Source organism: Coffea arabica, chromosome 2e (genome assembly GCF_036785885.1).
Source record: "Coffea arabica cultivar ET-39 chromosome 2e, Coffea Arabica ET-39 HiFi, whole genome shotgun sequence".
NCBI classification, from domain to species: Eukaryota; Viridiplantae; Streptophyta; class Magnoliopsida; order Gentianales; family Rubiaceae; genus Coffea; species Coffea arabica.
This window is the reverse complement of record NC_092313.1, coordinates 91900-360030: the sequence shown is the minus strand read 5'-3', so window position 1 is coordinate 360030 and position 268131 is coordinate 91900. Positions and strand designations below refer to the sequence as shown.

The window sequence follows — 268131 nt, the reverse complement described above, 5'->3', positions numbered from 1 at the left end:
TAGTGAGAACTAAAGGGGGACTTTTTATAATTAACTCTAAGAACTTGCACAATACACATTAGTACATATAGCTAGTACAAAACCAAAAACTTCAAATACATAATCCCCAAAAATACCTAATAAACTTTGGTTAAATTTGAAGCCATTATTGTTTTTTGTTTATCTGCGACAAAATTTAAATTTTTATATGGATTAAAACATTATTGAGTTACATTGACAATTTACATTATGATTTCCATGCATTCATACATAATTATTATTCTTGTTTATTGGTTTATTGTCCCATACAAAAAAAAAAGAATTAAATTTACTATTAAGATAATATAATAATTGAAAATTATTGCAAAGTTAACCATATTGATTAGTTTGTTCACGCTTGTGTAGAGTTCCTATTTTCACGCTTATTTTCTAATTTTGAAAGAAGAAAATGTGTGTAATATCAAATATTACCAAATATATGATGCATTCTAAACTTTAGACTTTGAAGCTCCTATTTTCACATTTATCTTCTACTTTGAAAGAAGAAAAATGTGTATAATACCAAATATTACCAAATTCACGATGCACTCAAAGCTTTAGGTTCTATTTAGACGTCCTATTTTTTTTTATAAAAAAAAAACTGTTTTTATTTGTAAAATCTATAGTAATAAATTCCAACAACAATTCCAAAACAAGTAAAAAAGCATACAATTTCAAATACATTTAAAAAAATAAATTAAACTCTAAGTTTCGTCCTTTTTCTACACACTATTGGTAGCCACTATCCACTGCTGCCGTTCTATCATTTCTTTCTCTCTATCCTCCTTCTCCCACTCAAGTGCGACCACATTTCGAGGAGAAGGAGGATGAAAGAGACGAGAAGAGAAGAGAAGAATGAGAAGATAGGGAGAGAAGAGGACCAAAAAAAAAAAAAAGAGAGAGGAGAAAGTGGTGGTGGCCAGTGGTGAGTGGCGGTGGGTGATAGAAAAATTTTAACAAATTTATAAAAAAATAGCTAAATACAACTTAAAAAACAGAGAATCCAAACGAATTATATAAAATAAAAAATTTTCACATATACTGCTAAAGTAAAGTTTTTTAAAAGCACTCGGTTTGGATTCCATTATTTTTAAAATACTTGTTTTTGTATTTAGAGCCTACAGGTTCTCCAAAAAATAACTTAAAAAAAACACATTTAAATACACTAAGATAAAAAAAAAATAAAATAAATTCTCACTCTTTTTTTTTCATACACCACCACCAACCATCAACTAGCATTGGCCACCACAAAGAGGAGGAAGCCAGCAGTGGAGGTGGAGGAAGGGAGGGGCGGTGGTGGTAGGTGGTGGTGGTGATTTTTTTTTTAAATATTAGAAAAGCATCATTAAAACTTTAAATATGAAAAATATCCCAAAATACATCACTCAAAAACACTTAATTATCTACGACAAGAGTTTTCCGTATACATTACTACATTAAATGTTTTGAAAAACACCCAAAAAATAACAATTCCAAATGGGCATGCCTCTAGACAATTTGGTAACTTCACTATTTCATACTCCATCTATTTCATTTTGATAATTTTGATTTTTTTTTGACACAGTTTAAGAAAAATTAGTTAATTTTGTTAAAAACAAGTAATTCTAACCTAATATTTTTCTAAAAAGGTTTGTTTAATGGATGTCTAATAATTACTCATTAGGATATATTTTAACAAGTAATATTAATTACATAAAGTAAATAAATACAAGAGAAGATAGGTAAGATTGAATAGAAAAAGTATATAAATGCAAGAGAGAGTAATAGTTATTAGTGTATGTACATAGTACATGGTAGGTTACGTAAATTTTAGATATATTAATGAGTCTCGAATCAGTACCCATTTAAAAAACCTTTTTCTAAATTATCTTCATATTAATATTATTAGAAGCATCTCTAATTGTTATACCTTTACACTTTCTAAATTATCTTCATATTAATATTAAAAGTATCACTAATCAATCTACCTTTACACTAATTACAACAACAATAACGATAATAATGATGGGCCAAATGACTGAGGAGCACACTGAGGTGGAATGTATGGACATAAGTGAGGGGCCAAGTCAAAGTATAATGACGAAGCTCAAGGATAGTTTAACTCAAACCCAGTTAATGCAGGAAGGACCAAAAGCTAACCTCCAGGTACATCCAGGGACTTCCCCTACTGGCCCTAAGAAAATCAAAACCAGAACAGAAATCAAATGCACCAGAAGAGGGAGCAAAAACCTGCAAAACAGAACCCCCCCTAAGATGGTTAACAATGAAACATCAGGGGAAACAAGCAAGAGGAAATTTGCTCTCAGAGATGAGGATGGAGATTATAGTTTGGAGGATGAGCAACTTGGGAAAAAGTGCAGAACATCAGAAGACACCCCAGAGAACCAAGACTCGAAGGTGGAGGAGGCCAACCTCAAATGGTCTCCAAGTACCATATGAGAGTATTGGCGTGGAATTGCCAAGGTGCAGGGAGCCCCTTGGTTATTCCCTATCTGAAGGAGGTAATTGGCCTTCACTCCCCTGATTTAGTTTATCTTTGTGAAACTAAGAATAAAAACAGTTTTATGGAAAAATTCAAAAAAAAACTTAGATATGACAAGTTGTTTTTTGTGAACCCGAATGGAAGAGCAGGAGGGCTAGCTATTATGTGGAAAAATGAATTGAAGATAGAAAAAATTTTGTTCACTCATATCACCATTGAATTTAAGATACCTACTAGTAATGAGTATGATGCATGGTGGTGTGTATGTTTGTATGCAAGCACAGATGACCAGGTAAGGAGAGCGCAGTGGGAATTTTTGAATCATAGAAGGCAGATATGGGGAAAGAATGTAGTCATTATTGGTGACTTCAATGATATCGTTTCTAACGATGAAAAGTGGGGAGGTAGGATTAGGAGCAGTTGGTCCTTTAAGGACTTTTGGGGGTTTATCAACACCAATGAGTATGTTGATCTGGGATATGAAGGTCTTCCTTGGACATGGAGTAATTCATGGGACAATGCAAGATTAGTCAAGGAAAGACTGGATAGAGCGTTGGGAAGTGTTGCATGGGTCACTACATTTCCGTCAGCTAAGGTAATGCATTTAGAGAACCAAGCTTCTGATCATAGTATGGTGCTCTTAGACTCAAATCCTGAACCCAAAAAGGCAAGAAGGAGGTTTCATTTTGATGCTAGATGGCTCCAGTATTTTGAGGTGGAAGGAATAGTGAGAAATGCTTGGAATAAGCAGATAGAGGGTTCCAGAGGCTTTAAGGTAGCTAAGAAGGTGAAAGAATGTAGAACTGCTCTCACCAGATGGAACAGGGGGATTAATAGCAATAGTAAAAAAGAGATCAAGAAATTGAAGGAAGAGTTGGAAGAGTTAGAGAAAGCCCAATTAGCCAATGGAGGCAATAAGTCAACTATGGCTAATGAACTAAAGAAGCTGCTTATTGATGCCTATAAAAAAGAGGAACAATTCTGGCACCAAAAATCAAGAATCAAGTGGCTGAAGGAAGGGGATCAGAATTCAGCTTATTTTCATGCTTGTGTGGCCACCAGGAGAAAAAAGAATAGAATATCTAAAATTCAAAAAGCTCAAGGTGGATGGTGTGAAAATGATGCAGAAATTGGGGAGGAAGTGGCTGCGTACTACCGCAAGCTGTTCACATGCTCACAGCCTAATGACTTTGAGGAAATTCTGAAGGGCATCCCCAGGACAATTACAACTGCGATGAACTTGCAGCTTACCAAACCTGTCACAGAAAAGGAAGTCAAAGCAGCACTTTTTTCCATGCATCCTAACAAGGCACCAGGACCCGATGGTATGTCCCCCATCTTTTTTCAAATATTTTGGTCTATTATTCGTATTGATTTAGTGGAGGCAATTCAACACTTTTTCAGTACTGGCCACATGTTGAAAGCCTTTAATGAGACCTTAATCACCCTCATCCCCAAAATTGATACTCCTGTCAATCTTTCCCACTACAGGTCCATTAGCCTTTGTAATGTTGTCTACAAAATCATTGCTAAAATTCTGGCTAATAGACTTAAGCCCTTGTTAGGTGGTTGTATTAGTCATTCTCAGGCTGCCTTTGTCCCAGGCAGACAAATTATAGACAATATCATTATTGCACATGAGTACATTCACTGGCTCAACAATAAGAGGGGAGGTAAGGATGCGTATATGGCTCTTAAGATTGACATGTCCAAAGCGTACGATAGGGTTGAGTGGAAGTTTTTGTTTGCTGTCATGGGTAAAATGGGCTTCTGCCCAAGGTGGATTAAATGGATTCACGGTTGCTTGTCATCCATGTCTTTCAGTTTTAACATTAATGGGGAAAAACAAGGCTATGTATGTCCCACTAGGGGAATTAGACAGGGAGATCCTCTGTCTCCCTATCTTTTCCTTTTTTGTGCTGAAGCCCTTTCTCGTCTTCTTAAGCAAGCCACTGAGGATAAAAGAATTTCTGGGATCAAAATCTCCAGACAAGGTCCTACAATTTCTCATCTTTTTTTTGCTGACGACTCTCTTATGTTTTGCAAAGCTAACAATGGCGAAGCTACAGAGATCATGCGAATTCTCAAGCGCTATGAATGGGCCTCGGGACAACAAATAAATATTGAGAAATCATCAGTGTTCCTTAGCAAAAATATTTCACAAGCAGGAACAGAAGCTGCCTTGAGACCACTTGGCAACATCCAACTTGTCAATCAAAGCAAATACCTGGGCTTGCCCATGGTGATTGGTAGATCAAAGAATAGTGTCTTCAGGTTCATTAAAGACAGGATGTGCAAAAAGCTGCAAAGTTGGAAAGGCAACATGCTGAGTTCTGCGGGCAAAGAGGTATTACTCAAATCTGTGGCTCTTGCTCTCCCTTCATATGCAATGTCAGTTTTCAAACTATCCGCTGGACTGTGTAAAGAGCTATGCGGGATGATGGCTAAATTCTGGTGGGGAAGTGATTCTACAGAAAAGAAAATGCATTGGAAGAAATGGGCTGATATTTCTGATGTCAAAGGGAAAGGAGGACTTGGGTTCCGGGACATTCAATGCTTCAACACCGCCTTACTAGCCAAACAAGTTTGGAGAATGCTTACCAATCCAAACTTGTTGGTTAGTAAAGTGGTAAAAGGAAGGTATTTTCCCAATTCATCTATTCTTGATGCACACGCAAAAAATGGAGCTTCGTGGATCTGGCAAAGTCTGCATAGTTCAATTGGGATGCTGGAAAGTGGATTAAGGAAGCAGGTTGGAGATGGCAACACTATTGCAATTTGGAAGGACAGATGGCTCAAAAACAGCTCAGGTAAAGTCTCCACACCTAAGCCACATAATTGTCCAAATGACAAAGTCTCAGAGTTGATTCATGACCACAAGTGGAATTTTGACATTATAAACTCCCTGTTCTCTGCTGAAGAGACCAAACTAATCACAGCAATCCCAATTAGCTTATTTGGCGGGAAGGACAGATACACTTGGTGCAGCAGTGCAAATGGTGAATACACTACCAAAACTGGTTATGTCAAAGCCAAGGAAAGAATGGAAAGAAACAACAAAAGACTGCTGCAACAGGAAAGCACTAGTAAGAATAAGCAGAATTCCAGAATTTGGCATCAGGTTTGGGACCTCAATATTAAGCACAAGGTTAAACACTTCCTGTGGAAATGTCTACATGACATCCTTCCCACCCACGACAATATTTTCAAAAGAACAGGAAAAGGAGAACCTTGGTGCAGGAGATGTGGGGAAAGTGCAGAAACATTAGAACACCTCCTCTTCTTTTGCAGGACAAGTGAGCAGATTTGGAAGACCTTCCCTATCCAATGGGATGGTCTGGAACATTTGAAAGGAAGCTTTTGGTCATGGTGGGAGAGCTTACAACAGGCTAGAGAAAGGGCAGATGGCAAAGCTCACATTGAAATGACAACCAACCTACTCTGGCATATCTGGAAGGCAAGAAATAATTGGAACTTTAACTTGATCAACCAGGAAGGTTACCGGATCTCCCAATATGCCATGGCGGATTGGTTTGAGTTTAAAGAGGCAAACCTCCTAAACACTTGTGACAAACCAGAAAACACTTCTGTGTTGAATAGTCATGATAAGACTGCGGAACTCCAACAGCAGCACTCGACTATCATTTACACAGATGCAGCAGTGGACCAACGAAGAGACAAGTTTGGTATTGGCATAGCAGCTAGAGACAATAAGGGCAATCTAATCTCTACATGGTCAATCCCAACCTCTTTAAAAGGAGAGGCTGCAACCTTGGAAGCTCATGCTATCAGAACTGCCTTGCTCAAAGCATTGAAGGAAAATTGGACGTCCATCTTGCTACTTTCTGACTGCAAAGTTCTGGTTGACAAATTAAACCACTGGAGTGAAGACCTATCTGACATCAACATTATCCTGAGAGATATCAGGACATTAAGTAGCTCCTTTTGGCGTTGTACTTTCTCCTTTGTTAAGCGAGAAATCAACACATGTAGTCATGGTTTGGTGAAATTCGCCACTAACCTTATCAACGAAACTAGGTGGAAGAATAGCTTCCCTGTGTGGACCTCTACGGCTGCACAAACTGATTATCTGGCAGTTGCCAGCTAGTATGTACATGTCTTTGTATGTATCAAAGATTTTGATGATATAAATGAATGACTTTTGACAAAAAAAAAAAAAAAAAATAACGATAATAATGATGATATATTACACCATTCATTCAAGACATATATCAAATTAATTACCGTTGGAAACGATGACTTTACTATTCTTCTTTAATTAATTATTAGAAGGTGGAAAATAACTTGGACAGATGAAAAAGGAAACGAGGCTGACTATCAAAGTCGGATGAGAGAGTATTTGCTTCTTATATTTGGTAGAAAGAGAAGGAAGGTCACTCCATTCGAAAGCGTGTAGAACATCCCAATTGCAGGGAGGGATAACACTCACTAAAATTAATTAGTCAAAAGTGGTGGGGGTGGGTGGGGAGGACTCTTCTCCGTCGCCACTATCTGATCCCCCTCCCTCCTCGCTTACTTTGCTTTCTCAGGTGATACTACTATCTCAATCGTGATACTTTTTTTAATGTTTGTGAATGCTAATTACATAATTTCATTTAATGTCAGCAATGTCCTCTACCTTTTTTTTTTTGTTTTAAATAGTGCCATCGGCGGGTTGGTACTTGGTAGAATTTCATACTTGGTCATCTTCTTGGAAGCCCCCAGATCCACAATGGCGGAGGCAACAGCAGAAGCAAGTGAAACTTCCCAGAATTCAAATCTTGCAGTAGACCAGAACCACGACACTTCCGTTTCTCATCTCCCAAATCACGGGTATAAATCATGTTTCTTGCTATTGCAAATTTTATTGCTGGATTCCATAAGTTATGCTTTGTATCTATTGGAATTTGGAGACTGAAGATACCAATAGGGGCCACCTTCTGGGGCCGCTTTGAGGTATTCAGTCTGAAACAATCTGTGGAAAAACATGCTTCGTTCACGGTGGCAGGGAAGCCTACTTTTTTTTTTTTTTTCATTTTCTTTTCTGCTGTAATCGATCACGCTTGTGAGCGTCATCTTCATAGCAAGGGCTTCCAGTTCCTTGTTTCTTAATATTTAATAATGTTACAAAAGTCCAACTGAAATTTCTGATCTTCCCTATACTTTTTTTTTGTATTTCCCCATTTTCATGTGAGCATTCTCCTCTTTTGTTGATCTAATAGCATCAAGCCCCAGCACGAGTTTTCAGAAGAACAAGTAAGACACATTCTCGAAGTAATTGCCGCCACTGGGAAGTTTTGGTATGGACTTTTCTTGTCCCATTTTGTGGTTGTACTCGATGATCTTAAAGAGTTCTTCTTAATGCTTAGCTGTTTTGCCTTTTAAGATTAGTAATTTTGTGGCTTGAGAGGAGTCAATATATTCATTAAGCTTGCCATTCCTTGTGATGGAACACTGATTTGTCTTTTCTTTATTTCTTGTTATGTATGGATGACTTTATGCAAACTATTAGGGCTGCTCACAGTTGTTTGTGTTATTATTAAAAAAAAAAAAAGGAGGTGGACTAACCTCTTGGTCTGTGAACATCTGAGCTCCAATGAAGGCATAGGAAAACTGAACATTAGGCTAAACAGTATGCTTAGTTAGTCTGTTTTGTGCTTATTGATTCTGTTCCATTTGTATATCCTCAGACCAATTGAATACCATTTCTTTGATTGTATTACTCTGCCGAATGCATAACTCAATTTTGTTGATCTAGTCTATCTCATGATGTCTGCTCTTGGAAATATATACTAATTATGATCACATGATTATAGAAAATCATCTTATTATGCATAAACATCACTAGCAAGAGCTTTGACCTTTTCCAAGTGTTATGCTGTTCTTGTATTACGGAAACAGTACCGTGTTCCAGTCTGATCTAGTCTGATTTTTTGTGGAAGATGCAGTATAAGACCATGTCACTCTCGATGTACAATTCTATTAACACCGATGCTGCAAGATTACCATTTGCCAGAAACTGTGTTTGGGCTATGATTGGCCACATTCTTTCACTGTTTCAGCATCTGTTGTTCTAGCCAAACTTTTTATATCTTATGCCAAGTGCCTTATATCTTAGCCAAACTTTTTATACTACTAACAAATCTAAGCCATTGCCTTTGGAAAGATGGAGCTAACTACTAGGATCATATTATGTCTAAAATAACCGTAGAATCAGCAAGCCACCAACACATTTGGGGCAATTGCTACTAGAATGCCTCTACTTAAGTGCCAATATTGGCTGTCATTTTAGCTACTAGCTTTGGATTCTAATGAATCCAAAACTTTTTTCTTGGTTTTTGCAAGTTAATTCATATAATGGTGTATTGACTATTTCAATTTGTTCCAAGGGAACTGAGCTGCTGCATCTCATCTGGACATATTTCTATTGCAGGCATGAATGGGACAAATTGAAGGGTATGCTGTCCTTCTATCTCAAGCAGGTATGGGCACGTAAGCCTGGCTGTTAAGGTGTGGAAGTTGCTAGAAATGATTTGCTATTAGGTTTTATTCTTGCTTTTCTCATCCTTTCCACTCCAGAGAATATTTGTGATAAGTTTTTTGCATTTGTTGTGAAGGTCCTATCTCAATACCCAGAGGCAAAATTAAGTAGTGAGCAACAAATTTCTTCAATGGGAGAGACCTTCCTTGAGTTGGTGAAAAGGTTGGATGATGGTATTTCCACAGTCATATGCCTTTTTTCTTTTTGCTTCTTTCTTGCTTAGGTTCTTGCCAGTTCTAACTTTTATAAAATACCCAACATAAGCACATATTCTTCATAACATAAGTAACTCTTGTGGGGCAAAAAACACTTACTTTTTTGTGAACTTGTATTGTTGAAAGTATATAGGATATTTGATTCGTTGCACTCCTCTAGGATCTGATTTCTCTAGTTCTTGATTTTTCTTGTGGGTAGAGAATGGAGACTTTTAAATGGTAAACTTGAGCTTAAGCGGATGGCATAAATCATGTTGGAGTGATGCTTTCCGTTTGAAGCATGTATTCATGTCATGATAATATACTGTTTTGCAGCTCTTCAGAGCTTTGTTGAGGGCCCTCCATTTACACTACAGAGGGTTTGCGAGGTAATAGTTTTTGCTTCATATCAAAATTATGTCTTCTTATACATCTTCTGCCACCCTTTTATCTGTTGTTGTTCTTACATTTCTCTGTTGGTGAGATTTCTACCGTGTTGCTATCAAAGTTGGCCATGCTTTGCTATGTTTTTTGTGCTTCTTCTTCCTGAAATTTTTTTGTGGAAGTTCTGAAAGTACTATTTTGTCTGTACTCTAGCAAAATACAGTGCTTATATGTGGATGTCATCGACTGTTGAGACAGCAGGATTATAAGTGCTAATCAATCAGTCCTCTCTCCATGTTGTGAATATTACTTGATAATTTGAAATAAGGAGAAGTTTTATATTGGTTTCAAAGCAATTGGAGACACTTTCTTCCTAGCCGATATAGTGTAACTAGAAGGCCCTCAGCAAGCAACATTCTTTTTGGTACAGGCAATAATATAACTGTTGATGGTAGGTTGCTGTTGTTCAGCCTAATAAAAGATTTTCTCAGTCAATTTTTATAATTATTGTACAAGTAGGTTGGCAAGTTTTGTGTTTGACCTGAACTTTTCACTTTGAATATCAGCTTTCACTATAGCTGCTAAGTTATCTGAGGTCCTATGTTAATTTCTGAATCCTAATCTGATTCCACTGTAAAAGTTGATTATTATTCTAAACTGCCTTCTAAAGATCTGATTCTTAGCAGATTTTGTTGGCAGCAAGAACCATTTATCCCAATCTTTCAAAGCTTGCCTTGGCCCTGGAAAAGGTAGGAATCCATATTTTTCCTAATATTTTTTCTGGCTACTGATTTCTTGTTGGGGGTTCTCCTCAGGTTTTTGAACATCATTGAATTCCATATAGCTAGTCACTACCCTAATGTGCATGTACTTTTGAAAGTTGAGGTCCAGTGTCAGTGAAATCGTACTCTTGTTAGTTGGGATGCGTTTGACCTGGATACGCTGCAATGTGTGGAGGACAACCTTTTATAAATGGGTTGTTTACTAAACTTTTATGTGCGGGATGGGAGATTTTAATTTTTGGAGCCTCAAACGGCTTACTGTTCTAACTTTTGTTGCCAAGATTAGCTGTTTATAGCCTAAATGGATGCAGGTGACTTTTCACAGCATAAATTGAAAATTTAATTTAAGTGTGGTCATTCTAGTCATAAGCTTAAGATGTTGATGTAACTCATCTTTCCCGATGCATCATTCTAGTCATAAGCTTAATATGTTGATGTAGCTCATCTTTCCCAATGCAATCTTATTGGATTAGACATTCAGTTTGTCTGTACCTGTTCAATCTGTTTAAATAACTAATTTTCTGGATTGATGCAGAATTTGTTGGTGACATCTGTGTTGACCATCTCTACAGATCTCTGTCCTGGAACATCTGACCCGAGATTGACTACAGGGGGAAGAGAAAATGAGGAGCCCAATGCTAAATTGGAATCCACGCAAAATGGTGTCCAACCTTTGGGAGGCGACAAGGATGAAATAATGACAGAAGTTCAGGCTTCTGAGGCTGACGAGGATATGACAATTGACATGGAAACCTTCGAAGAAATAGTTAGATCATCAGAGACAAATTCTACACCTACTTGTGATTCAGAATCTACCAGTATCTGACATCCACCACAAGTCCAGTTCCGGAAACCCCAATTTGGGGTTTTTTTTTTTTTTGGGGTGGGGAGGTGGGGTGGGTGGTTTTAGCTTTGTGGTGGCTAGTGCATTAGGTTGGCCTTTCTGAAGGAGCCATGACTGCGCACATAATGACTTGGTAAACTTGTAAGGTCCGGAACTTTTTTTTTTTTTGGTAAAATTGGGATGAAGAGAGCACGTTGATTAATCTCTCAACCTGTACAATTTTTATGTTTAGTTGGCGATGTCAAATTTGTAGTTGTCTAGTTGGCCCTTCTGAAGTAATGGAAATCTTTGGTTTAGCGAAGCATTTCTCGAATTGCTGATTGTGTGAAACCTTTGGAATTATTTTGACCCATATGATGCAGGAGAGAAAAATGAAGAGAAAGTTACCAGCGTTCTTTTTTCTTTTTTCCATTTTTTTTTGGGGTCGTTAAGCCCAGGCCATGTGGATTCTTGATGTAATGCTGAGCATGTCTTTTTTGGTCGAGCGGTTCGGGAGTCCAACGTAGCTTTAGTTAGAAACTGTTGCAGGCCTTTTGACTTCTGAGCATTGGGATGAGGCTGATGGTTGCGCAGTCAAATCCTAATCGGCTACGTAGTGCGAAATTGCATGCGTCTCAAATATTAGCCTTTGGCTAAACCTAGTCATCTCCATGGGTGAGAAGGCTGTATAATGGTTAGAGCTGTTAAACGAACCGAGCTGTTCGGTAGCTCGGTTCGTTTCGGCTCGTTCGTGTTCGTGAAAGGCTCGTTCGAAATTTTAAACGAACCGAGTTCGAACGAATTTTTTTGTTCGATTAATAATCGATCGAACACGAGCATGTTCGCGAGTTTTAACGAACATTCGCGAACATGCTAAACGAACGTTCGCGAACACGAACATGTTCGCGAGTTTTAACGAACGTTCGCGAACATACACATAATTATCATTTAACAAATTTTAGGGTTAATTTTATGGCTGGACTTTTATATTTAGAGGGCAAATTTCTTTGTTTTATTTGTTGTTTTTATGTTAATGTTAGTTATATAGTTAATGAATAATAGAATTTAGTCACTTAGTGCTTTAATTATTTTTTAGAATGATTAATAATTTGCATGGCATATTTAAGGCATAAAATAATTTGGATTCGAGCATTTCGAACATGTTCGCGAACGGCTCGTTTATGTTAAACGAGCCGAACTCGAACTCGAACTCGAACACGAATTTTACTTAACGAACCGAACACGAACACAGATTTGGAGTTCGAAAATTAACGAACGAACACGAACGTTGTTCGAACTGCTTAACGAACAGAGCTCAAACATGAGATACTCGGTTCGATTCGGTTCGTTTACAGCTCTAATAATGGTATATGCATCGCGGACCACGTGTAGAGTATATAGACGGCTAGCTTCCCTACAAAGAGAACCAGTCAGTGTGGACGCCAGGGGATTTGATTATGTGCGATTGCCATTGGTTTCCGTCAAATTGAGAGTGCATTAAAACAAAGAAAGCTGCTTATTCTATGAGATTTCAGTGTAGATTCATTACAAATATTTACATTGATTGCACTGGTATCCTCCTCCTTCAACTAACTGGAGAGATCAGCCCTTGCAGCTGAATTGCTAACTCGAAACTTCTGCAACCTGGCTGATAATGACAGAAGCATATTTGGAGATTGTTGATTCTGGTGATTGCCGCAGCCGCTTGATCGCAGGAAATAGCTCAGATGAGCAAAGAAATTGTCTGCACGGAGGATGCGCGCACATCTTGGCCAATGAGAAGAGGGCTATCTTTAAAGGCGACTCTGTTATAGCATCTCTCCTGCTGGGGTTGAGAGCCACCGTGGCACAGTCAGCAACCAGCTTCAGTAATGCCTGAAACAACAAAAGCCAAACTTCCTTCAGAACACAAATAATGTGTTTGTAGATGGGTGGTATTCACCAAATTTGGTTTCACCATTTGAGGCCTTTCACTAAACTTTTCTGCAGACAAAACAGAAACAAAGCTAGTTCCATTACAAACTCTAGTATGACTGGCATCAGGGTTATGTGAGGGATAATCCTCAAGTACCCTGGGGGTAGTTATCCCGTACCATAATTTTGTTAAGCTGTCTTCATATGGGCATCGTCCTTCAGAATAAAATTGAGAAAGCAAATGAAGATCATGTAAATATTGGAAAGACAAGTCACAGATCAGAAACAAAAGTTATCCAATTGATACTTCTGATGCCAGTCAAACTCTAGTATTGTCTGGCATCAGAAGTTATCCAATTGTCACATACCAAAAGTACATGTCCACATTATAAGAATCAATACTCCATTAAGACTTGCCTCAGAAGGCCACGAAAAGAAAGTAAGAAACCTTAATGAAATTTGAGGACAAAGGTTTAGATTTCCCTCCAAAAAGACAATAAATGGTTTTTCAAACAAAGTCCAGAGAAAAACCTGCATTGCTCCTTTGGAAACTATATCTTCACAAAGCTTGTCAGAATTACGCACAAGATTGCTCAATGCACCAGCAGCATTTGCCTTCGTTTTATCTTCCTCAGATGAAAGCAACAGATTTGAAAGCTGTGGAATGGACTTCCTCAACTCTTCATACAGCAAGTCATTGTGATAGGCTGCATTCCCAATCTGGAGTTGGGTTTCATATTCATAAGGTAGCGTACCAGCATATACTTAGTTGCTCAAGCAACAAAGTGGCAAATTAAAAGATATAGATAGTACAGCAACTAGAAAATGTAAGGTAAAAATATCTTACAGCAAAGCATGCAAATTTTCGTGTTCTCCTATCAGAATCAGCACATCGATCAATTAAAAGATTAATAATATGATATTTTGCCTGCAAGACACAACCAAATACATTCATAAGTCAATAATATAATAACTCAACATAAACAAATTGAAAAAGCAGTTCTCTTACGATGGTAGGTACAAAATATAGAAATAAAAGTGACACGTGCTATTACCAGTAAACTGTAGAAGTAAGAGCTATGGCGACACATATTTCCTATAGCACTACATGTCTTTGAACGCACATTAGGATCTTCATGTGTAAGACAGTCCTTCAAGAACTCCAAAATGTCAGCCCCATCAATATGCTGATAGAAAGCCTGTATACAAAGAGGAGTGTAATTGACAATTTGTTTGTTTTCATATAACATCCATTATGTTTGTACTCCTACAACATAACTAACTTATCAGTACCACAAGCACAGGTTTTCTTATGATCGAATTGCTATGAATTTCAAATATAGCAGTTTTACTCTATTTAGGAGAAGATCCATATGGATGCAAATGAGCATAACCTTATCCATCCGAGCTAGATCTGATATAATCATGAGAACATCCAAAGTAACTTCTCGGGGACACAAACTACCAAGCAACCTTCTCATTCTACTTGGATCCAGCAATCCCGAATCAAGAAGTTGGACTGCAAGAGGTCGATGGCTTATCATTTTAGCAAGAAATGCAACAGGCCTTGCCACATCTTTCAATTCAATATGCTCCAAACACCGTAATATAGTTCCTGGAATTGCTATCTGTCATCAATGTAGCAAACCTGTTAAGAAAAACTCAACATAGACCACTACATTGGCAATGTCAATCAGAGTGCAACAGTAAAGAGCATCATTTGTCAGATGTTGATAACAAATATTTCAATGAAATGGTTTAACAACTTCTACATTTTTCACACAGATGACAATTACCATATTCATAATTTCACAGACCACTATCATATAATACAGAATAAGACAATTTTTTGGAAAGAGATTTTGAGAGAAAGATATAAGCTTGACCTCAAGGAGGAGTTGAATATACTTTCCCATATTTGCCTCTATTGCTTTCGCCATATCCTTGTCTTCTGCACATACTCTTCCGCCAGGGGAACCAACATTAAGAAGGAATCCACTGTTAACTGAAGCAGTAGCAGCTGGACCAGGAGCACTCTGTATAGCGACAAGAGGAAAAGCCAAGAGATCAACTACTGCATTTATCAGATCTCTCACCCCATCCTTCCTGCCACCAGGCCCATTCCAACACCTGACAAGCTTGAGATGTGCATCAGATATTAAATCGGAGGTCAACTTGATGTGTTCTTTCCTTAGCAAAATCTGGCGAAAAATTGATACTCCACCAGAAAGGCATTGACATACTAAGGAAAGTGTCCAGACAACTCCGACAGGTGAAAGACCAATATGATCTTCTGTACAGCTTGATATTTGAGAAGAACTATGTGCAAAATTGTTTGACAACACATCCATTAGAAGCTGGGGAATACCACAAGCACACAGTTGTTGAACAGCTAATGGTCCTCCCCATTTCAATCTGGACTCTAATAGACCAACACATCCATCCCTGAGGCCATGCCAATAGGAGAGCATGCCACTAACTACGTTGTATCTTACTGCACTATCTTCACATGGCAAAACCTTGAGATAATCACATAGTGTAGCAGTCCGTGGGACTAAAGGCACAGCTATCTCAGCAACAGTGGATTCAACAGAAACTCCATTTTCGAGACTTAGAATTGAAGCAAATGCTAGCATTGCGGAAGAACGAGAAGGTGGAAATGTTGACTGCATCCTTTCGTCGGAAGAAAAATGTTGTGCAAGGAGAGAGAGCCGAGAAAACTGCTTTTTTGAAGAGGATGTAAGCATTAAGAGCGCACAATTTCGTCCAGATAACTTCAAGATTTGTGCAACTGTACTAATGACAAGGCAGCAATGCTGAACCAGGTTGTATGGATCAGTTGCTTTTGATTTCAATTCAACTGCTTCTCCTCCATGTGTTTCTTTGGTTGAGGAAGAACAAAAAGATAGTATGGAGAAGATTTGTGAAACAATAGTACCATCTCCTCCCCCATTTACAACTGTGGTAACAGGAAGAGAAGTAGGCAGGCCACAGAGAATACTGGCAACAGTACCACTAGTCAAGCAAAACCTCAGGATGAGCTGACGTCAAAAGTACACATTGCACATGATAAGAATGAGATCAAAGATATACAAGTACAGGACAAAAATTTACTTAAGTAGACTGATACTTTAAGGACCAGAAGGCAGCAACTCCACGATTTAATGGTTAACTGATTGACAAAATTGTATATATAAATTTGTTTCCATTAAATTGAATGGAATCACATAGACGTTGATTTTAAAAGAAAATGTTGCTTCCTCTGGCTTAAGTTACATGCCCTTCATCAATGTAGTCCAATTACATTGTGTACATTAACCATAAAAACCACAAAGAATGACAACCTTTAAACTGTACTAGCAATAAGGCTACGCATTCTCTGCCAAGCTTGTGTCATATAGTTGGAAATAAGACTGAGTCAAAGACAACAACTCCAAACCAAAATGGCACATGAATGCTCTTGGATGATAAATTTTTACCAGAAGAAAATGAGAGTAGAGTTTGTTAAGTGCTTTGCCACAATAAACTATACTCCAACATAGAATGTCAAAAACACTTATATCTGATGCTAATGAATATATCCAAAACGTGAAAGTTGTCAAAAGAGTTAAAAGGACCCCTGAGAAAAATGCATCTAGACATGGGAAAATGTCAAAAATCTCTACATGCAAAAAAGTATGAGAAATGTAATCTCAAGACTCAGCAAGATAAGCACCTGAACAGCAGCACTCAAAGTAGGCTCAACACGTTGATGAAGACAATAGTACATAGCAATCTGTATTGCTTTGGATCTTATAAATGCTTTTGTCACTCCATCAACAATTGCTGCTAAATCAGTTTCTGACAAAGAACCTTGGCCACAGCCCAAAATGTCAAGTTGAAATAGAGAATGGCTTCGCAATGAGTATAGAGGAAATGGGCGAGCATTATCTTTGCAGGAAAGAAATTCAAATGCATTTACTAGTAACCAAATAGCCCTACAAGCTTCACAACCAGCTCGCAACAAATTTGAGGAACCTGACATGAGACTTGAGCCTGATTTTGCCAAGCACAGGCATAAAATTTCTGCCAGACCCGATGTTTTGGCATGCTCCAGAACTTGATCAAGCCTTTCATCTACCACGGTGGAGGCAGATATCTCCCTAGGAGCTGAAGTTGCTGCAAATGTTTTGAGAGCCTGTGCTGCTATTGACAGTATGACAGTAATGCAAGCTGTTGACTCATACAGAGCTCTTCCGGACACCCCATCAAAACAACTAACAACCTACATCTTGCTAATGTAAGAGAAGAAAGAAATTGACAATAAACTGCAGCTACAGGTCAATGCTGTTCTCTGTTTGACAAAATTACCTGTGAATATAGTTCAAGTAGTGTCTTCCAGTGCTTGAAATATGAACCTCCATTACAGCTTTCAGAGGAATCTAACAATTTTTTAACGATTGAGAAGCTCTGCATAAGAATTTAAGTGTTGAACCAATTATGAATTTCCAACATAAGACAGCCAGCACAAAGGTGTCACCGACAGCAATACAATAAAACTTCATTTGTACAAGTTTCCATATTTTAGGAATTTCAGTTAAAAATTTCCTCTTAGACATTATCTAAACTTGAGCTCCATCTTTTTCTGCAAATGTAGGTGTAACTGAGAGTAAAAGAAAGATAAGCCTACAAGGAAAAGTTCTTCAAGAAAAGCGCACTAATTACCTTGGCCATTAAGTCATTACCATCATTTGGTTTTAGCTTAAGTATATCAGAATTGAATCCAAGAAGCTGAACAATTACTTCATCAACAATGCCACTCAAAGTAAATGCACCAGCCGCTGCTATATTTGAGAGAATTCTGAGTGACTGATTCAATGTAACATCTTGAACCCTGGGCAGAAGATCAGGAAAACTAAATTCAACTAATAATGGGTCAAATTTCCATAATCTATAAAGGAATGTGTCACATGTCTGGCAATATATGCCTCACTTTCATGAGTAAATGAAACTAATTTTGTAATCCTGACAAACTGGTTGGAAGATACATCAAAAGCTACAAGAATATCAATTGTCACATCTTGGGCATAACTTCTTATATGCTAGACTTTCATGCAGAAATATTAACGAACTGGAAGGTACATATGTCAAAAGCTACAATACCAACAATTTCACTTGTACACATTTCAAATACCTTAACCTTTAATAAATGCCAAATTGAAAAGGCAATGTTTATTACACTCTAAGTGTGTGATTCTGTAGGACCGGGGACTGACACTTAAGATAGATGAAGTAATGTAACTAGGGGGGGCTGACAAATCCAAAATTTTTATCACAGAAATAATTATGTGAAGACTATACAAAAATTTTACATATTGCATGAAAGGCAGATTTAAAGTCAACACAGCATCCGATCTAAAAAATTAAAAAATGACTGCTTAATTGCTAGTACCTAAAATGGAACTGAGATACTATCACATCAACTGGATAAAGGACAGATCTAACTGAATAAATTTAATTTTATACACATTACAATACTAACTTTTACCCAAATAAGTACCCTTCATTCCATGATCGGGGAAACAAAACTTACAGGATGATTAAAAACATTCATTATGCTCGTTTAACTACCTGGAGGAATTCTGGGATCCACTGCACCAATTATTCAGTGGTACCAAGATCACCGATAATGCTTCACGGTCTTGACCAATTTTTTGGGCACCCTTAACTGTACGAGAGTGGTTCTCAAGTCGGTCCAACACCTCACAACCTGAACAAAGAATAAACTTACAGTTGTCTACATTATTTGCTGATGAGAAATAATGCGGCAATTATAGAATGTCAACCACTATAACATATAGACAAAGAATCTGAATTTGAGAAGATCTAAATGAGATTTAGGAGAGAGAGAGAGAGAAGCACAAAACCATTCAATTACCAAGAAGATTAGTATCAGCATGCACAAATCAAGCTCATACAGAGACTATTAATGATTAAATTATCACAAGGGGGAAAAGGAGAGAAAGAAGAAGAAAGGCATGTTTGAATACTCCACCGTATAAAGAATACAAATCTGGCAATCCCTGGTATTCTTAATTTTCCTAATTCTGTTAGTTTGGGTTGTTTCAAACCAAAGAAACTGAATCGAAATGTACGAGTAACAAAGAGGCAATATTAACATAAAATCCCAGTCTACGGTATAAATCAATCTCAGTACTCTAGTCAAAGGCATCATGCAGAATAATTCAGTAAAAAGAAATCAACTAAATATTTACAAGGAAAAACTTTCTAAACTTTAGAGGGGAAAAAAAAAAGAAAAAGAAAGGGACTGGGCATGTACTATCATAGAGAACTTTGTATACCTGACTGTACAACATCAACAGAACCTGGGAAACCTGGGAACTCCTCTTTTATCAAATCACCACCGGCTGAGGTGTGGTTTTTTGAAAAAGCATCAGGATGTGGGTCAAGGTCATCGCCTTCTCCATTGACCACAGAATGAGATTTGCCTATAACCAGATCTCTTAAAATAAATTCAAGGAAATGAATAATTCAAGATGTAGATGAAAGTCTTACTCTCGGGACTTGCAACAGTTGACACTTTGGTCTTTGGAGCTACATTATGTCCCCTTGCTGGACTACTCAGATCATGAATCTGCTGTTTGTTATCGAGAGTTAGATGCAAACAACTGGAACAAGAAATACAACCAAGATTATATGCGCAGAAAAAGGAAGCACCTTTTCATCCACATCCATAGTACTTTCTTTGACAAATGGATGTTCAAGAAGAGCAGGCCACGTCAATCTACTCTGCGGGACCTGTTCCGTGATTTCAGTTACCATATGTAAAAGTAAGAATACATGAAAATGGGAAAGCAATTATATGTTGGAGGCACAGTCAGTTTTGGCAGAATACAACCTTATTGAGCAACCCCTTCAAGAAGCTTTTAAAATTTGAGCTCATGTTGTCTGGATATTTGACTGGATCCTGGGAAAGACAATTTGTAGAATTTATAGTTCAGTGGACTTCACTTGCAAATAAACCATGGATGCAGCAATCAGCTAATTCACCTTAATAATGTGACGGATGAGAGCATAAACTGAGTTGGTATAAAATGGAGGCTGTCCTACAAACAATTCATACCTGAATAAGTTGCAAGAGAATTAGTTAAAATCAAGAATGGATTCATCCAGGCGAAAAACCTACACAGGTACACAGGAAACAGAGCCTAACTGTTGCCCAAATTGCAATGTCGCGTAAATTTTATTAACAACATTGAAACATTTATCAGGTCAAACATTTAGAACATTTCCATTTGAGTTCTTCTAAAGACAATTCTGGTTACCTGTTTGTGTAAAAGAAAAGAATCACATGCAGATGATTTAAATTGGCTATCTAAGGAGAATAAAGTCCCCTGAAAAATCATTAGTTCAAACCACTGGGCCGAAGACCTTCACTAACTAAAATAAACCACCGGGCTGAGGACCATCACTAACTAAAATAGACTGATAGGTGTTACATACAAAATCACTCCAAGAGACCACAAATCAGCAGTGTGGTTGTAGGGCTGTTCACGCACCAACTCTGGAGCCATGTAGAGTGGAGTACCTGATGTAAATTTGGAAAAGCAAAATAAAAAATAAGAGCATAAATACCTCAGGAGATCAGCTTGTGAAACCAGTTGTTAACTACAGGAGAATAGAATCTAACAGCAGTGCTTCATTGATGAAACCAGACTCACCTTTTATTGAACGCAGCACAACTGTGTTGGTGGACATTGCACGTGCAAAACCAAAGTCGCAAAGCTTTTGAAAGGGGAAAAAATGATGGGAATTGGTTAGGAACAGTTCACTACAACCGAAAACAATGTCAATCTCACACAAAAATAAGAAATGGAACCCCGCAACGATGAATACATATGAAAATCAGAAAGCACGATTAGATTTGGCATCAAGACGGTCGTTAAATGGGAAAATGTCAATTCCATGGCTCATAGTAGCATGCAGTACTTCAAATCAAAGGTTCGTATCAGACCAACCTTGACAATAGATCCAGCACCAATGAGGATATTTTGCGGCTTCATATCACGATGGATGATACGATTTGAATGTAAATAATGCAATGCTCTCACCTGGAAAATTTTTAGCAGCAATTAATAGAGGAGCATGATTGGACAGGAGAACGAGAAGAGGTACCAGGTTGTCTTGCAGATGTCATAAGAGAAACTGGAAAGTGAAAAATGAAAGGAAGTGAGCTCACCAACTGTTTTGCAATGGCTTGGACTTGTTCTTCGGGAAGACACTTGTCATCTTCAAGAATTTCAAACAGTTCACCCTGTAATCAGGAAATGCAATTTTTCGACCACGGAGACAGAGGAGGTGGACATAAAGAAAGAATTATGAAGATAAAAGAGGACTTGAACATGCCTGAGCAAATTCGGTGACAACACAAAACTCTTGCGGGCTCTCAAAAGAATCTAACATTTCAATGATATTCTCGTGCTTCAACTTTCTCAGTATCTACAACGTAGTATATACTGGGAATGATTAGATATCTTTAGCTCCAAATAAACCGTTATATGAAGTTGATCTTAGCGCCATAATAATTTCATAAGCAATTAGAAAGAAAAAAAAAAAAAAAAAAAGGAAACGCGACTGTTAAAAATTGCGGACAGAGGGACAAAGAGGTTACCTCGATCTCTTGTCTCAAATTGTGGATGTCCTTGTCACTTTTACCGTGCTTGGGTATAAATTTCATTGCAACAGTCTGGGATAGTATTCAACAAAGTAGCAGAATGAGATTAGAAGCTTTTGATGAGGGAAAATAAAAATTTGAAATTAGGAGGAAAGAGAGAGAGGTAAACCTGGCCAGTAAATTTGCGCCTCCCCTTGTAAACCTTCCCAAAGGAGCCTTCGCCCACGAGCTCTATCACATGATAATTTTCGATGGACATGTTCTGAACTTAAAACTTTGTGGGGGAGGCGACCGAATTCTACTGCAAAACAAATTACTAGTAGCAAATGAACCACGGAAAGGTAACTGGTGCAGGAATTATGATCTCGTGGACTCAAATGAATCTTAATACTAGTATGATATTTAGTTTTTTTTTTTAAAAAAAGTGCATTGGGCGAGATGCTACCAATCTCAATCATCAACCATGCCATCATAGTTTAGCATTCTTTCATCCAGACATTTCAATCGCTTTAAATAAAAAAAAAAGTTACTGAAAAAACTCCATAGGAGCAAATCTCTATCCAGACAAATAGACAGTAGCGAAGCAACCCAAAAAAAAAAAAAGAAAAAAAGTGGATAAATTCTTACATCGATACTGAGTGGGTAACTAGAGACGGAGTTAGCTTGGCATGTAGAAGATTAAAGAGCAGCAGCAGCAGTAGTATTCTCCAAATCGTGGTCGGTACGAAGCAGATGAATCAGTAAATGAACTACGTTTGATTTTTGCAGAGCTTTGTGTGTGTGTGTGTGTGTGTGAGAGAGAGAGAGAGGGAGAGCAATTAAACCAAAAAAAAAATAAAATTAGAAAACAAGTGCGTTTGTTTGAGGTAATTTTGAGGCCGACCCCGAGTACTTCTTGTGTTTTTGAAATGTTTGGGGGCTGCAACTTTTCCCGCTCGTGGCTGCTGCTCCGCTGGGTAGTGGGGCCCCTTTGTTCCTATTAAAACATTTCTATACTTCTCTTTTTGGGACCCAATTTCCGTCCCGACACCTCCCCCTACTACATTTATTAGGGAAATTTTGAAATTACAAAAAAAAGAAATTTAGGAAAAGTGAAAAAATCTTTTAGAAATTTGTAAATGGGATACATGAGTTAATGTTTATAAACCATAAAAATATCTATATTGCAATTAGAATTATGAATTTATCCTTATGTGCACGTATGATATATGTGCATATGTATCAATTTAAATCTTCAAATTTAGATATACACCTACATTTATTAAAGTACACATCTTTATTCGTTATGATGCATTTTTTCTTTTCAAAAGTTGACTTATTACCAAATCTAAAATGCTAAATACCTACCCAAATAAAATATATTAAATATAATAATTACGGAGATTAAAGGAAAAAGATAGGTGAAAAAAAGAATGGGAATGATTCTGAAATCTGAATACTGAAACAATTAATTTGCTGAATTTTAAACACTGAAAAGAAATATATGAATGTCTGAATTTTAATGCTAAACCTATTTATGCTGTTTGATAAATATTTATAACTGAATGCTTAATAAGTTTAATTTAACAATTTTGCCCTTATATATTTTCATTCAAAAATAAAAATAGAACCTACAATTTAATGTTAGCTATGAATAATATTTATTTTTAAATTAAATTAATATAAAAGATGAAATATATTATATAATGAGTATGGAGAAGAAGTGAAAGTCACTAAAAAGGGAGAAAAGAGAAACAAAAAACCGTAAAATAGAAAATGTTAGATTGGTTAATTAGATAAGAATTTTGAATATAATTAACAAACAATTGTAGATTTGGTAAATAAGATAAGATAGTTGAAATAATTCTATTGATGAATTTTCATTTATCAAACACTCAAAACATCTGAATGTCTAAAAAGGTTCAGTTTCAGCATTTTTTTTTATATTATCAAACAGACCCTAAAAAGATAACACTCAAATCTATTACCAAAATAAAAACACTCAAAAGGATGATCAAATTAAATAGTAAACACAAGTAGTACGGAAATTAAGGAAAAAAGAGGATGGAAAACTACAGGATTGATTCTTGACTTAAAAAGTCAAATTATTATCAAAACTAAAACACTTAAAAGGCTATCCAAATTAAATATTAAAAACGATAGACATGGAAATTGAGGAAAAAATGGGCAGAAAAAAATGAGTTTTTTTTAAACAAAAATATAACACTAAAAAGCTAACAATTCGAAAACTAAGGATAAAAATGATAAATATAAAAATTAAGGGAAAAAACTGGATAGAGAAAGGATGGGTTAACAAAGAAAAAAACACTCAAAAGCTAACAATACCGAAATTAAAGGAAAACATGGGTGATTGATTCTTATTAACAAAAATAGAACACTCAAAAACTAACCAAAATAAATTATAAAATATATATACATGGCAAAGAGTTAGGACATCCATTTAGCATTACATAAGAGTCAAGAGTATCCAATTCAGCAAGTTACTATACCTAACTGAACATCATTTCATTGTATATACATATACATGATATATATATATATACACATATATATGATATATATATATTATCTTCCCTTTTAATGGGCCCAATACAAAATTTGAACTTGATCGAGTTAAGAATATCAGGTGAACTTTAAAAAAAGAACTTTATAATTGGTTGTATTCTTTTAGTCTGGATCCTGTGACTGGATCACACACATGAGCGGATTGAAGATTTTAGGATGTTAAAAAAGTGTCACAACTTGAAGTTCAGGTGCAAAATGAGCATTTGCATCAAGTTAAAGGGTTCAAAGTGTAGTTTACTCCAAAATTTAAGCTGGGAAATGAGCCAATAACAACAACATATTACAAGAAGAAATGCTAACTTACTACTAACCCCTTGTATGGAGTAACAAATGTACAGATACTGTACAACAAATGAACAATAAAAGCCCAAATTATGAACAGGGAAGCCAGTTCCTTCTGCTAACCTCTTGTAAACAGCCTCCTACAACAGAAGAATGGGGCTACCGAGATTCGTATGTCGTATCCAAAGACTGCCTGCTTTATTCCCTTCCCCCACACACACAAAACCAACACCCCCCCCCCCCCAAAAAAAAGAACACTTGTTAAGCTGACTTAATCCCTAATCGACTACAGTACTATTTACATTCTGACCTCAACTACATCACCGTCCTTTAGCTCTGTACTGGGAACGACAAGCTGACCATTTACTGAGACCAGCTTTCCCTCAAGTCCAACTCTTCTAGCTGCGTCAGCAGCCGTGCTACCACTGCTCAACCTCATTATCTCACCATGAGGCCAACAGATAATCACTACCTCAGCAAAAGGAGCAGAGTCGGTATGTCCAGACGATCTTGAATCACGGTCTATTTTTTGAAGGCCTGCTTCACATCGCAACTGCTCCTCCCACTGAAGCATTGTCCTCAGTAAAAGCACCTGTCAAGTTAAAATGACAATTAAGTGAACTACACAACCAACAAAACTGCAGTAACTAATTCAAATAAGCGCCAATAAGAGCACTAAGTCTGTCTTTCCAATGATTTAATTCTATCTTTCAACTTGCAAAAGCATAGAGAAGGTAGTGAAGAGATTAGAAAAAGGGCACTGCTGATGCTGGAAAGGAGATGCAGACAAACTCCAATTCGTACGAGCATAAATCGAGTGTCACGCATCCATAGCAAGGGTTATTATCTTCTGAGACAAATTTTTTTCTCATCTCTCACTGTTGTTTTCCGTGGTTCACCGGGAACAGACAATTTTTGTTGTCCAAAGAACTAATTTTTTTCTGAACCTGAAAACGGCAGTTTACTGACTAACTTGATAAAATACAGTTTTGAGTTCATAAATGAACTTTTAGTCCTAAACATAGCAACAGTAAAGAGCAACTAGCGTCTAGAAGCAGATGCTATAACCCAATTCATTTCTCTCCTTCTCTCGTTTACCAGAGATTGGGCTTGGGAGGCTAATCACAATGGAAATTTCATAAAGTCGATAGGCCAACAAATGTACATCACCATTGGCTATATCATGCAGGTACATGCAGAATAGAATCATAAACATTCACGGGGCCTGTTATTTAAGCTAAGTCACTTGGAAGCCAACAAAGAGTCAACTGCAGACATGAGTACAGAAAATGCTCCACATAGAACGACAATAGTTTGCTACAATACCAAATGAAAAAATGAAGCAAATAAGCAGCAAGATGAACATTGGCAATAGCTCACCTTGTTGTTGATTCCAGTATCCATCAGCGATGAATTCACAGAATTAAACCCCCGTCTATCTGGGCTGCTTGAATGAGGCACAATAGACGTAATAGATTTGCCCTCAAAAACAGCAGATACAACAGCCCAGTATTCACTTTCCTCTTGTTCTGTCAACTCAATTATTTGGATGAAGGTCGGCAACAGGCGATGAAACTGGTCTTGCTGCATAGCAGTGAGAAACACCTAATTAAAACAAGTTAACCAATAGTTGTATCCGTGAGTAAACAAGGAAACCAAGGCCATGCTCACGCAATTATCATACTAATGAAATTTGCCAGTCAGGACTGCTGAGGAAAGTAGGAAGCAAACACTGAGCTAACAACTGAATCATTTTCTTCTATGCTCAAATGATATGCATATGATCTGCTAGGCATCCGGTCAAAACTCAATAACCTGTACCACTCCAAGCAGATCACTGATGCATAGATTTGACATCAAGATCTTTTCTCTCATTCAGATAGCCTAAAGGTTTTAGTCTCCTGAGGAGAAACTACATTCCGGAAGTTTTTCTGAACAAAATCAAAGGTTAGAATAGAAACATTTTTCATATTGCTAGAAATTTTCGGGATAGAACTACTGTAGAACAGTATTCATCCTTCTACATCCTGACACTTGAACAAGGAAACAAGAGGAAGAACACAGATATGGTTTCTTGAATGTCTAACCACTTGGATTGGTTTTTGAATATCTCAGACTTTAAACCACAGAAGCTCCATCATTGGCAAGATGGCAGATCTATAAACATTTACAGTCAATTTCTCAAGGCATTATGGAAATACATACCCGATAATGGTTTCCTATGTGGAAAGAAAACCACCTTTGCACTGGAAAAGATAAAGCTAGTTTTCATACCTTATGGTACATACCATCTCGACAAAGAGTGTACTTTTCGAGACAAGTGCACCAATCCCCATGTCCTGGTTCACACCACCACTCATCAGACACCTGAAAATCAGTTTAGCAGTCAATATTCATCAAGGATATAAAGGCATTCATCACCAAAATAAAACCAACAAAATTACACACTTTGTAGTTCATAGAACCATTAACGCTGCAGCATCTTTCCAGTAATGGATTCAAGGAATAGCAATTCAACAACAAAGTGAAGAAACCTGGTTGTTCGTCATTTTTAAGCAAGGATCTGCCTTAGAAAGGGATTCATCCACAGGTAAAGCGAAGTAAATGTTTACTTTAGCAGCACTTTTGTTGAATTGAAGTTCGTTAACAGGACAGTTAATATGACTCATAAATTGGACAGAACATCTATTCCAACTCAAACGAAAGGAGGGTCAAAATTTCAAAGGGACTGAATAAAAATGGACAAACCACACACTCTTCAGTCAAATAAACATTTTTCTTTTAACTGCATAAGCTTTTAAGACCAAAATTGACATGCCTCCAAACCATTCTCCAATGTAAGACACCAGCTGGGCCTTGATAGTTCAGAAGTGAATGAAAAATAAAATTCACTTGCCAAACTGAAGAAAGCAACTATATTTAGTAGGCTTTAAGAAAATTGCGTGGTATGTTATTCCCAGACTTTTTCTGGGAAGGTATAATTCAACTCACATTCAAAGGTTAGATTCACTTTTTCTGGGAAGGTATAATTCCCAGACTTTTTCTGGGAAGGTATAATACCACTATGATAGGAATCTGAACTCAAGGTTGCACTGTTGCAGCTGAGATCAGAGATACAATATTCTTGGTAGCAATGGTCAACCAAACAGTACCAATTAGGAGAATCAATTTAAAAGCCTGGGGAGTGATATAAGATAAAACCATAGGGCATCTGCTTAAACCAATCAACAAGGTTGATGATTATCTGATGGATCAGAAAATTTAAGATTGACCAAGGCATTGGGAAGTAAATTTAACGCACTCATTTTTAGTAGCTTGACTTTCATGTTACCAATATTTACATTTCATACCTAATGACTTAAAATCAATTGCTAGAAATTGACAACTTGTCCAACCAGGATCTCACGTTGGGGTTCAGTCCGGGATTATAAAAACTAACTCATTCTGACATCAACTGTCTGAAATACTAGAAAATGAGAAAGAAGTGAAAGAGGTGACATGAGCACAATGAAAAGAGAGGGGGCAGAAGTTAAAGCAAGGATAGTGCAGAGAAGGAATGCGGAGTTTAAATTGTCTTCATCATGTAAAAGGATAGGTATCAGCACATTGTTAAGTCAGACTTCTAGACATGATGTCTAAAAGAAACTGAAGTTGCTGCACAGCATATGATTGATTTTAATGTATTAATTCTATACCGAATCTAAAGTGAACTCCTATGCACTTTTGAAAGCTCTAACCTTTTTGTATAATCTTGCATAAGCCTCCCACCGTTTTATTTGGTAAGAAGATCTTCGGGCAGCTACTGCTTCAGAAGCTGCTAGGCCAAAGCTCACAGCAACAAGCAATTCTTTTCCATCTTCGTCTACTCTGGAATGCAAATTTTATGCACTGCTAGAAATGTTAAAAATTCAAAGCAGAAATACAATTAAAGGGATGTACTACCTGACAATAACTGCAGCTAGTAAGTGACCTGCTTCCACTCTTAGAACTGGGTGTCCAGCTTTTAGAATACTGTACTTCCTGAATACATCATAGTCAACAGAACTTTGATCTTCCATTTCTTTAGAGCAGTATGGGGATTCTGTTATTTCAGGATCATGTATAATGCTCTCAGAAGGCAACTTAGTTTCAGTTTCTTTGTAAAGCCAATGCGCAGCAAGTCCATGCTCAGCATACTCATGCATGCTCTAAATTAAAGATGAATGTCATATTTAGCGAACCAAAACCCTGGGGTGATAATTACAAAAAAGCATTTGAGGCAGTAGCTTCTTTTTCACCAAGAACCAGATGAGAACCATACTTGTGTTCTAATTTGAACTTCCAGAGGTGAATTGTCCGGACCCTGAACTGCAGTGTGCAGAGACTGAAATGAGGAGATAAATTTGGATTAGGACCGGTCAGGAAAAGGACAGCGATAGTGCATTTAATCATGTAACAATTGCCGCATGATGATATAAAATACTCAAAAGGTGGTAAACCTGGTAGCCACTTGGTTTTGGATTCACAATGTAGTCATCAAACTCACCATCAATGGGGGTCCAAAGTCTGCATATAGAAAAAAGTTCAGATTTAGCCTCCAGACATAGCAAGCAAGGTAGAACAAGAACACTGATTTGAGGAAAATTATGATATAGTCTTTAGCAACCACTAATACTTCCTCTCTCTCTCTCTCCCCCCCCGATCATAAACCTACCTATCGCATGCAAGGCATGTGTAACAATATCAAAGTGTACGACATTCATTCACCTGTGCACAATGTTGAGAAGATTGTAACAACACTGAACTGCCTGCCCATGCAAAGTCCCATTCTTATCTCCAATAATTACTCTGAGTGCACGAGCATCATACACTTCACTTATACCTACATCTTTTCTTTTCATCTGTCCAAGAAAAGAAAAAAATGAGAGTTTTTAAAAAAAAGTACTAAATGTTGTTTCACAACATGTTTACAAAAGAGAAATCATCACCTAAAAGCACTAATACACAATGCTGCACAGAGCAAAAGGTCAGAAGCTTCATCATATAGTAAATCCTTGACATGTGAGGATGTTAATAACAAACCAGTGACATCTTTGCCCAGGCAGTATGAATATTACATGCTCAGATATTTGAACAAGTCCTTGGATTTTCTTTTAAACATTCATTGTTTCACATCTTAGTCAACCCAAGAAGTACATATATACCTTGCTATAAATGCTATACAGGCTCTTTAGGCGACTAGACAAAGTTACTTCCATTCCAGGAACATAACTGCAAGAAACAGAGTAAATAAAGTCACAGCATCAATCATAACATACTTCTTGAAAAAGTATCATGATATTTCCAGATAAAATTAAACCAAATGAAAACTCCTTTAATTTAATCAATTGATGAGAACAACGTACGAGGTTGATATAAATAATTCCCGCTCAAGCGCTTCCTCACACACAACCAGAGATGCTAAAGCAATTCCCGCATCCCTGATAACCTTTGGATTAATTTGTGACTCTGATGGTTTTGCAAGATTTTCAATAAAGTCAATACGCTTTTTTCGGTCCAGTAAAAGGTCAAATGGAAGCACTGCCTGCAGAAGAACCTGCATAATCAATGTTGCACAAATTAAGTAATCCATGAAATGACCATAGCAACTTCAAAGTTGAATAATGGGATTGCCAGGAATGTGAGCGCTGGGTTTTAAATTGGGCCGGAGGAGGGGAAGAAAGAAGACAAAATCAGGAAGGGTGGTAGCCTGTAGACTAAGGAAAGTTGCCATTCAAGTTCTGACAAATGGCAGCCTAAAATTGATAACTCTGTTTCAAATTAAGTATGAAAAAACTTCAGTTACTAGCTTGCAGTTTAAACATTACAAGTTTGAAACTATGAAACCTTGAACTTTAAACAGTACAAGTTTAAGGAATGACAATAATTTCATAGGGTAACAATTCAGGATAAAATGAGAAACTAGCTACGAATAGCTTACGATGTCTTCCAAAGTAATCTGAGTAAAACTTTATGTACAAAGAAATATAGTTACCTTCATGTTTACTTCATCCTGATCAATTTCTGTAGATTGTTCATATTCAGAAATCGAGTTCTTCCCAAATTGTTTTCCAAAAGAGCTGGATTTTGTAGATAGTCTTCTCAGATTCCTCTTACCGGGGCTCCACATGGAGGCAAGGTCAGCTCGCATTCGACGGAATATATGAGGCTGAAAAGGGGAAGCGATTGGTAGCAACTTCTTATTAGTAACTGTATCAATTGTATGCTCTTCTGCACCAAGAATTAAACTGGCTCAAAAAGGGGTGAAAAATTATGAACTAACCTGAAGGACAGCAAAGCACAGATCTTCAAGCTCAGCTTTCGGTGCCCAGAGTCCTAGACGTGAAGCAAGTGAGCACCAAATTGCTAATGTTTCCTGGGCAACAGCTTGTGCTTTGGCGGAAGGAAGAGCATATCTGCATTCATTTCCCATTCACTAATATTTTGAGCCGTAGGGGAATATAGAACATCAGTGGTTGTTTTGTCAAATTTGCAACACCACAAACTGTTGTTAACTACTGAGAACTACAAAGAATGAAAAAATGGTAATAGTTTTGCAATCTAAAAAGAAAAAAAGAAATTAAGTAAAAAGAAGTTATTGAAGTTCACAAATTTGTGGAAAAAAAGATAGTATGCGTATGTCATATTAGTTTTAAACAAGAAAATATGAATAAATGTACATAGCATACATGGTTCTCATGTTATGAAGGCGATCAGCAAGCTTTATAAGCACCACGCGTGGATCATTGACCATACCCAGCAGCATCACTCGTATGTTATTTGCCTAAAACAAAGAACAAGAATGAAACACATACATAAATGGCATTGACATAGGTGCAGTCACTCAGAATATCTTCAGAGCTACTGAAGCTTCTGGCACTACGTCTACATTTTAAGGAACATCATTAAATACTTGATCTGTTCCTTCAAAAATTAATTGTCAAGAGCTAATCAAGTCAAAATATCACAAAGAGTTGGCCGAATATGAAAAATGACAATTAGAAATAGATAATGATAAGTAAAGATTATAGATTCCGAACGATATCCAAGAGAAATCATTATATTTAGTCCATAATTGGTTGTATTTAGCCCATATATAGGTCATATGAAATTATGCTTCAACAGTTGTTCATTCTCTTCAATAGCCACTCATATCTTTTGATACCACATATTGCAAGTTTTTGGACAAGGGAAGTAACTTAGTGGCTACGAGCATCCTACAGCTCTAACAATGCTCATATTATAGAATACTAGTCATGCCATCATATTACAACATTACAAGCAGCAACTAAGTTTATGATCATCTAATTTCTTTAAACCATCTCGATTGCTTCAATAGATTAGGAGAAACATGAACTTGAATACTGCATCGGATTTCTACCCCCAGGAATATGAAGTGCTAACTTTTAACTTGATGTCGAATAGCACATACCTCATTGTGGCTTAGAGTAGGCTGATTTAAATTTAGCCTTCGATGCCTCCGCAACAGCTGCAGAAAATATGCACCTTTAAGCCTTTGCAATAGCAGGTGTATGCAAAAATCCATGAAAACTGAAAAGCTATAAATGGTGCATGCGTTTTAGTACAAAAAAGATGCTAAAACGTCCAAACTTTTGTCTTATTATGAATAAGCATCATAAGAGACAACACTGATGTGAGATCACTATAAAGCCAAATTGTTCCTAGACCTCTAGTGTTTACTAGTATTATTTTGCTACTCAACCAGTTGAGTTCAGTTTTTGAGTTTGTTACTCCTGAACGTGTCAGTGATCGGAATCGCTATTACTCTCACATATAAGTAGTACCTGATTTATGTAACTTAGTCTGGATACTCCAGCTACCAATCTTACTACGTCGGCATCAAACTCTTTCTCTATGCTTTCCAAAGTCTCACCAGTATCGTCAACGACATCATGAAGGATGCCTGCAACAACTGTATCAACAGCCTGCCAAACAAAGAAGAAGAAGGGAAAAAAATAAGGCATGGTTGTTAGACAATGACTAACATAGAGTAGAAAGATACATCAAGAAATAAATGAATAAGCTAAATTTCACACACATAGATGCTATATAAACGGAAGGCCAAATTCCATTCCGGAATAAAAGGAAAAACAGGGATGAATATGTGGCCATGAATGGGATTTTATGTTTTCTAGAGAATTAAGAGTGTGTCACAGTAGCAAAGTGACAAGGTTGTGCAAGATGCCAGAATAGTGAACAAGAAGAGGAGAGAGGAGTACCCTCTTTCCAGCTGATGGAATCAAGGCAGCCAAAATTTTTCCAGTGTGAATACAATGCGTGAGGTAAGGCTCTCCAGTCTTTCGTAGCTGGCCATGGTGTGATTTCCTTGCAAATGCAATTGCCTTTTGCACCTGCCTTCACACGTTTAAAATCTTAGTGGCATTGTCAAAGAAGATTACAACCACATTTACAGGTGCAGGCTGAGATGGTAAACCTTTGCGTCAGTGAATATGGGATACCCAGTGACATCTACACCATCCAGTATGAGAGATCCTGCAGCATCAAGGTGTAAGTGGCAGCATATACCAAGTTGATCGTTGGGGTGTGTAGTAAAGTTACTAGATTTTGCAGCTACACCAGGTTAAGAAGAGTTCGAGTCAAGCAATCTTTTGTTTGTGAGGATGAGTACGTTAATAATCAATTGAAAACCACCGAGAGTCAAAGCTAAAGTCTAAGAGTCTTCTTTTGCACCTGCCTTTTCACACGTTTAAAAGCTAAAGTCTATATACATTTTTATCTCTCATACATCACATCATAAAAACTACTACAATAATTATTTCAAATAATACTCTGTCCAAACAAATCGTAAGATTTATTTGGATTGAAAATTATTTGCCAAAATTTATTTACTTACATCATCATTACAATTTCCAACGTACATTTTTATCTTTTCAATTACCTTTTTATCTTTTCAATTACCTTTTTATCTCACATGCATCACATCACAAAAAATGACACAATAAAAATATCTCAAATAATATACGATCCAAACAGAGCCTAGTTTGAAGACAGTCTGGTGTGCGAAGGGTGTGTAGAGTCAATTTCGCTGTGGTTCCAGGTGAAATGCCTTTGGCAAAAAAAAAAAAAATACTACAAGGTTTTGGCATTGAGGCACACAATATCACAACGAAGCGAAAAAATTATGAGTGTTTTTTGGGATCAGCAGCCCTGGTTGCTCACTTTAACTATTTAAGTTGCATAGGGAACGCAGTGTGACGACGAAGACGTTGCAAAATGAAAACCGTAAAGTTTTCAGAGAGGTTGTGCTTTGCATAATAACCGTTACTACTAATAAAGTAGAATCCCCGGTTCAAAGTTGATTTGACAGACAAGAAAGCATGATAAGAAGTTAGGTAGCATATGGATGGGGAGTGACCTGTGACAGAGTGAGTAACAGTAAGAAAAATGGCAAAAGAGTATGGTTAGAAGAAGAAGAAGAAGAAGACGGGAGAAGAAGAAGGAAGAGAGGGGAAAGGGTGACGGACCGGGGTGGTCATCGAGTTTGGGCCACAAAAAATCGACCTTGGTGGAGAGACAAGCGCCGGAAGCAATGGCAAGGGCGGTGACGGCGACGTGAGTGATGGCGGAGGAGACAGCGGCATGAGCAGAGGAAGATCCAGCAGCAGCGGCGGCGACAATGGCGTTGGCGGAGGTGAGGACAGAGGCGAGGGGAAAATTGGGAAGAAGGTGATGAAAAAGACAGGTGAATTTGGGAAGACGGCGGAGCTTTGTGGGGGTGGTGGAACAGAAGAGAAGAGAGGTTGGATTTTTGGGGACAAGGAAGGTGGTTTTGTGGAGGAACATGGTGGCGGTGGATGTTGTTGTTCGGCAAGAAGAAGAAGAAGAAGAAGGAAGCATAAAAATCATCCTTCTCTCTCTCTCTCTCTCTCCTGCCCTGCGAGCCAATCTAGTGCCGGATTCCACTAAACTAAACGAACGGACGAACGACCATTTGATGGCCGAAAAAAAAAAAAAAAAAGAGAGATTGTTATTGTTGGCGGGGGAGGGAAATAAATGAAGAAATAATGATGATGATATTTTGATGATTCCAGCATAGCACAGCATAGCATGCACGTAGTACCGGGTACAAAAGAAATGTGTGGTTGGAACGAACTTGCAAGTTGGAAGCGGAAGGAGAGAGAGAGAGAATCGATTCCTTTGCGCGTTCTTTTGAGCTTTTACTGCTGCTGGTTGAGCAAAAACCATCATAAAAAGTGTACTGCTTACTTAATTGAATCCATCACCGACATTTCAATTCATTCGTTTAGAAACAAAAAACAAAAAAAAAAAAAAAAAACAGAGGTCGTATGGATGTTTGATTTGGAAAGAAAGAGCAAAATCCATGGAAACGTCACCGCAGTCGCTCCCTCGGTTCATTCATCTTCTATTCTATGTCATGTCAATCACAACAGAAAGAAGCAAGCAGCAAGGCAAAGGAGTTTCCCTTATTCTTCTATGAAAAGAAACGTTGCAATCTACTCTCATAAAACAAACTTGGTACACCTGTGTCCGTTGGAGATCAGATCAGATAATGCGATCCAGATACATTTACCACCAGAGTGCGCCGTAGCAGATCAATAATAAAGCAAAAACCCCCCTCATCAGATCATCCTCGTACCACCACGGACACCAACACAACTAGCTTCTACTCACACACACACTTTCCCCCCAAACTAACCACAATTACTTGTAATAATACTACTACTTTTACTTATGCATCCAAACCCACCCCCCACCTCTCTCTCTCTCTCTCTCCCACCCTTTCTCTCTTCCCAACCCAAAAAAAAAAAGAGCATTTTTTTATAGTATAGGGGACATCTGCAACATTTATTTCCCCCGAAGTGAGTGCACTCTACCAATCGCGTTCCAACCAATCAGCTTCAGAATCACAACTCAGACAAAAATAAGAACATAATAGTTGCCTTCGCTAGTATAGACACCATCATCCCTTCAGCTTTATCCATCAATAATCTTCTCTGTTTGTCAAAAAACAGCACGACAATATTATAATATCAGAACAAACTGGAAAATGAGCTGATTTCGTGACAAAACCAAGGCTCTAAGGTGATGATTTTGGACCTGAAGAATCAGAAGGATGATGTGCCAACTGAAGAAAATCCAGCAGCTTTATGTTCCTTCAGGGTGCTTGCTAACCAATCCAACCCCTCATACAGCCCATCCCCTCTAAGAGCACAAGTCCCCTGTATATGCCACTTTCTGTTCTCAAGATCATACAGCCCCAGCCCTTCACAAACCTCCATCGGCGACATTGCTCCTTTCTGGTTAAAGTAACAAACCACAAGAATTCCAACAAAAAATCATTACCATTGTTGTTTATCCAATGAATTTACAGTCTCCAACAACTTTCGTAACTCCTAGCTTGTTGGTTTCTCCTAATAGGGATTAGAGGCATTAACGAGTAGGCTAGCCACGCAGGGGAACAATACATTGAGAAACAAGAAAATGCTCCTGGTAATAACCTCCAAATGAAATGGTGCATCACATAACTAAAAAGCTCCAAGTCCAATTATTAAGCCTTCTTTTTTTTTTTGGCCGCCCATGTAGGATAAAAGAATTTGTATGCATAGTGTGTACTAAATTTAACAATCTCTTATCTAAACAGTGCATTGGACAGATAAGAACTTAGACTTCTTTATCATATTAATATTTCCCCGGGGGGGGGGGGGGGGGGGGGGGGTTGATAACCAATTAAATGCGGCTATTGCCACACCATACCATGTCCTGCTTGTTGGCAAAGACCAAGATGACAGCATTAAGCATAAATGGATCCCTAATAATGGCCTGAAAAATGAAGAGCTTAATCAGAAAATATTCCCCAGAAGCCTCCGCAAAATGAAGACATAAATTATCCAGAAATATAACCTGAAATTCTGCCTTTGCCTTTCCAATCCTCTCTCTATCCAAAGAGTCAACGACGTAGATCTACATAAAGAAATAGCTTAATCAAGATACCTGGATACATTTAAAAAGGAAACTCAAAACAGGAAAGGAGATAAGCAGCATGTAACATTAGCACTGGCTCTCTCTAGCTAAGACAACTGTCAGAGTTATCAAAGGCTCCACAGGTAATGCAGGGTAATGGTAATAAAGAGGGATAGAATGTTGGGACAAAGGAAATCGTTACCAGTCCATCCGTATTATTGAAATAATGCCTCCACAGTGGCCTTAATTTTTCTTGTCCACCTACATCCCACACCGTGAAAATTACATTCTTATACTGAACCTTTTCCACATTAAAACCTGCATCACATAAGAAATTCTCATGTTTTAGTTCCATTTTTATCTACAAATAGTGCTATAGAGACATGGACATAGCTGGGATCATTCTAAAGTGCCCAAACAGTGAATGCCATGTTTAATATCTACATATTTAGCTGTCAAATCTGACAAATCAAGAAAACAACCAACTGCTTTTGGAACACAGAAATGAAACACAGGACTCATGAACTCAAATTATAAGAATCCCCCCCCCCCTCTCTCTTTAAGGAAAGTCATAGTATATAAGAGAAAAACAACAAAGATACACAAAAGAAGAACAGGGAGATAATGTGAAAGAACCCGTAAGGTGAGTACAAGAAAAATTACCAGCTCAATGAATTCACACGAGAAAACAAATTTTATTGCCCATGAACCCTTCAAAATTCACCTCTAGAAAGTGACAAACAAGAAAGCAATTTAGAATTTTATTACTTGTAAGATGCATTGCTGATAGTTCCATTTGTTGACTGACAAAGCTCAGAGTACTGCAGATGAGACAATCCAATTACATGCAGAGTACTACAGATGGCTTGCAAGTGTTTAAAATCAAGTAAAAACAAAATCCACTTTTTTAAAAAGACGATGTGCAGCAGTAAAACCATTAGTTAACATAAAAGCTTGCTCACCCTTTTGGGATCAATAATGTGGGCCCCGTGTAACAGCCCATATTCACTGGTAAGTAACCCCAAAAAAAAAAAAATCTTTCCAGACTTTAAGACTATGTTCAAACTTAACAAATTAAGAACCAAGAAAACACACATTCACAGAACAGTAACAGCATGTAGGGACACCTAATGTGAGACAGCCCAATCCATCAGATGCTACCATTAATTAATTCTGGTTTACTCTAAACTTCACCACGCCTCCAATATAAATTGCGGATGACCCAATAAAATCTAGGGTGCTTTAAGAAAAATAACATAACCTACCGATAGTAGGAACTGTAGACAAAACTTCTCCTATATGAAGTTTGTAGAGTATAGTTGTTTTGCCAGCTGCATCCAGCCCAAGCATCACAACCTGTGGCACATGAAATACAAATAAGAAGCATGAAGGAATAACAATAAAAAGTATCAAGGCATAAAGGCAGAACCATCTGAAATATCCAGAAGAAAGGGCAGCAAAGCAAGGGATACTAATAAGTAAAGAAGATCCACTACAAGAAGACAAAGAAGGTGCATTTCATATACATATACATACACATATCCCGCCACCATGGTAATAGGTACATGAGAAAGTATGATGTCCAAAGGGACATCAAGCAGCACTGAGAAGCACATAGATGGGTCAAACCAGAGAAGAAACTTTCAAGAGATATTAGTCTAACCTAGATGAAAAGGTCAACCACTTCCCTATAAACACAGGATATTTGATTTAATAAGTGTTAACAAATGACGCCCAAAGATTATGGGTAATTCTAAGATGCTTTGCCCAGATCCCATCTATGGACATGCTTTAACATTTTAGAAAGTAGTAGCAGCATAGATAATTAGTTTCAATTGAAAGAATAAAGGCCTGATTCTGTGCTGCCCACGTTCCTTTTTTTTTTTTTTTGGTGTGTAAGCCTATTTCACCTTTTTACCTGTGATGAGTTAGTTAGAAAGCAAATGTTCCTTGTCAGGGTTAGTGGACATGAATCTAACAGCAACTGCAGATGGTGAGGACAGCCTCTACCCCAGGAACCAGCGGGTACATGAAGCAGAGACACACACACACACACACACGTGAATCAAGCCTGCACTATTCTCAAGCAGTCAAACTCATGTAGGGGGACAAAATTATGATTAATTTATTTGCATGGTCTAAATTATGCTATGGCAGTTGAAAAGCATTTATGTATAACCCAACAATAACCTATTCCGCTAGACAGGACTGAGCAATGAGAAAATTCACCCTCCCCACCTTTACACAGTTCTGAACAAAAATTACACGAAGCAAAAAGAAAAAAAATATGAGGAAGAGGAGGATAACTTTTTATCATAAGGGACGGCACATGCAATCCGGAATAAGCGTACTGTTCTGATACTTACAAGGGACCGAGTTATGTTGTTGACGACGATACGTGGTGATCAGAAGAAGACATTATCAGGTAAGTTTAACTTATGACTTGAACTGCTAAGACATAAGTAGTAAACTGGAAACCTACATTCTACAACAGCATCAGCACATAGACTTGGGATGTACAGTTGAAGCCGTATAAAGAAGAAAAAAGAAATGCCACAATTTGGGACGAATTCAACACGTAAGGTCGAAGCTAATGTCTCAGATTCGCCTTCGTTTTTTTTGTTGGGGGCCAGGGGCAGGGAGGGGCGTTCGTGTCAAGTCAATTGGGTGGGACGTAAAATAACAACAAAAAGAGAAAAGAAAATGGAAAACAACACGTTGAGCTACAGTATTTCTTGAAGCAATGGAAAACCCCTAAAAAAAAATGAGTTAGGGAGGAGGAGAGGAGGAAGAAGACAGTAAGAAAAAGAAAATAAATAAAAACCCAAAAAGAAGAAATTACTGAAGCTACTGCAACTCAGCAACAAGCATCATTAAAATAGAAGAGGTTACACATGAAATTAGCACGAAAATATGCACAGAGAGGGAGAGGGAGAGAGCTTTTTTTTTTTTTTCTTTGTTTTGGTGGTGGTGGTGGTGGAGGGGGAAGAAGAAGAGAGAGAGAGTGGGAGGGGAGGGGTGCTGGGGACTGGGGAAGGGGGTGGTGGTGTGGTTGGGTCTAGGTCTTACCCTCATCTCAGAGTTGCCGAAGAAGGCATCGAAGAGCTTCCTGAAAGCTTGTCCCATTACTATTTCAGCTGCCGCTGCTTCCGCCTCCACCAGCCGCCGGTCCTCTCTTTCTGTTTTTGTTTTTGTTTTTTCGAAAAAAAATCTTGAATTGAAGTAGAGACCAAAATTGATACAGTAGTGGTTATTCTAAGAAATCAGCTGATCACTATCTGAAGGAAGAAAAAAAAAGGATGAATCATTATTAGAAAAGAAAAACCGGAAAGGAGGATCCAACCCCCCAAACTCAATCACCACCAGAATTAGAATTAGAAAGAATACCCTGTCGGTCTGTGATCGGGGAATTAACGCTTACTTTGAAGGAGTATAATAATAATAATAATAATAATACGCTCAATTACTTGTAGTGGTCCGATCAGAGAGAGAGAGAGAGAGAGAGAGAGAGATTTCTTGACGAAAAGGTAGCGTTGGCTCTCACAAGACGAGTTTCTGATGAATCTGCTTCTTCACTAACAACTCTTCTTTTACTTTTTCTTTTTCTATTAATCTTCCTCTTTTAATTTTCCTTTTCCCGTGTCTCCTTGCTCCTGATTCAAATTCAAGACGACTCCTTTTAGTTTCTACCCAAAAAAGAATTAAAAAATTTGCTTTTTAGCTTATAGTAATTATCTTTGCCCCATGATTCTATTTTCCACTAGAAGCTTTTTTCTTTTACCATATCGGGTTAAAATTTTTAGCAACATCAATCCCATAATTCCAAATATAGAAACTCAGGACTTTTGTATGATAGAAATTTAAACTTAGATGATTTTAATTGTCAAGACTTTTCAACCGCATCCTTTAATCCAAAGCAAAACGCAATCTCAATTACGTATTTAACAATGACAATTGTCAGTTCCTAATCTCTTTTTTTTTTTTTTTAACAAAGAAAATAAAAGAGAAATAATTCTTAAATTATACGTTTAGTGAAGTTCCCACTTTACAACGCTTCAAAGTCGCTTTGAGCCACTGGCATTTATAATAAATTAGAATTTTTTCCCTATTTATTTTGAAATTTAGTAGATTCTCAGTACGATAATTTACTGTATTAGTAGCATCGAAACTGAAGCAAAAAAAAACAGTTAACTGCTTTGCTCATAAAGCAAGAAAAATTTTTTTTGTACAATATAACTTTTTTAATTAATCTTTTCTCCACTGACATTATATAATGAATGACCACTACATAAAATTTAAATTTAAAATTCAACTTTTACACACGTCATAAATCCAACGACGATAATTTATACACTGTACATATAAAATTTAACTTTTTTCATTGATTAAAAAACAAGATTAAGGAAGGATCATTATAACAAGACCCAAATATATATATATATATATATTGCATTTTATATTGTACCTAAATAGAAAAAAAAAATTTTGAAAAAAACTTACAGCTCAAATTCCATGTAGGAACACCCATAAATAGAACATAGGAACCAAAAAAAAAAAAAATAAGATACAAAAGAAAAATAAAAAAGAAAAAGAAACTCTGTCCAGAACAGCAGCACCGCCGGTATCTAAACCACCATAAGCGAACCAAAAAGGGATTTCTGCACAACTAGTCAGTCAAAGTGTTTTATACATTACACCTAACTGTAAATTGCCAATGACTAAAACGGCCTTATAATCAGCTATCAGTTCAAGCCCCCGTTCCTTCCCTCAATTACAATGCCTGGAGGAATTCAGAATCGTACAATGACATGCTCTAATCTAAATTAGAATCTAAATTACTCTACACTCGGCCAATGAAATCTTCAGCAGAAGCCTTTGTACTACCTGGAGAGGCTTGACAAACAAGGGAAAAAAATTTTCGCAACATGGTCACAAAATGGAGAAATACGGATCACTCAGCCTTTGATAAAAATGATTGTACGAAATGGCTCCAGGTGCCCAGACCCATGCAAAGCCTATATAAACCCACAAAGATTAACTTCCAAATCCGTCCGTGGTCAACTATGAGTCCACCATCTCATCTTGGATCTCATTTGGGGCAATCAGCCCAGGAATGGAAAGCATCCTTTGTCTCTCTCTCTCTCTCTGTAGAGCAGCTTCCTCAGCATAAAGATCCTTGTTATCCTGCAAAGAGATTACGCATTGGAAAATCAACTCTATCCACAACACCAAAAAACTTTCTAAAAATAAGTCAGTTTTATGAGGTATAAGATCCTTCCCCCTCTTTGCAATCAGATTCTCCCCCTACAACCAAATTATTTTTACCTCCTATTCTTCTTTTGTTCTGTTCTACCTAGTAGCCATCTTGAGTACATCAAAAAACAAATTAACGATAGAAATTATTGAGAACGACCATTATTTGCAACGTTTTCTTAACAGCACCACCAAACTCTTTCCCTTTAACAATCAAGCTATCACCACATGAATTAAATCTTTCCCATTCTGGTTTTCTCCCAGGCCAGAACAGTTGCAGAAGGGTGGAGAAATAAAGTGCCAATGGATAAAAACAAAAACAGAAGCCAAAGCAGGCAACAACCATAACCAATCTGTGATACCTGAGCTGAAAATTCTTTTGATTGCGCAAGAAAGTCTCTTATGTGGTTTTTGAATGTGGGAAGGTCAGTCCTCGATTCAAAAAGCCCATTCACAAATTGAGCAACCTAAAACACACACACACACACGTCAAAACAGAAATAAGAAATGTACATTACACAGTGTTGAACAAATAACATTTTCATACCTCTGTCGCTGTCATGTTGGGAAACGATGTACTTAAGAGTTTAATTGTATACTCACGAACAAAGACTGCATTATTTGGATATGCATATGCAACTGAGGATGCATCCCACAGGGGTTCGGTCAATCCACTACTCTCTACCTGAAAATGTAACTAAAATCAGATAAGACATGCTCAGTTGTGAAGCTGGCGAGATTTGTAAAATGAGAAATTACCAGACAGAACAAATGCTGCAGTACTAGAACATGCAATTTGAATCCAGGTTTATGAAATGTGTCTGTCAGAACAGCAAAAATCTCTTGCTCAATCATCAAAAAGTAGGTCCGGAAGAACTGATTACAGAACTCAGAAGCCTGCCAAGAAACAGACCAAAACCATGAGTACCACCATGGAACCAGCCATGGAAGATCAGATAGGTGAAAATTGCAGACCTGGAAGTTCTTGAGCATCTCTAACAAGAGATTTAATCCTGTTTCAGCGATGTTTCTTTCAGTATGCCGGAAAGCCCAAATGATGGAATCCATAACAAGTTTAAGTTGCTGCAGGAAATCATAGAAAATGCATTTAACACGAATCTATCGGTAAGGAATATAAATTACAAAACAAGGACTTGTTACTTCAAATGTCATTTGTAAGGATCGCCTATCAGGATAAATGCACAAACCTCGCTTGACAACCGAATCAAAGCAGGGAAGCAGTGCGTAGCAATGGCACGAAGCAACGAAAAAAATTTTAGGCGATGTTCAGGATAATCTTCAAAATTCTTTGTGATCATCTGCAGTAAAACCACAAATTAAATAAACACAGAAAGAAGCAAATGGCTATCATAGATCTCGATAAGCACATGTTAACCACCATCAAGTGCTTGACATTAAAAATCAAATTCAACTACAGATACACCAAATACATACTAGAATTCCAAACATTAAACAGTCCATAATTATAAACTAAAACAAAAAGGTTCTGAAATCCTTCGTAATACTTTAACTAATACATAGTGAAATAGCAATTTTTAGTACATACACAATGTTGTCGTTTTGGACCTACTTTCTCGCTACATCAACACAATAAGAGGTCAATAGATGATCAATAGATAACCCAGCTGTACATAAGAAGCTGATAGGCAAAACTAACATTAATCACATACGAATGAAGTCTGTTAAGACCACATTTGCTTTGTAACATGCAAGGGACTACAAAATATGGCATGCATATCCTCATTTCCATTGTAGATATAACTTGATTATTTGGTTGCTACCATATGAATAAGCCCTAAATATATCATAGGTCAGCAAGGATTTAATAGTTTAACAAGGGTTAGCTTACTAACCTCCAACGTACACTGAAAAACAGCTTCAAATATTCGAGGAACATCTTCTATCATCGCACCCTTGTACCTAAACATCAGAAGATGCCAGTGCACATAAATATATAGAAAAACTTTTATTATAACATCTAAGACGAAGATCAATGACAGGAAGGGAAACACTAGTTGTATTTCACAGATTAACTGACTTTTGGGGGGGGGGGGGGGGGGGGGACACAAAACACATGCAAGGGGATTGTGTAGACTAATATGGGCCACTAGACTGGTATGGGCCAACTAAAAGCTATTTGTGTAGAGAGCAAGATGACCCTAAACAAACACAGCACGTTAAACAATAACTAAAGATCCCACAACCAACAACAGACAATACACTACTACTTGCAATATAAAATCAAGTACCATAGAACAAACCAACAAAGTCAGTATATGCCATCACATCATAGTACTCAGAATCAAAGAAAAAACAACTTAAATGAAGAGAGGAATAAAATATAAAGTTCAACTATCTGCAAAGAACAAGATCTGTGAAACATACTAGTTTATTATAGTAGCAAAACGAGAGAGAAATTCTGATTCTCTAGCATCAAGAAATTTAAAATTCAACTACCTGCAAAGAACAAGATCTAGGAAACATACTTGTTTATTATAGTGGCAAAAAGAGAGAGAACTTCTGATTCTCTAGCATCAGGCAAATTCCGGGCATAATCACCAAGAATTGGGTCCATCATCGGGGGCACAAATTGTTTTCCTATCTGTGGTTGATCTTCGGACTTATCTAAGAATGTCTCTATGAGTTTAAGCGTTTCCCGCTTTACCGAGCTGCACAGCAGGCCAAACAAAAATAAGAAAATAAAATGGAGTAGGAATATTAAATGAAAAGGCCAAAAAAAAAACTTACCGCAAGAGTTTCACTATGGATGTTCTATAAGCATATGGTCCTCCTTGCGCAAGGCTTGTGGATATAAGCTCACTATACATTCTGTTGTAAACACAAGTATCAACACAAACATCTCATAGCTTATTGAGCCATTAAGTAAAATTCAACGACAGAATGGTATGCAGGTAAGAATTGTACTATTACGATACCTGTACACATTAAGCATGTCCAGAAAGATAAGAGAAATCTGCGACAAGAAGTAGGTTCCAAGGGAACTGGCAACACTAGTATTTGTCTGCAAGTAACAAAAATTTCCACTAAAATAACAAATGTTTTTTCATCCAGACAAAGTGCAGTTCCCATCCACTGGTCCACATGACCCTACTATAAAAGCATGAGATACAATGAATATCAAAATATAGGGCTTCGGTGACAGTAAGGTAGAATTCAATGGTGATGGCACAGTGAAGGCTCATATCTGCTCAAATTTTGAAAAGACCAACTTCTCACAAGCAGATTCATCATCAGAAAACTAAACCACACTTGTATGTTTAACTTTTAAGTTGACAGCTATGAAATTGTTATACTGATGATGAGGTCCCTTCAGCACACTTTATAGGCGTCTATCACTCATATTCTAGCAGCCTTACTTTGGGGTCAAATGGAAGGCCTTTAAATATACACGTCATTTTTCAGAACTTTCCATAGCAAATCTCTTCTACTGCATCAAGAGGAAAACCTGATCTAATTTGCATAGCGCTAGAGATTCAAATAAGGAAGACCACTCACATAGAAACCACATATATATGTTAAAATCCGTAGAGTCAACCGCTTGGTAATCCATTTCCTAAAGAACTAATGCTTTATAAATAACAACAAAAACAGCATATTCGAGCTTCACAAAGTCTACTGCACAACACCTGCAATATGTTGAGAACTGCCTTTATAATATCTTGATCTTTCAAGTAGTCCACACTTTGACGAGCTTGTCCAATAATTTCATTCCATCTCTGCATAAAACAACAGGGTCAAAAGCTTGAAACCCTTGGTACCGAGCATTCGCCATCAGTAAAACCCATTCCCATTCTAGAAACCAATAATATGGATCTTGCCTGATTAGGAAGCTCCATCAGCCGCTGCAAGTATTCATCCCTCTTCTGAGGGTCAGGTTCAGCTTGAATCATATGACCAACCTAAAGCAGTAACAAGGCAGCAAGTAATCAAATCTTTAACAAAACTAAAACTTCAAACAAATTGAAGTAGGATAACGCACTCTAAATGGACTTACAGATTCATAAAAGGTGTGAATCTGATGGGGCTGAAGATCAGCAATTGTTGTTGGAAGAGTAGTCAAAAGTTCAGAGACAAATGGTTCACTTTCTCCAAGCTAAAAATAAAGGAAAACCAAGAAGTATCAATTGTCATGGAACGAGGAAAAGAAGGGGAAGAAGAGAAGAGAGGGAGGGGGGGGAGAGTACCAAAACCAGTCTTACCTGGAGGATAACAAATTTCCGCTTGCATTTCTGAACAATTTTAAGGAACGTGTCACAGGCCATGTCCTGTCAAAAGCCAGATAACTCCATTCAACAATAGTTACCAATGCACAGTATTACCATTGGAAAGCAACATTAAAAAAAATTTTCAGGTTGAATCCAGACAACAAAAATTTCAAAAATGGAGCATGGTAACAGCTGCCTTCACACGAAGATAAGAATGTGTATGTAAGTAGAAACAAGCCAGCCTTTAAGACGCAGAATATAAGAAAGTCAGAACATTGCTGTCAAATTATCCCCAGCCTTCGAAGTTATCCAATAAATTGAATTTTCTCTTGAGATTATTTGGAGTAACCTTCAACACATTTCAAAATACGTACCCATGTGGTTCAAAAACAAAAGTTTAGGAACCAAAAACAAAGAAAGAGAACTAATCTCTCTTCAAACTAGGCAAGAAAGCACTTGTTCAAGTCCTAACTAAGGGCTTCTTGTCCATAGTTTAAGATCAGCTGACTTGAGCTTTATTTCAAGCTAAATGCTGGTTTTCTAAACTTCTTCTGTCTTCAACTTTTAGCTTATTTTAAGCCAAAGAAAAATTAAAACGAAATAATTTCTTCTGAACTGCTTTTCAGCTTTTACTTTCCAAAACAAATAAAACAAAAAAAAGGGTTTAAACATTTTCAACAGATATTTAATAGTTAACTTTTGTACAATCAGGTTGAACAAAGCAGCTGTAGAACACACGCCTGAGATTCCCCCACCAACTAAAGGCGCATGTAAAAGAATCTCACAGTACAATATCTAGATTGTTTAGCTAACAGCAATACCAACCACATCTGAAATACACAGATCATGCAAACAAACCTGAACTCCAGGATGTGTCTCGTGCATGAACTCAAACAACTTATTCACAACAGTTTTCAGAAACTTCCAATGAGCCCTCAGAAATCTTGGATACTGACCAACCACATACCTGGAATCAACAGGAATAACGATGAGGAAATTTATTAGGCTGACAACAGAAACATGACATTGAATGCACACAAGGAACATGTCAACGACACATACATAAAATGTAAAATGAAGAAGCGAGGCAAGAATTTACTCATCCAAGACAAGTAAAGGAGCCTAGTTCTAAAGTCAGAACAAAGGCAACTAACAAACTGCCATAGCATGCTAGGTAATGTTCACAAGAACCAAAATAAAAAAAAAATAAAAAGAAAATGCAGTTTAACATCTCACATTATATTACTTGCAATAACTGCTTTGTTGTCTTTGCCTTTTGTAATCTCACAAAGGTTTAACAAATCACGTATCACCATCACAAGAAATCTGTTTTCCTGTCACAGTTGATGCAAAAAAAAAAAGGTAAGAAAATGGTGAAAAAGAAAAAGAACTACAAAACTGAAAGTAATCCAAACACAAGGTCACATTCCGAATAGAAAGAAGCCAGAAAAAAGTCACTCAGCGCAGAAAGACTAACAAACAGGAAAAAAATATATAGCATAAAGCAATACACCTGTTCCTCCATCATTGATCCTGATATAGATCCTATTGCCCAGCACAAGGTATTTAGGTTGTTCCACGTCCAATCCTCACCATTCAGCTGTTTATTTAACTTCCTCAGCATCTGTTAACAAGATTCATCATACATGTCAACACCCCTTTTTTTAAAATTTTACATGTCAACTCCTTAAACAAATATAGAAGAAAATCATAATAACTATAACAGTTTCGACAAGGAAAGATTTGAGCACCATCATTCATTTATAACCCAGGCCAACAAAATTGATGAGAACCATAGGCGGCCACCACAAATTGCAAAGAATGTTACACATAATGGATACGAGCTAACAGAATGCCATTTAGGAGCATAATTGGCAGCCAATTGTACCAGATTCAAAGTAATAAAACAACTTAGAAGCGCTGTCGCATATGCAGAACGCTAATACCCATCATGTCCGTTAATTTCAAGTCCCAATCAATCCTCTAAAGAGTCGAAGCACACAACTTATACTTTCATGCAAACTATCTTTTCCATGCATAGGGTGGTCACTATGAGGATTTGCTATAGATATAACATAAGAATCTCTACGTTGCCATAGACCTAACCACTTAACAACAATACAAGAAGAGTAAAACCAAACTATCTTAATAACAACACAAGAAGAGTAAAACCAAACTATCTTAACAATCGAGGCATGGAAATTAAGATGCCAGAAGACTGCATGCAATGAATACCTGCTTTTCAGTGTCTTCATGATCCAGATGCGATAAGTATATCAAGGTTTCTCGCATGATCTGCAATATCAAACTTCATCAAATATTGCAGCATCGACATCGCAAGGGAACTTATAGACATCCAAAAAGCAAGGCAGGGGAACTTAGTGATCAAATATTGCAGCATCGACGTCGTAAGGGAACTTATAGACATCAACAAAGCAAGGCAGGGGAACTTAGCGCTTAGTGTAAATTTCCAGTTTCAACAAGTTAGTTGTTAGGCAAGAGCAAGCGAAAGCAACAAAATCATTTTCTTACTTATTCTATGAATAGAATGCTGAGAAAACACAGCATATAATGAGTTCAACTCCAAAGCCTGCAATTCAAAACTATTTTCTCCCATGGAAACACACAGGCACATCATATTCTGGTAAGATAAACAAGTAGAAGAATGCACATGCGCTTCAACATAAACTTGCAGGTCAATAATCAATACCAAACAAGGACATCGAATTCACCACTTGCTTAAGAACAAAGACACCCCAGATAACCATTAGCAGCAATATCTGGATACTCTCTGAGTTATATTATTGTTGATTCCATCATTTCTTTCACCTTTTGTGCAAATAAGAGCATTTAAGTCAATTAACTAGTAGTTGGTCTTCTACCTTCACATAGAAAGATTACCATACGACTAAGCATATTGAGCCAGCAAAAAAAAGAGCGGAAGGATAAAAAGGAAAGGACTCCTAAACAAGAACAAGACCTTATATTGAACAAGGACATCATTATCCTTCATAGTTTCACGAACAATGTTCCCATTTTCATCTTCAACAATCAGAACTTCTTCAGGCTTAGCCATCCGTGAGATCATGAGCAATCTCAACTTTGACATCGGCTCAGCATAAAGCTGCCGTCTCTGCAGAAGCTGCGAGCCAAGGCCATCAACAAGACCCATTGGCATGTGCTAATGTGACCAAAAAAAAGGTCCATTGTCAGGAAAATATCAATCAAGAGTATGTAAAGATCATTCAAGGTTTTCACCAATGTGTTAGTAGAAACAGCCAACAGGCAATGATGACTAAGAATCAAGGGTCCATTTTGATGGAATCTTTTGGTGTTGTTATTAGAAAAAAATTTAATATAGCTACTTTATTGAAAAAAGTGTGTGAGATCAAAAGGTGGTCCCAGAACTTGTTATTATAAAATAGACTTTTGAGAAACAATCCAAAAAAATGGAGTCAATAGTGGAAAGAAATAATCTATAAAACCTGCAGGCCAATCATTGCTGTGGCTGCAGCATTCTCCGAATTATGGTGTGCCTCAAACAGCTCCAAGACCAAGGAGTTCCAATAGTCGAGACAAACCTGTGTAGTCATGCCAAAACAATGATATACAATCAGAAATGACAGTGCTGAATGCTTACTAAAATTGTAACACAGCTATACACATACCTTAAAAACCTCAGTGTCATCAACATATGAGATGTTAATGAGATACTCTAGTCCCATCAACAGGGTATTAACATTCTCTGGGGCAGATTCCAGCACCCGTATGTGAGACTGCCAAAAATTAATCCCATTAGCACAGCTGCCAAACAAAACTTTGCCACAACACGTCTCCATCAGTCCCGTGACCAACATATATTTGTTACACAAAATGGTATTAATAGGATTCTATCAGAGTATGTAGTATGCATTCCTGAAGATCAATTTCTTAAAGTTACTATTGTACTCTCACTCTAATGTAGAACCAATTTATCCATGACAGCTTTTTTCTACCAGACTCAGAAAAGAATTTACATGTATATATGGATGTACATATGGGAAGCACGAAATAGACAGCTTTTAGCTATGGACACCCCAAAGCTGCTTGATGCTGGCAATTTGTTCACCAAAAGGGAGGAGAAAGTAAAGTCACTCCATATCTAAATAAACAAACTTGCTGATAACCTATCAAACTGCTATATCAAAAGTCAAAAGAAGTAATCAGTATCATGTAATCCACAGATGCAGCTTAACCACAAATGTAAAGTTGATCAAATCAATACTGCTTCAGCTGCAAAAGGTAAATCTAAAGGTTTATACTCCTAATTAATCCCAGAAAAATTGTTAATTCCTAATTCTTTGATTTTGCAAAGCTTTAATTTCAATCCATTAAACAGTTCTTTCACCTCAGATAATTAAAGCAACTTCCTGGCCGCGTAGCACATACAATCAGACATATCACCAGCATACAAGTGGCTTGACCACAAAGAAAAGAAACTTGCCTTGAAAAAAGATGTGAAAAACAACGCTAAATTCTGGATAAATGCCTGAAGAGGAAAAGAAGAGAGTCAGCTTGATAGATGTTGAACAAGTTTTAAGACAAAGATAGACAAAGAAGATAAATCCACCTGCTCCTCACTGCTACCATTGGCATAAGCTTCAGGTATATTTGTGGTGAGTGGGAGTATGGCCTGAATACAACAAAGATATTTGGAATCAGCATATAAATAGAAGAACACATGTTCATGCCCAAGCTCTACTACAATTGAGGACAAAATTATGCAGAACAAGCACAAATTGAATATGACATCCCACCAAAGTTGCTCCAATAACCTCAAATTCAACTTAAGCACTAGACCTGCAATTGCATGATGAATACGTTGTACATCTTAACATATTGAACGTTGTAGAAATCCCCAAAATTTAGAGCGGCAACCTGCAAAACATCAAAATTGCATCAAGCATCGACTCATTCAGGATGCTATCAGGAATTCCTACCATGGAGACCTGAAAAAGATTACCTCAGTCAAACATTGGAGGGTGAGATTACGGTACGCGGGAACAGGAAAAAATTTAAGAAGTGTTTCGAGCTGCAAGTTAAAAAATACAAGGAACTTCAGAGCCATCCAACTATAATGGAGTAAATGACAGCCAAGTTTCTACAGAAAGGAACTAGCACGGTAAATGACAGCCAACTTTCTATGGAAAGGAACTAGCATGGTAAATGACAGACAAGTTTCTACGGAAAGGAATAAGCAAGAAGGACATCCATGCTGAAATCAATATCATGCTGCAAACATCCAATAGTCCCTCCACTGACAACTCCAGGAAAGCAATGTACAAACCAGTGGAGATTCAAAAATGTAGCCCAGAGGAATCCATGAAAGGAAAGCATGCAGTGTGGCCAGTGTAGCCCTGATGAGCTCAGTTCTCTGAGATGCTGATAGTACATATAAGCATAACTCATGAATGAGTTGAAACTCGCTGAAACAAACGCAGAAAACATGTTATAAATGTTAATCATCAAGATACAATACATTCCAATCCATGTACGGAGTACATCAAAATACAATATATTCAAATCCATTAATGAAGTACAACAAGATAAGAGGAACACGACAATAAATCAAGATATAAGTCATGTATAATTAAGGATGATTTCGGCAATAATCATCAGATGCAGCCCAAATAAGAAAGATAAAACTACTAAAGGAAAAGCAAATTATGAATAATCCAAGAAAAATGCCCCAGTTTTAAGGATGATACTTGTGAATTTTTTTCCTAATACAAAATTCTTTTTCTTTATTAATTCGAGATGTGAACCATACTCATCCATGCATCTCAAATCAAATTATTAAAAAGATATATCTAGAAAGCAATACCAGGGAGATCATTCAAATGTTTTAAGGGATGCTCTCAATACATGAACTGGGATCTTACCCATAGCATCATCACAAAATTAGCTACATAACATAACCAATCAACAGAGATGAATGCCTAAAGCAATGGATCTACAAGATCAAAGAAAAAAATTGCCATTGCACGTTATAAGACCCAAAACGTAACCTAATCCAACATAAAATACCTGTTTAACGATTGTTTGAGCTCTTTAATCTTGAGTTGAGTCATTTCACCCCTTGAGAAATCAAACACCTCTTCACTTAAAAGCTGAAAATAAACCCCACATTAACCAAGTGAGCCTACTACCATATTTCAAGAAGAAATAGGGATTATGTGACTAACTTTCAATATAGCCATGCAATTTTCACAAATAGTTTCACTTGTTTTCGCTGCAGCCACTAAATCAGGAATGAAACTTCGCCACCTAGCTGGCCATTCATGCTTTAAAATCTGTCAATTCAGATGAAGCATGCTATCAAGATTACATAGTAAAAAATAATCTGAGGCTACAGATCGAAGGAGGAACAACTATTCAGCCTACAAATGATTGGAGGAAGCAAAGCAAAGTTACCTGAACCAATATAATGTTTAATTTGTTGACGTAAAGTCTTTCACGACGAAAAGAAGCTTCATCACTTGACAGCTGGCAAAAAATGCAAGCAGAATAAGTAATATATTAAGAGTAAGTGCATGGGAAACAGAAAAGACAACTGAAGTATCACCTTTACAATAACTTCAGAGATATAGTTTTTCATCCCATCTCGTTGTTCAACAGGCAATGCATTCCATCTATATTTGATGACACCTTCTAGAACCTGCACATGGAAACACCATAAATGCTCCTCCACATACAGTGCACATGGGAAAGATAGAGTCAAAGCACAACTACTTCATACAAAACAACATTCCAACATAAATACACGATAACAGATTAATTATCAACAGAGGATGAACAATTGTAGAAAAGAAGATTGCTAGAGAAGAATCCTACTGTGCTCTTCACTGTCAGCACCAGCTGTCACAAATCCAGTGCAACATCGAAGCAAGAAACACGAGACCAATGTTAAAAAAGGAAGAGTGTCCTTATTGCCATTAGAACTAGAGAAAGAAAGAGGGAGAACCATCCTTGGGATGCTTTCAATGCCTAACCACCATTCATAATAAGCTCATTTCAGACACGAACCAACAAATGTTCCCAAGCAAAAGCACACAACTATCAGTTGCAGTTTAAAGATAAATTTTCCTCATAAGTACCAATTTAGTAGCAAAAATATCTCTAGCTCCTAATAGCTAAGTTTAATAACCAAGTTCAAAATAAAAAAAGTTGACAGAAGCACCGAAAAAATCAAGCTTTTTTAATTAATGCAACATTTCAAATGCCGAGAATAAGCCATTGACAGGAGACTCTAAACAAGAACCTCCATACACTTTAAAACAGTATGCAACTGACCTGTAAAGCAAAAAATTTGGTATTCAAGTTCTGGGTATTTGATAGAATGTGAACCACTTGAAGCCACATATCTGGATTATTTTGCAAGTCCCGCAAAATATGATCCGCAGCAGTTCTCTGCAGCACACAATTGAAAAAGATACATCGATAAACTAAGTGTAAATCCACTGTGGTTGTTAATGAAACACCCAATATTCAGAAAGTATATACCGAAATAAAATAAATTTGCAGCCCATCTATATTGCTGGAATATAAAACAAAATAAATAAAAAAAATCATTAGAGGGCAAGTACAGAAAAGCTGAAAATATAGATGAGCTATTTTCAAGTGCAAAGTTCAGCTCCAAAGTCAAGTGCAAAGCCTCTTTCAAGTCTGAAAAGCAGGCAAACTCTTTCCATCGTAGTCAAGAACAGCAGAAATTGTACTTCACGAACTCACTCTCCCATGGCAAGATATTGAACCTTAATGGCATCAAAGGAATGAGTTGTTCTCAAACCTAACAAGTCAATATTCCACCAAAAGGAATGACCCTGCATCTAGGAACCTATATCCTCCACCAATCTCTTGTTACCTTCAATTTCTTTATCCTCTTCATACTGCCAGTTTGTTCTTACCTTTGCGTCACCATATTTTCCTTCAGTTTCCATTGGTTAGGTTACTCCCACCACACTCAGTTTACATTTGACCCAGCTTCATACTCAGTTTACATTTGACCCAGCTTCTTTTCAAACCAGTCACTAATCTGTGCACGTTTTTCAACAGAATGACATGTCTATGACAACCATGAGCCTTTTTAACCTCATCCACACAGAATCATCAGGAATGGCTAACAATAGGTGCAAGATATGGTGCAACATAGAAATGATGTCCAATATGTGTGCATAAATTGACCATTTTACATAAATTCTACAAATATGATGAAGATTCCATCATTTTCAGCAATGCAAAAGTGCTAAGGTAAATTAAATCCTATAGTTGCTGAACAAACTTAATTCCCCCCCCCCCCTCTTAAAGTTTCTATTGTGGAAAGAAAAAGGGGTGCCATGTGTGTAGGGAGGGCAACTGTAACTCTGGATAACAGAGCCTCCTGGAGACCCAAAACTTCTAGAGCAAGGTTACAAGAGAGAAAAAAAATCCCTTTGAGGCATCCTGTTGGGCATCTTTTGTTTAAACTCTAAAGGGCACCCTCCTGTAACCTCAGCTAAGTGCCTTGCTCACAAGAGGTCAAACTAAACTCAGGCACTATACATATTATTACAAGAATTATCTGCATGGATAAATTTCACCACACTTAGTTGCAAATATCCTGCAAAGTTTACTTCTTTTAGGAAAATGCGCCACAAACCTGTTAGGTGTAAGTCAGATTCACATATCAAAAAGCAAATAAACAATTAAGAAAGTGGTACAAGTGAAACCCTGCTTTAAGCTTCCTCTGGTACTCAGAAACTCATCAAACCTAAAGCAGCATTTTCACACCTAAGGATACATGGTCAGTCAAGATGATTCAAAGTTCATTAGAAACTTTGCATTTTCAATACTTAGGACGAGAACAAACAGAATTGAAGATTAAAAGTGTGGGAAAAAAGGGAATTTTCAAAAGTCCAAGGTCGACTTGACAAGATTTAAAACAAAATGATATCCCAAACTCCGAACTAGAGCGCACTTTCATGTGAATTTGTGGAGAACGTTAACTTAAATGGGAAGGGCGTGCATGCACGAAGACATTTAATGGATCCACCAAATATCCCGTGCAACGCCCAGGGGGAAAAAATGGAAGATGAGAGAAAAGTGAAGCTTTGGATTGTAGAAATTGAAATTATGAGCAGACCAGTTCCCCCGGTCTTAATCTTTCAGGAAACAGAAACCAGAGAAAGAGGTGCAGTAAAGGAGAGCAGGAGGAGGTTAGTCCTATCTTCCGAGAAATTTACAATTGAGGTCATGACTTTGCTTGCATTGGTAGCAAGTGGACATGCTTTAACCATAGCAATAAGAAACAGGCAAGTAGAGAATCGCAGGAAAAGACAAGAAAAAGCAGGGAACAGGAGAGTGTGATGAACATGAACATGAACATGAACATGAATATGAATATAATGGGATGCATACTAATACAAGAGTAGTAGACAAGTGTATAGGAAGGAGGAGAGAAAATAGAACTGGGAAAAGAGGAAAAAGAAAAAAGGCCAGACCTCTTCTTTAGATCCGGTGCCATAGAAGGCGGCAACAGTGGCGTCGAGTAAGGAAACATCAATCGGCTGAGACAAATCCCTAAGCTTGTCGGCGGCGGCCATTGAGCGGAGATCAGAAGGGGGTGATAAACCCTAGAAATTAGAAATTAGAATAGGCGGGGGAATAGTAGGCAGCAAAACCCTAGGGTGGAGAGTGTGGAGGTGGAGCAAAACCCTAGTTTAAGAATCGAGAGGGGGGCGCCTGTGAAAAAGAAAGGAAGAGAAAGATAAACAGAGACACGAAATAGGTACAGGACGGCGACGGTTCTAGAAAAAACACACACACACACACACACACACTGGCACTTAAAAAGACAGCTTCAAATTGAAGCAGACACAAATAGAGAGAGAAACTTTGAAATTTGTTTAGGCCCTTCCCTCCTCTTTCTCTTTACGGCTTGTTTTTTTATTATTCACATAATAATATAAATGTATACATGTATGTACGCTTTATCGTCAAAGGGCCGGTACCACTTCAACTAATCCATACCCAGTCACTCACTGGTATCGTCCATTTCATTTCATTTTATGTACTTTATTTTATTTTAAATTTTTTTGTGCATTTATGTATTCATTTATTTTACCTCCTTTTTTTGGGTCAGGAAAAAAGAGATTTTATTTTACTTTTTTGGAGCATTTGTATTAATATTTTTCTTTTCTTTTTAAATTAATTACTTATTAATCCGTTTTACTTGAGTAGCCTTCCTCTGGGTAGGAGTAAATATTATTATTATTTTTTCCCCCCGCCAGCAGTTACTTGTAAAATATAGTAAACGTTAAAAAAAAAAAAAAAAAAAAAAGAAGTTTGGGCGGAGAGTTGTGCTGGTTGCTCTTCTTGCCAGTGGTGGCGGTTGGGTTGTAAAATTGTAATGCGGTGGTTTGGCAGAGAAAAGAAAATGGTACGAGTCTCCTCCTCCTTTGGTGGTTGACCGGTCGTTCCTTTTTTTCCCCTTTTGTCAAGTCGAGACCATGATGGTCTTTATCTCCCACCAAAGATTTGAAAATTAATAAGTGCAAAAAGTATTATGTTGTTTAATTAGTTAAGAGTTATATCTGTTTAATAACTAATTCAATTATAGTATTGGTTTGAAATATCATGTATCTTTAAAAATGCCTTTATTTGTGTATTTAGAGAGAAAAAAGTGCATATGTGTGTATTTGAGAGAGACAGAAAATAATGAACCAATTTAGAAAGGGATAATTTCGCAAACCACCCCTATGATTTTTAATAATTGCAGAGAGCTCTCTTCAAGTTTTAAAAATTATATATATCTCCCCTATTTTACTATTTATATGACAATTTTGGTCCAACAAACTGGTAGATTTTCTCTCAAATATCCTAAATTGCCCTTTTCTACAAAAGTAAGAGAGAAACTTTTTGTGATTTATTTTCTACAAAAGAGTTCATTTGGATGATTTATTTGAGATAATTACTGTAGTATTTTTTGTGATATGATGTATGTGAGATAAAAAGGTTAATGGGATTTGTGAGGCAAATTATTTTTTTTCAAATTATCTCTATCCAAACACGCTCAAATTTTTCAATCAATTTTTTCTACATTTTGTACAAATTGACAAACATAATCCCTAATAACCATCCAACCATAAGCTCTAAATCTAAGTAGCTGTCCAAAAAATTTCAAATTGCATCTACAACATCGATGGTTGCCATGCAATAAATAAATAAATATACAAAAAATACACACACACACACACCATTGATAACTAATTTTATACCCTAAAATTAAATCTTAATACTCAAATACCTTTTCAATACAAGTTCATTTAGTCTAAATGCACTATTACAACTCTCTTATGACCTTAAAAATATTAATACCTCAAAAGTAGAGAATAAATTTTATCTCCACAATAAAATCATAACAAAAAATTTCTCATCCAATGAAAAAGAATCCTCGTGCAATTATTGGCATTTTACAAAAAAAAATTCTTGACAACAAGCAAAATATGTCTAATTCCACATCTTTGGTTATTCTTCCTATTTCAATAATCAATTTCATTATTTATTTTTCTATTGATACGAATCTCTTCATTTCTTTCCAGTTTGGTACATAATCTACTCTCTCTGTCAATTTCACAATCTCAATTTGCTAATATCCATAAAATAGAAGATAATAAAAAAGGGTATAGTATTAACTAGAAAATAAATGAGCAAAAATAGACAATAGATAGAAAAATATAAATTTTTCTTTAGGTTTTGTAAATCTATTGCTTTAAATTGAGAATTGTCTACCAAGTGAAGGGTATTTTAGGCACTTTATTATATCAGGGGAGGTAAATGTAATTTCTTAAACGTAAGGGGAGCCGAGTGAAGTTGTTTGAAACCTCAATGGAGGTTTTTGAAATTATCCCATTTAGAAATGGTGTTTAAATGCGCATATTTGCACGAGAATGTGTATAGTTGCATGCATATGTGTGAACAAAAAGAGATTTATTTTATTTTATTTTTTATGTAAGTAGGTGTTCTCGAATTTAGGATCTCTTATCTACATTCCCTCCTCCCATACCATTCAACCTATCTCTTTCCCCAAAAAAGTGTGTATTTTGTGGAGAAAATGTATGCGAATATAACATACTCTTATAGTTATACTCTTATACACTATTTTCTCCCATACTATCAAATCCATCACTCTTCCAAATAATGTGTATTTTGTACGATAACATGTATGAGAGTTATGATATGTGTAGTAAATTCATAAGCTTTAATGAAAATTTCTCACTTAAAAGTCTGTACACAAGTTAAGCAATGCTCAATACATTAAGTGGTAAAACATTTATACTATCAAACATACTAAATTCATATAGTTCTGAATTAATTAATTTAGTTATGAAACAAGCCCAACAAAACTGCGATCCCTTTAAAATTTGACTCTTAGGTTGCATTTGATAAAATATAAATCTGATATCTAAATTTATTATGTTATTGAATTATAAGTATCAAAATTATAATATATGCACTATATTCTACATTAAGTGATAATGTAAATAACTCACCACTTATATTTTATGATAAGTTTTGCCTACACAATTTAAACTCAATTAACTAATTAAGATATTCTATTTTTTATTATCAAGCACGTATAAACATGTTAAAAGTTGGATCCATTAAATTTAAACGCTAAAATAGGTTATCAAATAGGGCCTTACTCTATACTCATCTACCCCATATTTTCGTCGTTTTTTGAGATTCTAACATTTTAGGAATGATTGATTAATTATGATCTTAGTGCATTTACTTCTAAATTTGCCTTCGAAAATTTAAACTTCAAATTTGAATATAATACAACACACAACTAAAGACAGGTACAATATTGAAAAAGTGATAAGAAAAAAATAAGTTTAGTCTTAGTAAGGCTCTGTTTGATAATCCGATTTAACACTTAAATTTAATGTATTCAAATCTTAAATTGTTCAAACACGTTTAATAATAAAAAATAAAATATCTGAATTATTCAAGTAACACTGAATTTTCCAAACAAAATTTGTTGAAAAAAATAACTGATAAGCTATTCACTTATTACCTAATATGATATACACTTAAATGTATTAGATTTATCATTTAACAATTTAATAATTTAACGAATTCAGACTTCCAATTTCAAATTTTAAATTTCAATTTTCAGACTTCAATTTTATCAAATATTCTCTAAGATGATAAACATTTTGGGACATCCCAACACAAAATTTATTTATGATACCTTCAATGGGATAAAATGAACACTTGATGTCTGGTACCTACCAACCAAAAAACCATACATTATATGACATCTATTGACAATTGCCATGGTACCAAAGGTACGGTAAGTAGTAATCAATATTTAGGTTGCATTTGATAGAACTTAAATATGAATTCATTAAATTATTGAATTATCTAATATTAAAATATTAATATTAAAACATATTTTTTCATTAAGTGATAAATGAATGGGTTATCACTTTATTTTTTGGAATAAGTTTTGCTTAGAAAATAAAGTACCACTTAATTACTTAACAAGTTAAGATATTATATTTCTATTGACAAGGTCTTGAATCTTGTTCTTTAAATTACACTTGAACATTGCTCAACATTATAAAAAATCAACCTAAAAAATAATAAACAAACCCAAAAGCAATAGACTACTTCAAAACTAAAAATCAAATGCACTTCTCAAGGACTGCTAAACAATTATTCATCGTTATTAGAATTTTCATCTATTTCCTCTATTAAGTGAATTCAAGAGGCATAGTAAAGAAAGTCACTAATAAATATATAGTAAAGGCACTTGTCTTTTAAAATATTTTGTAAGTTTTTATGTCATTTCATTAAACAAACAAATTAAAAATAATAGTCTCTGATATTTTGTTGAGTGCTAATAATCACTTGCCTTGTTTCTAAAACATGAATAACCGAGGTTCAGTTGGCCATCGGAAGAGGGACTAAAACCCTCCCCGAGTGCAGGTCAAGGAGTCGAACTTCCCTGATCGCGTAAGATCTATCTATTTTTGAATAGAGTATTATTTGAAATAATTATTGGAGCATTTTTTTTTATAATAATGCAGATGATTAAAAAAATAATTGGTAATATAAAAAATGAATTGAAATATATATTTATAATATAAGAGAAATATATTATTTTAAAAAAATTGCTATCCAAACGCTCTCACGGGACCAATTGTACTGAAAAAAATGAATGACATAATACACGGCGGTGTGTGCACACTTGAATGTTAAACGCGCCAGAATTTTAGAACGTTCTCACAGGGACTACAACCATATAAATGTATTACTAACATTTAACGCCCAACGTCGTACTGGAAATGCTACCAAGCCTGGCCCATGCCTCGTTCCCTTCAGCTTTCACTCAGAACGTAAAAAGGGGCCTCGACTCTCACAGAAATATGAAAAAGGTGACGACTCAGGCGGACTCCCCACTCACGAGCTTGAACGTCTGCCCGAGGCGCTTTCGGCACGCAACCACTATCAACAGCAAAATTTCGGATCAACATCTGGACTTGATAAATATTTGACGGCCCAGCGTCATCTACGTACCTATGAAATAGTTATCGAATTTGAACAGCTACAATAACTGACAAACAAATACTACTACTACTACTACAACAACAATTTCAGGACAAGGAACACACACATCTCACTCAGCCCAAGTCAACATACGGAATTTTGCTGATACCAACTGAGTACTATCCTTGTATTACAAGATGAGTTTCAAGAGAAATAAAGACAGAAAATTATTCATCTCATGGTGATAATGCAAAATAAATCCCATTTATTTATCCCAGCTGATGTAACGGCAGACTGTACCTACTATTCCATAGCCACACGCACATCGACAAACTAGAAAGCCAAAATTAAAAAAGCAGCTGGTCAGCACAGAATGTTCTATATTCAGCATGTGTTCGGAATGCATTCCTCATATTCAAATGGCAATTTCTGGCGCATCAAATTCCAGATATACTTAGTTCTTTCCAGAGAAGTGACCATCTGAAATCCCCTTGAGAGAAGGGGTTTAAAAGGGGGAAAAAAAACTATATGAATTTGCAGCTCTCTAACGCAAGTTCCCCACAATCTCTGTCTCAACTTGCTTGACCCTACACATATGCCTGACCATACACCTATGCCTGTGTGAAGGCAAGACTATGAATCTGAATCTTCAGTCTTCACATGCTGATTGCAATCTGAAGAAGAGGAAGACAATGACGATACGGTCTTTCCCTTGCTGGCACAAGTTGCTTCTGTAGCATTGGTTTTCTCAGCATATAGCTTCTGTATAAGCTGGAGCTGGGCTTGCAAAACCTGTTAATGGAAAAGTGAGCCAAAGCAACACAAAAACTTTTTACCGAAGAAGCGATGTGGAAGAAAACCGGGAAAAAAATGATACTCCCATACCTCAATCTGGTGCTCCAGAAATTTCTTTTGAGCATCAATTTGAGACTCTGATACACTTAAGTTGCTGTGAATTCTCTCTCCATTCAAACTTGTTGCAGCAAACGTAAATGGTGGGAGTTGGGCAAAGGGAAAGTTATTGAAGTGGCGCAGTTGTGATTGTTCAGTGACATCTACTTCACCGCCTGAATCAGCAGGAATGGAGCCCATGGACCTGTATATTTGAGACCTGCAATTATAGATGCAATTATTCCCTGTAGCTTGTAGCTTTGGATTTGAACCAAATCAAAGAAAGTGGACATTTAGTAATAATCAAAGAGGAATCTCAATAGAAGCACTCAAGAATCTTTCTGTTTCATTATGGAGTGAGGTGTATCCAGCTATACTTAGCATCACTGCACTGAACTACTTAATATTCTAAAATTACACTAAGGTTTCCAAACTAGTTACACTCTGGCATTTGTCTGAATCATCTATTTTAGCTTCCCAAAATGAGAAGAAACACCAAAGTAAGTAATGATTTTATAATATTATTTCCCTCACACATGCTTAAAAAATTACAGCACATTCCTCATGATTGGGAAAGTATCTACTTTACTGAATATATAAATCTAGCCTTAAATTGCATTAGCAAAATGCACAGTTCCATAAGTTGAATGTGATCAGTATGATTTACTGGTAGAGAGGAATAGCTTTGATCGGTTCTCATACTCCCTCCATCACAAGTGGATGTACTACACTACATACACACACTCCTATTACAGGACTACAGTGGCCCAGAGTTGCATTTGTATGACATATCAGTATAGACCTCTGTCCACTTCCCTTTCTTTTCTCTTCTTTGAGGACAGGAAGGGAAGGAAGTAGCAGACTAAACCAACAGGAAGAATGAGTACCACATTGGTGTGCTTGCAGAAGGGTAAACAAAAGATTTTCCATATATTGAGGCAGCAGCTGCTGCAGCTTGGAGTCTAGCCTGGTGTTGGTTGATATTACCATTTGCCATGTCATTACTAGCAGATGTGTGAGAAGATGTACCAGCCATGCTTGTTCCTGTTTCAATCTGGAAATTAGCAAATTCCTTTGCAAGATATCAAAATCAAACAAACTTAGGCAGCATAACCATCCAAGAAATGAAACTATCAACTTCCCAACAATATATTAGCATTTGAGAAGTCTTAATTAACTTAAAGCATGTAAAAACTTTATCTTTTAAGTGGAAAGAAATAAAGGCATAATTGTATGAACACCCTGATATCCTCTCCAAACTCGAGCTTATCATCTTCACTATGTTTATGTGAATAACAAACCATCATCAGAGCTGAATAAATTCTCATGCTGAAGGACAAAGTAGTCCTTATTCAGCATAAGCGAAGGCAAGGGAATATCCTTCCCACTAGCTGGATTAGGGTTAAGTAAAGCTAGAACCAAAATATCCTCCTTTCACTACATTAAACCATTGCACAATTATGCAACAAAAAGCAGATACATGATTTTGAAAAAATGAACAAAAGTTTCAGGCAGGATATCTCCTTATTATCCAAATTGCAAATATGTATGTAACACGTTGGATAGCCATACGTACTCCAAATATAGAAGCATTACCCTGTTGATGACTATCAGGCCGTGATCCAGCTGTAATTGTCCCATTTTCAGGTGGTACAACAAGTGCTCTGCAAGTAGGACATGTGTGCTGCCTTTCCAACCATGAACGAAGACAATGCACATGGAAAAGATGCCCGCAAAGGAGTTTCTTTGCTGTAGTCATCTCCTCACGGCAAATAATGCAGGTTGCATCACTTCTACATGTATAAAGACAACTATGCATAGTACCTAGACATTACTGAAGAAGGAAATTTTACAAAAGAATTATAAAAGAAGCAGCTTACGCATTAAGCTCTTCCGGTGTTGCGTCTGGAAAACGATCGTTCATATTTGAAGTGATCTTCCGATACCGAATATAATCGGCAACTCGAACTCTGAAGTTGCGAAAGGTCTCATAAAGCTCCCGAATCAAGTGTAGAGGAACACCATAGTTCCTAAGGTATCAAAGAAAATTTAAAATCAGTGTTATGGAACATATCACAAGCACAGCAGAGGAATGCTTAGACTGAAAAGCAAAAGAAAATACATAGTGCCACTAAATAGACCCAACATGAGTTAGTCAAAAAGGGGAAAGAGAGAGCATATTTTTCTTATGCAGCAAAAATTAGTAAGGAATATCCACGAAAAGGAGTGAGAAGCATAATAGACAACTGAAAGCACTTTGAAGACCCCTCAAAGTATATATGTGCTTTCTTTGACACGAAGCTCTTAGAGACTTGTAACATGACAAGGAAAGGAGAAGTATCATACTTGACAAAGATAAGATGGCAAGAAAGATAACAGCTTGGCAGAGCCATGAAAGAAGTAATAAATAGAACCCGAAGTTAATAGCATGATGACCATAAAAACTAAAACAGGAGGAATATATGCAATCTTGCCACGTGGTAGAAAAGAAATCAAGCGCTATAAGCTAGAAGTGCAAAAAAATTGCTTACATCAAGGGGCAGAAACTCATGTATTTCGCATGTATTTTGCGTAGGCATGAATGCCATTCACAACTTACCTATACGCTTAAGACAAAGAACCGAGGGAAAAGCTACTTACACGAAGATTACAAGAAAAAAGCACAGGTACATAGACAAGTGTAGCAGATCTCGGATGAGCTCCAAATAGAAGGTGTAGACAGCCTTGCCTTCCCATTGTCCTTCCATAAGCATGTCGCTGACATAAAATACATATTTGATAAAAGTTGAGACGGTGGTTGTAGCTAGTATCATGTACCTGAGACACAACACCAGAGGAACAATTATGGTTAAACAAATAAAAGATGAAGAAAAAAAAATTGATCACGTGACTTGAGCAAATAAATGACTCCTGAATTTCTGCTTTCACAAGCAGATATGGTAAAACCAAATGATGAGACTGATACTGCTTTAGAAACACGGTAGGGAAAAAAGAAGAAAAAGTACATTCCATACGTACTCGAAAGAAAAGAAGAGAGAAACTGAAGCCTGTCTTGTCAGTATCAAATACTTTACAGAGTTGTACAAGAAGAGGGTGTCGACAAGGAGTAGGAATGCCATAAAGGAGACGATGCGGAGATGGGACCAGGCAGGGACAGTTGGAGTGGTCTCAATGTACTCAACCCTTTTCTGAGCCAACCAATGCAAAGCCTTGATCAAGAGAAGTGTAGTAACCATGACAAGAAAACTGACGGAAAAGTCCTGGCGGAAAATAGTGATGGCAAAGAGTATTTCCATGACTTCACGCCAGGACTGCTCATTCAACCTCTCAACCTCAGCTTCGCGGAGGGAACCAAGAAAGATTTTCTTGGTCAACTGCCAGAGAATGCACATAATGACGAGGCCCATGTTGAGGAGAAGTACCAAGCTGATCTTGGAGGTGGATAAATGAACCATGGCTGGATAGAATTGACCTCTACTGCTAAAGGCATGATAAATTACAGCAAGGGTTGCAATTATACTGAGCCCAGCGTAAGTCTGCAGCCTCAGCATTTCGTTATTGTCTCTTTGTCTGTGCCTGTCACACAGTCATCATCACCAAGGAGTAAGTTTTAACTCCGGCGCTCCTTTTTTATTGTTTTTTTTTGGGGGGGGGGGGGGGGGGGTGGTGGTGGTGTGTGTTAAGTCTCGGGCGGAATCTATATTACTGGTAACTAGCACAAAACAGGTAGCCAGACATGCAAAAATGAAATCTTTCTCCTTTTCTTTCTTCTTTTAGGGATTTTTTTTTGGGGGGAGGGGGGATGATTTGGCTGCGGGTTGTATGATGCTGAATTTGATTTTTTTTTCAGCATAGCCTAATAAATCCACCTCGGATATGATATTACTAGTATCAATGGCGGCATGAAGAAACAGAAGACAGAAGACAGAAATCAATTAGATAATCAAAATTTCAACGTTGAAAGTAATCATCATAGCCTAAAAGTATCGAAAATCAATGAGCGGAACCTAATCATCATAACCTAAAAGAGTGTGTGTGTGTGTGTGTGGGTGAGAGAGAGAGAGAGGGACAGAGTTTACCTGGGGTTTCTTCGAGTTCTGAATCGCAGCGACTAACAGAAGATTGATTATGGTATGGCCGTATCCTCCAATTCGGATATCTATACTGCGGTTTCTTTCTAATTAGTGTATTTAATCGGAGTAGATCGTTTTCGCAAACAGCAAAGTAAACAAACAAAACATGATATAGATTTTTCGAAATCAGTGGATTAAATATACACCAACCGGAAAGTCCCTCTCCTCTCCTCTCAGCGTCCAGCGACGTCCAGATTAGGAGGGCAGCCAGCGGCGGCCACGCTGTAGTATTGAGTTGCACCCAATTACACCACTCCACGTAGACTTTTCATCTTTTCCCCCCTTTTTTTTCTTTTTTTCTTTTTCTTTTTTGACAAGGTAGACCCTCCTGTTGTTTCAAGACATATTTTCTTTTCTAGTTTGGGTCTTAAATAATAATAAATAAATTTGTAAAAATCAACTCCCTCTTATGTTTTGCCATAAATTACATGAACAACTCTAACTATTAATATAAAATTATTTTATAAAAAATATTTAAAAAATTAAAATTTACTTTAGAACTAAAAATTTTATTTAAAATATATGATCATAAATATTTTGCAATTTTTTTGACTGTATATACATTTGGGTGCATTCTCATTTATAGTGCGAACTCCACAAAAACCAATAGAATTAATTAAACCCCCAATACTGACGTTCGTACTCAAAGTTGATTGGTGTGAAGAATGTTCACACATTCGTAGAAGATTATCAAATCAAAGGCAAAATGTCTGTAAGTATTTCATTCACTTATCAAATTAAATATTCAATTATATTTAATTGGACCCTTATGTCGCTCAATTTATGATATATATTTTTATTTTTTTCAGGATCCAACCTTCATCAAAGTGATCGTTTATAAATAATGGAGATGTTTTTATCAATATTGAACTATTGTTATAAAGTTTCATTTTTTTAAATATACTTTCATGTGCCCATGATTATAATATTTTACTATTTTTAAATTCTTTCATAGATGGTAATTTTTTTTAATAATGTAAGCACCGTGCGTAGCACGAATATTCACATTAGTTACTATAAAGTGTGGCATGTAATAATTAATTACAGCATGAGTGCTAACGCCCACGACTGTTAAAAGTTAGGAGATGGGCCCCAACTTATAAGTTCAAGCGTCCGCCCGAGCTCTGATTACCAGCCAGCCAGGTAGAGAGAGAGAGGAGACGAGAGTCGGAGATGGGTTCGGTAGTGAGGAGTGCGGTGAAGGCGATCAAGGAAAAGGGTTTTGGAAACTTCCTGAGAGAGCTCAGGGATGAAGGATATTTGTAAGTTTTACCTTTTTGTTTTTCGATAATTTTAACACGATAATGCCATCTCAGATACTAGTCCTAGGGAACCTCATTTTCTATTTCTGTATTTAGGTTTATGAATGAATTTCAGGAGAAAAAGATAATTTTTTTTGCACTTGGTTTTTATAAATAGTTTTTAGTGGGCAGCAATTTTTTCATCCATCAGAGCGAATTAATTTGTAATTTTCCCGGAGAATTTCCCTCCGCCCCGCCCCCCTACTCTATTAGAGGAGTGCTTGCCAGGTAGGGTTCAACAATTTAAAAAGAAAAGCAGAAGAATAGGTGCTTTCTTGGTGGGCTTCACGGATCAATGCTAAAGCATACTTATTTTCATGTATTTGTTTCTTAAATGGTCAATTGGTAGGGGGGGAAAAAGAAAGAAAATGTCATTGCTCATGTTTCTGCGGTATGCCCATTTATCATTGTATCTATTCCGGTCGAAGATAAGATTGCTTGCTAATCAGGATTGTACTTCGCGTTCAGCATGCCTGTTCTTGACTATTAATGGGTGATTGTATCGCATTGCTGGAGATTTGAGATTCACCGCTGCTTGTATTGTCCAAGTGGCCCATCATACTGATACTGCGCTTTAGGCATTCGAGGTTTTTGGACTCTGCAACAAAAAGTTTATGCTATATCTTACAAAGAGAATGTCTCAACATAAATGCTGACTTTGATTTGATAAAACTGCACCCTAACCCTTCAAAGAAAAAAAGAAGAACAGGGATTGCTAGCTAAACCTCCATCTTAAGCTCCTTATTATCTCAATTCCTGAATAATGGATAAAATTGGAGTCTAGCACCAATTGTTAATCGGGTTTGCTCAGTCATTCTCATCTCCTGTAATACTTTCTTGACACTGTATTCTTATTATCTTATTGCTGATTGCATATGGTTCTTTTCATGCTTTACAGGACAGCACTCTTGGATGGGAATCTTATGTAAGTTAAACCTTTAAATTATGAAATGATTTCCTTACACTTCGTTCGTGAATGATGCAGGAAACATGCATGAAAACGCATGTACATTTTTGTCTGCATTTGTATATTCATGCTTTTAGGTGACTTTCAGTCTTTCATAGCCTTCTTAAACGTGAGATCTTCGTAACTGAATTCTGCAGCTCCAAAGCTTGAGAGAGCAACTGTTTTCTGTATGACAAGGCAAGCTTAGGCTACCTAGTTCCTCATAATTCTTGGAGCAAAAATTCTAGTTGAAAAAAGTTGGAACCTAGAAGACACCACCTTGTGTTGAATGGGAAGAGGAGATTTAGAGTTCACCACATACAAGCTTATAAGATAAAATTTCTATTGCTCGAGCAAGATATAAACATGAGGTGGAGCTGCATATTGCTTTCCTATGATAAGCCGAATAAATACTGTTATAGTTCACTTGAGGAAAAGCTATGGGCTGCATCTGGATTCTTGCTTTCAACTACCATACAGAGGAAATTTGTTCCTGCTGTCAAAAGCAAGGGTTAGATTAGTTTTGCTGTTGGTGGTGTTTGCCTTTGTACTCTACTTTAAAGTTATTTTCACAGATTCCACTTATGGGCCTTACATAGGGCTTGTTCGCAACTGATTTTTAACACCTGATTTTAGATTCTAATCTTGAAAAAATCTATTGTGTTGTGTTCTCAATTGCTTTTCATTATCTGATTTTGAATTTTTTGAGCCTAAAAAAAGGCTGAAAATCAGAAGCATCTATTTTTGTGCTTTTTGTTTCTCTGATTTTCTAAAATCAACTTTTACACAATCATAAGCAGTTGAGAAGAAGGCCAGAGATTTGTAAGACTATCTTCCTCTTCCTGTATGTTTCTCACCCCTTAGCTTTGAGTAAGAGAATCTTATAAAGCCAATCCGATTCAGGTGTTAGGAATGTATTACTTTTCTTGGCTCCTTCTCTTAGATGAATCGCACATTCATGGAATTCCTATTGGAATGACTTTTTGCCTTTCGAGACATCCTTGCCGATTTTAATGTCACTACAGCAACTATTTTGTTGCATCAGCTGCGATCTGACTGCCGGTTGTTTTGTCTGTTTACCAATGCAGGCAAACCAAGATTCACAATATAGGTGCAACACTTGTTGGTGTGGATAAATTTGGCAACAAATATTATGAAAAATTAGGAGACACTCAATACGGTGTGTACATACTTTCAGATGTGTTATACTACTACACCTTTGATTTGAACTCATTTTTCTTATAATTTGTTGTTTAAACTTCTGATTTTAATAAATTTGTGAGGGATAGACATGAAGAGCAAAATGCTTCAAGTTCCTTGTAGCTTAGTTGAGATGTTGTGTAGATCTTAGGGATACTCTGGACGACTATTCTTGGAGATGCTAATATTAGTCGAAAAAAAAAAATCCTTTTCTTTCTGTAAATTAAGTTGTGAGTTCATCAGGTAGACTAGATGCACATTTCCAACTTTACATCATGCGTTTCCTTTGTGTCAAATCTTATACTTTTGCTAAGCATGCCTGAGAATAAATTTTTTGTATCCACTTTCTAGTGCCCCTTTCTTTTCTCTTTGTCTAGTGCAGTTATTTTAAGGAAATTATAAGAATTTTGTTTCAGATATAGTTTATAAACCATGTTGTTAATTAAATGTCTCCTAAATATAAATCTTGTCATGTTGCTAAAGTTGCATCAGCTTTTATGGTGCACATTGTTAAATCTGAGCATATGTGCTTATCCATAAATCTAATTCTTCTTCCATAATAAGAATCAAACACCCAGTTGCAGAAAGCTCACCTTTCTTTGTGTTGCACTTTGCTTTCTTTCAATCACCATATATTCCAGTTTATATTATGAAACGGGATGAATTGTTTAAATCTCAAGAACTACTCCTGAATTTGACCAAATGATTTGCACTGCACCACACAAAGTTGATCTTAATGAAAGTTATGGAATCGTCCTTCCATCAATAGTATTTATAAGGTCGAAACACTGTGGTCCAGTGGTTGGATGTTTTTTGTGCTGTTTATATGCTAGACTTTTGTATCATATGTTTTGGTGAAATACATAATTCTTCGACTGGTTTATAGATGCTTGTAATAACAGCGGCTTTTTTTGCTAAATAAACCTTTAACTTCTTGGTGGTTGGTTTATTTCTGTGATCATATGCTGATATCAGTGTGTGCAGTTTAATGACCCTCTGGATAAACAATCAAGTAAAAGCTTTACCAACTTGCTGCTTTGTCATAAAAATTAATATATTATCCGCATCGGTCTTTCTGAATTTTGAGCTCTTGAATCCCCCAAACAACAACCAATCAACCTGCTCTGGAATGAGTTGTTGCACGTGTTTGTATAGGTAGACACCGTTGGGTCGAATATGCAGCAAAGGACCGCTATAATGCTTCTCAGGTCCCTCCAGAATGGCATGGTTGGCTGCATTTCATAACTGATCATACAGGAGATGAGGTGCGTCGCTAGTTTGTTGAGTTAGTTGGCGTGGCGTGCTTAGTGAGGCTACTGATTTGCTAATGCATATGTGCAGCTTCTGTTACTGAAACCAACGAGATACGGGCTTGAGCACAAAGAGAACTTGTCCGGGGAAGGTGATCAGTACATCTATCACTCCAAGGGGCACTCCCTCAACCCTGGGCAGAGGGACTGGACCAGGTATCAACCTTGGCAACCGACCAAGGCCTAAGTTTCCTTCTCGTAGATTTGAAATGAAATTCTAGAGAAGACGGAGAGTAGATGGATGTATAAGCTCCTGGCTCTGCAGACTCTGAATTGTGTGATGGCCATGGGGGGTTGTCAATTTACTTTCTTGTTCTGTTATTGACTTGATTTTGGTTTAGTTCCTCAACTGTCACCTTGAATTGAGTGGATTCTGGCTGAATGTCATGCTGTACTTGTTGAGTCAAGACCAATATGGCAATGATTGGATGTTGAAGCAAATAAATGGACTTTTACCTGTAGTTGTTGCAGAATTTGCTATCAGCCTATTTGTTTTACAATACTATAATTGTGAGTTCAACAAATTTTTTTTTTCTTGATAGACATGAAAATGGTTGGATGACTAAGCAAATAAATGCAAGTTATTGGTAGGGATGGCAATGCGGCCACCCGCCCCGCGGGGGGCTAATGGGGAGGGGGCTGGGGCGGGGGCGGGGGGAATTTTTTTTCCCCCGCTTAGAAACGGGGCGGGGGGCGGGGGAGTGTACCTCCGCCCCATCCCCCGCCCCGTCACTCACTTTAAAAAAATAAATATATAAAATATATATGTATATAATTATATATATAATATATAATTTAATTAGTTACAAACTTATGATAATGATATTATTAGTTATATGTATTATATAATGTCTATTAGTATATATAATATAATTGATATTATTAATTATACTAATAATTATATATGTGTACTAATACAAATTATTAATTGGTTATTCTAAATTTATTAATACATTTATACTAAATCCCTAATTACACTTAATACAATAACATTTTTTTCTTAAAAAAAGCACAAGCACAATAATGAATTAGTGATTGTATTTGTGCCAAAAGTGAAAACTTGACTACTTTAGTTATATTTATTTCATCATGTTGGATTGTATTCAAATAATTTTTGTTTGATTGTTTTTTATAAGATTCAATTGTAAAATTACAATGAATAATAATTTGATGATGTGTTGATATTTTAATACTTGATTATTTGCTAAAATTTAACCATAATAAAATTATATAACAAATTTTTATTAGCCCCGTGGAGGCATCAGCGGGGGAAACGGGGCGGGACGAGGGGAGCGGGGGACGAGGGATGGGGCGGGGGGAGTTTGTAGGCAGCGGGGCGAGGGATGGTCCTAACCTCGCCCCGTTGCCATCCCTAGTTATTGGTGATTGTCGAGACTGAATTATACATACTCTAACCGGAGAAGGTGAGATTTCTCGTCTCCTCTGCATGTTGAATTGGCGTGCTTGATGCTGTAATTGTGGTGGTGGGATTTGTTGACGGAAAGATTTTGACATTTTCAATACTGCAGCGACTTAATGAAAGGAGCACCTCTTGTAGTCTTAGAGTGCGTTTGATAAAACTAAAGTCTGAAATCTAAATCCATTAAGTTATTGAATTGTTAAGTATTAAATCTAGTACATTTGAATGTATATTATATTTAGTGATAAGTGAATAGTTTAGCACTTAATTTAGGAAGCAAATTTTACTTAGGAAATTTAGTATTACTTAATTAATTCAGATGTTCAATTTTTGGTTATTGAATGGTTTGAATTCATTAAATTTAAGTGTTGAATTAGATTATCAAACATGACCTTACTAAGAAAATTCCATCGCGATGCAAGATGTTTATTGGGAGACATTGACATGGTGATGTTTTCATGGAAGCAAAAGCGGGAGGTATTGCTATGTGAGAAAAGGGCAAAAAAAAAAAAAAAAAAGGAATAATAAAGATCTGTACCAAATGAAACGCTGGTGCCTTGGCCGCTTACGGTGAAATGGCAAATGGATGGATGAGGGAGGGTTGAGTGAGTGAGTTGGAGTGGAAGATAGGGCAGGATGCAATGCATTGGCGGAGGATTTGATTGACGTGTATGTTTCAACACAACCAATTAGGGTTTCAAGGAGTTTGGTGTTCAAACTTGATTCGAATTTGGTCAATAATGAGTTTGAATTGATCAAATCGAACTCAAGTTCAAATACATTCAATTCGTTAGTTAATCATTGAGTTGAGTCGATTATATTATAATATAATATATATATATATTTTTTAATATTAAAATTATATATGTATTTAATATTTTATTATTTGCTAAGTAAAATTATTAATTAATTATTTTTTTTAAAGCTCGATTTCATTCCTCCTGCGAGTGGTTGAAAGTCACGTTTGCTTGTTCAGTAGTAGCAGCGAATAATAAAATACGAAATGCAGTAGGAAGTATTCCAGCAGTGCAAAATACCGGAGCTACTAGTCCAGTCCAGTGGCAGTAACAAAATAAAAAGTGCAAGAATTGTAGAATATGAGCAGCAGTAGTGAGGCAACGTAGCCGGGATGGAGACCGCTACCCACCAACCAACCAGCCAGCCTAGCATTAAGTACCCACCACAAGAAGCAGCAGCGACTCCGACTCAAATTAATCAGGTGACGTGAAAAAAGAGTCCAAAGCAACGGGAGAGAGAAGGTCGTCTCCTCTATAATCCCTCCGTCTTCTCCAAAACCCCACATTTTTACTTTAATCTGCTTTGTAAAAGTCAGTCAGTCAATCAATCGAGAGTCCATGGCTCCTTATGATCATCCACACCAACCTCCTACTACTGCCTCCCTCTTCACAAAGGTCCATCATCATCCTCCTCCTCCTCTTTCATATTTGCTCCATTCTTCTTCTTCTTCTTCTTCTTTTCACTTTCTTTTTTCCCCCGCCTTAGAAAGAATAATTTAAAAATTAAAGAATACTGACCAAAAAGATGTGAATGATGTAAGGGCGGTGGTGGCGAGATTGACGACGGTGCACCAGAAGAAGAGCATCTTCTGCTGCATCAGAATGGGGAACAACAGCAACAACGCCTCCAATGCGACAATTATTCCGTACTTGCTGCAATCCTTCCGTCAGTACCACTACCTTACCTACTTCTTCTAGCGTTTATGTTACTATATATTAATGACTTCTTAAAGATTTTCCTACCTGCAACTGTATTACTTAGAATTTCTGAGTTAAAAGAAAGCCTTTGATAGTTTTAAGAAAGTCCGTCTCTACAAACCCACTTCTCTTCCTCTCCCCTTTTCTCAATGTACAATTTTGTCAACTCCTTATTGTACTTGAATCACCTCCACGTTCTAAGGTTTTGCCTCCTAGTTGATTCTCCATCTCCATGGTTATGGACTCTTGTTCTTTTTCCTTTACAACTCATGCTCAAACACACCTCATCATTTCAGGTTTCTGTTCCCAGCTTTTGGAGGATTGCTATATGGCTATGATATTGGTGCCACATCATCTGCTACAATATCTATACAGGTTATTCTTCCTTTTCCTTCTCTTTCTCAGATACACCATGCTCCAGATTACAATGGATTTCAATGTGCCCATGTCACGATTCCTTTTTTTTTTTGTTTTTTTTGGGGGGTGGGGGTGTGCTGTTGCCCTGTTGCATTATCCACTAGTGCTTCTTCTTTTATGAGATTGAGATGTTCCTTGTTTTATGGCTCCCACATCGCTTCTGATACTGAAAGCTGGACTGAGTTTCCAAATGATTTTATCTTGCTCCAACAAATCTAGCTGAACTTTTAATCGGCCAATTCCTTCCTCTTGTGCAGTCGCCCTCTTTAAGCGGAATTTCATGGTATGATTTGTCTTCTGTGGAAGTTGGCCTCATAGTAAGCTCACTTCTCTTCTTGTCACCATCGTGTCTTTTGTGCTTTATAGCTAATTTCCTCAGGATTTTCTGCCTACGAAGACATGACATCTTATCATTTAATGCTCTGAGCTGCCTGCTGTCTGTTTTAGACTAGTGGCTCCCTGTATGGTGCATTGGCTGGCTCTGTTTTGGCTTTTAATGTTGCTGACTTCCTAGGTCAGTTCTCTCTGTCCGTGTGTAGGATGAAATGTTTATTTGCTCATTCAATTTCTCTCTTTATTAACTCACTAGTCATTTTTTCCATCTTAGGAAGAAGAAGGGAGTTGATATTTTCTTCATTATTGTATCTTTTGGGAGCTTTAGTCACAGCATTGGCACCCAACTTTGTTGTCTTGGTCATTGGAAGGCTCGTGTATGGCATTGGAATCGGTTTGGTAAGATGCGTCCTTTCCTCATTCATAAGAGTTGCTTCCGAGTTGTACTTTCATTGATATTGCAATTGGATATCCCTACATTGTACTTGTAGTAAGAAAGCATTACTTACGAGCAAACAACACCAGACATGTCGTCTACAGTAAATTCTCAGGGAGTCAGGGTAGTTAATTTTTATGTTGTTGTATATGTCATTCAGAGCATTTCCTGCAATCCGCAGAATTTTTATTATTGGTCTACTGGATGACAAACAATCTTCAAAATTCAGCTCACTTTTGGATTCTTGTTTTCTTCCCTATCTTTTGGTAGGCCATGCATGCTGCCCCAATGTACATTGCTGAAACAGCTCCAAGCCAGATACGGGGACGACTCATTTCTCTGAAAGAGTTCTTCATAGTCATGGGAATGCTGGTAAGTATTGAACATCGCTGAGCAAGGCTTATTAGAAGCTATAGGTTATGCTCCATGTGCTTGTGATGTAATATAAGGTTTAGTTATATTCTTTCTCATATCAGTGGTACATTCCATGATGCTTTGGGATTTCTAATGCTGATTGATGCAATATGTTTCAGTTTGGTTATGTTGTTGGTAGCCTCTTGGTTGAAGCAATTTCTGGATGGCGTTACATGTATGGGGTTAGTATCCCTTTGGCTCTTATAATGGCTATTGGAATGTGGTGGTTGCCTGCATCACCAAGATGGATTCTGCTAAGAGCCATACAGGGCAAGGGGAAATTGCATGATTTAAGAGAAATTGCTATAAGTAGCTTGTGCTGGCTTAGAGGAAGGGCTATTGGGGATTCGGCTTCTCAGCAAGTGGATGAAATTCTGTCTGAGCTTTCTCAACTTAGTGAAGAGAAAGAAGCTACAATAGCGGAGATGTTCCAGGGGAAATGCTTGAAAGCTCTTTCAATCGGTGCTGGATTAGTCTTGTTCCAACAGGTATTCTTCTTAGTAATGGTTCTCTCTTACTTTACCGGAGCTTTTATTCTGGAATTATTCCTAATATCTTAACTCTTTTAATGGCAGATTACGGGACAACCTAGTGTTCTGTACTATGCTGCCACTATTTTTGAGGTACAACAATTGAATTCAATAAGACTAGCACATAATATGTGCCCGTTCTCTTTGACATGATATTAATGCTTAATTTCATGTATATGCGCGCACACACACACACGCACATATTTATTTATTTATGAATTTATTTCTAATGTCAATTTGCTTCTTCCCCACTGTGCTTACCTGGTATGGTTTGAAAGACTGCAGGGTTTTCTGCTGCATCTGATGCTACGACGGCCTCAATATATCTGGCATTGTTGAAGGTGGACTCTCTTGGCATGCATGTTCCTTCCCCTTTATGATTTATGCATGATTGCTACGTGTTCCCTCCTTTCAATGGTTGTATACTTGTTTTTAATGTTTGCATCTGTCCTATTGTTAAATTTCCTTTTAAACTGAGCAACTTCCATTGTGATTTCATTTTCCACATTTACAACCAGATGCCGCCTTGTTGAAAACAAGCTGCTTTAGTTTTTCAATGTTGAGTGCAAGAGTCAAGGTTTTCGCATTAAGCTTGTCAGTCAATGAGAACCTGGTGTCAGTTTTGTCTCTTTCTGGGTCAAACTAATGTGCTCATACTATCTGCAGCTAATTATGACTGCAGTAGCTGTACTGGTGATTGATAGAGTTGGTAGAAGACCTCTGCTACTTGGTGGTGTCTCTGGAATGGTAACAGTCTTTTCTACTTGAGGTGTCTTTCATATGATCTCTCGGTTCTGAGCATGGTTGCTTGTTTGATATAACTGTTAATGCAGTTTTCTGTTGGTTTTATAACATGTACTTCCTATCACCATTTACATTCCTTGAAGCTCCAAAAAAATATTTATGATCCATACTGTATGATAGGTAATATCCCTCTTTCTTTTGGGATCATATTACACATTCTTGGATGATGTACCTGCCGTGGCTGTTGTTGGGCTGCTGTTGTATGTCGGATGCTATCAGGTATATAAAAAAGCTGTTGACTGGCAAATCATTGGTATTCAGATTGTAATTAACATTTTGAAAATTTATTTCTTCTGAGGATGTGGACTGAGCTAAGCCTTGAGGCTCAACTTGGAATTCCCTATAATTTCACTGCAAATCGAATGAACATTATAGGATGAGCTTGCATCCCGCTTCTCTTTCGGTCCAGATAAACGGAGAATTGTGAAGTTAGATGTGAAAAGTTGGTGCAGCTATTTGATTTAGTTTTAGCATCACTTACTTCATGGAATAATTTTGTTACTTTCTTACATGTAGTCAATATCAATGGGTGTCACATTTTTCCTTTAATGGCTTTAACTTTTATTGTATCAGTGGTGACCACAATGTTTATTGTAGTTCTACCATGTAGTCTCTGCTTGGCAAATGTGTATTGATTTATATCCTCATTTTGCAGTTATCATTTGGTCCAATAGGTTGGTTAATGATTTCAGAGATTTTCCCTTTACGCTCAAGAGGGCGAGGATTGAGTATAGCAGTTCTGGTGAATTTCGGCGCAAATGCACTGGTGACATTTGCATTTTCTCCTCTCGAGGTGCAAAACGTTTTACCTTGTGTTGGACTGTAGATATTGAAAATTACTAGCTTTTGTTTCTGGCTTCTCTTATGATCATGTCATTACGGATTGTTTTGATACATGTCATGAACCTGCAATATGGTGTTCATAAGTTCCTTTCGGATGCTGCTGATGCTGGGTGAAACTGAAAAGTTCTCAAAACAAACCATTTTTCTGCAGAATTCACTTCTAATACAAATTCGTATATGTTTGTTCTTACGTTTTTCCACAAAAAATGCATGTCAATGATTGTGCAGCACTTTTTTTTTTGGTGGTGCGGGGGGGGGGGGGGGGGTGGTGGGGTGGGGTGCTTGTGTGTGCGGGAGGGGGTCAATATCTTTAACAGATCAAACTTTCCAGGTAAGGTTTGCAAATTGTTCATTCTATTGCCTAATTTTGTAGTGAACCTATCCATGTAGAAGATCAAGATAAGATGGTAGTGTTACAGATATTACCCTACCTTTTTGCCTTTTGATACATAATATCATGAAATTTGGACCATATACGTGTGCAGTGTTGCATGTACTAGTCGTTGGCTAGATGCTTCCAGAAAATTTTTTTTTTTTTTTTCCTGCTTTGTTGCTGGGGAAATGACTGGTGAATTCTCAAAATTGCTATTATCTTGAGGATTAATTTACTAAAATTCTTGTGAATCTAGTGAAAACTATAGAAATGTGGAACTAAAGAAACTTTAATCGTGAAACGAAAACGAGGAGCTTGAGATGGAATTTGTGTTTCAATCTCTGCTAAGGCTATTTCTCCTTGAAGCTTGTATTCTTCAGCAAGAAGTTGCGTAGACAACCTTTATATGGGAAGGAGAGTTTGCAATGACATTTTCATCTTATCTTAATGTGTAATGCCATTGCAGGATTTGGTAGGAGCTGGCGTTGTGTTTTTCATATTTGGAGGCATTGCTGTTTTATCGGTCATATTCATCTTCTTTGTGGTACCGGAGACAAAAGGACTCACTCTGGAGGAAATTGAGGCCAAACTCTTATAGGAGGGATTCATTCTGCAGCCTAACCTGAGGCTCGGTTGCTTGACAAAGCAGTGATGTGATACATAATATAATAGCTTCGTGCCTGTGTCTGTATCTGTGTACACGCGTGGTGGTGACGTATATATATTTATCTTTAACTCTCAGTAGAAGTAGGATTCAGATAAGTGATGCCAAAGATGGAAGAAGCAGCTGCTGCTATGCTATGTGTGGGTGTATTTGAATGAATGAGAGTTGAGCTAGGTACTTGGATGTATTACATGTTACGCGTAAGATATTGAAATTATTATTATTTTTACCGACAAAAAAAAAAATGGATGTACTATCAATTATTGGCTTGATGTGGTACTTACATTGTCCCAATCCTAAGATCACTCCACTCTGAAATTTTGAATCCATGCAACCTTTCCTCCATACTGCTAAGGTATGGAGATCGGTGGCACTATATAGCATGTCTTCAAACCGTATAAAAGCAAGCCTGAGATATTGGAATTTCACGTGGTCGGATCCATAAAATCCAGACCACCACAACCCAGAAAAAGGGAGAAGCGAAGAAGCGTTTGTCAAAAATGGAAGCGTCGAGTGCAGTAAATCAAGTGATTGATTCCAGGTGAGGCTCCGAAAACAACCCAGTCCCTCTTGCGGTAAAAACGCTTGAGCAATATACTGTACATACCATTGAGCCTAATGTTATTCCTAACAAGAGTGCTTAATGTGCAATCTAAGTAGTAGTGGCGCGCCACCTGAGTGTTTTGCTCTTCCCCAACCCCAAAAAAACAAAAAGAAAGAGGAAAAATTGTTGGGGTAAGACAGAAGAAATGAAATCCTAGTATGGTATGGGACTTGGAAGTGTCATGTAGGAGGTGTATTAAAACTTGTTAGGCGTTGCATCACTAGGAGGAGGAGGAGGAGTAGTAATAGGAACTAGGAAATGGAAAGGAGGGAATATTGGTGGCGATGGCATTGAGAATATCGGAAGCTGAAGGCCTAAGGGCGGGAGAATCGCAAAGGCACATTGCTGAAATGGAAGCCATGACCTTGACTTGTTCCAACAATTCAGGATCGTCGCCTCGGAGAAGACGTGGATCCAGCAACTGGGGTAGCTTCGATGGATCCCTCAACGCGGGTGCAGCGATGGAAGTCAACTTGTGGCCGGTGCGGGAGCAGAGGGCCTCCCTCCCCGTTATGAGTTGCAGAAGGATAACTCCGAAGCTATACACGTCGTTCTTTTTGGAGGCGATCCCTGTCCTGAGGTAGTGAGGATCGGCGTAACCGGGAGACCCAAGCATCATTCTGCTGCTGCTGCTGCTGCTCATTGCAGAAGAAGATGAAGAAAAGGGCGGGAGCACCGAGGAAGCGAATCCCATCTTGGCGGATCCGAAATCGCAGAGTTTACAGTTGAGGTGGCGGTCTAAGAGAATGTTAGAAGCTTTGATGTCCCCATGAACTATCTGTAAGGGACACTTGTGGTGGAGATATTCCAAGGCCTGGGCAAGTTGAAATGCTATTTTGATGCGGCTGTTCCACGAAAGCCCACTCTCCTCCTCCTCCTCCTCATCTCCATCTGCTCCTGCTCCTGTTTTTCCTCCTCTTCTTGTTTTAGCTGTATGGAGTTTGTCTTGCAAATTCCCGTTGGGAACATACTCAAACACCAAAATGCTTTCTTCTGCGCCAAAAAAAAAAAAAAAAACCTTGATATTTCTGCACAAGTAATAATGGTAAGTCCGTCGAAACATATTCTTTTGAATTAATATTTTCTACAATGACGCTGCTATCAGCATTAGTATCTGGAGGAGAGGGGGAGGTTTACGACGTACCTGGATGATCAGAGTAGCCAAGAAGCTTGACGATGTTATCGTGTCGGAGGCGGAGGAGAATGTCCAGCTCCTGCTTAAAAACCCGATGAAGACGCTGGCTGCTGGTGGCGCCGTGGATCATCTTAATTGCCCCAAGGCTTGAATCCGGGAATTGGGAGAGATAAACGGTGCTGAAGCCTCCGGATCCAACCACCCGCGAGAAATTGGAGCTGAACCTTTCCAATTCATCCCAACTGAATTGACGAGGATGATTTTGATGAAGACCTTGCTTTCGTTGTGCCTCTTCTCCTTGGGAACGGGAAGCAGTAATGCTGGTAGCACTAGTACTGGTGACATCAGCTACTCTTTCTAAGCAGCGTTTGCGCCTGAGTTTGATGAATCGGAAACAACAAGCGAAGCAGGAAGAAGAAGAGGAGGAGGAGGAGGCGGCGGCCATAATGACAGAGGAGGAGGAGGAGGAGGCTTCCATGGCAAGTTTGAGGGGATTGGCTTCTTAATAGAGCTGCTTTCACTAATAATAATAATAATTAATACTAAGTCTCTATTTTGTTTTGTGATGAATAAGACTAGTAAGAAATGAAAGTGGGGACGGACGGACGAAGAGGGTAAAGGAAGCATCCATCAACTGACCAAGCAAGCAAGCAAGCAAAGGGACTGTCTCTCTGTATTGGCCCCTCCCCTCTCCACCCGTGCGGGTTTGACTTGATAATAAAACAGAACTGTGTGTCTCTAGAGAATCTTCGTCCGTCCTTCCTTGGAAGATGGAATTGAAAGAAGGGGCTGTCAGCTGTCAGCTGTCGGCTGTCGGTGGTATGGTAGCGGGGAGACTGGGTGCCGCCGGACGACGGCCGTCATGCTCATGCCGCCTGCAGGTCTGATAATTAGGAAGGATATTAATTTCTGGTGCCTGCCGGGTGGTGAGTCGGAGTCCTCCTCCTATTCTTGTCGGTTCCTCCGCTGGAGCAGTTGGAGTACTTGAAAACCTTTTTTTTTTTTTTTCTTTCAACCATCCAACAAAATTTAAATTAAACTATGTGACTTGTGTCTGTTCAATGAATATGAGATTCCAATTCAATTTAAGAAGCAAACTGGAATTGAATTTTTTTTTTAAAAAAAAAAAAAAACCCATGACTTGCCGAAGCAGTCAGACTTCAGAGATCGTTGCATCCTAACACTCATCAATTATTTGTTGTTGCGACGTTCTTGACCCCACGTACTATGCCCTTAATGTGGCCGTCGAGTCGAATTTTCCATTGATTGTAGGGCTGGCTGAATGCCTGAATCTGATCATTCCCACTTCTGAATTCATAAATGGGTTATTATCACTTTACCTTGAAACTATATCACTGCTATCATCAATTTACAGCCTAACGTTATCTTTTAGTCACTTTGCCCTCATAAGTAATTCAACTCAATATGTTAAAAAATTTTGGACAAAAATACCCTTTATTTTATAGCATTACTACATTATTATTATCACTTTATTCATTTAGATTATAGTGATACAATCAGTTTAGTTTCTAATATTATTTTTTAGGCATTTTACCTCATCGTTAATCTAACTAGTATGTTCAAAAAATTTTAAATATATTTACCTTTTTTTATATATAATTTAAAATAAAAATTTTGGAATGATTATTCTTTTTTTTTTTACTTTAATAGATCGAAAAACATAAAAATAAAGGGTTTTCTCAAATTTCTTTTTTTTTTTTTTACATTTATTATACTAGGAAAAGAAAAAGAGATAGGAAAGAAGGAGACAAAAAGTTAGATTTTGCAGAAAAAAAAATAAAGAAAAGTCTAACATTATCGTATTACTTTAAGGTTATCAAGATTAAAATTGGAATTTGGTGGTAAATAAAAAAGTGAAATAATTTTAAAAAATAAAAGTATTTAATTCTTTTTTATTTGTAATTTTTTAAAAAAGAATTGAACTCTCCCTCTTCCTCTCCCCCTCTCCATCTTTCTATATTTTTTTCAATATTAATAAAATTGCCAAGAAGAAATAAATTAATACTTTAACTTTTTTTTTTCTTAAAACTAAAAAGGAGAAGAGTCACTCTAAATTTTTTTATTATTTTTATTATGCAAAGAGGAGGGTATTTTCTTCTAAAGTTTTTTAACTTATTAAATTGGTTTAATGGTAGGATAAATTGTCTAAAAAATAACTTTGGGGGGTAAACTGATAATGAGACTATATTTTATTGGGGGTAAAGCGATAATAATTTTAAGGGTTAAACATGTCTTTTCACTTTAATTAACAAATTCCGTTATGTTTGACCGTTAGTTTTAGGGATAAAGTGATTAAAATATAACGTTAAGGGGGAAATTGATAGTAGTACCAAATATTAAGGGGGTAAAGTGATAATAACCCTTCATAAATGTACATCTCACTACTTCTTTTCCCCATTCAAACGGAAAAAAAAAAAAATCTGTTGTTGGGGGATTAATCAAAAATTTGTATTTTATAAGGAAGAAGGAAACGATTTTTTAAAATTTTTTTATTGGGAAACAACAAAAAAGTTAACAACGTATCTTTTTAAAAAGATTGAGATCTTAAATCTCATCCGTTCTTTGCTATTAAAAAAAAAATCCAAAGCAACGCTTATATAAAAAAAAAATGAAAGAGTTAAAGCAAACAATCAAAATGCTTTACAAATTAGTATAGTAAAACATTTATAAATTAATACTTGATAAATTGATAAATATTTATTAAATAATAATTTTTTTGATTCTGACTTGGACTAATGAGTTAAATTAATAATTTTGATAAAATAATAAGACAATAACTTTTTAATCCCATTCATAATATTAATTAATAATTCACTAAAATAACATACCATATTTTTCTAAAATGTGAGACTATTATTTTTGGTTTCTCTTAAAATTTGAATCTCATCTCTAATTTTTAATTTGATTTTTCATATTCATTTAGTAAAAGGGGAGTGGACATTTATCATACGGCAGTATTTCTAAATCTTCTTGACCTCTTTGGTAATAGGAAAATGATATCAGTTATTGATTGATTTATATTCAAGAACCTAGTAGATATAATATGAATTCATTAATATAATAATTTATAGTTTTATGAAACAAAACAAAATAAAACTTTAGTTGATTAAATGAATGTTTCTTTGAATTGTAAATAAATACACTCCATAAATTAATAAATTATTAATTTATCGACTAACTAATACCTTTTTAAATTAATAGAGTTTGTAAGATTGTAAAATTAAGGGTAGGGATAGAGCGTGCGTGACATACTAAAGAAGGAAGGTTAAATTGACCGGTTATTATATTGAAGGACCGGGTTTGGGTGCCAGTGCGTTTGAGTAGTTACGACACCTGACTTTTAAAGGGTCCGGGGCAGGGAGCTAGGGTTGAAGTTGAGCCAGGCAGGCGCAGCGTGGGAGGGGGTTTTGTTGGGTTCGTTGTTATCAGAGATGGCAAAATTCAACGTGGTTCAGAAGCAAAGGAGAGCTGCAATTGCAGAGCGGAAGAGGGCAGTACAGGGGGACCCGCTAACAAAAAAGCTGAAGCACAAACATCCACCGCTTTCCATCTCAGGCAAGCGGAAGCGCAAACTTTTCAAGAAATGGCGCAGGGACCAAAAGGCGGCAGCAGCAGCTCTGACCACCGCTATGCAGGATGTCGAGATGTTGGCTGTTGCTCATAATGATGATAATGGTTCTGGTGGTATGTATTATACTACTGTGTTTTTGGGATTTATTTTTTTTTTCTCGTCTTCAATTTCACGCCCTTAGGTTAGGTTAGGTTATGATTCCTCTCTTTTTTCTTTTTCTTTTGATTATTCCTCCTTTAGAATCTTTGAGATATGATATAGCTCTGCTTCCACACAAATCTCATCACTTTTCCAATTAACACAACGTAGATCATTACAGAGCGTAGTAGGGAAGGAAGGGGAAGGCGTGGGGTGGGTTGATCTTCTCATCACTTTCTAATTAATACTACTTTGGATTCCACCGTTCGCAACAGGAACTTCCCAAGATGATGCCAACAAGCAGGCGGCTCCTAAGAAGTTTCACTTTCACATGAAGAAGAGTCCAAAGTATAAAGCAGGGCGCTTCAAGAAAAGAGGTCGGCTCGGTTCGGCTCCTCCTCGCTTCTTAGTTGCTCTTGCTCCTCATCGTCTTTTGCAGACTCATAATTTACTTTTTCCTTTTACTAGACACAAATCTCATCTAGTTAGAAGAAGACTTTTCGACTGGCTTTTCTGTTCCCATGATTCTTTTCCATAGGCCGCTGGTTGATCCGTTTCGAAATGTTGCCAAATTGAACGTATATGCAAAGTACACTCAAGTTTCTGTTTCTCTGTCTGTGCTCTAACTGACTCAAAATGTATGGGGTGCCTTTTGCAGATAGGAACAGAAAATCTGATAAACGAGCAGCTCAAGCCTCAAAGGATGCCATGGAGGAGTAACCATTTCTTAGATCTTTGCAGAACACCGGTAGATCAGAGACTAGAAAATAGATTCCTTTCCCGCTTTAGTTTTATTCAACATTTTATGTCTTCACCTGCAGATCATCTGTTGATATCGAGTGTGTTGGGATAGAGTATTATTTAGAATAATTATTGTAATACTTTTTTTGTGATGTGATGTATGTGAGATAAAAAGTAATTGAAAATATAAAAAAGTGAATTTAGAAATGTGTTTACGATCCAAGCGAAATATTATTTGAGATAAATTTGCAATCGAAATATGCTCGATGTTTCTTTAGATCTCAGATGTCATTTCTGCACATTCTCATTTGATGATGGTTGTATCACTTGTATGACACAGAGGAAGACGTGCAATTGTTGGCCAAAAAATTTTATTGACACGCACATGATGACGTATTCACCCCATTCTTCCCGCAATGTATAATCAAACACCATAAAATAAGCCATGGGGCTGTTGTGAACAGGTGTTTAATCATATCAATTAACAGAAGAAACATCAGATTTTACAGCAAAAAACTTAAAAAGTGGTCCGCGGCGCGAAGCCAGCTATGAACTACAAATGGGTCTCTGAACCTTCAGCGAAGACGGCAAGAATCAAATAGCTACCTTCTAAACATGCCCGAACTTTGAAGCGTTTTACAGTAGTCTGCAATGACGGCAGAATTCTTGATCATGTCCCATATTTTAGCAGAATTCTTCAACCAATCACGCTCAGACACTGTCCTCGAGAACGAGGAGCCACTCATGGATAGAACCTAAAGAATAGACCAATATTAGCTTTGCATCCTTAGAAATGATACACGAGAGAGAGACAGAGACAGAGACAGAGACAGAGACCTCATCCCTTAACTTCCAAATCACAGAAATGTAGCTTTCATACTGTGCCCAGGGGGAGTCATCTCTATTCTTGCTTGGAACTAGAAACAATTTTAGTGCTGCAGAATCTGTGCCATCATTTTGACTCTTGATTGCGGAAATGCTGTTCTCCTTTGATGCATTTTGGCATTTAAGCCTCACAAAAGATGATGGGTTAAAACACTGTTGAAGTGCCTTCCTTAGTTGTGCAGCATTATGCGGATTAACATCTTTGTCACGCAGTCTACATGAAGTGATAACAAACAATAGCTCATGCTATCATTCAATTTCAACACCCAATAAGCATGGAAAAGGAGAAAAGGTTAAAAACAATCTGCAAAAGAGGTGGTGGCACAGACACCTCCTTTTCTGTTGGTAAAGCTGTATGATAGGCTATCCTGCAATTAGATTAAGGACAACTACACTGATATCTCCATAACCTCGTTTCACGCATAAATTTAGCAATGAAATTAAGTACTAACTAGCCCCAAACAGGATAATTCTTTCCATAAAGCTTCCCTTTGGAAAACAACTTTGATGTAAAACAAACTCACTTTGTTTGCACAAAAACTGGCGCTGCCATATACTCTTTTCCCACTTCCAGAATTTTATCTTTGTTTTCTTTTTCAGAGATCAGACTAGAGCCATGCGGATGCGAAAAGGACACTGAAGACGGATCAGGTATACCATGCTTCAACAAGTCCACCTGCAATTAAAAATGAACCATTTCTTTAAAATGATACCAATGCAAAAATTTAGATTCCCAAATCTGATGAAGCAAATAAATTTGTTAAATGCAGCTCACACAAAAGAAAAAGTAAGCGAGGAAAAGGAAAAGCTCAGTTCCTAATAGCAGGATTGACGATCATAGCTGGTCATCTAGAGCTAAGATATGATGATGTTCAACCAGGTGGGAAGATGATCAGACTTCACAGTTTCCAAGGCAAATGCATAAAAGGTAGGAAACCCAACGTTTTTTTTAAATATAAATTTGCCTCCAGTTCGCTTTCTCTCTGCAAACAACTATTGCAATTTGGTATAAGAGAAAATACAGAATACCAACTTCACTTCCGTACACATGCCCCTCCAACATTATATTAACATATATGGTCAAATAGCGAAGTTCAGATGCATTTCAGATATTTTAATCGCAATAATGAACAAGTTCCTACCACTGAAAAACTTCCAGAAATGTTCAGACTATATTCTAAAATGGGGGCAACCTTTCAAGAGTGTACTCTAAAAGGTAGGAACTAGAATAGTAGACAATGTTCAAGGTTTTGTATATTCAAAAGTCATTTTCTCAATAAAGAATCTAGCAAACTACCAAAAGTGCTCAGCAAACATAAGCTTCAGATATTTAGAAAGCAATGCTCCAATCGGAACAAGATTAAGCGCAAGCAACATTCCAAAATAGAAAGAGAAAGAAGGATACCGTTGACATTAAGCGCCACATGCTAAGATCATGAACTCCCTCAGATACCACCAGGATAATGTGACAAACTGATGCAAGAAAAACACCAAGCTAGAAAGATTCCTTGCAGCACCGACAGGAAAAAGAAAAATTGCTTAGACTTTTTTTTTTTTGTTTAAACTTCAAAACTGGTAGTGTAATTATCGATTCAATCTTACACTATATCTTGGCATCAAAATTAAGATAGGAACATTATGTCTCAATTACGTTTATTTAAACTAAGACTACTACTTGATGTCTCAGAGTTACCTGAACGGTCATCAGTTCTTGAGCTAATTCAGCAGATAGTGATTCACCACTTATCACAGAGATCGTAGATGAGCCATCAGGTCTAATCATCTCGGCCAAAACAGAAGGACTAAACACAGGCTGTACAGCACAAGGACTAATTAGAGAATGGAGAAACAACAGTCAGACTGTGCTACCAACCAGCTATGCACCACTTAAAAAACTTTAGTTGTAAAATATGTAAACGTAACATTTAATGATTCTATGGCACCAAACTGGAGAACACAAGAAGATTCTTGACTGATGGATCATTAAGTATCTGAGTATGGAAAGATATTAGCAAAGCGAGTAGAAAAAAGTCAAAAGAGAAATATTATAATGATTTGGAAAACTTGTCTAACTATAACCTCCCCTCCTATCTTACTTGGCAAGTTATAGTGGATATCCTATCTAAAATTTTCTTCTAATCTAATTGTTAAAAAGAGAAAAACTAGTGAAGGCAGAAAAGAGGGAAATGGTGGGTGTTAAAAGTAGCGGACCTGAGTATCAAGAAGTATGATACGTTCGGAGGAGATTCGGGGTTCAATCCCAAGAGTGCAGTGCTTTGCCATTGCCTTAGTTTCTTCAGTTTCAATTGCAAATGGAGGCAGCATTCCTGAGATGGCCACCATCACTTGTTCATCAGCATAAAGTTGACGACGAGTAACAGAATACAGAGCAAGTAAAAGGGTGGATGATGAGTACCGGGTGAGGTAGGATCATATCCATATATTTCGTTCAAGATGGTGGACTTGCCAGCACCAGGAGGACCGATTACTCCAACCACCGTAAAATCAGTATTGTCAGTCAGAAACTGCGAAAAAAGATTAAATTTTTTTTTTGGTTTTCCCCTTTTGGGTGTGAGAAAGCCCCGAACGAACAGAAAAAAGGAAAAAAAAAAAAAGCAAAAGAATTTTTGCCTATATATATCTTGTATAGATGAAAAACTTAGCCGCTTTTTTTTTATTATTATTTATTTTTGAAGGACGATAACAGTAGAAAGGGTGAGTAGAGTTGGTATCTTACTGGAAGGAATCTGTCGGGGTTGAAATCCCAAGAATCGGAGAGGAGATTAAGAGATCCGATGGACGGAAGGCGAGATCGAAGCGCCGCTGGTGAATCATCTTCGGCGGTACCGCCGGGGCCGACAACCGCTCGGCTAAATTTGCCGGCGGCAACAAGACCAGGCTTGGCTAATAGGATTTTGGGAGCAGCTTGGTGAGAGGAAGGGTGTGTTGATGGATTTGAAGCGACACCCGATCCCCCTGCCATTTGTTTCAATCGCTTGTTTTCCCCCACTTTTATTGGGGCCGGGGCACTTCAATCGCTGATGAATTTTATTTATTATTTCAGATTCTTGGATGGATGATCTTTAATATTAGTACAAGACTGCAGCAGAAGCACTCGGGCCCGTGAGAAAAAGATAACATACGAGTCCGTTAAACGTATATAGATCATGAAAATGAACAGATTATAAGAAGACTAGCGGAATTCCCTTTTTAATTTCACACTCAAATAGCCCCATGCTGTTGTTACCTATGCAAACATTTTATCAAAGGTTTCTGGAAATCCTTCGAGTGCGCTGGCAAGGAGCTGTTCTTCCAAGTTCCAACTACAACTACTAACAAGTTTCTGTTTGAAGGTAATTCAAAGTACAACGATTTACCTTCCCGCCACTCTATGGCATTTCCCATTGAGATTTGGCAAATTTTTGATTATAAATAAAGTGGGCTCTCTAGTCTCGTCTCTACAAACGCCTTCTCCATCAATTCATTCAAGCTATAAAACTTTTTTTGAGTCCTCCTCCACTCCACTGTGAGTAGTGTGGATTTTGAAACTTCCATGGGTTGTTGGAACGACGAACTTATAAAGAAACTCCTCATTTAAGATATTTTTATTGGCTGAGAACTAGTACTACTAGGTATCAAGCCAAACATGTCATTTCGATACGTAACTCATTTTTTTTCCCCGAAATTAGGATTGTATGGAAAGTTGGAGGTGGGCCTCTAGACCATACAAATATGTTACTACGTCTTCAATAGTTAATTCCGGATGTAGACATTATTATTTCATTGCTAGTATTTATGATTAATGCATATATTACTCTTAGGGGGTAGACGAGTTAACTCAAGTCGAACACCATACTCAAACTGAATATTCTAGTGCTCAAAATTCTTTGATTATTTTATGAAGATTGAAACTGTGTGCAACTTTGGTTTAATCGAGCTAAACTCAAATAAACTTTTATAGAGCTGAACTTTTTTATTCAATCGAATTAAAGTCAAATTTGAGTAGCTTGAGTATTTTAATTTATACCAATCAAGCTAACCTTGAACCGAGTTTAAAAAATTATTAAATGCAAAATGGTGTTTAAATTTGATTTGATTAATTAACGAACCAAAGTTCGAGCTAAAATCCATTGGAGTATCTGAATAATTTGTTGGTTAGTCTACGGCGAAAAGGACTCGGGGGTTGGAGCTTTGTGCGTCTCCTCCGCTGTGGTAATACTTTCCGGGAGGAGTGCTTCGAATGCGGATGTACTTAGGGCAAAATTGAATAATAATAATAATAATAGTTCCAGAAGACAAATGGCAGCAGCGATTCTCGGAAGAAAGCAGGGATTAGCAGCCATGGCTTCCAATCTCGTGAGAAGCGTCCTAACTCGACCGTCCTCGTCCTCTTCCAATTTGGTGGGTTCTGGCCGGAGAAGTCTGACCGCCGGCGGCGCAGTGACCAGCGAGATCATCACCACCCACACTCAGAAATGGATGCAGGTGACGACTCCGCTTTTAATTCGAATTCTATTCGTACTTATTTATGTACTTGAAATAGCATATATACGTTTTAAAGATCCCTAATTCAATCCTTCCTTCCTATCTCCTGCTACTGCTTGGTATGAATTGCAATTTTTTTTTCCCTCTCCATGACATACTAGCAGTATGTTAATTCAGAAGCGAAGGCCCAATGTCTAATTGTTCCTTTTTATTTTTTTTGCCCGTAATTTTATGGAGGGATTAGTTGCTCAAATGGTCCAAAATCGATGTGACGGTGGTATTAAAAATTGTCTCATCTATTATGGGTGTGAAAGGAATGAAATTGGATGGTAAACATCACCACTACGAGTTTCATGAACTAAGGTCGGGCAGAAGAATAACAGAAACTATATTCGTTTCCGTTTTCTTACATTCTTCTCCAGTTCAAAGCTATGTTGTCCAAAAACTTTCCTTTCTCCTTCATTGCACATGATGCTTAACACAGGAACTGGCAAGCTTATGTATCTTCTGAGCATTTCATTATTGAAAGACAAGGCTACAAACAAGTTGTTTGCTTTCTTGACCGTCTTCTAACTTCCAGTTGCTTGTTGGATCAGATAACTTGAATTTCTGTAATGCTGTCCTACCGATAATACAACTCTTCTCAGGACTTAATTTGCAAGAGGTTGTTTCATTCAAGTCTTGTATTTGTTTTCTTCCCTTGGGGCTTATAGTCATCTGCATTTACTAGTCTTGGTAAACAATCTTTTCATTCGGCATGTGTTATGAGGTCAAAACACTTGTTTACAAGCTGCAGAAAAAATTGAGCCTTTGTATCCATGGGAATAAGCCTCACTGCCAACCCATGCCTCAATAGGGACTTCTCCATCTTTCTGAGAAAGGTTAACTTATCAACCTTTTGTGCTTCTTTTCAGGCTGAAAAAGTCCTCAATCCTAGCTCTTTGACAAAGCTTTCCTCAGAGAAGCTGAACCAAATAATGTCTCCGTCTGTGCATTCCAATTTAGTTCAGTTATTGGGGCATATGAATAATCCTTTACCCTGTTCTTTTCTTTTTCAAACCTTTTTTTCCTGGATCTGTTACAACACTAATGACAAGGCAATCTATAATACTCTGGCAATTTCGGGTGTAGTTTTGATACTTTGTGGAACTTATGGTAGTCAACGTGGATTCTAGACATGACATCAAAACATTATAATATTGTCAAATGGGGTTGTAAAAGAAGTATTTTAGCAGGGTGGTGGAAATGGAAATTGCAAAGTTCTCCTAAGATGGAAAATGCCAAGTTGTTTCAAGAAAACGTAGCCATTGTATTTTTTAACCTGGATTGCAATCTAGTGATATATGTAGAGTCCTCTTGTAATCTCGGATCATGGGAAGGATAGGAAGAAATGATCATGCTACTTCTTGTTATCGTTACTATTTGCGTGAATGCATGCCTCTTATTGGACTGCAAACCTGCAAATATTACACTGGACATTTACTTGGAGTTTCTGATATTTTTCTGGTTATGACAATTCACGATAAGGCCAGAATATTTATTTTTCAAGCTTCCTTTCTATATGGGCTGTATTTGAGGGCGTATTTTTTTGGCCCTTTTTGTTACTAAACATTCTTAGCTCGTAAGTGGCTCTTGTGATGGCAATTGGCATATGCTCATGTAGGGTATTGTTACTTAACTGGTATTTGTACTTTCGAATTACTGGTGCATATGCTTACTTTTCTCGCTGGTCCTTGTCCAGGATACAACTCAGAAATCTCCCATGCAGTTGATCAATGAAGTCCCCCCTATTAAGGTTGAAGGCAGGATTGTTGCTTGTGAAGGAGGTCAGTCTGTTTTTATTATCCAAATCTTTCCTTTTGAGACTGTTCGTCAAAGCATTGATTTCCATTCAGCAAAGTATTGGGTTGGGATGGAAAAGTTAAACAGCTATTGATCTTTGGTATCTTTTCAACTATTGATTATTCTAATTCATCGTTTATCTGGATGCAGACAGCAACCCTGCGCTTGGGCATCCGATTGAATTTATATGTCTTGACAAGGAGGAGCCAGCCGTGTGCAAGTATTGTGGGCTGCGATATGTTCAAGATCATGGCAGTCACCATCACTAGTATCAAAATGATCCTTGCGATCACTCGAGAAAAAAAGGGATTTGATTTGTTTGAATGTTCTTGTGACCTTTCTCATTCACAGTTTTATCCCCCTCTTGGTGTAATAAATAAACCGACCCTAGCTACATAACTGATCTAGACGTCATTTTATGCTCATTTCATTCAATGCCGTTTCTTTTTCATTAAAGTAAACAAGAATCAACATGATAAATAATCTTTCGAGATGCAAACACCAAGAAAGGGACCCAGATGTCAAATGTAAACACAAAATAACAGGTAAAAAAAAAATCCAAATTCCAGGTTTCCAGTAATGGGCAATGATAAAATTATATTGGAAGTGATGAAAGGGCGAGAAGGGTAGCAACAATATTGTAAACCTATTCAGTAGCCCTAAACAGGAGACGTCATGATTGGTATTAATTGGCCCGGAAGTTACACTGCTCCAAAACTGCCTCATCTACTGAGGACAAAACAAATGAGAACAAATTACCCAGTAAAAAAAAATGGTGACCAAGTAATTTTTCTGTCGAATAAATTACTAGTCCATCAAGCATTCCCTAATTCGTCAAATAAATTACCAGTCCATCAAGCATTCCCTCCCTCGTCAGTAGCTAATTTCCTTCTCTGTTGATGTTCAGCAACTTTATAATCCACTACTTCTCGAAATAAATTTGGATCCAACACACAGTTTTCACTACCATAGACTGCAGCTTGAACACTTGCCATCAACTTTGCAATTTCCCTTCCTGAAAAGCCCTCCGTCTTTGCAGCAGCTTCCCTCAAAATGTCATCTGTTAAGCCCTTGATCTCTATCTTTTGCTGTTGCTTGCGGAAGAAATTGGAGAACAAGCCTGATTTTCTTTCTCCAGCCTGAGCTATATACTTGTCAAGGTAGAGCTTGAGCATCTTGAAGCGTTCATCTTCACCAGGCAAAGGAAATTCCAGAACTTCATCAATGCGGTCAGCCACAGCAGTGTCAAGATCTCCTGGACGGTTAGTTGCCAAAGCAAGAACTATGTCTTTGGACTGGTCACCTGTGCGGAACAGAAGGGCATTGAGAGCACTCCTTTGAGCTTCACTCATATATATTTTGTTCCGCCTGAAAATTTGGACCAAAAATGGGAAAGAACAAGGTTCAATTGAACGGGAGTTTAGATGTTCAAATCATAATTCGACAAACTCCATAGCTAAGAGGGACTAAATTGTAGAAGACAAATTTAGCAACAAGATATTAGAAGGAAGATGAATTATTGCTCTATGGAATACAAAACTTCAGTGTTTTACATGCACCTATATCAATTTAAAGCATCTGAGTTCTGAGAATATTTGTCAAATTACCAGCTTGTCTTCAAATTATGTACAATGAAGAAGGATCCCTCCAAACCCTAATCAATGTACCAGCTATCGGTAAAAAAACTTCCACCCACCATGTTAAACATCAACTTCAATATAAAACCAGATGGTATCCTTCTGTAACCCACCAATTAGCTTAGAGAGTTTATTTCCCCACTAGGTGCACAAGAAAAATCATCACCATTGAGAGCCCAAAGTAAAAGGCAAACTGTACTTACTCGCACAAAAATGCATCTGCTTCATCAATGAATAGCAATAAACCCTTCTTCGACTTTTTCGACCAATCAAACAACTGATGTATTTTAGTAACAGCCTGCGACCCCAGTGGCGCAACATCTCCTCCAGTCATCAATGCATAGTCAAGACCCTAAATGTATATCAAACAATTATTAGAAAACACAGATTGAGCCTCTAGGTTTTTCACTATGTCTCTTATTTTAATTGCAACAAGTGGAGCATGCAACCAGAAGTAATTGTAACTTATTGATTTAATCCCCAAGAAAATAAACCAATGTCCACATAAAGCAATATAACCTTGTTTACAATTTTCTAAGCAGTGGTCCATGAATGTAACTTTCAATGTAAACTATCAATAAACTATCAAAAGTACACGTGATATATGAAAATCATAGCGTTTACACCAAAGACAAAGTTGAGAAAACATTTAATAGATAAAGAAATTGAGAAAGCAGATTATAGTCAAAATGATTTTCTAATCATAAGAAGAAACTACGAAATAAAACCCAAAGTTCACATACAGATCTCTGAGCAAGCTCTCTTGCAGCCATCGTCTTTCCTGTTCCTGGAGGGCCATAGAAAAGCATGTTTCGGAATGGTGCTTGATGTGATTTCGTGTTTGCAGTTGCACTAGCCAACTGCTGGATTCGTTTTCGAAGAGAAGGGTTTAAAACAACATCACCAAACCCATTTCCTCTTTGAGAAGTAGATTGTTTACCAGCACCATGAGAGATAGTACTCATCGAGCGGGAAAACAAGCCTGACCACGGGTATTTACCCCTGGAAGATTCTCTGATCAGTGAGGGTTGTCCTAATATTCTGTCAACATAACTCCAGATAACTTTCGCACCTTCTCTGCAATTGAAAACACAAAAGTCCAATAGACATGTCAGAGGAGGCTAGTGCCAATTTAAGAATTCTCTAGGGAGAGCAGTCTAAAAATTGTTCAAGAAATGCATGAATTTAAATGTATCAACTATCACCAGTTATGCTACTATATCATCAACAAATTTCTTTTTGGGCACGACCAACATCTAATCCATGTAATAACTGTCACTAAATAATTCCAGCTTACAAAAGCAGTGCCCAAAAAAAAGGAAGAAAGAAAGAGGAGTAGACAGGTATAACAAATATCACTAAACTATATCAGTTTATCTAACCACAGCCATTTGAGCATTGGGAACAAAGAAAGAAATGAGGGACGGGTGTAACAGGATGCAGAGATACACAAGTAGACAACAATTCTGTTGCAAGTGTAAATGCTGGATTGCTTGTTCATATAGTCTCCTGCATAATAAATCCTACCAGACAGCCTTCACAAACCTGGTTCGTGTTTCATTTAAAACTGCATAGAGAGCTTTTGGCATACAAGTAAGGAATTGTGCATCAGTGGCCTTTTTGTCCAAAAAAAATGAGTATGCAGCCAGCATGAAGGATGATTCAGCAGGCACAAATGCAGTTGTTAATATGCTCAATCAAGTTACTGCAATATAATCTGTTTAGTCTTCCACTTAGGCCCAGCTAACGCAAAAGTTCTCCAAAAGCAAGTAATAGTTTCATTAAGGATAAGCCTTTACAGCCTATGTATGTCAAGGGACGTACTTATGATAAAATTAGTCATAAAATAATTTTGCCCAATAAAGACCAATGTATTCCAAAAGCTAAGCTCATATTTCTACTAAATTATTCAAAAACCAATATTTAAAGCAACGCGCTCAGAAGAAGATGAGAAGATCACCACCAACACCTATATGTAAAACAATAATATTGTATAGGACAAAATTTGCAAACTAATATATATCAAGTTTAACATTTCAAAGGTGGCAAAATACATGTGCAACAATTGAGGAATTGTGTTTGCATATAATAACAGATCAATACCTTGTAGTGTAGACCCCAGCTGCAAGGGCCGTCACACCCCCAACTACTACAACCAGCTTATTTTGGTCTGTTAGTATTGCCCTCAAGCCACCTACAACAAATTTACAGTTGGTACCAGTCAAGACAAATGCTCAAACCCAACTAATATTTCTACCTTCACTCAAAACCATTACCCACAAATTGATAAGAAATAAGTCCCCAAAAGGACACTTTATGCACCACGCAAATAATTAATTGCTTCATAATGGTATAAACAATCATCTAAATATTGCTCCTCTAAACTATAATGGTTCCTTAAACATCAACAGTGAATCTGCATTCTCTCACCCCAAAAATGGCATATCAAAGTAAGAGACAAAAAGGGAGTAAAGATATTTCTACTATTCTAGAAAATATAGCAGATGTCAAGAAAGTATCCTAGAAAAAGGTGCAAATCTAAATATACTACATTTGGCAAGCACATAAAGAAATGACCATGTGTAAGGATGAGATTAAAACTGCATAACTTGTACTGATCACGCATGAATCCAGACTCTGCAAATTGACATTTCTAACTGCGTCTACTACATTGTAAGTTTGTAATCACTCAAACATGGCTCTCAACAAAAGCCAGAAACTGCACGTGCTGCTCATTCTTATGTCCAGCTCTCTAATTGCAGCCAACCAAAACCTCAATCAATTGAAAAACTAGACCCATATTAGAAAAAAGAAATATTTGTTTAAAGGAATATTGTCAACCTCAACCAGCAGAAATTCCAACACTTGATATACAGTATAGGAAGCACCTAAAGCAAGCAGTGGCACACCAAAACATTGTAGCCAATTTTAGAGATCAATGTGATGTTAAAGTCAGTCTGACAGAACCTCCAATGTGATCAAATGTTGTGTTGATGGCAGCAACCCATTTTTCTCGTTCTGCATTAGCACGTTCAACTAGCATCCTTCTATTGACATCTTCAGCAAGTTTTGCTTCATGGGCTCTTCCCTCTGCTTCTGCCATAGATCTCACCCTGATAGTCTCTCGTTCTATCTCAGCCTTCTCCCTCTCTGTTTGCCTACGCTGTGCTTGAATTTGTTCTTCAGTTGCTCGTCTGGCTGCTTCTTGTCTCATAGATGATTCCTCTTGCATTTTGACTAACTCCTGGTTTCGGGCCCGTTGATGTTCATTTTCTGCCTGTAACAACCTGGGAAATGTTATACATCTCAAGATTACAAGAAAGACATGACGATAAAAAAATGTCAGAAGATTCACATGCCTGCATCCTTTTCCTAGCCAACTCATCCTCATAACGGGCCATCTGAGACTTAATCTGTGCTTGTTGCTGTGCTAACTTCTTCTGTTCATCATAGACTACCCTTTGCCTCTCCTGCAAGGCTAGAAGGTCAATTTTAATATCCTTTATATTCCTCTCAACGTAATAAAGATGGCATATACCAAAAGAAACAGAGATCACAGGATTGAACAGCCATAGACACAGAAACAATAAATTGGTAATGATATGCAATGCTACACAGAAACATCAATAGACAACAGACAATGGGGCAACTAACAATTAGAGCAATCTTCAATGTCATTAAATCACCTTCTGATGAAGATGACCATCTTCTGCAAAATCATGACCACTTTGTAATTGTTTATAACAAACGTAAAAGGGCCTGGACAAGTACAAACTATTCATGCCCCAGGAAAGGGGAATGCTGAAGAAAAAATGGCTGATTCTGTTAATTGTCTGTTTCTGGACACCCGTATCCTTCTACTGAAGGCAGTTAATTAGATACAACCCGGATAAAAATGATTAAAATGTCAAGATTGAGTGGAGAGGTGAAAATACAACAGATCAAAAGGGGAAAGGCAATCGATCTTACAGTTTCAGATTGTGCTTGTAATGCCTTAAACTCAGCTGCTTTGGCAGCCAACTCAGAATGCCTTGTCTCTTCTTGCTTCTTTATCACCTCGAAGACCTGCATAAAAGGCAACCCTGTATCAATTTAATATGCTGCTCCACACAGTAACATCAACAACAGTTACTAAAGAGGATGTCTTTTGCAAACAATAACTCCATTATATTCCCCCGGACAAACCCAGAGGGAAAAGGAAAAACTATCCCAATGCGAAAAACCAAGTACTGAAATTAATGACTGATTGAGTCAGGACACATCAATTAAACTGAAATTGACTTTGGCAACAACCGCAAGGCGCACAAAAGCACGCCAAATGGTTTAGTTCAATATCCAAGGTTTTTCAGCCTTACCAACAACAACCCCCCCCCCCCCCCCCAAACCAACAAAAAAAGAAAAAACTGAAATTGCAACAAAAGAAAGAAAGGGTAGAAAGTGGGAAAGTAGTAACGACCTTTTTGGCTTGGGAGGAGGTAGTAATTTCCCTTAAAGCCTTTGCACCTCTTTCCAAAGCCTCGGGATCGAAGCCAGCGGAAGTAGTTCTGGGATAATCATTGCGAACCCTGGTCGGTTCTGGAGGAGGGGGCTGAGGGGTCTTGGCACCAGGGGATTGAGTCTGAGGAGGAGGAACAGCAGTTGAAGTAGTAGAGGAAGTAGAAAAAGGAGAGAAATTGAATGGGCCATCGCAATAGGCGCGGTCTACACCAAAAGCTGCAGAAGCAATGGCCGATAATAGTCCAGACACAGTAGCACTGCTTCTTGTCATCCCTCTTTCTTGTTAAGTAATACTTGATGACTACTTTGATTCTGTTGTTTTTACAGAATCGCAGCTTTGAGAAAGGGGGGCGCGGGTGTTGGGCAAGATGAGATATTTAATGAGATTTCAAAGGTTTTTGGTAAAATGGCTTGATCAACAAGAAATACAGGTTTCCTCCTCTGCAGCAGTCGCCGCTCTCCACAACCCTCCAATTGCATTTCCCATTTGCTACTCTTCTTCTTCGTCTTCTTCTTATTCTTATTCTTCTTCTTTTCAAAAAAAAAAAAATAATAATAAAGAGGAGAAACAGGTAAAGTAGGAAGGTTGGGGAAGAAGTTTCAGGGTTTATGTAGGGTTTCTGATTTTCCACATTTTTCTTTTCTTTCTCCGCACAACAGCAAACTGATACTGGCCGCCCTTCTCCTTTTCCACTTCCCATGGGTGATTTTGTGTTTATCCGATTATACCCTTCCCCCATCGTAGTAAAAAATTTTCCCCATCGAGTTTCCCCATCGAGTTCGTAAATTTTTTATTTACCCACACACTATATATATATATAACAAATTATCTGGTTGGCCACTAAACTTTTGCAATCGCCGAGTTTTGGTTACTCAACTATTAAAAGTCTGACTTTGACCATTAAAATATATAAGGGAAAAATGCACTTTTCATCCTCAAAGTTTGCGGGGTTGACCAATTTCATCCTCAAAGTTTAACCCCAAACACATTTCATCCTCAAAGTTCCGTAATTTTGACCAATTAAGGACAATTGACGGGAAATATCCAATTGACTGTTACAACCAACGGTTTTACCCAACAAAAAATGGGTAAAACCGAATGGAGCTAACTTTAAAGGAACAAATGCAACGGACGGACGAAAAGCTCCATTGTTGTCCTTTTTCCCTCTGCCTTTGAACCCCAAAAATTTTTTTGCCAATCTTTGCAGCTTTAAACATTTCATCCTTAGAGCATCTGGTAGTGGAGCTCCCTGTGCTCTCATTTTTGCCTAAATGAGGAGCAGAAGTTCTGAAGTCTCCAGTGGTTCATCGACTCCATTCTGCAACTGTGGGTTAAGAACAAAAATGAGCACCTGTTGGCGCGGCGAGAATCCGGGAAGAAGATTCCTTGGTTGCTCTCTGTGGCCGGTAAGAAATATTTGTCTAAAAATGTTGGTCCTTCAATGTGTTAATTTAGCTAACTAATTTCTTTGAAATGTCATTATTGTTATACCAGAGACCCGAGAGATGCAGGTACTTTGAATGGGTTGATGAGCCAATTTGTCCAAGAGGGAGAGTTCTTATTCCCGGTTTGCTGAAAAAGATTAACAAAATGGAAGAACAAGTTGAAAGAATGCGTAAGAGGGAGAAATTTTTTATTACGATAATTGTGCTTTTGGTGGTTTTGCTAGTACTGAGTTGGAGCAGTAAAGGCGAGGGAAAAGTAAAGGGAGGCAAGTTGCTGCTAACATTGGAGTGATTTTGCTAAAATTGCAGAAGAACATTTTGAAGCTGGCTGTGTTTGTTGTTGGAACGAGAGTTGCATTTTTCCCTATGAAGTAATATCCAATTGCAGGGTATAGAAAGGGACTTATTTTGTTTGTACAAAGGCTCCAAATGAACTCTGCAATTTATGTAAAAGGTGGGATTTAGGAAGGGAAATGTATTTGGCAACAATGCAATTTATGAACTCTGCAATTTATTTTGTTTGTAAAGCTATGCGTTGAGTGTAAGAAAATGGTCCTTGTCAAAGTGTTGTTCATATCATATATATAAAATGGCCATGAACTGATAAATCACATGTACTGATAATACAAACAGATGCAAATAAACCACGCTGGAAAACAAATGCAAATAAACCAAGCTGATAAACCAAGATTGTCCCACATGTACTGATAAACCAAGTTGAAAAATAAATGCAAATAATACAAACAGATGAACATGAAAACAGCTGCCATATATGTATATCATAACTTCAATACAATTAAAGTGCATTCCAAATGAAATAAAGCAAACTACATGACTGTTGTTGAACATGGGTCCATAAATGAAATAAAGTCAGCTATCACATTACAGCCTGCACTTCCATCATTACTAGGCAAGGCAAAAGTTGAAACAACAAAAGTCATTCACTAATTACAAAAGCAGCAACTTGGCTTGAACAAAAGCAGCTTGGCTTAAAGAAAATTCAGCATGTTGTTTCTCCTATCACAGTAGTTTCTCCTTTCCCTTCGATCTAGATGAACTAGGAACACTTAAATCTGCCTTGGCAGCAGCAGCAACATGCATATGAACATCTCTAATTCTGAAGGGCATCTGTACTTGTTCTTTAGTTTGTGTTCTGGCTTCCTTGGTGCTATATTTCACTTGAGACCTTGACAGCCCAAACACTTCGTACATATCCTGGTCTACTTGATCTGGGGCAGAGGATGTTATCTCAATCTCAACCAGTGGCTCAGCATCCTGTTGATGTTCAGTGTTTGAATCATCATTACAAACTGCAACTGCAACTCTTCTTGTACGTCTATGTCTCTTCTGCACAAAACAATGAGGTAGCAAAAGTCAAATTGCATAAAGACAAAAAAATCAAAAGATGTAGCAGGTTTTTCTACCCTTTTATTTGAAGTGGCAGCAGCAGGCTTCTTGGTTTTCTTTGTTCCCTACAGTTTAAAAGGAAAACATGTCATTTATATACCAAATAGCAAAGATAGCTGTAACAAGTCATCAAAACAACTTACAACTTTTTTTCTATCTTGGCTAGCTGGATTGTTGGTAGAAGCAGCAACTTGGCTTGAACTAATATCAGTTTCTGCAACTGCAGGATCTTGAGCATCTTTGAGAAGTTTGCAGGATCTCATATTATGTCCCCTTTGATGACAGTATCTACACTTGTTAATTTGTCCCACTCTTGTCACCTTCTTCTTAGTTTTTTCCTTGGCTTGTTGAACCTCCTCTGCACTTCTCCTTCTCAGCTTCTTAGGCCTTCCAGGTGCTCTCCCATATAAGGGTGGCAAAGGACCTTCACCAACATCAGTAAGCCCCCATTCACTTTCTCCATTCATGGGACACACTGATCCTTCATAGCACTTCATATATGTCTCCACTGTATACCATTTTGAAATATATAGCAGAGGATCCTTTTTAGCCATCCACAATGCAGCAATGGCATGGGGACAGGGAATACCTGTTAGTTCCTATTTTCTGCAAGAGCATGTTTGTTCCTTGATGTTCACTGCATATTGGTCACCATATGGGCAACTGACTTCATAAAGATCATCATTTGACTTGAATGGAAAACAGTCAGGTGCTCTATCTATATTTTTCTACATAATGTGAAGAATTCTGGGGCAGTAAGGATAAGTCTGCCACTTCTCTTTGGCCAGATCCCTATTTTTTTGCATTCTCTGCATCATGTACAACCGTATTGCTTCAAACATCTCAATTATTGGCTTCTCCCTAGCATCAAGAATTTTGCTGTTGAAGCACTCACAGATGTTATTCAATAACATAGCACATTTAGGATGAGTGCTAAAATAAGCTATGCTTCATTGACTTGGTGGTTTGTCATCAAATCACATGGCTGCCTCTATATCAATTTCAGCCATTGCTTCCATTCTGCTAATGAATTGGGCTGGAGTTGTTGCTTTGGCAACAGTCCATAATGCTCTCCTCAAACTTTCTCCTTTGAACCCAGCAAATGAAAAGTTATTGTGCAAGTATTTCACACAAAATCTGTGGGCTGCATTTGGGAAAATCATATCACATGCTTCAATTAGACCTTTTTGTTTGTCACTCATTATTGTCCACTCATAATCCTTTTCAATTTTCAAATCTTCTTTCAATAGTTTGAAGAACCAGCACCATGAGTCCTTACTTTCACCCTCTGCTGCAGCATATGCTATTGGAAAAATGTCATTATTGGCATCAACTCCAACAGCTGCTAGCAAAACTCCTCCTACTGATCCTTTCAAAAAAGTACCATCTACTCCAATAAACTGCCTACATCCAGTTAGGAAACCATGCTTCACTCCAGCAAAACAGATGTACAGCCTCTCAAATCTGCCTTTCCCTGTTTTTGAGTCTCTAAAACCATCAACAGTTTTCATTATAACAGTGCTACCAGGGTTGGATATTAGAATTTCATGCATATAAACTCCTAATTTGCTGTACTGGTGTTTTTCACTGCCCTGAACAATTTTCATTGCTTTTCTCCTTGTCCTATATATTTGATTTTTTGTGAAGGAGCACCTATTTTCTTTCATTACTGTCTTTCTAAAATGCTCCAAATCTAATTTAGAATTACACCTAAACTCTTCACAGTACTTCTTAGCTACCCATCCAGAATGCACAAGAGGGTTATCATATGTAAAACCACATGTGTGATTATCTTCAAATGTTCTTATTTGAATAGTTCCATCCCCACTTAATTTTCTAGCATATATAACCCAATTACATTCACTATTTTTGCATCTATCCCTCACCCTCACTCTATCTTGTTTCACAAACTTACAAGGCCTACCTTGTTTCACACTATAATTATGTACAACAGTCTTGAAAAGTTTCAGACTTGTAAAGGACATGTACAGCTCTAATTTTGGATTGTCAATATGCTTAGGATCAAAAGTACGAGACCTCAATTTAGACTCTTCATCATCAGACTCATGAATGCTTTCAAAATCAGATTCAGAATCAGGAACCTGTTCTGTTTCATCAGAATCAGGAACCTTTTCTGTTTCATTCAAAGGATCAGGAACCACATTTTCTTTCCTGTGATTGTCTACTCCTAACCATTCAGCATTTTTGTCAACATTATCATGAAATATACCATCATCAGCATCATCGCCTATTTCATAATCTGAATCAATAGCTGAAAAAAAAGTCTCATCACTTGTGTTGGAATCATTATCACAATTATTAGCAGCACACCTTCCTTGCCCTTCATCCCTAATATTATTATTACCATCACTATTTTGGAGTTCATTTTCTGTCTCATCTACCTCATACGGATCATAACCAAGTTGTTGCACTAGAATTTCATGAAAAGATACTTCAAGATATAAGTTAACTTCCTTAGTTGGCCCAACCTCCCCTTTAACATAACCATTCAACTCCCTACTGCTTTCTATCCTCCTAAAGGTGTTATTTTCCCAACCATAGTACACCTTATGACCATATACACCAGCACTCTCAGTTAATCTATCAACTTCGAAAACGCTTAGACCTATACTCTCAACATAGTCAAAAACGCACAAATCTCCACCTTCGTAATGGGGATCAGGAGTATATGAAATGAGGCCTCCATGGTGACATCTTAATGTAATAAATGTGCTGCCCGTTTCTGGTTAAAGAAATAATATAGATCAGACTCTTTAGGAAAAAAAAAAGCTTCATCATTTCAGCATAACAAACTGTTGACCCACACAAAAACTACCAAACAAGGACCACTTGCACTTTTTCCATACACATGGTCAGATACACATGGCCGGCAAAATATACCAAGTGTTATTGTTTATTAATCACTCTCATCACAAATTTATAGTCAAGCGGCAACTATCATCAGACATAAGGGACCACATTCACACTATAATAATCAAACCAAGACAAATTTTTGGATTTATTTATACCTCATGCAAATGGCCAGATCTGGAAAAAAAATAGCCGTAAATTGTAGTGGGGAAAAAGTACAAACACAAGGGACCACATATCAGGTTTCCTTCTCCAAAAAAACAGATATCTTTATGCAATGTACTTGTTGATTTTGGGTATAAATACCGTAATTTGGAGGTGGACAAATGTGGAGCTCTTTCTTCCGCAATGCCATTTTTTTCTTCACCTAAAATGTTTCACGGATGCCGTTTATGCCTTCCTTCTTGCCAGCAGATGCTCGAAAAATGGATGAAACGATTGGCAAAAAAAATTTTTAGAGCTGAGAACGGAGAAGAAAGAAGGAGAAGACAGGAGCTTTTTTCCTTTTGCTATTTTGTGTTTTTTGTCCGTTAGAAAAAGTGGATCCATTCGGTTTGACCCGGTTATATTGGGTATAAAGTTGGATCTGACGAATTGTGCTTCTCACGTGCAAAGTTCCGTCCCAATATTTGATTTGTCCTCCAATTTCCGTCAATTGTCCTTAATTGGTCAAAATTACAGAACTTTGAGGATAAAATGTGTTTGGGGTTAAACTTTGAGGATGAAATTGGTCAACCCCGCAAACTATGAGGATGAAAAGTGCATTTTTCCCAATATATAAAGTTAAGACGCTAGACCATTCTGCTAGATTTAACCGTTAAGTTCGCCGATTTGTCTGTCCGCGAGATTTTCAAGACAAAAAGTATGGTCAATTTAAGAAGTTTAACATAGCACTTTCACCTCTTGTTTCGGCTAATTGCTTAGAATATATGTAAAAAAAAAAAAAATCGCACAAATGTATCTCTGACACACACCATTTCTCATTCTATACCTGCCGTGCCGAGTCACTACGACAGGAGAACGATTTGTTAGAAACTCTGCAAAAATGTCAGTGGGTCAGCAGCCCACAATTTTTTTTTTTAATTAGCCTGTTCCCAGCCGTGCTGATTGGACACGACTGGGGACAGGCGGTCAAAAAAAAAAAGGGCCAGGAGCCTTTGTCAACCTTTCCCCTTCTCCGGCTTTCATCTTTTTGGTGGATTGTTGTATGTTGTAACTAGTAAACTGTCAATCTCAGAAACCATCCTCTCTTAAATATTGAAAGATACACATATCAGAAGCAACACTTTAGGCTAAAGAAGTTCAGTTGCAGTCGTTGCGATGGAAGATGATTGTGCTTCAGAATCCAGAAGGGCTGTTCCTTTTTTTTTAATTCTTGTAATTTGTGAGAATGAAATCATCAGCTCAGCAGAGATGGGCAACCGCCCTTGAGAAATTCCCATCTCTCTGTAAAGTCTCATTCTCTTCTTCACTCTGAGCTCAAGCTGGAATTGACTCTGTTTCTTGCTTTCCCAGTCCTTTATATAGGCCACCATTTCCTGTAACTTCTTTTTTTTTCCCTACTATTTTTTTCTATGGGTGAAAAGGTCATTTCACAGTACTTTTCTTGTTGCTCCTGAGTTGTCAGCTAATTGCTTAGAATATATGTAAAAAAAAAAATATCGCATAAATGTATCTCTGACACACACCGTTTCTTATTCTATACCTGCCGTGCTGACTATACCTACAGTATTGAGTCAGCACGGCAGCAGAACGAATTGTCAGAAACTCTGCAAAAATGTCAATGGGTCAGCGGCCCACAATTTTTTTTTAATTAGCCTGTCCCCAGCCGTGCTGATTGGGCACGACTGGGGACAGGCGGTCAAAAAAAAAGGGGCCTTCAACATGAGAGTACAGGAGAAATGTTGTGGGAATTGGAGCAAAGAGCTAGGGAAGTATCTGTCTTTATCAACGTGCAAAGTTAATTTTTACAACACAACCATTTAATGAACACTGGCAAAATTTAGAAGTGTTCAAATGACTTGGCATGCACTTTCTTTGCTTTGAAGATAATAAAGAACTGAAATTCATTATTTTTTCTCCAGTGCCATTCTTTTCATCTATCACCCCATAATTTTTTTTAAAAAAAATTTCTAAAAGCTTTCTACTTGAATTTTACAGGGCAGCTGACAACCAGGTATTTGATGTGCCTCTCTTGCAATAATCTATTCCTCATCGCCAGAAACAAAACCAGACCTTTATTATCTTATTGGGTTATGAATTATTATAGGAGTTATATAAGTAAATTTTTGAAGGAACACAATAATTATATCATTGACAAATGCATGACTGGTTATTCTTATTCTCTTCGTTCCCCTTTGATAAGCATTCAGGTGAAATTATTGCAACCTCTGGCTTTGGGCATGAGGGGACCATTCTGATTGCTGAAATTATTGCAACCTCATGGGATGTATTTGACCCTTGGCCCTTTTTTTTTTTTTTTTGACTGCCTGTCAGCACGGCTGAGAACAGGCTAATTAAAAAAAAAATTTTGGGCCGCTTACCCACTGACATTTTTGCAGAGTTTCTGACAATTCGTTCTGCTGCCGTGCTGTTTCAGCACAGCAGGTATAGAATGAGAAATGGTGTGCATTAAAGATACATTTGTGCAATATTTTTTTTTTTACATATATTCTAAGCAATTAGCCTGAGTTGTCCAAGGTTCCACATTAATGTCAAAAATTACATGTACACTTTGAATTTTTTTAATTTTGAATTTTTTTTAAAAAAATTAAAACCAAATAAATTTATCAATGTAGTTGGAATTTTTTTTTTCTAAAATCTTAGAATGAGTATAAAGAAAAGAACAAAGAAATGCATACAGACATATTTAAACAGCTCATACAAGAGCAGAGGAACCATATTAGCATCAAGAAGCATATGCAACATGGCATTTTTGCAAACTAATCACAGAAAAATGTGCTCTGACGTTTGCAATGACAACTAGTTGCTAGGCATTTTTAAAACTTAAAAAAAAAACTAAATACCCTACCGTGTTTAAAAAAAAAATTATTGGATATAAAAGACATATACGAAGAAATCCCGCTTGTTAGAATCACACTTTCCCGATTTCTTTTTTTTTTTTAACTATATATATGAAGAAATTAGCCGTGAAATGGTTGGGTTTATGCCATACGTTCATGGATTTTATGCCGTGAAATGGTTGGGTTTATGCATCCAAGACGTGTAGTTTTCTTTTGTACATTCACTTTTATTATTGATAAAAAATCATGGGATGTATTTGACCCCTGGCCCTTTTTTTTTTACCGCTTGTCCACAGGGCACGGCTGGAGACAGATTAATTTAAAAAAATTGTGGGCCGCTGACCCATTGACATTTTTGCAGAGTTTCTGAAAATTCGTTCTGCTGCCATGCTGAGTCAGCACGGCAGGTATAGAATGAGAAATGGGGTGTGTCAGAGATACATTTGTGCGATGTTTTTTTTTTTTTACATATATTCTAAGCAATTAGCCTCTTGTTCCTCTCCTATGCATCTGTGCTTCGTCTTCCTTATATATATATATAGAGACATAGATTCCTTTTATAAACTATCAAGTTCGGCTCGAGTTCAGTTCGATTAACATGTTAGTAAAACTTACATGTAAAATGTTCAAACTATTTGAGATTGACTCGATAAAAACTCGTTCAACTTTGACTCGAGATATAAATGAGTTAAACTCAAACAAAATTTTAAGGTCGCCAAAATATTATCAAAGTGTCCAGCTTGTTTAGGTTCGTCTACATCCCTACCGGTGTCCAGTGACCATAAACCTAATGTATCGTGTATCTCAAAGACTTTTTTGTGTTAGTGTGCGAGTAGAGATACAGAGTATATGAGCAGGTTTCCTATTTTAACAAAGGTGAATTGATTTTCTTTCTTTTTGTTTTCCTTTTGATTTATTGGTGAAACTGATTAATTAAGGACGTACGCGATGCGCCATTATGTTTTTCCTTAATTACGTGAGTGAATCTTTTCCCAAAAGAGTGCCTTTCGAATTTGTACATTAATTTTATGTTGTTTCTTAATTAATTAGGTAAGTAAAGATTTTCCCAAACAGCGCCTCCGAATTCGTACATTACATTAGAATTAATTGGGAAGTTGTTTGGTTGGCATGAATGAATAAATAAAATGATTCCGTGAATTTTTGGTTAATGTATACTACTGTACAGCTATATATATATATGTATGTATGTATGTATGTATATCGGCCATCCGCCGAGAGGAAGGATTCAGGAGGAAATTAAAGAGACGAGGGAATAGCAGTAGATAAAAATACTAGTAGATAGAAGAGCTTAGTAGAAGAAGACTGGTCTCGATGTGGTTGACTAAGACACTGGTAGTCACCATTCTTGCTGTCAACATTGCTCTGACCGCCGCCTCGGCATCATATTATAGCACCAAAAATATCGGTATCCAAATCTTATATGTACATTTCTACTATTTAACAAGTTTCGTAGGTAACTCTATTGATCTCGGTCTCCGTAGATCAATTCGTTTTTTGTTTGTTTATACATACAGATGAAGCGGTAGACCCATTCTGCTACGCGAGCTGTTCGGGGACGTACGGGAACGACGAGTGCTTGGCAGACTGCATTAAGAGAAGATTCAACGGCGGGGGTGCCTGTACTGATGTCGCCGGACGCGGCATTGTGCAGAAACTTTGTTGCTGCAGCCCCGGGATTGTTTGATATGATGCCATCAGTCTTTTATTTTTGCATTTGCATAATTGCATGTATGCACGCAGAAGCGAATGAGAATTTGACTTGATGATACATTCTATGGTACATTCTATAGTACTATCTATCACTACATCCATCCATATATTTGATATATGTAAACCCACCGACGAGAAGCTGCCGCTTTAACGCTACGTTATTCGACGTTCTTGCATGCAGTAGTTTTTTAGCACGTATATATATATATGAATGTTTGTCCTTCAATTCAAGTAATCATCATCGAAGCAGCGAAGACAACACCGGCCTGCACCTCATTTTCACCAGCGTTTCGTGTGATAATATAATTGCATTGCATGGGTATATGATTTTTTTTTTTTTTTTTTTTTTTTTGGGGGTGGAATCAGTAGGATTAATTAAACCGTCCTGTGTATCTAATCTCATCATCCTTTAATTAATTAAAACAATAATATATTGTAGCGCCACGTACGTCCGGGGCAGCCTAATTACTGACTGTAAGCAGCAGTAAATTTAACTGACTGTTTTGTACTAGTATGTTATCCATCATAGGACGTACGGCAGCAAAAGCGAAACTGCTACCTACCTTAGACTACAATTAAGTTGAGCACTAACAGCGCCACACACTTGGTAGCAAATTCGAACATCTTCTCAAGCCCAGGAAGGGACGGTGGTGCGCTGTTTCTAGAGTCCGCTTCTCCTGACGATGTAGCAGCACTACTAGTACCATCGCCTTCCCGTGGAGCGGGCTGCAGGGCGGGAGGAGGACTTGTTGCATTATTATTATTCTTAGGATTTGGAATTGGGCGGCAATCATGATCTGCAGCAGCAGCGGGTGGAGGAGGCACTGAATTAGGTTGGATGACTGCATCGATGCCGTGGCATCTAATGGAGGATCCTCGAGTGCAGATGTCGGGGCTGCTGACTCTGACGTTGTTGAGAAAGAAGCTCCTCCTTCCGTGGTTGGTGATCCTAAGCACCAGGTCGGGCTCGGAGGTCGGGACCGTGGAGCCCGCGGGGAAATGTTGGAGGTATTCGAAGAGCAACGGGGATGGAATGGAATGGCGGAGCAAGAAATGGGCGAGAGAAGAAGGGGTGGTGGTGTGATTGGGCGGTGCCGCGAGATTTACGATGTTGGTGTCCTGGGACAGCGTCTTGTCGTTGGGCATGAAGAAGGTGAGGTTGCCACCCTCCAGAATCATCATCAGGTCTGGAGGGGCCATTCTGAGGAGCATCACGAATGTGAAGTAGTTTGCCCTCTGCATCTCTTCCATGGCAACCTCAATGCTATTCGCGTAGGAATTTGACACTGGAGTCGTCATCAGGAGAACAACCCCCAACAACAGAGTCGTCGTCGTGTTGTTGTTCATGGCCGCCCCCCCCTGTGTGTAAGATTATCTTATCGACGTGAATGATGATCTTTTTGTGCAGCTAAGCTGGCTGTGAACTCTGCCTATTATCAACGGGACACGCGCCTCTTGCTCCTTCAACAACTATATATAACTAGACCCATCCCTCATTCCTCCTGCATGACTCCTCACCAACTTTCTCTTTCTCACAAACATATTACTGCGACTATACTTCTGAGGGTGCTCTTTGCATTTTCTGTTTCTGATTTTTGAAACCCCCACAAGGATAAGGACCCAGATTATCATGCACGCTCTTTCTCTCATTATCATGTTAAAATAAAAGAAAGGTGAAAGATGACACGTACGTGTATGCGTTTAGAGCAAACTCTTAAATCTTGCACAAAGGAGAAAGAACGAATTGTTTAAAACAAAAGTCTAAACCTACAAAGGAGGATATTAAAAGGAAAAAAAAAAAAAAGAATTGAAAGTGGACCTCCAGTTCCTCTGTTTAATGTCCCCGAATTTCGGGAACAATTTCTTTCCCATACACTTCTAAACTTCTTCTTCACAAGTTCGGACGACTTTGTCACAATTTACCATGATACTTGTACAACATCTCGAACCTTCAAAATTGCGGAGCAAAATTAAAGCCAAACAGAATAACCTGTTGCTTCATCAAGCCAAGGAACTCGGCATGGTAATATTGGGACGCCTGCATTCACAAGTACACAGACTTCTAGAATCTTTCACCACACGCTGGGATCTCCGGATATGAAGCTTGATATTCACTAACTTGCCCGCGATCTGTTTCACCCAATCATCTTAGGAACAGCATAATTATAGTAGTATCAACTTAGGAACAGCAAAGCACCTCAAGCATAAAAATACAAGGAGATTCTACCATCCCTTTGCGCATCATACCCTCGACTATATTAATTTACTGCTAGATTGTAAAATAAAGTATTTTTGACCCTTTGATTGGAACAATTTCAATGATTTGAAATATAAATCACTACCTTCATCGAGAGGTTTCTGACAATTTCAGATAGCTCCCCCAAGTTTAAAAAAATTACACCTAACTCCTTACTTTTAGACTTTATGTAACAACGTAGGCCCAACAAGCTAGATTTTCCTTCAATTATCCTAAATTACCCTTCTATTGAAAAAGAAGAAGAAGAAAAATAGTTTACAAGTCACCTTCTTTCCACCCTTTCACTCAGCTCACAGTATTAACAAATCAGTCAAGCAAACACTCCAATTTCAATCCAAAATCCAAGCAATTCCGTTATTCCAGGCATTACAGCCTTAGTGCTTGCCAAACACCAACATTCTATTGACAATCAACCACACCCCAATCTTCAAACCCCATAGCCGGTACGATCTCAACATTAACAAAATCTAGCCTACCACCACCATTACCAATACCAAAAGCCATGCCCTCAAGTCTCCAAAAAATATGAACATCCTAGAAATGGAGGCCAAATTCTTATTCATAACAAAACCACAACCAACAATTGATAATCAGAGAAATACAATAATTTTTTGGATGACCAAAAAAAAAAAAAAAAAAAAAAAAAGCAAATTCCCAACTTCAGTCCCTCTTCCTCTTCTAGCATAACTGGATTATTTATTTATCTTTCGCTGTGAGCATCTTCCTCTCCTTTTTGTTTGATCAAAAAATCTGATCCCTCAGTTGAACTTGTAATTTGGCAATATCAATTTGCTACAATCTGAAAACCTAAAGATAATTGAAAACAAGAGGGGGTTTAACAGTCTAGTAAGAAATAAAGAGGAGGAATGGTAATCGACACTAGAAGAGGGGATTAGTTGTGGTGTTGTAGTGTTGTTTGCGGGAACAGAGAGAGAGTGATGGGAGGAGAGAGTTAAAAGACACATGAAGAGAGGAGGAGGAGAGAGAGAAATGGGCGGTGGTTGAGAAGAGGAGTGAGATTAGAGATAGAAGGGCAGTCGTTTGTTGTCCATGGGAGAGGTAGAGTTTTTTATTTTTCCTTCTCCTTTTTGTCAGCGGTACATCTTATTGCAGAAATCTATTAAGTGAAGGTTAATATAGTCATTTTAGTGTGCCAAGCCAGGTCAGTGTAATTTTTAAAACCTGAGGGGAGCTGAGTGAAATTATCAGTAACCTCAGGGGAAGTTTCTGAAGTTATCCCTAGTAAAAAGGAAAAACCAAGTCTCCTAAGCTAACACTTTGTTAACAGCAGCTCTCAAAATTAACAAAATAGACTGCACAGAGAACAACATGGAAACATAGAATAAATAAGCATGAGTAACAAACCATTCTCCAAGCCAAGTCTTCTGCGCCAAGTGGTTGAGCTGGATGGGAATATAAGAAGTGCCTCGAGTGCTGTAATCATTAGAGTACGTTAACAAAAGCTGGAAATATCAAGAGATTACAAATTTCATATCTGAAGTAAAGAAAAAATGCAGGGGAAAACATGCCACAGTTGCCATCAAAGTAATACATTTTCTTTTATCAGAGTAAGGATTTTGTCGAGCACTAAATATCAATAATATTCTGAAACATGAATGTAACCCAAAAAAGGGAAATTTTGAATATGTAACAAGAATGGTTTTCTTGACAAATTAACAACAATACATATCACAATAATGTAGCAAGAAAAAAACATGCAAAAGCACAAACCTTAGCTAAATTACTTTGGAACTCCCGAACTTGAGAAGGGCTAATACTTCTAAGAAAACTTATAAGCCATCCTGGCTGCAAGGCATCGGCCGAGGAAACGAGCAAAGCTATCTGCCAAAAGAAAAGGAAAAAAAAAAAACTTCACTCAATAACTGTAGATTTGCTGAACTCTCACAGCTTCACCTCCTCTTCTTATTCACTTCTACCATGTCAATTTCTTTTCCCTGTTTCACCACATACATAGCAACACACACAGACAAACAAACATGCATACATCTATATAGACAGACGCACATCATTACAATGTATATGGGCTATAGTGTGTATGGGTGTGGATACACATATTTTACAGCTAAGGGCGAAGGTGAAGGAAGTGCAGAATAACAAGAATGCAAGACCATGAGAAATTTAAGGTAATCTTTGAAAATTCAAAGAATTGGACAAAGATGATGATATTGCAAAACACAATTTCCAGTTATTCTGATCAGTGCAGATGACAACACATATATGCATTGACATTAAACACTTCAAAGCTTACAATATTAGTTTTGCTTAAAATGTCTTTTGGCCGTGATAGAAGACCAAGATGCAGTGAAGAACACTTATAGCAGCCAAAATATACAAGATTAATAGTACCTTGCGGTAATCAAGAATTCCTTCAAATGGAAGCTCCAGTTCATCACTAACTATGACAGGAATGCACCCACTGACAATTGCATCAAACAATCTAGCAGATGATGGAGTATCACCAGCAGGACTCAAGCAATATACAGACCTATCACCAAGAAAGCAGATACATTCATTACTAAATTCACAACCAATGACAAGACTGCTAAAAGTACATTCAATAGAAGATCAATTTACTTCCGCATGCCGCTCTGTGCTGCTGCTTTCCCACCCTCTCCAGCTGTTCCTTCCTCTATAACTACGCCTTCAGCTCTGCTGAGCTCTGTGACAAGTTTGGCACGTATCTTACCACCCTGAAAAGTAGCATATCCACTTTTAAGCAGCAGCATTATATTAGGATGCACAAGCCAAACATAATTCACGTCACAAGAGTTCTATTGGAGAAAGAATAATGAATAAGGATTTGCAATCAAGATTATTATGCCTGACTTTGATAATTCAGCTGTTGGTTATCAGTCAATCATCAAATTATATATTGGAGGTCACATAGATGAGAATTGTAATTTCAGGAGATAATAAGGGAATAAATTTGACCAAACACTCTTAGACAGACAACCTCAACTTCTGAAAAGCTTCAGTCTGAATTCATTGAGAATCGTTACATTCTATCATTCACCAGAATTTTCCAAGTAGTCCTTCTTATGCTTTGAAGAATGGATTACCAGTTTTATCATTCACCAGTTTTATGCTTTGAAGAATGGATCACCAGTCAACTTGAAAAACCTTATGTGACTCTTCTATTTTGATTGTAACAGAATGTATCACCAGTTTTGTCAAATATTTACTTATAAACGAGGGAACGAATCTTACAGCATTTCTTTTAAGCCTCCCACGAAAAAACAGCAATGTAGTCCTTTTTGACTGAGTTTCAAAGAAGCATTTGGAGTCACAAAAATCAACATTGGGTACATAAGGAAGTATGAGATCTTTTTCGAGATAAACTTGTCCAGGCTTGTACCTGAAGAATTTCAATTAAACATCAGCAACTGCATTTTATTCAAGGAATTCAATATATGTGCAACCTGAGAGCTAGATAATAACCAGTTCCCGGTTGAGTCCATATCTGGCAGCAGCCAAATAGCATTTTTCATATATCTGCGGACAGACTTAAAGGACCAAGGATGGTGTACTGGAAGAATGTGATCTCTTCCCTCAGAGCGCTTCCATGCAGGCTGATCAGTCACCCACTTCAAAGCTTCCTACATTCATGATTGAAAATACATTAAACGTACTACTTTCAAACACATAAGCATGGCAAAAATCCAAGAGAAAATAAACTCAAGCAGCTCAATGGAAAAAAATGAAGCCTTTGTTTTCCATGGAGCAAGTTAGTAAAGTGAGAAAACTCAATAATGTTCATAATATACAGCTCATCAGAATTGCAATCCCCAAGTTTACTGGACACTGTAAAGTGATGTGATGCATATTGCAGGGAAGCCATGAAAAAAAAGAATTAGTTAAAAAAAAAAAAAAAAAGCTCTCCCTGTTGATGATATGTTAAAAGTTTAACGAAGCATATTAAGATGCTGAACAATCCTTTCAAGTAAAAATTTAAAAATCACTTAAACATCAGAATTAGAGCAATTGAAAAACAAGCTATCACAAGACATGCTTTTCAACTCAATCTTTGTACTTCTAGAACGAGTAAAAGTATAAAAATATCCAAAAATCTTCACTTGCTTATAAAACTTATTAATAAGCAATAAGCACTTTGCTGCACACTGAACTGTGAAATGTGGAGACTCTTGATAGAACTAATGCACTCGAAAGACTTCCTTCCCCACCTCCCCGGGCCCCCGGGGGGAATCTCACTCCCAAAACAGAAAAAAAAAAAAAAGAACAATTAATACAAATAACCGCATTGATATGATAATAGTTGTTAGGGGAAAAAATGAAACAAAACAGGAATTATTTGGAGGAGAATTTTTTTTTTTAAAAAAAAAGCACTAAGAAAGGGGGAAAAGCACTCACACCCTATAGAGAGCTTTGCAATGCTGTTTCTCCAACAAGAAGAAGCTAATGGTAGTAAAGAAGGGAATGTAGAAAAGGTCGGCTTCCTCCTGCCTGTGGACCCTCACTACTACATTCCTCAACAGCCTCTCAGACTCTGGCGCAATCAAATCCGCCCAAAGCCAGTAGTCAATCGAATGCTGCCAGAGAGTACAACAAAATAATAATTAATAAAACACAAAATCAACACCATATTGAAATTATAAAGGAAAACGAATCCTGTATTTCAGGAAGAAGGAAAAAAAAAAAAAGAAGCGGTAGAAACTAGTAAGTAGCTTGGGAGTTGCAGAAGTAACGCGTGGATAGCAGTAGTAATATGATTATTACCTGCTCGATCAAGCGGTGCACGGGACTGCCGTTAGAAGTGAGGTTGGAGGTGTCTCTGTAAGTATTGCGAAAGAGCCAGAGCAAATCGTAAGTGAATCGGGATGGCATTTGGTAGACATAGACCCTGAGAGGCGGAGGAGGAGAAGGATGGTCGTAAAGCCTTCTAGTCTCAGCGATCCATACGGAATCGTCTAGGTTACTAACGTCTTGAAGGTCGGTATCGTCCGGTTCGGGAGGTGGGGGAGACTTGGTGGTGAGGAATTTCTCGAGGGAGACAACGAAGGAGTAATCGGCCTTTGGGAGGTTGAAGGTGGTAGGGTTCTGAGAGGGGTGGATTGTAAGGGGCACGGGGGGCTGAGAAGAATGGGAGGAGAAGATGAAGTAGAGTAAGAATAAAGCAAGGAAAGCGAGAGTGAATATGAAGATCGGAGATCTGGTGGTGGTTTTGAGCGGGTACTGTCTTCCGCCACCGGCCATTTTGGATTTTTTTTCGTTTGATGGGTTTGGGACTTTGGGGGGAGGAGGTTACATACAGAACTTACCACTGCGAGCGAGAGACGGAGAGACTGATAGTTTAATCATCGAAGTGGTGGAGGAGTGACGGTGGTGGCTGGCCCAGCATCGTTGCCCCACCACCCCGCCATTCTTTTCATTTTTGGATTAATTACATTTATTTCCCCTGAGCTTTGACCAAACTGCTAAAAAATCCCTGAGGTTTGTCCAAATAACAAACACCTCCCTACATCTAACTTCCATGGAATATGTTGGAGGACTGGTTTCACTTTAAATCTCCAAAATTATACCACTTTCTCACATTATATCTTAAATGTTACATTTAAACACTTTATACCCTAAATTCTATGTTTTGGACTCTTTACACCCTAAAATTTTAAATTTATCCCATTTAAATTCAATTGATACAACCATAATAAAATTAACTAGATAAGTACAAATTAATGACAATATATATTTTTATTCTAATATGATCTTTTGGCTCCTTTTAACCATTTTCAACACATTATCATTGATTTATATGGTCCTAATCACTAATATTGTTAACAAAATTAGTGAAATAAAAAAGTGATGCAAATTAATGATATTTTAGCTCCCTTTAACCACTTTCACCAATTATCATAAATTTATAAGGTATATATGCTGTTAATCTTGCTAACATTGTCATTAATTGGATTTAAATGGAATAAACTTGAGAGCTTAAAGTGCAAAGCATTCAATTTTGAAAAATTTAAGTTGTAAAAAGTTTAAAATTAAAATTTAGAGCATAAAATGAGAAAATGGCACAAGTTTAGAAATGCAAAGTGAGCGAGTCTAAGGGCTTGTTCTTAACTAATTTTGGAAATCTCATTTTAGCGGTTGACTTTTTGAAAATTTATTTTATTGTATTCTCAATTGATTTTTTAGAAATGATTTTAAATTTTTTAGTACAAAAAAACTAAAAATCAAAAGTAGGCCTTATGGTGATTTTAGATTTTAATTCTAGCCTAATTTATCGTATAAACAAAATTACCTTCCAAAATTTAACATAGTTACTGAATTACCTCAAGATTAGACAATTTTTCAGGGTCCTTTTATTTTCTTCCTATTCTCATTTCACTTCCACATTTATCTTTATGTCCATTGTTTTTACCATCCATCATTTATTCTTCATACAAAATTAAATAATTACATCAAAAATTATTTAATTAGAATAAAATTTTATTTATATAGCATATAAGGGTAACATGGTCATCTTCTATCAAAATCAGCATTTTAACCTTCGCCACAGATGCAATGCCGTCTCATATGGAAAACTAAACTAAACTAAACTTTTAAGGCACTCCCGCTACAGCAACGCACAAATGCCATATAACATTGTCGACCCAACAAACAGTTATACAATTATGTTCATGAAACTCCCAGTCAAATTTAGCCTTCTTATACCAAATGTGCAGAAACAAAGGTACTCAGAAACTCTTCCAATATATATATATATTAAAGTCATCATGCTTTAGGATCAATACCGCCTAAGTTGAATTATGAACATAATCAAACGCTTCCAAGTGCTCCGAGAAACACTACTACTACTCCTTCACCCACAGCGAACTCAGAAGGAGATGAGATCATCCTTCGGCCCTTGCTGCTTCTTTGCATTATGCCCTCCTTCAGAAGTGCCACCTGGTTTCTTTCCAAAGATCATCTCATCGAGATCATCCATCATTTCATCATTGTTCCCTCCCTGCGCACCAGTTCGGGAACCTGCTGGTTTTCTGATTAATGCATCTTCTTTTCCGACACGGGGTGAATCATCCGGCTCAACAGCCACTGGTATCATAGCAGGTTCCGGCTCTGGCTTCACTTCTAATGGTTTCTTCATATCGTCATACTTGGAGAGGACCTTTTGAATTTCATCATTCACATTTAATGCTTCAAAGAGCAGCGCCTCATTATCCCCAGCTCTCTCAATGATTCGCTGCACAGTGTATTGAGATTCCCTACACTGCTGTACCAGTGTCACGGTCAAATCATCCTGTGAAAACAAACAAAAGCACCAGAAGTGAGAACAACTCAACTTTGGGTCTAAATTGCAGTCCAATTGTAAGTGTTTGAATGCACATGTGTGGCTGAGTGTGGAGAGAGATAGAGAGAGAGAGAGAAAGAGAGAGATCTTCAAGCTCGAAAAAATCCAGAGACAAAGCAGCCCTTAGGGAACAATTATAGAAAGCTAGCAGCTGTCTGGATTTCCCCACCCACCATAAAGTGTAACCTGATGCTTGTGCAGAATTATATCAAACTTGATTCTGGTGGAGAAAAATGAGTTCATACACAAAAGATCAAGAGATTGAGATGATCTCCTTAAACCACCCCAATCCAATTTTGTTTGCTTTTATAAATTTAAAGTGCATTATGCACTCTAGTCAATGGCCTAATACCCATTGGTTTGCTGCTTTTATGTCATATACTTCTCAAGAATACAAGGTATACATGTATATGGCCCAAACTACCTCAAAGTGAATATATACAAAATGATTTCATATTACCACCCATTATCAGTCAAATAAGATATCCTGCAGCCACCTACAGTGGCTGGCTTCCAGAGATTCCCATGCCAAAGCTAAGTCACTATCCCTTAAAGTTACGACTGCATCCCTTGCCGATTTCCGATTTTGTCTTCTAAAATGATATTAACATAGTCTATTTCTCACAACACCAAAACATAAACCAAGAGACATTTATTGTTGTTATTTGTCATGTATTTAGGATAAAGTCTTATTTCTAGCAATAAACTATAAAATCAGACAAGTTTCAGCCATCCAAAGTATAAAGACAAAAATCGACATTGTTTCAACAGAAAAAAGCCTATTTTCACCCTGTAGATTTACCCAGAGATCAGTTTCCTGGTTCTGCGATTTAAATAGCAAAATAAATGATGTTTATTCTGTGGCCTATTCCTTGACATAGAAGGAGACATTCCATTGCAATTAAAGAAGTAAATCAAGCAAGCCTAACTAAAATTCTTTCATAGATCTGATACAATTCTTAATGAATAAAAGTTTTCATCACATCAAGCCTTGTCATGTTTGATTCTTCAAGTCATCAGCATAAAATATACATGCAGAAACAGAACAGGTCAAACACGATCACACACGAACTCAACTGCAGCAAAGAGAAACTCTAGATAAACATGACAGCTTGGCATAACAAACTTCAGGTTGCACAATCAGTAAGAAGGATACATGCCTAAATGAAAATACAATAATCTCAACCTCAAAAGAAATCAATTATTACAACTCACACCTCACCAAAACCTGCTTGAAAGAGAATGGAGAAAAAACCAAGGATAATTAATTGTACCAAATGCAACCATAATCAACAATGTAACATAAAAATCATGCCATATTCAAGGAAAGAGATTAATCAATGCATTTTCCTGGATGAAATTCGTTTCAAAAATCCATGCAACGTACACCTATGAAGCATCTTATCTCTTAAAACCTTCAGCATCTCGTGAACAAAATAAATTTAAAAAACAAGTCTTTAAGTCATGTATATAGATAATCAATTTCCAAATGCACGCTCAAGATCTTAGTTAAAATAGATCAGATAGATCAAGCCTACACCACCCTCATGCAGCTGTACTACTCCAGAATTCATACTTAAGCACCTTGATGAGGAGTGGCTTATTGTCAGATGCATCATCATGGTTAGAATAACAACCAAATTAGTATGATAGCTAAAATTTTTGAAGAGAAAATGACTAAGTAAAAGTTGTTTGCTCATAAAGCAACCATGCGACCCAAAATCTCTATCCACTCATACATGCAGCCTCCGCAGCAAAAGAAAGAAAAAGAAATCCTATCTCATTCTCCATTTGAGTGATTAAATTCCTATTTGAAGATAATGGATCAGATTGAAATTTCTAGAATGTTACACCTGCTTAAAGAAAGGATCATAACAAAATACTCAGCATAAGCATTCTGTCTAACTGACTGAAGAAATAATCTGTAAGAAAAAGCAACCTGGCATTTCCTATCAGCTTTCCAATGGAAATAAAAATCAGCAGTACAAAAGTTCGATTTTGAGATATGACTGCAAGAACCAATGTAAACATACCTTTAGAGCATCCTGCTGTGGTGAAGACGATAAAACAGTGGCAAGAAGCTCGACACTGTTTCTTGCAACATCAAATGCTTCTTTTGTTTGTTCAGCCGAGAAGGTTGGTGCAGGAACATCATGATGAAGTTGTTGTGCGAGAGCAGCATTTGTTTCCGAATCTGAAACTGATCTTGCAGGAGTAAATATTGGGGCTAAACTCTCATTATCGCGACCAGGGAACCTTACACCTCTTGATTTTAGGCTCTGAAATAGAATTAAAAGAGAAAATTAAAATAAAATAAAATAAAGAAATTGAATAAGAAGAGAAGTTAAGGAGGAATAAAAAAGCTGCAGTCTACAAACAATTTAGCGTTTGCCAGGAATATTCACTTTCAATCACAAAGTTTTGAGGTATTCCATCTCTTCGGTGGAGAAAACTTACCAAAAACCAATTCATCCATCACAAGTTTTCACATTAAAACCACATTAACAGGATGAACATGTATACACATTCACTTTAACTCATGATTACATATTCTTCAAGCTTCCATTTTTCAAAACAATGAAGACATACTTGTACCAGTACATTCCTTCCACCAGAATAATTCTCAAAAACAGAATTCACTATCAACTTGTGCAAACTGAGTGAAAAACAAAGAGCATAAAACACGAAGTAGAAGTTCAATGGCAAACAGAGGTAGGGATAACAGGGGGTTAATATAAATTGCAAAATTATAAGAAATGTAACAAGAGAGATATCAAGAGACAGCCAATTAAGGAGCAATCGATATATGGGATATACGGTAGCACCTTATAAGTCTCTTCAAAAACGGGCAAGTAACGGAGCTCGCCCGAAGATTCACCCCATGCTTCAATGAGAATGAGAGCCTTGTTGCGGTTGTTAACAACGGTCTGGGGATCATCAATCAACTTGACCATCTCATCAAGGACCCGCTCAGCAGCAACCTCAGAGAACGCCTTGTCACAATTTTTTACCACAGTTTCGAGCAAGACGAGAGCCAAGTACTGAACCCTGGGGATCTTCAACATGATTCGTTTCTTAATGCCGCGTATTAACTCGACGCTGTTGACCCTGTCGTGATTGATCATGTCGCAAATTTCAAGATTAGAGGCCCAATCAGGGTCGTCTAGATTTTCAGAGGTGGCTTCCTCGACCACCTTGTCGGCTTGGTTGGGGCCTTGGAAGAATTCCTTCATCTTGAAGCTCATAGAGCTCACACCGGCACTGATCTTCTGGCCGACCTCGGATCCTCCAATCTTCAAGCGCTCGCCAAGGGCGTTGACTTTATCCATCAAATTGTCACTCATTTTTCTAAAATTTGTCCAATAAATTGGTACCACAGTATATGACTTCCACTTGGAACTTCAATCTGAAAAATCCGCCGAAGCTCTGGCTTTTATGTCATCCCACAACAGAAAGAAAGTAAGCAAGCCCGAAAATCAAAGTCACAAGTATGATTTTACTGGATTCATCAATCAATTGAAATCCACAGACAAAAACTTAAAACATTCCATTCAAACTATCCGACAGGAAATTATTTTCCCAAAAAGGGCAAGAGAATTCCAGGGCTGATCACAAAAGCAAGTGATCGAGGGAAGGGAAGTCAATTGAAATAATTTTAAAAAAAAACGTCGGATGTACTCACCGCATAGAAATATATCGATGGTGCCAGATTTTGTTTTTTTTTTTAAAAAAAAAAAGAGAAAGAAAGAAGGAAAGCGTCGAATGAGACGGTACCTTAGACTCGAAGGCGGACAGGTCTTGAAGTAGAAGGCTGAGTTGGCAGTATAGAGATGATAGGTAGCGTGTTGATTGAGAAATTGAGAGGCAGATAACCGCAGCACACAGCAGGACAAGTCGACTAGCCTCAGGAGAAAGGGATAGGGAAATTGGGAATTGGGAAGGCCAATTGACTCCAAATAACTCCCCTCAGGAGAGGAGACTACTGACTTTTGATGATGAGTTTGGGCCCTGTGGGGGCGCCTTTCTTTTATTGCTGTGGAAAAATTCCCCTTTAATAATAATGGGTCTCCCTTTTTGAACTTGCAACGAGGGGAGGGAGGGGAAGGGAAGGGTCTCAAGGGAGGAGGGTGTTCTTTGACTTTTCAATGCCTGTTGAATTGGACCCCATCCGAACCCGGAAAGTTCAAACCGGCTGAGTTGAGGGTTTCTTTCTTCTTCTTTTTTTTATTAATTTATTTTCACGCGGTGTTCTGCTTCCTTTTGGTTCTTTTTTTCCACGAATGAAGAACATTTTTATAACTAGCCCTGTGTGGTCCGTGGTTGCTGCCCAGCCTTCTAACGCTTGGCGGTGTTGGGAGGTCAAGGATTCGATCATTATCTTTCATAAAAAATTGTCATAATATGTGACGGTTTTCGTTGGCTATCTTCGATAGAACTTAACGGAATTCGGTAAGTTTAATGATCGAAACCGTCATTTTCGGTAAATTTAACGAACTCTGACATGTCGTTTTGTATGTTTTGAAATCATGGGGGACTTTTTTGTATATTAAGTATACCACAGAAGATTTTTTTGTTTTTAACCCTTTTTATAGACGATCTATATACTTTTTTTTAACACTAGCAAATTTAGATTGTATCATACAATATGAATTCAAATTTAAAATTTAAATCATGTATATATAACATATATTTAAAATTGCTAATATAAAAAAATTACTATATTATTAATGTATAAAAATTAATTCTTTTTAATTATTTTTTTAAATATGCAGTACCCCAATTTTTCAGTCATAATAAAGATTTATGCAAATTACCAATGTACAAAGTTGATTTACAATGCCACGTTCTCGAAATAGTCCATGCTACGTCCCACTTTCAGGGGGTAAAGTGTCATTAAGCCTAACAAATGTGGGGTAAGTAGTAATTTCAACTGTGGCCGGTGTCTGCAAAATAGGGAGAATTAGTAGGGCCGTAGCGGTTGTGGAAGGCAGGGCAGTAGAGTAATTTAAGTTGTAGACTTGTAGTCCAGTCAGTTGAGGAGTCCGGCGGCCAAACGCAACAAAACTTGACGACGACATTCTTGTCGATCGGCCGGGCCTATTCTGCCAATGCGCTGCTAGTTTATTTTTATCTTTTGTTGCATCGATTGAAGGTACTTGCAACTTCTGGTTATTTATCATTATTGCTGCTGCTTTGCTTGCTTCTTCACGTTTTACATATTACTCCACTTGAATACTTTTGTTGTATTTGCTATCCCTCTTTGATTTCGACTCTTTATCTATTCTCCAATTCAGCTTTCGTGCTGTGTTATCTTCACGTTTCGGATTTTTTTTTTTTTTTTTTTGGCGTTTGCTATTTCGAAATATAATAGTAATCTAGGTTAATTAGCCAACAAACATATTTCTATATGTCTTTTGGAGAAAATTGATTGAATCAATATGATCTGAACTTTCTTTATCGCCATTGTGATTGGAATTGAAAATGTCCAGGGTTCACATGGATTCTCTGCACTAGAAATAAATATAGGAGAGTATTTTTCCAATTTTGCGTTTTACACTGGTTCTTGTTACGGGTGAAAAAAAGAAAACAAAAGAAAAGATTTTCCTCATCTGACTAGTAAAACTCGAGGAAAGAAAGAGTCTCCGACATCTAATTTTTTCCATTAGTGATTGTATTTGCTATGGTTACTCTCCCCAAATTGCTCATTTAACAAGACTTTGTGATTGGGTGCAGCAGGGAGACTCGGGGTTCTATTGCCTGCTTCTTTTGCCCCATTGGATATGATAGACATGACATGGCTCAGTGCCTTCTTACTTGGAGCTGGCTGTCTTGCTTTCGGCTACCTCATTGGCATCCGACATTCTGCTCGTCTATTTCGTTCCACTTCAGCCTTAACTGACACTGGTACACCTATCACTTACCGGAAAAACAACAACCAGCTCAAACCAGCCATCGAGATTGAAAAGCTAGCTGACATACTTGAAGATTTTAAAATGGTCCATCTCTAGTCTTCTCTGAAGATTTGCGTGTCCTTACTTGCATTCCAGCAGGCCCCAGTGTGCTCTCGACTTGTGCTGCTTTTTTTTTTTTTTCTGCATAAAGAATCCACTAGCTCATTTGCTCTTCTTTTCCCAATCATATGTAGGTTCTGGTTGTCCGGAATGACTTAAAGATGGGGAAGGGGAAAATTGCAGCTCAATGCAGGTGCGAATCATTTCCTACCAATTCAGGCTTTCTCTGGCCTCTAGACATGTGTGATGATAATTTGACAAGTGCAAGGGTGATGTCCCTTTGGGAAATGTGCATGTTGATGAATACACTAACATAGTTCATAGAATGAATATTGAGTTTCTCTCATGTGCTTTAATCTTGTTTTGTGATGTAATTGGTTCTTACTTTCTGTCAAACAATTTTTGAATCATAGTCATGCAACCTTGGGTCTCTACAAAAAGATCCTTCATCGGGCACCAAAAGCTTTGAACAGGTAAATTCCTAGGTAATCCCTGCTTGGGCTGGCTCTAGTCAAGAGGCACTGTGTATGTTTTAAATGCGTGATCCCTTTTAGGCTTTTCTGATGTGCAGGTGGGAGATGTGTGGGCAGGTTAAAGTGGTTGTGAAAATTGAAAGTGAAGATGAGATGCTGGTTTTACAGGTGAGTATTTTGCATTTTCATCATTGACATGGCAGAAACATAATATCTGTCTTATGGTTGGTTAACTTTTTTAAAATCATTCTACCGCTTTGACTATAGTACTTGCTTGGCTGCCATAGTTGCCTCTGCTAGGTGTAGTTGGATTTGCAATCCATTGAAGAAGTTAACAAAATAATTGCTCAGTTGAGATCTTATATTTGTTTTTCATGTCAAAACGCCCTAACTGACATTTTTTTTTGTAAGCCTTAACTGATATTTACTATTGTGTAAACTGACAGGAAAGGGCAAAGGCACTCAGTTTACCAACGCACGTTACAGTTGATGCGGGTAGAACACAGATTGCACCAAGTGAGTGGCTAAGTTACCTCCTGTTCTGTGATTCTCCGTTCTTTTATATTTGTCCAATTTTAAGAGGAGATGCCTACTCTTTTGCATTTCTTTTTGGAAGCGTTCTGACAGAGCTCCTTGAATAGTGTGCCTTGCAAGTTGCAACTCCCCCAGAATTATGAACCCCCTCTTACAAAAAAAAAAAAAAACTGGGGGCAGCATTGGAGGAAAAAGTTAAATAGGTCAAAGAAAACAAAAATCTAGGTTTACTTTTTTTCTTTTTCTTTTTTCCTAAATGATAAGAATCTAGGTATGCTTAATGTCCTGATTTGTGAAATCTGAATAATGTTCTAGACATAATTATAGACTGAAGCCGAGGGACTTGGACATTGTTTGCAGGAAGAACGAAGAGGACATCCTTGTAGAAAGACACTGGATTTATTAAGAGAGGCTGTAAAGATTTTATAGTTGAGAGGCGTATCTAATAAAGCAATCAATTAGTTTAATATATATATATATATATTGACACACACACATATATATAAATCATGCTTTAAGCAACTGATTTCTATTTTGTGAGTTCTACTTGGAATTAGACAGAGGTATAGGAATATAATTGATAGGATTTTGCTTTGCAGTGACTAGTCAAATTCCACAGTGTCTTAAGTTGTCATGGTTAAGGAAATCATATCAAGCGACTTGCTTTTGGAATTCATGTTTTTGGAGTAGATTAGTCCGTTATGGCAGATCTGTAATGATGTCTACCCTGTTTGCTGCCAATTTAGCTGTCTTTGCATAGGCGTGCTCCTATCGTCTTTGGATTAATTGAAGCAATGCCTAATTATTTCTCTTTCTCTGCTTTACAACAGATTCGAGGACCGTGATGTCTATTTTGGGTGAGTTTTTCTTGTTCTGATATCTATACTGTTCAAGCCTTGTATTTGAATTTGTTGTACGAGTATTTTGCTAGCCTTCAAACCATGAACATCCTTGAAATTGATTGCTGTATGTGCAGGACCTGCTGACATGGTGGACGATGTTACTGGTGGATTAAAACTTTTGTAGCGGAATGGGAAGTGTTCACTTCTGGTAGACGAGACGTGCGACCTGTTTGAAGGACGAATCTGAGCTGTATCAAGCAGGTACAGAAAGAAGGTCTAGCACTCCCGGCGGGGAGCGGGCGGTTTGATGGCTGCTTTCTGACCTCGTCTCAAGATGACGATGACGAAAGATTTCCCATTCTGCGGGGATAGAATCTGTTCTTCTAGTCTGTGAGTTGCAGGTTTTCTTTTCTTGATAAGAAAATGTTGCAAATAAGATTGATATTGGCATGGCTGTTCCTTGTCCAATTGTGCCAAGATTAATGATGATTGATAAAATGTGAAAAAGTAATCCGTCAATGAATTTACAGTTGAAAGGACACTTTGAATGAATGAGTCACTGCAAATGCAATGAAAAAAAAAATATTATATTCATCTTCCGTCTTCCACAGATAACAACCAACGTCTCATTTGTCGCTCAACCTCCCGGTGGATTCCTTTCTCCTGCTCGAACATTTTTGCCACATCCTCCATTTCTCGTATGTCATCTCGAATGAAAAGATTACAGCTGCTCCCACATGGGCATTTAGAAATGAGGCTTCCTGCACAATATGTATGGTAACCACTCAATAATTAAGCAAGTGCTGCTGATTATATAGCTTCACCAACCAAGAAATTCTGATTTATTTATGAGAATGCAACTGCAGTACGAAGTAGGAGAAAACCCGAATCATAGTTAGTATGGTATGATTTCAGACCAATAAATAAAATAAAGTTTTTGGGAAGGGGAGTACCATGGAAGAGGCAAATGGGATCAGTATAACAGTTGCACATCAGGTGTCCAAGATAACATTCCCGTCTGCAAATGATGCAGAAGATGGTTCCCTGAGACTTTGGATGTATATTCACTGATGGTCTTGATTTCTTTATGCTCCACCGGGCATACTGATGCAATCTCAATAGGCAAGCAAATGAAATCTTCAAACAACGAAGAGGGACCAAATCGGCATTCTCCTTAATTTCATACTCCGAAACTAGCATTGCTTCTTTGCAAAGCAGCTCTTCATAAGGAATAACCGGCATTTTTCTAAGGCGGGCGTAACGATGGCTAGCTTCGGCTCCAAAAGGATACCAATCAGCAGCTGCAAAATTTACTGCCTCACCACAGTTGAAGCCTGCAGAAAACAGGATGAGAAAATGCAATCACCAGAGTTATATATCTCGGTACGTCCTACCATGAACGAACAGCAGCATACCATGACTAAATCCAGCGTGATATGCTCTTGGAAAGGTAATCACAAACTCCCCTGGCATTTGCACAGCCTTGTAAACAGGGACGCCATGCTGAAGCAAAATTTTGGGAGGAAACAGGGTTGTTTTCTCTGCAAGAACATTGAAAGCTCCATCCTCTCCATCTACAGACAGGAGACGGTCATATACGCAATGCTGGACGACGTTCTCAAACTGAAGTGCTGCATTACTAGGAACCCCGTACCAAGTCTTAGGCGCCCCACAATGATGGTAATTAATGCTACAGGAGAAGATAAAGTTAGGATGATAAGTTGAAAGATGAGACCATTAATGAGAATATTCTGACTGATGGAAAGAACCTGTAGAGATAATGATCCTCAACGTGCCATGCAAACATGCTAAAGAGCATTCCTATGTACAGCATGGGATCCGTTACTCCCTGAAAATAAGGGTTATCTGGTAAGGCCAAAGGAAGTTGCTGTGATACTTGAACATTGTTCAGCTTTGATAATGAATTACCGGGATTGCATTTTCCAGCAAACGCAATGTGCACCAATGCAGGCGCGGAAGTTCCTAAAAAGAAAGATTCCATCAAAGGCAGAAGTGGAAAAGAGACCCGCGCTTCCTCCCCCCGCCGGGGGGAAGAAAGGAAAGTCTGGCGAGATTGCTACATTACTCAAAGCACAACCAAACACAAGGTGCAAAAATTTAGGACAGCGAAATGCTACCTTCAAGTTCCATTTACTTCCTGAAAGAGGATCACCAGAAGAACGTGAGAAAGCACTACCATCAACATTAATTGCATACTCAACAGTTCCTCTCTTTCCTTTTTCCATTTGGTTCCAGAATTCCCTTTCCAAATATGCCGAAGGGAGACATCCAGAAACGCAATATTTTCGAGCCGCTTCCTGGTTGGCCATGCTCTCAAAGTTGCGAAGAGTATAATTCCTAGATGATAGCCAAAGTACAAAACAGGTAGATATGATCTTCAGAAGATGATAAAAAAGGTTCAAATAGATATGACAACCAAACAATGATACTATCAATCAAGGGATAATTTTCCCACTCCAAAGTTCAAGCCCTGTGTCCCTATCAAAATTCAATTAGACAACATAGTTGATAGTACCTTCCTCTGAAATGGAAACTAATCTTGTCATCATTATCCCATGTTGCAAGCCTTAAAGGTTGCACTTGAGTTGTGAATTTGAAACCTTTTTTCTCCTTCATCAGCACCACACCAGCAGGGATAGATGAAATCAGGGGAGAAACCACCTTACAAATTCCTGGGATTCACTTTTGCATTTGAGTCAACATGAAAGACAATAAACTCCAGACAAGAAGAAACTCGTAGTTGTTGCAAATTCATGCATGAGTACGTCTGCAATTCTGCATGCTACTTCGACATAACGGTTTCTTATCTAGTAAAGTAGGAACCAAATGATCAGTTAACGGTGACAGGATTTTGAATGTTATTAGTACCATATTTTGATGCTTCTGGGGCAATCTTCTGCAGGTATACAAATGGATCGTCAAATTCATCCGTTGATGGATGATACACAGGACAGTGATGGATTTTGTCCATCCATCCGGGATTAAATGACCCTGCCAACTCATCTTCTTCTTGGGATCCTGAAGAACATTTGGTAAGAACGGCTTCCTGAAGAAGATGCAGTGAAGAAGAAGAATTGCGAGTGGAGTGGAGTCTCCTTTTGGGCTTTGTGCTGGTAAGTGCAGGGATAACTATGGAGGGGCGGTCTTGCTTAAGCCTTTCATTATGAGGATTGGTCCCAGAAGATAAGGTATGCCTGGCTTTCAACTGACACATAAACTAAGAAGCGGTTAGATTGACTTATTAAAGCGAATCCCTTAAATTCCTGCACTGTTGACTCTGGAGGAAAAGGCCCGCCGCCCCCGGGGGGGAGGGGGGTGGGTTATCAAAATCACAGGGGAAGTATTTCAAATGCAAGAACATCAAGGCAATCATATAAACTTAAGTCGGTGCAAGACAGCCAAAAGAGAGACTATGGGATGCATTTTGTGAGCAAAGGATGGAGAGATCAAAGGCTTAATTAAAGAGAAAAAAAAAAAAGGAGATGGGTCAACTTAATCATTCATGATTCAACATCCAAAGATCATCAACGGAGTGTTGATGTCTAGAAGGAAATCAGGAATCGATCCATTTATGATGTCTAGTTCATGCTAAAAAAGGGAAAACATGGTCAATGATCCAGTAAACAATTGCTGTCTAGTACTTCAACGCAGACAATCAGTAAGAGTTCCCCGAGACTTGCCCCCAAATTTCTACGCGATCAGACAAGTACTAGTAGTATTAGCATATTCTTTCAAGAAATATAAAAAAGAAGGCAAAAATCCACATGGAAATCAGAGTCGATATAGCAGGTTTCATATTAAGTAGGAAGAAAAATTTCAAAATGAAGCAAAAGGGCCGCAAGCACGCATACAAAGAATCAGTCTCAGTGTGGAATCAAGTGTCAAAACGAAACGGAAGAACATAGGAAAAGGAAATTCAAAAGGGGAGATCGGGCGTAGTGTCAAATTTCAGTACCGTCTTCTTCTGTACCGTCTTCTTCTGCTTCATCATTGACATCCTTCAAACGATTCCCTTTCTTCTTCTTTTTTTTTTCCTTCTTTTTCTTTTGGTAGCAGGGGAAATGGCGGGTAGCGAAAAATTGTAATTGGAGAGAGATTCAATATCACTAATTAACTGCTTCAGAAAAGCAGAAATGAGAGAGAGAGCTTGTATGAAACAGAGAACATGTTGGAGAAGAAGCGTCCCCAGTTTTCAGGGGGTTGGATGTTGGGCTGGCGCCTTTCCGAACTTTTAAAAAAAACAAATAACAATAACAAACAATAAGGGGTAACAAAAAAAAAAAAAGGAACTTTTGAAACTATATAGGTTCGGGTTTGGCCCGTTTGACGCGATGTTCCGCGTCTCGTTTGGGATTTTCGGGTTTTGTATTTTTTTTTCTTTTTGGTTTTTTTTTTTCGGTGGAGTGATTCGCAGTTACCATGACCACTAAAAATTTCAAAGTCGCCACTTCATCAAAATTAAAGGTCAATCCTAATATTCTTGTAAGTCGTAGTGCAATAGTAAGTAGTAACTAATGGAAGAAAGGCACACCTTTGTGTGTCTGCAAATTAAATGAAAAATTATTAAGCCAATATATATATATATATATATAAACTTTGGTAACTTCTCTTCAATCAACCACATTTAACGAGTAGAGTGATATGTCAATAGCTTCCAATTGTCAGGCGAGGATTTTTAAGGTTTTTTCCAGTATTAGGTTTAGGGTTCGCACTCTGTACGTGATAGTTAATAATGGGAATGGTGTGGGGGGAAGGGTGGAAGGGAAAAAAAAAAAAAATGGAATCCCACCCCCTACTACAAATATATATAGAATGAATTAGTTATTCTCTAGTCCTCTTCGTAAATGTCATGGTAATACAACTTGAGTTCTATGCTTGAAATGACCAGAAATTATCTGTTTGAAAACATACCATTTGATTTATACTTTTTAATATCTGGCAAGCACCTTAAAAAAAAAAAGTAAAAAATTTCTATAAGCACATTTTGTAAGTGTATCTTCTATTATTCTCAATTTTTAAAATAAAGTTTTATTAAAATGATTTTCAATTGTATCTTAATTTGAGAGTGGAGATACATTCATAAGAAAAATAGGAATGTTGCAAATCCTGTAATTTTGAAAATTACACATTACTTTTGATCATTAGTTTTCCTAAATCTATGATTGTTTCTATCTCATTTTCTTGGCACTTTAGGAATTTCCCCCCTTGAGCTTTTTTACACTTTCACGAATTTTTAAAATATCAAACAACGTAAAAATAATGATGGAGAGAGTTTGTATATGTTTGTGAACGAGGTTTAGGACGAAACTAGAAGATTTACGTTGACGGGGCAAAGTTCAACAAATCTAAACTTAAGTGTATGATATAAGATATTCTAGAGTTGTTATGGGGTTAAAAGTTTAAATTTCTAAAGAACAACTCTAAAGATTATCTCAGTTTCCTATATAAGCAAAATCCAACTTTCTAAAAATAAAATTTTGTGTTTGGATTGCATTTTCCATGATTTTTCATGGAAAAATTACTGTAGAGATTTGATGTATGTGAGGGAAAAAGGTAATAGGGAAATGTGATCACGGAAAACGATGTAATTTTCCGACGGAAAACTGCAATCCAAACAAGGTAATTAATTTTTAAGAACATCTTTACGAATCTTCAATTTCCTAGGGGAGCAAAATAAGAATCCTAGCCCTCCTTTGTCCGGCTTTGTGTGTGATACTGCAAGAATCCTAAGAGTCCTTGCGTGTACATGTTGATTTTTTGCGCATCAAACTCCACCTAAGAATTTCTCAAAAAAAAAAAACTCCATAAGAACACCAAGTTGATTTTTTGGACACAAACAAAATGGACGCATTTATTTATTTCATTTTTCCTTTTTTTTTTTTTTGGTTTTCTAGCCCCATTAAAAATTTTATTTGTGTTTTCTTATAAGAAATCAGAAGAATCGTTCTAGACGATTTTTTGTCTAATTCAATAAGAAATCTGTCATTTAGAGCAGTTTACAAAATATATATATTAAAAAGATTATGAAAAATTGAAGCCAAAAATTCTGTAAGAATAATACTGTAGAATATCATGTGATGCTCAAAACTTTATATAGAGATTAAGACATTGAAATTTTAGAATTGTCTTGTGATATCATCACAATATTCCAGCCATGAACAAATTAATAATATTTATTATAAGACACAAAAGTAAGAACAATAAAAAAAAATAAATTATTGTATAGGTCAGTCCGAAGTCCCAACTCCAAAAGGCAAAAGGCCGAAAAAATATTGAAACAGACAAAAGGCGAGAGACAGAGGAAGCTTCCTGACTTGGCTGCTTTGGGGATGTGCAATTGCGCGCAGCAGCAAGCAATCAACCAACCCAAAAAAAAAAAAAAAAAACTATGAAATTAATAATGGTAGCAGAGCCTGGCGAGCAGCACGCTACATATATGATGATATGACTTCTTTTTAAAAAATAAAAAATTATAGTACCAATCATTTCTCACAAATCATTATTAAATTGTTAGTCATGCCCCAGTTAATGTTTAATTGTTTTATGTTTATGAATGCATAAATACATCATCAATAATATTTTTATATTATTCATATTTATATTAAAAAAAAATTAGAGTTTCTAAATTTTAATTCCCTCCCTATCCGATCCACCTTTTTAAATTCCCCTCTTCCCGGGCCGGGAAGGAATTCTCCTAATTTTTTTTGTTTCCCGGAAGTCGTTGTCCTTCCTCTCCTACCTCAACTGCTAAGTTTGAGACCGGCTACAGAAGCCAGAGATTAGGAGAGGACCTTGAAACTTGTGGAATATTTATGAGTTTGCAGACTACTGAACGGGAATCCTTTTTTTTTTTGCTAGTACTTGAAAGTTGGCGACTCTCCTTCTGGCGGGCCTGATACTTGACGGAAGAAGGGGGGCGGGGGAAAAAACTAAAAAGATGAGTTTTGAAGATCTTGAGTTCGGCCGGTCGATGACGATACGTGGTGATCAGACGAAGCAAGACTGTAGTCGGGCGCTGGCCGGCGATGTCTTTCGAATCAAAACAGCCCTGGCTGCCTTTCAACGCCTCGTTTACAACCTTGGAACTCCTAAGGACACCCCTCACCTCCGCCACAAACTGTATATAATTTTAATATATCCCTCTTTCATCATCTGAACAGTTAGTTTCCTCTGAATCTTTCCACTAATGTCCGTATTAATTTGCAGGCATACATCAGTGCTACAAATTGGGCAATTGCTCGAGGATGCTTCAGCCAAGCTTAAGCAATCTACCCAAACTCACCCTCATGCTCCAGACGCTGTAAGTTTTTGTCCTTGGGCTGCCACTGCCTGTCCAATTCTCTACATTTTTCAGGTCGATTTCCCCCTGCCCCTAACTCCATCTTTATTAGTACTAGTATGGAGTAAAATCAGAGAATATTTGCCAAACGAAAATTGCATCTTCTGCTGATTAAAATGACTGACAAAGGGTATGGACTATGGAGGGTACGGGGAAGGTACTCGCCAATATGGCTTCGAGAGTTTGAAAGACTGTTGCATTGCTTCATTTATTTATTTTATCATGCATGCGTAAATGCCTGTCACAACTTATCAAAGAAGAAGAACAGCATCTTAAATTGTCTCACCTCATGGAGAGAATGCCGCCATCATACTCCTAGCGACTGCTGCATCAGATGCCTTCCTTTATAAAAAGAAAAACGTTATGTTTTGGATTAGATGAAGGAAACTGCTTTACATGATTACCGCCAAAACGTATAGCATACATTTCAAAGTGGCCTAGGAATTTCTTAAGAGGTCAGGCGTAAAAAATGCTCTTGCAAAGAACCTTCCCTCGGATCTCCCTCTCATGCTTGTCTGCTCGCCTTGTCCGTGTTGGGATTGAACATTGTGTTGCGGCTCAGTCATTCTTCTGCCTTTGTGTCAACATCAGGCCAGCAAGAAGATTTTTGATGAGAAGCTTGCGAAAGAGATTGCATACATTCATAGAGAGTTTCAAAAAGCCCAAAGGCTTGCAGCAGAGAGGGAATCAGCTTATGCTCCTTTGACTCCCCACCAAATTGTGTCATACAGGTAACTTTTTGGGATGCATAATCCCAAACTCTGGAATTTGATAGAAAATTTAAAATAACAGAAACTGTTAACGTGTATCCTGTTTGAGTTCCGTGTTGTTGAAATATGTGCCTTATATTTTAACTGACAAGTCGTTCAAGAGCCTTAGAAGAAGAAGAATCCTATGCAGTTGATTAGATGAACAAAAACTTAAAAAGACTGCTGAAACTCTACTCTCTTTGGTCCCTCTTGAAAGGCCCAATTAGTGCTTTGCAATTGACACAAGAGATTTCAAATTTTATCTCTTCTAACAATTGCTACCGTAGCTCACTTTATTATCTCTTACGGGGTGCATTTTGATTTGTAGAGATAATGCGTAAAAACACTTTGAATGGCTCTTAGCATGTTCACCTCAATGTTGCAAATGAAACACAACTTAATGATGCTGGAAATGCCCAAGGGCCACCTGAATGGAAAAGAAATTTGGAGCTATTCCTTTTACTTAGTTTAGTGCTATTCTTTTGGTAGAAAAATCCTCATGCCCTTTATGTATACTAATCATAAACCTGCAGTATTTGCTTGATGCTATGCACTTCATATTATGCGATTTGTTTGCAGTGATAGCCCCAGTGAACCGGATATGAAGTCGATGAGGAGTAAAGAGCATGCGTCTCTTATGATCGATGCAAGAAGGTAAAAAGAAAAGACGCTATGGGTAAACCTGGTACTGGTGCAGATATTTGATTGCATGACTATTGAAGCACTGGGTCAATCCCCATGCGTTCAATTCCAAATCGAAATTTGCTGTTACTATTTTCTTATTTTCCCCAGTGTCTTCTTAAACGATGGATGACGACCTCTGGTTGGTTGTAAATTGGATCTATTTCATACACGGGCTTGTGAAGATAATAGTAATGAAAAATGCATGGCACTGAATTGTTACTGGATCCATGAGTACATCCTACTGCCGCCATGTTAAGAAGCTGTTGTTGGAGTATGAACATATTATTGCGTCTCATGTTAGTTTGGCCTATTTGATTTGGTTTCAGTCAGGACGTGATTAATATGGAAAGCGAAATAGTACTGAATGAAGCCATAATAGAAGAAAGGGACCAAGGCATCAAAGAAATCCAGCAGCAGATTGGTGAGGTGAATGAGATATTCAGGGATTTAGCTGTTCTCGTACGTGAACAAGGAGCTATGATTGGTTAGTCACATGCACTTGTGTTCGTTCACCTGATTTCTATCCACAGTTCTTCTTTTTTTTTTCCCGGTTTTTGGGAATGGGGGAAGACTGGAGAGGAGGAGGGAAGGCGTTAAAACTTAAAAGAGCGCTACTGCAAGTGGTGGTAATGGTTTTCCATTGTTCAGATGATATCGATACAAATATTGAAGGCTGCCGAGATGCTATTGATCAAGGCGCTTCAGAACTCACAAAAGCATCATCCAAGATCCAACGATCTAATTCCTCTACGGTGAGTGCCTCCTCCTCCTCGCTTTTGTTGTTTGTAACTTTGTAGTGTGTGTGTGTTTCTTTTGCCTGTTCCAACTTTTGTGTAATTGAGTTGGGGTGGGAAGCCTCACATCACATCACATCCAAAAATAACTTTGGTGTTTTAAAATTTGTAGAAGTGTTTGGTAGTGGTGATTTTTGGAATCATCCTTCTCATCGTCGTAGTCGTGGTGGCGGCGTGATGGATGATTTTATGTCGAATCGAAGGAAAACTAGGATCGGCCGTCCAACTCTGCCAGTGCCTCATCAAGTCCGCTTGTGAATTGTTATGCTCCTCTTCGCAGAGGCATTTCGCCCGTTTTTTAACATAATAATAATAATAATAATGTGTGGTCGTGAATCAAGATGGTGAAGCCAGCCAGCCTCTTGCCCTCGGAATATACTCTCTGTTAGTGGGAAGATAGATATGTACCTCTGTGTGTGTGTGTTCTTTACATCTCTGCACCAATTGGAAATAAAATCATGGGATTTGTTTGGATTGTGAATTATTAGAGATATTTTTACTGTAACATTTTTTGTGATGTGATGTATGTGAGATAAAAAGATAATTGAAAAGATAAGAAGGTGCGTTGAAAATTGTAATAATGATGTAAGCAAATATATTTTGACAAATAAATCGTAATCCAGACCTGTTATTTTCTTTCATTCAACACCTACAACATCCAAAAAAAAAAGTGCTTCTGTTGCTGACATCAAAATATATAACTTGTGAAGCCACGATTCCGGATGTGGATGCCATGCTAGTATTTTTCGTTTTTCTTTCCACGAGAGAGAGAGAGAGAGAGAGAGAGAGTAGCAAAGAATTAATCACAATAAAAACTATTAAAAAGTCGATATAATTTTAATAATATTTCTCGTAATACCATTTAACACCCTTTAAATTTTTAAATCTCACTTACTTTCCTTAAATTGACATTTTTTAATAATATTTTAGTTCCTTTGGAGGAAATGCAAGAAAGATAAAATTATGCTATGACATTCTTAGATGTGTATTTGGTCATTAGATCATTTTTAGTAACATTTTTAATTCTGACTTATTTGTAACCTTTTTTTTTTCTATATGCGGGATTTATATTACAAACTACAACTATAAAGAGATTATTTTAATTTTTGGTATAACTTAAATTACATAATATATTATACATCTATATTTTAAAAAATTTCTTGACTCCTCATAAATATTCCAAAAAAATTTTCAAAATGTTAATTATTTAAAGAAATCTTTTTAAATAGTTGACTTTGATTAGATTTTAATTTACTCGTGTTGTTGCTGTCTCACTATCACCTCAATACAAAAAAGTATGAACCAATATTGGGTAGCGGTTTATTATTATTATTATCTACGTTCTTTGGTTTGAAATTCTTTTTGATAATTTTTTAAATCAAAATTATCCCTAAAAAGTAGAACAAAGTACTGTAGCAGTAGTTAGGAGTATAGTTATTAAACTCGACCAGATCCAGCAGTTGAACCGATCAAACCGGTGGACCCGTCATGGAGTCGGGCTGAGTTAGCAATTGGATCGGAGTTGCAGATGATTCGTTTTGAACAGTTTGACTCGGACAGTGGAACTGTTGACCTTTTAAATCTAGCAGGTTTTGAAAATTTTTTTGATTTCACCCTTTTGCCTAGAGATGGCAAATCAACCCAATTAATTAAATTTACCCATACCCGCCCATGAATAGATGGGTATGGGTATATTAAATGGGTATTATTGGGTAACCCATCAAACCCAATTAACCCATTTAGAATTCTCTTCCCCCCAAGTCTCTTCTTTTCCCCCACCCATTTTTTTTTTCAAATTTTTCATTTTGTCATGATGTTAACTACTTTTGTTTCATTATTGCTATTATTATTATTATTATTATTTGTTGGTTTTATCTTATTATTTTATTTTCTCTTAGTTTGTTAACTTGCTCATTTTTCAGCATTACTAATTTATGATAAATTTTAGCCTATTTTCTTATCTTTCTAAAATGAAATTTTAAATTTATATATGAAAAAAATGTTAGGGGTTCAAAATTTTTGGATTAAATTTTTATATTAATTTTTATAGTACTTAGTTCAAATTTTATATTCTTATTATTCAATTATTAAATAATAGGTAATTTTGTGACATAAAGTATAAATGAAAAAAAATTGGTAATTAAGTTTATTGAACATTATAAATAAATTTTTAAAACTAATGATAGGTACAAATAGTGGTATAAATTGATAACTTAGTTTGCAAAAATGAATTTAAATGAGTTTACAAAAAGTTAAAATAAATGGGTTATAAATGGGCAATTGGGTTACCCAATTCATTTTTTGACGTACCCATTTATACCCATCTAATTAAATGGGTATAAATGAGTTGACTCACTTATATCCATTACCCATTTTACCCAACCCAAACTCGCCTAAATCACCCATTTTGACACCTCTACTTTTGCCCAATTTTTTAATTTGATTAACCATACCAACATGGGCGTTGTGGTCTTATTGACAATTAGATGAGAAAATTAAAAAGGGATATTAGGGTTTCTTTTTTTGTTTGACACTTAGATTTATCATTTATGTTTGTGTATAATATCAATATGAATTCATGAACTAAGGAACACGTATGTGTATGGTTTGTGTATATGAACTATGAAATATGAATAGATTATGATTTGCTAACATTTAAGAAAGGGAAAATATCAGAAACCTCCCCTGAGGTTTCTTGAAATATCACTAAACTCCCCCCACATTTTGGAAATCTCTCTTACCACCCCTCAAGTGATTGTGGGGTCAGAAGTCACTAGTTGACTTCATCAGTTGCCAATAATACCCTTGTTTCTGCTATTACCTTATTTAGCTAATAAAAGAAAAAAAAATTTTAAAGTAAAGAAATTAAAACAATTAAATATTTTACTCTTAAAGCTTTTTGTGGACATTTTACTCTCAAACATTCAATTTATAATAAATATATAAATATTTTTAAGTAAAATTCAAAAAGTGCTATAGTAATTTCTTACGAAAAAAAACTAGTAAGTTATCTATTTAACATAAATTAAATATTTTAAAAAAAATAAATATCCCATAAAGTACCAACTCCTTATGGCTTTTCTCTATTACATGAACCAAGTATCAGGTTTGTATGGGCATTTTATTATGAATCATTTAATTTATGTTAAATACATAAATATTTGCAAATAAAATTCAAAAGCCATTACACAAATATTTTTACAGAAATAGCAGTAACCTCCCTTAAATATAAATGAAGTATTTGAAAGTAAAAAAAAAATTGTCCATAACATACCAGTTCTTTACGAGTTTCTTCCATTATATGAATAAAGTACTAGCTATTTATGAGTACTTTACTTATAAATGAAATTCAAAAAGTGTTTCACTAATATTATTATGAAAGGGAAACTGGTAGGTTTTGTATTTAACATAAATTAAATACGTGAAAGTAAAAAAAGAAATTACCCACTTTTTATTAGCTCTTTACGAGTTTCTTCTATTATATGAATAAAGTACTAGCTATTTATAGGTATTTTACTCTGAATCATATAATTTATGTTAAATACATAAATATTTGTAAGTAAAATTTAAAAAGTGATATAGTAATATTTTTGTGAAAGGAAAACTAGTAGGTTTTGTATTTAATATAAATTAAATACGTGAAAGTAAAAAAGAAAAAAGAAATTGCCCATAACATATCAGCTTTTTATGGGTTTCCTCTATTACACGAACAAAGTAATAGCTATTTATGAGCATTTTGCTCTGAATCATTTAATTTATATTTAATATACAAATGGTTGTAAGTAAAATTCAAAAAGTATTACAATCATATTTTTACGAAAGGGAAACGGGTAGGTTTTGTATTTAACATAAATTAATTATGTGAAAGTAATACTCGCAGATAATTTAATTAGTTTAATTAGTTACTTAATTAAATGCATTCATTTCATAAACCCTAAAGGATGAGTTTAATTAGTTTAATTGTATGAGTGTCCTAATTAAAGGATGAACTAGCCATTTCTTTGCCCAGTTACCTCTCCATCTGCGCAACTATTTCAAGCGGTAGTTTCACCTTTTAAAGGAGAAACTGGAAGCACTCAAAGTAGCCGTTGCATGTCCAACAGTCATGCAACAGTGCTCATGCCAGAAAAATACTCTCCAATTCACATTTTCCACCTACTGTAACTTTCTTATGTCATTGAATCAGTCAACCTAAGGGTATTAAGGGAACTAAAATACTCTCCCTCCTCCAAAATGCATTTTTTATTGTTACTTTTGCTTAGAGGGGCTGACATTGTTAAGAAAATGTCAATTCAAAGGGTGGTAAGAGAGATTTCCAAAATGTGGGGGGAGCTTAGTGATATTTCAAGAAACCTCAAGGGAGGTTTATGATATTATCCCTTTAAGAAATTATATTATAATTTATATATTTATTTAATTATATTATAATTTTTTATTATCTATTGTGACCCAACTAGAGGTGGCAAAATGGGTGATTTGGACGGGTTTGGGTTGGGTAAAATGGGTAATGGGTATAAGTGAGTCAACCCATTTATATCCATTTAATTAGATGGGTATAAATGAGTAAGTTAAAAAATGAGTTGGATAACCCAATTATCCATTTATAACCCATTTATTCTAATTTTTTACAAGCTCATATAAATTCATTTTGTAAACTAAATTATCAATTTATATCATTTTACACCCATCATTAATTTTAAATATTTACTTATTATGCCAAATAAGTCTAATTATCAAATTTTTTTTCCATCCGCATGCCATGTCGCAAAATTACATATTATTTAATAATTGAACAATGAGAATCTAAAAATCTGGACTAAATAATAAGAAAGTTAACCAAAAAAATTTAATCCAAAACTTTGAACCCCTAGTATTTTTTCGTTTATAAATTTAAAATTTCATTTGAAAAGGTAAGAAAGGAAGCTAAAATTTGTCATAAATTGATGATGCTAAAAAATGATCAAATTAATAAATTACAAGGAAATAAAGCGATAAGATAAAACCAACAAATAAATATAATAAATAAAACAAAAATACTTAACATAAAAAATGGTTAAAAATCCTGATGAAGACTAGCAATCACTTCATTTAGCATACAAATAAAGACAAATTTTCAATAAATACGAATAACAAGCATTCAGCTTCTCAAGCTTCGTACAACTGCATAGCATAAATGATAAAACTCCTTTAGCTCACTGGTGAATGAAGAAAAAGAACGTGAATGAAGAAAAAGGTACCCTTACATTACAAAAATTTCAGTGTCAATTTTGCATAATAACTGCAGGTTGCTCTGCTAGCACAAATTACCACCAAGCAGGTTGAACAAACTTAACACAGCAGAAAGACACATATTGTAGCAAGAAACAAATATTATTCCCTGATTTGAATCCTCTGATAAACATCAAGGAGAAGAATAAACCAAGTTTAGTTGACAACATCGAGGACCAGCTTAAGTGACTTCAAAACCGACCATTTCAAACGCCTATAGTAAGCAGCTTGAAGGAGTGCCAGTGACAGTACAAAATCCACTTGACAGTACAAAGACAGCAACCTAAAAGTTTGCTACTGGGTCAACACAAAACAGAGAAGATTCCTGGCAACCAAAACCAAAACCAAATTCAAAGTTCTGTTTTTTGATACTTAAATTTCATCTAGACAGAAAGATAAAATTCTTTTCAGCACATTTCTAACAATCTCCATGATCATAAGAATACAGCTTACCTAAACATGACGGTTAGTAAGTTTAGCAACTAAAGGTGCAAAATCAATACTCAGTCTTTCTTTATCTTCTTCATCTTCAGAAGCTGAAATCAAAAGTAAAGTTCAATAAGTGACCAAAAAAGTAAAATACAAGATCATATGCACTGAAAGGTTAAGTATAACATACCTGTTACTCCATATAACCAGTCCCTAGCACATAACAAGACCTCCACATTTTCTGGTCGGAGCGAAGTACGATATTTACCCACAATTCTATCACCAATACTGAAAGTTGATTCCGAGGCCACTGTGGTGATAGGAATACTTAAAATATCCCGTGCCATCAAAGAAAGAATAGGGTATCGATTTTTGTTTTCTTTCCAAAAATTGAGAACATCCAATTCTTGAGTTGAAAGGAGTCGAGTATCATCCAAATAAGAGTCTACTTGTGACTTATTCCTCTTGTTTGCATGTTGTTGACTCTCAAATTCAGCAAAATCATCATTGTCATTGCCCAAATCACCACCAGAGCAGCCTGTTATTGATCCATCTAGCAAATCACCATCAAAAGTATTCTCGTACTCCTCAAATAGTAAATAAAATTTATTCCGAACTTCCTTAGCACGTTCTTCATAATCAAAAGGATATAGCTTCTTAAAAGCATACACCACATAATCCATTTTAAAGCGCGGATCCAAAATGATAGTAAAACTCAAAACCAAGCTATAACATTCCCAATACTTCTCAAATTTCAGTTTCATTTGCTTGGCCATTTCACTCACTTCAGTGTCTAAATTATTGACCTCTAAATTTGCAGTTGGATAGTTAGTCCCCGAAAAAAGGGTGGTCAGGTCATAAAAAGGTCTCAACAGTGTTGTAAATTTCTGCACCTTAAGCCATTCTTCTTCAGTTGGGTAAAATCTGCTGAAGTTGCGATCAACCACGTGCAACTGATGAAAGGCAAGCTTATATTCAAGTGCACTATCCAGCATCACAAATGTAGAGTTCCATCTAGTTGGGACATCTTGATGCACCCTCTTATTGCATGGCAAAGAAACTTGAACAATACACTCTGCAAATTTCAACTTTCTTGATTCACTAGCTCTGATATATTTCACACACTCTCGGATCTTTGAGACTGGTTTGGAAATAACTTTGACACCGTCTTGGACAATCAAATTTAGCACATGTGCACTACATCTTACATGAAAAAATCCACCCTCACAAAATAGTGTATTCCTTAGCCTCAAATGCTGCTTCAACAGATTCACCATACCATCATTGTAAGATGCGTTATCCAATGTGATAGTAAAAACTTTTTTTTCAACAGCCCAATCTCTCAATAAATCTATGACTTTTTTAGCTAATATTGGACCACCATGTGGTGGTGGCATGTGGTGAAAATTTAGAACCCTCTTTTGTAAAATCCAATCTTCATCCACGAAATGAGCCGTCAATGCCAAATACCCATCTGTTGCAATAGATGTCCACAAGTCTGCAGTAAGGCAAATTCGACTTGAAATTGAATTTAATTCTGTCTTTACTCTCTCTTTTTCTCTTTTGTACATCTTTTCAATATCAGCATTTATCGTGTTTCTCGAAATGGGTAAAGCATCTGAATTTAAGTATACACACAAGTCTCGAATTTCTTCTTGCTCCACTAGTCTATAAGGATGGTTATGTTTCACAATAGCAATTCCCATCTTTTCCCGATAAATTTCTTGGTCAATTGGAGACCGTTCTTCAAAATCAGATTGTCCATGCTTAGTACAATTTGAAAGATGACGCCATAAGTTGCTTGTTCCGGTTGTTCCACCGCATGCATAATCACGCTTGCACCATTTACATTGTGCTCTTTGTGAACCATCTGGTTCAACACACAATATTTCACATTCCTTCCAAATCAATGACGTGAGCTGTCTCGAACGCTTAGAAGAACCTTGGATCAACTCATCTGTATTGGTAGGCTCATGGCTTGTATAAGAACATTGTTCCTAAATGTGCTCTGACAACTCATCTGTTAGATCATGATGGGATAGCATTTCTGTTATCTATACTACCAGCTTTGTACATCTCATCTGATATTTTCCTGTCTAAGACTCTCAGCCTTCCAATTTTATACACCTGATCTGATATTTCTGCAACATTGATCCCAAGAACTACATGTTTTCACTAGTCTTCAATTGAGATGAGAGAAAAAAAAATTTGAAGGTAAGCAATTACAGGAATATGCTTATAATAGAATTGGAAGTATTAAGTGTAGCTGTGGAAAAACTTTTTATCATATGGCCCCGCCAACATGATGAGTAAAAATAACAGAGCTAGGACTTATATATTATATCACGTATGCATTGCAAACACAGATGAAAATTACATGGGAAACATTTGAAGACTCTATAACCATCCAGACATTTGCCGCAGGATCATGAGGGTGAATTTCAACTTGAAGGGAATCCCCAAATTTGACATTTGGATATTGGTCAAGCAGGCAAATGCACCTAGGATGAAAATATTGATCACAATCACGATAGTGGTAGAACCAATACAGTGATTGTTTTTGCTAGACAAGCACACTTAACAATTATTGCCTTCTTTTTTTTTACCAAGTATGTCAATTTGGTCCAGCCATAAATCTACAGAGCTTTCTACTAAATAAGATCTCATGCAATCTGCAAACAAAGGTAAGCGAAACAATCATTTAACCAGTCCTAGATGTCCAAAAACTTAAGAATGGTAACATACTACGGTGCAATATTTAATTAGATTCAACAATCTGCAAAACTGAACTTAATTAGATAATCCTGAAATTAATTATACCATTATTAGCCTTCCAAAGTTAAGCTTAACTACATCAAATTCTTGACTGTCAAAACCACATACCAGATTACCGGGTGAACTTAGCCCAATTCAGAGAGAAGGCACAACAACTAGTAACACATAGATTACCTTAACTGGTTACCAAACAAAGTAATATAGCTCTGAAAAATCAAGCTTAACTAAATAAAAATTTGCATACGCTATTACAAACAGTTATATAAGGCCTATATAAGAAACAAAAGAATGGCACAACATACCAAAAATGTCAATACCAAAAGAGCCTTGGATCAACTCAGCTCAGGCTTTTTCATTAGAGCGAAAACGCAGTCCAAGTGGGCATCAGACTCTTAACATTCTCCGGGAAAATCTTCAAGACATCGCGGGTTTATTCAGAGATCAGCTCAGGAATCGGACATGGAATGGGCAAAAACCTTCTATTAAGCAAAGACGGGGAGATGAGATGGGGAAAACAAACACTGGAGGACGAAGGAGGGGGAGGGAAACAGTGGGCTTGCTGGTGGGGCGGAGAAGAAGATGACGGTGAAAACGAGAAATACAAAAGGTTTGGGAATGTAAGTTAAATGGGTTAGATGGGTTACCCAATTATACCCATTATCCATATATAAAAATTTAATATATCCATATTCATTTATTAATGGATGGATATGGGTAAAATTAGTTAAATAGTTTTATTTGACACCTCAACTATGCCTGGTTTGGTTTTAATGAATAATAACTATGGTTAGGAGGACTGGAGGAGCCAAGTGCAGGTAAACTTGGGGAAGACACGCGGCGGCGCACCATGGAGGCAGGGAGTATGGAGGGTTACTTAGGGGTGTTGGGTGGTCCCACTTATTACTATCAAGAGTATATCCCTCCCCTCCCCTCTGGTTGGGTATCCGGAAAGGAAAGGCCGAGGAGGTGGAAGCTCTGACGATGCTGGTAATACCAACAACACCACCGCTACCACGCCACCATTCCTTCCTTTTTCCCAACAGAAGTACCTCTCCTACTCCTACTACTACTGGTGGTGATAGCAGCAATTCCAGGAGGTGGGGGTGCTCGTGCTCTGCTACTGCTACTGCTCCCAAGTCTCCTCTGCACCACCGCCTCTTCATATACAGCAGCAGCAACAACAACATTCAGATGATGAGACTCAGACCTCCTCCTCCTCCTCGCCGTGTCCCTGGAGGCTGTTGCAAAAGAAGAAGACTAGTATTTTCATGTATGGTTACCGACCCAGATTGTTTCCAAGTAGGCCGGCTTATTGGTACCTATGGTTTCATGAATATCACCAGGTCCTCCCTCCCAAACTAACCATTATCCTCCATCTTATATTATACTATTCTTCATCAACTTCCCACTCCCCTCCTCCTCCTCCTACTACAACTGCTCACTTGTATCATCCTATCCCTAATCACTTTATAGGCTATCTATTCCACTTACTTACTAGTTCTGGTACACTACTGCTGTTAAAGAATAACAATAACAAAGAAAGCTATATATGTATACTCCATATGATCAAAATGCGCCCTGTTTTATTTTATTTTATTTTATTATTATTAAAATTTTTTTGGGCAGTTACTCAGGCTTGCGATCCGAAGGGATGCTGGGCAGTGCTCCCCTCCAGCCTGAAGATTCTGGAATATTTGGGTCTTTCAAAGTTCAGGATGTCGGTGAAGGCAACTTCCAGATTAGGTAAATCAAGTAGTACCAATTACCAACCTCAGTCACTCCTTCCTCTCCCTCTCTTTTTTTTTTCCTACTTATTCACTTCTGCTGCTAATTTATTCCCTTTCCCTCCTTTTTTCCCCCCTTCTTTTCTTCCCCTGGAGGCTGGAGCTTCAAGAAATGCGCACCCCAAGTTACCCTACATAATTACCCACGTTCCATGCATCCTACCCATTTCTGCTCTTTGTATTGTATTATACTCTGAACGTGTTGTACTGACTGCTTCTGATACTGCCCATCACCCAGCGCTTCTTTGCAGGCTTTATCAAGGCAGAATATCTCAAGGTCCCTTTCGAGGTACTCCCGTTGTTTTCAAGGTGACTCAACTCTTTCTGACACCTCCCTCCCTTGTTTTCCACCTATAGTTTTGTATTACAAGAAACTAGTAGCAGTAGTTGCAGCAGCAGCTCTTATTATTCATCTTCAAGATTCCAATACTGCACTAATTCGTTTCCACTGCGCTCTTCTCTCACTCACCCAAAAATCTAATTATAGCTTCCTCCTAGTCATATTCCCTTTGCCACCTCTTTTTGACGCCTTTACATATTTCTTCTCCCTTTGCTTCCCCTGCTTTTGCATGTTCAACGTCATCCTCTCTCTTTTTAACGCACTTTCTTGATTTTGCTTTCTGGAGTAACATTGACGACCTACCCCTCTGAACTGTCTTCATTTCAATTGCTACACATGACTCAACATATCTTTTGGGAATCTCAAGGAGCAGTGTTCAATTAGTGAAATGGTTAAGGCCCTTCACCCCAGAATTGCTCACGTATAGCTGTTTGAAGGTGGTCAATCCTTTTTTTTTTTTTTTTTAATCAGATCCATTGTATCTTTTCCGTCACTCTATTGAACAGGTATATCCTGGGCAACAAGTTGGTGGCATTGAAGCTGATATGATGGCTGCAAACGAGCTAAATGCCCATGCTTTCCTTCAGGTATAATCCCATCAGTTAGCTATCACTTGAGTTTTTTGATCAATATTAATGCCGTAAATTGGCTTCATTTGATGCTAGTTAATTATTCTTCATTCTTCCAGAGCAATCAAAACGATCCTTGTCAAAATATCCAGCTACTTGTTGGAGGATTTGAGACAAAAACAGGGGAGCAGGTCTGCTGCAATCCCACAATTTTTGCTTTTTATGTTTTTGGCGTCCATTAATCCCTGCATCATCTCTAATCTGCAGTGGCTGGCTTTCCGTAATGATGGTATATATAGTGCTGCAGACTATGCTAAAGTTTCAAGTCAGAGTATGTCGAAAGACCCTGATCACGGAGACAGTAGGTTTTGGAACCCTTTTGACAAAGACCTAACTCTAAGACGGAGGAGGTATTTTGTCACTAAGTTGTTCCAGGGTACCATGAGAGGCTTAGCATACATGCATGACAATGACAGACTACATCAGAGTCTTGGACCTTATTCAGTTGTTCTCAAGTACGCATTTGTATAATCTGGCTCCTGATTACTTGTTTTTGGCCGCCATTGTGTTTGTTTTCATTCATATGTCTGTACATCCCACCTCATCTTCTCTATGACAGTACAATGGTTGAGAAAGAGGCCGCTTACCTCGTTCCGAGGCTTCGGGATCTTGCCTTTGCAGTTGATGTAAGGTAATCCCATCAAAAGAGTTAACCTACAGCATATTCCACTATAAGCAGACTGACATTTCTTTGACCGAATCAAAATGCTAAGTATAAAAGGAGAATTTTATGTATTAATCAGAAGGACTGCCATTTCTTTGTGTAAGTACCTGCGCATTTGGAGTCTAACGGTTCCCATGAACATGTAGATACTTCTTTGGTTACATGGCACTTGATCTGGAATGTGGCTTTGTCAATGCGTGTAGATCTAACATCCACTTGAGTGCTTGTTTCTTTCTTGCAATTACAAACAGCCATGGATAGCTGGTTATATTGAGATTTCTTGTGTAGCACCAATTTGGACAAGATGCTGCTGTTCCTTCATATTGTTCATTCCTTATTCTTGTGGGTTATATCATGATCAGGTTTGAAGTAAGCATCTGAGTCATTGGGAATAAGACTTGACATCTTAGCATGCCATACCTGTCCATGAACACTTTGTGTGGGGATCTCATTGCTACTAAACCAAGAAGGATCGGGCAGTGTATTTATACCCATACAAGCAGATGGGTAGTATGTGCCGTGATCCAGAATGTCATACATAAAAACCTTACAACTAACAATCTTCAGGTTGCAAATAAGTTGTTGCAGTTGGTAGGATCTAGAAAACAAATGATCCAAGCTAGTTATTCCTGTGAGGCCATGGTCTAGTGGCTATGATTGAGGCCTGAGGAATTAGAGGTCTTGGTTTCAAATCCCCCTTCTTCCTCCCCGCGTCTTAAATCCTGCCCCTCCCTTGCTAATTTTTTTTAATAAAAAAAGCTAGTCATTCCTGTGTTCAAAGTCTTTTTCATGTATTTTCATATGGTTCACTATGTGATTTGCTTACTAAAGATTCTTTTAGGCAAATACAAGAGAAAAGGCGAACTGATTAACAATCTTTGGTGCTTGATAGGATATATTAGTAATTTTGTATTTCTGTAACATGGCAAATTTGCTCAGCTCCTTGGCTTCGTAGGTATCCCCAGCTAGAAAATGATTCTGGGACACTATCAGAAGGACTTTGGAGACGGGCATCAGCTGCAGGAGCTTTCACTCCTATGGAGAAAAGGGCCTTTGGAATAGCAGATGACATGTGAAGAGTTGGACACTGACATTTCATTCTGTTGGATGATTAGATGCTACATCCTTTAAGGCATTGTTCTTTTGCACTTTGTAGATATGAAGCCGGACTACTTTTGGCCTACCTAGCTTTCCTTCCATTTTGTGAAGCTGGAACAATGGATAGCCTATCACTGCAGGTGTGCCACTTTTATTGAATTGGATTGTTCAGTTCTTGTATGAATAAGAATCAGTTCTTCTGAAGTGATGGGTTGGTACCTCCCTTTTCTAATTTTTTTCATGTCTTGAGTATGCAGAGGCTTCTGGAGAACACTTTCCAGCTTGATCTTGAAGCTACAAGAGAGTAAGAACAATTTTTCTGCAAAAATTGCAATCATTGAGAAGATAAATGAACGCTTGCAAGTACTGATGCATTTTAAATATAACACGTGGTGGTCGTGATGTACCAACACAACCGGTTTTTGTGTTGCTTCTGTCAAACTGCATTCGAATGTGTCTACATGTAGGAAAGAACGCCCGTGCATATGGTTTCATTGTGCTTCGTTTCTGGCAGATACTGTTTAGCTGATGATGGATTGCTGGAAGGTGTCAGGTATCTGGATCTTAGGGATAATGCTGGTTGGGAATTACTGCAGGTGTGTGAAATGCATGCATGCATTGCTGCTGATTTGACTTCTAACTGATGCCAATTATCTTTTAGATAGATAGATAGAATAGCCATACAGGATATAGCTGCATCAGCTGAAGTTGGGGCATGAAGCCGATCTGCTGCTATATCTATCGCACTAATGAAAAGTGGCTTCATTTATGTGGGCGTAGGCAATGCTCAATCGTGACTTCCGCAAGAGGCCAACTGCAGAAGCGGTATTGAACCATCGATTCTTGTCTGGCTCTAGCCTCTGAGTCCCGTCCGGTGGAGTTTATGCAGAAAGAAAACATGTTGTGTACTACTGAGGAGACCAGAGTACCGAAGTTGGAAGAAGGGCAAGGAGGAGAGCGCGAGTCTCAATTTCCTTCTTTTTTGTTCCTCGTCTTGAGGTTTTGTGTCAAAAAATATGTCTCTATCATTTTGTGAGAAAGTCATCGTTTGCAGCGACAGCTCGCAACAACTGGGATTTACTTTTTACTACGTAGGATAGGACTTTAGCAAAAGTGTCACAAATTGAGGATAAATATTTATTTTAATTTTCTTTTCAAAAAGCAAACTCCAAACGTAACCTAAGATATTAACCTATTAATTAATAGCAAAAAAAAAAAAACAATTCCACCATACGCTTACAAAGCAGTACTAGTGACGACAAACAATTGAGGCTGCAAAATTTTGTGAAACAATTTCTGGGTTTAATGATAGGCTTAAAAAATCTGGAACGGTACTACAAGTAGTAGTAGTGGTATCAGTATAGTTCCCCAATTCATTCGGACAAAATGGGTGTGCTGTGCTGTGCTTTCGGATTAAAAAATGTAGTAGTAGTAGTAAACTATTATATATTATTTATATTGCTCCAATGTTATATTAGTAGTATTATTTCCCGTTGACTGCAAAAAAAGAATTAAAAAAAAAAACAAACATAAAAGAGAAAGAAGTTGAAGAGAACGCACAGCACAGCAAACCGCAAATCCCCTATCTTAGAATCCTTTTCATTCAATCAATTTTTTTTTTTTTTTTTTTTTTTTTGCTTTTCCATTTTCGCCTCCCTTAACCTGGCCTTTTGAGCGCAGCCGTTTACTTGTACCATTTTAAGCTTTTCTTTTTCCTTTTTTGGGAACAATTTTTTTGTTTCCTCCTGTTGGATCTTTCTTTGCAGCTGGTGTACGTTCCTTCTACAAGGGAAGGCCCCCGTTAAGTTTCCTTGCAGAGATCTAATTCTCACCCGCTTTTTGCCTGGGCCCGGGATTCTTTTTTTTTTTTTTTTCCTGCGCGAATATCTTGGCTAGGCTTCGACTTGGTTGGTATCCTTCTTTCTTTGTAATTCTGCAAGAATTTGCTATCCTCAGTTTCATTTACATGTGTTACACGTATATCAGCACTTGAAGTTGGATTACTTATTTATTTATTTTTTGGATCCCTTTAACCCGTTTATTGCTATTCGAAATCCTTCAAATTTGGGCTAATTTGGACGAAAACTTTTTGTCTTCTCGAAGTTGTAGCTAATCCCTTTTGCACCCACGAATTGATGATTTGGGTTGCCAGAAAGCTGAGAACTCAGGGACTGTTTGACAAAATTCGTTTTAGGTTTTTATTAGCAATTGGTGGTGTGAATTGGCATAAAGCTCAGAACTTGAGTGAGTGATAAGACCCTTCTTGTTTTCTTCATCAAAACTTGCACCTTTTGGGATTTCATTTATGATTTGAATTGGCATGAAGCTGAGAACTTGGCACATCGTTGTTGTTGTTGTGCCGTAGACTAGGATTGCTTGGATCTTGGCAGGCATTATGATTGAGTGTTTCTTTCTGAGTTACTTGTAATGTCAATCCACCTTGCCCCCATATTCTTTATTCTATCGTCTGTAATGCCCAGAGGCCCCTGACCTTGCATCTCCGTTCCAAATAATATTCACTGTTTAATTGGTCTATCAGAACTTGTTGTGGTTACAGTCCTTGATTAAATGCTGCTTGTTCCAAATAATATTCACTGTTTAACTGATACAGCGCAGTCTCGGATGGTCTATAGCTTAAGACAGTCCCAAACGTGTGCCCTGAATTTATCTTGTACTCAGGATTTGTTCATTGGAAATTGCAGCTACAGGGTTTCTTTTTATCTAGCATCAAAGAGAGGGAAGGCGATGATAGTTGGGAAGGAAACAAGATTTTATTTCCTGTGATAATGCAAGGCGTTTGAAGTTCAAAGCTATCGGCTTAAATTGAAGGACTTGTTTACCATGCTTCAGACATTTTATGGCTTTCTTGCTTGACAGTGCCTAAATGGAAGGAGCAATTTGGGTGCAAATTCTCGAAATAAATCAAATATTTGTTGGAGACTGATTCTACTTGTTCAATGCTAAAACTCAAAGGCTCCCACCATCCAGTAATATCTTACAGGCCTATTCGACCATCTGATTTGGAGGTCCTTGAGAGGATCCATTGTGATCTATTTCCTATCAGGTTAGGTGATCCCATCATGATTATCCTTATTAATAAGTTCTTTTGCTACTTAGCCTTATCCTGCGTTGACCTAGGTATGAGACCGAGTTCTTCCATAATGTCGTTCATGGCCGCGATATTGTTTCTTGGGGAGCTGTCGATCGTAATCGGCCCAATGGTCACAGTGATGAACTTATAGGATTTCTTACAGCGAGGATTGTTATGGCTAAAGACAGCGAGGTGAGGTTTATGTACTTGATTGTTATTGGTATTTGGGCAGCATATGTGGACCTCTTCACTATTTTGGACCAAGTCGTTGTTCATGAATTCATCTATTCAGAATGTAAAACTGTCTATTGTAATAGTCGGTGGATTGCAGGGTCATCACTGAGATTAACTTGTACTGGCGTCTTGTAGGTTGAAGATTTGCTCAGGTTTGACTCATCAAAATCAGACCAGACACTGGTTTATATCTTGACTCTGGGAGTGGTAGATTCTTACAGAAATTTTGGCATCGGTGGGGGCTTATTCCCTTAAAACGTGCATAGTTTGAATTTAGTTACTTCCTATTTAGTGAATGTTTCTTCTGTTTTGGCTTTCAGCCAGTTCCCTAATTCGTGAGGCTATCAAATATGCTGCTAACATCTCAAATTGCCGAGCAGTTTACCTACACGTCATTTCATATAACAACCCTGCCATCCATCTGTACAAGAAAATGTCCTTTCAGTGTGTAAGAAGGTTGCATGCTTTTTATTTCATCAACGGCCAGCATTATGACTCTTACTTGTTCATCTACTATGTCAATGGTGGTCGATCTCCTTGCTCGCCGCTGTGAGTATTATGCCCCTTCTCTCTTAAATATCAGACATGTATATATCACCCTGGTAGTGACAACGATAATCTTAGTTCATTTTGAGCATTTGAATGGAAGGACATAAACAATTGGTGAGATGAATAGGAAATCTTTGAGACTAGAAATATGAGTTGACCTGTACACTTTCACTCTAACAAAATTCCTGATCTGGGAATACAAGTTTACTAGAAATATATCGTGTGGGTTCATTAAAAAATTGGAAAGACTTCATGGGAATTGTATGTAATTAAACCCTTGTTTTTAAGTGTGGACTTCTCTGGTTGGCCCTTATCTGTTCTCACTTAAAATAGGTAGAGTAGTTCATATTGTGAGGAGATCAAAGTTATTGTGAAAACAGCGTCATGAGAATGATAACTGCTGTTAAAGTCCTTTTACTAATACATCTCTGCAAAACCAGAAGGTGCATGGGCCAATTCAGAGAGTAATTAAGTTTCTTGGGTGTTAGTTGTTACTTGTTTAGTGTTAAGGCCATCTTCATGGAAAAGGTGAATGCTATTTACTCAACTGGAAAGGTTTTAACAATGATATCCAGGTTTTATTGAACTGGTAGGCTTATCATGACTGTGGTTTGCAGAGAGCTTGTCATGCTTCTCGTGACTTATGCAAAGAGTGGATTTAAGTTGGCTGCCTCTAGGCTATGGAGGAATGAAGACAGAAAGATTTCAAAGTGGGCCAAATGTAAAGAATCAGGGCAGCCTTCTGCCTACGATGCAGAATAAGAGAATCCTCATTGCAGACAGCGGAGCAGGAGGAGGATGTCAATTTGTTTAATGTTCGTATAGTGTAAAAGCATGGGTAAGATCTTTGATTTGATTATATGTCCTTGCTCTTCAAAACTTAGTCTTTTCACTTTAATCTTACAATACATATGCATGTCACCAGAGACATTTTAATTATTTTGTGGAGGGTGTGACTTGTGTGCGTATGCTTGGGCAGCTTTGAATTTTTAAGGCGTGGTTTGTTTAAGGCAAAGCTGCGAGTGTTAGGACAATAGTGGGAGGGGGCTTATTGAAGACTAATGTCGTGATGTGGCCATATGGGGAATTCTTTCTTGAACTAGTGCTATTCTTAATTGCTGTGGAGCAAATCCATTCTTCAACTGAGGTGATCTTCCTTTGTACTTTCTTCTCTCTGGCACAGGTTCTTAATTGCTAATCCGAATAGATTTATTTACTGGAGATGGTCCAAATGGAATGCAGCAAATAACATTATGAGGTAATGAGTATTCATCTTAACCTGAAGGACTTGGCAAATTCTTCCTGATCAAAAAAGCAAGTCAGCTTGAGTTGTGTTTTAAAACAGCCAATTAGTCTGTCTTGGCAGCCGCTGCGGTGGCAGTTGGCAATGGCATCCTCAACCTGATTAAGGTAATGTATAGAAACCAATAACTGTATGAATAGGACAAGTGATACGGACTCTGGGCCGATGGTACATGGTGCGGGGCTGCGTGCAATTTGCTCAATAAAAGAATGCCGCACACAAAAATGTTAGCAGTACTTGACAGATGTTTGACAATGAACGGGGATTATAGGCGATGTACCGGTAGGGGAGGGGGAACGAGTCCTTAAAGTTGGCGGCGGCTCCGCAGTCCCCAGCATGATGGATACAGGGATGAGCTCTTCTAGGTTTAGCTGCACATGTGAAATGATTTGGTCTTCAAAATTGAGTTGATGAGATGTGTAGTATCTTGTACCCAAAGTATAGTATAGTAAAAAGCTTTCCTTTATCACTAGCGTGCAAGTTTACATGGATAAATAATAGCTTTTTACTTTTATCTGTGAAGAAAGTAAATAATCTGGATTTGTTACTTTTTTTTGTAAATAACCTGAAAAGTAACACGATAGAGGGTGAAGCCCAGGTCCAGGAATCCGCCTTCAAACACCCAAGTCACTTTGATCCGATTCTGGTCATCCACCACCACAATACAAACTCCTCTTTGAAGTTCGAAGTAGGAGGAGGGTGGATGGTGGTGCTGCGTCTGTGCGGGATTAAATTTAACGAGCTTGAGTTTAGTCCCCTGAGAGTGAGACCCATCGCCTTCCAGCACTTGGATCTCCTGCACCACGTCTGTCTGGGAGTTGTTCCCGGACCACATACGCCAGTTGCAGCGTCCCATAAACTTTCCATGCTTCACTGGCCGGCACCTTAACTTCAATCTCATCCGATAACGTTCCAAACATTTTATTGCCCAAGAAGGTTTTTTTGTTGTTTTTTTAGGTCAATCGTCAATTTTTATTCCTATTCTTTTATTTTTATTCTAACTTTTGCGTTAGAGAGAGAAGGGCTCAACTTTTAGCTTAGAAGAAGAGGATTATACCTCTCTCTAAATCAAAGAAGGGATGCACTATCACAAACCTTTTAAATTTTACTTCAGGTGGAGTAGTGCAAAGGTTTAAATTTCTGAATTGCAGCGACTTATCTAGGACCGGAAAAGGCTGAGTAAGGTTTGTTTTAAGTAACAACGCTAGCTTTGTCATTCCCCACGCTCCTTTTGCTAGTTCATCGGCAGCCGGCCGGCCGGCCGGCCTCACAACAACTGACTCGCAATTTTGACTTCGACGGATTCTAAAGCCCACAAACCCCCAAGATGCTGGTTCACTCGCACTTTTTTGGCTTTTTTTTTTTTTTTGGGTCTTTTTTCTCCTCCGTCGTGGCCTTAACTTCACAAAAGAAATGCTCTGCCTGCCGCCTAGTTTTTCCACTTCCAATTTCTCCCTCGCGAAAATTACAATCTCTTTTTACTTATAATAATAATGCTCATTTGCCCGGCTGTTCTTCCGAGCACTAGTATCCGACGGGACCAATTCCAACATTAGTCGCAGCACTTCTTTTGTCGACCTGCGTAGTAGCAGCAGCAGCAGCAGCAGCAGCAGTTCAGAATGATATATATATATGTGTGTGCCCTTTGCTATTATTATTCTGTAAACATCCATCATAGTCAAGAAGCATCCAAAATTCAACCGCAACAAATCTAATAAGAAAGTACTACTGATATCCGTCACCAAGGTCTCACGACATGACATACAATCAAGTGAGAGGGATGTCAAACGGAAAGAAAAACGCTAAGATGGGTATGGGTGCAAATCAAAACGAGTTTAGATTAGATTCATTCCAACCATGATAGTACTGACACACAGACAGAATTCTAACAGCAGCCACACCTGATAATCAATCAATCAAATGTTGACCACACGAAGTTAAACAAACAAAAAAAAGGTAGTAGTCAATTCATGGACAACAAATGTCTCCAACCAACTGAAAACCTGTTGGTCCAACATATCTAGTACTATGAGTGGGATTTCAGGGGTCACCATGAAAATGAGGATTATTTATGTCAAAGGGTTTGAAGATCTTCCTCTGTTATTTAGCACTACTAGTCATTAGGAGAAAGTGAAGAGTGAGCAGCAGCGAGTAAAAATATTCAACAGCGCTAATAGCTTGCTAGTTAATAAAAGCATCCAGTCCAGTCCTTGTTGCTTTTGCTGCTGCTGCTCCTCTTCTCTTGTAACTGTAAAGCACTAGTACTTGTAGTAGAGTGGCAATTATTGTCGTTGTTTGCGGCGCAGAAGATCCAGAAAAAAGTCAGTTAAGACAGTCTCGTACGAGGGCATCTTAGCATAACCGGGAAAGTAGTTAATATCAATGACAAGGTACCGATTCCCAAACCGACCGTCCCTGATTACGTCGAAGTTGAAGAGATGCAAGTCCAAGGCATTCCTCAAGGCCTTGGCCAAGCGAGTAAGGAAACTCACCGGAGGCATTTGGGCTGCCTCCTCCTCCTGCAGCTGCTGCTCATCATTATTCTTAAAAGACGAAGAAGAAGGGGCGGCGGCGGCGGCGAGATTTGAAATCTGGGAAAAGGTCAACAAATTGTGGTGGGAGGCGCCCAATCCTCCCAATGGTTTGTCGTCGTCCATGAGGATGTCTGGTAAGGACCTCCGTTTGACACATTGCACGTAGTCCCCAACAACATAGACTTTGAAGACGACGCCGCCGTGGTTCACAAACTCCTGCAGTACAAATGGCGCCTCCTCCTCCTCCTCTAATTGCTTCAATCCTTGGTGATTGAAGACCAAGGACATCTGGTGAGAGCTGGCGGTCCCGTCGGCGAGCAAGGGCTTCGCGATCACCGGAAACTCGAGGGGGCTAGGCAATCCCTGTTCTCGGAGATGTTGGGAATCTGGGACCAATACCTGGTGAGGGATTCCGAAAGAGCAAGAAGAAGAAGAAGAAGAAGAAGAGGAGGAGTCGGATTCGTCGATTGGTTCCGGTAGGTGTAAGTCGCGGACGACTTGAAGCATGGAAAGGCGATCGTGGAGGCGGAGGACGGCGTCGGGAGGGTCGATGATGGGGACGTCAGGGTGGAGGGAAGAGAAGTGGCGGAGCTGTTGAGTCCAGTCGGGGCCGGATAACTTGTGAAGGAGGCAATCAAAAGGACCCTGGTGGGATAAGGGCTTGTGGAGGTCGATTGGAAGGAGATGGATGTGGCGTTGTTTGGCGAGATTGAGGAGAGAGGGCTGGATGAAGCTTTCCACTTTCTTTGGTGAAAGCGCGTAGCCTATGCGATATGTTGTTGGTGGCGGTGCTTCTCCTCCTGCTTCTTCTGCTCCTGCGGCGGCGGTAGGCGATGGACGACAATCCATGAGCAAATCGGAAATACTAGTAGTACAAACCCTACTCCACCCCACTCTGCGTGAAGTTCAGGTCACTGCTCCACTCCAACCAACCACATTCTCACAAATTATTATTGTGTAATTATATAATATTCGTACTAGTATCGAAGTTGAGCGCCATACCTCACCAGAGACTGGCACTCACTACAGTACTTATTATAGGCCGTGAGCGAGCCGCCGGTACCATATGTCCCTAATGTTCATTTGCACTGGTCAATTTCAAATGGCACGAACGATAATACTTCAATTACAACACTAATCAAAGAACATATATATATATATATATATATAAAACATCATGGTTTTCTTTTTGTGAAGAAATATGCGACCATGGGAGGATTAGAGATCAAAATCCCACCAACTCTGGCCATTTTGCCATGGAATTAAATTGAATTTGGGTGGATGAGTGAGAGGGCCATCACTAGAGCTGTTAGTTGAGCCGAATATTTGGCTGCCGAGCTCGCTCGACCAGGCGGATGAGCTTTGAAATGTGTTCGGATTCGGATTCGGCTTGATAAACGAGTCGAGCTTGCACGAGCTCGAGTGGACATGTGGCTCGAGCTCGTGCAAATTAACCCCAATAAAAATCTATAATTTTTAATTTTTATATTTTTGAATTGTGAAATGACATATGTACTCTTCCTTATCGAGCCTAATCGAGCTATTTGGATAACAAACGAGTCGGCCTTACTCGACTTGTTAATTAAACTAGCATATCTTGAGCTCGAGGTCGACTCGTTTATCATAATTAACGAGTCGAGTTCGAGTCTTATCGAGTCGAGCTAAATCGAACTTTCGACCTGCTCGTTCCACTTAATAGCTCTAGCCAGCACCCAACCAAATTCTTGATTCTCTTTGTCCGTTGTTCTTTTGTCTTTTCCCAACCGTCTTGCACTTGCGGTCGATCCGTTGAACCCCTCTCTAACCCAACTACCACCTTTCCAACCGTCACTGTTGATCTCACTCATCCGTCACTGTTAATCTCTCTCTCTCTCTCTCTCATTCTTATGATACTAACCACCGCTAAGTTTTAGCTCAGTGACCACTAAAAAGAGATTAAATCTCTCTTTGAACTGTAGGTTGGGGGATTCAAATCTCACCTGTAGTGAAAAAAATTCAAAAGAGGTGCAAGACCACTCCTTCGATTTAATCGGATTCGCAAACCTGCTAGCCGAATAGAATATGCATTGACACTTTCTTTTGCAGGGAGATTACTTACCAATCCAGCAATAGTTGAGCCGGGTAGCACCGCACCTTCTCTCACATGACTGAATAAATAAAATGGACGCTAATGCGTTACTAATTTAACTTTCCATGGGAATATTATTGCTACTCCAACGCTCAGTGTTGTGGCCGCAGCAGCAGCAACTATTTAAGATTTGAGCCGTGGCAGTTATTGTCTGCCGAGGAGTTCATACAGGTTAAAGCACGTTTCTTTGGCCACTGTTTTTTAAGTTCAAAGATTTGTGCTACGCCTTTCTTCCCCATTCCATTTATAAGCTCATCAGACCTCCTCTTTTACCACCACCAAAATACCAAACTTTGAATGATAAGTTCATCCAGTTATTCGTTTCAAACATGATCTTCAACAAGAACACCACACTCCAACCACATATTTGACCAATGACATATTCCCATGTTCATTAAATAAATTAAAAAAAAAAAAAAACGAATCTGACAAACTATCTACAGATTCAACAGTAAGACGACGGCCACTTTTTTCCAAATAACTATTCATCACAAAGAAATTCATGCAAAGAACTTGAAGAATTTTAAAATAAAAAAAAATGGACAAAGGATACAAGAATAATCAGAGAGAATCTTATGATCTTTCCCTTTTACTTTGTCTTACACCATCGACCGACACATACAGAGAGGCAATAGCAATCACGTAGTAGTAGACTTCACATGTGATAACATTATTATTTCAAAATTCAAAATTGGAGGAAGAGTACCACGTAGAAGTTACATTATGCACAACCCTCGGGCATGCATCGTCAGCAACAGAACTTTCAGGCACTCAATGACATCGAAATAACTGACGATAGCTTGTATTTGCGTGTTTTAGTAGAATTCTGGGGCTGAAATAACACCTCGGTGTTTGATCTAACAGTCGCTTCCTTCCACTCTGATGCAGAAGTCCCCTCACCACGGTAGTCACGAGAAGAGTACAGAACTTGAAGTTTTGAGTGAGCTGCATCAGGTGTAGAGATTAGCATGAGGAAATTGAAACTGCAGCACACAATAAACACTAGAGTTTGACATGTCAAAGTTCAGAAGTATTTAAAAACTAAACGGGCTGAGAATAATTCACTTAAACCTTGGATTAACTGACTCAAGCTTGTTGATTGCTTAGCTAATGGAGTTCCTTCCTATTCGGATATAGTTATTGTTATCAAGCTTCCCTATTTAAATATTGGGTTTTTAAGACAGCTCAAAAGTGATGCACACTATAGAAATTAACCCACAAAAAAATGTTTTGGCTTTCTGTCATAGTTTTTATGTGCAGGCTCCCGCCACTGCCATACTCCCAGGATTCACAAAACCACCATTATCCCATCAAATAATGGACCAACTAACCAAACTCCAGTTGTCTTCCCCATTAAAAACTGCTGTCTTCTCCAATTCAGAGAGAACCCAGGTCTTAGCCCATTCACTTCTAGTATCAGCAGACAAAAAATGATTACATGGTTTGTAAGTGCAACATTCCACACCAAGCAAGTTGTCGACCCCCATCTCCATTAATTCGTGGTAGTCATTACACATTCCACCATGAGATGTACTGCAATTTATTGACAGAACAACATAACTTGTAAACTATTCAAATTTTCTTCAAAATCATTTCGAGTTAATTTCCATAAATGCTTTCACTTTGAGTTATTCTCAACCCATGCTTAGAACATTTGCACACTGTAAACATTCCACGTATATCTTTTCTTAAATCTTTTACACACTATCCTCACGTATTTCAATGTGAAAGAACTAGATATTGTAATATCATCATTGGTTATTCCTCAGTGTTTTTACTCAAAGAATACTGAATGCAAGCTAGTGGCTAATAACTTGTAGGTGATGGCTGCTTTAATTGACTTGTTACCTCTATCTAAGAGGAGTATAAGTTTAGCTTGTCTTTTAAGAAACTTCATCAATACGAGAAAAGCAATTGTAGCTCATCCCATATGTAATTAAAATAACAATAATCAGCAATAAACAAAATGTGTCAGACTAAATATACAACAAAATGCTTCATGAAAATTAAACATCCTTAACGACTTTTTTAAGCAGTTACTGAAGCTGACTCCTGAGAAAAGAAATTATTCTACTGCTTCTCCAGAATTACTGTTCTCAAAGAAGATGCAACTACACAAAGGACTAGTAATTACCTAAACCCAACATGCTTGTTTTCTGGATAATAAGACTACCAACTTTTGATCTTTTAACATTCCTTAAAGCCTGAATATCGTCTTGCTTCCCTTTAAAGTCCAGAAATTCTCCAAAGAGAAACTTGTTGCCCTTGAGCTCCAACCTGCATGATTATAAAATCAACTTCATTCTCTATATCGATGAGACAAGCATTAAACCAGAAAGATAACATAAAGAGCTCATTTAAACGAAGAACACCAAAAGAAGTCTATCTTAGCTTCCACTCCCATCCCTCTCCCTCAGCAAATGGAACTTCATGAAGACATTCAACATGCAAATCTAGATCTCTTTAATTCTAGGCATTCAAAACCTTCACGCTACCCCACTCATTGGCTAAAAAGACAGGAAAAAGACCCAAAAAAGAAAAACCCCACCTAAATTCCTTTATTCTTTGTGGGTGGTTATAGCAAACCACCTGGATTTTACAATGACATCATTCGAGAAACTAAGCAGTGACAATTGGAAATTCGACTCTCCATTATCTGAGAAAAACTATAGTACACTTAAAACTCATCACAGAGACTAATACAGGACGTAACTTTTCAGTTGCAGTTGAAAGCTGCCACTGAAATGAACTTGGGTGATTGAAAGCAGGATTTCATGACAAGATAGCAATGTAGTCGGGAAAGAGATCTAAGAATGCATAAAAACAAGCAATTGAGGTAGAAATTAGAACAGACCTATCCCACATTGGAGCCGTGCCCAGGATAAAATCAAGTTTCTCATGTAATGACTCCTGCATTTCCTTTTTTCCGCCACCAAATGCACCCTTTATCCAACCCGATAGCATGTTCTTAGGCTCTGGCTTTAATTGTGTCCACTGGTCATATGTGATGACCTCAGAAGGAAATAAATTTGGATGAACAGTACTGCAAAGAAGATAAACAAAAACATTATTGTTTTGATAAGGCTAATAAAAGCAATATGCAAAGCAAAGCTTTGGATCTCAGTACACTCAAAACTACCACAAAATCATCATATATTGGATTAAATACACAAAATCCCCTTGCGGTTTTGCCGAAAATCAACTGGACACGTTATGGTTTCAAAAAGTCCACATAACCCTCTTATACTTTAAACTAACGTGAAATTTCACCTGTAACCTGTATATAACCTGCAAGTGATGTATTATTATTATTATTATTTAATATTTTTTCTTTTCTTTTAATTTTATTTTTGGTGCTCAAATTCTTTTGACTTAACTATCATGGGTATTTTTACAAATTTTATAACTTGTGAGTTAACTATCATGTGTGTTTTTATAAATTTTAAAACTTTTAAGACACTTTTAAAATTTTCAAAACTTATTCATCCTCCATCTTCTTTGCTCCCCATCCTCTACCTGCCACCACCACCAACTGCCAACATCTCCCCATCCTCTACCTGACACTTAAAATTTTCAAAACTCATTCATCTTCCATCTACCGCCACCTGTCACCACCACCCTCTCCTCCTCTCTCTCTCCCTCCCCACTTCCCCCTCCCTTCTCTTCCTCTCTCCCCTCCTTCCTCCTCTCCCCTCTTTCCCCCTCCCCTCTCCTTCCTCCCCTTCCCGCCCCACTCCCTCTTATCCCACTCTTCTTCCAATGGTAAGCAAATTAATAGAGAAGCCAAGCAAAAACAAGAAAGAAAATGAGAAGAAATACTAGTAGGAATGAGACATGGTGGCAATTACTACTCATTTAACCTATGAGCCACAACTATGCCCATGTAGTGGGACAGCAAAGTCCACATCCATATTCATTGCTCTGATCCAAGTATTTATGTAAGTCTATCCTGCTTACAACTCATCTATATATGATATGCTCCTCCACATTATTTGGTACTTTGGAGTGGGAACAACCAACATAGCACAAGATAAATAGTCAGAGCATGGCAACTAAGATGAGCAAAAAAATAAAATCAAGCTGTTATTCCATATAAAAATCAGTTTGTAGGTTTCCTCTTTCTAATCACCTGTTCTCAAAGACAATTGAGATAAAAATATAATAACTGGTAGTTCAGTAGAGTGTTACAGAAGAAAAGGTTCTTGTTTCATAAGTTACTAAAGTAACTGCATTTCCTGGTAACTTCCAAACACTTGTTCTGACTTTACATAAGGGAACTTGCAGTGAAACCCAAAGTACACAATGAAGTTTTTAGGACAATAAAACCACATTCAATACAATATACTTTTGGTGTAAAACATGCCTACAGATTCTTCAATTATAAGGAGGAAAAGAATTACAAGCAGGTAAAACCAATAGCTTAAGATTTCAACGTTCTACAGACACGCTTACAGCTAAGTGAGTCACCTTGAATTCAAAAGCTGAATGCTCACCAGAAATTGGGGTTAGGACATATGACTTTATAAGACAGATAACCTTCTGGAAGAGCAAGGCCCCTTTGTTCAAGATATGATTCAAGAATGGGAATCAGTTGTTTGGTTTCTGCTACCTGTTAAAAGTAGACATGTAGAAGAGCAATGTAAGAGATAAAAGCTAGCAAGAATAAGCAAATACGATGTTCTTCCATCCGATGACAGTAATGTTAATGGGTATAAGCCAGTAGAGAATGGTAAAAGAGAAAACTACAAGGGAAAGAAGGTAAACAAGAGAATTTGCTTTGTTATATTAGCATGCAGAACCAGAAATAAAGCACAACAAAACAAATAACTGCATATCACTCTCAGAGGTTTAGAGGTTTGTGGTGCAGAATTTGGTAATCAAGTAACAAAACTTAAATTTCAAAAATGTACAGAATGGCAAAGATTGAATAAGAGCCAAAATTAAAGTCAAGAAATCACTTTGGTTTCATCATGAAGTCAGGAAGCATCAATGCTTTTAAGGTTAGAATGATGTCAAAGAAAGATTTGTAAAACAAAGTGGAAAGACTTGAGTGAGAGAAAATGTAGTAGCAGTAGCAGTAGTAGTAGTAGTAGCAGTAAAATCCTAGTGTGGTTTACAGGATCCGGAAGACGCTGGTCCTGGGAGATGTGGTGCTTGTTATGTCCAGTGCCGGGTATGGCAGTGCAAATCCAGGCACCATCTTTGCTATCTATGGAGATCATTCCAGAGACATTCTTGATAGAAACGATCACTGCTTCCCTGCACCACCCACGGATAAATGTTAGACAGGCATTTGACCTTCTTGCATCCTTTTCACTATTTATCAGCACAATATTTTCACTTGGAATGAAGTTGTGCGTACGTGTAAATACATTCCCCAGTTTGACATACAATAACACTCCAGTAACTGATTATTCCTATTCAACTAGTACAAACAATACCACTAGAAGAAATCGATGCAATACTAAATTTTTTTTTTTTTTTTTTAAAGGAAAATAGGGGAAATTTTCCAATACGGGAGGAAGTGGCCGAAACTCGTGGTGTTGTCAGGAGGGCTTAACATTAACTTGACTAAGCAAATCGGCGATTATAAACCGAAACGTTCCTGGTGAATGTAATCGGCACCGCTTCTGCGTGCTAACCTAACAGAGATACAGAAATTTCTTTGCTTTTGGCTTTCCAGTTGGTCTAACAGCTGTCAGACAAAATTACTGAGTGCGGAAAACATGGCGGCTGGTTGGGTTTGGGGTTTGGGGTCTGCGTATGACTAAAAATAATTTGGCAAAGGGGGTAAAAAAAAAAAGCACCTCTTGGTGACGAGAACCATGTCGATACTCTGGCGGGTGGCGGCATCGGGGTCTGGGATCTGGAGTCCCACATAAGCTTTTCCTCCGTACAGCTTCTCGAGGCGATGGGCAACAGTAAAAAGGGCAGTAGCGTCCGAGGAGAAGGCATCGGCGTCCAGAATATCGGCGGCGTCGCCATCGTCGTAGAAGAAACGCTTCAGCAATCGGAAGATTATCAGACCACAAATCAACTCCACCCACATTTCTTTTCTAGTTTTTTTTATTAATTAATGATTTTTTATTTACTACTTTAAATAAGTGGAATATGTGAAGTTCTTGCCTAATTAAACCGTTGTGAATTGTTCTACCAATTCCGTCTTTACGTATTACCCGCTACTACTACAGTCAGTAGTAGCTTCTTTTTTTTTTTCTGTTTTATTTGATTGATTCTCGCCCCTTCGGCAGGAAGGAAATCCTTTGACTTGGTCCACCGAGCGTTGGCTCCCTTTCTTAAATCTTAATCAAGAAGATCCCCTACAAATTTTAACCTTCAAAAATCCTAATTTTGTTTTTGCTTTCATAAAGTCGGTATTTGAAGTTAGCAAGCCACCCTTCTTTTCTAAGTTCGTACAACAAAAAGAAACACGGCCACAGCCAAAAGGAGTCGAAGCAAGGTGAGCTCCTTTGAGGCGGAAGGTTGTTACTTGTTACTGCTAGAATGGTAGTGTATTATATATACTACATCATATCCTTGTTTCCTCGAACAGTTAGTGCTTCTTGGGTACTTCTTGGGCAGGGCTTAGATACAAGACAGCAGCCCCGGCCTTCAAAATGCAATATAGAGAGTTTATACAAAAGCAAGGGGGTTAATGTCCTTGACACGTTTTCACAGAAATCCTACACCAACTTCCCCACAGTTCAGCAGAGGTACAATACAAATGTTCCTTAAAGAAGAAAGCAAAGTCTCCAATTTCACATGAAAAGGTTGTTTATGTACGTACATACCCATGATGAATAACATACTAACTAGTACATCTCCAGTTTTAGTTATCATCATACGAGATATGGAAACTGGTAACACATCCAGATGCTTGCGGGTCTTCTGCTCCGCAGCAATCGTAAAACTTGGCAGCATAAGGAGGATCATCAGCTCCCAACTCGTAGTACCTTAACAGGATAAAAAGCAGTGGTTACCAACCAACCAACACACAAACTTGTAAAGCAGCTTTGAGCACAGAAAACCAACATACAAGGTGAGGCACCCCACAATAAAATACACAAGTGGGGTGGGGGAGCATCTTTCTCAAGACCAACCAACTCCACAAATAAAACTATAAAATTCAGTAGAGAACCACAGTCCTCGGGAAATATATGAATCTCATTCGTTGTGCAATCTTAACACTATAGGAAGGAAAGATCTTGTTATGGAGAGTCGACACCCACAGCCTTTGCAAGTGAAATGACCACCAACCAGTTTAGTAACCTGACTGGCTAGTCATAGCCTTTGAATAATAAATAAATGATACCGTTGATGTAATCACCGGCGGCAAGTCAGCATTGATGATAAATGTGCATCCTGTCAGAATTCTTAAGCCGCTGGAAGCGATAGGACCTCCCTCCCACCATACATATATATATATACATGAGAATATAACAACCGGCATATGCGCAAGGAAGAACATTTAAGAGCTACAGCTAGTTAAATAAGAAACGACGTCCCAATTTCAATTCATACATCATACTTGCTACTACTAGTAGTTTTTGGAAATGCAAAATGAGAAAGTAAAAGAAAAAAAAAAGCCGGTAAAAAAATGGAGGGAGGAATGAGGGAGAAGATAGAAACAGGACGTACCTTTTCTGATCGTCGTGACGACGACACACGAAGAAAGAAGGATGATATCGACATGAATTAGGGTTATTGGATTTTGGAGAGTAGCTGTGTCTGCACCGCTTGCAAGTCTTGCAATCCACCCCTACATCCTCCTCCTCCTCCTCCTCCTCCTCCTTGGTTTGCTTTTCTTCTTCGCCTTCTTTTGCTTTCTTATCCATTTCCCAGTCGATCGATCTGAGTCCTGCCTTTCGTTGATCGATTAATTAAAACTCTACGGCCTATCAATTGTATTTGTATCCGTCTCCCAGGCGTGGGTCTCTTCACTCTGTTGTTATTCTTCACCGTTGGTTGGGCCATAAAAAAAAAAACAAAAACCAAAAAAAAAGGCCGGGGGGGTGGGGACGGTCGTGTGGATTGGGAGGGAATGGGGCCGGGGTCCGGGGAGTGATTAAATTTATATCCTCTCTGCGTTGGCAACAATACCCGTAGCTTTTGAATTTCTTTCGTGGTGCTTATCATTTCAACAAACATATATGCATGGAGCGAAGAAAAAAACAAATATTTGCATGTAAAGGTGAATAATTTTGAACATTTTTACAGGTGCTTAAGAATGTCCACTGTTTGATTTAGCAATCCAGAATTTCAATTACAAATAAGTATGTAAATAAAAAATGTACATTGAAACGCAAATGCCAATATTTGTTCATTTTTAAATTATTTCCAATTTTCAGTAGACAAATTTTTTAATTTATTTTATTCAAAATTAAAAAAAATCAATATGAGAAGTTAATTAAGGAAGAAGTCCATGATCCAACCATCCTAATGTTCACTTAATAAATAATACAAAAAAAAAGTAGAAAAGAAACAAATGATGGTTTGTTTACTTGATTTACTTGTGATAGTCTAAGTAATAAAGAAGTTGAAAACTACTAATAGTTGACAATCTTTCTTGTGAAATCAACACCTAATGTCCCCTATAATCAGTAAACGATTTGTATACTTACAAAAAATGAGCCGTTTAGGTTTTTAAAGTTTGGTTTGAAGTGAAAGCCTCGTCAAAGTTCATGCAACATTTCTATTGACAATTATTGATTTTCCAGTGTATGGCTATTAGTCTAGCTAGAGCACAAAAGAATACAAAGCATGTCCTATCTACTTAGATGAGGCTAATAGTTTATATTTGAAAAATCATCACAAATGTTGTTATATGAGGTATCGTCGTTTTTTGCCTGGTGATTATAAATGGCATCATAAAAAAATAGCTATTTAACGGAGAAAGAGAATTTAGATAGCCTCTTAGGACTTTATCCGATGAAGAAATCCTCCTGATTTAACATTGTCATATTAACCAACATGCATTTGGGAAGGCTCCTGATTTTCTCCAAAGGAAGAAAAGAAAATGAACTTCCATATTTTTCGAACTTCCATATTGGAGCACTAACCAAATAAGACAACCTTGGTATTATGCATACTGTGAAGAACGTGTGCGAAACTTATGATTGGTACATTATCGAGTACCCCTTCAAAAATTAGGGATACTTGACAAGTTTGGGAGGATTTGAAAGAGATGGGATTGAAGGAAGAATTACGTCTACAACCAAGGAGGGAGGGGTACATCAAAAGTTATGCCACCTGCATGCTACACTTTATCACTTGTAAGGAAAAAACGTTTTCGCCAATTTTGCATCAAACATACCTCAGTGCAAAAGAAAAAATAATATGGTGGATTCTTATTTTTATTTTTAGTGTTTCATACTTTTAGTTGGGAACGAGCAATTGAGCAAGTTAAAGACGTACGGGATATGTTCATATAATGGGACAAATTGAGAAATCTCCGCTGAGGTTTTTAACACTTTCATTGACCTCTCTCGAGATTTTAGAAATTCTACTAATTAAAGAGATCAATCCAAGTAACAAATATACTATTAAAAAAATGTATGTTAAGGCGTGAGAAGGTAGTTTTATTTCATATGTGTTCTTTTTTAATTGTTTACAAGTTGTATCAATGAAGAATAAAACAAGGATAATTTCAAAAACCTCCCTTAAGATTTCTGACTATTTCACTGGTCTTCCTTTGAGTTTTAAAAATTATACTAACTTCTTTTGAGATTTATTATCTTGTAACATTTAGATCCAATTAATAATTCAAAAGTAATATTAGGAGAGAAAAATAATATGATTTCACCATTGCCCCATCATCTACTAAATTGTTTAATTAATCTAATACATGTCCAAACATTAAAGAAAACACTAGAATTTGCTGTTTATCAATAGGGATTAAATCACATATGACATCAAAAATTGTATATCATTCTATATATTTTATTTAATGTAGATCTAAATTGTTCTTTTCAATTACATATTCATTGTCAAACATGATTAACAACAAATACTCAAAAAAATCTATAATCAAAATACTACAAATAGTGAACTTTAATATCATAAAAATCTCAGCAACTAACCTTAATATGTTGCAATGTTTTTGAAACCTATCCCGCACCGTTCGATCAGACCGACTGAACTGTCGATCGGGCTGCTGGGCGGGTTAGGTTATGCCTTAAATCCAAAGGGATTAAAAAGTCACCCTCTCTTTTGTGCAAACCAGTTAGCCCCGATGGTCCAACCGCTCCGGCTAGTTCTTTGCCCTAAAAAATTTTAAATTTGCTCCATTAATCACATTTGATGACATTCCAGAAATAAACTTTACCAATTACCCATGCATAATTGTCTCCAATTAGTAAGGTATTAACAATTATTACCTTATTTCTACTCCTCATTCCCTTTCTCTCATTTAACTTGTGTTTAACATTTTATTGCATATAGTATATTAATTATGTTAATTCTTCAGTGCATTTCAATTGTTTGTCATTGCCTTCTATTTATTTTTATTCCTATCTTATAAACTACGTATCATATAATTTAGGAAAATTAAAAATGTAAAAAATTAAAGATGTAGATAATAATGTTATTCTATATTTCTTTTACCTTTTACTTATAAAAGTTATTCTTGAAATTCAAACAACTAATACATAAAAGATTAGAATAAGGATCAAAGTGATTATTTTTAACATTATTGTTGAAGTTTCTAATATTTATGATATATTTATGACGTTACAGGTTAATAACGGTTCACCTAGTGGTTTAATCAGTGATACTTAACGCAATCATTTTTTCGGACCAATGAACAGTCTGGGTTTCAAAACTCGATATGTTGACAGAAATATTTATGATGTTAAAGTTTGTTCTCTGTAATACTTTGGTTGCAAATTTTTTGATTATTTGTTGTTGATCACGTCTGACAATCGGTATATAATTGAAAAGAATAATTTGAATCTTGTATTAAGTGAAAATATAATGTGATATACTATTTTTTGATATTATATGTGATTTGATCTTTAATGATAAATAACAAATTTTAGTGTTTTTTTAAGGTGTGATTTGGTATTAAATTAATTAAATAGTGTAGCAGATGAGGGGCAATGATGAAATCATATAATCTTCTCTCTCCTAATATTATTTTTTAATTATCCATTGGATTTAAACGTTACAAGATAATTACCTCAGGGGAAGTTAGAATAATGTTTAAAACCTGGAGGGAGGCCAGTGAAATAGTCCAAAAACATCAGGGGAGGTTTCTGAAATTATCCCATAAAACAAATTGTAAAATTTAGGAGGTTATAAGCGAAGGAAAGGAGGAGGAGTAGGCGGCGGGCCGACGGCTTAGGAGGAGGAAGAAGGGTTAGGACCCAGCTTGTGTATATCGCTTTTGAAGATTAGAGTTAGATACACCAATATCATCCTATCTATAGTCTCTAGAGAGAGAGAGAGAGGATACACGTAATTGACCACCACCATCCTCCTCCGTCGTTGTTGTATACTTTGAGAGAGAGAGAGAGAAGGGGAAGCTAGGTAATTTTGGAGTGTTGGGGGGAGGAGGAGCTCCTTGGCTTGGCTCCGACGTGGTGGTCGTTCTCCCTCCCTCACTCCATCCTCTCTCTGTCTGTCTTTCTATAGTATAGTAGTCAAATATCGGAATCTCAGGATCAATCCTTCTCGAAACCTCCACCACTAGCCAGAAGCAAAGCAATCTATGTACTAGCAACTAAATAGTGGTAGTGAATAACTATACATTTTTTCTAGTGGAAAAAGATATGTCGTCGGTTTGTATCGTCCAACACCAACACCCCTTATCTATCATGAATTTCATGGCTGGGTCTCCTCCTCCACCAATTCCCCACTTGTCCAGGATCAAATCCTCCACCAATCCCCCTCTCTTTCCTCACCCCCTTCATTCTACCATCTCCACCTCTCCACTCACTCCTGCTCCTACTTTTTCTTTTCCCTTTTCCAGCTCTTCCTCCGCATCTTCTCTATTTTTCCCTTTCCCCGGCACCCCTACCTCTCCTCCTATTATTACTCCTCTTCCTTCTTCTTCTATGTCTACCTCCTTTTCAACTTCTTATTACTCTGACAATAATGGCTTTGCCTACCACCACCCTACTCCCACCACCACCAGGCTCTCCTCCTCCTCCTCCGACGATGGAAGTTCCGATGATTTTAGTCATACAACCACCCATTCCCAAACTGATTCCGACTCTGAAGATGATGATGATGACGATGACGACGACTCCCACGTTCCAATTCCTCAATGCCACCGCCGCCGCAGCTGCCACCACAATCTTCATGATTTCTCTCCTCATTCTCCTTCTTCTTTGCCCGACAGATGGGACGTCTTGGGTCTCGGCCAGGCCATGGTAACTTTCAACTCTTACTACTACCCCAATTCGCTTTCAATTACTGAACTACTGCTCTATTTATCTTCTGCCATCTCCAACAGCACTTGTTGCTCTGACTATCACACGTGCCCTTCCCCTATGTCTTTCTTCGTTGATTAGTTGTCAGTTGATGACACCCTTTTCCAATTCTCCTACTTCGTGCACCCTCCGTCCACTATTTGCCACTTTCACTGGAGCAAAACAATTTCGTCACCTTCTCTTTTCCTTTCCTTCTCTTTTCTTGTTTTGTTCGCAAAAGGAGAAATTCGTGGCGTGATCCTTTTTCTTCTTAGGTTGATTTTTCTGGCATGGTTGATGATGAATTCCTCGAGAGACTTGGACTGGAAAAGGGTACAAGGAAAGTTGTAAATCATGAGGAAAGGGGTAGAGTTTTACAGGCTATGGATGGATGCAGCTACAAGGCTGCAGCTGGTGGCTCTCTTTCCAATAGTCTGGTCGCCTTGGCCAGGCTTGGTGGTCTACCTGTTGGAGGCCCTTCCCTAAATGTAGCTATGGCAGGCAGTGTTGGAAGTGATCCGCTTGGTGGGTTTTACAGGTATATCATCCTTCATTGTCCTCACCCTTTTCTGTTAATTTTTCACCATACTTAAATATCCACGGGTTTTAATTATTGCTGAACTCTGTTAAATGAAAATTTCTAGCAATCTTTCCAAGAACATTGGAAATCCCTGGGCTCTTTCTCTCTCTCTCTCTCTCTCATTTTTTCACTTAAAAAGGTGCCTTTGTGGTGTATGTATTTCTGCAACACCAACATTTTTGTACTGCTTATTGTTTCTAATCTGGTTGCGTTGGATAGGTCAAAATTGAAACGAGCAAATGTGAGTTTCCTGTCGGCACCTGTTAATGAGGGAACTACTGGAACAGTTGTTGTTCTCACAACACCAGATGCCCAGCGTACAATGCTTGCTTATCAGGTACTTAATGGGTGCATAACCTTTTCAGGGAAGAAGTTTTTTGCATCAAGTTCAACCAGTGGTGGAGCTCCTTTTGTTTTGCTCACCATGAGTTCGTGTTTCACAAAAATTGATGCTTTTTGGAGTGGCCTAGTTCTTTTGCTTGAGATTTTGCATAAGCTGATTATAGAAAATAATCAGAATCAGCAAAAATCTTTGGTAGATTATGGATTTTGGCTTTTTTGGCTATTAAAAAATCTATAATCTAAGTGCAAAACCAAACCAAAACGTCAAAAAACTGATTATTGAAAATCTGAATCTATAATTAGCTAAAATAATCAATTGATAACAAGGCCAGTATTCTAGTGTTGGGTACTCGCATATCTGGTGATACTGAAGTTTTGGTTGCGTTGGTGGCCTTGTTATAAGATAGAATGTAGGCTCTGTTGCTCGATTAAAGTTAGCATGGTTGTATTTGAGGAATTGTGGTGGCAGCTAGGGGTGCAAATGAGCCGAGTCAAGCCGAACTTTGGCCTAGTCGAGCTGAGCCTCCAGTTAATTTTGTGAAGCTTGAACTCGAGCTCGAGCTCGACGAGCTCAAAATGTCAAGCTCGAGCTCGAGTTTAAAAAATAAAAAATAAAAATAATAAATTTATTTTTAAAAAAATAAAAAATAATTATTTATTTTTAAAAATGAATAAAATAATAATTTTTAATAAATAATAAAATATTAGGGATATATGTGTAATTTTACTATTAAAATAAAAAATAAAAAATATATATATAATTGAGCTCGCGAGCCGCTCGCGAGCCAACGAGCTTAATGTTTTTGAGCTCGAGCTCGATATTGACCTAGCTCGAGTCAAGCTCGTACTCGAGCCGCGAGCCGAACACCCCTAGTGGCAGCTTCCTGCGATCCTAACAGTGCTACGCGAGCGGCTCGATTCGTGAACACCCTTAGTGGCAGCTTCCTGCGATCCTAACAGTGCTACGGTCATGGCAGCTATGACTGATCAAAGAAAGTTTAATGCTTAGAAACTTCATTTACGTACTTTTTGACGTTTGTATTTTAGGTTTAACCAATTTCAAATTACATTAAATTGTTTTAGATGCTATTGTAGTCCCTACTGGAGAGTAGATAATGAGGTGACGGATTTGCTTCAAGGAAAAGCGCTTGATAAACTTGATGATTAGTTTTATGTAGTTATGATGATAATGACGAAAGGATGTAGCTTATCGATAACAGCTGGAGTTGGCGGCGCTGAAATGGTTTTATGGATATATATAGTACAAACAGCATTCTTTCCCATTTTTTTTTTTTTAAATATAGTTTGACATTTTGAATAACTAATTTCCACTGTGATGTTGTTGTGCATAATCTCACTGTCTACATGATGACTGGAGGCATTATCTCTCTGTCAACCACAACTTAGGCCCTATTCATTTGCAGATACGTTCTGCAGCAAATTTTTGTTTCTGGCTGTGAGTATAAAGCAGCATGCATCTTTTGATTAAATGGAGTGACCCTGTTGTTTTGGGTGGAATGATATTTGCACTGCCTTTATTCTCTCAAAAACCATTCTGCAGTTTTCAATGAAAATATATTGTATTTCGTGTTACGCACATTGTCAGGGTACTGCCCCTTTTTATTTTGCACATGTTCTTTTACTTAGACTCTCTTTGTTTGTGGTGACAGGGTACATCTTCCACCATTAGTTATGATTCCTCCTTGGCTAGCTCAATTTGCAAAACAGATGTGCTCATTGTTGAAGGATATCTATTTGAATTTCCTGATACAATCAAAACCATATCAAAAGCATGTGAGGTTGCCCGCAGCTTTGGTGCTTTAGTCGCTGTCACAGCATCAGATATTTCTTGCATTGAGAGACACTATGATGATTTTTGGTAAATATGGCATATGTTCTTCCCAGCCTCCTCCTCGTTTCTTATATGTCTTAGTATTGGAGTTTAGCATATAACAATTCTTTCAGAAGATTTGCTTTAGATTTTTGTACGGCTTCCCCTTCATACTCGAAGATCTATTTAATTAACTGTAGAGAAGCATTGAGCAGTACTAATTTACATAGGCCTCAAGTATTTGTCAGCTTGTTGTTCTTAAACTATTAGAGCTTGGAACCTGGTGCATTTAGGCGATGCTATGCAGCATACTCTGATCTTTCAAACCCAATTCCTAACGAGTAATTTGTGATTTGCTAATGAGGTGCTGTTTCTTTTTTTGGGGGGCGGGGGGGGGGGGGGGGCGGCCCAGGGACATCATGGCTAACTATGCTGACATCGTTTTTGCGAATAGCGATGAAGCCAGAGCTTTCTGTCACTTTTCCTCGAAGGAAAGCCCCGTTTCGGCTACAAGGTACCTAAGCCACTTTGTGCCTCTAGTATCGGTGACGGATGGACCAAGAGGATCTTATATTGGGGTGAAAGGGGAAGCAGTGTATATTCCTGCTCCTCCTTGCATGCCGCCGGTGGATACTTGTGGTGCGGGGGATGCTTATGCTTCAGGTATATTGTATGGTATACTGCGGGGAGTTTCGGATTTGAAAGGTATGGGTGGCTTTGCCGCTAAGGTGGCATCTGTAGTTGTTGGGCAACAAGGAACTCGGCTTAGGGTGCAAGATGCTGTGAAACTGGCCAAGTCTTTTGCATTGTGTCGGGAGAGCTCCTCCGCCATTTGATTTAGGTCGTCTGATGGTCTCAAGTTTGTGATATTATTAATTACTAGGGCACATATTCATTGTAGTAATTTGTAAGAATAGATTTGATTAGACAAAATGGGGGAACAGCACCACCATGTATGTGGTTTTCTCAGCTTCTAGGCTCTAGCTATTGTAGATCCAGTCAAATTCGTTGCTGTAACTTGTAATCAGAATCACAAGTTTATTAGCTAGCTGAAGTTGATGCCGAATACTTGCGTGAGAGAAAATGAAGCTTGATTTTGAAGTTGCAATTGCGTAAAGATACAAACAACCCAATCCACGCTCGACGCAGCATTTCATTTCGACGACGTCAGAGAGCAGACGCTGACAAAAAATAGACTCTTTTGTTTTTTCATTTCTCTCAATTCTCCCGACCGACTTCCCAGATCCAACCAAAGGGGAATTAGGGATTTTATTTGGAGGGTTGGAATGGGAGCAGCAGACAGTCTGGAAGAAATGGGCATGGGCAACCATTACTCCCTCCATAATGATAATACTTCTACTTGCAGCGGCAGCGGCAGCAGCAGCACCCTAATTTTCACCTACGGAACTCTCAAGCACGGTTTCTCCAATCACACCCTCTTACAAGACATGATGGCCTCCGGAGATGCCGCCTTCCTGGGCCTCTGCCGGACCGCCAACCAACTCCCTCTCGTCTGCGGGCCCTACAGAGTTCCCTTCCTGCTCAATTTTCACGGCCGCGGCCACCCTGTCTCCGGCGAGCTCTACTCCGTCTCCCCAAGGGCATTGGCCCGCATGGACGACTTGGAGGGCGTCACTCGCGGTCACTACGACAGGCTGCCCATCAGGGTCGTCCTCATCCACGAGGAGGAGGAGGAAGAGGAAGAGGAGGATCATGACCCCCTTCCCATAGAGGCCGAGGCCTACTACGCACACTCAACCTATGCGGAGGCGCTCTGGAAGAGGAACGGGGAGAAGGGATACCACTGCTACTCCGAGAAAGAGGCCAAAGGATACGTCAAGCGCAAAGACAGGCCCCAGCATCTCTCTTTCTTGGACCAAATTCAACTTTTTCTGTCTTCTCCTTCCCCTCCTCCTCCTGATTTACATCCAATTGCTGCTGCTGGTGTTGCTACTACTGCCTCCAAATAACTCTAGTAGAGTCTCCGTCCCCACCACCAGGTAGGCTTATCTTATAGCTAGTTTGTGAGTTGAGGATAGAAAAGAAAAGAAGAGAAAGGATAAGTTATGTGAGAAAAGAAAGAATAAAAAAAAAATTTGTAAGCTTCCATCAGTTTTCCTTCGCTTTCCGCCCGTTTTGGTCAGAAAATTTTTGCACTGTAGCAGCGCTTGGCTTCTTTTCAAGATCCGTTCGTTTCTTTTCTTTTCCGTCTCACTAAACTCTTCCAAACGTGAAAAGTTCACCTTTCCCTTCCTTTCTTTTCTATTCCTTTGAAATCTGAACTCCCAGACTAGCTAGGACGGTGAGGGACGGGGTATGGTATAGAGGGGATGATGTTTCTTCATCCTGATTTGTAATTCCACCAACCTTTTGCGTGCAGCTCTGTTTTGTTTGTCGCCCGTTCTTTGGCTGCGCCTTTTTTTTTTTTTTCGCATTTCCTCTTTATAGCTAGTTTGTTTTTTTCTATAACTTAATCTAATATAAGGAGTGGGGAAGGGGGATTCGATATGAGAGACTTCATCGAAGAAAGTCAATTAATACCGTCACATGTTTTGGCAAATTTTGGTGGAGGCCAAAGGCCCGGTGGCTCCCTCTTTATAGCTAGTTTGGGAGTTGAGATTACAATGGAATCGAAATGAAAGGTACATTTTCTTACGTTTGGACTTTCAGGTGAAACGGAAAAGAAAAGAAACAAACGGATTGTGAAGGATGCCAAGTGTTGCTACAGTGCAAATTTTTTACAAAACTTTTTTAAATTGTCCATTTTATCCTAACAAAACTATTGAATGAATTTTTATTGACAGATATGTTTAAAATCATTCTACTTTTTTCTAAAACTTCTAAACAATATTAAAATCTCTTCTTTTCTTTTCTAACTTGAACATCCAAACTAGCTATTAAGTGAATTTTAAGAATCGTAGAATTTTAAAGCATTGGGTCCATCAAGACAATAATGGCTTGTGGGTTAAAAGTTTATTGTTTTCCTTTTTTTTGTTCATGATATCTAATTCTAGATTTCCAACACATTGCGTTGTTGGACGATTTGTAACAACCTTATATGCAATTATGGTTTCGAAAAGCATGGTGTGATTTATAACAGTGATTGGAGTTGATTTCATCCAGATATTTTTCTTATTAAAAAAAAAATCTAATTTAAGATTTCCAAGGGGAGTTAGCGCCCAAAAGCCCTAATTAGAAAATAACAAAGAAACCAATAGTACAAAACACTCTAGCTCCCACTACTGTTGTTTCCCTTCTTTCAGTTCGAAGTGACGAAGATAGAAGGGGAACTTAAAGGAGGGTTTTGGGTTGTCAAAGGGGAAAGCAGTAAATTGCATCGTTCATACTATAAAAATCATAATGGTATCAACATCTGATAAAATAGAATGATTAGAAGGGTTACAACGGGTACTCAAGGTGATTCTTGCATCTGGGCATCCGTGTGACTGTTAATCCAGTCTTGAACGTCAGTTAGGGAGATTGAACAAAATATGTGCCGATTAATAGAAGTTGAGGTAAGTGGTGTATTATTTGTATATTTAGCTTTTTATACACTTTTCATGTACAATTTTTTTTTTTTTTCACTTGTAGGTTTAGATCATGCCACATATAACTTGAATTCAAATTTGAAAAGCAAATCATGTATACATGACATACATTCATAATTGCTAATATGAAAAAAAAATAAAAATCACTGCTCTGTTAGAGCATATAGAATTAATCCATTAAATAGTAGGCTACAAATTTGCTTAAAAGTAATGCATTATTTTTGTTGTAAGATTTTATAGTCAACCTGAATTTGGAAGGTTTAAGAGTCCACCTCCCTGTTACATCCATGATTCTACCGCATTAAGACAATAATTTCTGAAAGATAGGTTTGATTAAACTTAATTCTTCAAACAATTAAGACTTCCAGGCATAAGCTAGTAGTGGTCCTAAATTATTTTCCATGATGATATTCATACTGAAACACAATGTATAGGTCCCCAAAGTTTGAGAGACGTTTGAGCAATTAAGAAGTTACCAGCAGCCAATACCAACTAATAACTCTACTGCGTACCAGCCATTTCCTTATTATGGAACGGATGAAAGAAATCTCAAACAGAGAAAAGATCTTGGGTGAAAAACAAAGTGAGCAATGACAATAGGCTCCTCAAGCGCACAGAGTAATACTTCTAGAAATAGGCTTTGATAGGAAGAGTCCAATAGTTTCAGAAACAAGTTGAACTGGATACGGAAACCACTTCATCACACAACAAAGGCTGGCCTTACATTGTCGCTTCTTCAGGATCAGCCTCAATTGGCACCGGAGGCATGCTATTGCCACCTCTCAGCCGAGAAGAGACATTGTCAATAGCAGAATTAAGTTGACTTATCTTTTCATTTAATGTCTGCCTCGTTTTCTGCATCTCAAGAAAAAGAATACACCGATGGAAGGGGAGGATCAGAGGATAGAATTAGCGTTGCATAGTGAGAATTCAATCCTCAATCTACTGCAAGGCAATAAGCAGGAGGGTGCTACTAGTAAGTACCTCTAAACCTTCGTCATAGTAAATTGGTCGCTTTGCCCTACGGAAACCGTACTCGTCTTCATTCAAAAGCGATCTTCTTATCTGATCATATGGATAAAGGGGGACAAAATGACTAAAAGCAGAAGCGAAAAACAGTGTGGCACAGCCAAACTCGCAGGCACAAACAGATAGAAGGAGAACCACCCCACAAGGTGATTGGTTGACCACTCCATAGAAATGCCGCTAGGACTTTGAACAAGGTTACATACAAGGTTCAAGCACCTCCTAACTTTCAAATAGACAGAGCTAGCTAAGCAGCAAAGTTCTTTGTTCTAGATGTTCAAGCATGAGCTCCAAGAGCTGGTAATGATGAAGCTAGGAGAAATCGTAACCTGCCTACCATTAATAACATCTCAATGCAAGATAGTTAAATGCATCTATAAGACAGTAGAGAAACTAAACAAATAGGAAATGGAGGATTGTTTTGTTTTTGGGATATTATACCAACAAAAGAAATTTTGAAGTTGCAATGACCATTAATACCAAGTAGAAAAGTACTACAATTTCAATCACTAACAAAGCATTCATTGGATATTTTGAACTTCTCTAGCATTTCCTTTTCCTGCTTTACCTTGACATGTATGTCTTAGCATGAAGAGGTTTGAAAAACAATGCCAGACATCACTTATAATCCCAAGTTAATCCCTAGGATGCTTTAGACCTACTTTGTATCTAGAAATTTGTGAAACATTACTTAAAAAATACATTTTTTCCCTCCTTATCAAGTTCCATTTGATCATGAAAAGCTAACAGTTGAAGATGCAAAATGTGACCTAAGGAATATAATCACTATTAGTAGTTGTAAAATTCTTTTGCAATGAATCAAGAGATTTGGGTATATTAATGGTAAATCAACAAGCCAAAGCATAACCATTCCTGTATTACTAAATATGCTCATGTCAATTTTCTCGTCAGCTTTTCGTTTTTCCCTTCCATGGATTGTTCTTCTCTTATCTTTAATCTGATCAAGCAGCTTCTTCAATCTTGCAGCCAAAATTCCACACAGTTTATACATTTGGAAAAGCAAATGAATGATTACTAGCATCTCCTATCAACTCTGAAGCTAGAAAGTTACCGGCTACATACTATTTCAGTTCTATATCTACCAAGGATTGTCCTCCTATCCACAAACCACCAACCTCTTACCAATAGGCAAGGCAAGGATGGGCAGATAATCTCAATTAATAAAAATTGTCCCAACTAGTATCAGAATTGTAATATGTAGCAGAGTATTTAATTCAAGGACAATACAATCTTCCAATTGTTGACCAAAGAGTTACCAAGCAAACTTAATTATCAAAAGTATAAGAACTCAAGAACTTTTGTGGACGATACAGAAATGAGTTGTCTTAATGGAAAAAGAAAATTTATCTCACCTGGGGAGCAAAAACATATGCAAGTGTCCCAAAAATTGCACCTCCTAAAAGGAAACCAGCCACAAAATCACCACCACCTCCACCCCTACGATCACTGCACTTTGCAATCAAAAGGAGATTATGGCCACGGGTAAAGAGTGATGTTGGGAAAAGCAAAACCCAGCAGACAACTACAGGAAATGCAATGTGGATATAAAGACAGTAGTTAAAATAAAGCTCTCTTTGGAAGAATTTAGTCATCCAAGGACTAATTAACTATATGCATCTTGGCAAGAGACAAAGATAGATGTTTCATGGCTTCTCAGTTTTCCACATTATCCCACTATCTGTACTAGAGACAGAATCCCATTTTAAACTTAAAGTTGTGCTGAGCTGAATGTTTGACATGTGAGAATGTGTAGAACTAATATTACGAGGCCAAGAGGAATAGCTATAAAATTTTGGAAAATGATAAATGAGAATGCATCGAAAGTGGAAATGCACACACAGCTGGTGCATAACAAAATTTCCGTTCACAGGACACATATAAAAGTAAGACAAACCGGAGAACATTGCAAAAGTGCTTAAAAGCCTCTAAGAAAAAATTAGAGAGCTTGTATCTGGTAGAATACACAATGTTAAGCTCAACAGCAAAGAAACTGAAGAGCTTCTCATCTGAAAAATCTGTTATAGAACCACTGAATGACAGATATAACAAAGTCTCTGAGCTGTAGCAGAACATGCTTAAAGTTGCACCAGATTATTCATACAAGAGCTTAAAGACCACTGTGCTAGACTAATGCCAATATTCATACCTAGACAATACAAGAATACAGGTGGTATGCATTTATGACGCAGCACACATGTAATGAGAAGGTCACTCATTCATGCACTTGTTTGCTAAGGCCGTCAAACTAGCATGGTGGAATTCAAAAGCATTGTCAAGACAAACTTCTGGTAACGCAAATAAGAGAAGCCCAAACAATACTTACATATACAAAACAATGACAAACTTAACTTTCAAACATTGGGTGGAGAATTGAAGACTGTCCTACCGGTCTCACACTGAAAGACTGTCAAATTCAGTGTTATGTTTACCAAATAATACAAGAACAAGTTTTGGATTTTATAGTATTTATCTAGTTCCAAAGGACATTTTGGTGCATCAACTAAAAAGCAAAATATCAGAGAGAGAGAGAGAGAGAGGGAGAGTTGTCCTGGTAGCCAGTAAAAGATGAGGTAGTAGATAATGGAACCATATTTAGTTGTGGAGACAAGAATGAGCATACTTGTAGGTTGCATGAACAGTCCAATTGCGAGGAAGTCTCCGACGGCTGAAGTTCTTTTGGACTGTCAGAGTTGGTGTCTTGACCAAGGAAGAGGAGTTTGGGGACCAAAGTTGGTAGCCCTTGAGATGGTTTCCACCTGCAGCAGAATCAAGACTGTAAATGAGACAAGTTTTTGTAGTATGAAACAAGATCAAACCAGCTCTATTTTGAGTCCTGAGTTTTTTTCCCCTAATATCTGATGCTATTGCAAAGTTGCAATCTTGCATGTTATGGGGTTTTGGTTCCGCTTATTGCATAATGTGAATGGCTAATCTGTCAAATGGAGGTAAGGATTGATGCATATTTTTCTTCAAACAAAAAGCGAACAAAAAAGGGACAAGTCGGCTACATGCTTACAGACTTCAAAGGGGCGGATCAGAAGTTCCAAATTGTTTGCAAATTTGTAAAAACACTTGTTTTAAAACCTTTTGTCTATATTTCTCTTCAACTCCCAAACTAAAGAAATTAGTTTCTTTTCTTTCCTTTCCAAAACTCCCAAACAATACGGAAAGAAAATGATGTCTTTTTCTTTTCTAGCCTAAACTCCCAAACTATGCCTTGGGGGAAAAAAAGAAAACAAACAAAATAAGAGCTTCTGGCAGAAAACTGGAAATATGACGACGAAATCAAAACATTGTGGAAACCCTAGAAATTGTATGGCTGCGGAAACAGGAAAATATAATCAACTGCCGTGTGTCTCAATAGTAATGATGCTATTATCAACTGCAAAATTCGCGTTCGGCAAAGTTTTATTAAGGCAGTATCAAATGCACGAAATCAGCACCGGCTCGTAAGAAGAAATGGAAACAGATAAAAATGCACGAATAGTAATAATCATAATAATAAAATTGAATTTGGGGGTACTTTAGCAGTTTACCTGAAAGAAAAGCGGGAGCGTAATAAAATTGCATTTGGGGGTACTTTAGCAGTTTACCTGAAAGAAAAGAGGGAGCGATGCCGCCGGTGGCCATGCCGCCGATGAGTGTCATCGCTGAGGACTTGTGCGTGTTTGTATGGTACCTAGTAGGAATAAATATAGATATGAAATAGAAGGAGAACTGAAACCCAACCCAGCAGCTCAAACTCAACAGGACGAGGACGAGGACGAGGAAAGCTTAGCGCAACTATCTATGGGATTTACGTGGTACCCTCCGTCTCCAAATTACCGGATACCCCTCCCCCTATCGACCATCGTTGATTTCTTTTTTCTTATTTTTTTGAACTAATTAATTATCGACGAAGGAAAATTGCACAACTATGCATCGCCTTTGCACATAATCCTATCCATTTAAAATGATGCATTTTCACTCTTGATATGAAATTTAAAGGAAACATTCTTCAAATAAACAGAAGTCATGGCTCTAAATTTGTACGGGCATTTTCGTCACTTCATATTCAAAAAAACCAAAATAGTTTAGTAGACTAATCGAGGCTTCAAAAACAAAAACAAAACAAAAAAAAATCGAGATTTCAAAAAATTTGGTAACTACAGGTGCACTTTTTTTTTTTTTTTTTTGGGAAAAATGGTCATTTTAGTCCGTCAACTTTTTTTCTTAAACCAATTTCATCATTCATTCTTTTTTTTTTTCCCGAAACATTAGAAATTTTATATCATCACAAAACTATACAATTTTGGAGCAAGGGCTCCTATCTTTACAAAAGTGCATTTAGCACTATAGAGTGGCGTAGTTTCACTCCATGTCACAAAAATTCAAAAGAGCAATTTTGCTCAAATTGTAGCAAAGACTATAAGTATCTTCGTTCAAACTCACAAAAGAGCACATTCGAAACCATAAGGTCATTTTCTGGATATCCTCCATAATAGCAGCTATCTCTATATTATCCCCTTTTCCGGTTTGAATTTGGATCATCATCTTCTTGTTTTCAAACCGTATATTAATTTTATCACGTCCTTTCCCTGCTGCCTTGATCATGCATAATCTCACTGCCTCTGCCATGTCTTGATCTTTGTTCCTTGAATGTCTCTTTCTTTGAATCTCACTGCCTTGGGTCATCATTCATTGAATTTTATTTGGGTGTTTTTAGTCCCTAAATTTAAATTTATTAGAAATTTTCCGGCACAAAAGTAACCACCATATCAAAGCCTAGGTATTATAAGAATTACAAGTCAATGGTCTAAACACAAAACAAGGAAAAGCTAGAGGACCAAAATTTGCAATTTTTAATAATTATATCATCTTCTCCAACTAAACCTAACGTGCTGCTGCATTTCTATCTCTCATTCCGCGCCGATTGACTCTCTCAACTCCAGCCATCACCACCGCCCCATTTTGCCCACCACCTCCTCATCCAATGGCACCTTCCGACCATCTTCATGGGCAAGTGGAGATGATTCTTGTCAACATTCTCATCAGCCGCAAATTCACTGTCATGGGCAACATGCTCAGGCTAACAATCAAACAATTGAGCAACCCATCAACATGCTATGGAATGTGATGACTACATAATTGCTTTTAATCTTCTCCGGTATCGATGATTCTTATTCCAAAGCTAACTTTTGACTGCCAAGCGATTCCACTTGGTGGAATTTTATTATCAAGAAGATCGGTTAGGTTCTGATGGTGAAGGTGTTGAGCTTTTTACAGATGAAAGTTTGAACATGTTCGAACTCCTTTTCTTCTGCATTGATGGACAGATATCTGGAAAAGAAAAAAAAAAAAAGGATATACCATGTGGAAAGTTTCTAAGACCAACTGGAGTATAAATTTTAAAGATTGGCTACGTGTTTGTAAGTTGGAGTTTCATGCATTTGAACATGATGGTTGTTGGAGTTTGCTATTTAGTCTTATCCCTTATGAACATGCAAGTTCTCAAGATAGCAGCTGGAGATCCGCCATTAGAGAAGGAGATGGCTAATTTCTGCGTTTCTTCCAAATTCCACGGCAAGCTCATATAACAATCTCCTTATTGTGTGCAACCACATATCCTATGAACTAGAGCAACTTGTAACCCTTGATCTACATCCAATACATACACAAGCATGTATAAGAAGTCAAATCATCTCTAGGATGAATATTAATTGTAAAAGTAAGTAAGGTCCCGTGAATGTTTAATTACCAATGAATTAAACTCAGATGAAAGAAAAGTTTCAAGAATTTGCTTGTATATTCTACTACTGCTAATGATGAGTATAGCACAATACACTGGGGAAGGAGAGTGAGCATGGTTCAACATCACGGGTGGCAGTCGCTGTTGTTCTACATCGGTCATGACATATCAATTAAATATATCAATTAAATATCAAGTGATACGCAAGTTATAGCATATAAAGGTTTTAAAAATTCTAGAAAAATTACTAAAATTAAAAAATACTATTACCAATACAACTATCAAATTAAATTTGATAAAAGCCTACATTAACATAGATACTATGTAAGTATTTTAAAAAAATGATGCTACTCTAATTATTTGATTTTATAGTATTAAAATGCAAAAGATTTTTGTAAATATAAGGGAAATTTGCTATTGATTCATAATTATAGCGAGCACTTTATAATTAAGCCTAAAACTATCCCCACATAAACATATCCTCGTCTTCCTTTCCAATTTCCTTCCGAAAAAATAGTTCTCATCTTTTCCGGTCCATTCGCATCTCTTCCTGCACATCCATTGGCAATAGATTTCACTAACTCTATTTTTTCCGTCCATCTAGTATCCTCCTCGTCAAAACCCACTCTCTCTTTAATACTCCTCTAATCCATATTGTTTCTATACCCTAGATTCATCATACTTCAAAATTTGCTCCAATTCTTCTTGTTCATACTCTCAATCTGAAGATTAGGATCAATCCCAACAAAATTACGAGTCTTAAAACCATAACCCTCAAGAAACCTCAACTAATTATGATGGGGTTGCTCTAGCAGAAGTGATGGAATGAGGATGGCGACTGGTAGGAGAAAGAAGAAAATCATGTGGGTGATTTCGTTGTCTGACTTGCGATTTGACTCAGCTAAACTCGGTGAGTTCTGCTGGTTTCTTATCGATCTAAGTTGACTTGGTTAATATCGGCCGAGTCAATCTGAGTCAACTCGGATTCCAGTCAAACGTCGATGTGAGTGTTGGTATCGTACCAATGCCTCCTATTCCAGTTATGACTCGGACAAGTCAACTTGAAATCAGCCGATTTGGTGAACCATGATAGGAAGTCGGTTTGGCGATGGAGTTGGGAAACGAAGAGAGGGGAATGTGGTGGTGATGGTGGTTGATGGGTGAGTAGAAGGGGGACAGCGGGGTAGTGGTAAGGGAGTGGAGAGGGTGGTGGGTTTGGTGTGGGAAGCAAGGTGGTGGTGGAGATCAGGGAAAGTGGCAGAGGAGAGGAGGTGGTGGAGATGGGAAGAGAGGGCTAGTAGGAAGGACTACGATAGAGGGAGGGTAAAGCAAATTTAAAATATTTAAAAAGTACCCTAAAAATTTTAAAAAATATCTCAATTCACACAAACCCACTTGAAGTTTCCAAAATACCCTTGGTCAGCTAATAAATTAGGAGCACGATTGATTTTTGGTGTTGGCACCGTGGTGGAGCGATTTAATTGGATCCAAAAATCAAGTTTAAGGACTACATTGATCAAATTTAAAATTTAGGAACTAAATCAACTTTAATAAAAATGTTCGCGGATGAAATTGACCATTTTTCCCTTTTTTTAAAAAAAAAAATTTCTTTGAAGATTACAAAAACAAAAATCACAGCAAACAGTTATATCACAAATGACCTGTGCATATCCTAAATCTTCCGCTCAAATTCATATTTCGAAAGAGCGAGAGAAAGAGAGAGTACGTAAAGAAAAGTCGTAAGAAAACACCTGATTTCTCTAACATATTATTCAAAAATGAAAGGCAAAAAAATGTGGTCTTGACACGGGTTATTTCTACTTTTATGCCTGGCCTTTCCGAGCCCAAGTTTTTTTTTTTTTTTAATGAAAAAGCATGCCCCGGTCCAATGGACAGGGCGGGCAACATTTATATTTTTTTTGTTAATAAAAATAACCCCACCATGCCCAATGAGGGGTTAAAATTTTATTTGGAAATTTTTGAAAGATTCCCTTATTCTTACCACCGGAAGGATCCAGTAGAAAGAGTTGCATGACTTTGGAAGAGTTTGGAAAAGCCTATGGCTTCGACTTTTTTAGTCATGCAAGCTACATATAAAATTCAAGGATAAACATAAGAAAGAGTTTCATGCTTTGCTTGAAATTTAAAAATAGAACATATTAGCCTATGGTTCTACTTTTTTTTCTTCTTTCGAATCAATTTTATTTATTGAACATTAGGCTTATTTTTTTTTTATATGCCTAACTATGATAAATATTCATTTGACACTTTGATTGTGCATCATTATGCAACTATTATTTATATATTAGAATTTAGATTTAGCAGTCTTGTATATAATTTCAATTACTACGCAATTTTCTATCATTAGATGATGTGATAACAGTTGCAAATAATAAACTAAAAGTTGTAGCCAATTTTATTTAGTTTTTGAAACATTAAATAGATTGATGCACTAATAACAAAGATTTATTTGTATCGAAAATTTTCGAACCAATACAATTAATATTGCACTCCTTGAACTACAAATTCAGACTTCGTCACAAAGCGAAATTAATTTTACAAAAATATCGATTTTTGCCTTAAACTCCATATTTTTAATTGATTTTGAGAAATCGTAGACTTAGTAAAGAGGATACGGTTTGACATGTACAACAAGTTCTTTTTTGTTTTGCCAAAAAAAACCTAATTAACTGATCCATACGATGATCAAAACATAAATCGAAGAAGCAGATCTAAAAGTGCACCCAATAAAGAAAAAAAAAAAAGAAAAAACTGAGGTTCGGGGTATAACAATCTGTACATGTCAGTCTGAACTCTTTTTTCAACATAAGTAGATAAAGAGCGAAGGGCTGTGGTGACCTGGAGGTTTTCGTCGTCCTCTCACGTGCCGCGCGCATGTGATTGAGAGCGTTGTTTTCTTCGCGCATCGCGCGCTTCTTCTCCTCTGCCGGTATCCATGTGCCTCCTGCTGCGTTGTCTGCTGCGTCGATAGACTTCTTTCTCTATCTGGCAGTATCACATGCCTCTTCTCCCCACTGTCTTCTCTCTCTCTTTCTTTTGGGCAATGTTGCTCTGCTGCTTATCCGGCTGTTCTGAGCCTTGGTACGAGAGCCTGTTGAGCTAACCAGTTATCTTCTAACCACGCAGGTATCAGCGAGCCTCGGTCTCTCGCATTCTCTGGGTTGCGGTGTTCCAGGCATTTGGCTCTCCTCCTCTTCCACCGTAGTGAGTTTTCTTCTTCTTCCTTTTCTTCATTTTTCCTTTCCGGTGAGGTGCAATTTTTCCCATTAGCTTCCTGCGTGAATCTTTAGCCTGGAACTGATGTTTTTGTTCTTTGTTCCCCTTCTCCAGGCGCGCAAGGACCATCGAACCTCTGTCCCTCGCGTTCACTGGGTCTCAGTCGTCCAGATCAGCTGCGGGGCGTTCGGTTTTCCTCCTCCTCCTCCGTTGTAAGTTTCCTTGTTCTTACTTTACGTTGAGGTGCCGTCTTCTCTGTTAGCTTCCCCTGTATTTTTTTCCCTTTATTTCCTTTTTCAACTGGCTCCTATTTTGCTCTCGGGAAAGGTTCGATCTTGCCACCTGTTTGGATCACCTCCTCCTCCGCCGTTTGGATCGTGCTTCGTTGTGCCTCTCTCTGCAGTTTTTAGTCTAGAGTTGCTATTTTTCCTCGAATCAAAGGCGTCTGTTCTCCGTCACAAGCTCACCGAGAAGGACGCCATCATTGCCGACCTTCAGTCCCTCGATGCCTCCCTTTCCGACGCTTCCGACAAACTCACCCTCGCTACCCAAGAAAAGGTCCGATTCTTTTAACCAACCCGACCCACTTGAACCGTTTTACTTCTCCAACAATTACTACTTATAGCTCTAAGTTTTCTTCTTCTTCTTCTCCAAATGCTTATCTTTTGCCACAATCCCAACAGAAGAAGCAATACCCTCCATGTTAATTCTCTGCCCTAATGCAGCTTTCAAATCTACCCACCACATGTTTGTAAAAATACCCGAGTGGATCTCTAAATCACTATATGCTGTTTCTAGATATTCTCTTTTCTGGGTTCTCTGAGTTTCAATGGGAGAGTAAAAACCTTGTGAAAATGAGGTTTTTTTCTGACATGGGTACTGGGTGTTTTTTGGGCTTTTTCTCCTTTCCTGTTCTTTGCTGCAACTGTTTGTTGCTGTAAGTGTCAGAGGGGGCCTGGTGAATAACGTTTCTGGGGAATAGAGGGAATAAGCATTGCTCGAAAAATGGAGATTTTGAAGGTAGAAACGTTTAGGGATGGGATAATAGCAAGTGTTCCATGGAGTAGCCGAGGTTGTTTGCATGTTCAACCAATACTACTATTTTCCTGATTAATTTAAGATCAAATATGGTTTAAAATGTGGCCATTGGAGATTGGATTTTTAATTTTCCCAGTGGAGATTCGGCTAATAAAATCCAATGCTGGCCTAAGCCACAGAAACATGATACTGGAATGAATTGATGTTGGGTTAGTGCAGCAGGTTCTGTGCCAACCATAGGCGACGTTCTTGATGGGGTGATGAAACTTCCTGATAAGTGATGAAATTCTGTTGTCTTTATAGTCCAGCCTGTATTTCCTTTATTTTTTTTGGTAAAAATTTTGTGGGGATTGATTACTTTTACTTGATTTTAGTTTATATAGTTCTTTTCTGCAGCTAAAGTTTGTCATTTTAATTTTAATTTGGTCATATGGAATTTTAATTTAATTTGGTCATTTTAATTTTAATTTCCTCGAATCAAAGGCGTCTGTTCTCCGTCACAAGCTCACCGAGAAGGACGCCATCATTGCCGACCTTCAGTCCCTCGATGCCTCCCTTTCCGACGCTTCCGACAAACTCACCCTCGCTACCCAAGAAAATGTCCGATTCTTTTAACCAACCCGACCCACTTGAACCGTTTTACTTCTCCAACAATTACTACTTATAGCTCTAAGTTTTCTTCTTCTTCTTCTCCAAATGCTTATCTTTTGCCACAATCCCAACAGAAGAAGCAATACCCTCCATGTTAATTCTCTGCCCTAATGCAGCTTTCAAATCTACCCACCACATGTTTGTAAAAATACCCGAGTGGATCTCTAAATCACTATATGCTGTTTCTAGATATTCTCTTTTCTGGGTTCTCTGAGTTTCAATGGGAGAGTAAAAACCTTGTGAAAATGAGGTTTTTTTCTGACATGGGTACTGGGTGTTTTTTGGGCTTTTTCTCCTTTCCTGTTCTTTGCTGCAACTGTTTGTTGCTGTAAGTGTCAGAGGGGGCCTGGTGAATAACGTTTCTGGGGAATAGAGGGAATAAGCATTGCTCGAAAAATGGAGATTTTGAAGGTAGAAACGTTTAGGGATGGGATAATAGCAAGTGTTCCATGGAGTAGCCGAGGTTGTTTGCATGTTCAACCAATACTACTATTTTCCTGATTAATTTAAGATCAAATATGGTTTAAAATGTGGCCATTGGAGATTGGATTTTTAATTTTCCCAGTGGAGATTCGGCTAATAAAATCCAATGCTGGCCTAAGCCACAGAAACATGATACTGGAATGAATTGATGTTGGGTTAGTGCAGCAGGTTCTGTGCCAACCATAGGCGACGTTCTTGATGGGGTGATGAAACTTCCTGATAAGTGATGAAATTCTGTTGTCTTTATAGTCCAGCCTGTATTTCCTTTATTTTTTTTGGTAAAAATTTTATGGGGATTGATTACTTTTACTTGATTTTAGTTTATATAGTTCTTTTCTGCAGCTAAAGTTTGTCATTTTAATTTTAATTTGGTCATATGGAATGTATACTATTATTATTTTTGGAACTGAATTTACTGTTTTCAGCTGCTCTTGACTTATAATTTTGATTTTGTTCCTTTATTATGCTCACATTATTACAATTCTATTACTAATACGTGACCTTAATGAAAAAGAATATAAAAAAATGGTCCAAAGTTTTTTCTTTTTGTTTATTTGGGTTGAGATAATTCTTAACTTCAAAAAAACGGTGTTAAAATGACTTCAGAATTCTGATGAATTTTGTTTGAAAGAAAAATGGCTATGGTTAGCAATGTGATTAATTACAAGAGGTTAGGAGTTTGTGGGTCGAAACCGAGGTAATTTTGTTATTTACGAACTTAATGGAAGAGAAGATTTTCATATGATTGCTTGTAGAGTCGGTAGATCCATTGAGCTAATAAATCACGCCATTTTTTTTTTGGGTTGCAAATGATTACCCAAGTTTTATCATTATTTAAAAGAGAAATATAGTTCAAAATAAAAAAGGTAGAAGATCCTAGGAGCAGGTATTCCCACTTCATATCAAATTAAAATTGGCCTTGATTCTAATCTAGAACGTTGTCAATTAATCTGCTGTTTCGCCTGTGTTATTGGAAAACTCTATGGCTTCGGCGTCCAAAAAAATGGGACTCTTATTATCTTTTAAAGGCTTTTCTGTGTCTCTATCTCCCTTGTTCGCATCTGCTGTTTGATGCTCTGGACTCTTGCACGTCTGTAACGCTTAGGCTGCATTTGTGCTGTTTTGGGGCTTAGCCTTTGATGCAGAGTTTGGTGTTGTAATGTTCACACGGTCGGCTGCTTTTCTAAAATACATTTTTTCTTGACACTTGATTTTTTTTAAAAATTTTTTGCACCACATTCTAGCCGTCATCTTGCAGTATCTTATTCTTTGTTACAATATCTTTACTTTGTTGTGTGATTTTTTCGATAAGCGCAGGTATCATTATGCATAGGTTATTATATATTTGGAGATACTCAAACAGCATATATCTACTTAATCTTCTTATTACAATCAAAGTGGATGGTTGCACGATTAGTAATTAGTATGTTACTATATTGAGTGAAAATTTTGAGCTTTTCCATGTATGTTGTTTATCTTATCCTTGAGCTTTCTTCTATACAGGAATTGCTTTGCATATCATCTACGTGTCTGTGGCTGATGAGGTTGTCAGTTTGATAATCGACTTGTATTGATTCTTTTCTTTCTTGCAGGTCATAAATTTTGAGATGCCTCAAAGTGCTGCGGGATATATACATCGAATTGGCCGTACTGGAAGAGCGTATAACACTGGTGCATCTGTCTCTCTGGTAATTTTCTAAAGACTAAATTGCAATTACTTTTGTAACTGAATTTATACCCTGACTTCCAGATTGAATTTGGTTGATCTTCATTTTTTTGCAAGCAGAACTGATGAACAATAGGATTGCTTGAATATTGACTAGAATCTTCTGTAAATCATTGGCTCATATATATCCATGTTGTAGAAGTTCTGTCATCCTTCGCAATCATGGTTTTGGTTTTCAGTTTTTTCTTTGTGTTTATTGCATATTGAAATACGCCTTTTGTTTTTTATATCAAATATTAGATTGTGCTATAGGTTTTGCCCCTATGTTTTGCTGTTCTTTTTTATATCAGAATTCCTAATATATGTTAGCACATGAATAATGTCTCCCCTAATATGATTAAAGTGATTATGGTAATGCATTTAAAATTATTGTGATCATTTTCTTATATGTTTCTTATCTCCCTCTTACTTGATCTTGAGTAGGTGTCCCCTGAGGAGAATGACATGTTTGAAGATATTAAATCCTTCATCGGTGAAAGTGATAACGTGGACTCCAATTTTATAGCTCCATTTCCATTGCTCACTAAGAATGCTGTGGAGGGCTTGAGATATAGAGCTGAGGTAAATATTGCCTTCCTTTATTGCATAGTAAGTTGTAACTTTTTGAACTTATTATGCGTTAAGCATCTCTTTATGCTTACTTTGCTTCTGTGGTTCTTAAAAAAACCCTATGGCGTCTGCCTCGAGATATTGAAGCTGTTTTGTGCTGTGTTGCTGTTTTGCTCTGTGCTTTTTAGCCTAGAGTTGCTATGTTGCTATTTATACGTACTGCTTCAGTTAGAGCTTTGCTTCTTCGGATCGGTGCGAGGTTATGTATTATTTTTTTGTTTTGACTCTAAAAATTATATATTAATTGCCTTTTGTAGTTAAGCCACCGCACCTAATTGCCTTATCTGTTGCCAGCATAAAATTTTTTTTAAAACCGAATTTGGATGCTTACTGTTGCATTATCAACTTTTCAATTCTGTTACACATTTGGACTATACTTTGTCAGTGTTGCAGGGTGTTAGCCTAAACCTCCGGGTTGCTGATGCTCTTGATGGAAAGGAATTGTTGTGCTATGTTATACGTGCTCCTGATTTTATTAGAGTAACTGGAATCAGGTTTACGATTGTTACGACTTACTGGGTTGGAGAAGCTGCATCTGTGGCCGTGTCAAATGTGCCTTTCCTGATGTGACATGCCTCTTTCCGGCATCATCTCTACCTTAGAAATTGCCGAATTAGTATTTTCTCTGAAATATATTTTCCCCATGCTTTCCTTCAAATACGTTTTTATTCTCAGGTTTTTTCTTCATTATTTTTTTTACTTTCTGTGGTGATGATTCATGATTTCAAGCATGAATTCGTCATGATTTACTTGTAATTTATGCACATACAATTCAATAAGGATTTCAAAGGTTATGTGGCTATGAATGACCATTTAGCTGTAGTTTGCCTATTTTGATTGTGGAACGGATTGTCCGTGTAATTTATTTACCTTACTTTTACTCAACAGAAAGAACTTGCTCAACTTACTTGTGAATGTGAAAGACATATGAGCACACAATCTGGCGGAATGGAACAGGTAATGATTTTCTGCTCTTTCCTTGCTTGTTCCTTGAAGTTCTGAAATAGCCTCTGCAAGATTTCTGCAGAAGCATGATATTTTTTGCCTTTTTTTTTTTTTGGATTTACCCTTGTCCTTTGCTTCTCGTGCTTTGTCCTTGTGTTTTGATCGTATGTGACTTCTTTGCACATTTTTTTTACAAGTTTTTTGCTGCAATGGCTCTTGAATTGACTTGCTCGGTGAAAATTTTTGTGTTATATTTTATGTCCCTATGATTTAGTTCTATCCATTTGTGATATTTCTTTATGTCTGTTTTCTTGACCTGATTGCCAGATTCGTTTTTCAGTATTATTCGTCTTCATTCCAATGGGAGCTCGCTGCTCTAAATTAGGCTTTTGCTGGTGGCCTTCTAACCTCAAATCCAACATCGCTTGTTCCTTTGATTTTGGTAATTCTTAAAACTCTGTTAAATGTATAAAAATGTAATATTTGTTTCCCTTTTCTGATTTTTTTCTTCTGGGGTTTTAGAGCAATGTGGAGAAAATGAGACTATGAAACTGCCATCATTTAAAGAATGCAGTTTACATTAGCTGAAGGTGGCGACTACAGGATTCTCAGTTGAATACATTGTATCAGAACAAGGAGATAAAGCTCCCGATGTTTGTCTACAAAGGGCAGCTTGAAGATGACGGCTCTTAGATTGCTGTCAAACATTTCAATAAGTTTGCTTGGCTGGATTCTCGGCAATTCCTGGTTGTTATTACTTCTTTTAAGCAAGGCCCCAGCCATAGTGTTTCACAAATGTATTATCTTATTTATGTACGGGCTTTGATATCAGCCATAGTACTTAGTTAACCATGAGTATGGTGGATGTTATTCAGGTTTAAGATTTGTTGTATGCAATTTGTAAGTTAATAAGTGAGGAAACTTATTGTAGGTTGATATGAATTGAAACATTGATTATGCGGTTGTTATACCTTTGTTTAAGGTCAAATGGGATGAAGTATTTTGTTTCTATCAATAATATAAAGTCAAATTCATTTATTTTCTTACTCACTTTGGCCCTTACTATTTTGCATTTTCCTGCTTACCGCTCTATTAACTCTCCTCCTTCACTTTTCCTTTTTTTTTTTTTCTAATTTTGAGAATGACCTGAGAGCATGGAAAGATAGTAAAATATAACCCCTAATGATGCTTATAAGTTTTAAGTAGCTACATTATTAGGAAATTAATTGAACTCGTAATTAAATTATAATGCAACCTAACCTTGAAATAGCAAGGGCAGATGACAACTTAGACGGAGTCTTATAATATTTTGATTCTTTAATGAGAATGACACTTACTATTTTTTATATGATTACATACTTAAATGAAAGTTTACTCTAATTTTGGTTTAATATTTTTTTTGGTTTATTTGTAACTAATTCCATCAAGAAAAACAAATTTCATTAATTATCCATTTTGAATTAGTACAAATTATTTTATTAAATTGGGCATCTCCATCCTTTTTTCCACCGTGCGTAGCACGGTTTATGCCTCCTAGTAAAAAAGAAAAGCAGCATTAGCAAGAAGAGAGAAGACGAGGAATGTCCCAAAATTAGGGCACGACACCCCCTCTGAAAGGGAGACCTACAGCAAAGTAAAACTACTGTTCCAAGTATCTCTTTCTTCATTCCCTCTGTATAATTTGGTATTATCATTTTATTTATTTTGTTCTGGAGGGCGCGGCGCATTCAACACCACATGTTTGTTGGAAATCCTACCGCTCCTGTTTTTCGTCGTCCTTATATACAAAGAGCTGGGCTCCGGCTGGGTTATACTCTTGCAACATCTAACTATAATATTATAGAAGGAAAAGGAAAGTACTAACAAAACTATAGCTCCATATTGCACGTCTTATCAACAGATGCGATGCGATTCTACAGCAGAACCCATGGCTCGATACACCCACCGACATCTCCCTGCAGCAGATTAACGGGCATGGCACGCGGAGCATCTACTCTCTATTTCTCCCTTAAGCCCCCATAGAGCAGCAGCGAAGTATTAACGCGTCGCCTTTCAGGCATGAGCTGTTCGCTATTTGACAAGGACTTCATGTTTTGTTCCTTGTCTGGGAACGGAAATGACAGAGAAAGGGAGAGTGAGGCCGATATATCCTCCTCATCTCCTTTGGCAGCTGCCACACTCGAACAATGGTCCTGATTGATCTTTTTGCCTCCTTTCCCAACCAAGAACATTGGAGTACCCTGTGTCATAGGCTTACTCTCAGCCCCCAAAGCAAGTTCAAGATTTGGAGCTCTGTCTTGAAGCCGATCCTCCTCTGAACGACTCATCTTCCATTGCATCAACTTCCCAACCAACCCAACATCCTTCCCTGGTTCAGGATCAACAGGGAAGAAGTATCTCTCAGCGTTCCCTTTGATTTTCTGTAGATCACATCCATCAAAAGCTTCGTCACTCCCAGTAGCTTGAACAGGCAAGCCAGAATGCCCACCACGAATCTGTGCAACTAAGCCTTCACTCGAAGAACTACTCTCTACATGAGTCTTCTGTTTTTTGCTTGTTCTTACTTCTTCAATGGAAATATTGTCAACAGCAACCCCTGATTGCACCTGACTTCTGCTCGCATAAGCAGCCTGTGGCATCCTCTGCCCAGAATCCACAAGTAGACAATTCCCATAGTTGTCCTTCACAATTTCATTTTGAATACCAGAGGAGGAAACCTTGTTGAGCGAACCATCTTCCGGGCGAGGTTGATGTCGAGTACTGCCCATATTCTCCGATATGTCCCCGGTGCCTATATTTTCCACTGAACCTATCCCACCTGCACAAGCGAGAGATTCACCAAAATAATGCGAAGCATGCAGTTGATTAAGATGAGAATTCTGGTCCAAAGGAGTCTCCTGACTTCTACAGAAACCACTAACTCTTTGAGTAGATTCAGCGGACGTTTGGAGTTCTTGCTCTATCATCTGGTCAGACTCAACACCCTCTTCCTGAAGGGCAACATTGAACATTATACAAGGAACAAAACAATAAATGTTGGACATTAAACATTACCAGAACAAACAAGGAAAATGCTAGTCTTACAAAACCTACTAACATATTACTTAGACAAGACCCAGTGCGGAATGCAAGTCATCTTATCCAATGTCTTGACAATAGTAACTAACAAGCAGCAGACTTGTCTTTGTCACATTTATTTTCCAATAAAATTTGTCAAACTATCCATCCTCCTCTCTAGTTCTCCCCAAAATTACAGTGAAACATCAAAAGTAAACAAACTTCAATGAGGCCAACAAATTAATTCAAGAAAAATGAAAAATTAACAACAGAAAAAGGATCAGGGAAACAAAAAAAAAGCAGAAATAAAAAGTAAAAATAAGGGAAAGAGAGTGTCCGAAGATATGCTGTGCTGAAACAACAATGAATGTATCCCCCAATCAAGACTAACACTTTCACCAAAAGAAGAAGTACCGACTGATATACAATACATGATCAATGTAGTAATTTTTTCAGTTCAAAGTTTAATCTCTCTGTTAAGTCAAACCAGACCTCCACCTAAGAAAACCTTACCCCTGCCACATCAGGTGACTTAATGTTATGGCAGGGCATCTAGAAAAGGTGAGAAACAAAACATAACATTTGGAGATAAATCTTTAGAATTATCCTCAAAAAAAAAAAAATTTTCCAGCAAGTCCAGCCAGTTTGCATTAAATCAAGCTGTTGCCTCCTCTGCAGAAATAGTATAGATTAAGTCTGAGGGGCCCATTCCTTTCACAATATTCTCCTTTTGAATATATAATTCGGTTGCTTTGGATATCCGCACAGTTAATATACTGAAGTGATGTGGCTAAGATGGAAACAGAAAATTTCCAACATAAGCTCTAGCTAAGAATACCACATCCTTGCATACTCAGGCCCTATGATTGTGAGTGCACACAGATGCACAAGCATGTTATGAGAGGAAGAACAAGGAAAAAAAGAAACAATCATCATATCAAGAAGAAAAAGAACAAATGTTTTGCTCGAAAAAGAATATGGTTATCTAAAACAAATTGATAATACCAGGGAGGTACTGGTATGTTTCATTTCGTCGGACAATGTGCTGGTTTGTGCTGCTTCTCCACATGATTTTGCATTGCTACTTTGTACAACAGAAAAGAAATTGGAATCCAATTTATTATCCTTCCGCTCCGCACTAAGTACAGGATCATTGTTTGTGACTTCCGAAGACACTTTGCCATCAGAACCTTGTTTCAATGCTTGAGATGATGATAAACAAGGCAGTTCCATAACTGCCTCCTCAGATGCTAATGACTTGCTGCTACCTGCAAATAAACCATTTTCTTATAGGCCAAAGTGAGCATGAGTTCAGGGGCAAGAACATGATAGAAGTGAGGATACCTTGAGAAACAAAAGTTGGCTTATGAGAGCAATCAGTCCTCTTACCTCTGAACACCCCCCACAGAAAGAACAGTGCATTCCAACCTACAAGCAGTAGACAATGCAATCATATTTTTTTGGGACAGCTTCCAAGTAAATTGTTACATGGATAAATAAGAAAGAGAAGAATACTATTAAAAAAAAAATCCCCCATTCCCCCAAAACCACCCCCACACAACCTCCCCCCCCACCCCCAAAAAAAAAAAAATGCTTAGAAAAAGCGAGAACAGTGGGTGGAAACTTTCAAAGCAGACTGTTATAGGGGCAAAATAGAAGTGGAATGATGATATCCTTCTTTGAGTTCATGTTCTAAGAGATGTAGACCACATCCATCAGATGTCATAAAGCACATGACAGAAAAGTGTGAAGGAAATAAGCTTTCCTTTCTGCTGCTGATAATAAAACACTTGTAGCAAAGAAAATCAGGATCAAAGCTTACAAAGATGGCATTGGCTCAAATACATAATAGATGAAATTTCCTACAAAGATTTACACATTTTGAACAGAAGGGATTATTAGACGAATAAGTGATCCCTCACATTGACACATAAACAAGAACGGACTAACCAAACTACAATCATTCAGTCATTACATCAGTAACAACTCTTGATGCTAGTTATTTTCAACATATAGATATTTGATACATTATGAACGAACAATAGCTAGCCATAAGGAAAATACTAAACTAATCCTTACGCTGGGATTTCTCGGGAAGCTGATTTGACGGGAATATCATGAGTTCAAAACCATCAAAACTTCCTTTAAGCGCAAGATCATTTTTCATCATATTGTCCAACAATACTTTGTAGCTCTTCTCATAGCTGGGAGACAAAATAAATCAGATCAAAGAACATGTACGATTATTTGAGCTAATCAGTAGAATTGATAAGTTCAAAATGCAACCTCGCAAGATCTTTAGCAAAAAAGAAAAGTGCTACATTATCTTCTTTGACACCATTGTCCTGAAACTGTACTGGCCACATAGTCAACCGAGGTACTTCATTTAGGAGGACTTTATTGGCAAATTTGTTCACAGCTTCAAGAACTCTGGGTGATGCACAAGTTGACAAATGAGCTTGTATTCCATCAAAAACATTCAGTGGTTCTCCAATTCTGTTAACCTCAAATACTCCTCTGCCCATGAAAAATCATTACAAGGAGAAAACCCACAATCAGATCAAAAGAACTCCTATGTTAATGCCTATTTTCAGAAATTAAAACTAATGGGTAAAGGTTAAAAGCATACTGCCATATGTACTCATGATCTGGAATGGCCAATGTTTTCAACAGAGTAGATGTTGCCGGTGAGACCCCATTTGGAACATCTCTTACCAAAGACGATCTCTCCAGTGGGACAATAGGAAACACACCTGCAGTTCTGGAAGTAGAAGCTTCAACTGAAAGATTGGGAAACTGCTGCACAATATCGTCAACAGTTTCCTGTTTAGACGAGTCGGTTGTCGAGTTCCCCAATATGATATACCCCTCTTGCATCTCTCCTGAACTGCACAAATTTCCCTGATTACTTGAATCCAATACCTGATCCTGAGTAGCTATTTCGGAATTCATCTTTAGGAGAGATGAATCATCGGAATGGTCAGAAACCCTGTGCTTTCTGTATATCCCAGGCTTTCTGAGTACAGCAGCTTCAATTGCAGCCTTAAGCTTATCCTTACATTCTACCATCTCTCTTGGATTTTTTGCTGCAGTTGTATCAGAAGCAGGCGATCCAGGATGATCAGCAGTGCAAGACTGTGATAAATGACCAATTTCTTTACACTTTCGGCAAGACAGGGTTCTTCCAGAAATCATACTATTCTGCCTTGACTGAGTCCAGCTACCATCTTTAGTTCTCTCACCAAAATTTATCGATTCCCTTGGCCGAGAGGCCCGACATAAACTATCTGGTAGACCTTCATTGAGATTACAAGGTTGTCTCTCCCCAGAAAGAGAATTAGATGAGTACTCCTCTGGGCTACCTTGATTAGGCTTCATATCATGACCGCTATTTCCATTTAAAGATGAAACTCCAAATGAATTAGTTGATGCCTGCCTTTTCAGTTCACCTGCCACAGGACAGCCAATTAAAGGCAGAAATAAACAGAAGGAAATCATCCATAAACAAGATTCAGACCATACCTAGAGAAACAGGCGGTTCTGAACCTGTACGAACAGCAAAACTTGAGGATTTTGACAGTATCATTGACCTACTCTCAGATTGTATAGCCTTTGTGTCATGGAAGTTTCTTGCAGAAGAAAGTGAAGTAGGTTCAGCAGACGATACAAGCTTTTGATCATTTTTTACTGCAAGAGCACCAGGATTAGCCATAGGCAGACTGCCTGACACTTTTTGAGATGTGAAGGAATTCTTCTTTTCAAATAAGTTCCTGTCTTTGGTATGTTTTGACCCTTTAGTTTCCTGAATACGAGAAAATTTGGGAGATATCATTTTTACTTTTGATTCCCCAATGTTGGGACGGCCTGAGTTTGTTAATCTAAATGACGAAGATTTGCTTATTGATCTGGCAGCTCCTTCCTTTTTTTCAAGAGAGACAGAACTTTTAACTGATCGCTGCTTCTGAGGAACAAAATCATCCACAAGTTTAATTTTTGGCTTCATCGTCAAAGAATTGAATGAGTTGGACTTTATAAAAAGACCTGCAGGATTGTCACCAGTTCAGTACCATTGTTTATTTTACAGCAAGAAGAAAGATATCGTCACCGTAAGCTTCACAGCAAAGAGTTTAAAGAACCTGCAAGAAATGTAGAAGACTATAAAGACCAAAACCTGTTATTCCAGGATTGATTATTACCCTGAGAAGTGTGCAATCTTGAACCCGATGGAGAGGTTGCTGTATCATGAGCTGAGACAGTAACACTAGAAGAATGCTGGGTGGGCTTTGCTTTCCCCCTATCCAAAAGCTTAAACGAACTATCACAAGAAATTGCTGCTGCTCCACTAGAAGTTGATACCTTTGCTGAACCAATATCTGATTCAAGGACACGCTTCTTTACTGCGCAGAAAACTTCAGCATCATCAGATTGTCTTTTGCCCAAAATTTTCACACTTGGCGGATCATTAGCAATTTTGTTTCCCACGACATCTGAACCTTTTGTTTCAGACTTCATAGCGAAGCTTGCATTTTCAGGATTTGCCTGTCCAGAAGAATTAATTTTTTCACTTGCATCAACACTACAAACTTTTTCTTGCCTCGGATTCTTCATTTCCGCCTCCAACCTGCATTCTTCACAGAGCCAATCACCTTCAGGAACTTTATCCACCATTTCTTTCATGCAATAGCTGAAACAAGAGCTAATGAATAAGTATCATCACAGGGACAAAAATGTGGAGAAATTTTTGAAGGGTTAGATAATGTCATTGTCAGTCTTACGTGTGCTCAGCTCCATCACTACATCTACAGCATATTGCAAGCAAATCCTCCCTACCAGCATCGCCACAGATATCACAAACTTTTACCTGGTCCCAGCAGGAAAGGTATAAATTCAATTAACATTAGTCAAAACCCTAATCACTCTAATTAAACAAAATAACCAACTTATAGTGAGTATGGAAATCAGCGACAAGAAACTTCATACCATGGTACAAAAGTAGTGATGAAATAGGACATATACAAGAATAATTAAAAATTTTCATGCTACTTTGAGAAAATAACAAATGCCCAAGCAAGAAAAATAAAAGAAAATGTTGACAGTATGACAAAGAGTTTTTGGACTATTTAGCCTTGTACTATTAGGCTTTGTTTGAACATTGAAAGAACTTTCTGTGAAAGTGAAGCAGACAAGAGTTAGGTAAACTAATATAAATATTGCTTTCCTTCCATATAAAACTCAAACTAGTTACCTATGTAGTAGCAATGGTACTTTTGGGTTTTAACAACTTCTCATGCAATTTTGCAGGACACAAATCTGTAAGAAGATGTAGGAGAGCTATGCAACTTTCCCACTAATGCAAAGCACAAAAACAAAAGTAAATAACTCTCTCTCTCTGTCACTTTTCTTCCAACCAACCATTACATTAGGGTTGTGGCACTTTGTACGCTCAATTCCTATTTCTGACAATTCAAGAAACAAAACTTTGCTTTCTACATTCACCAAAGTGGTAATTGACAGGACTACTTCAACTGTACAATTATCTTAATTAGTACCATTAAAACATCCGTTTAGGATTAACATGTTGCCCTACCACGTAGTTTATGCTCAAGTGTAGCTATTACATTCCACAATGAGCATCCAAGCTGACACAACCGTAAAACTTCATGGAAGCAAAGTCATACCAATCCATATATTTCCAAGCATCCAAATTGGATATAATAACATGCACCTTCAACCCACTTGCCAAAGCATTTAATACAACTCAACACAAATCCAAATATGTGCAAAGTGAGAACATATTCTAGACAATTCTATCACCAACACGTAATTAGAGTTATTTGTTTGATGTCCAGACTATCAACTGTATAGTTTCTGATGTTGCCACCAAAGGGGAGGACCAAATGATAGATTGAATAACTTACAAATGCGTCCTTATTTCATACTACAGTACCAGCAACATTTGCAAACTGGCTAGCATAGTTATCAGCAAAATTAATACAAAATCAAAATCCATGATATAGTTTAGGCAAAGATTGGATAAAGCCCAGTGATAAAGTTTTAAATAGTTGATGAAAGAAAGAGAGTCAATGATACAGTTTAAACAGTTCTTTTTTTACAGTAAAGATTACTTTTAAACAGCTGATGAAGTTTTCCTCTCTCTCTCTCTCTGCAACTCTATGTTCTTGGTAGCAAGGAATTGCACTATCGGGATATACATGGGTATAGGCAATATGTCAATCTGATGGCATAAGCTACAGAAGCTACACCTAAATGGAAGTCTTTCATGGACTGCGGAAAATCTTTTGATTTCAGCACATCAAAAGTTCCAAAACTGAAATTTCAACCTAATGACTTCAAAAGCAATAGAAGCAATGTCATTGCTCATTGATATACAAGCAACAGATTTTCTATGAGAAGCATCGCAGGTAAACAATAACAACTACGACTAGAAGCAAGAGTTTTCCAACAAGCAAATCAGAAAGGGACCTGGTTTAGATAATAGAAATGCCCTGCACCTACAAGAGAACATAAAGAATAGCTGTCCTTACATCATGCTCCACCATATCAGAGTCATCACTCTCATCCATTGGATGTGATTCAAAAGAATTTTCAACAGCATCATGCACAGATCTCGATCTCATAACTCTGTCAATTTTGTCAATGTTTTCTTTCTTTTCTACAAAATCCACAGTATTTACAGCTGAAATGCTATCAGTAGGACCACAAGATACAGCCTTTGTGGATAACGAAGTCAAATGGCCACCGGGGCATGCTAACAAATTGTCTTTCAAACCATCAGGACTTGGTTCATGCAAGCGAGACTTGTCCATGGTAGGATGTGAACAATTCCCCCGTGCTTTCATCAAATGAGTGACACCTCCTGCAGTCTTTGATGGAGTCTCCACCAAACCTAAGTTTCGTGAAGATTAATCAGCTTGTGAGCATACAGAGAGGCAAATTCTTCAACAATAGTTCAGTATTTTATGTTTGCCAGCTGGAGTTACTGTCTCTCATTGAGAACACAAATCAAATCCAGAAAAAGAGAAGAAGTTTGATGAAAAATAGTGATTACGTTCTCTTAAGCACTTAGACTATTAGCAGAAACAGGATAACCAGGAAAATCCATACCATCTTCATTTCTATCATTGGAATTGGACAACTTAGTATCTTCAGCTGCAGTAATACATGATTGAACATGATCATGGTCTTCTTGACCTTTTGAATCCTCAACCTTGGGAAATACAGTAGTAGTTTCAGATGTTGCAGACACGTCAGAATTCATTGTAGCTTCACAATATACATTTTTAGAACCATCACTCTTCCGCACAATTTCGCATTCCACAAAATTTTCATTTGGAAAAGCATCATTTACAGAGAAACTTAAAGCATTTTCAGCAGAAGCCTCTCCAGAGCATTCATCGACTTTTGATCCCATCTCGTGCTGGGTAATATGCAAGCAAGCTGAGCAAGGCGCAAAGCACACGTTACAAGTTCCACTTTCTGCTATATGATCAGAATTTAGATTCTTAGGATAACTACTATATTTTTCGTCAACCTGGGAATGGACCTACAAGAAGCAACCAAAATAAACAAATAAATAAGCATGGAAAAATACATCATTTCAAAGAACAAGTTTGAGAGTGGAAAAAAAAAAGCAGGCATCACCAAGGAAAAAAAGTTTAAAAAGATTTCCAGGAAGGTAGATAGCTTGCACCATGAAACCAAAATTAAACAAGAAAATCATTATGATGAAAGCTTGTAAACCAGATGTAACCATGATGAACAGAAAGACACACACACACTGGAAACCAATTATAGAAGGTTTCTATATCAAAAATCTGTTGTGATGATGTCTGCATGCTTTTGCAACTGCACCAGACTTTCTGGATTATGTGCAATCACGTTACACTTATTCTCTTTTTTCAAAGTTACATCACTGTTTGTATCTCTTCTTTAAAAATGCTCCTTTCATGTTCTCTCTCTCTTTTTCAAAGTCACATTACTGTTTGCATCTCTTTTTTAAAAACGTTCCTTTCAAGGAAGATAAAAACAAGTACTGCACTGTCGTCCCAACTATTTTCCTCCTATTCTTTCGATGGTATTTTCCATAGTATGCAAAACAATCTTGGTCAAGCACCAAAAGTTTTTGGTGACCTAAATTTCTTTCTCTACTGCATCAATGCGGGTGTACACCGGAGTCGAATGTGATAAGCCAGTTTTCTGCAGGCAGTTCCAGCGTCATAAATGAGTCTCCTTGGCAGCTAGTTCCTTTTTAAAGGAAAGGATAGCTGTTCAAGTCACAAGCGGAGAAGGCGGACCCGTTAAGAAAGATATTTAGCCTGAAGTGAACTAGTATCCTGTATTGTCCTTAAAAATAGCAATTTGTGCATCAACACCATACCCTCAGATCAACTGAAGGGGTAAAGGATACTCCTAGAAAAGATGAGCTATTTGCTATCTCCGAAATCTAAATCATAATCGAAGGCTTCAGTCCTCGATTATGAAAGCTCCATATGTAACAGAGATCTCATTACAGTAGTCTGTAAGTTAAAGGCACTTTTGAAATTTACAATTATATAAATTAAATCTTTATGAATAATTCCCTTCACTTCCACGACATGCTCTGCTCACACCCCAACTTCCCCACTCCAAAGCCATGTAATAACACTGACAACCCAAACATGCAAACGCAAATAAAACACAATGAATTTCCCTTTTGCAGCTTAAAGCACTAAGTAATGTAAATAGGAAGAGTTTCGGAATACGTTGTGACAGTTTCAAAAGAAAAACTCAGGCAGAGGCATACTGAATTTGACAAATTATCATTACTGTAGCAAAAAACAAAATACTCTGGCTAGCGTATATGAGAATCCATGAATGAGATCTGTAGGATCCTCAGCCCAAAAAAAAAATTATTGTCATATATGAATTACGAATTCAGAGCCAGGAGTATAATGAATAGCACGTAATTACCCTGTTATCTCACCATATTGGCATGGTCAGAATCATCTACAGGCCCTCGCATCCGACAGTTTCCTCTCAAAATTGGTGTGATCTATTACAACAATACGATCAAATGTCAATGGCTGGCCCAGTTTAAAGCTTCAAAAGCAGTAAAGGGCCTTTAAACTAAAGCAATCTTAGCATCGAAAATCAGAAATTTTGAGGAAGAAAAACACTCCTATTAGATGTCTACTGTGTATCTCTTTGGTCAATAATTTCTTCCACGAATAGATTGACAAAATGCAAAAGCCCAATCACAAACATATGCATGAAGAAGGCGTGCAGGTGAGAAGGTGGAGAGAGAAGGAAACTCAGAAAGAAGATGAGTTTACAATTACAGAGGATGATTCACTGGTAAATCCACAAGAACCATAATTAATTAAAAAAAATAATCCAGATAAGTGCAGAAGAGTCATTAATTAGTGAGAGCAAGCAATCAAAATTGAAACTTTTTAGGCTCATATACCCCAAACAAAAAGGTAAAAATTGTGATCGATTAACAAATATTACGATCAGGAGAAAAGTTGAAGGCGATTAAAAATTAGTACTAGAATTGAAACATATCGTCAGGGAAAACATGAATTATAAAAAAATAAAAATAAAACGAGGCATGGATTTATTCTGTGAATTAGTTTCTTTTTTTTTTTTTGGGAGCCGGGGGTGGGGGGGGGGGTTGGGGGGAGAGGGGTGGGTATAAGTTTTTCGAGGGGGTAGTTGCTAAAATTAAAACCCTAATTGAAGCGAAGGGTGGAGGAGGAGTAGGCAGAAAAAAAGAAATGAAATAAAAATCTCACGTGCCTTGGGGTGGGAAAGAGTTTGGGTGGCATTGTATAAGTCTTGGAGGAATTGCTGTTTTCGCTCAGCCATCGCCGACACAGAGACACAGGCACAAACAAGAGGAGGAAGACGACGACGATGATGATGGATCAAACATCACCGACCCAGCTGCATCAACAACACCACCACACAAAAGCATACACTTTTGTCTCGCTGATTGAAGAGAGCAGAAGATGAGCTATTACGCAACCTCGCCAAAAATCAGCCTCCAAGTCTTCACAAAAATCAGCCTCCAATTCCAAATGTTTACCCACTCCTTCAATTTCAATCTTGTGTGGTAGTAAAAATAGTGCGTGTATACTATATCCCAAACAACATGGTATGTACATATAATATTTTATATATATATATATATATATATATGTATTGTGTGTGTGTGTGTGAGGGTGTCCGTCTTTTTGTGGGTAGAAAATTGTAATTCATATAATTATAAAGGGTGCTGTAGCAAATTAAATTCCATTTCTCAGAAAACGCAAAATGTAAGGAGGGATAAGTTGTAATGGTTTGGTTTATAGGACATAATATAATTTACTATTTTTTTATTTGTTCTATAATAGTATTTGTCTATTTACGTGAAATTTAAATTTTTTTATTTTAAAAATAAATGAGGATTGATAACAAAATTCTTCTATTGTAATACTTGACTCATTCTAATACATAGATTTTCAAGTTGAATTTGGATTTTTGAGCAATATAATGTGAATTTACATGAAGTCAAATTTCAATTTTGATATCAGATTAAAAATTCTTGCACAACTATTAAAAAATCAAAAAAAAAGTATCTTAAAATATTTGTTTTTTATTATAAAAGGAAAAATTATTTTAATTACAAGTAAAATTATTTATTATGAAAAAATTACATTCAAACATTAATTGAATTTACAAATAACCTAAGATATCTTGATGTAGTATAAAGATTTATAATGATAAATTTGGCATTCTATTTTTGAGGCATTTTAAGATAAAGGAGAAAAGAGTTTTTTCTAGAATAAGATTCCACGAAACAAATTAGAATGTACATTTCAAGAAAAAAGGGTTTTCCAACCATATCAAATACTGAAATAGAACGGACTTTTCTTTTCAAGTCATTCCTGCGTACCAAACAAGGGGAAAATACTAGGGAATCCATAATAACTCTCCCGTATCCCTCTCACTCAAGTAAAACCCATGGTGGAGAATTTAATATTACCTAGAAGTAAGTAGGTATTTTTCCTCTTAGCTTTTTACTAGAAGGCTTTTATACCTACAAGTGTTTATTTATTTATTGTTCAACTTGTGACCTTCCCATCTTGTAATCTACTTTTTCCACATAGTGAAAACTTTTTACTCAAAATTTTTGCATTATATATAAAAAGGGAGGGGTTAAAACTGTATTTCTACATACTAAATTCACACCCTATACACTTCTTAGATACTTATGCCTAGGAATGGGCAAAATTATCCGCTAACCCAAAAATCCGTCATATCCGATCTGATTCGAAAATTAGGATACTCGATATGTATTATTTGATCGGATCAAAAGAGTGTTAGATACCCACTAAAATGCAGGATAAGTTAGGGTCATATAATTAAAACTCACGGGTACGCGATCCGCCCCCGCATATATTTATTTATATATTTTTATACACATATTATAAAATAATATTTTTTTAGAGATAAATAAGTAATTTCATTGAACAAATTGCATTACAAATATGAGAGACTATAGTTTATTTATAAGATTCATTTGTAGAGATCATGATCTTATGCTTTGTAGAAAAGAATTTAGTTAATATGGAACATACATTTAAAAAAATGTGTTACTTATTTCAAACTTTTATTGATTTTGAATTCTTTTAATTTTTTTCCTTTATCTTGTATTCTCTTTGCATGCTTGTTTCTTGGTGAGAAACTTTTTTTGAAAAAAAAATCTTTATTAAATTTTAGATGAATATGTAAAATACAAAATTAAATTAGTATAATTTTTTTAAAAAAAAATTAAATGATAAGTGGGGCGAGGGGGTACTAGTTGACTCGATTCTATCTTAGCGGGTGCCTTATAACTGAGTATCTGCTGATATGCGGGACGAGTAAGAGTCAAAAAATGATTGACTCGCAAAGTGCGGGTCAAATCAACAAAAATGGTGGATGAGGCGAGTATCCGACCCACGCCCACCCCTACTATGCCGTTAGTTTTTATACATTAAATCAACACCTTTTATAGTTTTTAATTATCTTTGCATATAACGAAGAGAGGGAATATTAACATCTTTTTAACGGGAAAAATTTCACATTCAAATATTTATTTAAGTCTTATATAGAAATTCCTCTTCTTGATTCTCTTGTTCCAAAAATTTATGTTTTTTTTCGTCTCATGACCTACTAGTCTTTTTTAAAAAAAAAACTATTTGCATGTAACCAAATGGTGTATAATACCAATATGAAGTCAATATAGTTGCATATTTCACCTTGGAACTTGCTTGATTTTAATTTTATAGAATTGAATTACGTGAACATTTCTATTTACAAACTTATTAGTAATGGAAAATTTTGGATTACTAAATTAATTTTAAAATTAACAAATATTCTGAAGCCCTTGTAAAATGTTTGACAATATTTGCTTTTACAATATAACCATTTGTTTGTTTTTTCTCTTTTTCATTATATAAATATATGTGTCTTGAAACTACAAAAAGCACCAAATAAACTTAAAATCTAAGGGCATAAGTGTCTAATAAATGTATAAAGTGTGCATTCAGTATGAAGAGGCGTGGGTTTAGCTCTTCCCTATAGAAAAAAGCTAAAATTTTCACTCAATCCAAAATTTTATGATGATCTACCTTTTTTTTTAGTGTGCTTATCAATTGAACTTAGGACACATAATAAGAAAACCAATAAATCATGCCGATGATTTTGGTGGTCAAGAGTAAAAGTAACTAATTCTTTTTTTAAAAAAAAAAAAAATTTGTGGGGAGATTTGGAAAGAACAAAAACACCCTCTTAATATTTCAATCACAAAAACTTTCACTTACACATCATGTTCTAGCAAAAAGAAAAAAAGTACTAATAGTTTTTATCTTCCCAATTGGTTGTCTATGTGTTTGATTTTTCATTTAATTTCTCAATCTTTTCTCAACGTACTAAGAAATTTGAAAAAGAAAAAAAAAAAAATCTAGGGCCTCTCCTGTTATTTCAATGATTTTTAAAATTATTTAATATTATTTTCTAAGTTTTTGCACTTTTTAACTCAAGATTATATATGATTTTTCTTAACAAATAGCCAAGGAGTTTGTCTGCTATGCTTTTGGGAGTTTTCGATGTTTAAACTCTTTGGGTATTGGTATTTTGGTCATTCTAATGTAATGAATACTGTAGACGGAGTGGATGAAACTTGTGGAGTGCCAAAGTCATCGAACAATAATACAAACCTTTTGTTCATTAACAAATTGACTCTTTTCACTCAATTCAATTGCAACCAACGAGGAGACATTTAAACTAACACATAGAACAAAAGTACGAATTTTTCCGAATTAAATAGCCTATTTCATGTACATAAAATTATTTTTTTTTCCTAACGATAATAATGTACATAAAATTATTTGATTGCCAAAATTTTGTCAGAGGTTCTTTTTATTTTTCTTTCTTTAAGAAATGCCCCATTTGAAGCAAATAGCAAGGCATCCAAAACAGTCCGTGCTGGCGAGGTAGATAGTGCGGGTAATACAATACGCAAAGCAAATTAATCTCTACGCAGCAAGCAGACCAGCATATTAGCGTCTCCATTCAAAGGCGTTTATTTTAACTTCACTTGTGAAATGATGGCACAACTGTGAATAAATTTAAATTGCCAGCTTGAGCTTGATCTAACACAGGACAACTCGTAATGTATTCCCTTTCATAACTCACAGTTTTTTGTATGAGTGTTTCGATAAATGGACTCTGCGAAGACACTTCAAAAGCCGGCAACTTTTGAAGTGCTCCGCAGCACTTAACTACTAAACCCCCCAAACCCCCCCAAGCGATGTGGGAACTTAACCCCACAGGGTGCCCCGCTGCTAAGAGATAAAGACCCCCCAGACTCCCCGAGACAGGTTTTTCCCTTTCATAACTCACAGTTTTTTGTATGAGTGTTTCGATAAATGGACTCTGCGAAGACACTTCAAAAGCCGGCAACTTTTGAAGTGCTCCGCAGCACTTAACTACTAAACCCCCCAAACCCCCCCAAGCGATGTGGGAACTTAACCCCACAGGTGTTCTTATTCCAGTTGCTCTAATATAAACAAATCATGAGTTTGACACACTTATTAGATGACGAAGATGGGGTGAAGGCACTTTTATACATGGGAGATAATGAAGAGTGATTGATGGATCACTTGCTCCAAAAATCTGACTAAGAACAAGGCCCGAGTCTAATTCAAATCGGGCTTTTCTTCCATTCCATTAATGTGTAGGAAAAAGATTGGGATCCACTCCAGTTGATCCTGAGTCGAGCATTGTCTAGCTAGGGATGGCAACGGGGCGGGGGACCCCTCCCCCGTCCCGCGCCCCGTTGCCTATTAGTTCCCCCCGTCCCCCGCCTCCTGCTCCCCCCGCCCCCGCCCCGCTTCTCCCGTGGGTGCCCCCGCGGGGTTAATAAAATTTTATTATATAATTTTATTATAATTAAATTTTAATAAATAATCAAGTACTAAAATATCAACACATCACCAAATTATTATTCATTGTAATTTTACAATTGAAACTCATAAAAACAATCAAACATAAGTTATTTGAATACAATCCAATATGATGAAATAAATATAACTAAAATAGTCAAGTTTTCACTTTTAGTACAAATGCAATCACTAATTCATTATTGTGTTTGTGCTTTTTTTTGAGAAAAAAGTGTTATTCTATTAAGTGTAATTAGAAATTTAGTATAAATGTATTAGTAAATTTAGTATAACTAATTAATAAATTCTATTAGTAGACATGTAGAATTATTCATATAATTGATAATATCAATTATATTACATAAACTAATATACATTATATAATACATCTAACTAATAATATGATTATCATAAGTTTATAACTAATTAACTTACATATTATATATAATTATATATATATTTATATATATATATATATATATATATATATTTTTTTTTTTTTTTGCGGGGGGCGGGGCGGGGGTATACTCCCCCGCCCCCCGCCCCATTTCTAAACGGGGGGAAAAAATTCCCCCCCACCCCCGCCCCACAACCCGCCCCGAGAGCCCCCCGCGGGGCGGGTGCCCATTGCCATCCCTATCTAGAAACATGTAAATTCGAATCAAGTTCAACTGTGCTCTCATTAAGGTAGGTAGCCAGTCAAATTCAAAAAATCCCTAGTATCATCTGAGATATTCTAATCTATCCAAATCAAGCTTTTCTTTCACCTCCAAACCCTCTGGATTGTTTTCCCTTTTAAGACTTACTAAAACGTTTGTTGCTTTTGGACAAATGCATATTTTACATATTTTCTGTATGTGCAGTTGATAGCCGTATATTCTTCTAATTACATTAATCTGAAATAAAATAAAATACCAGTTCATGGAGTTGGATATGCAGCCTCAGGAAGTACCGAGTTTCAAACGCAAGCCACACATATTTCAATGAAAATAGCACCGTTCTGAAAATAGGGAAATACAGCACCACTAGTACAAATATTGTCAAGAGTTCGTGATTCGGCCACACAAAAGCTGCAGAAGACCTGTTCCGGAGGTGAGAAACAAAAAACCGATCAGTTGCATTTTACCTAAACTGATGCACCTTAAACAACAGCCAAATATATAGTCCACTGGAACTGCTCAAGTTTGTAAGCATACAGTAGAGAAAAGTAAAACCACGCAACTGAATATGTGGATGAAAACAACATCAAGGATCCAAAATCAGTTTCAAGAACTTAACTATGAAGCACGTTAATCAATTGGGTGCTTATCAGCCTGACGAGATGTATAATGAGCTGAAAGCAGAAGCAATGAAAGGAATGCGCTGGCCACAAATATAGCATCGAACCACCGGTGGTAAAAGTCAAATTGAATGTCACCACCCAAAATGTCGGTAATAATTGTCCTGCCAATAGACACCAGCTCAGGTTAAAGCATCTGAAGATGAATGACTCAAACTTCCTACTTGAGTATTAATAACGTAAATGCCTACTAAGTTATAACCAATGCAGCAACTTAAAAGTACCATACATGAAGCAGTACCCAGTTACACATGTAACAAAAGAAAAGCTCCTGCTTTAGTGGGGACAGGACTGATACCCATGAGTTGCAGAACAATGCAGTGTGAGGTAAAAAACATAAATCTTTTGAGAATTTATTTTCACTTGGAACTGCTGAGGGGGGTGCTGAGCTGGGAGGCTGTATTTTCTGTAAAAATTCCAACACCTAACAAAGAAATTATCTCTTGTAAGTATAAAATCCCAAGAGGTCCTTAAAAAATAAAATTTGCACCCCTCAACTCTCAAGTTCAGCTCCCAGCCTGGAGGGAACCACTTGTTTTTAACAAGCTGCTGGGGTATTTAAGCAACTTTAGAGCTGGATGCTTTATGAAAGCTTAATATGATTCCTCCACTTATGAGCATTACATGACACAAAGGAATTGGTTTTACAATGTCTCCTCTCATTCTATTTTGGTAAAGAATAGCTGTTTGAAGTAGGACATTGAGTAACTACAGAATATCATGTAAGGGCATGAAGTTAAGTTCTTTACCGAAACATCTACAACCAAGAAAAATCAGCTAAATATCAAAATGCCACAAACACTATCTGATAGATGCATTTCTTAAGTACTCAAGTGACTTCATCATCAAACAACGGTACATTTATATTAAGCCAAAGAAAGGCTCATGGTATTGATACTCTTAAACATTTTACATTGAGCACTGTATGCCCCTGCAATGCTCTCATGTCAAAATTTTTTCTCCTATGGCTCATCACCACTGTCACAAGAGGTTATCAATATTAGAATAAAGCTGCATAAGTTGGGTGAAAACCACACTTTGGACATTTATGTTGAAGAAGATTTAGTTTATAGGCTCAATTTAAAAGCAAAAACACCACACGCCTTTCTTACACGATGATTTGAAAATAGGAAAACAAAACTAGGATCTTTCATCAATTCTTTAAACATTAAAGAGCTTGTGTAGTTTTCATTCTAATGAAAATTTTGTAATCTAGAGAGCGAACTGAGTAAAGGTGAAAAAGCTTATATGTTTTGCATTTCAATGACAGTCTAAAAACTCAGGAAGCAAGATGAGTTACAAATGCTAAGTTCAATTTTTTCTAACCATGAGTACAAGACAGCTGATTAAAAGCAACCAATTTCAAATTACAAGTAAAAAGAAAACAAGGAAATGACAACAAAAATTTGTAGATGTACATCTAATGTAACTTAAATTCTTATTAACCAAGAAACTAAAAGAATAAAATAAAATAAAATACACAGACACAGACGCACACAATGCTACAGAATACCAGAATCCTAAACCAACTAGGCAAATGAAATACTATCAATAAACTCCTAACGTGACTAACCCAAATCCTGCTCTGTAGCCCGTGCAGTGTGTATAGTGAGATGTGAACAGTACTTCACTTTCATTCCTCCATCAGACTATGCATTATATCCAATATTAAGCCAAAGGTACCCTTCTGATCTGAAAAACTCTATGAAGTTCATTATGGAAAATTTGGAAAAAGGAAATAGCTAGATTTGAAATTCATAAATAGGGTTTAAGTTTTGGAAATTTGTGAATGGGAAATGGGTTAAGGTTTACTGCTCATGGATTAAAAAAGCTGATAAATTTGTTAAGGTTTACTACTTATGAATTACAAAAGGTGATAAATTTATCGCTAAATAACTAAATTACCCTCATAACAATGAGCACTCTATTGAATTGCATTGTGCACCTTAATGAATAAAATTGTGCACTTTAGTGAATACCATATGCATCCGCATATGCACATACGTATACTCAAATGTGCATGTATGATGTATGTGCATAAATGAGTGCTAGTATGTGCACTAAGGATAATTTTGTAATTTTGTCCACAAAATAAATTTTTTACCATTTCCAAACCCAATTTACAATTTCCCAAATATTACACCCTATTTATGAATTTCAATTCTTCCTATATCCCTTTTCCAAATTTTCCAAATCTAATATAGTATTTTGCAGCAATACCCATCTCTGGTGTTCAGTGCATAAGGTGGAAGAAGGGACAACAAGAAAGAAATACACTAACATGAAGGAAATAAATACTATGAGGAATGAAATAATCACAAGTCTTCACTGGATGTGAGCTTGATACAGATGATTAACTACACCAGTACACAAATATCAAGGGGTATACCTATATCAAACACCCATACCTGTATTCAGTTGCAAGGCTTTTTCTTATCAAAAGAATTGAAGACACAAAATACATTCCCATAATTTCTGATAGGAAGAGTACAACATTGCTTGATGATCCACTCCCAACTCTAGAAACCGCAAAGAAGAACTGCATACGACAAAATACTACAGTCAGGAGGATGTATTTGCATGTGCTGGAAATGTGGGGCCATGTTATGTTTAGTGGGTGCAATTTTCCTCATCAACTTTAAAAATTCATGTAAAAGCCTAAAAAATCTAATTCTTTCCAAATTAGCCCACCATTGGCCCCACCAAGTTATGCAATATTGCTCCTCTAAGAAGTTAAAGCACAACTACAATTTCCCCCACAAAAATGGATTGGCCGTATTCAAGCACCGTTTGGGGTTGTGGTACTTTTGGTGAAAAAGTACTTTTAGATGTTAAAAGTGCTTTCAAGGTGTTTGGTGAACATCATCCCATAAATTAGGAGCGGAGTTTTGGGTGTTAAAAGCACTTTTAGCAAAAGCTCAAATTTAGTGCTTTTAGAGTAGCTTTTGAGATTTAAAAAATAAAACATCGAATTTAATCATTTTATCCCATATTATAAACTTAATAAAGGGATAAAAACATTTAAAAATTGTCAAATCACACATTATCCAATACAATAAGTACTTATTGAACTATATCTCCAAATAGTATACTTAAAAGCAATTAAACACTTAAATAAGTACTTTTATTAAATGCTCTATTGAAGAAGTACTTTTCAATAAGCTACCACAACCCTAAATGGGCCCTGATAATAAAAGAAATGTCAATTGAAGAATAAATAATTTCGATCTGACGAAGCCAAAGACTAGACCTTCTCTGAATACATTGAATTTCAAACTTTAAGATAAGCAACTATATTTCATATTTTTCAACATAAAATCTATATTAAAAGATGATATTATTGCTGCTCTTTATTTTCACTCCACTTTAGCTTGTTAAATATTCAAGAGGATACACAACAAAGAATAAAAGCATACCACATGTCCAAACTCCAGGAAACAAGGTGAAAACTTTTCCCTCCCTACTGAAAGGTCATGCATCCATCATTTTGTGTGGGTGTTCGTATGCAGTTCAATTCTTGTGCTCATAGAATGAAGGATGTAAAGTTATTGCTTGTCCTAACAAGCTTAAACCAGAGGATTTCGACTAGTAGAACCAAGTATTTAGCAATAAGCAATGAATTCATGTCTTACTTATCTTCTTTCTCATCTCTGTTGAGCCAACTTACAACAGTCAATGGAGACATCATGTGTATACAGTGATTCTAAAGTGTCTCCCAAAGCCGGAGATAGCTAGAGACAAACATTTAGAACTTTAAAGCAACACAGTGTTTCACTGTGCTTGGGGTTTACCTCCTATTGTATGAGCTAAAATCAGGATAGCTGTGTGACTAGTTCATATTCATATGAATTTCCATTTGCTTATATGGATTCCTGTCTCTTAAAAGTAAATCTTTCTTCAGAATCTTTGTGTTTATGGGAAGGAAAAGATTAGCAATGTCTCTAACGTAAATAGTTACAAACACAACAGAAAAAGGATCACTAGAAATGCTATAAATACCTTCATCAAGTTAGTTAGGAATCCCCGTACTGATATTACGATCAACATTCCTATGAACAATAACGATATGTACTGCACAAAAGAGAACAGGAAACGTAAGACAAAGTGGATGAGACAATCAGAATCCTAGCACAGGAATCACACAGCAGTCCATGTGAAAGTGAAGTTCGTTATATTTGACCTTATCAGCATGCACCCTACTATAGAACAACAATCTATAAATATCTATTGGTAAACAAAAATGCATCAGTCTCCTGCAGCCAAGTTCCCACTATATCTCCCACTCAAGTTAGTTACAAGTTTACCAACATAAGACAATCAGCTTCTAGTTCCTTCTGTGAGCATGGCCCAATCAAGGGAGATTCATGTGATCTTGTTCGTAGTGGTTAACCTGCTATACCAGCATCTATTTTTCCCAAAGTTAAAGTGTTGCATAAGTTAGTAGGGCCTTTTGCAGAAGAATTCAATTTGTAAATAAAAGGCAGGCCCAGTGAGTGGTCCATTAGAAAGATGGCAGGAATAAATAATGTAGCATGGTTGATGTAAAAACACACACACGCACAAGCAATGAAAAAGTGTACACTTTGTCATTGGTTATTTACACATTTGTGCTCTTGAACATACACATGCATAAAAATGATGACAAAAATCTCTCATACCAATTCTGGGAGTCTAACGAGTCAAGTCAAACGAAATTCCAAAAAATACATTTTCTATATCAATAATATGTCATGCACCAAAATGTATCACTTAACTACCAACAAAACTGTTTCTTCTCAAAAAGTAAGCAACTAGAACAACCCAAATTGAAGAAGCCATAATAGAAGTACCTTTACCTTTTTAGAAATTTAAACTGCTGCATAATAGGAAATGATACTACACAAAGAATTAACACACTTATTACACATTATATATTTGGACTCAAGCTGGTTCATGAATTACTGGAGGAAAGTGTAGAGTAAACATAAAAGTCGAGGAGGAATGCCATCTAGATTCCAACCAGATCAAGGCAGGTGCTTTAGAAACCAATAATTTCTTAGGGCTCATGGAACCATTGTAAATAGCTAACTGCCAAGTGTCTCAGTTGATTCCTAGTTCATAGATGCAGTGCAGGACAGGTTGAGAGAAGACCAGACGCAAATTAGATTACCATGTTGAATAAGATGTATCCTTAGTTGTTTTCTTTGATAGGTTACAAAGTATTTAAGATTTCACTACATCGTGTTTATTCATGGAGCTATCCAGTCTAATCTGCTTTCCTAGGACAATTTAGGTACTTTGAAAATTTTATGGCATTATGGAAGCATCTTGTGGTTTAAAAGCCTACAAAGCAAAACAAGGCCAACATTCTACAAAAGTCGTTCAGATCTTCATAAGAAAATCTCCTTAAGGAAGCTAAAAGCTCCATGCCAAGCATTGGATACTAAGTCGCTTGTATATATACTTGCTTGAAGTTCAAGACACATTTCACAAGCATAAGAACTTCCATAAAACCTTTCTCTTCCCTATTTGCATCAGATACCAATACCATGAAGTGAGCTTGTTCTTTCATAGTTTTCATTTTTGATGAGTTTTCCTATGGATATCAAAATAGTCTACCTACTACAAATCATGATGAAACTTCAATGTCACCAAAGATTTGACATCCAGTGGTAACAATTTACTGAGTAACAAAAACCAAAAAATGAACTTGCCTGAGATAATAATGTGGCATTGATACCTATATCAAAATACTGTAGAAATATGCTGATTGTCAAGGTCACAGGATCAATCGAACCAGCCTGTCACAAGAAAGTGATCAACATCCAAATGGCACAAGAAGGAAGCCATAGCTGATAACGAGCTATGAAATAACAATAATGATGATGATGATGATGATAGCAGGAGAGAGAGAGAGAGAGGCTTTACCTCCTTGAAGACAACACTTTGCAAGGACTGCATGTATAAAATGAATTAATCAGGCCACATAACTTACGCACCCAATCATAGTAAAACAAGTGTTACACCAACTCAAGAAGTTGGGGCCTGCCTTCCCGAAAAGAAAAGCCTTCAGATTTTATATGAAAAACACAAATTTCTCTTACAAAAAAATCATTTCTGGTCTCAAAAAGTACCAAAATCACTTCTTTTGATAAAATTTTGCTAGATAGAAAGTACATAAACATCTGTGTGACCAAGAAAATTTTCTGAGCTTTGGCATTTACCAAACATTCAAGTTTCCCATACCTTTATCATTTTATACACACAATACACCGACAATGCATAGCCCAAAAGGTTCTGCATGTGACCCTTCCATGTTCGAGAATAAGCAGCAGCCTCCTGGAAAATGGTGTAGCAAATTAGCATGAGACGTACAGCCAAAACATCCAAACAACCTATGACTTATCAGAAAGTACACTTGGTGACATCACTTTTCATTATTAGCTAGTGCACTTAATTATGATTTAATAATTTAGCAGTAGAAGGGGGCGTAGATGGTAGGACCTTGAACAACAAGAGTCAAATTAAAAAAATTATATCATGCATATTAACAAATTTAGATCAAGTAAGCGACGAAGAAAGTCTATACGAGAAAAGGATTAGTGTGACACCACAAATACATATAAAAGCAGCACAACCTTAGCTTGACGAAGCTCATAGATTTCCAAAAACAGCTGTTTTGAGAGCTCTTCCAGGGCTTGTACTTCTGCTTCCATGCCTTTGATATCTTCAAGGAAAAAAGAACATCAAGTAAACACTCCCTAAAGTGAACGACATATGAGAAGCAACACAACATAAATCAAGATAAATTCCTACAAACTTCAGCTGATATGCAGCAAGGTTTATGGCTAGAGACTCTGGCATTAAAGATCTAAATTGTTGTTACACATACAATTTAATAGCTTGTTCAAAGAGTAGAGGCCACGGATTGCTGTATCACCAAAGCCAGAGATTAACAAAAAAGCCATGTGAAAGATCCAGTAGTTTATATGTATGCCTAGGTACCGCAAACTATCTCATCAACAATTGCAAAACGTCGGACCCACATGTAGGACAGCAGATATAATGAAAGTCAGTGAACCCACAAAGATTTCCAGCTGAAGGTCCAGTCTCATTAGTTGGACAGGTTAGCATGCATGTTAACGGGGGAGAAAAAGAATGGATGTGAAAAATGTCAGGACAGGGAGAAAGAAAGAGCAATAACCTGGAAAAAGATTATCACAAATGAGGTGAGCACTAGCAGATACATGCTTCCTATGAATAAGTCAAGCTAGTCAATGATAATACCTGCAAAAGGCTTCAAAAGGAAGACATCCCTGGCTCCAAGCACAACCAAATATTGACACACAAACATTATTGTAGGCTTAATGTCACTGAGGCCATTCTTTCTTACTTCATCCTTTTAACTCTTTCATCTATGACACAATGTCAAATTGTCCTTTCACTTCTCAAGAAAGCACTTCAATTTAAGTCTTCTTTTTGTTACTATTTTGTTGTCAGAATGTTATCATGTTTCCTAACTGTACTCTTTTTTTTTTTTTATTGTCAAATACCTAATTTTATATTGGTTCATGCTGCTAAGGTATCCAAAGGAATGGCAACGAAAACTGAAGATATTTTGATCCTGCCAGTCATTTTTAAATCACCAAAACCAATAAAATAATAATTTCCCAGTCCTTCCTTGAAAGCGATCACAAGTTAGAAAAGGTGAACCAATTCTCCTTAACCCTCATACCATTGCCAAAACATTAGACAGATAAACAACAAAATTTCTGCAGTCTCCAGTTGGGGTCTTCCACTATCAAACTAGAGCAAAGGTAATATTGATGAAAGGAAATTTCCAGATAAGGTGTTTTAGGGGTGAACTATTTCCTTTTTGTAGCATAAATAAAGCAGCCAAAGACAGAGGTTCTTTCAAGGTATAAGGAGAGTGCAGTAAGGACATCAATCTGTTTTTGCATTCCCAGATCTTACCTTAAAGTTGTAATAGGCAAAGAATATGAAAGGAATATATATCTGTTAAACCTCAGACTATATGCTTCCACCATGAAACCCACCATAAAATTACTATAAGTAGACAACACTAAAGATTTTCACTGTACCTTGAATTAGAAACTAAATCCCCAAGTGGTTTGCTTTTGTAGTTGAACAAATTAAAAGTCAACAAAAAAAAATCCCAGCAAAACTAGCAACTAACAAATGGCAAGCAAAGAATTCAGGAAAAACACAGGCCAACATCAACACAGGCAGGAAAGAATAAGATTATCATCAATGAAGTTTTAAGCAAAAACTCTCAGCGATAGTTTTAAGATGAAAATCATACATCACCTGAAACTCAACAAATACAGACCTTGTTCTGTTTGGTCTTCTTGAACTGATCGAACAACTGTTCCCACAATTCTCTTTAGGATGGATCTAGCCTTTAATTTCTGCAATAGATACAGTTTTTAAGAAATGTTAAAGACAAAGCTTAGACAAAGAATATTGAAAAATCAAGCTTACAATATATCATCCTCAGCTTCTTCCTCCCAAAGCATTATGTAGTATTAAAAAAACAGTTGTCAAACCAAAAGCAACTGTACTATTAATGGGTTACATGTGTCCAAATGCAATTTACTAACACCAACACCACCACCACCACCGCCCCCCCAAAAAAAAAAAAAGAAAAAAACCCCTGAAAAAGTAAAATGCTCTCAGACCATATAATAATACAATTAATGGTTTATAAAGAAAAAACAATTAGTGATGCCTCATTAACCTCAACCAACTATTATTACTTGTGCCACTATGACCTTTATTTAACTGAGAGAGTAAAGGCGAGATGCACCGTGTCAGACCATTAATTTTTTTTGTAGCTGCCAAGTTAGAGAAACTGGAAAAAGAACTTTAACAGATCATATCAGATGCTGAGAAAAGAGTACCTCTTCTGACCCTTGTATTCTTTCCATCTCCATTTGACAGAGAATAATCTTCTTTTTCTTTGCAATGCAAGTCTCAATTGACTGCATAAGTTGTCTTTCCAGAGCCTTAATCTCTGATTCCTCAATCTCTCTTTTCACGGATGAAAAAACTAGTAAGTTTCATAGACCAGAATTTTTTTATAGTAGTGATAGAAACTGGATGAACAATTCTGTGCTCTATTAAGCCCTCTAGTGGAATGACCCCACAAAGAGCTATTCATATTATTGACAAGAAACTCATAGCATCACCAGCCTCATGATCCTGTAGATAGCATTCTGGTAGGAAGTTGCTCTGAGAAAGGGAATTGAAGCTTTAACTTTTAAGCACAAAATTCTTTCAAAAATGCTCCACCAGTAAAATTAGATCGGCATTCTACTGAACAAAATACATCAGAAATGACAGGACCACAAAGAAGAGGACACTCTAGTTTTCAAAGTGCTCTAACCCAAAATTTGAATTCAGGCTTAAACACAAATCTTCTAATTGGTGGGTCAGACAAAAGATGAAAAGATAAACAGCTTCTACAAAAAATGCCCTCTTGACCTAATAATTCAAGGATGTAAAATAAATAAAAACAGTTAATCCTCATAGTCTGAAAAGATCAGGAGTAAATGTTTGAGATTCTTCTTCGTGATTTATCTCCAAGTAATTCCTCAAAGTACTTTGTTACATGAGATTTGGCTGTTTGGGCACAAATTTAAGTGCCATACCCATGTGAAAAGATAAATAAGAATGATACCTAAGTTAACATTAAACATACCATCAACATAGGAGTTTTTAATTAATTTTAAATATATAACTACATAACATCGAAGTCAAAGTCAATCTTCACAACGCAGACTTTAGCTCTAGTCAAGAAACGAAAAGAAAAAAGAAAGGAAGAAAGAAACAGGAGCCCCAAAAAAAGGGGAACGTCAACCGTGAGCTCCCAAGCACTGGGAGCCTAGGCAACAGGGACTTAAAAAGTTTGTCTCAAAGCTTCTTTGTGGACCATGACGAAATCATTCACTTAATTAGGAACAACTGGACTGTGAAAATACAAAAACAGGCCTTGTCAAGCTTTCAGTTAGGCTTCATGGCATAGTGTAGCCATAGAATTGACAGTTGGGCGGCTCAAGGTAGAAAACAAGCCCTCAACATAGCTGCACAACAGGGCTCTGGTTAGCCACGAAGAATGATGAAGCAGATTCTACAGCAATAGTTGTACCTGTAAGAGCTAAACCTTCGGTGACACCTAGTCAGCTACTTAGCTGCGGAGAGGGCAAAAATCATGGACACGATCTCCAAGAAGGAATGGAGAAGGAAAGAAGAAACTTCTCATACTAGTTGTTTGAGCTCAAGCCAAGAAGAAGAACCATGTCTGCAATAAGTGTCAAAGGAACAAGAAGAAGAAGACGTTGATCTAGGTCTCCGCACTTCCTCTTTTCTCTTTAGTTTTTTTGGAACACTAATGAAGGGATACGTGGACTTCAACTTCCTGCTACTTTTGAATTTTTCCATGCCACTCGATTACAGTAAAAGTCGATATCTATAATTTACACCTCAAAGTTTGAAACCCCAACTTCATTCATTAAGAACAAGAATAAAGACAACAGTATTAATTAAAAATAGTATTAAACCCTCAATACTGATGCAAATCGCTACGAAGAACAGGTGCACAAAGACATATAGAATTTGGTACATAACTTTTAATGCATGTAAATAACCCCAGATATATTTTGGTACTTGTTCTTTGTATGATATCATTATGTTACTTGTACCATCTACATATATGTGCAAAACGATAGTAAACCTAGCTGATGTTAAATAAAAGTAAGTCTATTTCAGCCCATTAGATCCCTGCCCTAAAAATCCCAATTGGAGCAAATTTGCTTATGCTGGCGGTACAGCTGGCAAAATTATAAATCAAAAAATAGTGCCTTGAGTTTCTCAAACACTATTTATGGCTTCAGGAGTCTCATAACTAAAGTTCCCAATAGTTGGCCTACTACAGTAATGCAGCAAAAAAATAGCAACTCGCTGCCAAAACTGTATGGTATAACACATTTAGGAAAATATAGATAAGCAAGCTTGTCTCTGGACCCCAATGCAACCAGGATATCCAAATAAAGATTTGACAAGTAGATGCAAAAAAAGAAGTTGAAAATACAGAAATCAAAATTTACAAAAGACTGATGTAATTGCCAATGAATTAACACTAACAACATAAGCTTTTAGAACAATTTACTGAGACTATAATCTAAAAGAACTCTTGAATCTATACCATGTCTGAAGTCAGTGAAGGTTATTGATTTGCACTAGTAAGGTCATAATTAAGAGGGCACCATCAAAAACATGGCCTAATGGTCAATTTATGGTTGAAAGATTGCAATAAGAATATTCACAATTCTATCTTACCTAATGAAGAGAGACAAATAACTGTATGGCAAGTTTACAGCTCCAAAACCAGAAAGGACAGCCATAACAGTGACACCAATTACCCCAATTCTACTCACCAGCTGAGGCATGGTGAAGAAACCTGAGGGACAAAATTCTTGTAAGGAAGATGGCAAATAAAAAGAAAGAAAATTTGGTAGGAGATATTAAGACATAGTATGATAGAAAGCCACAGAGCCATGCAAGATCAGCATGGGAATATGCTTATACAAACTCTGTATCAGAAATCAGAAGCATGATATGTAGGTAAGCCTCCAAATAAACCCAAAACATAAAATGATGAAACATATAGGAATCTCAGTTAAAGGACAAACTTTATGGAATTAAGCTTTTGATCCAAAAACATTTGAAAGTGGAAATAAAGAACAATAGTTCCAAAGCTAGAGCAATAGAGCTGACATGTTTGAATTAAGAAGTGAAAACAGAGGAGGGGAGGGGAACTTGGGCAGAAAATCCAGTAATTACAGTTGAATCGTCCCACATAGCTTGAGATGCATGTATTGCATTAATAATGGGCAAATTTGAAACTCAGAGCGTGGTGGTCAGGTAGATATGTGCTCCATTCGAAGCCAACTAGCAAGAAAAAAAATATCATTTATGAAAGATACTAACACAAGAATAATCAGCTTTGACATTGAGAGGTTTACTTCTTGACATTGCACTTATTTGCACCAATGTAAATGAAGGACAGCAGCAGAAATTGAGCAGGGAGACGGTACCTTTACTTATTGCAACCAAAAACGAATTTTGATTACTCACCAAAAATTTAGCAATCTAAGATCACAATTCCTTCAAAGATTACAAGTATGGTCAGTAAATATATTGGAGACCATGGGGGAGAACCTTGTTTTATGCCAAACTAGTCCTTAGCAAAGCTCTCGAAACATAACTAACTGGCAAACCAACAGTGAAATTACAGATGGACATCAATGCATTACAGGATGGACATTTTGAACTTCAAACAAGAAATGCAAGTTACTACTTAGGTCCACGGACAAGAAAGCGGTTGAAAGAGTAGAGATATTGCCATCTACTACGTAAATTTTGAGGGTTTAGACAAGTTCAAACCTTTATCAGGTGAAGGCATAGGAAAGTGGATGCCCATGCGCCAAAAAGCATAGAGGAAAGCAAACAAGAATAAGATTGCACCAAGTGCAGCCCGTTCCTTTCTCAAACCTGAAATAGATCTAATTCAGGAAAAAATACAGGTGCATGTTTGGTTCATTCATCTCAGATAGACAGCAACTTGCTTGGAGGCTTATTTATACTGCAATTAGAAGATACATGTCTCACGTCTACCAATATACTATACTCTTGCACATGGAAAACAATGAGTATTCAATTATGCTGGTACTTTGGGATACATAATTATGAAGAACGGTAAATGTACAAACGATAAAACATATTCAACATACGTGGATTCATTTTCCATCCAACAAATTTGTAACTATCAAGGTTTTCCATACTAAATCCTAGCTCAACCAAGCAAAGCTCAGAACCTTTACAATCAGAGTAAAACAACTACATTTTTATCCATATCTATGCCCTCTGCAAAATTAATTTTCCTTTTAATACATTCCCACACAATGTCCGCTTCCCCTAAAACTGTTAACCACAAAACATTTCCTTGTATATAGTGATGCAGTCAACAAAGAATTAGGAAATGTAGAAGTAAAGTTTTTGTCACTAACCTCAAGTTTCACTAGGCATTGTTTGAAGATCAGCCTGATTAGAAGCAACTGTTTTTTTCTTTCCTTCCCACCCTCAACTCTAGACACAAGATTCAAACCCTAAACCTGACAGTTGGGATGGCTATAAGAACCCTCCCTGGTCACCGGACCAATGATATGTTAATTGTCTTTACTGTGTAGTTTGAGTCTTTTTTTTAGTTTTCATATTATATTAGTAAGTAATTGGAGCCATCTTTAGAGAAGAAGTCCTAAAAAAGTTCATCACTAGTTTAATTTTCTATGTAGAATATGGAAATAGGAGATTTATGAAGCTTTACAATTTATAAGTACTTATGCTTCTACATTATTCTAGCAGATAGAATTCAGTGAATAAGAATTATTGAATTTTGTTTTGGTAGTTGTTTTCCTCCTTCCCTCTAAATATCCTTCTCTACCCCTCTTATTCCAGCATTAGTATTCATAGATACTCTTCACCCTCTCATTCTTCTGCTAAAGCTAGAAGACAAGATCCCATCAAATTTGTCTACATCAGTTTGATATCAAGAGCCCAATCTTTCTACTTCTTCATCAGTCATATTTCCTTCTTCCATAAATATGGTTGATTTTCTTGAAAATCAAACTTTATGGAAGAAGGAAATATGACTGATGAAGAAGAAGAAAGTTTGGGCTCTTGATACCAAACTGATGTAGACAAGATTGATGGGATCTTGCCTTCTAGCTTTAGCAGAAAAAAAATCATGATGTTTGTTTCTTCCTTTGAAGGCTTAGGTCGTCCTACGATATCCAGCAGATGTTGCTTCTCTAGAATTTTACTTTAACCACCATAATCTCATGGATTATAATACAACCTACTTGCTAAAGTGTTTTAAGGGCTAAGCTGTGGTGGTCTACACTTGAAAGAGATTTGAGTAACAATTGAAAGAGATTTGAGTAACAAATTGTTGGGGGGAGACGAGAGAAGTACTCTTGTAGTATTTTGCCTCTTGTTGTCATCAAAAGCTGTTTGGAGAGTTGTATGGTCTTGCCGAAAGCAGCACATCAGAGGAAGGGTATGTGTCAAGGTTTACTCCACTATATCCAACCCAAAATGTCTGGGAACCTTCTACACCAAGTTGGCAGTTTTGCAATTTTGTAGAACAAAATCAGGTCGTGATGCCATTTGCAGTCCAATTATCCAACACCCAGAAAGGATAGAAAGCAGGAATCTGGTTAATGCTCCTCTTGTCAAAGCTGATAATCCTAAAGTTTTGGCTATTGATTCTAAATTAACAATGCCTAGTTGAAGATTACGAAAATCTTTAATCTAGATTTCCTTGAACTCTTTGTTGACTACATTATTCCTGGTGATGGAAATTCCAAAAACTAAGTCTGTGGAAGGCTTTGTTTCAGACAAAGAGAATGCTTTTGTTGTATCAGAACATATGAAAAAGGTCATGGCAGCATCAAGGATTCAGCAAGTCCAGCAGCAAAGCCGAGAAAAGTTTTCTAATCTATCAGCTCCAACAACTGACTTTGTCCTAGACCAGATATTCAGCCAATGAAGTCCCACTTTTTCATGTCACTCCCTCAAATAAATGGCAAGAGAAGTTTTCAGAATTTCAGTTCTCCTTTCAACTCGCTTCAGATCTTCCAGTTCTTTATCCTGCAATACTTCAAAACTCAAAACTCAAAACTCGAGGCCAGAGTTTCCAACCAGAATGATGCAATCAACAAAGAGTTCAAAGGAAAACTATAATTAAATATCTTCATGATTTTCCTCAAGCTTCAACTAGGCATTGTTTGAAGATTAGGAGCCTAATTGCAAGCAACAATACATTAAGTGCCTTTAGTAGTTTCTGTGATTATAGGTCTTAAGGGTACTTTGGTCTGTTCATTGGAGTCATAGTTAAAGAGAAGTTCCTAAAAAGTTCTTCGCTAGCTTACTTTCCTATTTAACAGGAGATTTATGAGTCTTTATAGTTTGTAAATCCCCTCTCATTTTCCAACGTTACTGTTCACATAACAGTTCCATGAACAGGCAACATTACTGTTCACAGTTCCGGAACACGCAACGTTTCTCTCATTCTTCCACTAGCACCATAGAAAACGAATTTTGCCTTAAGTAACAAAAAGAAGCAACATAACGATACAAAATCTTCACCAAGGAAAATAAAATGCAATGCTGTATCTATTTACCAAGCCTCCAGTAGTTCAGAAGTTCTCCTTTGCTAGTAGCAGGCTACCAACACATGAAACAAGTACTGCTGCTTAAGGGGATACTACATGTATGAAGGCCATTTCTACCCAATATTCCTATTTCCTTTTCAATCTATCCTTCATCATATTACCTTGTTTCTTCCACTTAAATATGCGCACGTACATATCCACACAAGGATCAATACACATACTTGTATCTTTGTACTTATGTAAACATTGTACATACATTGAGGAGAAATGAGAATGGGGACGCAAAGAAAACCTTTAGAAGAAAACAGAAAAAAAGAGGAAAACAAAAATGGACTAACTGGATCTCAGGTCAGACCAAACCTAGGTAATATCAGGCTTCTGCAAATTACTCCATCATAAAATAGGTGAATTGGAACATAGACCTAAATCATTTGATGGGTGATATTACGCCAATAGAAAACAGAGCAAAAGGATTAAACATGTTAACCTGATAAAATCTCAATCTCCAAGCCTATGCAAACCAGCAAATCCACCAAATAGGTGAACAGATTTAGAAAGCATAGCAGAAGCATAGAGATTAGACTCCTTTGAAAAATCAACGAGCCAAAAGCAACTCACCATTGTTGCAAAGCATCAAATAACAATGATAATAAGGTAGCATGAAAACCAGTAACATGATCAAGCAAAACAAGTCAACCTTCCAATTGATCCACCTGGCCCTACAAACAATAGAACACAAATTATCAGATAACTATAAAAAGATAAAATAAAATAAAAAATCTAGTAAAGTAGCTTGTCGATGTAAAATTATGAGTTAGTTCAGCATCCTCACAAGGAGCTGGAAAGCAGAAACAGTGAAGTAATAAGATGTCGTATTTCCACGGTATATTCATGCTCATACCTTGACATAGCAATGTGCTGTCTAAATATGACTGCAAGTTCAACATAAAAACATATAGTGTAGCAAAAGATTTACATTGGCAAACAAAGGAACAAGGAGTTTATTCATGATAACTGGTCATGGAGTTAACAGAAGTTATGACGCAGCAGCAGCCACTAACTATCGCGAACACACAACAACAGACATTTTAAATCATCTAACAGACACAATCTACCATGAAACACGATTGCAGTTCTGGCTTATGATATCTTTTGGAAGCAGAAGTGAGTTTGGGAGTTTGACATCTAACGAGGCAACTCGACCAAACTCAAGTGCATACTAAATGTTTTTAGCAGCCCATTGGTAAATAGAGCTCAAAATACAACCTGAACTTCAGCGCAAATGCTAGCAGGAGGAGTCAAAATATCAAATGTCCAGCTGCTAAAGTGAACAATATCTGAACAGAAATGATAATGTCCACCCTTGGGCAATTGAGTAACTCTTATTGATAGCGGGCACCAAAATTATCCAGAAAGAAACCAATGGGCTTCCTTCTTTCCCAGCCTTGATCTCACAAGTCAAGAATTAAGAAGGTAGAAACGAACCCATAGTCTTTGGCAAAAACACATAAAAGAGCATGGAGAAGCAAGGTAAGGTTGAGGCGCACGATGAAGAGAATAAGGAGTTGAGTCCAACTGAACCAAACAACCACCATGAAAACCCAGCCACAACACTTGTGTTCCCAGAAGAATAGTAAGTGTAGTGGAAACAAGTTTCAGTAACAAGATTGATTATTGGTATGTAAATAATTGTAAAGCGCACAATGATGCTGGTGAAGCTAGTTGGACGTGATCACGGGAACAGGACGAAAGAGAGGAGAGCCTAGTTTTTTTTTTTTCGTTTCCCCCCTTTCAAACAAGCAAATTAAAAAATAATAATAATAAGGAGGAGGGGGAGAACTAGAGCGAGACTAGTAGGAGGGTGGCGAGTTGCTTACTCCCTAGATAGAAGGGGAATGATCTCGAAGAGGACGAGCTGAAAGAGATTACAGGAGAAGGCAAAGACCACGCTGAAAATGATCTGAACCAATGCCCTCTTCTCTTCGTACTCCTTGTACAGCCGGCGGTTCAGGAACCACAGTCCAGCCCACCCCAACAGCACCAACGATCCAACCGCCACTACTCCCTCGCATATCACCATGCCCCATCCCATCCCTTTGCCTTCCCTTCAAAAATTGATCAATCCCTTTGCCTCTACCAGCACCAGCCCCAGTTACTGCACTGCACTACTGTTTACTCTCCAAACCAATATACTAACTTGGCATTACCACAGAACTGACGACACTCGTCTTGTCTTCTGTTTGATTTTGTGTTCTAAGTATTCCTGCTCAAAATTTCTCTTCTGCTTCACCGCACCGAATCTAAATTCGCTCTCTCTCTCCCTCTCTCTCTCTCTTCGAATCCCCCCTTCCCATTCCCTCCGTCTTAAAATTGATCAATCTAACCCTCGGGCTTCGTAGGATTTATTGAGGAATAATTGCAGAAACCTCCTCTGAAGTTTCTAACACTAATACTCACCTCCCCTATAGTTTCTAAAATTGCACTAACCTCCCCTAGGTGGAAATTGGACCTATTACTAACAATAAATTGTATGATTTTACTTTTATACCCTAACTAATTGCAGAAACTTAATGAACAAATTTTAGAAAAGAAAATTTATTTTTTGTCAACAAATTGAGTGACTAATTAAACTAGATTACCTATGAGTTTTAGCATCGTTAGCCATTGTAAGCAAAACTAAGGAATGGTGCCAATTGAGGGAGAAAACGGCGTACATTTTTATATATTAGTTTTTCAAATCAATCAATTTAAATCTAATTTTATACAACTACATAGAGAAAGGCTAGTAAGCAATCCGATCTACTAAAGAAAGTATAAAGAGAATTTACACAAATGTATCTGTTCAAGTCATTTATATTTCTAAACCTCATCTAATTTAGCCTACTACTTCTTCTCAAATTGCTACATCTCTTTCCATTAGTACAATTATAACTCTGTAATTTGGAAATATCAGCAGCAGCAACAGTTTTAGTACGTGGTTTCAATGCAATTACTATAGTTTTCATTAATTAAAAACAACTTTATCTTATTAATATGCACTTCTAATTACTTGTAACTAGGCTTATCTCATGTTCAGTAACTTTTAGTGATGTTTAAGTTTGCTGTTAATTAGCTAATTGTTCAGTGATTTTTTTTTTTTTTTTGTATATGATTGGAGCTAACAATATAAGCAGTTGTGTTACCTCCATAAATAGCTATTCACATTACTAATAGAGAGTTTTAAAAGTGACATGTATTTTTTTTTATAAATTTTGCTGCAAAAAGTTAGATATATAGTCATTTAATTAACCGTTAGTGATACCCCTTGAATTTTACTAATTCTTAATAACTTTTCATATCTTGTCATTCCTCTATTAATACAACTTGGCAAGCAGCATGAAGGGCAAATATGGTATAAATTTCTCATCTCATCTCTTAAAAAAAAAATTTAATGGTAACTTTTCTGCATGGACTGAATCTGCAACACAATACTTAAGTTCAAGGGTAGTAAGTGCTATTTTCTAAACCATAAGGGAGGTGAGTGCTAGTGTCAAAAACCTCAGGGGAGGTTTATGCAAATTTCCCATTTATTAACATTCATCAAAAAATATATCAATTATTAAAACATATTTTAAATTGATAATTTACAAATCTAAATACCTCATAACCAAATCCCTCATAATTTACAAATCTAAATACCTCATAACCAAATCCCTTGAATCAAACGCAGCCTTCAATAATTTGTGCAAAATGTCTAATTGGCCCTCAAGCTATTATGTCTGTGCGCTTTTAGTTTTCCAACAATTATTTGTCTATTTTTAACTCCCAATTTCTACAAGTTATACTTTTCACTAAAGGTCAAATGTTACCTAGACCCAACCTATATCATCGTATTTTTTCTTGGATTTGGATTCAACTTTCAAATCCAAACCCTGTCGAATTCAAATATTGTGAAAAAAAAATCATGAATTTGGGTAAGGTCTAATTTTGTATATTTTGTGCCCAAATCTACAATCTATTGAGCTTTGGGATAGCCTCAGGTGTTAATTTTGAACACTTATTAAGAGAGTAGCAAGTGTTAATTTTTTTTTAGCAAGAGTGAAACTCATTTGAAAAAGTATCTAAATGCAAGAGGCAAAAATGTGGATATGTGAATTCATCTGATAAGTTGGTTATAATTTATATGAAAAAAAGAGTATATGAAATTAAAAAACATGCAAGTTTAAATGTTGAATGCATAAACGTGTAATGTGTGTGTCGTACGTATATATGCATGCATGCATGTATGTATATGTATATTATTATTGAAAGTGATAATTGGTATTTATTTTTATTATCTTTGGATTTCATATGTTTTATTGTCTGGAATTTATTTTTATTATAAATTAAAAGATACTCATGGGTATCTAAACTTATGAGGTCGGGTCTAAATTTTCTATTTAGACAAAATAAATTTAGCAGGTTTGGATTTGAATCAATTAAATCCAATCAAAACTCTATCGATTAACATGCATACTTCTGACCTTTCCATCTATTGGAGCTGTTAAAGTCAATGGAATGCATGATAAACAAGCGAAACTTGAAGGTCCAGTAGATTACATAGTAAAAAGGTAAAATCCAAAATTTTAGGTTTTTTATTCCCTAGAGATAGGATAAAAATTTTATTTTTAAATTCTCCATTACATAAGGACTAAAAAAATCATATTTTTACAATTCTCATTACATAACAATATAAAATATTGGAGAATTTGGCACCAAATGAACTTGGAAGTAGTCACATATATAATCATAATAGTGCTTAACTATATCGTGAAAAAAAAAGAGATAAAATTTTCGAGTTCAAGCCGCTAGACATACCATTAATCACTCAACTTTGTCACTTGCGCCTTTCACTCTTGACTCTTACACCATCAATTTATAATCTGACCCTTCTCTTTCTCACAGAAAGACGTGGAGTAGAAGGCGTAAGATTTGAGGAGTAGGGATGGGTTGGATGGTACGGGAGAGGAAATGTAAGTAAGAGGTCTAGGTTTGAGTCCTCTCGCTTACACAAAAAAAAAAAGAAAAGAAGAAGAAGATGTCTATCTATCTTTGAGTTTTAGATTTTTTTTTTATTGAAAGACATATATTAAGATTTTTAACATTTTTTCTCTATCGAAAGACATGCACTCGAGTGTGTGTTGGAAAGGTTAAGCTATTTGAACCCATTTGAATTGCTATTTTTTGAATTTTTTGTAAAAATTTTAGTGTAACAATTTAATTTAATGTATGTGAAATCAAAAAATATAATTAAAAAATATATTTACAAAATATGTAAAAAAATTTTACTTAAAAAACTGCGATCCAAACACAACATAAGCATATCAACTTATTCATCCCTCTCGGTTGGCTTATCCTAGGTAGCACTGTTAATGCAGGATAATACATTTAAATCAAGTTTGCGGTTATTATTTGTCAAAAGGGGTAAGGGTTAATTACATTTGCCCCCTTGTGCTTTCGCCAAATTACTATTACGCTTCCTGTGATTTGAAATATTACGGTCACACCTCCATAACACACAAACCCTCCCCATTAAAAAACTGACTGAGGCAAGATAAAAAATGGTACAAAATTCCCTGAACAACCCTAATCTTACATTTTTTCTCAGAAAAAGGTAAAAAAAAAAAAAAGAAGAAAGAAAAGAAAAAAACCATAAATCCTAATTAGATTGTAAACTTAAAATAAAGAAAATGGCACATTGCCTTTCCATCTCTCTTGTATCTTTCTCTTCTCTCTATTCTTATTTGCCTTTCATCTCTTGCAATACCCTTTTCTATTCCCTCTTCTTTTTCTTCTTCTTCTCTCTTTGAGTTCTAAACCCCCTATTGTACGACTCAATTGAAAGACATTCCTTAAAGGCTATGCAATCAAAGCAACGACGTATACAATTGCAAAACCACATACAAGCAAATTAGGGAATTTGTTCTTCCTTTGTTTTTCTTCCTCTTAAGCTGGGAAATTTATTCTAAAAGTTCGTTTTGGTTGAATTAGACTAAAGTTTGAGAACTGAGATATAAACATCCGAATGCGGCGTGCGAAATTGAGGGCCACTGATCACATTTCGACAGCTGCCATGGGTATTACTGTCCTAATATGACAGCGTTTAAGGCCTATCAAGTCAAAGTGGTGGCTGTAATATTTTAAACCTCAGGGGGTGTAATGGCAATTTGACGAAAAGGTATATGTAATGTAATTAACCCAAAAGAGTGGAATGGTTATAGACATTGTCTATTAAATTTCTAAACTAAGCCAATGCCTAATGAATGTACGTTTGGCTTACCAAAAAAATTTCTCACAACCTCGAAAAATGGTTCAATCAAGGAAAATTATTATTGATGTTTTCAAAAATATGCAAGATTAAAAATACCTTGCTTGATGGTAGTTGTTTAGTCGTAAAAATGGGAAGTTTGGGGGACTCTAATTTTTTTCTCTTTGGACAAAAATTTCCCTACAGATTGCTTTGTTTAGACTTCCTAAGTTAATGATGTTTAACGTGTCACACACCTGATTTTTTCGCAATGATAAGATTTAATTTGCTGTCTATCTTGGGGTATTAATTCAAATTCAATTTCCGACTCTTTTTAGGGAAATAAATGAAGTTCCGACTCTCCTGTAGATTTTCCAATCACAGGATTTCAACTCTCTGACAGCAATTTTGCACACAACCCAGCGGTCACCTTTTTCCGGATTCTAGACACGCACATTTCTTTAGCAAATGTAGGAACTTATCAAGTGCGGCAGTGGTCCATTGATATTTACGACGACTTTTCCACCGCACAAACCGAAAGCACTGATGACTTCTTACATGCATTATTGTTATGTACTGAATGAATGAAAAAGACCAACAACACTGAAGTACAATTCAGTCAACCATAAAGTTAGTTGAAATATACTGGAAGAAACCACAAAATAGAAGCATCAATTACAATTTGGAATCCATTGCAGCTCAACTTGAAAAGACCCTGCAGCGACAACTAAGAAAAAGCCTGAGTGGAAGAGAACAGTTGTGACATTCTCAAAGTCAAATCAGAAGTTGAACAACATTGTTCAATCTACTTTATTAGCAGGAAGTACAACTAGCACACATCTTCAAGACTTCGGAGCAGAAGTACAAGTATAATGCAATTTCATGGTGTCTTTGTATTAGCAGAATAAAGCGTGCAAGTGTCTATTAGCAGGGTTTCCTTCTCAATCAAATATCAGTAGCACTTACCTCACCAAAGAAATGGGCCAATACAACAATTTCATTTACTCATCATGGTTGACATTCATCTTAGTAGAGATATATCACGATCGCCAATATCGATATCTTTCTTCGGAATTCCAAGTCACATAATACACAGGGAAATCCCGTACACAGGCTCGCACCATTGCTGCATCATTGTGGGATGCATGAAGAGCGATATTCAGGTACATGTGGCCTAGACAAACATATTTACAGTAAAAATCAACAGAAGAAATAGACGAAGACTTCCACCTGTCATATTATGTTGCATTTGGTTGCAACAATATACAACTAGGCTGCTCTTCTTTGACTTTTAAAATTTCATTGAAATTAAGCCGACTAAATGTTGTGTGACAGAATATCTTTAGTGTCTTACCAACTTCAAAACAAAATCTCCCTTTCTAGGTCATGAACTAAGTTTCTGGTGCCGTATATACAGCACCAAGTGGTCTTTCTATTATTTAAGTTTCAGTGCAGCAAAAGAATCCGCAATGTCCATCGCCTCCGTCACATGTGATACCTCAGATCCCTGAAAGGGTTAAGAAGCATAAATAGGTAAAATAGTCATCCCAGTTTTCCTCACACCCTATAAAGAGATGTTAAGAACATCTCCAAAACAGAATTTTTAGCAAAATTACTTCAACAAGCATGACAAATTTCAAACCTGGCCTTGAGCAAGACGACCCTTTCCTCCTCCTTTTCCATTCAAAGGCACCAAAGCTGCAGTCAGCCACTCCTTAGCATCCAGCTGCTTGAACTGATCAATTTTCTCCGGAACCCCAGCACACGCCACAACCTTGTTTGCAGTTCCATCTTTGCTAATGACCATAATAGCCATGCCCTGTAAATCCACTAGGACAGTCAGTGGAGTTTACATTGGTAGATCAATATAATTTTACAAGGCAGCAACACATTTTAACCTTCTGTTCTGTCACTTTAAGAACTGCTTCACGGATTGCAGCAGTATCTGCACCAACATTGACATGAGTGATGCAGTACGTCTTTCCATGAGATGATGAAACTTCTGCCTCTTCTAATGCAACTTTAACAGCATTCTGTATATTCTCTTCGGCAATCTTCTTTTTGGCTTTAATGATTTGATTCTACCATAAAGCACATATTAGTTCTTAATCTTTTTCATCCTTTTCTACCTGAATTACCTTCTGTGTTACCTAATCAAGGCTAAAGGGAAGCACAGGCACAAATACAGACAGATATAAAGAGTTGTACAAGTACCTGAAGTACAGAAATTTTGGCCTTGAGATCAGTCTTCTTAACTGTTGGAATAGCAGCACCTTCCACATGACCATTCAATTTAGTGACTCTCTGGAATCGATGAAAACATAGCTTAACGAGACATCAGGTAATAAGGGGGGAAAAAAAAGAATCCAAGATAAAGCATAAATTTAGCAGCAAATTTGCAATTGCTTCAGATAATTTCACATAAGAAATGCACTTCTAGAGATTGCAGCTGTCAAAGCAATTAGGCAAAAGAGACAGGAAAGCAAGTACAAATCATTAAACATCACCCTGCAAACTCAAACCTGATGCTCAACAAGTTGCTGCAAAATTTGGCCCAAGTCAGAGAGCATCTCAGGGTTCAAAAAAGCAGAAAATAACTATGAAGAAAAGAAAATGTGACAATTGATGAGACCTTGCTCATCAGAAATGCTTGAACTCAGTTTCAAATTTGTGATGAGCCAGGACACCAAATAGTAACACTTCACCCGCATAATCTGAAAATCCTTAAACAATAAACAAAGTTACAGAAATTGAAGAGAACAAAAAAGTGGATTAAAAGATTTTTTCCTGATGTTTCTTACTGTTGAAGATACGTGATCTAATATTGTAAAAATCATAAACATGTAATTTGATTTGATATTGTAGATATTAGGAAAGATTAGATTTGATTAGATTTAATTTGCTTTGATCATAGTATCAAATATTAGAAGATTTGATTAGATTATAGATTGATTTAGGTTAGCATGATTTTAGGATCTAAATTAGGTTACACTTGTGCATATATTTGTACATTGTGTAGTCTTAAAGTATAATGAAAAAGAGTGTTTTTTCTCCTTTTTTTAGTTTTCATGGTATCAGAGCTTTAGGCTTTGATTACCAGTTTGTTTTTTGACATGACCCTACTGAGTCACTTTTAGTCCCTTCTTATGTGAATTATAATGGCAGAAAAGATAGGTAGTAGTAGAGAGATGAAAACAGTAAATTCTGATGTTATTCCTACAACATCAAAGATTACTGAACACAAATTGTGGAAAATTTTTTTTTGGATTGGAGTAAAACTATACGGATATATCTGCGCAGTATCGATAGAGATTATCATCTCACTCAAGACCCACCCGTTGATGGGGAAGAAAAGAAGACTTGGCTAAGAGAAGATGCAAAACTATTTTTGCAGCTCCGAAACTCTATTGATAATGAGATAGTCAATCTGATCAATCATTGTGAGTTTGTTTGTTAAAGATCTTATGAATTATTTGGCTTTCTTGTATTCTAGTAAGGATAATTTAAATCATATATATGATGTTTGCAAAAAATTTTACCGTCCGGAAAAACAGCAGAGATCCCTTACAAAATATTTCATAGATTTCAAACGAGTGTATGAGGAATTGAATTCTCTCATTCCATACAAATGGCTGTAATGAGTTTTCTTGTAGGATTACCAATTAAGTTTGATGCCATTCAAACACAAATTCTTTCTAGCTCAGAGATTGTTTCTCTCCATGACACTTTCACATGAATGTTGAGAACCGAGAGATCTTTGTCTACTTCTAATGTTACTAGTGCTCTCGTGAGTCGAAGTGGAGCTGATCGAGGAAATAATAGTAGAAACAGTGGCAAAAATGGGATTAGTGGAACTGCTGGTCATGAACAATACAACTCAAATCAACAAGTCTGTTATCATTGTAAGATCTCAACAGTATCTCCCATTTGCAAATTTCGCAACCCAAGAGAATAATTATGTGCCTTCTGACAAATCCATACTCATCTCAGCTACTAAGTATGCCCGCTTTATTGAGTACCAATCCTTCATTTATTGATTGCTCAGGTAAGCCTACTACATGCCTTGTGACATCTTCTAACAAATGGGTCATCGATTCCGGTGCAACATATCATATGACCAGTAATAAAGATATCCTCTACTCTTTTAATACTAACAAAGATCATTCGAATGTTACTTTGACTGATAGGTCATATGCTTCAATTGTGGGTTCTGGTGTGGCAATTCTCATGTCATCTATCCCCTTATCTTTAGTCTTATGCTTACCTAATTTCTCTTTTAATCTACTCTCAGTCAGTAAAATTACAAAAACTCTCAAGTACTTTGTCTCATTCTTTCCTGTATAGTATGTTTTTCAAGATCTTATGACCGGAAAGATTATTGGTAAAGGACGTGAGTCTGGCAGCTTGTATACACTTGAAACCCTTTTAATGAAAGTGCCGAAATCTGTTGCATGTTCATCCACTTTGAATCCGCTTGAAATTCACTGTCGTTTGGGTCATCCATCCCCACCCACCTTGAAGATGTTGTTTCCAAATTTTAAAAATTTATCCCATTTAGATTGTGAGTCATGCATATTTGCCTTACTCGTCTATAGTCAATAAACGGGCTGCATCCCCCTTTGAATTACTGCACTATGATATATGGGGCCCTTGTCCAATAGTATTTAAGTCTGATTTTAAGTATTTTGTCACCTGTTGATAACTACTCTCGTGTTACTTGATTATATTTAATAAGAAGTCATTCAGATTTATTTAGTATCTTTTGTTCCTTTTTTGCTAAAATAAAAACACAATTCAACGTGTCTGTCCGCATTTCGCGAAGTGATAATGCAAAAGAGTACTTTTTTAAACCCTTTAATTCATATATGTCAGAAAATAGAATCCTTCACCAATTTCCATGTTCTGACACACCACCACAAAATGGTGTTGCTGAAAGGAAAAATAGGCACTTATTAAAAGTTGCTAGAGCCCTCCAATTTCACATGAAGCAATTTTGGGCAGATGCTGTTTCAACAGCCTGTTTCTTGATTAATCGAATGCCATCTTCTGTGCTTGCTAGTGAGATTCCTATTCAATTTTGTTTCCAATCCAAACTTTATTCCCCATTGAGCCACGTATATTTGGGTGTACTTGTTTTATTCGTGATACTCGTCCCCAAGTGTCTAAATTAGATCTCAAATCTCTCAAGTGTGTGTTTTTGGGTTATTCACATCTTCAAAAAGGGTATAGATGCTATTCTCCAATTTTAGATCGTTATTTAGTCTCTGCTAATGTTACATTTTTTGAGACACATCCATTTTTTTTTGAATCTAATGTCTACAGTAGTAAGGGGGAGAAAGATGATATTTTAGTCTATACTGTTACAACAACAGTTCCTACAAGACCACCAATCACTCAAGTGTATTCTCGTCATCCTAAACACTGACTCACATCTTCCGTCACCTTCTCCGTCTACAGATCCGAGTCTTGATCCACCGCTTTCTCAATCTCCAGCTTTTAATCTTGATTTGCCTATTGCTTTAAGAAAAGATAAAAGATAATGCACTTACCCAATTTCATCATTTGCTTCATATGACCATTTGTCTCCCTCCTTGCGTTATTTTACTGCTTCTTTAAATTCAATATCTCTTACTCAACACTTATCTGAGGCTTTGGAATATCCTGCTTGACGGGCTGCTATGGAGGAAGAAATGATGGCTCTAGACAATAATGGTGTCTGAGATTTGATTCATCTACCAACAGATAAGAAACCTATTGGTTATAAATGGGTGTTTGCTATTAAAATTAATCCTGATGGTTTTGTTGCTCACCTCAAAGCTCGTCTTATTACAAAAGGGTACGCTCAGACATATGGAGTAAATTATTCAAGACACGTTTTTTCTAGTAGCAAAACTCACCTCAATTCGATTATTTATTTCCCTTGCTGCTACTAATAATTGACCTTTGTACCAGTTAAATGTTAAGAATGCAGTCCTTCATGGACATTTGCAAGAGGAGGTTTATATGGAGCAACCATCTGGGTTTGTTGCTCAGGAGGAGCTGGATAAGGTTTGAAAACTACAAAAGTCATTATATGGCTTAAAACAAAATCCTCGTGCTTGGTTTGGACAATTCAGTGAGGTGGTTCAAGAGTTTGGCATAAAGAAGTGTAATTTTGATCATTTTGTTTTTTATCAACAATTTGAAACTGGTCTTATCCAATTTGATGTTTATGCTAATGATATTGTTATTACTGGTAGTAACACTACAGGTATTGTAGTTCTTAAAAAAATTTTTCAATCGCGCTTCCAGACAAAAGATTTGGGTATGTTGAAATACTTTTTAGGCATTCAGGTTACAAAATGTAAACAAGGTATCTTCTTATGCCAAAGGAAGTATGTCCTTAATCTTTTGAAAGTAACAGGAAAGCTAGGTGCTAAGCCACGTAGTGCACCAATGATCCCCAACATGTAACTTATAGCAGATGATGGGGAGTTATTCTCATATCCTGAAATGTATCTGAGATTAGTGGGAAAGTTAAATTATCTTACTGTGACTCGTCCGAACATTACATATCCAGTTAGTATTATGAGTCAATTTACGTCCTCATCAAGAACCACCCATTGGGCAGTTTTAGAGCAAATCCTATGTTACATTAAAGGAGCTCCAGGACATGGCATACTATATGGTAATCATGGTCATTCTCATGTTGAATGCTTCTCAGATGCAGATTGGGCAGGTGCTAAATTTGATAGATCTATAACTAGATATTGTGCCTTTATTGGAGGTAATTTGATATCATGAAAAAATAAGAAACAAAATGTACTATCTCGCTTTAGTGCAGAGTCTGAATACTGGTCCATGGCATAGTCCACTTGTGAGCTTATATGGATACATCAATTATTGTGTGAGGTGGGAATCAATAATTCACTTTCAATGAAGTTATGGTGTAACAATCAAATTGCCCTTCATATAGCATCAAATCCAGTTTTTTATGAGAGAACAAAGCATATAGAAGTTGATTGCCACTTTGTTCGTGAAAAAATTCAGCAAAACCTGATCTCAACCAATCAAGTGAGACCTGGAGAGCTGTTAGCTGATATTTTCACTAAACCTCTAAGTGATCCGAATTTGATTATATTTGCGGCAAGAATGGCATGGTTAACATCTAGGCTCCATCTTGAGTGGGAGTGTTGAAGATATGTGATCTAATATTGTAGAATCATAGATATGATTTGGTTTGATATTGTAGATATTAGGAAATATTAGATTTGATTAGATTTGATTTGCTTTGATTATAGTATCAAATATTAGAAGATTTGATTATATTATAGATTGATTTAGATTAGCATGATTTTAGGATCTAAATTAGGTTACACTTGTGTATATATTTGTACATTGTGTAGTCTAAAAGTATAATGAAGAATGGTACATGGAGAATATAGTTTAATGTGCATTTCAGCACACATCCAGGACACTAAAGACTTCTGAGAGTCCAAACTTCCATATGTATTTGACATTCCAATGACCAGCAATTACAATCATTTCCTAGAGAAAGCGAATAGCATTATGATTCTTGCAGGAAAATCAGTAGCAGAGAACAGGCATAAGATTGTCTAGGCACTAAACAACCAGAAGGAAAAAATTACAGGATAAACCATCATCAATGTTTCGAGCAGACTAGTTTCAGAAAATCTGGAATGAAAGGATATTTTGAGAACCAAAACTAAGTAAACTCTAGAACTTCAAATAGACATGAATAACCTTTTATAGCTGCAAACACACATCACTAGGCCAAAATTTCCAACCTTCTCTTCAACCCTTCCATTCTATTGACTTCACTTTATCCAATCAAATTCAATGCTGCACCAGTTATTTCCATGGAAACTAAACTACAAAGAACTAGATCCTCCTCTTCTGTCAAGCTCATACAATTAATTTGCAATTTCGTGGATCTATGCATAAGAAAAACTTTTTAAAGGAAACTCTAGATTCATCCAATTTACCATTCTCTGAGAAGCTAGAAATTTGCAAAGAAAGCTCCAACTCCTTTGTCTTGGAAGCTAGAGTTTATCGTTTGGAAACCTATTCTTAGCAAATACATGTGTTCTTGCATACACGAAGCATTAGGCTTAAAGACAACAATAACATAAAGAAAACTAAGAAGACCGCCAACTGCACTGACTTTGTTGAAAAGGCCTTTATTGCCACAGCCTGGCCTGGTCAAAAACCTAGCCAGACATCTTTTTGTACCCAAACAAAACAGAAATGAAAGACATCAAAGCTGCCAACAGAAGAGTAAAGAATAGACTACTTAATTATGTACTAGTTTTTTTTCTATAGCTTTAGGGTACTGCACTTACATCTGCTGTCACATTCTAATTCTTTTCATTTTCATCAAGAATTCTAACGGGAACAGCAAAAAGACCATGCAAGTATTTCCAGATAGCACAAACAAATCTCTCAAACTAAGGGAGTCACATCTTGATGTCCAGACTCTAAAAGAGGACTAATGTCCTCTTATCATGACTAAGCCAAAGGCAGACATTTAATTGGAGTCAGTATGAGGTGTTTAAAATTGCACACTCACATTGGATTCAAATAAGGATAGTCAGTTATACCCTAAAAAGTTGGGGGGGGGGGGAATAAAGCAACGCTTTATCTGTGCTCATGTGAGAAAAGAAAAAGACTAATATGCCAAACATTATAGCAACAATAGAAAAGTAGGCAAAAATCTTACTTGGGCCAAGTAGGAAGGCTATAAATGCTACACATACAAAATGGTTACATTTTACTACGAAATCATCATTACTGATGAATCAATTTCATGTTTAACCAAAAACACAGTATCAACAAGCCAGGTTAAAAGAGTAGAACAATAATGTTTTGCAGCTAATAAACAAAAAAGATATATTTTCAAGTGAATGGTTTACCAAGTGAGGCCTTTTCAAAAGAATTATGTGAATAAGAACCTACCTGTTCCAGTAAGCTTCCTTCCGTCTTAAAAGTTTCATTCACTTCCTGCTCAATTAATGAAGCCAATTCAATAGCATTCAAAGCATTAACCGTTGTGACAGCAGTAATTCTACGAATTCCCTTGGCAATTCCTTCTTCAGACAAAAGAGCAAAAGCTTTGGCGTCTCGCGTATTTGAAATATGGGTCCCTGAGCAAGTCATTGAAATTCAGCTCGCAAGAAGTATCAATGCAAAACCATATAACAAGAAAACACGCACCACCACAGAGCTCTGCAGATATTGATAACCAATTTTCACTCTCTGGATCAGCCAGCAGATCTTCCACGCTTCGACCAATTGCAACTATTCGAACTGGGTCAGGATAAACCTATAGAAACAATCAGAAGGCTACCAAAAATGAGATTTCCACTAGAGCCACTTATTAAATAATACTTAAATGTGCTACAACATTGCAAAGAAGACAATGAATCTTACTTCTCCAAAAACAGCTCGTAAACCATTGACACGCTTTGCATCGGCTAAGTTTGCCTCCTTTGAGAATACGTCCATTTCTGCTTTTATTTGATCATTCACAATTGTTTCAATTTTTCTGAGTTCCTCAGGCTTCACAGGCTTACCTATTTCAGAACTTATAGCATAAGAATGTGCAACGTGTATTTAGAATCTAAAGAACCGATATATGCATCTGTACTCTTTGATTAAGGGCTAACTAACCATGGGAAAAGTCAAATCTCAGTTTTTCAGGAAGAACAATAGAACCTTTCTGGTCAACATGATTTCCAAGTACTTCCTGCACTCATGTCACAGCAATCTCAAGTGTTCAACTTGAATGATCCAAACAGAATGGCAAATTTAGAAGAGGAACAACAATTTTAGAACCTCAGAAGATAATAACCATTCCAAATAAGAAAATTACCCTCAAAGCAAAATTTAGTATGTGTGTACAGGTGTGGTTGGGAGCAATATTGGCACGCCTGTCATAGTCAACCTGCTCAATTCACCAGAAAGATAACTATAGATAGGAGAAACAGAGCAAACACATGCATAAAGATTTCTATATCATAAAGATGCAACAAGAAAGGAAACTCACCTTACAAATCACTCTATCACCAATGCTGAATTTATCAGTCTTTCCACAGAAAGAACCAATATGAACAACAAATCCTCCAAAGATTTGAACATCACTAACTTGGAACAATCCCGAAGGGCCTTCAAGAAATCCAGTATCATATATCTATAGCAAAAAGAACAGACTTAGATGTAACAATGTCTCTCTACTATAATAAGTGGTGCTATTGCTACAGAACAGAAAATATGCTTAAAACTTAATCCTATCTCAGATAGAAATAAAACTTAAAGAAGAAATAGAACTGCAAAAGATTCACTAATACTTCAACATTCAAAGAAGCTGCCTCAGATACTCAAAAATTCCAGATGAATGCAGAAAAGCTTTTCAAACCTTGAAAGAGATCAAATTTAAATTTCCAAAACAGCGATCCTCCATGAATGATGAACATTATAGTCTCGTCTGGAGGTAAATCTAGGCAAAAGAAGTTATAAGCAACGGGACTATCATCTAAGGACCTTGCACAATTTCAAACTCCTAAATCCTAACATCAGACAGCATACTATACATTTCATTATATTCAGCTTTTGCAGACTGTTAAGAGAATATAAGTATTCTTGTAGATAATGAATTAGTAAGGTTATTCTTGTAAATAGTTTGTTAGGTTTGTACTCCTATAAATACTAGTTGGTCACTCATAATACAGTGACTAGATGTTTTTCCTCCCAAGATACCTGTTGACATGGTATCAGAGCAAGAGTCCTAGGGTTCAGGCTAAACATCTAGCAAAAGTACTGTTCACGCCGCACTGTTCATCGCGGCACTGTTCACGGCACACTGTTCACCCGTACTGTTCACCGTACTGTTCGTCTCGAGTTTTTACCGTGTCTTTGGTTTGACGTGCTATTCGTCATGGTTGAAAGGTTTGTTAATGCGGTTACCACTGATCAAATTGAATCGAGTTTTTCAGCACATGGGTCCCAGAAGACTGTTACTATATCTTAGGAAGATTATGTTAAATTCCTACAGTACCAAGCTACAAATCACACATCTCTTCCCTCTGCTTCTTTAGCACAAAAAGGTAATGACTCATGGATTATTGATTCCGGGGCTACTGATCATATGTCAGGTACCTCTAAAATTTTTTCTAATTTTCAAGAGTCTACTCCCTTTCCTCATGTTAGTTTAGCTGATGGATCTACCACTAAAGTTAAAGGACTAGGCACTGTAGAAATTAATCCATCACTTCCGCTGTCTTCTGTTCTTTACGTACCCAATTTGCCCTTTAATCTAATGTCTATTAGTAAACTCACTAAATTTCTACAGTGTACAGTTACTTTTTCTCCTGATTCTGTTGTCATTCAAGATTTGAAGACAAAGAGGACGATTGGTGGAGGGCATGAGCATAATGGTCTTTACTTTCTCAACTTCAATGGTCCGATAGCATGTCCTGCTACTGTTTCCCCTCTTGAAATTCACTGTCATTTAGGTCATCCGTCATTACAAAATTTGAAAAAGTTGGTTCCTACTTTGAATCAATTATCTTCGTTAGAATGTGAGTCTTGTCAGTTAGAAAAGCATCATCGTGTTTCTTTTGCTCCTAGAGTCAATAAACGAGTTTCTGAACCTTTTTTGTTAGTTTATTCTGATGTTTGGGGTCCTAGTCGAGTCACTTCAAAGTTAGGTTTTAAATATTTTGTAGTTTTTGTTGATGATTTTTCCAGAGTTACATGGCTTTATTTAATGAAAGATCGTTCAGAATTATATTCCATTTTTTGTGCATTTGTTACAGAAATAAAGAATCAATTTGGTGTGCCTGTACGTATACTTCACAGTGATAATGCGAAAGAATATTTTTTCACTCCTTTTAATACCTTTATGACTAAGTCTGGTATTATTCATCAGTCCTCTTATCCTCACACTCCACAACAGAATAGAGTTGGTGAAAGAAAAATTGGACATTTAATCGAAATTGCTCGAACACTGTTGTTGCACATGAATGTGCCCAAACATTTTGGAGTGATGCAATTCTAACTGCATGTTATTTAATTAATCGCATGCCATTTAATATTCTTGGAGGTCAATTACCTCACTCCATTCTTTTTCCTCATGAACCTGTGTTTAAATTGCCTCCTCGTATTTTTGGATGTGTGTGCTTTGTTCATCAGCTTGCTCCCGGGGTGGATAAATTAGATTCTCGTACTATTAAATGTATTTTATTAGGATACGCACGAGCGCAAAAAGGGTATAGATGTTACAGTCCAGTTTTAAATCGATTTTTTACTTGTGCTGATGTTACTTTCTTTGAATCCACTCCATATTTTATCAAACAAAGTATGTCTTGTGAGTTAGACCAATGTCCCTCTTTTTCCTCTCCTGTTTTACCAGTCCCTTCCCCTTTATTACCTGAGTTATCTAGTCCACCAGATTCCATAGCTCGATTATCTCGTCCTCATCTTCAAGTTTACTCTCGTCGTTCCATGGTTGAGAAAGTTCCTGATATGCCACACACTTCACCAATTAACTCTCAATCTTCAAATTCAGGTATGACACCCTCCTCTGAGTTAGATCTTCCTATTGCTTTACGCAAAGGTAAGAGACATTGTACTTCCCATCCTATTTCTAATTTTGTTTCTCATTCTCGTCTCTCTATGTCATATTCTTCTTTTGTTGCTTCCCTTGATTCCATCTCCATTCCTAAGTCTATTACCTGTGCTCTTAATCATCCTGGGTTGGAGATTAGCTATGCAAGAAGAGATGTCTGCTTTGGAACAAAATGGTACTTGGGATCTTGTCCCTCGTCCTTCAGGTAAGTCTGTTGTTGGTTGTAAATGGGTGTACACTATAAAAGTGCAGCCTAATAGTTCTATTGATAGATTGAAGGCTCGTCTGGTAGCTAGAGGATTTACTCAGGTGTATGGAATAGACTACTTAGAAACATTTTCTCCTGTTGCAAAGATTACCTCTGTTCGTCTTCTTATCTCTTTGGTAGCAACTTATAATTGGCCATTGCATCAGTTGGATGTGAAAAATGCATTTCTGCATGAAGATTTGGAAGAAGAAGTATATATGGAACAACCTCCTGAATTTGTTGTTCAGGGGGGGAATCCGCGGTTGGTTTGTCGTTTGAAAAAATCTTTATATGGATTGAAACAGTCTCCGAGGGCTTGGTTTGGCCGGTTTAGTAGAGTTGTCATGGAGTTCGGTCTGACAAGATGTGGAGTAGATCACTCTGTATTTTATCGGCATTCTAATGCTGGTAAAATTTTATTAGTTGTTTATGTGGATGACATTGTGATTACAGGTGATGATGTTGTGGGGATCCAGAAACTTAAATCCAATCTGCAGGCAAACTTTCAGACAAAGGATTTAGGTCATCTACAGTATTTTCTGGGTATTGAGGTAGCTCGGTCTAAATATGGGATTTATTTATGTCAAAGAAAATATGTACTCGATATGTTGAGTGAAGTTGGGATGTTAGGTTGCCGACCTGTGGATACTCCTATGGATCCCAATGTGAAATTAGCAGGAGATCAAGGTGCATTACTTGATGATCCTAAGCAATATCGAAGACTTGTGGGTAAATTAAATTATCTCACTGTAACGAGATCTGACATTTCTTTTGCAGTGAGTATTGTGAGTCAATTTCTTGATACCCCTTGTACTAGTCATTGGGATGCTGTTATACGAATTCTCAGGTATCTTAAGAGTGCTCCTGAAAAAGGGTTGTTGTATCAAAATCATGGACACACTGATATTGAAGGATATAGTGATGCAGATTGGGCTGGTTCTGCCTCAGATCGAAGATCGACTACAGGATATTGTGTGTTTGTTGGTGGTAATTTAGTGTCGTGGAAGAGTAAGAAGCAAACAGTTGTATCCAGATCAAGTGCAGAATCTGAATACCGGGCTATGGCTCACACTGTGTGAGTTGGTTTGGTTGAAGAGCATGTTACTGGAACTTGGGTTTGAGCATAAACAGCCTATGAATTTAGTGTGTGATAATCAGGCGGCTGTTCATATTGCGTCTAATCCAGTGTTTCATGAAAGGACAAAACATATTGAAATTGATTGTCATTTCATTCGAGAGAAATTGCTTGACGGGGTCATCAAGACATCTCATGTACCGTCTGTAGATCAATTGGCTGATGTGTTTACCAAGAGTTTAGGGAGCTCTAGAGTGAGATACATTTGTAACAAGTTGGGTGCTTATGATATATATGCTCCAACTTGAGGGGGAGTGTTAAGAGAATATAAGTATTCTTGTAGATAATGAATTAGTAAGGGTATTCTTGTAAATAATTTGTTAGGTTTGTACTCCTATAAATACTAGTTGGTCACTCATAATACAGTGACTAGATGTTTTTCCTCCCAAGATACCTGTTGACACAGACAACAGGGGTTATCATTTGTCATATCGTGGCAGTGATGGAAGCAAGTTATTTCAGTAAAGGTACAACTGAAATGAAGCAGGTAGTATCTATGCATGTAGAAGCCAATAAGATCTGTTAAATTCACCAGCCAGATGGGTTTTTCCTTGCTGTGAAGCTTGTAAAGAGAAGCCAAAAATCCCATACAGAAAAAAAATGAAGACAAAATGTGCCATTTCCTTTGCTGAACAAAAGATTCTCACCACATATCTTTTAGTGAAAAGACCAGGAGCCAAGCAAACCAGTCAACCAAAGAATACGCTAATTACCCAACTTTACTCCAGAAATCTCCTTCGACCACAGCTGTAGTTGTGATCGCTTTCATCTCTTGCTAAAACTACTGTAATACCTTCAGGATACAAGATTAAGCAAAACCAACTCAATCCATCAAAGTACGCATCCAGTCAGCACATAGCAAAAAAAAGTTTGATACCAAAGACGGTCCATTACCAAGAACTTTAACCTTAGACCAAATATTCCTCTTAAGTACCATGGCTCTAAAAGCAACCAAAAGAGTAAATCCCATATCTAAGGGATCTCTACCAAAAACATCTGAGAGTCCAGATCAACCTATTTTGTAACATCTGCGAGTCTACAGCAGAGTTAATCAGCAATGGGACAGCCCTAAACCATAAAAACAAACAGTTCAGTAGAATATGATTCTCTCTGTAATAGTTTGCCAACTAACCAAGCTACTAAAACATTGCACCAACATATTGACTAGCTGTAGATTGAACACCAATGAAGTAAACCATTTACAAATCACAAGTAGCTGAATATAACGGACAGGACAGACTTTACCTGACCACCTTGCTCTGCATAAAAGCTTGTGGATTCAAGAATGATACCAACTTTAAAATCACCAGAAGCACTTTGGAAAAACTCATTCCCTCCATAAATAGCTTTTATCTCACTTTCATGATCCTGAAAGTAGAAATGGGGTTGACAAACCATGACATGGATATGCAATGATACTTAGTAGGAAAAGAGTTATTTTATCTTCATTGATATCTACTATTCTTTAATTTTGGAATTTTCTTCAGTATACTACAGTAAGGGGAACATAAAATTGAACTGAGTACCAATTGAAGAATAATTATGACAAAAGTAAACATTTTATTGGATACTGGATGTGGGATATGTAGAATTTAAACAATTAAAACATATTTTACTTGGCAAAACTGAATCAAGAATGTGCTTCTCTAGAGGCCAGAAAGATCCAATGTCTATCTTTAATGGTCAGGCAAACAAGCAGACCAGAGGGGCCATATTCTGGCACTTTCAATTCTTTTCTAAAGGAATTTGCTTATCCCTAATTAATATATGTTAGCAAATAAAGGAATGTTCAACTTTTGAAAACTGCCAGGATTTCCTGGCCTTCCCAGAAATGATAAATAACTTCAAAAAGTAAACCCAATTGCTTAGAAGATAACTATGCCAGAGACTTTGGAGTTTCACAACAAAACAACTCCATACATAAACAGATACTGGATGTGGGATATGTAGGATTTAAACAATTAAAACCCTTCCCATTCCTGCAAGCCAAAAAGACAGAGAGAGAATTTTGAAAAGAAAAATGAAGAATTTAATAACCTAATATGCAGTTGAATTGATTAGTCAATAATGAGGACCAATAAACAAACCTGAAACCATGCATACTTGAATGTGTCATTTGTTGCATCAACCCCTTTCTTGCGCAAAGATGTGGTAGCATCAGCATCCATTACAATACCAATACCAGCTTGCTGCCAGAATTAGATCAGAATCAAAACAGATAAGTAAGAAATTGTCAGAGAAAAACCCTTCTCAACTTTGGGTCAGACAAATATATTGATGTCAGCTTTTCTGATCTTTCCCTTATTCTGACCACCTTATTCTGAGCATTTCTTGATCTTTCCCTTGCCTCATTCATGGCAATATTGAAACCATTGACATCAACCACCAAGCCTCTTTCTTCAGCCATCAACTGGTAAAACGCAAGGAAAAGAATTCACATTATGGTTTTGTACACCAATACACAAGACGACACACACACGGGCGTGCTGCAAGCACAGAGAGAGAGAGAGAGAGAGAGAGAGAGAGAGAGCATAGGTTTCCATCACCTGAGTAAGATCTAAAGGAAACCCATAGGTGTCCCATAACACAAATGCGTCCTGCAACCAACAAAGCAAGAGAGTAAAAGGTCAGCATACGAGCTTGACAACATCTAGGCATGTCAAACTACCTGGAACTAACGGGTAGGAAACATATTTTGAATCAAATCAGGTAAATCCTGCCAAAAGCTTCATCATAAAAGCAGCACTGGGTATAAACTGAAAATTGCAAGATTAAAATCAAAACACTGAATTTCATAATTTATCAAATTTAAAATAGAAATATTATAGAGAGCAATATGTATGAATTGCACTAGTGACCATAGCATTTCGGGAAAGTTATCGAAGACTAGAATTCATAAAAATTATCTTGATTTCATAAAATTTTCCCAACTGAAGACTCCCAATGCTAATGCTACCGCACGCTGCAAATAACACCACCTGAATTTCTTTTGAAGTAAATGATGAAAGAGCAAAGCAAACAAAGAGTACAAGAGTCAAAACAGCATAGCCAAAAAGTTTCTCACACAATAGGATAGAAATTCTTTCATCCCATGATTCCTTTATCAACCTTCAAAATTTCCAATTTTTAAAATTTTATCTGTAACTAGGGATGATATGATCTTATAAATTTAAGATAGAGTCTAAATCTGGGACAGGAGACGGAGGATGGAAGAGCTTGGGAGAAGCAAGATTAGAAAGTAGAAATTCTAGGGATTCCATCTAGTTTCTCTACAACCGACCACCTGTAATGAGCGTACATTCATTTCTAGGGAAAAAATTAAACAAAATACAAATTTCATAACTGAAAAAAAAAGCAAGACTTACAAAAGCAATATAAGAGAAGAAATTAAGTACTACTCTAGGAGGCTTTGAATGCTCACAGACAAAGGAAATATCCTAGCAAGCAAACCCAACAACTACAGAAGTTAAAAGCAAATAGTGTCAGAAGTTGAATTTGACTATCTTAACTTATATATGACTTTAAGAACAAACTTTTGACTCCTACAAACTCTAGCTTTCAAAAGAAGAAAACACTACTATTAAGCTCTAAAATGACCTATGATACAATAAACTGAAACACTGAAGCATCAAGATTGTCCACATGTTCATAATTTTGTAAAATTTCCCAAATGCTCTTATTCTTTTCTTTGCTTTGAGCACCATAAGTACATCTTAGTGAGTTCTTTCTGAAGGAGGTTGTTCTGAAAATGCCGGTACAACCAAAGTCATATGGCATTTGTAGCAACAAATTAGTCCATTGCAAATCAATGAATAAGGAGGTTGATGGAAAAGCAACTGAAACACCTATATCAGCAAATATAAGTAGAGGACCGACAAATATCATTTGAAGATAAATTTCCACATTTGTACCAAAAAGTTCAAAAAATGGTCTGCTTATCCCATTCCAAAAGGATTATAGACCTTTCCAAATCAATCTCATCCACCTAAAACTAATTTACTCATTTTTATTTTCCAAATTCAACCTTAACACTTCACAATTAAGTTATCTCTATTTCAACAATTATTTTAAGAACAGCTAATATCAGTTAATTATCGGAAAATTTTGTGCCCCCTCGAAAGGATTATGTTAAGGTACAACTTAAAACAAAAGCAAACTATCAAATACCGGAAAATTTCCCAACCTAGTACCCAAAGAATCATCAATCACACTTTTATCAAGCGTAGGCTGCCAACAGCCACATGGTAAAATATGCTTGTCATGTATCATTTGCTACAAATACTGACACACCAAAATTCATATAATGGAAGATGGCAATCAATAGGCTCCAGACATGAAGTACAAGCACAGTATGAATATTCATGAGAAACAAGAAGGACAAAGGAAAATGGAAACAGGAAACAGGAAAAGTAATAGTTACCTGTCCACTCAACGTGTTTCCTTGAACATCTTGAGCAGCCTTTTTAAACTTCTCAATTCCCTGAAGACAGAGTATATAAGATACTCGATACTTATCCAAATCGTCCAGAGATGAATCAGGGATATTTGAACTGCAATTACTTAAAAGACAAATATCTCCCTCCACACATGAGATATTGATAAACAAAACAAACAAAAGAGCAACCAAAAGGAAAAACATCAACAATCAACCTTTCCATAAAAAATAAATAGCTCTAATGGTATTCCCCAGAAAATGATGATTACTGATAAAGGAACATAATCAGACAAACATAGCACAGCCTTATAAATATACCGCCAAAAAAAATGACAATTAGTGATGCTGATGCAATTACAGATGAAATTACTAGGACACTTAGAGCAGACAAATCTGAAAAAACAAAAATGAAAATCATATCAAATTATGGTCTGAGAGGTTATGCGCTCTATTATCACCACAATGCAGGCAGAAAGTAAAAAAAATATTCAACAAGGATCCAAGTCATAAGCAGGAGATTGCAATTATCTTCATTCCCCTCATTATCCGCTCCAAAATACTCAAAAACTATGACTAAATTCTTTAGCTTCCAATGGCAACATTATTACAAATTGTTAATCCATGAGACCCTGAGTAACTTACTTCCAGGCACAAAACAAAGTCAAAGAAAATGTAAAAAGTTGAGAATTACATGTCCTTGAATGCCAAGAATAATTGTATCGTGTGAAAGTGTGATAGAATAGTTGTATCGAGTGAAAGTGTGATTTGCAACACATGGCAGCAACTTTTGTGTATGTCAACACAGCGATGATATCATTTTAACAATGCTAAAAGCTTCCAATGGCAACATTATTACAAATTGTTAATCCATGAGACCCTGAGTAACTTACTTCCAGGCACAAAACAAAATCAAAGAAAATGTAAAAAGTTGAGAATTACATGTCCTTGAATGCCAAGAATAGTTGTATCATGTGAAAGTGTGATAGAATAGTTGTATCGAGTGAAAGTGTGATTTGCAACACATGGCAGCAACTTTTGTGTATGTCAACACAACGATGATATCATTTTAACAATGCTAAAAGCTTGATGTACTGTAACCCAAGCACTCTCAACGAATAATGATAGTACTCAAGCTTACCCAAAGTACTAAATGCATATGAACAGTATTAAAACTCACATGAAGAAGGGTCCTGCCAAAACTGGCTTCTTCAACAGCAATTGTATTGATTATGTGCGCTTCGTGTTGCCGCAGCTCAGGAAAAACATCACCCATCACTTCTACAACGACCTTTACCAAACTGTTTTCAGCACAAACATAAATGAACGTACAAGTTACACAATATATTTGATAGCCTTACAACCCACCCAACTTCGCAAACAGGAAAAATAAAGGTTGTGAAGAATTAGAATAAAATAAAAGCACCAGATTTAAAGTACTGGATTTAAACATGACGGAAATGTATATAAGTGTAGCATTCGTACCCACTGAAAAAGCCTTGTTTTGCTTTGAGGACTTCAGTACCATAACGAACTGCTCGTCGAAGAATGCGTCTCAGTACATACTCGCGACCCTCATTACCTACATAGCTAGAAAGACTAAGTAACTTGAACTTGAATACCAACAATGCTACCAAAAATGGAAACAAAATGGCCACCAAAAAAACTAACTTGAACTTGAATACCAACAATGCTACCAAAATGGAAACGACACAGCCATAAAAAAAACTAAGCAATCCCTGGTTAATATTTACTGGCCAACAGCTCAGCATCAAAGCCATAAGCCATATTACACTTAGCTGGTTATTACACATAACTAAGTCTGCAATCTCAAAAAGAAAAAGAATAAATTTCACAGACTACAAAGTCACACTCGGCAAGCAGCCAGTCTGAGGGACCAAGTCAAAGTTTCCTGCACTCCACCTGGACAAGCACCATCAGCAATTGCAAATGACAGAGTTCTAATATGGTCAGCCACAACCCTGTATGCCATGTCCATGTTGTCAGCATCATCAGCTCCAATTTTTCCAGAGTATGCTCGAGCACCAGTTGCCTACCAGCATAGAAAAACATAACATATTTACTTCCAGAAAATTATCAACAATAAAACACTGGATGTTTAATTTTACATATACCAAAGAAAATTGATTTTATTTCATCTTAATTTTAATCAAGGACCAAAACGAACGAGGCGAGCTGTAAAGTGTGGAGAGACACACCATCTCACATGAGAAATGAGAATTTCTAACTCCGATGCTATGCTGGTTAAGAGAAAAGAAATCAAGAGTAAAGATCAGACATTTTGCTTGGAAGATGAAAACAAAAAGACCCCTATTTCCTTTAGGATAATGAAATTTCTTATATACTTTGTATGTTAAGCCTTTAATCTGATGAGACAAATGATCTGATAAGGTTTTAAAAGTAAGGAGGTCTCAACAAACATCGTGTTCCCATCTCTACCCATAAGTTGCAACACAACAGAAAGATTTATTCTTTGTAGTAGTCTAGGTTTCTTCTTTTACATTCTTTCTAAAATTCAAGAAAGGAGGCAATTACTACCTCTATTTTAATCTTTTCTTGTCTCCAAAGTCCTAAATTCCCAAACACCACATAAATGAGGAAATTCAATGCTATAATCAAACTACAATATGACCATATCTTTCCATATTAGTCAAAAGAAAATTCATCTTTAACTCCAGCATAATGAAAGCAGTAAGAATGCTAAAGTAGGACATGAATCTGGGCAAGAGAATTATATATAACATTTGCAGATGAAGAAGAGGAAAAAAGAAAAAGAAAACAACTTTGGTGCATATATTACCATAAGAAAAAGCATCAGAATGACCAAGGTTTACGTAATCATGTACAAAAAAAAATTAGCAAGATTGAGAAAGAGCATCTTTCAAATAACAATCATTGAAGCGATAGACCAGATGTGGCAAGAACATAATTGGGGAGGTAGGGGAGAAGAGGTATGGGTAGTCAAAGAGAAAAGTGAAATGATAAACAAATATGCTAATAGTAGCTTCTGTGATTGTGACGCAGTTGCTCAAAATTTCGGAGAACAGCACCATAGCTTTAGGATTTGAGAAAATTTACATATGTGGCAGGTGGTTTTCTGAACAGAGTTAGCAGAAGTTATTCAAATTTCGAATCACACGCTAATCTAATTGCTTCAATTATTCCTCCATACCCTTCTAAATAATACAATACCTACGATTCTTCTTGTGTGATTTTGTTCCTTTTCAACTCAACCATTTGAAAGTATACAAAATGCTAATCATAATGTATCATCAGAAATCAATAACTTACAGAATAGTGATCATACTGGAAAAGAATATGAAAAGAGACAAGTGACACCATACTGGCCTTAACATAAAGATTACAAAGCTAAACACACAAAAAGGAGACACCATTGCATTGCACTAGCCAGCCAGGAATATAATTGTGCACAATCTTCAATACTTTGATAGACAATGTCACATGGCTGCGATTGTACCTGTTGAATTGCATCAAATATTGGTAAGAACACATCAGTATCATAATTGCTCATCTTGTTCTGGAGAATGGATGTTAAACGTTCAAAACCCATTCCGGTATCAACATGTTTTGCAGGTAAAGGTTTCAAAGAGCCATCACTTTCCCGGTTGAACTGCAGAATACATATCAATAAGTTAAACTTACTTAGAAGACAAGTTCACTTGAAATAATATTCTTCTGACTTGAAAGCAATTCAGTCTGTGCACTTGAGGCAATATCAGATAAAATACGTAATGTAACAACATCGCTGGATGCTACCTGAATAAAGACAAGGTTCCATATCTCAATAACAGTAGGATCATCGTGGTTGACAAGTGATGCAGCATCACGATTTCCAATCCTATCAAAGTGTATCTCTGTGCAAGGCCCACACGGCCCTGTGTCACCCATCTCCCAAAAGTTGTCCTAATCACGGTAGCATGACAATTTAACAAGGAAGTATAATCGAAGCTACCACAGAAAATTCATACAAGGATGAGAATCTCCTATCATGTCTAGTATGGAAAGAAACAAAGCTCATAAAAAGGCAAGCACAACGAAAAGCACCAGCATACGAGGTCCGGCAAGGGCTAAAGACTGCAGCTAATTTCCACAAACCCAAAGTTCCCTTGTACTTTTTTTTTCCTTTTTATATAAACAACAGAAATAAAACTATTTTGAACAAACAATGAACTAAGCAATAAATCAAAATCTCATCATCTATCCAAAAATAAAAGGATTTAATCGATTTAGTGTGTGCTACTATTTTGAGTAAACAAGAATGTCCAGTGGTATCATTTTCTCTTCTGTCACTGCCCTGTCTTGCTGCAGGAAGATTTTCTTGATGTTATGGTCGATAGAGAAGAAACTGGACGACTTGATTTCCTTCTTTATTTTATTGGCCTGACTTTGAAAAATAATTGTTGATATTTAAATGTTAAATCTCATTGATCCTAGGTTCTCTGTAATCATCTTGCTCCTAGACTTCATATATTCTATGAATCAATCTCCACCATCTTAGTAATGATTTTAATATCCAATTTCCAAGCCAACTACCCTGAAATTCACCCAATCTCAAAAGTTGACAACCCATATTTCTGCCCCTTAAGTTTCATTTTGAGACCGGAAAAACAGAAGTTTTTCCAACCGAATAACTTAAAGAGGGGGCTTACTTTAGAACCAAAAGGCAAAACTTGTTCATTTGGAAGAAACTTGAGCCAGATATCTCTTGCTTCAAAATCAGCAGGAAGACCAGACTTGTCATCACCGCCAAAATAAGTTGCATATATTCGGTCTGCAGGTAGCCCATATACCTGTACCAACAAAATTAGTGGCCGCCTAGTTCAGACAAAAGAAACCATCAAAATTTGAGGAAACATCACTTAACAATATGGCAGTAGAAATAATTAGCTAGAGACGCAAAGTAAAAGTGAGAGGGGTGCCAATCAGGTGTCTTTATATCAAATTCATGACAGTGGATGGTAAAAAGCAATTCTTCAAACAAGGTTGCTAATTCGAAATTGCAAGACTTGCCTTGATGAGAAGCTCCCATGCCCATTCAATTGCTTCTCCTTTGAAATAGTCCCCGAATGACCAATTGCCAAGCATTTCAAAGAAAGTATGGTGGTAGGTATCCTTGCCAACATCGTCGAGATCATTGTGTTTGCCACCCGCACGAATGCACTTTTGGGTGTTGCAAGCGCGGGTGAGTTTGCTCAGGGGAGTGTTGGGATCTACCGTGCCTAGGAAGATAGGCTTAAATTGATTCATACCTGTAAAGCAAATTTTTATTTTATTTTTACCAAGGCAGCGGAAATTTGTAAATGAAATCGCAAGAGAGAACACTATAAAATGAACTGGTAGAGCAAACAAACAATTAAAAGTGAAAGCAAGAAACACAACAAACCTGCATTCGCAAACAGGAGGGTTGGGTCGTTGAGCGGAACGACAGGACTGGATTTCCAATTGAAATGGCCCTTCCCCTCGAAGAAGTTGACGAAAGTCTCTCTGACTCTGCTGGCGGGCCAATCCATGGTCGATAAGGACGAGTCACCACCGCTAACAACAACCCGACAAGGGCAAGGGAAAGGGAAACGTGATCGGAAAAATGAATAAGAAAAATAATTTGTGAAAATGAGATGCTGGTGGAGAGGAGAAGAAGCAGCGAATCCTGTTCTGATGCTTATTCCTCTGACGCCGCGGAAAGCAAATGCAACGGCACTCGCTACGGCTATGATGATATTATTATTTTTATTACCACAAACCCTCATCCATCCCCTGATGACCTACCACCCTCCCCGCTTCTCCTTTACAAGAATGAGCTCAGGGGAAACAAAAAATCACTACTAAAGATAAATAAAAGTTCTATGCTGAAAGAGAATTCAGAATCGCTTTTGTTTTAAATATATTAATTTTTTCTTTTAAAAAGGATAATTCAGCTTGCTCTTCCCGATTGTTCATCTAGCCCACGAAAAGAGAGGCGGGAAAAACGAAAAAGCGAAAGAAATAGAGGAGAAAAGATTATAAATATTTTGAGAAAATGATATTTTTTTAGTTGAGAAAATGACATTAAGTCAGCATAAACATGTCATTGGCTGTTTTTAGAGGTATTTTTGAAAATTTTTTTTTTAAAAAAAAATATTACTGTAACTATTTTTTGAAAACTCCAACATCGTTTGGATTACCTTTTTATTAAAAAATTGTCTATTTTTTAAAGACAATTACGTTTGGATTAACTGCTATTGAAAAATAATTTTTTTTTTACTGCCTTATACTTTTTTTCTTACTTTTGTATTACTTTTGAATTAGCTTATAAAAACTCACACGATGTTTAACAAACACCTCCACGAAATTTTTAGAATTTTGTGACAAAAATTATACACTCAAATAAATTGAATAAAACCTTTTTGGATTAATAAAATGCGATGCAACGTTTGATAGGGATACGCGATCACTTTGCATGTCCGTAGTAAATAAACTAGTGGAATAGGTTCACAAATTTCCCTAATTATAGCTCGATTCCAAAGCATAACTATGACTAAAATCTAATGATAATGGTGATAATACATGTGATCGGCTATTACTCTTCAATTTTTATTCCAATTGGCAATTCCTTATGCCGATATATCAACTGGTTGTTGTCCCAAGACCTGTTGCCCGTCATGCAAATTATCAACCCAAGCTCCAGCCGCTTCTTGTTCATTAAAATATGCATAATTTGGAACGTGCTCTCGCATGAAGTTGTGCAAGGCACAACAAGCGAGGACAATGTTGTTCTGTGTTGCCACATATAATTCTGCATTGGTCCTTCCAATATCGAAAAGCGCTTTTTCAACACACCAAATGTCATTTCTATAATATTTTTTAACGATGCATGACCCCTATTGAAAAGGGTTTTAGTTGCACGTTCTTGCGGGGTCCCTCGTGCTTCTCTAAAAGGAGTCGTAAATTCTGGCATATTTGTGTATGCCGCATCCACTACATAATATTTGCCTGCGCAGTTTGAGAAGATATAGCTTTAAAAAAGTGGAGCTCACAATGGATTAATAAACTCAAGTTAGAGATAGGATTTATAATTTCGGGAATACAACTTCATAATTGAAGACAAACCTGGTGGTGGCATTGGAAATTCGGCATTGGGATCCAGTAGGGTATTACGTAGGATCTTAGAATCATGGGCACTACTTTCTCATCCTACTCTTACATAAGTGAATCTCATGTTATGGTCACAGCAAGTTAGGATATTTTGCGATAAACCGCCGTGCCTGTTTCGATAACGGTTTCTGTCTTCGGCTCTATACCATGCGAAAATGTTTGTTCAGTCAATAACTCCAACACAATCCTAGACAATTAGGGGGAAAGCAATGTATTTAGTAGGCATCAAGATAGCGCTGTATATGCAACCTAAGGAGTCTTATCCGGAACCACGGCCAGAACAGAGCACGACCCAATGATGCATGGCGTGATAATCTATGAGCCTTACACAATTCAGAACAGAGCCTTACTATGATACGTGCCATGATAATCTATAAGTCTGACCAAATCACGACCCAATCGAACAAGCGCTCGAAGGCAACGTTGAAAATAACGATCCACTGTCTCCAACGAATGTTGGAATCTCTCAGCTAAAACCCTATGACTTTCATTATGACTGAGGCACAAAAGGGCAATGGTAACTATGACGCCCCAAAAGAAGAAGAAAGAAAAATTTCTGGTGAGCAATGTTTTTAGAGAATCCGGCCACATATCCGACCAGTTATTGGCCGGATTGGCATGGTCATTTGAAAAAAAATTTGCAAAGCTTCTGCCTTGAATCCGGCCGACTATCTGGCCGGATTCTGTCGTCGTACAGTTTCCTTAGTGATTAAGTCTTTATCTTTTGACTTCATTTGGAGTTCAAAAGCCACTTTTCTTTCTTCTCCAAGCTGACCAAACTTCTTGGGAGCAAAACAAAGAGAGAAAACTCTATTTTTCTTTTTGATTTCTTTCACCAAATCTTGAGAGTTTTCTTCCAAGTGTTAAGATCTACTCCGATTAACTTCACATCTAAGGGGATAGCAAGCTAAGGGTGGAGAGTTTTGAGAAGAAAAGGGTTTTCTTTGTTTGTTTTTAAGGTGTTGGAAGGTATAATCATTAGAAACTTCTTTTATTCTTTAATCTTGTGGTTAAGTTGTTGGATGAGTTGATCTTGATTAATTTCACGAAAATTCTTATGATTTGGAAGTTGGGATGTTAAAGTTTCATATTAGTGATATTTTTAGACTTTATCTCAGTTATTTCATCTTTGATTTGACATGTATATGATTAGTAGAAGCTATGCTAATGTTAAGATGGAATTTCTAGCCCTTAATCGCAATTAGTGATGGTTATATGCCAAGGTTAGTTTAGAAGTGTAATTTCAGTCTTACCTTGTTTTTGGATTCAACTTGGACTACAAATTTCTCTATGTTTTAGACCTAACCAACTTTTGGACAAAATATGAAAGTTGTAGACATTTGAGTTAATTATCTACTTGCAAAATTCCAGATCGATTGGAGTACTGTAACATATGAAATGACCGAAATACCCTTGACTGCCTATAATCCCTGTTTCACGGACAGTTTTCCATTTTCTCTGAAATTTCGATTTTTGTCCATGAAAATGTATGATTCGGCTTTGGAGGTCTTCATAAGAAATGTAGACTTATGTTTTAGTTTCGTAATGCCATAAGATTCATCTCAATTTGATAAGTGTAGCTTCAATTGTGATTAAAATGCCAAAAGATGATAGGAACTTGACGATTTTAGAATTTCCTTTGCTTAACATGATATTTATGATCTAGGGCTTGGACTTAAACAAGGTACTGATTTATGATGGATGAGATTCATGAGCTGTGGTTGGTGAGTGATTCCACAACTATTTGCAAAGTTACTTTTCGAACTATTTCTTACATTGCTTACTCGATTACATATCATGAGTGCTTACATGTGTATCATGAAATGATTTGGCTCCAATGAGTTCTTGGGAAGTCTGGTGCTTAGAACCAACGTCTCCACCACTGTTTATTTGGAGCACCGATGGCTCCTTATTACTATTTGACTGTTACTGGATCTGTTTGAGCGTTGAAGGTCTAAGTACGATGATTTCACTGGCTCACAAAAGCAATAAACGTACATTTGATCACTGATTCATGACATTATCTAAATGCATTATTGTGAAACTGGTTGGATTACTGATTTTACTGGTCACTCGCTGAGCTTTAGCTCACCCCAAAAATATTTTTCTCTCCACAAGGCTCGAGGCAAAGGAAGCACTTGTATTAAGTTATTCGTGAGACTGGATGGAATATCTCTTGTACAGTTTGAATTTAGATTCATCTTGTGTAATAGTGGGAATTGTATGAATGTTTGGAATTGAAACGAATGTATGTATACGTTTCACGCTTGGGAACTAGTATTCGCTTCGCTTGTGACATGTAAATTCGTGGAGGAATTGATTTATTATTTGAGATGTGCCTTGTACGTTATTTGAACATGGTAGTGAGTGAGTGAATCTCGATGAGAGTTGGGCACGCGGTCCGCCGAACCATTTGATTTGCCTTGGGGGGAGATGGGACTGTCACAATAACAGACTCATGGATTCCTACCCTCTGTGTGGGATACGGCTCCCAATAACCCCGCGCGAGCAAGAGAACACACTTTTGTAGAAAGAGTGGAGCTTCCATGCGAAGGTTGTCAAATATTCTATCTCGATGCTCATTAATCAACTCCACCACCCCATTGTTCACCTGATTGTGCACCATCATGTATCCGTCGCCTCGTAAATAGGTTTAGAGATGGGTGAAACAGAGGCAGCGCCAAGAGCACAATCATGGCAAGGGTCAGCCCCAAATCGTCCTCATCAAATTTTTCAGAGGAGTCTCCCCCCTGGATATGATCTTCATTATCCATTAACGGATATGAAATGGCAAAAACGCTACTTGTATCTGTAACAACAAAATGGTGACGATACGGGTCAAAATACAGCTTAACTCATTCAACAAAAAATGATTAATCAGCTCTGCTAAAAGATATCCCATATAAAAAATAAGGAAAAAAGAAGTGCATTGATATCCCAAAAAATAGCATATCCAATATGGAAAGTATTAAATATCTCAGCCTATTTGCATTATTTAATACGTCCTCCTCAGAAACATTAAATAAACTGCCAGCTCAAGGTGTTGGGCAAATAATAGTGATGAATTGTGGAAAATCATTTCCAGTCAATAATAAAAGGCAACACCACACAATGCAAGGTTTGGATTACTACAATAAAATGACTCAGCAAACATAGAAAATAGAATCTGATTGCAAATGCTACTTGTCAAGCACAAACTAACAATCATAACAATAGGCAGCCTTAAGGATTCCCTCCTATCGAAACCAGAGACTAAAACGGGGGAGGAGAGGGTTCTTGAGGAGTCCAATCAGGCGGAAGGCAGCCTCAACGCTTCATAAATGCGATGCGATCGACATCCGATCCAGCTAAATCTCAAATAGCGTGCTCTTCAGGGTCCTTCAAAATCTCTGCCACTTTCATTTTTGCATTGTAGTCCACTCCAGCCACTTGATGAAGTTCTACCAAGGCAATATCATATGTTGATTTCTTTGAACTAGTCCCAAAATCATTCTTAGTCGGAGAGCTGATTGATACACTCATGCTACTAGTTTTCTTCCGACTAACTAGTAACTCAATGGTATTAAGGGCCTGAAAGTATCTATCAGTGATTGAACCAGATGCAGTGGCCATGAGGCTTTAGCTTGATGCGTCTCTAGACTTGCGCTTTCCTTTACCTTTTTTCCCTTTCTCTTTTTTCGACCCAACTATCTCCACCTCGGCATCTTTCTCCTCAGTCTCCAACCTGTCATTTCCCCGTGCACCTCGTGCTTAATTTTCCATTTCTAGCTTCTTAATAGAATTACGAGGGTCGTTCTCGAAACCTGCACTAAAATCTCCAATTGCACCTTGTTTGGCAAACACCTCTTCTAGTAAATGGTAGACAGTGCAATCATTTTAAAATTTGGTATATTTTGAGTTAACCTTACACAAAACAAGAAAAGTAGCCAATTAGTTCAATAAATTATTGAACATATGGAAAAACAGCAATGATAAACAAGTTTCAAGACCCAAAAACAGTATTTATACCTGCTCCATCTCTTTGCACCTGTCATCATCCATAAGGAAGGTATGATTTTAGCTATCCCAGCCCAATCATGTTCCCCTTTTCTTGAAGAAAATGTACAACTTGGTTAATTCATGCATTGCATTATATTTACTTCTTATACTATCGAAACTGAATGAGGTGTCGTATAAGGCATTCAACCCCCGTTGTATTTCAGTGATCACATAGCTAGAGATGTTATTCTCCCTAATTTCATTTGCCATATGCATGTTGACAAGGTGTTGGGCATAGGCAATTTCGTGCTCTTTAGAGAAATGAACACGCTCTGTAAACCTGCGCCTTTGTTTTCTCATTTTAATTTATAGATGGACACAATGCAGAAACATTAAATGAATGGTAATAGCCATCAAATGAATGAAAAGGCAGGGGAATGTATGATTTTCTAATTGAAAATAAATAGGAGGAGGAACTTTGGTTGCACCTTATAGTAGTTCGAAATGCATTGACTCAAATCGTTTTCTCCCCAAACAGATATAGACATACGAGTACTCTGGCAACCTACATGTGTCAAAACTGTAAACATCCAACAAAAAGATTCAGTTATAATTAAGTGAGTAGGCATTCAGCGCCATCATAATAAGTTCATTATACCTTTATAAGCACGTTTTGTAATAAGGGGCATGTAGGCTTAAATGCTGATGTGGGGTCTAATTGAATGATCTTAACCCAAATAAGGAATAGCAAGCCACGAAGTAGAAGGACAGACCAATTTGGAAATGTGTTGCAGAAGCGGAGGCTCAAAATACATGCAAATATCAACCGTCAGCCAACTACATAATATAAAATTGAGTAGTAGGGTCAAATAAGGCAAAATGTTTTGTTTCTACTTCATAAGTGTCGACACAGTCAAGGCATTGAATCAAAGAAAGTTAACAAGCAGCAAACACCATTAATTTAGCCCTATGAATAAAAAAACGTCACACAAAACTAAACCACCATCAATAAAGACAACTACAGGACATCTTAGAGGTGGACATTGGAGCTCCACAGAAGGGAAAAGTTCACAGTCAGGTCGCCCCTTTGACAAGGCCACAAACACCAATTATGTGACAAAACTACTCCATTGGTTCATTATGCACCGACAAACTGGTACACAATAGCTAACAAATTATCCCCAAATTATATTCATCTATAGGCAACCAATTGAGGATCCATTAGCGAATGAAAGATCAGAAACATTCTGCCCCATCAGCTTAACAAAGGCTGATGGCCTCATTCCAGCAAGGCGTGCTAAAAATTTTCGTGATACTAACCAACACAGCAACCAACAATTAAATTCGTAGATTGCTGAACAAGAACAACTAAAAACTAAATAGCAATTTCTCAATATATCAATATCTCATTTGGTTCATTATTGCAAAACGACTCCGTTTGTCTCCCCATGTACTGTGCACTCACATATTGTCCAATTAATGTCATTTCTGTAGTTCAACTACAAATATAGAGTGTTTCAAAAATTGCATATCCAAACGGAACCATCATTTTCTCAAAAAATCATTAATTTTTTTTTAGAGAAAAGGATTTTTTATGTTACAATTTATAATTTATTTCATTTTTATGTTGACTTTATACATGTTAGATATTCGGAAGAAATTAACGTGATATTCAATTTTATCCCTAAAACCTATATCAAGTTGTCATTTTGAGAAGGGCAAAATACAAGGGATCCCCTTGTAATTTCGTGAAAAGATACCTTACCCCCTATAGTTTAGAAACCTCCATATAAACATTCTAAACTTTATAACTAAAATGAAAATTGACCTATAACCGGATGTGCGACCTAGTGATAATAGGTATGCTAGATTCTTTTGAAAAAACCTAGAGTTTCATTCTCAATCTACCATTCAGTTGCTATATTGAAGTGACATATTAGGGCAGAAAAGATTTCAAACTATCAAAGAGTGAGAGGAAAAAGTGAGAAGAATTAAGAGAAAAATTGTAGGATGATTGACGAATTTTAGGGAGAATCGAAGTCACCATGTCCACTTCTGCAAATTTTGGAGGAGGCTTGACGAATCTACGGTATGAATGGTGTTGATGCTTCTGCAAGAAAAGAGTAAAAATCAAGATCGTGGAATCGAACAAACCCACAAAAGGTAGGCTGTACTACGTTTGTGAAGATGAATCCTGCTCCTGTTAAGCATGGTGCAATCCTGTAAGAAAGGATGGAATAGGTAATGAATGTACTAGTCAAAATCCAAAAACAAGAGTAGACAAAAGTTGTGGGTCTCTTCAAGAGTGAACAGTAATGAAGGTATGCTGGCTGTGAATAATTGTGAGATTTTGTTGGGGCTACATGCAAAGTTGAGCGCGGTTGAAGGCACTGTGGGGATGTTGAAAGTGATAATGATTTTGTCGTTTATAGTTTGTTGTTTATCTCTAGTTATTGCAACTTATAGTAATTTGGTTAGTGGAAACATATGATGTACCAGATAATGTAATGATTTTAGTTTTTGAAAAAATTTCAAATTTTGTCATGGTTTGTATTTCTTAATGAAAGAAAGATAATAACTATACAACCTGTTTACTTATGAACCTTTAGTAATTTGGATAGTCATGATATAATAACCACAATTCAGTATATGACATTACAAAAAAAGAGCAATAATGCCAATAATATCATTACAAATAACTAACAACGATCTCAATAATATTAAAGGATTAAAAAATTACATCACTTACAAAACATGTTAATCCATTATATATGGCATGACCAAAAGATAGCATACATGCCATTACAACTTATTTACATCGATATAAATCCTAAAAATAATATCCACAAATTTCTGATCCTAATTTTTTTTAGATCTTTTGGATCGAGAATTGGGATTTTATCACTAATTGCAGCAGTGATGCTTTGCTGAGATACTTGATGCACTGGTGCTTCTCTGGTTGAGGCTGAAGTAGAAGCTGTTGTTGCCCCTCGCTGGTTATTGCTTGCTCGAGCGTGCAATCAAATATAAAATTTACTGCTGGAAAAATTATCAAGAGTACATAGTGCTGAAAATTTTATGTAGTTAAATGTACCTTGTACAACTTGGATTTGGGATGAGGAGCTTTCTTACAAGTTTTCATATTATGGTTAGCTTTTAAATATTTCTTACAGTATACTGTCAACCCCTTTTTGAAAACTCTTTGTGGATCTCTCGGTTCATCAAGACCTCTTCTGCTAAATTTTTTAAGTCTCCCAAGTTGTTTCTTCACAAATGGTGGATTTAACAGCTGCATTACACTATCAATCTAGTGTTCTTTGGATGGAACAGCTCCAATGTTATAAGCATATGCCCTCAAGTATGTCTCTTTACTATAGCACTCATCAATATAGTTCTCAACCTTCATCCGCATGCTTAGGATGGCAAAAATAGCATGCACACATGGAATTTTAGTCAACTAGAATGCATCACATGAACAGCTTCTATGTTGCAAATTCACAACAGAGGTTTTGTTGAAACCATCTACATCAAATGTGTCAATACCATTAAATACAGCAATACAATGTCTACTGTTCTCTACACTTTTGGTTAGTTTCTCAACAATGTCTGGATAGAATTTGCCTCTATTTATCTCCATGCCTTGTCTCTTTAATGTCAATCATTGCATTAACTTTCTTCTAAAAAATTCAAGAAGAGTCATAATTGGCTCGTCTCTTACTTTTAAAATGTAGTTGTTGAAACTCTCATTCAGGTTGTTGGCTGAAATATCAGTCTTATTATTCCATAATGTGCTCTAGACCACAGGTGATATAGTAGCCTTTTTAATCAAGCAGCAGCAGTAAGGTTCTCTCTATTTTGTGGCTGAACTATCTCAAAAGCATTCAATATTCTCTTGAAATCATCAACATTAGTTGCTGATGCAGTAGCCCAAAACAATTCTCTCAATTCACTGTTTTTGAATTTTGCCTTAAAATTCTCAAACAGATGCTTAAGGTAAAATCTGTGTTCTACACCAGAAAATAGCTCCTCTTTAGCATGTACTAGGCCTTTTTGCCTGTTAGAAATGAAGGTATAAGGGACTACATTGCCCCTTTCAATATGAGTAGTCTGTTCCTTCAAAAATCAAGTCCAGCTGTTATAGTTTTCTGCTTCAACAATGGCAATGGTTATGGAAAATATATTATCATTCCTATCCCTTTTAAGTGCTACTAATAGCTGACCTCCAAAGGGACCCTTAAAAAAGCAACCATCTAGGCCAATGATTGGTCTACAACCTGCAAGAAAGCCCTTTTTAAGAGCACCTGAGCCATAGAACAGCCTTTGAAATGTTGCATTTTACTCAATAGACCTCTTGTCTATTTGTATTGCTATATTACTGTCTAAATTTGACTGTCTAACCGTGGCAGAATAATCCCACAGCCGTTCATATTGCTCCATATTACAATCTTTGATTGCCTCCTTGGCATTCCTCTTAGCTTTATATGTTTTTTTACTACTTATATTAACCATGAATTTTCTTCTGGCATCATTAATAATGCCATCCAGGTTACAATTAGGGTCATCTCGAACCTTCCTTTGAAACTTTCTATTCAGATAAGTTGAGGTTGCATGCTTGTTAATGTACTATCTGCCGCAATGATGCTCTCCCTTTAGTGTTTTGATCTGAAAAGTATCAGTCTCATTAACTCTAATTGCATGAATATTTCAAGAACATCCTTTTACACATTTGACAGTTATTCTCCAACTATCATTGTTGACATATAAAACTTCATATCCCTCTCTAATGTTCCATTCTACAAGTGCTTCTCTAAATTTTGTAAAATGAGTGAATTTCTTCCCAACCTTTAATTCAAATTTTGGCTTGTTAAACTCCACTGCAGCATTGAAATATAAGTAGTCAGACCCATTTTCATCACCAGAATATAGGAAGTATTCATCTGCAGTCATAGGTTCATTCCATTGTTCAGTGTCAAGGCCAATAGGTTGGTCTCCTCCATGCTGATGCTGTGCTGTGGACTCCTCACCTTCTGATTCCTAATGTTTTTGCTACTACTCATTCAAGTCATCAATTTGCTGATTTGTTTGAGGTACAGTTGAACCAGCAGTTGCAAAGATGTCCTCATCTTCTGCAAATTCTAAGTCCTTTCTTAACCAATCCGGATCAGCTTCTTCGTTTCCATCACTATGGTGCTGTTCTCTATTGACTTGATTTGGTTCTCTGTAAGAATTATCTTGTTGCTCTTCTCTATTGACAGTGTCTGCTTCTCTATCAAAGTTATCGTACTTTTCATATTCTACTGCACTTTGGTTCACTGAAGAAGCCTCTTGCTGGTTGTCGACAGCATCTATTCTGGTATTCTGTTAAAATAATTTCCTTACAGATTTTCTAGCTGTTCTCTTCACAGGTTGCACCACAGTTTGTTTATTCTTCACGAGAGTTTTACCACCCTTTCTGCTATTTTTCTTAGTTGTTTCGAAGGGATTTTGTGTGTCATCATTAGCTTCTACATCAGTTGTGCCATCTAAGTCATTTTCTTGCCCTCTTGTATCACCAACATATAGTTCAAAACCAGTCAAATCAACAGAATTTTGTGAAACTCCCGCACGATTTCTAGTCAGATCTGAATTGATTTCTGAAGAACTTTCATTATACAGTAAAGCAAGT

The 268131-nt window shown here is 37.1% G+C and overlaps 32 protein-coding genes across 70 annotated transcripts; 12 read left to right on the top strand and 20 right to left on the bottom strand.

The window, feature by feature from the left end:
• Positions 1-6850: 6850 nt before the first annotated feature.
• On the top strand, positions 6851-11558 carry LOC113729813 (uncharacterized). 2 transcript variants are annotated; one of them, XM_027254065.2, is made up of 8 exons: positions 6851-7050; positions 7163-7333; positions 7723-7800; positions 8934-8982; positions 9118-9214; positions 9572-9624; positions 10306-10368; positions 10974-11061. In XM_027254065.2, exons 2-8 carry the CDS (start codon positions 7233-7235, stop codon positions 11004-11006), a joined length of 474 nt encoding a protein of 157 aa, XP_027109866.1. In that variant the 5' UTR covers positions 6851-7050; positions 7163-7232; the 3' UTR covers positions 11007-11061. The 2 variants fall into 2 exon arrangements, with proteins under 2 accessions (XP_027109866.1, XP_027109865.1); XM_027254064.2 differs by having other exon boundaries at positions 6858-7050; positions 10937-11558.
• Positions 11559-12674: 1116 nt separating this feature from the next.
• LOC113729812 (serine/threonine-protein kinase TIO-like) lies at positions 12675-22629 on the bottom strand. Of its 3 annotated transcripts, XM_027254062.2 has the most exons (23): positions 22440-22629; positions 21982-22113; positions 21810-21884; positions 21545-21637; positions 21378-21452; positions 21157-21249; positions 20860-20923; positions 20642-20726; positions 20189-20261; positions 20037-20105; positions 19856-19936; positions 19694-19775; positions 19480-19626; positions 18749-18887; positions 17843-18011; positions 17489-17587; positions 16854-17402; positions 15025-16179; positions 14533-14766; positions 14194-14337; positions 13986-14066; positions 13670-13858; positions 12675-13099 (listed from the first exon to the last, which is right to left on the bottom strand). In XM_027254062.2, the coding sequence occupies exons 2-23, from the start codon at positions 22069-22071 to the stop codon at positions 12848-12850; spliced, it is 4038 nt and encodes a 1345-aa protein (XP_027109863.1). In that variant the 5' UTR covers positions 22072-22113; positions 22440-22629; the 3' UTR covers positions 12675-12847. The 3 variants fall into 3 exon arrangements, with proteins under 3 accessions (XP_027109863.1, XP_071934061.1, XP_071934062.1); XM_072077960.1 differs by lacking the exons at positions 21545-21637; positions 21810-21884; positions 21982-22113; positions 22440-22629 and having other exon boundaries at positions 17843-18032; positions 21378-21472; XM_072077961.1 differs by lacking the exons at positions 21545-21637; positions 21810-21884; positions 21982-22113; positions 22440-22629 and having other exon boundaries at positions 17843-18032; positions 19694-19772; positions 21378-21472.
• A 2028-nt stretch (positions 22630-24657) lies between these two features.
• Positions 24658-34987, bottom strand: LOC113729811 (uncharacterized). 5 transcript variants are annotated; one of them, XM_072077957.1, is made up of 18 exons: positions 34184-34987; positions 33133-33269; positions 32918-33049; positions 32483-32623; positions 32110-32166; positions 31367-31461; positions 30961-31093; positions 30673-30846; positions 30044-30234; positions 29843-29909; positions 29406-29539; positions 29138-29204; positions 28960-29022; positions 28602-28846; positions 28397-28526; positions 26934-27026; positions 26040-26264; positions 24658-25251 (listed from the first exon to the last, which is right to left on the bottom strand). In XM_072077957.1, exons 1-18 carry the CDS (start codon positions 34905-34907, stop codon positions 24958-24960), a joined length of 3102 nt encoding a protein of 1033 aa, XP_071934058.1. In that variant the 5' UTR covers positions 34908-34987; the 3' UTR covers positions 24658-24957. The 5 variants fall into 5 exon arrangements, 4 of the variants coding, with proteins under 4 accessions (XP_071934058.1, XP_071934059.1, XP_071934060.1 ...); XM_072077958.1 differs by having other exon boundaries at positions 26040-26243; XM_072077959.1 differs by having other exon boundaries at positions 33133-33191.
• Positions 34988-35113: 126 nt separating this feature from the next.
• On the bottom strand, positions 35114-40284 carry LOC113729810 (uncharacterized). The gene is made up of 8 exons (XM_027254060.2): positions 40029-40284; positions 39711-39919; positions 37907-37997; positions 36844-36959; positions 36582-36641; positions 36435-36500; positions 35778-35977; positions 35114-35674 (listed from the first exon to the last, which is right to left on the bottom strand). Exons 2-7 carry the CDS (start codon positions 39765-39767, stop codon positions 35786-35788), a joined length of 582 nt encoding a protein of 193 aa, XP_027109861.1. The 5' UTR covers positions 39768-39919; positions 40029-40284; the 3' UTR covers positions 35114-35674; positions 35778-35785.
• Positions 40285-41239: 955 nt separating this feature from the next.
• LOC140036481 (protein EXPORTIN 1A-like) lies at positions 41240-56198 on the bottom strand. Its single transcript, XM_072077956.1, has 32 exons — positions 55660-56198; positions 53474-53590; positions 52746-52838; positions 52595-52666; positions 52366-52473; positions 52208-52290; positions 51468-51606; positions 51144-51212; positions 50981-51058; positions 50751-50813; positions 50625-50669; positions 49810-49917; positions 49627-49722; positions 49122-49322; positions 48377-48436; positions 47655-47765; positions 47378-47475; positions 47000-47108; positions 46136-46201; positions 45931-46029; positions 45755-45835; positions 45563-45652; positions 44852-44937; positions 44664-44744; positions 44402-44584; positions 43769-43835; positions 43103-43213; positions 42870-42977; positions 42654-42791; positions 42442-42579; positions 42257-42361; positions 41240-41825 (listed from the first exon to the last, which is right to left on the bottom strand). Exons 1-32 carry the CDS (start codon positions 55759-55761, stop codon positions 41703-41705), a joined length of 3228 nt encoding a protein of 1075 aa, XP_071934057.1. The 5' UTR covers positions 55762-56198; the 3' UTR covers positions 41240-41702.
• A 4762-nt stretch (positions 56199-60960) lies between these two features.
• On the bottom strand, positions 60961-65936 carry LOC140003735 (ERAD-associated E3 ubiquitin-protein ligase HRD1B-like). Of its 3 annotated transcripts, none has more exons than XM_072077952.1 (8): positions 65686-65936; positions 64625-65182; positions 64247-64423; positions 63487-63636; positions 63203-63399; positions 62494-62650; positions 61601-61826; positions 60961-61507 (listed from the first exon to the last, which is right to left on the bottom strand). In XM_072077952.1, exons 2-8 carry the CDS (start codon positions 65155-65157, stop codon positions 61349-61351), a joined length of 1599 nt encoding a protein of 532 aa, XP_071934053.1. In that variant the 5' UTR covers positions 65158-65182; positions 65686-65936; the 3' UTR covers positions 60961-61348. The 3 variants fall into 3 exon arrangements, with proteins under 3 accessions (XP_071934053.1, XP_071934054.1, XP_071934056.1); XM_072077953.1 differs by having other exon boundaries at positions 61076-61507; positions 63203-63396; positions 65686-65903; XM_072077955.1 differs by lacking the exon at positions 64625-65182 and having other exon boundaries at positions 61076-61507; positions 65686-65822.
• Positions 65937-66842: 906 nt separating this feature from the next.
• On the top strand, positions 66843-70969 carry LOC140036480 (probable NADH dehydrogenase [ubiquinone] 1 alpha subcomplex subunit 12). The gene is made up of 5 exons (XM_072077951.1): positions 66843-67001; positions 67939-67965; positions 69075-69166; positions 70342-70451; positions 70528-70969. The coding sequence occupies exons 1-5, from the start codon at positions 66913-66915 to the stop codon at positions 70681-70683; spliced, it is 474 nt and encodes a 157-aa protein (XP_071934052.1). The 5' UTR covers positions 66843-66912; the 3' UTR covers positions 70684-70969.
• Positions 70970-73119: 2150 nt separating this feature from the next.
• Positions 73120-78724, top strand: LOC113724777 (D-xylose-proton symporter-like 2). 2 transcript variants are annotated; one of them, XM_027247655.2, is made up of 14 exons: positions 73135-73328; positions 73475-73599; positions 73928-74006; positions 74306-74365; positions 74496-74562; positions 74656-74780; positions 75088-75189; positions 75351-75719; positions 75807-75854; positions 76040-76102; positions 76428-76508; positions 76686-76784; positions 77221-77358; positions 78248-78724. In XM_027247655.2, the coding sequence occupies exons 1-14, from the start codon at positions 73272-73274 to the stop codon at positions 78377-78379; spliced, it is 1545 nt and encodes a 514-aa protein (XP_027103456.2). In that variant the 5' UTR covers positions 73135-73271; the 3' UTR covers positions 78380-78724. The 2 variants fall into 2 exon arrangements, with proteins under 2 accessions (XP_071934049.1, XP_027103456.2); XM_072077948.1 differs by lacking the exon at positions 76686-76784 and having other exon boundaries at positions 73120-73328.
• Positions 78725-79015: 291 nt separating this feature from the next.
• On the bottom strand, positions 79016-80951 carry LOC140036479 (probable receptor-like protein kinase At4g10390). 2 transcript variants are annotated; one of them, XM_072077950.1, is made up of 3 exons: positions 80824-80951; positions 80194-80695; positions 79016-80042 (listed from the first exon to the last, which is right to left on the bottom strand). In XM_072077950.1, exons 2-3 carry the CDS (start codon positions 80660-80662, stop codon positions 79270-79272), a joined length of 1242 nt encoding a protein of 413 aa, XP_071934051.1. In that variant the 5' UTR covers positions 80663-80695; positions 80824-80951; the 3' UTR covers positions 79016-79269. The 2 variants fall into 2 exon arrangements, with proteins under 2 accessions (XP_071934051.1, XP_071934050.1); XM_072077949.1 differs by having other exon boundaries at positions 80194-80704; positions 80824-80947.
• A 2547-nt stretch (positions 80952-83498) lies between these two features.
• On the top strand, positions 83499-84862 carry LOC113724775 (uncharacterized). Of its 3 annotated transcripts, none has more exons than XM_027247654.2 (3): positions 83499-83889; positions 84190-84291; positions 84573-84862. In XM_027247654.2, the coding sequence occupies exons 1-3, from the start codon at positions 83637-83639 to the stop codon at positions 84632-84634; spliced, it is 417 nt and encodes a 138-aa protein (XP_027103455.2). In that variant the 5' UTR covers positions 83499-83636; the 3' UTR covers positions 84635-84862. The 3 variants fall into 3 exon arrangements, with proteins under 3 accessions (XP_027103455.2, XP_071934044.1, XP_071934045.1); XM_072077943.1 differs by having other exon boundaries at positions 83505-83889; positions 84190-84300; XM_072077944.1 differs by lacking the exon at positions 84190-84291 and having other exon boundaries at positions 83505-83889.
• Positions 84863-85107: 245 nt separating this feature from the next.
• On the bottom strand, positions 85108-89102 carry LOC140036477 (uncharacterized). 2 transcript variants are annotated; one of them, XM_072077941.1, is made up of 9 exons: positions 88788-89102; positions 88278-88640; positions 87957-88065; positions 87752-87867; positions 87234-87353; positions 86946-87035; positions 86065-86216; positions 85493-85754; positions 85108-85410 (listed from the first exon to the last, which is right to left on the bottom strand). In XM_072077941.1, exons 2-9 carry the CDS (start codon positions 88521-88523, stop codon positions 85258-85260), a joined length of 1248 nt encoding a protein of 415 aa, XP_071934042.1. In that variant the 5' UTR covers positions 88524-88640; positions 88788-89102; the 3' UTR covers positions 85108-85257. The 2 variants fall into 2 exon arrangements, with proteins under 2 accessions (XP_071934042.1, XP_071934043.1); XM_072077942.1 differs by having other exon boundaries at positions 88918-89102.
• A 308-nt stretch (positions 89103-89410) lies between these two features.
• Positions 89411-92302, top strand: LOC140036478 (NADH dehydrogenase [ubiquinone] iron-sulfur protein 6, mitochondrial-like). The gene is made up of 3 exons (XM_072077945.1): positions 89411-90025; positions 91767-91851; positions 92018-92302. The coding sequence occupies exons 1-3, from the start codon at positions 89840-89842 to the stop codon at positions 92134-92136; spliced, it is 390 nt and encodes a 129-aa protein (XP_071934046.1). The 5' UTR covers positions 89411-89839; the 3' UTR covers positions 92137-92302.
• Positions 92303-92437: 135 nt separating this feature from the next.
• On the bottom strand, positions 92438-98673 carry LOC113724772 (uncharacterized). Its single transcript, XM_072077947.1, has 8 exons — positions 97961-98673; positions 97474-97569; positions 96858-96974; positions 96472-96784; positions 95608-95698; positions 94248-94581; positions 93708-93856; positions 92438-93235 (listed from the first exon to the last, which is right to left on the bottom strand). Exons 1-8 carry the CDS (start codon positions 98270-98272, stop codon positions 92722-92724), a joined length of 1926 nt encoding a protein of 641 aa, XP_071934048.1. The 5' UTR covers positions 98273-98673; the 3' UTR covers positions 92438-92721.
• Positions 98674-108850: 10177 nt separating this feature from the next.
• On the bottom strand, positions 108851-110051 carry LOC140036476 (uncharacterized). The gene has a single exon (XM_072077940.1). The coding sequence runs from the start codon at positions 109824-109826 to the stop codon at positions 109044-109046; it is 783 nt and encodes a 260-aa protein (XP_071934041.1). The 5' UTR covers positions 109827-110051; the 3' UTR covers positions 108851-109043.
• Positions 110052-110179: 128 nt separating this feature from the next.
• LOC140003701 (probable arabinosyltransferase ARAD1) lies at positions 110180-116114 on the bottom strand. Of its 2 annotated transcripts, none has more exons than XM_072077937.1 (9): positions 115492-116112; positions 115128-115304; positions 114196-114353; positions 113965-114112; positions 113332-113447; positions 113104-113242; positions 112468-112578; positions 112102-112170; positions 110180-110609 (listed from the first exon to the last, which is right to left on the bottom strand). In XM_072077937.1, exons 1-9 carry the CDS (start codon positions 115966-115968, stop codon positions 110481-110483), a joined length of 1524 nt encoding a protein of 507 aa, XP_071934038.1. In that variant the 5' UTR covers positions 115969-116112; the 3' UTR covers positions 110180-110480. The 2 variants fall into 2 exon arrangements, with proteins under 2 accessions (XP_071934038.1, XP_071934039.1); XM_072077938.1 differs by having other exon boundaries at positions 110550-111543; positions 115492-116114.
• A 1218-nt stretch (positions 116115-117332) lies between these two features.
• On the bottom strand, positions 117333-122107 carry LOC113729798 (TOM1-like protein 1). 5 transcript variants are annotated; one of them, XM_027254045.2, is made up of 4 exons: positions 121841-122107; positions 120892-121496; positions 120100-120345; positions 117333-118015 (listed from the first exon to the last, which is right to left on the bottom strand). In XM_027254045.2, exons 2-4 carry the CDS (start codon positions 121408-121410, stop codon positions 117593-117595), a joined length of 1188 nt encoding a protein of 395 aa, XP_027109846.1. In that variant the 5' UTR covers positions 121411-121496; positions 121841-122107; the 3' UTR covers positions 117333-117592. The 5 variants fall into 5 exon arrangements, with proteins under 5 accessions (XP_027109846.1, XP_027109847.1, XP_027109845.1 ...); XM_027254046.2 differs by having other exon boundaries at positions 120892-121472; positions 121841-122086; XM_027254044.2 differs by having other exon boundaries at positions 120892-121492; positions 121841-122085.
• Positions 122108-123033: 926 nt separating this feature from the next.
• Positions 123034-126467, top strand: LOC113729797 (uncharacterized). 3 transcript variants are annotated; one of them, XM_027254043.2, is made up of 8 exons: positions 123034-123218; positions 123803-124062; positions 124212-124270; positions 124491-124550; positions 124649-124718; positions 124997-125066; positions 125915-125941; positions 126061-126467. In XM_027254043.2, exons 2-8 carry the CDS (start codon positions 123847-123849, stop codon positions 126108-126110), a joined length of 552 nt encoding a protein of 183 aa, XP_027109844.2. In that variant the 5' UTR covers positions 123034-123218; positions 123803-123846; the 3' UTR covers positions 126111-126467. The 3 variants fall into 3 exon arrangements, with proteins under 3 accessions (XP_027109844.2, XP_027109843.2, XP_071934035.1); XM_027254042.2 differs by having other exon boundaries at positions 123800-124062; XM_072077934.1 differs by lacking the exon at positions 124491-124550 and having other exon boundaries at positions 123800-124062.
• LOC113729796 (lysine-specific demethylase JMJ13-like) lies at positions 126365-129622 on the bottom strand. Its single transcript, XM_027254040.2, has 8 exons — positions 128816-129622; positions 128463-128619; positions 128065-128284; positions 127856-127909; positions 127696-127775; positions 127342-127616; positions 126880-127260; positions 126365-126687 (listed from the first exon to the last, which is right to left on the bottom strand). Exons 1-8 carry the CDS (start codon positions 129159-129161, stop codon positions 126518-126520), a joined length of 1683 nt encoding a protein of 560 aa, XP_027109841.2. The 5' UTR covers positions 129162-129622; the 3' UTR covers positions 126365-126517.
• A 2971-nt stretch (positions 129623-132593) lies between these two features.
• On the top strand, positions 132594-135994 carry LOC113729795 (syntaxin-22-like). Its single transcript, XM_027254038.2, has 7 exons — positions 132594-133066; positions 133154-133247; positions 133878-134017; positions 134615-134689; positions 135046-135203; positions 135368-135471; positions 135626-135994. The coding sequence occupies exons 1-7, from the start codon at positions 132885-132887 to the stop codon at positions 135689-135691; spliced, it is 819 nt and encodes a 272-aa protein (XP_027109839.1). The 5' UTR covers positions 132594-132884; the 3' UTR covers positions 135692-135994.
• Positions 135995-144478: 8484 nt separating this feature from the next.
• LOC113729793 (uncharacterized) lies at positions 144479-149666 on the top strand. Of its 4 annotated transcripts, none has more exons than XM_072077932.1 (13): positions 144479-144602; positions 144777-145328; positions 145612-145728; positions 146021-146078; positions 146616-146696; positions 146798-146869; positions 146946-147193; positions 147298-147369; positions 148358-148474; positions 148559-148640; positions 148758-148804; positions 149015-149096; positions 149166-149397. In XM_072077932.1, exons 2-13 carry the CDS (start codon positions 144967-144969, stop codon positions 149217-149219), a joined length of 1392 nt encoding a protein of 463 aa, XP_071934033.1. In that variant the 5' UTR covers positions 144479-144602; positions 144777-144966; the 3' UTR covers positions 149220-149397. The 4 variants fall into 4 exon arrangements, with proteins under 4 accessions (XP_071934033.1, XP_027109834.1, XP_027109833.1 ...); XM_027254033.2 differs by having other exon boundaries at positions 144578-144602; positions 149162-149397; XM_027254032.2 differs by having other exon boundaries at positions 144584-144602; positions 149281-149666.
• A 341-nt stretch (positions 149667-150007) lies between these two features.
• LOC113729794 (histone acetyltransferase MCC1) lies at positions 150008-154146 on the top strand. The gene is given in 8 exon segments (XM_027254035.2): positions 150008-150407; positions 151203-151564; positions 151639-151783; positions 151961-152060; positions 152146-152374; positions 152992-153106; positions 153108-153212; positions 153558-154146. Coding segments are annotated over 6 exon segments (777 nt in total). The 5' UTR covers positions 150008-150407; positions 151203-151457; the 3' UTR covers positions 153189-153212; positions 153558-154146.
• Positions 154147-155491: 1345 nt separating this feature from the next.
• On the bottom strand, positions 155492-157300 carry LOC113729790 (inositol-tetrakisphosphate 1-kinase 1). The gene has a single exon (XM_027254029.2). It carries the CDS (start codon positions 157058-157060, stop codon positions 155960-155962), a length of 1101 nt encoding a protein of 366 aa, XP_027109830.1. The 5' UTR covers positions 157061-157300; the 3' UTR covers positions 155492-155959.
• A 1589-nt stretch (positions 157301-158889) lies between these two features.
• On the bottom strand, positions 158890-164813 carry LOC113729791 (uncharacterized). Of its 2 annotated transcripts, none has more exons than XM_027254030.2 (6): positions 164147-164813; positions 163457-163598; positions 162833-162948; positions 161194-161382; positions 160474-160616; positions 158890-159284 (listed from the first exon to the last, which is right to left on the bottom strand). In XM_027254030.2, the coding sequence occupies exons 1-6, from the start codon at positions 164386-164388 to the stop codon at positions 159103-159105; spliced, it is 1014 nt and encodes a 337-aa protein (XP_027109831.1). In that variant the 5' UTR covers positions 164389-164813; the 3' UTR covers positions 158890-159102. The 2 variants fall into 2 exon arrangements, with proteins under 2 accessions (XP_027109831.1, XP_071934032.1); XM_072077931.1 differs by lacking the exon at positions 164147-164813 and adding an exon at positions 163856-164087.
• Positions 164814-164950: 137 nt separating this feature from the next.
• LOC113729792 (uncharacterized) lies at positions 164951-166352 on the bottom strand. The gene is made up of 2 exons (XM_027254031.2): positions 165978-166352; positions 164951-165292 (listed from the first exon to the last, which is right to left on the bottom strand). The coding sequence occupies exons 1-2, from the start codon at positions 166172-166174 to the stop codon at positions 165169-165171; spliced, it is 321 nt and encodes a 106-aa protein (XP_027109832.1). The 5' UTR covers positions 166175-166352; the 3' UTR covers positions 164951-165168.
• A 3287-nt stretch (positions 166353-169639) lies between these two features.
• Positions 169640-174568, top strand: LOC113729786 (uncharacterized). 2 transcript variants are annotated; one of them, XM_072077929.1, is made up of 5 exons: positions 169640-170710; positions 171025-171287; positions 171549-171666; positions 173342-173550; positions 173957-174568. In XM_072077929.1, the coding sequence occupies exons 1-5, from the start codon at positions 170108-170110 to the stop codon at positions 174336-174338; spliced, it is 1575 nt and encodes a 524-aa protein (XP_071934030.1). In that variant the 5' UTR covers positions 169640-170107; the 3' UTR covers positions 174339-174568. The 2 variants fall into 2 exon arrangements, with proteins under 2 accessions (XP_071934030.1, XP_027109826.1); XM_027254025.2 differs by having other exon boundaries at positions 173915-174568.
• Positions 174569-174714: 146 nt separating this feature from the next.
• On the top strand, positions 174715-180856 carry LOC113729787 (putative gamma-glutamylcyclotransferase At3g02910). Its single transcript, XM_072077930.1, has one exon. It carries the CDS (start codon positions 174789-174791, stop codon positions 175470-175472), a length of 684 nt encoding a protein of 227 aa, XP_071934031.1. The 5' UTR covers positions 174715-174788; the 3' UTR covers positions 175473-180856.
• Positions 177433-182063, bottom strand: LOC113729788 (uncharacterized). The gene is made up of 5 exons (XM_027254027.2): positions 181691-182063; positions 180718-180853; positions 179450-179543; positions 178035-178115; positions 177433-177905 (listed from the first exon to the last, which is right to left on the bottom strand). Exons 1-5 carry the CDS (start codon positions 181743-181745, stop codon positions 177771-177773), a joined length of 501 nt encoding a protein of 166 aa, XP_027109828.2. The 5' UTR covers positions 181746-182063; the 3' UTR covers positions 177433-177770.
• Positions 182064-186780: 4717 nt separating this feature from the next.
• LOC113729785 (DEAD-box ATP-dependent RNA helicase 16-like) lies at positions 186781-193482 on the top strand. Of its 3 annotated transcripts, none has more exons than XM_072077927.1 (8): positions 186786-187050; positions 187177-187274; positions 187390-187620; positions 190827-190922; positions 191384-191521; positions 192458-192526; positions 192842-192956; positions 193037-193482. In XM_072077927.1, the coding sequence occupies exons 4-8, from the start codon at positions 190842-190844 to the stop codon at positions 193096-193098; spliced, it is 465 nt and encodes a 154-aa protein (XP_071934028.1). In that variant the 5' UTR covers positions 186786-187050; positions 187177-187274; positions 187390-187620; positions 190827-190841; the 3' UTR covers positions 193099-193482. The 3 variants fall into 3 exon arrangements, 2 of the variants coding, with proteins under 2 accessions (XP_071934029.1, XP_071934028.1); XR_011839997.1 differs by having other exon boundaries at positions 186788-187050; positions 192855-192956; XM_072077928.1 differs by lacking the exons at positions 192458-192526; positions 192842-192956; positions 193037-193482 and adding an exon at positions 191963-192369 and having other exon boundaries at positions 186781-187050.
• Positions 188770-189225, bottom strand: LOC140037155 (phosphatidylglycerophosphate phosphatase 1, chloroplastic/mitochondrial-like). Its single transcript, XM_072081354.1, has one exon. The coding sequence runs from the start codon at positions 189223-189225 to the stop codon at positions 188770-188772; it is 456 nt and encodes a 151-aa protein (XP_071937455.1).
• Positions 193483-194187: 705 nt separating the features above from the next.
• LOC113729784 (ASI1-immunoprecipitated protein 2) lies at positions 194188-205707 on the bottom strand. Of its 4 annotated transcripts, none has more exons than XM_027254024.2 (13): positions 205370-205707; positions 204542-204623; positions 202697-203135; positions 202117-202478; positions 200347-200432; positions 199768-200255; positions 199094-199612; positions 198201-199020; positions 197858-198088; positions 197651-197775; positions 196916-196999; positions 196577-196839; positions 194188-195504 (listed from the first exon to the last, which is right to left on the bottom strand). In XM_027254024.2, exons 3-13 carry the CDS (start codon positions 203001-203003, stop codon positions 194512-194514), a joined length of 4278 nt encoding a protein of 1425 aa, XP_027109825.2. In that variant the 5' UTR covers positions 203004-203135; positions 204542-204623; positions 205370-205707; the 3' UTR covers positions 194188-194511. The 4 variants fall into 4 exon arrangements, with proteins under 4 accessions (XP_027109825.2, XP_071934027.1, XP_027109822.2 ...); XM_072077926.1 differs by having other exon boundaries at positions 196961-196999; XM_027254021.2 differs by having other exon boundaries at positions 204555-204623; positions 205370-205703.
• A 5134-nt stretch (positions 205708-210841) lies between these two features.
• On the bottom strand, positions 210842-228987 carry LOC113729783 (GPCR-type G protein COLD1). 5 transcript variants are annotated; one of them, XM_027254019.2, is made up of 15 exons: positions 228489-228598; positions 227230-227330; positions 225410-226087; positions 223823-223930; positions 222716-222836; positions 220279-220408; positions 219708-219786; positions 217996-218084; positions 217604-217696; positions 217286-217312; positions 217072-217158; positions 215378-215449; positions 213787-213917; positions 211318-211482; positions 210842-211120 (listed from the first exon to the last, which is right to left on the bottom strand). In XM_027254019.2, the coding sequence occupies exons 4-14, from the start codon at positions 223857-223859 to the stop codon at positions 211329-211331; spliced, it is 1020 nt and encodes a 339-aa protein (XP_027109820.1). In that variant the 5' UTR covers positions 223860-223930; positions 225410-226087; positions 227230-227330; positions 228489-228598; the 3' UTR covers positions 210842-211120; positions 211318-211328. The 5 variants fall into 5 exon arrangements, with proteins under 5 accessions (XP_027109820.1, XP_027109819.1, XP_071934025.1 ...); XM_027254018.2 differs by lacking the exon at positions 225410-226087 and having other exon boundaries at positions 228489-228987; XM_072077924.1 differs by lacking the exon at positions 228489-228598 and having other exon boundaries at positions 225410-226095.
• A 4503-nt stretch (positions 228988-233490) lies between these two features.
• On the bottom strand, positions 233491-257327 carry LOC113729782 (alanine--tRNA ligase-like). Of its 4 annotated transcripts, XM_072077921.1 has the most exons (25): positions 256741-257326; positions 256368-256606; positions 256007-256147; positions 255114-255260; positions 254815-254967; positions 253239-253368; positions 252801-252897; positions 252496-252616; positions 251304-251363; positions 249430-249480; positions 249198-249293; positions 248971-249072; positions 248129-248251; positions 242922-243065; positions 242748-242819; positions 242546-242621; positions 242306-242448; positions 242090-242198; positions 241832-242019; positions 235091-235180; positions 234775-234957; positions 234519-234695; positions 234231-234383; positions 233843-234050; positions 233491-233591 (listed from the first exon to the last, which is right to left on the bottom strand). In XM_072077921.1, exons 1-23 carry the CDS (start codon positions 257102-257104, stop codon positions 234312-234314), a joined length of 3078 nt encoding a protein of 1025 aa, XP_071934022.1. In that variant the 5' UTR covers positions 257105-257326; the 3' UTR covers positions 233491-233591; positions 233843-234050; positions 234231-234311. The 4 variants fall into 4 exon arrangements, with proteins under 4 accessions (XP_071934022.1, XP_027109818.1, XP_071934024.1 ...); XM_027254017.2 differs by having other exon boundaries at positions 233491-234050; XM_072077923.1 differs by lacking the exon at positions 256741-257326 and having other exon boundaries at positions 233491-234050; positions 256007-256172; positions 256368-256494.
• Positions 257328-268131: the final 10804 nt, after the last annotated feature.

Excerpts from the sequence above, each read along its gene's own strand:
- LOC113729813 (XM_027254064.2), top strand. The coding sequence starts at position 7,233 with ATGGCGGAGGCAACAGCAGAAGCAAGTGAAACTTCCCAGAATTCAAAT. Across the intron at positions 8,983-9,117 it reads TGTCCTTCTATCTCAAGCAG|GTCCTATCTCAATACCCAGA; the intron begins GTATGGGCACGT and ends TTTGTTGTGAAG. Across the intron at positions 10,369-10,936 it reads TTGCCTTGGCCCTGGAAAAG|AATTTGTTGGTGACATCTGT; the intron begins GTAGGAATCCAT and ends GGATTGATGCAG.
- LOC113729812 (XM_027254062.2), bottom strand. The coding sequence starts at position 22,071 with ATGTCCATCGAAAATTATCATGTGATAGAGCTCGTGGGCGAAGGCTCC. Across the intron at positions 13,859-13,985 it reads GAAAATTTGCATGCTTTGCT|ATTGGGAATGCAGCCTATCA; the intron begins GTAAGATATTTT and ends ACCCAACTCCAG. Across the intron at positions 13,100-13,669 it reads TTTCCAAAGGAGCAATGCAG|GCATTACTGAAGCTGGTTGC; the intron begins GTTTTTCTCTGG and ends TTGTTGTTTCAG.
- LOC113729811 (XM_072077957.1), bottom strand. The coding sequence starts at position 34,907 with ATGATGGTTTTTGCTCAACCAGCAGCAGTAAAAGCTCAAAAGAACGCG. Across the intron at positions 33,270-34,183 it reads CAAACTCGATGACCACCCCG|CTGCAAAATCTAGTAACTTT; the intron begins GTCCGTCACCCT and ends AACCTGGTGTAG. Across the intron at positions 27,027-28,396 it reads ATGCAAGATTATACAAAAAG|GTGTCTGATGAGTGGTGGTG; the intron begins GTTAGAGCTTTC and ends ACTGATTTTCAG.
- LOC113729810 (XM_027254060.2), bottom strand. The coding sequence starts at position 39,767 with ATGGGACAAGCTTTCAGGAAGCTCTTCGATGCCTTCTTCGGCAACTCT. Across the intron at positions 36,960-37,906 it reads GTCTACAGTTCCTACTATCG|GTTTTAATGTGGAAAAGGTT; the intron begins GTAGGTTATGTT and ends TATGTGATGCAG. Across the intron at positions 35,978-36,434 it reads TTGCCAACAAGCAGGACATG|AAAGGAGCAATGTCGCCGAT; the intron begins GTATGGTGTGGC and ends TACTTTAACCAG.
- LOC140036481 (XM_072077956.1), bottom strand. The coding sequence starts at position 55,761 with ATGGCCGCCGCCGACAAGCTTAGGGATTTGTCTCAGCCGATTGATGTT. Across the intron at positions 47,476-47,654 it reads GATCAATGATGGAGGAACAG|GAAAACAGATTTCTTGTGAT; the intron begins GTGTATTGCTTT and ends CAACTGTGACAG. Across the intron at positions 46,030-46,135 it reads GGAAATTTGTTATCCTCCAG|CTTGGAGAAAGTGAACCATT; the intron begins GTAAGACTGGTT and ends CTTTATTTTTAG.
- LOC140003735 (XM_072077952.1), bottom strand. The coding sequence starts at position 65,157 with ATGCTGAGGCTGCAGACTTACGCTGGGCTCAGTATAATTGCAACCCTT. Across the intron at positions 64,424-64,624 it reads TCTCTCTTCTTTTCTTTCGA|GTACATGATACTAGCTACAA; the intron begins GTACGTATGGAA and ends GTTGTGTCTCAG. Across the intron at positions 63,637-64,246 it reads TTTTTTCTTGTAATCTTCGT|GAACTATGGTGTTCCTCTAC; the intron begins GTAAGTAGCTTT and ends TTGATACCTTAG.
- LOC140036480 (XM_072077951.1), top strand. The coding sequence starts at position 66,913 with ATGGGTTCGGTAGTGAGGAGTGCGGTGAAGGCGATCAAGGAAAAGGGT. Across the intron at positions 67,002-67,938 it reads CTCAGGGATGAAGGATATTT|GACAGCACTCTTGGATGGGA; the intron begins GTAAGTTTTACC and ends CATGCTTTACAG. Across the intron at positions 69,167-70,341 it reads ATTAGGAGACACTCAATACG|GTAGACACCGTTGGGTCGAA; the intron begins GTGTGTACATAC and ends GTGTTTGTATAG.
- LOC113724777 (XM_027247655.2), top strand. The coding sequence starts at position 73,272 with ATGGCTCCTTATGATCATCCACACCAACCTCCTACTACTGCCTCCCTC. Across the intron at positions 75,190-75,350 it reads TCATAGTCATGGGAATGCTG|TTTGGTTATGTTGTTGGTAG; the intron begins GTAAGTATTGAA and ends AATATGTTTCAG. Across the intron at positions 75,720-75,806 it reads GATTAGTCTTGTTCCAACAG|ATTACGGGACAACCTAGTGT; the intron begins GTATTCTTCTTA and ends TTTTAATGGCAG.
- LOC140036479 (XM_072077950.1), bottom strand. The coding sequence starts at position 80,662 with ATGGAAGCCTCCTCCTCCTCCTCCTCTGTCATTATGGCCGCCGCCTCC. Across the intron at positions 80,043-80,193 it reads TGGCTACTCTGATCATCCAG|AAGAAAGCATTTTGGTGTTT; the intron begins GTACGTCGTAAA and ends TTTTTGGCGCAG.
- LOC113724775 (XM_072077943.1), top strand. The coding sequence starts at position 83,637 with ATGGCAAAATTCAACGTGGTTCAGAAGCAAAGGAGAGCTGCAATTGCA. Across the intron at positions 83,890-84,189 it reads TGATGATAATGGTTCTGGTG|GAACTTCCCAAGATGATGCC; the intron begins GTATGTATTATA and ends CGTTCGCAACAG. Across the intron at positions 84,301-84,572 it reads CAAGAAAAGAGGTCGGCTCG|ATAGGAACAGAAAATCTGAT; the intron begins GTTCGGCTCCTC and ends TGCCTTTTGCAG.
- LOC140036477 (XM_072077941.1), bottom strand. The coding sequence starts at position 88,523 with ATGGCAGGGGGATCGGGTGTCGCTTCAAATCCATCAACACACCCTTCC. Across the intron at positions 87,036-87,233 it reads AAGAACTGATGACCGTTCAG|CTTGGTGTTTTTCTTGCATC; the intron begins GTAACTCTGAGA and ends GAATCTTTCTAG. Across the intron at positions 86,217-86,945 it reads TGTGGCGCTTAATGTCAACG|GTGGACTTGTTGAAGCATGG; the intron begins GTATCCTTCTTT and ends TTTTAATTGCAG.
- LOC140036478 (XM_072077945.1), top strand. The coding sequence starts at position 89,840 with ATGGCAGCAGCGATTCTCGGAAGAAAGCAGGGATTAGCAGCCATGGCT. Across the intron at positions 90,026-91,766 it reads ACACTCAGAAATGGATGCAG|GATACAACTCAGAAATCTCC; the intron begins GTGACGACTCCG and ends GTCCTTGTCCAG. Across the intron at positions 91,852-92,017 it reads GATTGTTGCTTGTGAAGGAG|ACAGCAACCCTGCGCTTGGG; the intron begins GTCAGTCTGTTT and ends ATCTGGATGCAG.
- LOC113724772 (XM_072077947.1), bottom strand. The coding sequence starts at position 98,272 with ATGACAAGAAGCAGTGCTACTGTGTCTGGACTATTATCGGCCATTGCT. Across the intron at positions 96,975-97,473 it reads TACAAGCACAATCTGAAACT|GAGAGGCAAAGGGTAGTCTA; the intron begins GTAAGATCGATT and ends CTAGCCTTGCAG. Across the intron at positions 96,785-96,857 it reads GGAAAAGGATGCAGGCATGT|CAGGCAGAAAATGAACATCA; the intron begins GAATCTTCTGAC and ends CCCAGGTTGTTA.
- LOC140036476 (XM_072077940.1), bottom strand. The coding sequence starts at position 109,826 with ATGAACAACAACACGACGACGACTCTGTTGTTGGGGGTTGTTCTCCTG.
- LOC140003701 (XM_072077937.1), bottom strand. The coding sequence starts at position 115,968 with ATGGCCGGTGGCGGAAGACAGTACCCGCTCAAAACCACCACCAGATCT. Across the intron at positions 115,305-115,491 it reads TGCACCGCTTGATCGAGCAG|CATTCGATTGACTACTGGCT; the intron begins GTAATAATCATA and ends ACTCTCTGGCAG. Across the intron at positions 112,579-113,103 it reads GAATTCTTGATTACCGCAAG|ATAGCTTTGCTCGTTTCCTC; the intron begins GTACTATTAATC and ends TTCTTTTGGCAG.
- LOC113729798 (XM_027254045.2), bottom strand. The coding sequence starts at position 121,410 with ATGAGTGACAATTTGATGGATAAAGTCAACGCCCTTGGCGAGCGCTTG. Across the intron at positions 120,346-120,891 it reads TTTTTGAAGAGACTTATAAG|AGCCTAAAATCAAGAGGTGT; the intron begins GTGCTACCGTAT and ends ATTCTATTTCAG. Across the intron at positions 118,016-120,099 it reads CACAGCAGGATGCTCTAAAG|GATGATTTGACCGTGACACT; the intron begins GTATGTTTACAT and ends TTGTTTTCACAG.
- LOC113729797 (XM_027254043.2), top strand. The coding sequence starts at position 123,847 with ATGATAGACATGACATGGCTCAGTGCCTTCTTACTTGGAGCTGGCTGT. Across the intron at positions 124,271-124,490 it reads AAAATTGCAGCTCAATGCAG|TCATGCAACCTTGGGTCTCT; the intron begins GTGCGAATCATT and ends TTTGAATCATAG. Across the intron at positions 125,067-125,914 it reads TAGAACACAGATTGCACCAA|ATTCGAGGACCGTGATGTCT; the intron begins GTGAGTGGCTAA and ends GCTTTACAACAG.
- LOC113729796 (XM_027254040.2), bottom strand. The coding sequence starts at position 129,161 with ATGTGTCAGTTGAAAGCCAGGCATACCTTATCTTCTGGGACCAATCCT. Across the intron at positions 127,910-128,064 it reads GAAGTAAATGGAACTTGAAG|GAACTTCCGCGCCTGCATTG; the intron begins GTAGCATTTCGC and ends CTTTCTTTTTAG. Across the intron at positions 127,261-127,341 it reads TCACGCTGGATTTAGTCATG|GCTTCAACTGTGGTGAGGCA; the intron begins GTATGCTGCTGT and ends TGTTTTCTGCAG.
- LOC113729795 (XM_027254038.2), top strand. The coding sequence starts at position 132,885 with ATGAGTTTTGAAGATCTTGAGTTCGGCCGGTCGATGACGATACGTGGT. Across the intron at positions 133,248-133,877 it reads ACCCTCATGCTCCAGACGCT|GCCAGCAAGAAGATTTTTGA; the intron begins GTAAGTTTTTGT and ends TGTCAACATCAG. Across the intron at positions 135,472-135,625 it reads AACGATCTAATTCCTCTACG|AAGTGTTTGGTAGTGGTGAT; the intron begins GTGAGTGCCTCC and ends TAAAATTTGTAG.
- LOC113729793 (XM_027254032.2), top strand. The coding sequence starts at position 144,967 with ATGCTGGTAATACCAACAACACCACCGCTACCACGCCACCATTCCTTC. Across the intron at positions 147,370-148,357 it reads GCCTTTGCAGTTGATGTAAG|GTATCCCCAGCTAGAAAATG; the intron begins GTAATCCCATCA and ends TTGGCTTCGTAG. Across the intron at positions 148,475-148,558 it reads TTTGGAATAGCAGATGACAT|ATATGAAGCCGGACTACTTT; the intron begins GTGAAGAGTTGG and ends TGCACTTTGTAG.
- LOC113729790 (XM_027254029.2), bottom strand. The coding sequence starts at position 157,060 with ATGGATTGTCGTCCATCGCCTACCGCCGCCGCAGGAGCAGAAGAAGCA.
- LOC113729791 (XM_027254030.2), bottom strand. The coding sequence starts at position 164,388 with ATGTGGGTGGAGTTGATTTGTGGTCTGATAATCTTCCGATTGCTGAAG. Across the intron at positions 161,383-162,832 it reads TGTCCTAACCCCAATTTCTG|TACTGTTCATCCAAATTTAT; the intron begins GTGAGCATTCAG and ends TCTTCTTTGCAG. Across the intron at positions 160,617-161,193 it reads ACGGCTCCAATGTGGGATAG|GTTGGAGCTCAAGGGCAACA; the intron begins GTCTGTTCTAAT and ends ATAATCATGCAG.
- LOC113729792 (XM_027254031.2), bottom strand. The coding sequence starts at position 166,174 with ATGGATAAGAAAGCAAAAGAAGGCGAAGAAGAAAAGCAAACCAAGGAG. Across the intron at positions 165,293-165,977 it reads CGTCACGACGATCAGAAAAG|GTACTACGAGTTGGGAGCTG; the intron begins GTACGTCCTGTT and ends TATCCTGTTAAG.
- LOC113729786 (XM_027254025.2), top strand. The coding sequence starts at position 170,108 with ATGTCGTCGGTTTGTATCGTCCAACACCAACACCCCTTATCTATCATG. Across the intron at positions 171,667-173,341 it reads GTACAATGCTTGCTTATCAG|GGTACATCTTCCACCATTAG; the intron begins GTACTTAATGGG and ends TTGTGGTGACAG. Across the intron at positions 173,551-173,914 it reads AGACACTATGATGATTTTTG|GGACATCATGGCTAACTATG; the intron begins GTAAATATGGCA and ends GGGGCGGCCCAG.
- LOC113729787 (XM_072077930.1), top strand. The coding sequence starts at position 174,789 with ATGGGAGCAGCAGACAGTCTGGAAGAAATGGGCATGGGCAACCATTAC.
- LOC113729788 (XM_027254027.2), bottom strand. The coding sequence starts at position 181,745 with ATGACACTCATCGGCGGCATGGCCACCGGCGGCATCGCTCCCTCTTTT. Across the intron at positions 179,544-180,717 it reads ACTGTTCATGCAACCTACAA|TGATCGTAGGGGTGGAGGTG; the intron begins GTATGCTCATTC and ends TGCAAAGTGCAG. Across the intron at positions 178,116-179,449 it reads CATATGTTTTTGCTCCCCAG|ATAAGAAGATCGCTTTTGAA; the intron begins GTGAGATAAATT and ends CCATATGATCAG.
- LOC140037155 (XM_072081354.1), bottom strand. The coding sequence starts at position 189,225 with ATGCAAACAACCTCGGCTACTCCATGGAACACTTGCTATTATCCCATC.
- LOC113729785 (XM_072077927.1), top strand. The coding sequence starts at position 190,842 with ATGCCTCAAAGTGCTGCGGGATATATACATCGAATTGGCCGTACTGGA. Across the intron at positions 190,923-191,383 it reads CTGGTGCATCTGTCTCTCTG|GTGTCCCCTGAGGAGAATGA; the intron begins GTAATTTTCTAA and ends GATCTTGAGTAG. Across the intron at positions 191,522-192,457 it reads GCTTGAGATATAGAGCTGAG|AAAGAACTTGCTCAACTTAC; the intron begins GTAAATATTGCC and ends TTTACTCAACAG.
- LOC113729784 (XM_027254021.2), bottom strand. The coding sequence starts at position 205,438 with ATGGCTGAGCGAAAACAGCAATTCCTCCAAGACTTATACAATGCCACC. Across the intron at positions 202,479-202,696 it reads CAATGATAGAAATGAAGATG|GTTTGGTGGAGACTCCATCA; the intron begins GTATGGATTTTC and ends CACGAAACTTAG. Across the intron at positions 200,433-202,116 it reads CTGATATGGTGGAGCATGAT|GTAAAAGTTTGTGATATCTG; the intron begins GTAAGGACAGCT and ends TGCTGGGACCAG.
- LOC113729783 (XM_027254018.2), bottom strand. The coding sequence starts at position 228,703 with ATGGGATGGGGCATGGTGATATGCGAGGGAGTAGTGGCGGTTGGATCG. Across the intron at positions 217,313-217,603 it reads GTGTGTATAAAATGATAAAG|TCCTTGCAAAGTGTTGTCTT; the intron begins GTATGGGAAACT and ends TTATACATGCAG. Across the intron at positions 213,918-215,377 it reads TCCTAACTAACTTGATGAAG|TTCTTCTTTGCGGTTTCTAG; the intron begins GTATTTATAGCA and ends TGTCGTATGCAG.
- LOC113729782 (XM_027254017.2), bottom strand. The coding sequence starts at position 257,104 with ATGAGGGTTTGTGGTAATAAAAATAATAATATCATCATAGCCGTAGCG. Across the intron at positions 251,364-252,495 it reads TTGGCAGGACCCTTCTTCAT|GGAATTGAGAAGTTTAAAAA; the intron begins GTGAGTTTTAAT and ends CTCTGTCTTCAG. Across the intron at positions 235,181-241,831 it reads AAGGAAGCTTACTGGAACAG|AGAGTCACTAAATTGAATGG; the intron begins GTAGGTTCTTAT and ends CATCGATTCCAG.